Source organism: Ptychodera flava, chromosome 7 (genome assembly GCF_041260155.1).
Source record: "Ptychodera flava strain L36383 chromosome 7, AS_Pfla_20210202, whole genome shotgun sequence".
In the NCBI taxonomy this organism is placed as follows: Eukaryota; Metazoa; Hemichordata; class Enteropneusta; family Ptychoderidae; genus Ptychodera; species Ptychodera flava.
Window position 1 is genome coordinate 8,451,638 of NC_091934.1, and position 266,108 is coordinate 8,717,745.

Here is a 266,108-nt window from a genome sequence, read left to right on the forward strand (position 1 = left end):
CAATTCACGGGTTCGCTTTGAAGCTGACAAAGTGAGGCAATCGATGGACTTGATGAGTTCTACGGCGCATGCGTGATGAATTGTTGCGCGTTTTTACTTTTCTCTCTCGATATATTTCATATATGATAGGATTAGAAAAGCGACATCGACAGCTTTGAAATTCCTAAAATGGAACTTGTGGAAGCAAAATGCTGATTATCATTTGGTGCCTTGTCCAAAATTCATGAAAGTACGGACGTTGGTCATCGGCTATATTAATTTTTCGCTTAATCTCTCTCTGAGTTAGTATGTTTGTCAGTAATTTAAACCAGGAGCATAATTTCGAACTAAGCTTAAGTACACTTACGGTAGCACGCGCTTCGGGGACAGATATTCGGACTCTCAAATTCCTACAATTCTTTTCTGATCTATCACTTGTGGGCCTCATTTTAAAGCTCTTGAAAAGAGAAAAACTTTCACCGTTTTAGTTTTTCGAAAATCCAAATTTAATTTTCCCCATAGAGTCAACACAGAGATGGCAGCGATTTTAAAATACAAATATGGCAAAATGTAGAGTAATTTGTTTCGCTAGTTTCAAACTTTGTATGGTGACCCCCGATTTTTATTGTTGATTTGGTAAGGGAATGGTTGAAAGTTTCATTCAGGAAAGTTTGAGCAAAAGTTTAAGTCTTTCACTTTCGAGGCGCATACTACCTTAAATTCAAACGTTTGTCATTCAGTTATATAACGAAAAACACAAAGCGTGTAAAGTAACGAATCACCTTACTGTATTTCCTGCTAGTACCTATGTGAAATATTTGCAATAGTCCTGAAATATTGGAAGTTCAAATCAGCCCCTAGCCGTCGTATTCACTCTATGAAAACATGATAATTTGTTGATTTATACTTATTTAAAAGGATGCTTTTCACTTAGAATTCTTTTCATTTCTCACCAAAGAAGTTCGTTTAACATTTTAGGGTAATAGCAACAATTACAAAGATAAGTATGCCCTTCCTTTGCTTCAAATTTCGAAACGAAATATTCTTTTATTCATAAATTTGTACCCTAGCTACGTTCATCTATTATTCTTTTCTGATTTTAGAGAAAATGTCTACAAATGTGAGATAATTTACAGATACAAGTAGTTCCAGCGTCTCAAGGGACAGATAAAACTTGAAGGAAGTCATAAATATACATTATCATTAACATTTCATGAAAAAATGGGAACTGGTGATAAAAAGCCTGCAAAGGTCAAGCGATTGATGATAGTATGCTATATCACGTTTGGGTATATTTTCCGCTCAACGAATCCTGGGGCTATTATTTATTGAAAATGTGAAGGGTCATGTACCTCGACTACGCTACGTCGATGTGTCCTCTTCAGTTGGCAATTCAGTCTCTTTCCCTCGAGAGTAAAAATACTAGTTTTTTGGTTAAGATGTAACAGTTCATGAATATCAAAGTTGAAATTTATATATTCCTGTCCCTCGGCGCATGTACACGCGTATCATTTTTGTGCCGACGTTGAAAGTTGGAGTTCTCGCCGTATATTGCGCGTTCAGTCAAAACACAGAAATGTGCAATTTTAAACCACCTGTTTAAAATCTAGCTTAGTCGATAAACAGCCAGGTGTTCAACACTCGAGTGTAAACATTGAAGAAGATTTATCGTCACGACTTACCACGTGTGATCTATCAGTCCGGGACTTGAAGTCATTTTGAGAGCGCAAAATGTACATTTAATGTCGCAGTAGCTATCAGACTCAGAACTGTTCATTTGCATATGAAGTCAGAACATAACATCCGATCGTTATATGCTACAATAATGCATATGCTAAACTGAATACCCAAGAGCAAATGCTGTTGTTTAAAGACTCAACATAATGTTGTAACCACCCGACAGCTGATTATTTAGTGCTATACTTTGCGCAACATTAAAATTACGAATATTTGCTAATGAGAAATATGCCCACTCTTGTTTGAGCCAAGAATGGCAGTCAGCGTTTAGCTAAGCAACAGATTGTATCTCAGTTTCCATGACACAGATCTCATAAACACCTCTTTGTAGCAAAATTGTAAAATTTATTCATTCTTGTTTTCTGAACAAATGAACTACACCTCTTTGTCATCTGATATCTCTCATAATTCATGGAGTATTATACCTACTGATGCTTTGAAAACTTTTTGAATTTCAAACATCGGTAAATATTCAGTAATTTATTGCTCTCGTACCAAAATTTGCTCGATGACCCCCCCATTTTTATTTTTGATTTTGAAAGAGAATAGCTGAAAGATCCCTTGCGGAAAGTTTGAGTAAAAGTTTAAGGTGGTTGGAAAGGCTATTTTGAACCAATTCTTTTCTCAGAGTTAATGTCAAGTTTCAGTGTTAGAATCAAGATATTTAGTTCAAATTTTCAGGATATCTCCCTTAGTTAATATTTTCTCCAAAGAATATAAAATTGTATATTTGAAGCCATGATTTAAAATTTGACACCAGTAAATATTAAAATTTAATTTTTCATATTTTTTTTACATATTTGAATTTAATAATAATTGGATAGTATTAATATTACCAAATTAGTTATAAATATGTTGACACAATTTATTGTAAGATTTTTACGGCAGGATTTGTAAATAAAATTCGTTTTTATGATTTTACATGGGTTTATATATCAAAAAATTATTAAAAATTCTTTCTAATTTCAAAATGTGATTTTCCAAAAGAACTTCAAATACAGGAAAATTATGCCGTACAAATTTTATCTGTAACCTTGTTAATAGGCTGTAAAAATTCTATGTCCATATTTCTTTTCAAATTGGATTAAATTTGTATACAATTATGTAGGAAAACTGTTATTCTGTCAAAAATGTTGAAAACAAGCCATATTTGCACCCCTCTTTTGAAGTCATAGAGCAGTTTTTTTGGTTAATCTCACTTTTGACACCTCTTTCACACTCAAAGAATCTAAAAATGCATTTACAATAGCAGTCACTCACTCTGAATGCCAGCACCGCCTTGTCAAACTTTCCTGAAAAAACAGCAAATAATGACTTTCCCTTTTCAAACATTTTATTAAAAGCTAGGGGACCTCTACCATAGTTAATACACTAAGGACTCCCCAACTTCTTCTTATTTGTCAGTTTTTCAGAAGTTTCAACAGGCTATAACTCTGCAATGCCTTTGTGCCCAAATGTCTAGTTTTTTTTATTCCACAGAGAATGTTGACTACTTTTATATTTTAATAGTTTTGTTGAAATTTATAACTGACGCTCTAGCCTTTCAAACCACTGAAGTCTTTTACTTTCGAGGCGTATACTAACTTAAGGTTGTATGCGCCTCGAATTTGAAAGACAAACTTTTGCTCAAACTTTCCGTAATGAGACTTTAAGCCATTCTCTTTTGAAGTCAAGAAAAAAGTGGGTCACCGCGCAAAATTTGGTACTAATAAACATATTACCTACTAATTTCACGGACACTTGGAATTCAAAATGGCGGCCATCTCTGTGTTAACTCTATGGGGAAAATGAAATTTTCAATTTTTACAAAAATAATTCGGTGAGATCCAGAGTTTGTTTATTCCATGAGCTTCAAACTGAGCTCCAATGAGTGATAGATCGACATCGTGTTGTAAAAATTTGAGTCCAATATCTGTCCCCGAGGTGCATTCTACCTTAAAGTCATCTTCCGAAGTCAACGTTCTCATTTACCTATGGCTTCAGACTCAGAGACTGTAAAGAGCACACATAACGATTACCGGCGACTATTATCTGAAGAAAGGACGTTCCATTTCTCTCCATTCCTAACAATGGCGACGTTCATAAAAAGATACTCGTTCAAAACTCCCTAAGAGTACAATCTCTCATAATTACACATGCTTGTGATGTACACGATTCCACGAAGCGGCTGGCGCGATGTCTTCCAGAAGATTTCAGAGCGGATCAATAACTCCCTATATCCTTATTACCATCTTATGAATATAAAGATTATCACGATTTGCGTACGAGAAACCCCCGTATAATTGTGTGGCTACCGCTAACCTTTGTCAGTTCGTATAACTTCTCAAATATTTTTTCGACTTCTGCATCGTTAAATACTGGCTTATTACAGCAATGAAATATTCGCCACAATAATCTCTTGCTGTGGACACAGTTAAAATCTTCAATCAAGAACAAAACACATTCCCTCTGACATCTTTGAACTTAAAATACCGGAAAAAAGCTGTTTTAGGCCGCCAACTATAACTACGCAACAGAAGCATCTCACCACTGGAAAAATATGCTGTACCTTCGCCCTTTGAGTTGAGCTCGAAATATCACAGCACGGCAAAACAAACAACACATATACGTCGGGCATGAGGTGAAATTGTGTTTATTTAGTTAACAGATCATTTCAGATTCAGCGGCGTATGTTGCAGGGCACGCGAATTCTTCGAGCAGTCCAGAATTCCTCAGAAATTATGGCATTGTCAGAGTGCTGAGGCGAATGAGATGGAATTTGGAAAAAAATCACACCGCGGGCGAGTTTAGTTTTTCACAATCATGTTGCAAATTTGAAAAAAAAATCAGTTAACTAGAAGGAAAGAAGGCTAGATGAGGATGCACGAGAACAATCGGTATCCATGGCACCGAAAATATCTCTTCTTTTGAAGCTCGACAAATTCAAGCAACCGATGCTAATAAGTGAGCTTGGGAGATATCTCCGTGAATATACGTCACAGGCAATGCCAGAGAGGGAACGATGTATTCAAATTAGAATCCCGGCTAAGAAAGATCCATCGTCGCCCGGGGAAACTGCTTCGCCTATGATGAAAAGAGACATTGTCGTAAAAGACGCAAATTGCAAGGTATTTCACCAAAACAGCACCCATTTCGACCGGATATGGATGGCCCGGCGCTCGGCTCATCTCTCTGAACAAGGCTGTTCTGAAGACGCGAACGATTTAGAACATGCTGGGGGCAGCCAAGTGACGGTACCCTGTGACGTTCTTGCCTGATACTCTTTTAATACGTGATCTGCGTGCAGTAACCAGGAACACGCGCATGTATATTAGCGTTGACAGGAAAAACATTTGCAATCCTCCCAGAATATTTTTTGCGTGCGAGGGTAGTTACACTAGGACATGGCCAACGAGGACACACAAAATCTTGTGCTAGGAAGCATACAAGTGAATAGAAACGAAAGAACACGAGAGAAAGTTTATGGATCTGTCGCCAAAGAAGATGAAGAAGAGGAAGGAGGTATGTTACTGAGAGAGAGAGAGAGAGAGAGAGAGAGAGAGAGAGAGAGAGATGTGAACATGTAATGTCAAATGTAAATATCAGTGCTACTTGCTCTGATATGAAACATGTAGGCTATTGTCTCAAATCATTAACGATTGTGACACTGTAATGACAAATGGTCTACATTGCTCTTTCAAATAATATATTTTCGTTTATTTGAAGTTTGTCTGGAAATCAGCTATGAGAGACAATACAAGGTGACCCGATGCTTGATAAATGAATAAACAAACAAATAAACAGACACAGCGTAGTAAGCGTTATCCAAGATTTTTGTCTTTGTCGCAGTGAAATCAAAAACAATTTGTACATGCAGTTTATCAAGATGTATATCGGTATACGGTTACGTGGTTAGGAAGCGATGCCAGTGTGTGTTGGTGGTTTACCTTCTCACACTCCGAGTCTCTGACTCCATATCTCTGACCCGCTCGCTCGCTGACCGTCTGTCTCGCCCGTCCCCAGGGGACCCAACTTTGTATCTCTCTCTCTCTCTCTCTCTCTCTCTCTCTCTCTCTCTCTCTCTCTCTCTCTCTCTGCCTGCCTCACACCGCTTTTCAATTTTCTTTAACCGTCTGTCCGTCTGTCGCTCTGTCAGCGCGTCAGTCTCTGTCTGTCTCTTACCTCTGTCTCTCCAGTGAGTGGAATTTTATTTCAGAAAAAAATGAACAAATATCAAGGCTTTGGTTGGCCTTTCAGACGGAGGATTTTAAAATTCTTTACATGAAATTCGGATTTGCAGGCTGAAGCAAGTGGATGGAGGCATTGCTTTCACAAACAAACAAACACCAATCAACGTCAATCTGATAGCAAAGCCGACAGTTGCCTAATTGACACACTGTACAATATGGTCGTTTGGACTGTCTCATAGCTCTGATTCCCATGGCAACCTATGCAAATTACTGGTCTTTTCCTTGCCAACGATTGGTGTTTAGATAGAGGATTGGATTTAGGACAGATTCACTGACTCGATTTCGTGACGGTAATCAACAGTAACGAAGCCAATCAATATACTGCTAACGACGAGGAATGGGTTTTGGTTCGCGTTCCTGACTGCTTTATCTGTCTATCATCTTCCGTGTTATCAGATAATGAGCAATTTGGGGAATCCGTGCATTACAACTAATACCGTTAATAAAGAAAGGAAGCGCGGAGCTGTAATTTCATTAACTTTATTAACATAGGAAGTTGGTGTGTGAAAAAGGTTCAAGTTTCACTCAACTTGCTCCCGGTCACTAGCCCTTCTGATGTTACATAAAAAGCAACTCGATGAGTCTTTCTTCAAATGGCAGCTTGCCAAGCTAGCTATCAACTCAACAACACCTGTTCCGCGTCAACAGTTACGCCGTGGAGTCTTGTCTCATGATACTCTCACAATCTCATAAAATTGCCATTCTGTTGTTTGTCAGACTGTGTCGGACTAAATGATTCGGAAAAAGGCCGATGTACTTAGTCGGACGGTGTTTCCACACAAAGCGAAATATTTCTGATGCAACATTGTTCCCGTCATAGATCACGAGGTTTGCCTTTTTGAAACGTTCTATATACAGATGTCAGCATTCAGTGCAAGTCTTCGTCTGGTTTGTCGTGGCATTAATCATGAAGCTGGCTCGAATGACGTCAACTGTGTAAATTTTACGTTTTACTAGGAGTTCGGAATAGTTCGTACTTCGTATTGATATAATATTTTAAAAAATCATCATAAAAGAAATCGATGTCGCGTAGTCCATCCTGAAAGTAGCTGTTATACTATCACATGCATTAATGTATAGCTACACCACTTCCCTCTTTTGGCTTTAGCGGGTATTTTCATATTTTTCGGTGGCTGTTTTAAGAAACATTTTGAAGGAAATAGTGGCTCATGTTTCAATACAGCGGTGTTTCTAAAGATAGGCTGGTATCATGTGACCAGGGCAGGCAGTGAAAGCAAGTCCGTGCTCGTTAAAAATAACCCGAGAGGTTTCGGTAAGCCCGTGACATATCAAATCCGGTATCTGCAAAGAGCTACCGGTATATCAAGAACCTCCTCTATTTCCAGGTACATCATTTGACATGTTCGTCACGACCTATTTTCTTTGCTGGCATAAACATGAATGCGGATGGAGGTATTCTCGGCTTTTAGTTGTCTTCAAAAATGACATAGTCAATTCGACATTCCGCTGTAATGAAAAATTCAGAAAGATTAAAATCTTGTCAACTGACACCGACTGTTTGTGTGAAATACAAAACTGTTTGTGTGAAACACACAAATTTTATGCCTTTATGCGTGAAATACACAACTGACATTAACTGTATATGTGAAATATACACTGTTTGTATGAAATACACAACTGATACCAGCTGTATGTGTGAAATATACAGCTATATATGTGAAATATACACTCTATGTGTGAAATACACAACTGATACCAACTGTATATCTGATGTGGGAAATACACTTTAATATTGTATATGTGAAATGCCAACTGTTGTGGGAAATACACAGTAATATTGTATATGTGAAATGCACAACTAACTCCAACTGTTCGAGTGAAATAGACAAATGTGAAATGCACAGCAGTATCTGTAAAATACACGAGGTGACACCAACTGTACGTGTGAAACACACAACCGTTTGTGTGAAATACACTTAGTACTAACACAAACTGTTAGAGTGAAATAGACAACTTCGAGAGTAAAATACACAACAGTTACTGCATGGGTGAAATACACAACTGACACCAACTGTATGTGTGAAATACACAACTGAATTTTTGTCCGGACTAAAATTCATTTGTCAACTATGGTGTATTACACATTGTGTTGACAAGGATAATACCTTGTATTTCAGCGCAATTTAGTTATACAAATGCTGTTTCGTAGACTGAAAATAATGCATTGTATTACAGAAACAGCGGTTGTCTCTTCGACGTGGCGTTATCAAAGGAATATTAAAACAGAAAATTAACTGTAATGTTAGGAATTGGCGGGAAGCATTAGCATGATGTAAACTGCGGGTGAATGGATGATAGCTTTTATGTAACCTGTGATTTCCACCAGCCATTTTGAAGGCCAGTACGTCGTGAATGCTTATTTTTGTTTCGCTTGTTGACTTGAGCTTGTAAAACTATAGCGGGTATTTTTCATATTTTCATATCATGTTGAGGTCCGCATTTTATAAGAACAACCGGCATCTCTTGTGAGAATCCATTTCTATTTTAGGAAAACGTCTTCAATTTCAAAAAGATGGTATTTTTAATATAATGGCAGATAGAATCCGCGCGTGCGTGTTTCTAACCCACGCTCCAGCACCTGTTGATAGATTTCTTGCACAATTTCCATTAACGTCTTTCAAGGAATGAAAAAATCCTGGAATTCATTCATATCATTGGAATTAGTCTTTGAAAGAAAATGGTGGATACGTGTTGACCATCGTGTGGACTGTATAGAACGCACTCGTATTATCTATTGTGGTCTGTAAGTTTGAAATTTATCAGTGACGATTTTCTTTCTAGTTGTTTTAAGTACCTTCTTTTAAAATTGATTTCGACTTCAGCAAGCTTGCAGTGACTATTTTGATATTCATCGAATTTCCACTCGTCATCTCATCTAATGTCACAAGACATTTACGATTTATCAGAAGCACTAAACACCGAAAAATCATTTTTCCCGTTCCGTGTACAATCATTTCAAGACGATTCATCTACTGTCACCTGTGCTCGTTCACTTTCTTATTGGAACCGTCTGAAAGTCATGATACGTATTGTTTGTGACTCGTGTGATATTGACATTACTGAGAAGACAAGAATATTCAACTGTTTGTACTGCGTGGACTTTTATCTGTGTGAAAACTGCTTTTACAAGACCATCGTTTCTTCGAATGACCCGGATTGCGGATATGGCAGTCAACTAGTGACGACCACAAAAGATGGACACTGCGGTCCTGATCATTGTTTCCGCATTATTGAAGTAATCATATTTTGTCCTGTTACGAAGAAACCAATCGAGTACTGAAGATATCTCTTCGAACATTGTACACTTTAGGCTACTGTTTTTGTCTATAATGGCGAAAACAGTTTCTGGACCAATTTTTTGCTTGTTCCTTTCCTTGGTAATTTATTTTAGAATTGTACGTTGCCACTTTTTTAATTTGTCGTCTCAACCTAACATTTACCGAGAGCTACAAAATGACTTCGCTCAGTTTGTGGTGCATTCGCATGATACTTTTCATACGAACTGTCTGGACTTGATAATGTCACCTGCTGTTATCAACAATAGGCAAACTCATCATTACGATGCACAGTGTAAAGTAACAGGTGGTAACACATTTAGAATTCTAATTCACGTACTGCTACTCGCTGGTGATATTGAAATCAACCCAGGTCCTAATCTAAAATATCCATGCGGCACATGTTGCAAATCTGTAAAATCAAATCAGTATGGGCTGCTATGTTCCACTTGCGAAAAATGGTTTCACATCAAATGTCAGAGTATTTCAATTGACGTCTATACCGCTTTATATGATAAACCAAATGAACCATGGTTTTGTTTATCTTGTTCTCTTCCAAATTTCACCGACTCATTTTTTGATGATGGAAATCACGAGGAAGATCAAACTTTATTCACAATACCAGATCTAGCCCAAAGCCCAAATACTAATGATCATCACAAAGACTTAGAAAACGTCAGTTTTGATGATTCCTTTTATGACTGCTTTCATAAGAGAGGTCTTCATATTATTCATCTAAATGCTCGTAGCATCCTACCAAAATTAGATGAAATAAAATTCTGGCGAATAACACCAAGGCGGCTATAATTGGAATTAGCGAAACATGGCTAGATGATTCGATCTCTGACAGTGAAATTAGTATACCTGGTTATGTATTAGAAAGAAATGATCGTAATCGGGAGGGCGGTGGTGTTTGTCTGTACATAAGATCGAATCTCATATTTAAACGAAGAATTGATATGCAAAATGATAATATCGAGGCACTTTGGATTGACCTTATCCTGCCAAAATCAAGACCAATTTTAATTGGTGTGTGTTATAGACCGCCAAGAATCAACAACTTCTTCAACTTACTTGAAGAGCAACTGTATCGAATAGATGGGTATCAGATACAAGAGATGATAATCATTGGCGACTTCAACTGCAATCTTGACAAATCAAATAATAGTGCTCTTTTTAACAGCTTCAAAAACTTTTGTCTTGCTTTCGATTTGGAACAATTAATCACAGAATTCACCAGAGTTACTGCTGAAAGTGCGACAATCATCGATCTTATCCTGACTTCAGACAAGGATAAAATATGTCAATCTGGTGTTTTGCCAGTTGGAATAAGTGATCATTACGTTACGTTTTGTACTAGAAAGGTCTATAAAGACTATATCGGGACTCATAACACTGTCAAGATGAGATCGATGAAGGGATATTCAGATGAGCTATTCAGATCAAAGCTCAAAGAGATAGACTGGTTTCAGGTGATCAACTGTGATCAAGCTAATGATGCCTGGGATAAATTTAAGACCTTGTTTATTGGAGTGTTAGACACAAATAGCACCCATGAAAGAGGTGCGATTAAAACAGAGATCAGAACAATGGATTAATAGCGAAATCTTACAGGGAATTAGAGATAGAGATAACATTCTACGGAAAATGAAATCAACCGGTGATAAATCATTGTTGCGTCGATTTAGAACAGCTAAGAACAGAGTCAGTAGACTCGTTAGGATCGCCAAATCTGAGTTTTTCAAATCAAAACTAAACGAATGTGGGAATAACAGTAAAGTTATTTGGAAAACCTTGAAGAATTTGGGCATGTCTTTGAGAAAATCAAAAGCAACTTTGACTAACATTAGCTTGGTCATAGGTGACAGTCTATGTTTTGATAAGCATAAGGTTGCAAAGAAATTCAATGATTACTTTTGTAATATATCTTCAATACTGGTTGATAAATTACCACAGGCGTCTGGTAAATATGGCCTCGATCATGTTAAACGTTATTACAACAAGAAAGGTGTTGAACAAAATTCTTTTCAGCTGTCCATAGTGGATGAAAACGAGGTTTTGAAACACATTTTAGCTTTAGACGTACATAAGGCAACTGGTTTGGACAACATTTCTGCAAGATTCCTCAGGGACGGTGCGGAAGAGATAGTCACACCATTGACGCATATAATCAATCTTTCTATTCGTCAATGTATTATTCCCGCAGATTTCAAATGTGCAAAAGTGATGCCAATCCACAAGAAAGGTGATAAGACTTTTGAGGGCAACTATAGGCCCGTGTCAGTTCTATCAGTTGTCTCAAAGGTTTTAGAGAGAATTGTATTTGACCAACTGGAAGCATATTTAGCGAAGTATAATTTGTTGTATGAATTCCAATCAGGTTTCAGACCGGGTTATTCCACAGACACCTGTCTTATTCACATCACAGATCATATCAAAGATCAAATTGACCGGGGTAATCTGACGGGAATGGTTCTCATTGACCTTCAAAAAGCATTTGACACTGTTGACCATGTTATTTTGTTGTGTAAACTAAAAGCTATGGGCATGACAGATGAGGCCATTGATTGGTTTAAATCATATTTGACAGATAGACAACAGGTGGTCAGTGTAAATGGGTTTACATCTTCGTTAAATCAGGTCAATTGCGGTGTTCCCCAAGGATCGATATTAGGCCCGCTATTATTTTCGCTATATGTAAATGACATGTGTTCAGCTGTTGATTGTAAACTCTCTCTTTATGCCGACGACTCTGCATTACTTGTATCGGATACCAATGTTTGCGCAATACAAAACAGATTAAATCTGGACTTGAACAATTTAAATGAATGGATGATCGATAACAAGCTATCACTGCATCTTGGTAAGACAGAGTCAATTCTATTTGGGTCTAACCATAAATTACGGAGGTGTTCCGAACTTTTCATAACGTGTAATAACACAAAAATCGTTGCGAGGGATGTCGTCAATTACTTGGGAGCTGATTTAGATCAAACATTATCAGGTGAGAGTATGGCCTGGCAAGTGATTCACACGGCAAATTCCAGATTGAAATTTCTCTACCGTAAACGTCATTTTTGGAAACTAATTTAAGAAAACTCTTGTCAAATGCCTTGATAAATTGTCTGTTTGATTATGCCAGTGCCTATTGGTACCTTGGGCTGAAAACATACACGAAACATCGGTTACAAACAACACAAAATAAAATTATTCGATTTGTCCTGGGGTTGCATCCGCGAAAACATATTGATGCTTCTCACTACAAAAAATTGGGGTGGCTCCCTGTGGACAAAAGAATTGAATATTTAAAGTCAAATCTGATGCATAAAATTATTCATGGGAAAGGCCCTTCTTATCTCTCATCTATTGTGGTGATGAAAAGCAACGTTCACAATTATAACATTCGCCATGGTGACCTCTCTATTTATATTCCATTCGGTGCGAAATTCGCTCAAACTGGTTTTCACTATTCTGCCTCGAATTTATGGAATCAATTACCATGTAATATACGGCTGACTTCATCAAACAATGTTTTTAAACGCTTGTTGAAGAGAAATTTTTATAGTGTACTTGACCTTTAGATTGATTTTGTATATCCTTTTTTACCTTGTATGTTTACAATTGGATGTTTGTTATTTCCGATCTTTTGTCGTTGTTGTTTGTGTGTCTTAAACCGGCAGCAGGATTGTCTTTTTATTCGACCGTTTTCCGCATTTTGTCTTTTCACTTAATTTTGAATTCTTTGTCATCTTTTATATTTATATTTATTGTGTAGTCTTCTTTTCATGGACCACAGTGGAAATAAGTCTTCGGACTTTTCTGTGCTATCCATGCACAAATAACTGCGTTGTCTCCTTTGGTGTTGTAAATTGTTATATTCTGTACTATTTTCTTATTAATTTGGTTATTTGTGCTAAATAAATAAATAAAAAAAATTAAAAAAAAAAAGCTCGTCTGCCCTTCTCACGTTCATTTTGAATCCCGAGATAATCTCATAAAGTAAATGCCATTTAAATGTCACCCTGACTGAGCAATGAAGTATTCATTGATCTTTCACAAATGCAAACATTCTGTGCCTCAATCACCCAACTTTTTGGAAATCAAGCTAACAGCAAGTCAATCGGCAAATTTGTCATTTATCATTTAATCATTCACAGACCAAATGTCATCAGAAAATTCAAGCGTGTCGTTGATAATTTTTAATGTGCTTATGATCGATGGAAACTGCAATGCCGTGGGCACGTACTGAGCAGTATTTAATAGCTTCGGCAGCTCATCAATTGACGGATGTGTGCTTTGTTTGAGCATTATGAAGTATGTGTATAGCGACCGTGGAAGTAAGGATGAATTATGTCTCTTATTTTACTCGATAAAATAGTCATCAACGAGAAATTTTATTTGCTGAATAATACTCATCATTTGTGTTGTTGAGAAAACTTGTCCCGGTCTCGTATCCCGGTGAGGAAGACTCTGCATGTAATGTCAAATTGGCAAGATTGGGAGGAGTGAAAGGTATCAATGGGGTGGAAGTACGGTTGTTTCGAGATATCACGATGAGATTTGAATTCTTTTTGGCAAGTGCAGCTGATAAAATTAGGGTAAGGCGAGGAGACATGCCAAGAGTCGTATGGGTATCTGACACAATAGGTCTGGAGTGAACAATGGAGCACTTTGCCGCCAAAATATGGTGCAGGATGGGCAACCCTGGCGCCACAATATGGTTCGCTTTTGTGTTTAAGATCGATAAATCACCTTTATCCTTAGTTTTATATTTCTCCACCCCGACAAATAACACGCGCCTTTACGTATCGTAGAACCAGACGTACAGTTGTCGGCTAGATGGCTGAAACTTGAGATTTTCTTCATATTCTACACCTCCTGAAGGTTATTTACAGCAAGCGGTGACTCGGTATAACTGTAATTTGCGAAGGCGCAATGGACGGCGCAATCAAAGTCGGAAAAACCACCTGTGAACCGACGAACACATTGTCGTTGTATTTTGAAAATGTTTTCATTCCCGACTGAGCCGATCACCGGTGTTGCCATGGTAACACGCGTCATAGGAAGACGGGATAAAGCCATGCTTCAGGAGCGAATACCGGTTACATTATGTACGGTTTAATCTAATCTTATCCGTCCTCTATTGCTTAGAAACTCTTCGACAATCCAATATGCGCTGGTATTTCTTTTGCTTTGTATGTAGAGAATCACGTCGAAGGTTCGATGAGGCTCCCTCGGGAAATGATACATGAAAACCGAGCAAAGCTAAACCATGTATCCGTTGCTTTCGGGATTTCTTCCCGATTGCGTTTCACCCACGTGTCGGCTCACCTGATCAACGCATTTCCAATTCCAACGCGATAAGCAGTATCATACCTCAAGCAGGTTCACGAAAAACGGCTTTGGTGCCTAGTTTCCATTCTCACAGGGCATGCACAGGCAGGTTTTATATGCAGTTGTCTGACATTTAAAACACACACTTAAACTTTTAAAAATCACACCGCGAAAAATAAATAACTTTGCTGAGGTCATCGACAGTCACGACCGTCGAAGAAACAATCATAAAAATACATAAATAATCTGCACTTGGTTGTAAAGAAGAATGATCCATGAAATGTGCATGAACAGTATTTTCTGAGAAACGTGGCACTATGGCATTTATATTACCGATATCACTGACCTTGTTAGAAATATACTTCTGTGATTTCTGAGAATATGTATATTATATGTGCGTGTCAGTGGAATGGCTTGATGAGCTGAAGTTGCATCGGTTTTGTTTTGGCATATGGTGAGTGGATACGTCTTGACGAGACAGTAAAAGCCCCTCTAAGGATCTCTCCGTCAAAATAACAGGCTTTCGTTGAATTCGACTCATCGACGCTCAAGGCGTGCCGTTTGCGATGGCAAGTCCGACAGATGGGACTGCAAGAGTCAATTGGCCGCCCACTACAACTCGCCATAGATCACGACGGCAGCTTTTATATGGCCCTCATGGTAGCTTCCTTGCGCGTCATCAGTCATAGAACCCTTGGACTTATCGATGTGATTCCAGGTAGAGTTGCCACCTCGTTCTGATAGGCTCAATCAAATCCAACACGACAATTTGAAGAGATCCTATACCAATCCTTCTAACAATTGAAATATGAAATGCTTCAGGGGCTTGTAACTGACCCTTGACCCGTGCACAAGCAATCATTCATTATTTACACTCTCAGCCGTTGCCAGAGCTTTCATACCTCCTTCTAGCGATACGAGATTTTTAATCGCGCAAACATCGTTTTCCCTATTTTCCAAGAAAATTTATGAATTATAAATTGAGATAGCACTTTCTATATCTCGTGTTAAAATTTCTGAATCCCCTAGCGATATCAGTTATTGTTCTCCTAGGAAACAGCGATTAAATGAGAGAATAGCGATCGCCCGTTGAAGGAAAGCTTCAATGTGGTTGGGGAAATACTTTCACCTCGGTTTGCAGACTCGAATACCTTCCTACACGGAGATGGCTTTCATGATTCAGTGGCGTCGTTAACTCTTACAGGCTGATACAAATATCACGCGTCAATGATCACATCTCCCCTGGAGGTCTCTCCTTGAGAAGAGTAAAGATGTACCAATGGTCCAATATATATAAAAGAAATCACAGCTTGGGGTATTGGCAAATGACCCGTCCCAGTTTCGTTAGCCTTGCTCCACAGCTTATCCAACCTTAAACCCGACTTTCGGAGCGTAATTGCTTCGAAATTCAAAGTGATACTTTTCTGAGGTTGTTCTTTAAAACTAAAGATTGAGTAATAAAACAATATTCCGATAATCAACCAATCTGAGAACATATTCAGAAAACGATAAAGAAGGTAAGGCAGTCATTTATTACATTTAAAAGACGTAGATACAGTCTTAACTTTTAAAGTTATCTTAAAAATATCAATGTCACTAGAATAGATCGAGAATATGACAGATCGAACCAGAGCTTTAATCAGGCATATCTGTGTAGCTTCATATTCATCTTTGCGCTAGTACTGCCTTCCATTCTAGCTGTCATCGATTTACTCATTACGTTTGATTGGTAAACTAGCCTTGTAGTGCAAGTCTTCGTTGAAATTAAGTTGGCGGGAATCCCTCTAAGGTTTACATGAAGAAACCGGGACTTTGAGGCTAACAGATTTACTGTGTCGTTCAATGAATGAATGTATCGTAATCAAATATATGTGCATGATTGTACCAAGTCTGGACGAATGTTTGAGTATTCATACAAAATTCAAATTAATTTTCATATCATGTAACTATTCAAAATTACTTAGTATCGAAAATTGCGTTCAAGCAGAAGGACCTAAACTTCACAAATATATAATCGATTGATTTTTGTTGACATTTTTTTAAATTTCTTCTATCGCTGATATTTGCAAATGATGATTGGCGAATAAATCAGTGCTGTTAACAAGACAACACGGTATTGGCATGGGCACACACTCAGTCTGGTAGAAATATTACGTCTCTGTAAATTGATAAACACGAACACTCTCCCCGAATAGCGAGGCAAAGATCCGCTGCGCCACTTAGGATGTATATTCAATAATGTGAACTGAAATCAACTCTACAATTCTGACCTCATCCTTATTTGGAATAATTCTTCGAAATCCTTCCTTTGTGGCGTTATGACGTCAGAACAGGTCTATGTCGACCACGAACGGAACAATTGTACACATTTTAAAATTCAGTTGTGGAGAATTCAGGATTATGTAGTTTTCACGATAGTAGGCACACTCAGCTTGGCCATAAACATTGCTAAAGAAAGATGTTGAAACCCCCTCCCCAATTCTCCCCCCCCCATACATTGTTTGTGCTTAAGTATACCTTTGGGCGCCACACTACCTGCCGAACACATATTCAGTAACTTGAGGATTTTCCTTGCATTTGAAAATGTACTATTAGCCAGTGATGGCAGGGAAATAGTCTTAAAGGTTTCAAGAGAGCGAGAAAATAGCGAACGATCTAATTGAAAGACAGCGTGCACTTTTCAAAGTACCCAGCAATTGATAAACCAGACTTCGCTATCTAGGCCGTCATCTATCTGTCTTCGCTTACAAAGGAGACACTACTCTTAGTATTATCTTAGGTTTTATCTCTGTATCACAAGTTCACTGAAAGCACATGATACACTCTCTGTTATGTGCCGGCCTGTCTGATTCTTGTTCCCGTGTGACCTCGTTATCGACAGTGACGTAGGTAAAAACGAGGTGGTTATCTCCTGTACACCAGCATACCTTGTGGCGGCAGGCGATATGCACTTAGAAAGTTGTATGTTTTCAGATTTTGCGGGCACAAAATTTAATGGCACACAAACAGATCTTTCTTGTTAATTCTCCGAGGCAGCATCGTTAGATTCATTTGAATACGGTATGAGAAGGTTCGTCTGCTCGTGTTGGTTGAAATTGATCGTGACTTCCCCGCTGCTTTAATTAATGATCAAGTACAATTAAATTGCGTTGCTATATACTACATTGTAATTCACCTACTTCTGCAGTGTGGTTCTTTTGATATGAATACAGTTAAAACAACCATTTGGTAACTGATCATTCACAACACTGCATTCAGGGGCTTTATCTTGAGTCATTAGTCACAAAAACAAAGCAAAGGTACTTTAATATGTTGTATCTGCTCCACATCTGCAGGTTTCAATATTCTAATTTTGAGTTCCAGTTATACCTCAACAACATGTAAATAAAAAGCATCGCCTGGTGCTTTCATTCGCCTGGTGACCTTTCATTGGATTGACAGACCAAGGCAATGTGAGAGTTTAAAAAAGACATTGAACATGCTAATTTGACAAACGAGTAGGTTAAGGTGAAAAAATAAAACATACAACATGTAACCTTTGGGTGATAGTTTTCAAGTAGAATAGAACTGCAATACTCCCCTCTCTTGTGTGCAAAGGACGTAGTATATTGTTTGCATGGCAGCACAAGTAAAAACTTCTAGACTTGTAAGGAAAACTTTTATTCGGTCTTATATGCTGTCTGCCCTTTGGATTTGACAGTCATATGTTTGGAATGCGTCGTTGCAATGAACACGTGTTTGTAAGTTTCTGAGATTTTATGTTTCTTTCACAAGAAGGTGTCTGTGTTAACGGCTTTTCAGAATAGTGTATGTCATCATTATGTAGCGACGGGCATTTTGTCATTTCGCGTTTTTTCCATCTTTCATCATATCAAGATTGTAATAGCCATGCCCCAGTGGCAGATACGAAATGAAATTTGGAACATAGTAACTCGTCGATAGGCAAACCCCCTCGGCGTCCTTTTAAAGGCTCAGAAATACAGTTGCTGTCACTGCATGGCTCCATATCTACAGAACAGAGAGTTCATTTCATACGAGGACTTAAGGTGACCTGTTCCAAGAAAGCGTTTTAATAATGACTCGTCTGTCGCCATGGGGAACACAGTCTTTGTCCCTAGACTAACTTTGCCAATTTCATAATTTATTTGACAAGTCATTCAACTCCAACGTACCAAGCCTAAGAGAAAAGAAGACAAAAAATATCTTCGAACACTCTTAGCTAACGTATGAAAGCCGGGTAGATTTCCTGGTTCTGGAAATGTGTGCTGATAAGCAAATGCATGCATGTTAGTTCTAATAAACTATAAACCTTGAAACATGGGTGCATCAGAGTTTACACTCACCATATACAATGCATCGACATTAATTGTCACGATTATTTTTATTGAGTATTTCTAATTTTGTTACATTAATTATGTTGAAAACAGCAGCTCTGCTCAGACAGTAGCCGATAATTAGCGAAAGAATGGTATTTTCTTTGTTACCATGGATGACAATGCAACATGTACAACCAATGAGCGTTGACATACTTGTTTAGTTGAACACCTGACTGAAAGTCTGCCTTGTTCATCGATGCCAAATTTACATAACATTTTACATAACATACTGCTTGATGCAACGATCAATTGAATTACATTACTACTTTCGGCTATGTAGGCCCAACAGTGCCCTGATAATAACTAGGAAGTATTTTATATTTCTATTTTTCCTTTACGTTTATTAATAGGACAGAATACGATCACCAGGGCGGAGAAACGAAAATACTTCCTTTCAAAATGGAATATACACCATGGAAGATATTCGAAAAAGCTGTTGTTTTGGATAACATTCACTCTGTGCGGAGTTCTTGTGGTTGTGTGTCCAAGTAGGTTTTTCATTTATACAATGTTGATCGCCAGTCTTTGATGGGCGTAATGTAATGTAACTTGCGTCATACTAGTTTTATTGTTAGTATCATATCATATCATATCATATCATATCATGTCATTTCATATCATATCATATCATATCATATCATATCATATCATATCATATCATATCATATCATATCATAGCATAGCATAGCATAGCATATCATATCACATCATATCGTATCGTATCGTATCACGTCATGTCACGTCACGTCACATCAGATCAGATCACATCATATCATATCATATTATATCATATCATATCATATCATATCATATCATTGATATTTGATTCTCTGATACAATACACAGCAAAACCAATTAAATGAAAGCCCTACTTTTTTCTAATAATTTGTTCAGAGAAACTTTAATTATTCACTTTCGTAATTAAATACACCAATAAGGTATCACAATGCACATTGCGAAATATAACGAATCTAAAACCAATTTCATCAGATAATGCGATACAGTGCACAAAATTCAAAATGGCCGCCACCCTAGGTTGGAACTAGACGTTGATGTAGACTTTTGGAAACGGATTAGTTTGATTTCAAATGAACAAACAATGCTAAGCACTGTTAAAACGGGTTCAAAATCAATCTAAAATACATAGCACTGGTAAGAATTACAACTTTTTCATGGCCGAGGCTCTGCCCCCGAAATGCCCTGTTAAGTTTGTACCCGTTTTCCCATCTTTAAGCTCTGTTTCGGGGCGACAATGAAAAGTTGATATTATTTTACGTTAACTTACATAACATTACGTTACGCCACATTATACTAAGTTTGTTACGTTACAATACGTTACGTTATAATGCGTTATGTTATGTTATGTTGTTTTGTTATGTTATACTAAGTTACGTTATATCATGTTCAATAACCTTAGGTTATGTTATGTTACATTACATATGTTATGTAATGTAATGTTATGTTATGTTACATAACGTTATGTTAATTTGCATTAACTATGTTAAGTTACCTTACATTACGGTACGTTATGTTATATTACATTGTGTTACGTTACGTTACATTATGTTATGCTATGTTATGTCATGTTATGTTATGTTGTTATGTTATGTTATGTTATGTTGTTATGTTATGTTATGTTATGTTATGTTATGTTACTTAAGTTGCATTACATAACGTTATGTTACGTTTACATTAAGTTACACTATGTTATGTTAAATGTGATGTAATGTAATATTATGTTATGCTACATGTATGTTATGCTACGTAATTTATGTAACACAACATTACATTACATATGTGTGATGGTATGCTATACTATGTTTTGGTATGTTATGCAATGTTATATTATCAAATTTTATGTTAGGTGAAGTGAAGAGATCTGATCATATGCTGTGATGTTATGTGATGTTTTACTTTACTAGGTGATTTAACATTACGCTTTCTGCCATGCTATGCTACGTGATGTGTGATGTGCGATGTCATGTTATTGTGGAATGTCATGTTGCAAATTAATGCAATAAAGAGTATGTTATACCGTATGTCATTGCGACGTCGTGTTACTTCATTGCTATTTTGCATTCTCTAATGTTGATGCTTCGATATTGGTAACATAGCGAAATGGCTGCTGTTATTGCCTTGCGTTGAGAATGCCCCGTTGAGTTTGTAAAACTCCACCAGGGGTTGAAGTCCTTGCCTCCATTGGTAGAAAATACACTAATCTACCTGCTCGCTCGTCTCACCACAAACTCTGATTTCTTTTCAGCGATTTTGATAATCAAGAGGAGAACACATAACGTGGTGGAGACTGCGCATGACCACACAGACACGGCAGTGGAATACTGTGATACACAGCATTGTAAGGAGATAGGTGAGAGCCGCGCACAGACGCAAAAACATCTCACCGCCATAGGGCATGCTCTGCAGAGCAGACGTATAGTGATTTCTCAGCGAAATGGCCCGTATTACACTCAAGTATTTGTCTGTCCAAGACTTAAGTGTAGCTCTGAGCAAGTCACATTACACGTTTTGGCGTGGGTGGGAATCTTTGCCACGGGGAGGGGTGAGAATAGGTTAGACATGTCTTTGGTGGTATGGGAATTAAAAGAATACACGAAGTACTGGTATTCGACTTAAACTTTTCTGATTCGCGTCGATGGAAAGTATATACATTAGGGGCAGCCAATCAATCTCCCTATTTCGAGATATTGTAAGCAGAAGTGTTTTACATGAAAATATACAATTCTCATTTTTCCTGACAAAATGAAATATTAAATATTTGAAGTCAAGTGCAATCTTATTATAATCCTCTTCCGCTATGATCTGAAAACATCCCCTTGTGCCAGATTTCACCATCATGTGAGTAAATCTGAATGAAGTCTTCTGTGGGCACTATTGATCCGGATCTGAAGTGTTTGTGTTTTAACCAGAAACGAAGGTTAAACACCAGAGAACACTGACATGTAAATTTCATGATCAGTTGAACTTAAATGAATGAGGACACCCAATGTAAGCTACAAACTGAATTAATATAGAAGTTATTGGAAAAGTGGGGGAAATGTGGAAAATCTTCTGAAATTTAACTTATGCAAATTTCATACCATGTTTAGTAAATCTTACATAAAGGCATCCGTAGGTATATATTTACCAAACCTTTGATGGATAAAACATTTTTGTACCAATCAAATATTAAACTTTCTAAAGAGCAACAGTAAACTGCCAAATATATCGTAACGATGCTGAGTTTGTGTGGTAACATTTTTTCACAAACTTCGCATCACGAGTTTCCGCCAATTTAAAGCTGCGATTGTAATATTCTTGGGTCCGGTGAATAACTGTATCAGGTCTAGGGTGTACGCGCCAAATGTTTATAATTCACAACTTTTGGAAACTGTTGTACCAACGTCCCATGCCAACTTGTGCAAGCTTTCAGGACTTTCGAGCAAATCCACCAGCAGAAGTATCTATACATTTACGTGCATTTGGGTATGTAGTTTTAACATATATAGTCTTTTAAACTTTCTCATGAGGCTTCTATAAAATGTGAAATGTATCCTTACTTTATTGAAAACTTTTTGAAGTGGCTGGTTAATAATTTCATCAAGTCAAGACCACTTTGTCTTCCTTTAAACATGTCCAGCGACTTCGATGTTCACGAGAATGGACCCGGATGCTGACCCTTGCGACGACTTCTACGAATATTCATGTGGAAGTTGGTTAAGGTCAAGTGAGATACCACCCGGTTTGCCAACAATTGACACATTGTACGAACTACGCGAACAGCTAGCCAATCAAATCAGAGGTAAGTATTTTGGTAAGGTTCATTATGATAATTAGATGATGGAACGCTGTAGTTTTTGGTACACTGAAGGACACCAGGCAACTTCCACTTTAGGTTAGAATCAGCGCTTGTGTTAAAGGCGTCTTTTTGACAATGGATTATGCATAATGCTCAGTTTTAGGCCAATGAAAAGTCTCCATTGACAATGAGTCATTATGAATTAATTTGCATACCCAAGCAATACTAATCAGATGAAAGTGAGCATTGCATTGTGAATGAAGAAAAGCAAACGGCCCGAGATAATGTTGAATTCTCTTACAACTTAGCATTGTGGACGTACTCTTTAGTCTTGTATGCTACACTATCTTAAGTTTTAGGTTTAAAAATTCAGGACTATGTAATGATACATGTATGCATATAACAAAATACAAATTGTTAAAATAAATACAAAGCCTGGGTCGTTGATGTCGTCTGTGTTTACGTCATATGGTGATCATCATCATCATCATCATCATCATCATCATCATCATCATCATCATCATCACCACCATCATCAATACTAATCATTATCATTATCCTCCTTCTTCTCCTGATCATCATCGTCATCATCATCAGCGTCGTCGTGAGCACATTTCCCCCAAACATGTATCCCCTGTGACATACCAATCTGAATCCATACTTGCAAATGGTCACACTTTATGTAGAATCTATTTCATGACATCTGAGATTAAATTGTAAGCTTTCCCGACTGCGATTTCTATTGTAGTTTTAATTGAAGAGCCAATAAAAGACGGTGATAGCCCCGTGGTGATAGAAGCCAAGAAAAATTATCTTGCGTGTACCGACGAAGGTATGGTTGGTTTGTTTGTTTTCAATATAATGTATACGTATTTGCAAGTTATGTCTTGCTGGTGAGAAATTTTGCATAAACCCTCGCAAAATTTATTTCATCTTGATTTTGTTCCATTATTCATAAGGAATCAACTTCTGATAAATCCTGAATTTTATTCGAATTTCTACAGAAATACTTGAAGAGAGGGGCGCTGAGCCACTGACGAACTTTCTAGAAAAGCTTGGTGGCTGGCCTATCTTGGGTTCCCATCCGGGAGGACACTGGGAAGAGTCGACCTTTGATCTGACGAATCTGCTGTCTACGATTAATGGAGCTGTTGATCAAGGATTCATCATCGCCACATTCGTCGGCAGGGATGATAAGAATGCATCGAGATATTCACTGTTGGTATGTTAAACTAAATAAGATTATCATACCATAAAGGCCGTAGCTCATGAGGAGTGCATAAAAAAGGAAACAAAAACAGTTGGATTTTACAGGACACTGGGTGTCGTTTAGGTCAAATAAAAAAAATGTGTGTCTCCCGTAATCCGACCAACCCCTAGGAATGAACCGCCGACCCTACACATTTTTTTCGCATTTTCTAAAAGGTCGAGTATATTCTTTACAGCTAACAAAAATGAAAATAAAAGATCTCTTCTGACTTATCTGTCCTGATTTTCGGAGAGGCATGTTACCCGAAACACACGTTCACGTATTTTTGATGGCCTTTAATAGTGGAACGGTGCAAGTAAATGTTATACCACAGTCCCTCTAGACGCATGGACTGTGTTAAAACATTGCTACTTGAAAATTGCTATCATTGCTATCAAATATAAAGCGCCATACTCATCGAAATATCAATATCCACGATTAAAAATCAGATCACTTCGCAAAAAAGGTTAAATTATATCGTAGAAGAAGCATTCTGAGGTCATGTTCAACGTTGGCCGAATGATATTAAAATTGTCTATTTTAAATAATTACCGCAATTAAATTCGTATAAGAAGATTAGAAAATGTTAATGTTCCTGACGATCAAGTCCTACAGCCTGCAAGCAACGCCGAGTTCAGCATCTATAAAAGAGTTGAACTTGCTCCCTTTCCAGAGGTGTTCTAATTTCAGCTTATCCATATACCTGCATCCACTCGGAACAGTTATTCCGCAAAATTGAAATAAGACAATCCTTCTAATAATACTGCTATTTACCTCAGCTAGGCAGTAGTTTTCGCCATATGAGAAGAATGTTCAGTATATTAAAGGGTATTTTAAATTTTGTTTTCAAACAATGGGAGCTAGTTAACACGACAAGCGTATTTCCCGTTCATAGTTGAACTTATTTGTTGTTACTTTATGATTTAACGAATCTGATTTAATAATTGTTCTTTTAAATTTACAATTTTCTTGTACCCTTGCCACTATTGGTTAATCCACTGATGATGTTGAACACACTCTGGACTTTTTGTTCAAGTTTTTGAAAGTATTACGATGTTATTCATGGCACGGGATAAAGTACCACATTGTGCAAAATCGATCTAAAATACATGACAATGAACGTGGTTGCTTCAATCTACAGGTTGATCAAGGTAAGCTGGGGTTACCAAATATAGACTTCTACTCGGAGAACAATTACGGAAACCAGGTGAGAAATCATAATCCATTCTAAACAAGCTGATCTGCGAGTAAAATTATATTTTTTTGTTATTTTCGTTTACATCTCTCAGGAGACCTTATCATGTACAGGGCATAACGTAGATCGTTAATCACGGTTCGCTAGCGACAAACTGTCAGTGCAGCAATCACATATAACATTTCGAATACAGAGATTTTTGCTTTGTTTGTTTTGTTTTTGTTTTGTTTCGTTTGAGATCGACGCATTTGTCGTGAAAGAAGACAAACCAACATAACCGACTTAACATGACATGGAGACCCTATCCCAACCGCACTCTCGTTACATGTGTATACGTCTCAACGGTAACAACTACCTTTTGGCGGGCAAGACTTAAACACAGGTGGTCAATTTTTAACTCATATCGCTCAGCAGAAGACAGCAATCTTTCAACCAATGATAAGAAATCTTAAACTTATCTCATCTTCATGTTTTACAGTACCTCGCCATTTACTTTCAACATATAAAGAGAATTGTTAGACTGCTGGTTGGTAACGTAGAGGATGTCGATGAACAGATTAGTGACGTCATTGACTTTGAAAGAAGGTTAGCTTCGGTATGTATTAAAATACAGATGGGAAAGTGACAATACCACATCGTTGTCATTGTAACAGTATCATGTCCAACATTGCCAGGTTGTTGTAGTACTAGTTGTTGTCGTTATCATCATCATTATAACCGTCATCATCTTCATCATCATCATCATCATCATCATCATCATCATCATCATCATCATCATCATCATCATCATCATTATAACCGTCATCATCTTCAGTATCATCATCATCATCATCATCATCATCATCATCATCATCATCATCATTATAACCGTCATCATCTTCAGTATCATCATCATCATCATCATCATCATCATCATCATCATTACCATCGTCAACAACCACAAATGGAGATGATATCAACAAAAGCATAAACATTTCACGTCAGAAACAAATATGATTATATGAAAGATATCAAGTTCCCGTATATTTTAGTTTGATTCATCAAAACGCAAAGATCATTAAAAAGACCAACATACTTTTGTCGACGTATTTCACGCAGCACATGAAATCGGAGACACAGAGACGCCACATCAGTGAAATGTACCACAGAACAACGATATCAAGATTGCAAATGACGACCCCACAGGTGAGTGACGGGCGTGTGTTTGAAAGAAATCTCCATGAGAAATATAACATTCGCGGCAGGTGGACTATTCGCCGCCGAAGCTATTAGAGATGATAAGACCATTTTAATGGAAGTATGTTTTTCTCGCGTGCGAACCCCCCGCAGGTATAGCGGAAATCCCTGTTAATGAGCATTTCTCGTGACTCTAAGCGTTTGCTTGCATTGATTATTATAGCGTAATTATTATCGAATCGATGGGGTTTTGTCTCGGCCCAGTTTGATGTCTTGCAGAGGCGTAGAGCTTTCATCCAGCGACCTTTACCAATACGCTGCAGTAGATAACTTGGGTCTCTCTCTCTCTATAGTTTTGGTTGTACACATTGTTTTTCATTTTGCAAGCGCCAGAGATGCGAACAAATCACATATTATCTTCACCCCCATGTAGTAATATGCTGTGTGTATCTATTAATGATTGGTCTAGACTTAAGTGAAAGACCGCCTCGTTTACAGCGTAGGGTACTTTTAATAGCACAGCGAGATTGTATAGAAAAAGTCGTAAATCCTAATTTCAGTAAAATAATCCACAGACCACAAAAACGATAGCATAACATTAAACAAAATGGCCCTTTTCCGTATTGAAAAAATTAAACGTTTCATTATCTGCGGTTCTCAGTGAAACTTGCTACAGTGCATTAATCAAGCCGCGATATTTAACAGAATCTCAGCCCATTGATTAATGACGGGTTCGTACTTTGCTTCACTGCCAGATCGACTGGCTGAGGTACTTCAACAGCCTTGGCGAAAACAAACTGCAGATAGGCCCTTTGGAAGAGATAATTGTGACGTCACCCGATTACGTGAAACGAGCTCTGAGCATAGCCACTGACGAAGTTAGCCCGAGGTAGGTGTCGGGTACTTTCGTAATCATTCCCTAGGTGACAACAAGTGTCTGAGTTCACAAATCGAACTGTGTTTTTAACTAATTCCCAAGCTATTATGTCACTTTTAATCGTTTTGTTTTATACCTATTAGGGGTCTGTGAGGGCTATAACCGATTGAAAGTAGACAGAACTCTCATTTTATTACGTGATGTACCTTGCTAACAATCGTGAGAGAAAGATTCTATAACCTACAACAGAAAGAGAGTATTTGTCTCGATATAACTGCTAGTAAAATGAATCTTTAAGTTGACCACACAGCTTAAAAGTTCACTCAGGAACCACTGCTTAAAGCCTGGGCCACTTCATAGCCAGGGTCACTTCATAGCCTGGGTCACTTCATAGCCTGTGTCACTTCATAGCCTGTGTCACTTCATAGCCTGTGTCACTTCATAGCCTGTGTCACTTCATAGCCTGGGTCACTTCATAGCCTGGGTCACTTCATAGCCTGGGTCACTTCATGCTGAAAGTTAACGTGACACTTCAATTTTCCTGTCGTAAGGTAGTATGCGCCTCGAAAATGATAGATTTAAACGTTTGCTCAAACTTTCCTCAAGTAAACTTTCAACCATTCTCATTCAGAATCAAGAATAAAAAAGAGGAGTCAATGTGCAAATTTGATCCAAGAGAAGCAAATTACCCAAGATTTACCGATATTTGAAATTCAAAATGGCCGCCATCCCTGTGTTGACTCTATGGTGGAAAATAAAATTCCTAATTTCCAAAAAAATAAGACGGTGAAAATTTTTCTTACTCCAAGAGCTTTAAAAATAAGCCCCACAAGTGGTTGGCCAAACGAATATTGTAAAAGTCTAAGAGACAGAAAAACTGTCTCCGAGGCGCATTCTACCCTAAACTCACTAGATGTCATTTTACTTGGACAAATGTTACCAAGAATATGTTCGAATATATTGCCACGCCCCCATCCCAACCCAATAAAATAACACCGTTTCTCTGCGAAGAAATGACGATATGTTTTCATGTCTGAACTGTGATGACCTTAAGCGAAGTCAATATGTTTCCAATATCTGGTTCTTTTAGCGAAAACACAAAGAAACTTTATTTCTCCCCTTTGGGACTAGCTCAATCCCTCAGACAGCGATCGCTGTCTTTAATTGAATTCAAAATCTGAGTTGATTTGATGGCCTATTCACTGGCTCTACCTTAGGCGTAGATGGCTAATTCTTGCTTGCCAGATGGTATAAACTATGCATATCTCCCGGCCAGAATTCCAGAACTCATCAATTTAAGGTTTCCCAGGGAGATTACAGGAAGCGGATATGTCCGGAGTTCGGAGCATTTAATCTTAGTCAACCATTTCTCATCAATTTATCGAACGCTGTTTTCATATATGTCTTCATTTATTAGTAGAGACGTTTTCAATCTTTTCTGAAATAATAAAGACGATACTCTCTGAGAAATTGTCAGCACGTCCGATTTATATTTAAACATAAGCCACCAGGAATCTGTCATATTTCCGTAATTTATGGAACCGACCTTAAAAAGGATGATTAAAATCTTTCGATTTTTCATGATGATGCTAAAATGTTTCTCTAGGACAGTCGTCAACTACCTACTCTGGCGCGTGGTCATGAAGTTTGCGAATAATTTAAGCCGTCGTTTTCGACAAACTTCGGCTGCCTTCGGGCGGATATTCGTTGAACCGGAAGACGACGACTACGACTCGGACGTGGGGTCGGAATTCACCGACAGCTCTGGGGGACTCTGGAAGCGATGTGTCAAGTTGATAAACTCAGAAATGTCGTTTGTAATCGGGAGAATGTACGTGGACGCCTACTACGATGAAGCAAACCAAAAACCGGTGAGTTGTTCCGCTCTTTCTCTGTCTGTCTGTCTGTCTGTCTATCTGTCTGTCTGCAATGTTGAACGCAAATCAGTCTACAAGAAGGCGAAAGACGACGGAAATTTGATGAAGCTATTTTTGTCAGAATGTCTGTGTTTTCACAATATCCCAGATCGAAGGCTTGAAGGCAGTTAGGTCAGTACTATCCCAGTTTTAATGTCAATTTTAATCAGACATGCGAACACTCAAGTTCAAACCTCGCGTGTATGGATATCTAACTTAACAAGATAGTTGTTGTATGTGTCACTTGTTATGCGCGCAGTAAGTGGCCTGTGGATGTAATTTTCATGATTTTTTTTCACTATCATCTAGTTTGTCATTATAATCATCAAACCATGTTGAGATACATAGTATATTTAGCTTGTCAGCTCAGCCTATACACTTGTAATCTGCATTGTTATTGTTGACACGAGAAATCTGGCCCGGACTAGAATTCAAATGTTACAGTAAAACAATACCAGTGCATTCTATTCGTATAAATGCTGCAGGATTTAACAAGCAAAATAGTGGGTGGTTCAACATGCTTTGAGGAGTAGAACAAGAACTTGCAATTGACAAAAAAAACAAACAAAATTAGTAGAAAAAGGCATCAAAAGATACAGCTACTAGCCAATGACTGTCACGCATGGATAGCATTATCGTTGTTTTTGCGAAAATCTTGTACACACGCGTTGTCTTATATTTCCGCCCGACGTACGGCATGTCCAAATACAAAGTGCTGGCCTCGCCAAAATTGAATACAAGGCATCGAGTACGTTACGCAGCGTTGATGTTGAGTGAGTTTTGGTCCGGACTACAATTCAGCTCAAAGTTTCAACAACGACATGTATATACAATCAGGCTATGTTCAATTGACATGTTATTATGAACTATGATATGAGCGTGGGAGAAGAACAAACACTGCGTTTTGCAAACAGAATGCAAAATAATGTCGAAATACATCAACTAACAGTTACAGCTAATCGATCTGTAATACTCTTCCACATAATACTGCACCTCAAGTTATATTTTTATATCAAAATATACCTTCCAACTACATTCAATAACAGTTTGCCCGATATTACAAACAGGTCGATACTATGATGTCCTATATCGAAGAGTCATTCATTGAAATGGTACGGCATTCCACATGGATGGACGACAAAACAAAGAGCGCCGCCATTGACAAGGTAGGGAAATCAATTCTTTGGATTATCGCTCCTGCAACTGGTCTCGTCAAAGCGATACCAAACTTTGCAGTATAGAATAGAATTTTATGCCGAAAGGTAAATGAAGGTTATTCGGGTCTCCTTAGTACGCAGTTCAAAGGGTCAGTTTTGTTTTTAAATCAGCTTTTATCTGTAAGCAAATGGACACAACTTTCAAAGGAGAACAAAGGACAAAATTAACATAAGCAACCAATATTAAAAAACCATCACAGTCCCTCCACGGAGTGACTGTGCAACCCCTTATGCGAGAACTAGGCATCGAGGACTGCCGTGGCGTGTGCAAGTTCATCGGGCATACTTAAGTTCAGATAATGCGCCAAATGTAAAAGTAAAAAATGCGACGAAACTTGCATATGAGGGACCATTTTTGAAACCAAAAATCTCTATTAGAGACATGGATCCATTTCATATGGATGAACTTGCATTTGACTTATAAATTTTGCCTTGAAAGGTACCCTCCCGAATTACATAAAAGGAGAAATACTGATATATATCGATATATATCGATAAATATCGAGAGCTGTCAGTTCTGAGAGGTTCCCCTCCATACATTCATGATCATGATTGAACAGATTGAAGAAACAGACACGTATTCGAAGGCGAATCAGAAAGCATGAGAGATTACTGGGAAATGCTATAGAAATAAGTCAAGCTCTCAATAAGTGTTTCGGTACCATAGCGCAGGCATGATAACATGGTTACTGTAGACTTTTGAGTAGCGATTAATGCGCAAACCTTTCGATCATCTGATTCAATTAGATCTTTAAGACGTTGGCTTATAACCCATGGACGTTCGTAGTGTCTTGTGCATAGTAACCACAGCGACATATCTACACACACTCAGACCGCGAGCGCATGTGGTCTTAACTATAGGACATTTGCAAATATGCACCGCATCTAATAAAGGTTTTGTGTTTCACGAAAGATTATGTTTATTATTCACATCATCTGTTTCTGGCATTGTTCGTCGTCGCCGCGAATTAAAATAAAACAGAAAAGGTCAGAATTTCCCTGTGTTCATGTTCACAGGCAAGGTCCGTAGATCGACAGATAGGCTATCCTGATTGGATAATGGATGATGAAAATCTACAACTTTTTTACAAAGGTGTAAGTATAACAGACTTGAGTATTCTAACGATATATTTCAAATATCCTAATCTAGTGCCTTGCACAATGGCATATCATAAACGTACGTCGGTGTTATATCCTAAGGAAACAGACTTAAAAATGTAAATTAAATTCGATTTTTAAAATTATTATTAATGATTACGTTGCCATAATTAAATTGTCAAATTTTTATTTGGGAGAAATCGATTGTAAGTTTCCGCGAAGAGTGTTTTATGTTGATTGCAAGAAGTGCAGATATGGTATCGAACACTCTTTACATTCCACAGTGCATCAATGAGTCATAAAGTTTTTTTAAGTCGTCTTCAAGACCAAATTGAAGATGCACGATCAAGGATGGCTGTACTTTTCAGTCAGGGAAATACAATCGTCAAATTATCATAGCACCTTCTTTAAAGATCTTCACAAATTGATTAGTAAGGCATAGTGTTCCTTGATATTGCTGTTTCTACTTCGCCGACTTTCATTAATTAAGTACATGCCGGAGATCACCCACAAATACTTTCGCACCGCAATTTGTAAAGTTTAATCAGCGACTGCGTTCTTCATTCATGATAAATGAAAGTTTAAAACGAAATTTAATTTTCTTTTCTTTCACATGATACATACCTGTAGTATCACGGTATGAAAATTATTAATTTGCAAAAGTTACCAATTTGATGAACAAGTATTGAAAAAAATCCTGAGTTATATTGCCACTACATCAATTGAGAAAAACAAGACTATGTTCCAAACATAAAATTTATTTCTAAAACTTTGATAGTTCGATTCCACACAGAATTTGTGGAGGTTACAACGGCTACTATTGGAGTTTTAAATATGTCTTAATAAAAAAAGACCGATGCTGTGTCTTGTGTACTATATTTGCAGCTGACATTTTCAGCCGATGAACATTTCCAAAACTACCTCAACTTTCTTCACTGGAACTTCCAAACCGATTTCAGTAGACTTAGAGATCCGCCTTCCGAAGAGTAAGTATGCTCTCAGTCCCCCTTCACGTACTCCCAGGTATACACGTATGAGCCCCTAGATTAGGTCACTTTTTCACGAAAACATTCCTAAAAATGGATCGACTTTTCATTCAAAAAAAAAAAAAAAATATGTGTTGATAAAATAGGAAATGTACACATGCTCTATCTAGCATGATAGAGCGGTAAATATTCCCCAACTTTGTCAAGAAAATCCCTAACAATGGGTCATTTTTTAAAATATACATTGATATTTTTTCAATTTCGGTGGTACACCCATATAAAAATGTTTTGGGGATTTACCCCACGGGGGCTGACAGAAGAACAGAACAGCGGCTGAAATATTTTTTCTGAAAAGCCAGATGCTCGAGTGTAGCACAGATGCTATATGTAGGCTGCTCAACAAAGCTGTGATTTAATATTTGTCCATTCTTTGCTCTGACTGTTTAGATTGTACTTTGCAGTATGTGTTCAAGAGACTTAGGTGCAAAATGTTATGCTTCGTTTCACCTTCGTATTGTGAGAATAAGAATCTTGCTTGCAGCCATATCGCAGCAAGCAAAACTGCTGATGTTTAATTTTGGATGATTACTTAGAGCTATGTTTGAATAAGTCGATCCATACAAGCAACAGACGCTTAGTTTAATCATTGATAGTATAGTAGAGCGCCATGTTTTCAATGTCGTAAAACTTTTGAATGCCACAAACCGTTGTGCAGACGATACCACATTCTGACGTCATCACATGACGGTAGTATATGACGTAATTGAAATCGATACTCATTCAATGCTGGTTTTATTTTTAACAGATGGGCTCGTGGTCCTGCTTCTGTCAACGCGTTCTACTCTTTTACAAATATTTTAAGTGAGTATTTCATTTTACTGTAGGCCCAAGGCGAGAATGGAAGTGCATGTGTGCGTGATTGTATAATTATGTGTGTTTGTCTGGTTCATACCAAGAGCAGAGATGATTTTACATGTACATATGCTACTTTAACGTAATTTGAATAGAATACAAATTTAGAGAGGAAAGTGAAACCTGTTCAAAACCGCCTCTACAATTTTAAAATTTCCCTTCGCACCCACCAATTTGCCGCTCTAGCAAATCACCGCAAGGAAAACTCCCCCTCCAGACCAAGAAAACTCCCAAGTTATTTTGTCGTATGCTGCTATCCTAATCTGCAAATCCCCGAAAACAACCGAATCATACCTGTCCCTCTTGACCGTCATTTTGTAATTCCCGCTGAGCAAAAATGTGTGAAAATTTCCCGCCAACAACTTGAACAAATCGTATATATCCGAACACTTTTTTCTACGAGAGAGATTAGAGAAATTTTCTCTATCTAGAGCTTTATTGAACCATTTGAAAATCATAAATCATTCATGAATATTTTACCTTTTATTCTGTATTCAGCCGTACCGGCAGGGATCTTACAGCCACCATTTTACGACAGCGAGTCACCAATGTAAGTATAATGACAGCAGTATCGCAGTGTAAAATGATGTGTAACACCTACACTGGGTTTGCCTGTCCGCAGTCTCACTTCAGAAGTGAGGAATTAGCCACGTTTTCAACGATTTCAACCATTTTTTCTGCAGTGTCATATTTTACAGGAACACTGTTGCAGTTCGAAATTTTTGCGGGATTTTGAATTGAATTTCCATTATGTACGAACATGAGTGATATCTAATATATGGACTGTGATGTCTGAATAACGCTCGTGTCGATCGTTGGCTCCGTTATATTTATCTCCTGTCAGAATAATAATGACATTTTGTAAAGACAGGGAATATAGAGTGCAAGCCTACACCTAACTTCGTTAGTTGTTTCAGACTGGCTCCAAGAGTCTTGGCGATTTTTTACCATGATTTACTCTAAATACAAGAAGAATGAGGAAATCTGTCAGATTTTCCTGTTCATCACAGACATTAGGGCATTTATACAGCCTTCTTCGGAAGCCTGGATCGTGATTCATATAGAATTTACGGCATTGTGACAGATTTATAGCGATTGTCATCGCTGCTAGCTTCTCATTTGTGCTGTCGTCCAGCTCTCAATTTTCCCGCCCAAACCATAATCACAAGTCCATGGTAAAATCGACGGTTTTAAAGTACTTTGATTTCGGCAGATCGATGACACTAACGACATTGATTTTAAGTATTTGCTGGAAGTGTCCCTGGGCAAGGCACATTGTTAGTAGACTAATTGGTCTTGCTTCAACAGCAGACTACAACTTTCACAATTCGTGCCTCTCTTTCAGATACCTCAATTTTGGCGGGATTGGCATGGTGATAGGTCATGAACTGACGCATGGCTTTGATGATAAAGGTACGTGTTACTGCGCTGTTCTACATACAGTACTGATAACATTTTGGTATGACGAATATGCCTCACAAGATAAATTAACGCAAATTTAACAACAGAGATTGTTTGTCTTCGCCATACAAGTAAGAGAACTGATAAATTGTCACATATTGAAATCGGATGACGTCACCACTCATAGCCTAACGAAACGGTAGCGAGTCGTACATGGTTTGTGGCCATGATTGACATATTTATATTGAATAATTGATTATGACTGCAAACAGAAAAACTGTTCTCCTTGTTCAGCATATCATCTCCCTCACGGTACCTGATTCAATCAATTATTCAGTCTAGAAGTCATCGTCTCGTTCATTGCTTGTAGCGATACTGACCGTCTCCCACCTACCTGTACCTACCTACCTACCTACGTGTTCCCGTGTAATACACCTTCAAGTAGATTTTGGTAAATCACAAGGCTGTGGTGAAATAGAAACTGGCATCTTTAATGACTGATGTTGTTAAAACAAGGCCTCGGAACATCATGGATTCTCAATCTAATTGGAGTAGTGTAATAAACGAGCACTCGATAAACAAGCAATGTCACGTTTGGTGTTCTACGTTCATCGCTTATATGACTAGAGTAGAGATAGTAGACACAGACTGTGCTTCACATTAATCTCCAGTATCCTCAGGAGTCGTTGGAGTTACCGTTACAGAATCTGACTGAGTACACAGGCAAAATCGTAAGAAATTCTGTCACTATCCAAAGGTTCGTGTCCTACTCATGTCGTTCTTTTAATTGTAAGTGTGACAAAACATACTTGTGAACTTGTAAACTTGCGTTCGGCTAAAACACTTAGAGATGTCATATCACAATGTGCATGAACTTGTGTTCCCTTTGACTCAAAGTCCACTGATCCCAAGAAAAGTGTCTGTAGCTTAAGTCTTATGACTTTTTGTGTTTGAGACAAATTTCTTATATTGGCCAATGACAATAATTACGATGTTCTGTTTTTTTTAATATCGTTTCAGGACGCGTATACGACAAACACGGGCATTTGAGAGAATCATGGTGGAGCAAAGAATCGCAGACCGCGTTCAGCAAACACTCCCAATGCATCATAGAGCAGTATGGACACTACGAGATGAAAGAATGTAATATGTCCGTAAGTATAACTGATGCAGGGCGCCCTCAGATTCAAAGACAAATACTTTGTAATGCATAAACACTTTGATAACTTGATTTCTGTCGTACACACAGAACTGCACGTTGCAAATTATTTATTCTTTACGCATGTGTAAACATTTACTACCGGTTGCAAAAACTTACATAGCTTCCTGTGTATAACACTCATGCAGAACATGATGTCATATGGCGGGTTTGTTCCGTTTCAATATTTCAAGCAATATGTCATTGATTGCAGATAAATGGAAACGTAACCGTTGGAGAAAATATTGCTGATAATGGTGGTATAAAAGAAGCATACAAGGTACAAATTAATACCTATTTTTAAAATTGTATTGATACTACTTTTTATGTTTTAATTCATAAATACGAAAGATCGTTAACGACATCTAAGACGTTTCTTTAACGGGACGGTGGCGTTTGATAGTACAGCGCCCCCTACAATATCAGAACATAGACAGTTGGTTTCTCAACCGTCTATGACCAGACTTATTAGAACTAATTATTAGAGTTACCAGGTCTTGTACTGTAGTGTTTTTATCGTGTCTTCTGCTATTTGTTTAAGGCGTATGAGTCTTGGAGGAGACGAAGTGGCAGAGCGGCGGAACCATTGCTGAGGTTTCCCGGCCTCAGTCTGACTCGGGAACAACTGCTCTTCTTAAACTACGCACAGGTAAGACCAGAGAAATGCTAATAAAACAAACCTATCAAACTTGCCTCTTCTTGCATCTTCGGATAATAAAGGAGGCGATACGCAATCGTTACCGCGGCAAGCGCCTAAACGAGGAATGCAATTCGCAAGGAGCTCATGGGCATTTTATCCCTGTTTTCTTTCGTTTGGCGGGAAATAAAAATACTGTTTCTTTTCAAATTTCTTGAATATGGGTGCATAATTAGTAAGACTTGTAGTGTATTGATACAGCGGACGTGACGATAAAATCAGATTACTCTTCTTGGCCATTTATAGATGCTTGGAGAAGTAGTTACTCAGGTCAATCTGATTAAAAGCAGATGTAGAATACGGCGACGTCTGTACTTACGCGGTTCTTCTCTTGAGAGGCGACAGCAAGAGAATACCGCGTAAGTATAGACGTCACCGTACTCTACATCTGATTTTAATCAGATTGTTAGACGGGTGGAGAATTTTAAGTAAGGCATAAACTTTTGAGACAAATTCAAAGTATTGTATGATACGTTACATTGCAAAAAGTCGCTATTTCCCGGTAAAATCCAATTTCTGCCTTATACAAGTATAAGGATGAAAAAGATTCAATTTGGTTTAAAAAGAAAGGTATTGCACAGTACAACTTATATATGGTTATGGCTCACTTCTTTCAGATATGGTGTAGCAAGTTCACCGTAGATGGCGCTCGTAATAAAATCTTGACAGGGAGGCACAGTCCCGGACGCTACAGGTGAGACCAAGAATATATGGACCGTGGATAATTTAAACACGTGCATAACAAACGAAACTCATCTCATTTGATCTCAAACGCTCCTGATCCTTAACAAAAGTATGAAAGTGCGAAAATCAAGGAGAACAGTGATCAGAATTTCCCGGCCAACACGATATTCTGCGGAAATTGTACAAAGGATGTTTAGAGCACCGACAGCTTTTTGTAAAAAAATTGATGTGAACGATTATTGAAAGTCACATGTACACTGTTTCCAAAGCAACATTGGCGTAGTGAATTTGAACACGATATAACCGTAATAAAACTACCCCTACCGCTACCTCATCGAGTTTCGTTCCTGAGCGCCTGCTAGTTCAATCGTCAATGGTCTGTTACGGGGTCGTTGGGGGAGGTGGGGCGCTGATGGCACGAAGGCACGATTGGTATACGTCACAAAGCGTCCTATCGGTTTCAAATACAATCACAGAACAAAAAGATCATTGTTATGAAAAGATTGTATTGTAATCCACTGCAGGATTGTTTATCCTGTCACATCCCCGTCGTGCGAGTGTACCAGTCCGGCAACACCGCTTAAAGGGACATAAGCTGTAACTTGTGGCAAGTTTTTCAGTATTCTGCTTCTGTATATCAACTACCGTGTCTGACCCTAATCCGTTTGTCATTCTGAAATTTCATGTATTATTATAACCAACATAGCTTGTATGTGTGTAGTGACAATTGTTTATTGTTTACAAATTAATTCTAGTCCGGACTTGAATACAATTTTCAACGATAACAATGGAGATTATACTCATATAGGTTGTGTTGATATCCTAAATACTTGGCATTAAATTACAGTTTAGGGATTCAATGCAGAAAGTGTAGGGAAACCACAAAACAAAAGTTCTGAAAAAATAGACAAAAGATACAGCTTATGGAACTTTAAACAAACAGCTTACGTAAACAAAAATGAAAGTATACACAAATCTGTATCCACATAAACGGATACAGGGTTGCTTTTATACTTGATTGTGAGTAGGACAGCTTTTCTCCCTCCCTGGTATGACCTCAATGAGGGACAAATGAAGAAGAACACTAAATAAGAAATCGTTTCCTTTATTTCCTGCTTTTTCACAGAGTTATTGGAGCTTTATCAAATCTACCTGACTTCTCTCGCGTCTTTGGATGCAAACCAGGGTCAACAATGAACCCGACTGAAAAGTGCGAAGTTTGGTAATGTGTAGTTCGGTAGTGCAGACAAGATTGGAATCTACTGTGCACTGATGTAGCCCCACGGTTGAGATGGTGCCCTCTGCCGGCAGGATATTGTCGACCGTATGTGCAATGCCGGCGAGACCTGCCTACTTCTGTGAAATCTTTGTGATTTTTACATATTTTACGAATGGTGCTACCGTTCTTTACGCAACTTTGAACAGTTTTTGAAATATTGAAATTTCGATTAGCACTCGAAGTTGTCACTCACAAGCTGAGAATATTATGTCAAAGGGTAAAGACAGCCGTAAAGGGCGCTCATTTGTAGAACGTGTTTGCTTCAAACTACATGATTTAAATATTTGAGAATTTAGAAACATATTTTTTCTCAGAGGATAGCCGGGATGTAGTCTCTGTTTGTGTTCTGTAACTAACTATTCTTATTGTGACTTGCTGGACCGCTGATTTGATAACGGGCCGAGGTAATATCGATAAAAATATACTGAACTTTGGAAAGTCGATAGCCGTAATTATACCCGTGAAGCGCGCTGAAATGCTCAATATGAAAGTTCCTATAACACAGCAGTTTTCAATGTTATCGTTGACCAGTAGATTTAAAACCAAGTTTACAGTGTTTTTGAAAACATATCGATACATATCAAACTGTCTAAAATATGTAAAACGCCCTCGAAATTATTCTATGTTGCTGGGCTACTGAGATGTTCATCGGATATTGTTGTCAATGGATTATTTAAAGGAAAAGTATAAATTTTGATATTTGCCTTTCAAAAATTATCTGCTCAGCATCGTCTCGGTGTCGTCAAACTTATTGCAATTAACCAATTAGGGGTGAAAAACCCGATGTTTCCGTTACTATGCCATATATGAGTGTAGTTAGGTCGAGAATTAATCTTTTTATTTCATTTTTATTTTATGTGTGAACAATCAAAACCGGAAAATTTTGCAAAATCTATGTGATTTTTGAAAATGCGAAAACATGGTTAGGTTCCGAGGGTTTTTCATAGAGTGGGTTTGGCTACCAGAAATAAAAATCTGTTTTATTGGCGTTACTTGCCAGCAAAATTGTCCTTTCTTATTGCTATGGATAAGTGGATTTGTGTTCGAATTCAAAAATTAAAGAAAACATGATATATCCTATGGATAGATATTGATCGTACTTCAAATTATACACAATAGTCAAAAAGCGTTTGCTGGAGAAACAAAACTCATGGAATCAACAGTATTAAATGGACATATCTGCTGCCTCTTCGAAGTGACTGTAGATATTTAGTGTTTCATACCATTGACAATTTATTCAGTTTCATTGTTTAGCATGAACACTGCTTATTAACATATCAAAGATCCGACTCTCTTTGATTGATGCAACAGATGAGGAAATTTAAAACTTAATTTGAAGTTAAGATAAACCCAACAAATTATTTATTATTATGTGTTCAGAGTATGTAAATATTTTAAGTAATAAATGCGGATGAACATTTAGTGACGTGTGACGTATGTATATGCATATATATGAAGATACATACTCAGATAGATAGATAAATAGATAGATTGATAGAGATAGACTGCCAGACAGTCTGTCTGTCTGTATCTCTAATTGAAATTGGACGTATAGAAAAGACCGATAGCGACACATGCTTCGACCACAATTAAATAGTTCTTTAGCAAATTAAGACGTGATTTACAGATTTATTAACATATCAAAGATCCGACTCTCTTTGATTGATGCAACAGATGAGGAAATTTAAAACTTAATTTGAAGTTAAGATAAACCCAACAAATTATTTATTATTATGTGTTCAGAGTATGTAAATATTTTAAGTAATAAATGCGGATGAACATTTAGTGACGTGTGACGTATGTATATACGTATATATATGAAGATACGTACTCAGAAAAATAAATAGATAGAGAGATAGATAGAGAGATAGTCAGACAGATAGACAGACAGGAATATATATATAATAAATGGATAGATAGAGAGAGAGATAGTCAGACAGACACACAGACAGACTGACAGGAATATATATATATATATATATATATATATATATATATATATATATATATATATGCTCATATGTGTGTGACGGTGTGTCTGTCTGTGTCTGTGCCTGTATGTGTCTGTGAGTGTGTGTGTATATATGTATACGCATTTATTATAATTTCAACATTCAATTATTCTGATTGAAATTGGACGTATAGAAAAGACCGACAGCGACACATGCTTCGACCACAATTAAACAGTTCTTTAGCAAATGAAGACGTGATTTGCAGAAACACCTGCCATGCCAGGGTTCTCCACAAAGGAATGGACCGTCCTTCTCTTTTGCGAATCTTTTCATGTATTAATAATCATACAAGAAAATACATTTTCACGAATATGCAAAATATGCATTGTTATGTAATTTGCGCCACTCTGTTTATTTCCTCCATGTTGTGGAGAGTACAGATGCACTCATACTTTTGCTGGTAGGCAAGCCGCTAACTTTTCGTATTAGAAGCCCAGTCCACTTTGACTGTGGTGGACCATGTCTTAATAAACAGCCGACTATTTCAAGAAAATGTTTGCACTTAGTACTGTCATCCTGATTAAACCTATGATTTAAGAAAACAAATCTCTCGCCTGAGTTCAATTATCTATCTATCTATCTATCTATCTATCTATCTATCTATCTATCTATCTATCTATCTATCTATCTATCTCTATCTATCTATTTATCTATCTATCTATCTATCTATCTATCTATTATCTATCTATGTATCTATCTATGTATCTATCTATCTATCTATCTATCTATCTATCTATCTATCTATCTATCTATCTATCTATCTATCTATCTATCTATCTATCTATCTATCTATCTATCTATATGTCTGTCTGTCTGTTTGTCTGTCTGTCTGTCTGTCTATCTATCTACCTATATGTGTAGACATGCGATAGCGACGCCTAGAAATGTTACATAGCCTAGCCTCAGCTATACCAATACACCAAGGACAATGTGATCTTTGTAACAATATCTACGCTTTCAATTATTCGGTGAGATAACTTGAATATGGTCATTAGTAAAATTCTCTTTAGGATTCAGATCGGAATTCTCCAGAAAGGTTTACAATTCTGCGTCGCGTCTAATTTAAGGGGACTGACATTCAGCACACGACGTGTTTATTTTGGAAGTTGGCTAAAATGTACCCTAGACTACACAACAATGTCGTAGTGCAGTGCCAATTATGACCTCATCAAGCGGGCCAAGGATAAAGCCATCGGGCTTAATCGATCATGAAGTAAAACTACCGTCGACCGAAGCGACTGAGGGCGCCTCCTAAAGTGATATTGCGAAGAAAAGTACGTTGAGGAAACAGTGATCGTCCAAACAAGAACGTGTTCACTGCTCTGTAATTGTGAAGTTTGGTGCGTACATCTCACCAAAAAGCTACTAAAATGTGTTCTCAAGCTGGGATCCGACGCATAATTATATAACTCAAGGGCATCAACAAAGTTAACGAGCTTATCAAATTGTATGCAGATGTTCCCGGGACTTAAAGTCGAGTTCGGATTTTTAATTCAGTGGTTTGTGAAAATACTGCCGGTGGAACAGCTGACATAAGGGGCACACATTGAATGGTGACCCCAGGGGGAAGTAAATTAAGAGACGCGTAAACTTTCGGGGCAGATATGTATGTTCGGTGGGGAGTTTTGGCAGCGAAACCTTTTCATGTTGAATTATAAATTTACTAAGATCTTTGCGGTCGTTCTGCGAACGTAAATCTGTGCATGCATGGAGGTCTCGCTGTTGCTTCTATGGAACATACATGTTGAATCAAAGTGCTGATGCATTTACACACGGGGGTGCCACTCTCCGGGAACTGGATGCGTCGACTCGTATCTCTCGACAATGGACACACTACATCAGAAAGCACTTCACTTGCCTCGACAGCGCATTCAACAGCTTTTAGTGCATCTACCGCTTGTCAATTGTTTATTGCCACGGTTTTATTGGGCTTTTAACATTTGTTAATGCATTTGATCTAGGGGAGTGACTGTCGACAGATTTGTTATCAGAGAGAATGGAGAATGTAATGTCTCCGACGACGCGATTCCTGCCTAAAATTTAACCCTTCTGTGTCCTCGTAACAGTGAACAGATAACATTGATACAGGGGAGCTTGAAAGGTCGGATCGTCCCTGTTTATCGTCCAAAGAGTGACGAGATTGGGCCGTCAGTAGAAGTGTATCTCGCTCCGGCCGACAGTTTAACGTTCGCGTTGTCGGTTCAAATTTACGATAGGTCTTCTTAAGCTTGTTTCTACTGTGTAAATATGCCTGTTTACCGCCTTGGTAATAAATTACTTTGTGTGCAAACACATACTGGATCTGCCTGTTTAAAGTTCTCTCTTCGGAGTTTCAACCGAGTTTAAAGCAAGTATGTGGTTGAATGTATTCGTTGAGGCGCTTTACACTCAGCTAGACTGAGCATACACGATATATAAAGTGGTTTAAAAAGTGTTCAGGTACATACAGGCCACGTGAAATGCTCCCCTGGCTTGTGCGAAAGGTTTCCATCATCAAACGGGGTGGGAAAGGGGGAGAGGGAGGTTAGAGCACACAAAGAGAGGGGACAGACAGAGGGAGAAATAGACAGACAGACAGAGAGGGGAGGATGGTTAAGAGAGGTGAACGAAAGAAGAAAGAACATCTGTATCATCATATCGAGGGTAGTGAGTAAATGGATATTCGCCAGACGGACAGATAGAGAGCTAGGCATTGTACGTTGCATGGATTTTCTCTCTTCTCTCAGTGTAAGTGGAAACAAGTTTCTATTTGGTGTCTTCTTACTAACTCAGGCCATTTTCGAATCAGCAAATGTCGCTTTCATTCGATTTAAGGCAGGTTTTCTTCGTGTTGCCAGCTCAGTGAAGTGAGAAGCTAAAGACAGCGACCATATTCTTTCAATTGTTGTGTGCATAAAAAAGAAACGGATATCTATGTCTTTGCAAGCTAAGTCTCTAGGATAACCGAAAATGATAATTTGTTCCGAAAAGTGATCTTGGGATGGCTGTCATGTTGCAGGGATGCAGTGGCTGTCGTTATGGTGATGCATGAATTTAGAGGGATGAAATACAAAATCTACAACAGCATTAAGGTAGAACGCGCCTCGGAGACAGATATTCAGACTCTCAAACTTTTACAATTCTTTTCTGATCTACCACTTGTGGGGGCTCATTTTAAAGCTCTTGGAGTAAGAAAACTTTTCACCATCTTAGTTTTCCGAAAGTCGAAAATTTTATTTTTCTTCATAGAGTTAACACAGGGGGTGGCGGCTATTTTGATTTTAAGATATAAGTAAATCTTGGGTAATTTGTACCTCTGGTAAACAAATTTGCGCGGTGACCCCCAATTTTTTATTCGTGATTTTGAAAGAGGATGGTTTAAAGATTCCTTGAAGAGCAAAAGTTTAAGTCTTTCATTTTCGAGGCGCATGCTACCTTAAAATCCAAATTTCACGGTTTAACTTGTAGGAGGTAATTCGTTGCCAACAAAATATAGCCCTCGTTAAAAGTGCGCTAAACTTTGCTCTGCCGAATTCTTTAATCATTGTCCATGTACTTTCGTGTGTTCTTGACCCCTGCCTTTCATGTCAAAAGAGTTGGCCATTGTTTTTCCGTAAGTATGGTGTACACCAATAGTTTTCAATGCGTCTTTCCAATTATTGTATTGGTTGTCAGACAGCCATCCTTGACCGTTGTTCAGGGTCACCGAATACACTCTAAATCAAACGATCAAGCACAGGCACTTGAAACAGCTCGTTCTCTATTGTCCGATACAGAACACAACAAAACAATAACAAAACAAAAAAAAACTTGTGATTCCGTTCATAAAGTTGAATGTTGACAACATCTTGATTTAGCTTAAGTTTTATCACAGGACCATAGAGACTTTCCTGAGTATAATTTTACTATACTGCTATGAAAGCCTTCCAATGTTCATTCTTTTCCATAAAAAATGCCAATATTTCTGAAATCTATTCACAATCACTGTAATTATGGCGAACTGCGCACTCATGTTTATTCCAGCCAAGGAAAATTCAAGTATCACAGATGCTTTTATACCCGAAGTAGGCTATTTTTAAAAGTGACCCGTTTGAGCTCCAGTTCTTGTGTGGATACTCACGCCGTAAGTCCTCCTGTGTTTTTCTCTCGTCGCCTTTAAGCGAAGCGTTTCAATTGGTTTCTACAAACTCACGCTTTTTTCATGCAAAGTCACGTCCGACAAGCGTTGCTAATCGACTTCAAAAAGCAGAAGGTCACGTGTAAAAGCCCCAATAAGATGCATCAATTATCGCAAGTCAGTTCAAGGTCTCCACATTATCGCCTTTCTGAAATTAAAATAATCTACGCCTGCAGATATAGCCGTTTGGTTGCAGGCGTAAGCTACGCATGGTGTAATATTCGAACCCAGATACTTTATTTCAAATACCAAAACATGTGTCCATAAATTTAGCCAAGGTTGGTGGTGGTATGGCATAGCGCGATGGAGGTAGTATGCGTAGCGATGGTCATGTTGTTTGCAAAGCGAGGAAGAAAATATTGATATCATCGGTGACGTAATCTGTCTGATCTTTTTTGAACTGTCTGCGTTCAATGAAATCTAAATCGCAGCTTTTACGTTTATAATCACTTAATCGTAGAAGAGAATATTGTTAAAAGTGTAATTAATTAAACCAGTTGTTGGAAAAGGAGAAACACAGACTAATATCGGTGGATTGATGCGGACGTCTTACAGCGGCAACACATCGTCGTGGTTGACATACTATGATGGATTGCGTAAAGCGATCTCTGCATGAGATGCAGATCTTTCAGCAGCGCATGAATTTGCAGAGCAGTCAACCGTGATACGCGGACGTTGATACAGTAAGGATGTGATTTCAAAAACTTAAAGTGGCATGACTTTTAACGATTGCTATTTCATCCGAAAGCCTTTGTATTTTGCCGCCTTTGACATCATATCAAAGTCTGAAAGATGAGCAGACTCGTGGGGGGAATCATGATGTGTGTTGTATCATGATTAGTACATGAAAGGTCACAGGCCGTGGCTTTTAATTTTGAATTATTTAGTTAAAGTGATATTTTTCGTCACTTCGGTTTAGTCATAAATAAACGAAGATACAATTGCGCGAGCTCTCGTCATGTGCGATGGACCGGGACATTTATTCACAAAGTAATCAACAATGTTCTGAGAGAGAAATTATCATGATCACATTTTATTTCTGTCTGATACCGAGAGAAGAATGTTATCGAAAAGGAGACTCGGCGGTTCAGGGTACGCTAGCTCAGGAACTGGGCTAACATGATTGGTGGTGAGATTTCAAGTTAACCAGCTATATACATCATATGAATGCTTCACAAACTTGCAATTACATGCTTGGTTCTTAAGAGACTGTGCTTGTACAAGTAAATGATTTGGCAGGGAGAGCCCGTGGCAGTTTTGAATTCGTCAAGCTTTCTGAAAAACCAAACCTTCTGAAAACTCCAGCTATGTTCCTGACAGTAACATTTGCACAGTAGCACTTAGCGTTTCCAAGGCTGACCAATCATTCGACTTCTTCAGTGTTGATGGCTTGAAATTGATTTATAAAACGTTGCTTTATAATACACGAGCAAAACATACCGTCATGCGAAAACCAAATAATAAATTTCCAGCGCTAGAAATACCGAGTCCGAGTTAAATTCTATGGATTGAAAGTGTGAACTGCACAGCGCTGAAAGAATTGGGTCCTTCAAGTCGACAGATATATCTTTGAAAAATATTTCGGGTCATGACTGACAGAGATAGCTGGCTCTTTTGCCCACATTGAGATATCGCACAATTCGAGTGGTATAGCTAGAAACTGCAAACCGTAATATCAGCTCTCGTATAGCCCTCTTGTTATTCGGGCATCTGCATCAGTTCTGAACTAAGAGACATAGAACAGACACAGACACATGCATAGGCAACACACACATACACACACACACACGCACACACACATTAAATATACATATATATATATATATATATATATATATATATATATATATGACGCTCTCTCTCCATCTCTGCCTGAAGTGCCTCCTGCTTCTCTCAGGTGTCTCTCTTTCTATCTATCTATCTATCTATCTATCTATCTATCTATCTATCTATCTATCTATCTATCTATCTATCTATCTATCTATCTATCTATCTATCTATCTATCTGTCTGTCTGTCTGTCTGTCTGTCTGTCTGTCTGTCTGTCTATCTATCTATCTGTAAATTTCTGTCTGTCTGTCTGTCTGTCTGTGTGCGTGTCTCCCCTCCCAAGAGAAGAATGTGCACGCTTGCTGATATAAAATCATAAGAAAGTGGTATAGAAGGAGAAGACGTTATTGTTAAATATTAAAGCATACTTTTCATGTACAGAAACGCGATGACAGAGATATTTCATTTGAAGACATCATCAGCCAAACCACACATCACTGCATGGTAATGAGGCTAAGCTATGAAGTACTGTTAAGGGTTCAAGTAAACAGTGATTTCAATCCCTTGATCCGCTGCGTCCTAATGCTCATCACGAGACCATGTCCTCATTTGAAAGCTTTCAACGATGTTTTCCAGTGTGTGTTTGTTCAATGTATCTAGCTACAGTTTCTCCGTCTACTTGCTGCCGCAGTTTGAAATACCCAGTAGTTGGTTCGTCGATGTGCTGTGTCACCGTGTGACGGTACATTTCTATCGTTGACAATTTAATTCAAGTCCGGACCTGAATTCGGTACTCACTAACGATGCAGTGGATATATGCAGTGGATCCATATAAATTCACTGTTGACAAGCTGAATACTGGGTATTTCAACACGCTGAGGAAGTAACTGGCAACTTCAGCTGACAAATGCAACAGATATCTGTCCAAATTGTCAAAAAATACAGTTACTGGGTCTTCAAACCTTGTTAGCAAGATGTCACAAAATGGACAGAATTTAAATATGTGACCATCGATTAACTTACATTAAAACAATTTCATTTCTTTGTCAAATATCTTTAGGTAACTTAAGCCCGTCTGTCAGCGGCTACGTGTTGGCTTTGTTTGCCGACATATTCTTTACCTCGATTTAAATTCATATATTCTCTATCGGCTCGATTCTATTCGTATTCAATTCCGTCCCCTTTGGCACATGTTTATAAAAAGAATTGTGTATATTTAGTAAGGCTTTCACTTTTCCCATGGTTAACTTGGTTGAGGAAGACGCTGGTTCGGCTTGGCCTGGGTCGTTTCTCTGTTGATTCAACTATCAAAGGTAAGGTTGCGCATTGCTTAAAACAGCTGATAACATTTATGTCGGTGTTACAACGACCTATCGTATAGATAGTTGTTGATTCCCATGTGTTGGCGATCGTCGATCTATAGCCAAGCCATACCAAGAAGGTACAGTCCAAACACAGCTTCAAAGTTTTGTACTTCAGATGTCGAAACATTCGGAAATACTGTCGTGTTTAGGGCAACGGGGCAGGAATCCGTGGATGTGTGTGTGTGTGTTTATTGTTTATGCGTTTGTGAGCGTGGTGTTATGTTTATTTGCTTGCCCTGACATCTCGTCACTTTTTTAAAACCCGTCCTACAAAGCAAGAACTATCCATGTCCTGGGTGGGGGGGGTAAATGGAGTTGACGGTTCACGTAAAATACCATACGTTTCAAACACTGAGTGGCCAGCTTAATATCTCTTCGAACATTTTGCCATCAATGCCTGCCACTAGCTTGAGTACAACGATCCCATACACAGGAACTGATCTTTGAGAAGGCTACACTCACAGGTAGGAGACGGTGTTTCGGTGACTTTCTACATCATAGCACATCTCTTCAAAATCTCTCACGGTGTCGATATAACCCTCGCTGTACCACGCCGTACATCGAGTATTTTAGTTTGTAATATTATGCAGCACTAATATCATCCTTAACGGTAATTGTATGATATCGATATTGAACTTGCCGTATATGAGGGACGTTCTGTGCGCATGGTCAGTCAAAATGAATCTTGAAAATTAAGCTGATGATACATGGTGCGATTTAGATATCCCATGGAAAGTGAGAAATATTCATAGTTATACGATATCTCAATAGTTGCATTCAAAGAAAAATAATAAGAAATAAATGATAATGTATATTGCATGTCATGCTGACTTTAAAAATTCTGGTGATTCTATGTAAGCTGAGGTAAGAATAATCCAGGGAACTCGCAAAGTGCCGATTACTTAATGAAGGAAAAGACAGGGGTTCATTGTACCTTTTGAACGGACATCTGGTTTTTCAAGACTATACGAATCGGCATACTTTAGTTATAAACAAGTTATAACCTACGGCGCCTACGCCCTGTGTTCTCACGGCAAGCCGGTGTACAGCACGGCTGCTAAATGCAGAGTGGGTTCGATGTCCTACTCCTGCCCTCATGTCTGTAGGCATTGTGCATGGGCCGCACGTGAGCTCGTGTTGCAAGCAAATAGTAAAAAAAATGCAACCAGCACATTCATCGTTGGCAGACGGCGACCATACGGTAGCAACGAAATGAAAAGAGTTGTGGAATTAGCCTGGTTTTCGTACGCTTGAGAAATGTAGCTTTGCTTAAAATAGCAATTTGACGTCATATTTCTATGTACTTTTATGCAATATCGTAAACACTGTTCTAACTTGGAACAATGACACAGATGTACCTATCACTATAAGGCTTTTAAACATAGTCTCAGATCGACAGAATCATTTCTTCACTAAATATTATTTCTTTCATTTCCACCTCTCATTCTTATATTCGGAGTATTTGACCCATGCAATAATCGGTATCCCATGATTCTCGGCGAGAAAGTACATTAGTTAGGTCGAACTTTACATGGGTGTTGGACGCAGACGACAAGCATACAATTTTTGCAGGTACAAAAGGTATATTTCCCCGCGTCGAATGAGATTTGTTGTGTGAAAGAGTTGGTGGAAAACCTTTCACTGACGCGCCGGATCGAGACGATGTCGTTTCTTGAATGACGCGGTGAAAACATTTCGTCCTATAAGTTAATATATAATGCATGGCATTTTGAATATGTCACACTGGTTTCATAGTTCAAGTCCAAATTTTCGGTGTACTGTGTATAGATCTTCAACTCATACAATATGTAAAAGTGACATATGCACGAACAAGTCACGAATCATTATAATATCACGATTGTTTGTCAAGTGTAGAGTTTCCCATTGAAATTAAAACTTAGAATACCCGTGTTGCCTCTTTGTGGCCATATACAATGCAAGGAATTTTTCTCTGTTTAGAAACAACGCTTTTTCTCTGGAGCTTTACATTTAAATGCTGGCAACATGTACGAAAACTTAAAACGAGCCCAAATAATTTATTGAATAGAAAGGAGTTAGTTGCTGGCGGATCGGCGCCCTCTATGAGTTCTGCACCAAAATACAAACCGTATACACCAACAGTATTGCTCTTGGTGTATTTCAAGTTCAAGGCCTGCAGAGGGCATTTATGAAGGTTAATAGTTGGCATCGATCTTCAAATGTTGTATAAAGTAGTCTTAAAAATTTGTCTGTGCTAATTCTGAATGTGAATTTGATTGAGTGTCCGGTTTGCCTTGCAGAGCTCGACGAGTCTAACTGTTGCTTATCATTAGAAAAGTAAACATTTGCAACAAATTGAGTCTTCGTCTTTGGTTGGTGTTAGATTACAGCGCGCGGCAAACGTTTCCCATACACTGTCTCATCACGATCACTGCAGTCGTTTCAGCATGTCACTGACCGGATGCGCTATTTTGCGGGTTGCGGGCTGCGGGCTGCGGGTTGCGGGCTGCGGCTGCGGGTTGCGGGCATGAAAAAATGTGTGATTTTTGGTATCATTTTCGCTAGTAGATAGAATAAATGCTAAAATAGTATCTAGATGTATTTGTTTATGGAATAAAAGCCGTGAACTTCTTGAATAATGCCGTTATTTTAGCTTACATCTGGTAAAGCACCACCAACGTCAGAATAGTCCATTTCCCATCCAACATTCGCCGTTGCACAGCGCACTGCCGATCGAAGCTTTCGAAATGATATGACTGAACACGGATGAGTAATAATATGAACACAAGACAGATTTCACAACAACTCGCTATATTAACTTTTTATGTAATGATTAGGACGGATAGTTTAAAAGTAAGTTTCGGATCGTTGACAGCACAGATGAACTGGGAGATGAACTTCGGTTCGTTGAAACTCGACACGCCTAATAATTTGTTACTTTTTCATAGAATGCCATGCCCTTCTCACACTTCAGATTAGTTCAACCGCCGATAAAAGCACAATTTTCAGAATCGTTTTCAATGCCGTTTAAAATTATTTTATTGTGGTGAACACGATAATAGTCCTAGGAAACTTTTCATAGTCACGCTGGATCAAATGCATATGGAGCGACTATCATGCTGCAGGTGCAAGTCATAGAATATGTTCATGATATTAGGAGATACACAATTATTGAGAGCTGCAGAACACAAACTCATCCAAAATATTCCTATTAGATCGATTCCTGAAAATAAGTCAACGCACCGACGTGTTTTTCCCGCTGAAATTCTCGCGTAAAATGTTAGCGGAATGTCGTTCTCTGTGGTCGTGACCTCGGTTGAACCGAAACGGCAAAGTAAGCTAAGTCCATTGTCGTACGTCTTTTTCTTTTTAAAGATTTCATGAAAAATACACGGCATTAAATACTCATCACTTCTACGCTTTTTGAAGTCAAATCTTTCCTTACACATTGCATTTAAGTAGGCATTGTTTAATTTTCTGTATGTGTTGCCCTAGAACCGAATTGTGAATAGATGCATTACAAAGAATTTACTTCCTATGGCCTGATACTAGAAATGTAACAATTTTCATTCCGCGATAAGTGGCGACATTTCCGAGGCGCGAATTTTTTTTGTCAGTCTGGTATTATTTCTCACTCACATCCATGGCAAGAAAGAAAAGTGATTTCAGATCCCAAATTATTTGTGATGGCCAGGCAGCTCGGAACAAATAAATTGGTCCTCGGAATCGCCGCTTTTAGTTTAGCAGATTTTGATTTTTTTTCAGAAACATGACGTATTTTCACCCACTTGGTATGGTCTGTTATAGCATCTTTAGTCCAAAAAATCAATTTTACAGCATATATGTTTTCAACAGCCTTCAAATGTACAGTATTATGTTAAAATACACAATATGGAATATGTTGTGTTTCATTAATTTTAACCATCTTGACCTGATGTTGAAAATATGGACTTGGCAGGAAAAGGGATACTGTACGATAGAGCTGATCATGATTATTGATAATAGACACCTTCTAAAGGTTTTATTTCTTATATACTAAATGCCATATTACATATATTAGAAATCTAGCCATAATTCTAAAAACCCGCAGCCCGCAGCCCGCAACCCGCAACCCGCAGCCCGCAACCCGCAGCCCGCACTTTAGCAGATACCGTCACTGACAACAAGCATAACACTGCACTACATGCACACCATCAGTTTTCTTTTAGGTGTTTACTTTAAATTGGGAACTTATGAAGAAACAAGTAAATTCTTTAAAAAAAAACTTTCTTCTCCTCTCGATGTCAGCAATCACGACAACAGTTCCTTCAGCATGCAGTCTGTAGCATTGCGAGTGCAGTCTACTCTATCAACAAGTTTGACACGATACAACACTGAATATTGTCAACCAGAAAATGCTAAACACTCCTAAATGAAACTTTAATCCCGCTTTCTCTTTTGTCTCAGCTAAATGAAACTTTCTCAATTGACACTTCTCTCTGAATTGACACTTCTCTGAGCTACAAAATAGACTTGAAGAAAAGTGTTGATTTTGCACAGGCAAGTGCAATTCAATCAACACGGTACATTTTGTGCCATTGAATAACACACCAAGTGTTTCTGAAATAATTCACCGTATTTTGGCACTTAATTTCCCGGACGGCATCATACACGGCAACGGGTTAGCATGGAGGGGACGATGATATCTCTCTGCCTTCAAAATATTCTTTACCTTGCCGAAAAAAATACAATGTTTCACTGTAATAAAACGCCGAGAGTCAGTCCGGTTGATGTTGAGGACTTTCCTCGAGATATAGATCCGACACTCGAAAAATATGCCAGTGAGTTTTGTCTGAGTTATATTTCCCAAATCAAAGTACACAAAGCTGTAGCTGAAAGAAAACTTTGATGATGTGCTATAGCTATAGTGCGGTGTCAAGCTTGTTGTGCATGAGTGGCATGCTGATCGGAAACGACTGTCATTATTGTTGACGAGACTGTGTCTGGGAAACGTTCGCCGCGTGCGCTGTAATCTAACACCAAATACTCAATTTGTTGCAAATGTTTACTTTTCTAATGATAAGGAACATATAGACTTGTCGAGCTCTGCAAGGCAAAACGGACACTCGATCAAATTCCACTGTACCATCATTTCCTGTTATGTGTTTATCAATGAATGAGCAAGAATATGTGTGAGGATATGTGTGTGTGTGTGAATGAATGTGCCATTTTTTGTACCAGCATCTTGTGCATTATCGGTCAAATGTTTGATGTATCAAAATGTTATATATTAGATTAAGTTTTTATTTGAGCGTTTTGACTACAACAGGAAAAAATTGCGATCATAGTGTGCATACATGCACGTCCACATTCTAACATATATTGTCACCGTAAAGAGACAACCTACCTACCTACCTACCTACCTACCTACCTACCTACCTACCTACCTGCCTACCTACCTACCTACCTATCTACCTACCTGCCTACCTGCCTACATACCTACCTACATACCTACCTTACCTACCTACCTACCCACCTATCTACCTACATACCTACATACATACGTACCTACCTACCTACCAACCTGCCTACCTACCTACCTACCTACCTACCTACCTACCTACCTACCTACCTACCTACCTATTGTACTTATTAACATGTCTATAGCCATAATACAAACCTTAGTTATGGAGGAAACGCTTACAATGTCGCGCACTCCGTAGAGTTTAGTTTTGCATTCGCATGACTGAGCTTCACAAATAAATCTAACAGCGGTATGTGGTTGGTGAGTACTACTATCTGTTCACAAGAGGAACCAAGAGATCAAACTAAGCTCGTACTTGTTACCGAAGGGAACGAACACTATTAAAGGCGGGGGGGGGGGGGCGGAAGAGAACATATTTCGTAATGTTTTCCCGCAGGTCCATCACAGAGTAAATATATAAATATAATGTAAAATAAATAAAATAAAATAAAATAAATAATGTAGATAAAATGTAAAAAAACCCCGCAGAGACGACAGGCGCCAACTTATCCCATAAGCTCCTACTGGCATGAGGTGGGTATATTTATCTATCTATCTATATATGGGGTACATACAAGATGGGTGATTTACAGTACATTAATTTGTGTTCAAGAAATTTAATTTTTGGATTTCACGCAAAGTATCATGTCACTATACAAGGTGATCTATGTGCACGAGCAATTTCTCTTCCATACAAACTAATTATATGTGTGCAATTATATGTTTGACAATTGACGCAAATGTATTTCACTAAAATATGGTGATTGAAAGTGCATGTGTGTGCAAGAAATATAATGTTGGAATTTCACCAAAACCTGTCATTTCACTATGTAAATAGGTCTATGGGATAACGTATGAACTATTTTTCCTATACACAACTAGCTATATCTGTGCATTTACATATGTTTGACAATTGATAAAAATGTAATACACCGGAAAATGGTGATTGGAAAGACACATGCATACAACAAATATGATTTTGGAATTTCACCAATCAATATCAATGTGCTATACATTAGAGTCTACACAAAACAAACCATGAAAAAACAAATTCGATACGAAATAGCTATATCTGTTTGAATTTTGCCCGAACGTCTTCCCTCCCTCAGCTCGTTGTCTACCTTTGGTACCCACGTCATGGTCATATCTGTTGCTGTCGTTTCCTGTGCCCACACTTTGGCAATCAACTTTGGTGCACGCCAGCGCAAACCGTAATCAATTATTATAGCGATCGATGTAGTGATGGAGTGATGCTTCATTATTGCATAATTATGATTGTCAGTCATTAAAACACAGCCTATTCATTGGATAACCTAAAAAACAGGTTTACGAAAGAACCATGTTATGTACTCCCCCTGTCATTAACCGTGATCGGTCCCTTAAAGAGCTGGCCATCGACATGGAGAAAGTTACGTCTCGAATTTGATGTGTGACTTTTCTAATAAGCTTGTTGACATCGTTTAAGAGTGCTAATGTACACTTGTAATTAATGTCAAGGGAGTGAAGCCCCCTGTTGACATGGTTTGCGCCAGAATGCACGCGTGTAATGATGTTAAAGGAGTGAAGCCCCCGGATGTCAGAGTGTTTGCGGCATTGCAAGTCTAAAGGCGGACTATATATAACAAGTTTTGCGGGGTTCTAATAGCGAATCCTAAATCTAATTTTTTTTATTTTCTGAAATACGTTGCCCTAAACTTTCAACGAAATGACGAGTCAAAAATTAAAGAAGCCAGGTTGGTTGAGTTTACCGTACGACTGGGAAAAAACAGGTACTCAGAAAGTTTACGGGAAGAGGGCAAGATGATAACGCCAGTTTCGTCGTCAACTCCGCTTGGCAACGGAGCGCGCTCCGAAAGCAAGAACACAGAGGTTTAAATCTGCCGACAAACTGTTCTCAAGTACAATAAAAACAGACCTTATCGTAACCATATCTTGCTCAAGACATTACCACAGCCCAACGAGCAGTTTAATTGTAAATAACTACCCCCTGTTTCGCAATTAACAACTTGAGCAAAGGTCACCGTCAGGGGTCAGCTGAAAACAGAGGTTCTTGGCGGCTGGCGGTAGGTTGATCTCTCCTGCACAAGTCGGCGGTAAAACCCTGCAAAAAGGTTTGAGAAGCGCAAATTTGGAAGAAATTGTTCAGGTCAGTTCACTCTGTTCTTCTGCAGTCATTGTTTGTCTATTTAAACCAAAGTCAACCCACAATATTCAGAACTGTTTTTATTTGACTTCAAAACCTATTCGCTGTCATATCGCTATGGGATCCCGTCCAACATGTACACCAGGCGTGTCTGAACACATTCGCACTTGTATAGCTCGTTCTATTTGGACAACTTAATATGCAAGAAAAGTTTTACTTTTTGTTTGACAAGATTCGGTCTTTACGCTCAATCATAATAAAACGGTCCGCTTAGGAATGTTGTCCAACTAATAAAAGTTGGGAACTTGATCTATCCATATGCACTGCTTGATAAGTGCGAAGTGCCATACGGCATGAATCACCGAACAGACTAATTTTAGCATTGCTGGTCCGAACTCTCAACAACGCCACGCGTTCTGTTTTTGAAGGCACTGCAGCACAGCGTTCCGGCTAACTGCCTCGCGCCATAACATAATTTGAACGCCAAGCCTCGGGTACCGTGCATACCAGTGCTCGCATCTGGTCCGAATTGTACGCGACAAGGTGGCAATAGCAAAGTTTTACGTCAGCAAGGTTCACGACTTGGAGTGATACGTTCCTGTGTAAATAAGACCAATAGTTGCCAAGAAAAACTAATGTTTTATTGTTAGTTTTGCTGTACCTTAGCTATAGTCACTCCTGGCGTTCTTCACTCCCGATATTCTTTCACTTGAGCATTAGAATCTTCAAGTTAGTCTGGAGCCTCTCCTCGGTCACGCTGTACCCCACACCACCCTCCCCCTCTCGAAACCTACTTTCTTGGGCAGCGCAGCGTACACCAAAGCCGAGGAGAGGTTCCGCACAATAGCGGCATCTTTTGAACTGACGATTAGAATTTCATTGTGCACACAGAACAATAATTGGTGCGCATGCTTCCAAATTATCAAATGATAAGGCAGTGTGGTGTGATTCCGAGAGAGAGAGAGAGAGAGAGAGAGAGAGAGAGAGAGAGAGAGAGAGAGAGAGAGAGAGGTGTTCCAGAGTCAAGGGGAGCAAAGACACGGGAATGGAATAGTTTCATCGAAGCTAAAAATTAAACTGCAATCAACGGACCAGGGCTTGAATTACAGTATTCGATCATCCAATCATCGTCACTTTATGCCTCATTAATTTGTGAAACCTCCCCCGCCATTCCATGGAACATTAGCAATCCCAACAGCTAAATCATGGATAGTTGACCTTATCAAGCCGTCTGGGATCTGCACGAACTGACCATCAGATGATAAGATCTAACGTTACCGTCGTTAGTTATGTACTAGCTTTCTTAGCCACTCACTCGAGTGCAAATAAAGTCGAATTTTTCTCCAATTTCGATAAGTGCATTATTGCCTGCTCCGTAAGGTAACGTGTGCGTTACTAAGGTCACATAAGGTGAACAGCGTTGTACCAATAACGCAGACTCATGGCAGGTAAAGGTAGGAGCTCCCCCTGAGTTGTGGCCTTGTCGTGAAATTCTGTTTGGGATCCCACAGTTATGTCTTTTCTTCTTGTTACTTATGACTTTTCTTTAAGTAAGCACATTAAATGTGACAACAAGAAGAACAGTTATAACTGTTTTGCTTCGTTTTGTAAATCTTGGAAAACAAGCGCCTTTTTGTCATCAAGGGAAAAAATGGATGTACCTTAATCTACCACCCTCTGAGATGAGAGCAAACTTCCGAATATATAATAGTTCCTACCTAAACAAACTCAGGGTGCTTATATTTATAACGATGGAAGTGTTCAAGGGTCAATCGATATTGTGGGTACAATATGTTGATTTATCGGGCATTGTGTAAACGATTCCAAGTCACGGGAGATAACGCGAGATGACGGAAACATATCATGAATCGCGACATTAGAGTGTTCTCGGTTCAATTTAGATATCCGTGAACATGGTGAACTGAAGATACACATGTACACAAGATTAAACAAGATAACAAAACTCATTCACGTGACTAGCCGAATTGTTTAAGACAGATCTTGAGTGTCATGAACTGTGTACATGGATACTCACTGAGTTTCCTAAGATCAAACGATAGGACCGAAGTCGAAATAATTTCCCCTGCCCATTTTACCTTTCATAGCGAGGGCAGGATCACTGTTTCTTGACCACCAAAATGCCCGAGAAATTCTTGGCCACAAGTTATGTAGGCCAGGTAGAGGCGCAGCGCAATCATTTGCGTGGTAGGTAGGTAGGTAGTTAGGCCTGTCGGTATCTACCTGCAAGCTGCATTGAAAAGACGTTCGTGAACCATCAAATGAAAAAAAAAATTCGGAAATTCATTACATAAAAGCCATACTTGATATGGTATTTGTCTGGGTAGAATCGTTCTAGTCCGTGCGAGTTCATCTAATCACACCAAAACGCCGGTGTCGACATTGAAATGTAACATACACGCTACATTTGGCACTCGAGCTAGCAAACTTTGAAATAAACTTAGGCAACGTGCCGACAAGCGGTGTGCGAACCTCGTCACATCGATGTTACATCGCTTCGACCACGCATGTCGACCTTCCTGACTAAATTGTTCCGTTCTATATATAATACATCACAGTATAGGCTATTCATCTCACGATCAGTACACGTGTGTCCAGATTTAGCTTTGCTCGCCACGTTCTCTATCACAGGTTATAGTTTAAATTCCATCGTCGACAAAACCACAAACAAGCCTCCTCTGTCTGCTTGTTTGTGTGTCTGTTTGTCTGTCTGTCTGTCTGTGTGTCTATATGTCTCTGTGTCTGTTTCTCCGTCTGTCTGTCTCTCCCTGTCTCCGTCTGTCTGTCTCTTCTGTCTGTCTGTCTGTCTGTCTGTCTGTCTGTCTGTCTGTCTGTCTCCTTCCCTCCCTTCCCCACTCTCTCCCTCATCTCTCTCTCTCTCTCTCTCTCTCTCTCTCTCTCTCTCTCTCTCTCTCTCTCTCTTCTCTCCTCTCTCCTCTCTCTCTCTCTCTCTCTCTCTCTCTCTCTCTCCTCTCTCTCTCTCTCTCTCTCTCTCTCTCTCCTCTCTCTCTCTCTCTCTCTCTCTCTCTCCTCTCTCCCCGTCCTGATATAACCCACTCACTGAGGGAGCGTTCAGTTATTATGGCCGGGGGTGGGCCGGCAAAATCCAGGGGGGGGGTCACCTTAAATTTGAAAACTGCAAAGGGGGGGGGGGGTCATGTATTTTTCAAACAGCTCAGGGGGGGGGGGTCACTTAATTTTCATAAGTATCCGTCCCGTCAAAAAGCAGTTTCACTGTTCAGAAATATTCTGGGAGATAAAAATGATTCGTTGCATGATTTCATTCTCTGAAGTTATTCACCTGTAAATCTGAACAAAAGTATAATTATCTGTCACATGAATATCTTGACTTGACAACTCTGAGGCTTTTCTTATTGTAAATCAAGCTCACTGAACTGAGGGCAATGAACAATTCCTATAACTTACATATTAGAGATATAGCAAGTTTTGTCAGGGAAATTATTTTACAGTTACCTGTACTGAGACTACTAGTACCATGAAAAGTTAAATAATACTTTTAGGTGAAATTCCAATATCATAATTGTGTCCACATCTGAACTTTTAAATACCCTATTTGAATCAAGTTCATTTGTATCAATTATCAAACACCTATAAAAGCACAAATTAATTTAGTTTAGCATTGTAAAAAAATTATTCTTAGTTTTCTCATAGACTCCAATGTAAAGTGAATCAGCATTTCGGTGAAATTCCAAAATCTAATTTCTTGCACACATATCAACCTTTAACCATCTTAGGCTAACTAAGTACTTTAAAATGAATTATCAAATGTCTATAAATACACAGATTTTGATAGTTTTGTATTGGAAAAAAATTATTCATATTTTCCTCATAGACTCCCATATACAGTGAATCTACATTTTGGTATAATTCCAAAATCCAATTTCTGGCGAACACATCCTTTTGTTACCACCCTAATCTAATCAAGTACATTGATATCAATAATCGAGAGTACATAAATACATGGGTTTACCTATTTTTGTATTGGAAAAAAATTATTCATACTTTCCTCATAGACTCCCATGTACGGTGGATGAACATTTTCAGTGAAATTCCATGATCAGATTTCTTGTACACATAATATGCACCTTTAACCACCATATTCTAATCAAGTACAATTATGTTAATTATTGAACGTCTGTATATGCACAAGTATACCAAGTTTTTCATTGGAAAAAAAAATTATTCACAATTTTATCATTGACTCCCATGTATAGTGGATGAACATTTTAGGTGAAATTCTAAGGTCAAACTTTTTGTTCACATGCCAGTTGTAACAACCCTATTTCATTTAAGTACATTTATGTAAATTATCAAATATCTATAAATGCATAGATATAGTTTTGCATTGAGAAAGTATTACATAGATTCCTCATACATGTATGAGAAAATATATGTATACCATGTATAGTGAATCAACATTATCAACAGCTGAGTTTTAATTAAATCCAAATATCAAAATATGTACACACATGCTTGCGCAAAAATATTGCGATCCACCAGTAATTTCTGTCCAACCCCTTTGAGGGGTAATTTCAAAATTTAACAAGTCAGAATGGGAAATCTGAGCATTAACACCTTTTGAGTTTGTAAGGAAGGTCATTTGAAAAAATATAAGCTCTTTTTTGGGGATTCTATCGCTCCATACCCCTGAGGTGTTTGCGTGTGCAGCTAATTTACTCAAGCAATGGGGGGGGGGGGGGGTCATGAAATTTTGTCATCTTGAAAGGGGGGGTCATAAATTTTTTGGTACAATGGGTAGGGGGGGGGAGTTCACTTATTTTGACTGATGCGCAGGAAGAATTTGCCGGCCCAACCCCGGCAATAATAACTGAACGCTCCCTAACTCCTTGAATAATTCATCATCATAACATCAGCTCAGCTTATTTGAAGGCTAATGGGGTAATCACCATGGTATCAATTTTATTTTAAAACTTCCCCTTCAGAAGTTACGTTTCTATTGTTCGAAACAATAACGTCATCGTCTCGAGAGGACAAAAAGCCACAAGATTGATGGAATCACGTCGGAAATTTATCAACATCAACAAATCGACCACAGTGATGTGCGCTCTTGAACAACACAGTTTTAACTGGGTTGAAAAGTACGAATAATTTATTCCGACATCGCGTGCATGAGGCTGTTCGAAATCCATGATATTCGCGGTGTATCCCGTTGGAAATGCCATGTAAACTCTGCCATGCGGAGTTGTTATGGTTTCACTGCGTAAATAGATGTGTAATTTACATGGTTGCTTACAACTTAGGAGTCACTTAAGATGGTGGTGATTAACGTGCGGTCGAACGCTGTTTGGATTGTTCGCGCCGGCTGACTGACGTGTTCGGGCCAGCTGACTGATGGGTGCAGAAGACAAGTACATACACTGTACCCGTATGTAGAAAATCCTGGGTGTTTGTGACCGCCCTCATTTTGCTAATTCTGGATTATCATTCTTTTGTCAACGAGTATATTGTATTTAGTGCACAGTTCGTTGTGTTTGCTGAGCAAGCACGTCGTATTTTAAGGCCCCATCTTTTTGGACTAAGATGATTTTAAATTGCATTCAATTCATGTAAAAATGGTAACCGATGTGTGACCACAGAACGTTCTATAAACATTGACAACGAACACTAACTGAGATTTTAACAGCTAAATAATTTTTCAGTTGCAGCTCAAATATAGTCGCTGCAGATATATGGTATAAAGCCGGGCACCTGAATTGAATTGCCGAATCCATCGCAAAATGTGACATTTCCACAGACCGTGAATATTAATCCAAAACATCTACCTAAAAACAAGATAGTATTTTGGTAAATAAAATGCAAGAAAATACAGTTAGCTGTAACAAAAATCACGAAAATATTCTCGAAAATTAGAGTGTTTCCCTTTAGTAGCGTCATATAACCTATGAATGCACTTATGCGAATCTTGTGACTTTGGGAAGTTCTGTTCATGATTTGAGTTTTTGGCTATTTCAGAACACCGCTATGTGCACTTCGAGAATTCCGCACCGCCAGGGGTAGCCGTATTCACGTTGGTGGTCATTACTTAGCACGGGATATTGTTAGCAGAATATTTATTTCAAGTCAGACCGGATATTGCGCATAACTCGATGATATTGGTGACAGTAGTGACCCAGATCTCTGGTCCAAGATATCGTCTGTCCCGTTGCCAATGAAATTTGTGATGGTTGTGTTTCCTCAATCACATGTAGGAACAGCATGCGTGTATTGGACACCGTGATTTCGGTTGCTGGTTGTCTGTAACCATTACGTCAGTGCGTGTGGACGATTGCTTGATGAACAGTAAGGGCATCGCCATAATTCCACTGCTACAAATTACGGTAAAATGCACCTCGAGACAGTATATACGCGGACTCTCAAACTTTTTCAATCTTCTTTTGGCTTACCACTTTTTCTGGCTTATTTAGAAGTTCATGGAGTAAATCAAGTTTTCACAGGCTTAGTTTTGTGAAAAAAAGATGATTTTATTTCCCCCAAAAAGATATAACTCTGGGATGGCAGCCATTTTGAATGTCAAATATTGGTGTATATTTGCTAATTTAATCCTACAGTACCAAAATTTGGGCGGTGACCCCACATTTTTATTCTTGATTTTGAAAGAGAATGGTTGAAAGATTGCTTGAGGTAAGTTTGTGCGAATCAGTCATTTTCGAGGCTCGAACAATCTTAACAGGAGTTCAAATTTCAACGCTTTCCCGGGAAAGGGGTAAACTAGTGTGTCGGGTCAAACTTTAACGCCGGGCATGCACTTGTCGTGCCACATTGAGGCAATTTTTAGGTCGATTTCATATTTATAGCGCAAATGTATATTTATATCATAAATATGTCAGAATGGTGTCGCGAAGTAGTCGGTCAGATGATCACGAGAGTGTGCCGGTGGCCTTAAAAGCTTGTAGGGAAAAGTGGTGCAATTTCCAAAGTCCTATTTTTAATAATGCCCCGAGTCGAAATTTGATGATGGGAGAATTCGTTACTCCAATCGAAGTAGGGGGCACAATATCGAGTCACTGTACACCATATGTAAAAATCTGATACCCGACACGTACATTGACAGATAAGTCGTAGAGTTTGAACAGTCATATTATTAACAAAATCTCTCTTCTGATTTCTCCGCATACACAAAAGTCCCACCTTACGCCGATACCAAAAGATTCACCCTGTGCATCGTTGCTTGCGCTGGCAACGTGCCAAACTGACACACTCTTATAAATGATAATTTGAAAGCTTGACGCAGCTTTTTCACTTCAGTTACATTCGTGTGCTTTAAAATCCATAAAATACAAAAGTTTGTTTAAGTGATTGGCAGAGATTTTTTATAATTTTAGACACAACCATTATATACGGTTTTATTCGGGATTTTGAAAGTTCTATTGGATTTCAAAGTCTGTCCGACTTTGAACAAAACGGCAGAAGTGGATTGTTTCAAATATGAGGTTTAGCTAACACGACAGTCCAAATAAATGCACAGGAGGAAAGAACCTTATGATTTATTTTAAACCATGCTAAAGTCGTCACTCGTCTACAGCTATAGCACCCCAGCCACTTGCGACTTAAATAAAAAAAGTAAATTTTTCCCTCGGACTTAAATATAACACAGTCCCCATAGTAACTGTAGCCTAGCAATTTAAATCCTTGGGTATCGTATTCAGTTTGTGTTTGATTGACATCCACTTGATTTGTATTTCAGGCAAATATATTAGTGGTCGACCTTCTTGTACAGTTTATTTAGGGAGTGGAAAACAAAATGTTCACATCTGCCTACTCTAAGAGAAAAAAGAAATAGAAAAATAAACTACAAAGTACAACAAGGGAATAGTGATGTGGGATATATCGAATTGCAAGCGTGTTTGTCTGTTCTTGTGTTCGTAAGTAAAGACTGAAACATGGTATCGTGAACGGCAAACGGAATAAGTATATCGACGGATATGGGGCAAATGAACAGACTTTGTTCGTTGATTATCTGAAGTGTGTTTGCACATTGTAATATTTCCCTCCACTAAAGAGTCAATTAGAGAGAGAGAGAGAGAGAGAGAGAGAGAGAGAGAGAGAGAGAGAGAGAGAGAGAGAGAGAGAGAGAGAGAGAGAGAGAGAGATGGTCTTCATCCTTTTACTCGATAAAGATCAAATCACTTTTAAATGCACACTCATCCATAATTAGATGAAAGCTAATCACAATGTCATTGCTGAAATATTATTTGTGTAAGTTCATACATGAAAAGTCACATCTTTAAAATTGCAGTCGAACCGAAATTGGTCCCTGCATGCTTTACCTTGGAATTGGTTGTAAAATTCGTTCCATTTCACAATTTTATTATGTACAAATCCGAAGTATAAATGTTCAGATCTGGTGACTCTGAGCAGTATGTTTTGTTATTCTATGTGCGTAACGGATATGGCTAGATTCCAAGTTTGCCATTGTCTATTTTGTTTTTGTTTCTCAGCCCGTCTCCCCTAGATCACGAGATCTTGATATCTGTCAGAAGTATGTTGATAAGAAAGGACGTTTTCGTTGACTATTAATTTTTCCTATACAGTCCATTGCTAGGCAACCTGCTTCTACTTTAAGAACGCGAAGCTGTCTCTTGTCTAAGAGCCTTAACCCTTTGAGCGCCAAAGTCAATTGTGTTGCCTTTATAAAATGTACCCCAGTCATTTTTTTTCAGATTTTTGCCAAAATTTTGATGAAAAACTGTAACAAATGAAATGTGATGTCTGCTTGGTCAAAAATTATCAAAAAATTTACAGAAAAATTAATACAAATTTGTAAAATGTTGCACTAAAATTTTGGTGGGAAAAATTACAGCACTCAAAGGGTTAAGCATGCGACAAGTTTGAAATACCGATAAGATCTTGGAGAACAGCAAGGACTTATAATTTACTCGCGGCAAGGAAAGAAAAAAAATATCACAATCAATCAACAAACAAGCTGATAGTACGTACATTTGCAGATGGCAATGCAAAAATGTGCCTGTGGTATACTTCTGAATCTGCTTACGTCATATGCTTGTAAAAGAAGTTTTTGCCGGAAAAGATGACAAGGAGGAAATCATTGACGTTTGTGGTCAACCGAGCGGTAAGATTATGACCAGAGGAAAAAGGAACTCTTGCTGATAACATTTTATCGTTTGAAGTCTAAGTTACTGTCCAGCTTTGCGAACTCTGAAGTTGTACAGAACGCTGTAAGTTGATCAAAGAGTCTCGTTGCTCTTGTTTCTAAGTTAATGTTGCAATGCAAAGGTAATAGAGCCATCGTCCTTCTATTCTGCTTCGTCTTCGTATGAGGAGAGACACTTTCTCGAGTTTGTATTTTGCAGGGCATTCGGTTTCAATATTTTTTGTTGGAACAAAAGTTTAACTTCAGTTCTGGAATAAGATTGCCGCCAGATTTAAGATATTCGGGTCGTTGTCGTGCAAGGCTTCTCAAAAGGATAATATCATGACGTCAGCATTTCTTTTGAATCAAAAAGGGAAGAAGCCATATCTCGTCGACACAACATCGATATTTGTCATATTGAAGCGACCCTAGATAACGTAAAGTAAAAATGTCTTCTTTAAATATTGTGGAAAGGTTTTCATCGAACCCGCAAAACACACAACGATTCTTCAAATCTTCAAAATTTAGCAGCATGGAGGAGGGGAAACAAAAATATGTAAAGTGATGCACGAGAAAAAATTTTGCATTTCAAGAGTAGCGTTAACAGGTGTTGTTGTTTCCTGTTGAGAGCACAGTTATCGAAACACTCGTAACTGTGGTTGAGAGAACATGGCGCGATGTTACGGAAAAATAGTATTAAGAAAACTAAAGGAATATCGTATCATGGTATTTCTACACGCATCGAACGGCGAAAGCCATTCGTGAGACTGGGAAAAAACTCCATAAGTTGCCAGCTTGTGTGCTTTACAGCTACAATAGATTTCGTGGAATTACACTAACTTTTAGACTTTGGAGCAATCTTGACGTTTGTAGCGTGTTAGTAGGATACTCTTACCCATTCAGGACACCAGGTACAGCCATTAAGTGGTTTGAGATGGACATGTCGAAACTGTCATATTTCTGTTTGTTTCTCTGACCTGGGAATGTGTTGACCTTGAAAGATAATGAGTACCGGACATGTTTTGATGTAGCATACATCACAGTCCCTCTTTCCACCGTGGATAGAGGGACTGTACATACATGTACACTTTCACGTTCTACTCCCTAAATAATTCGAAATTGCTGTCCAGTGTTCAACTTGTGCAAACATCCTGCATCCATATAATGTACATTACGATATATTGACAACTGAATTTTAGTCAGGGCCACCGGTAACTTGTCGACAATCTCACTGGATAATTGTACACAACGCTTTGCAAGAAGGCAGTGCATTGTGTACTCTACGGCCATCTTTTTCAAGAACTGTGAAACTGTCATTTCAAAATTCTTCCGACCCGGATGAACGGCAAGAAAACGCACGACTTTGTTAATACAGAAATATCGGAAATATTTTCAAGAATTACGATACAGCCATTTCCCTCTTGCAATAGGACTTAGAGAGTTTCCACTTGGTAATCACAAACTTTCAAGTGTTGTATGGTATAGATTACAGAGTTGCCAAATGTAAGGAAAAGGGAAACGTGGAACTGGCATTGAGGTGAAACGCCGAACGACTTTTCCATTCTTTGTACAAGATACGACTTCGTCGGGAGGACAACACTATGAACATTGATTAACAAACAAGTTGGCACAAACGAAAGGTACCTTTAACCATTCGACAAAGTCCACAATTAAGAAATGTGAATTCTACAATTATATCATATTATTGGCGTTTCTTCATATCAATCAAGTAATCTCGCTGAGTCCGCGCTTGCAGGGGTATTTTAGCGATAGACGAACAGAGAAACAGGAAACAAGAAAACTTGTAGACGAAGGACAGGGATAACTGCAGAATAAAACACAGTACACGAGAGAGAGAGAGAGAGAGAGAGAGAGAGAGAGAGAGAGAGAGAGAGAGAGAGAGAGAGAGAGAGAGAGAGAGAGAGAGAGGATGGGGACTATCTGTCAGTTTAAGAAATATCTTCATTTAAGAAACAAATTTTGACATGTGCTGGTTCTATTTCACCTGTACTTGCCACAAAAGTGTCGCCTGCAAAAAGGGTTTTAGTAACTTTCATGACCTTTTAAGCTCTAAATAGAGCAATATATTAATGACGGAGCAACCAAGTTTTTGATCACGTCACATTTCATCTGAGACGACTCGACTGGCTCGGGACACTTGACTGGGAAGGGTGTAATAACGCGGGACCTCAGTCTAATAATGGTTGGCGTCACTGGTACACGTGTCGGGGCATCGTAAATATCAACTGCAAATGACAAAACAGTTATTAAAACTCTCAATTTGTATATCACTCGTGATGATTTTGAAGGGCTATCCATTAAGCTTTCGACTATATTTACCCTCTCTTAGACACAAAATGATCACCTTACAAAAACTGGACATGCGTAATGGTGATCTTTTGTTTCTTTTTAATTTAAATGCAACCGACAGAACTCTCACTTATTACTTTTCCGACGCAAAGCAATGTGTGCTGTCACGTGTCTCCTTACGTCACCCTGTATGTCCAGAAAACCAATAAGCGCGATGAAGAAAATGTTTGTCCTTCACAACGCCTTTTAGCTCCGGTGCCAGTTTTTAAACTTCATATTGGAAGCAGGCCTCGAGAAGCACGGACGTATACCGACACTTATGTTTGTCAATGTGTTTAGAATATTTGCATGTGCATTTTTATGAGAGATAATCATCTTGTTTTTCGTCATACATCAATTCGGATACCTCTGGTCAAATAGCTTTCAAATTTGCTATGTAGCTTTCAAAAGATGCTCTTATTAAGGGCTATGGAAATTAAAGAACAGTTTGTATATTCACATCTTTGAGATTATTTTTGTGTCGAATGTTTCATGTAGCTATGGATGCCCTCATCAAGTTATATGAAAGATAGCATAAAATTTGCATGCTTCAATTTTTGACATTTTTTTAAATATTGGGTAATTTTTTCTTATGTTTTTGAAAGTGTTCTTTGAAACGGTGCTTTGAAACTTGCTTTACATATTCCTATGGGCGACCTTAGATAAGAGTCTTCAAATTGTGGTGGAATTTTCATATTTGTATTTTTGGGGCAATTTTCCCCATTTTTGGTCAAAAAATGATTTTCTCTGAAACCCTGTGTCTAATTGCTTATTTACATACGTCTAGGGGTAACTTTAGTCGACTTTCTTCAAATTGTAGTGAAATCTTCTTATTTGTACTTTTGGGCAATTTTTCTCAGTTTAGGTCAAACAATCATATTCTCTGAAACTGCTTGTCGGATTGCTTCGAAACTTTGTATACACATAATAATCTAACGTGTGACGTCAGTCAGGTGTTTGTGGTGAAAATTTTTATATTTGTATATTTTTGGCAATTTTTTCGATTTTCGGTCAGAAAAAAAACACTTCTCTGAAATCGCTTGTCTAATTGCTATGAAACTGGGTATGCATGTTCCTATGGTAACTTTGTTGAGTATGTTCGAATTGTGGTGAACTTTGCTTGTTTGTATTTTCGGAAATTGCTCCTTCGACTGTTTTAAAATTTGATATGAAGGACATTAGGGATGATTGATATGATTTTTTTCAAATTATGACGAAAGTTTTTGAAAGTTTTACTATCATTCTTGAATTCTCTGGTCCCATTGCAAGACCGCTGTACATTTCAACTTTGCATTTGGTGTGTAGATGCATGCTCAACTTTAAATTGTAATTTGTTCATATGAAGTTATCACTTACCAAAATTATGCTCATGAGCAGCAAAAAGTGTAAACTTTGGGAAATCTCAGTAACTGTAAGTCAGAATTTTACATGTTGGGTTTGATTTGTACAGAAACAAAAGCAAAATCATCCAAGCCAATAATGTTATTTTCTCAATATTACTGCTTGATGAATTACCAAATATTGTTTACATAAATTCAATGTAATACAATATCACAAGAGGTCATCTTTAGTTTTGTATAAAACTTGTCAAGGATACCCTCATTAATATTCATAATTACTACCTTAGTATTTGACACTAAAAATGAGAAATTTGTGCATTTTCTTGGTACGAAATTCATTACCTTGATAGACAGTCAGAATCTACAGTCATCATGTTAAGTAACTGAAAGCATATCTGTAGATTATGGATTCATAATACTAGGAGATCAGTGATTCTAATATTTTAAGTTGTGTACAGAAACAACTCAAGGCCGCTGGGTCGCTTATCTTTGCAGAACGACCGTTGTTATTGACGAATACTAAAGTATCACTTATCCGTCATGGTGCTTTTCGCAAACCACATAAAAGTTACAGACGTTTTTAGAGAACAGTGCATTTCCACTACCATTGACATTGTTGAGCCTCTGTCTCTGTCTTTCTGTCTCTCTCTATCTCTCTGTCTCTGTATCTCGCTCTGTCTGTCTGTCTGTCTGTCTGTCTGTCTGTCTGTCTGTCTTTCTATCTGTCCTTTTGAAATTTGCAGTCGTCTCCCGCTTTGCATGACAGTGTCCTAACGGACTCAAGTCTGGCGTTCTCGTCTGATATTCTCCTCAACACAAGGTTTAGATAGTGGTCGAGTTTCATGGCCTATCGACAGACATCATGATGCCTTAAGCAAATATAGCAGACTCTACTTGACGCGTTTTGCCGCATCGAGCTCAAGAGGTCGATCTTCCTTGAAGCATCTGTCTACCATATTGCCATTGTTGACGCAACCGGTGACCGCTCCAATCGAAGGAAAAAATAAGATTAAGAAAACGGTCACCGCTCACGCTAACAGCTTCGAGGCAGCAACTCGCACTGGGATGGTTGCTTAATGAACGCGAGTTGGACGATATTCATTTCGCCAGATATGCTTTTATTGCTAGGAGCACGTGAAGGGGTGACATTCGACGCTTTTGAAATGCCACGAAGGAGAAGTTCGACGATTAACGCATGCTTTCCCGACCCAAGGGCCTCTTAATTGATCTTTACTTCTGCACCCGCCGGCAAAGTATCATAAAGATATCGCCAGGAAGGGCACCTTTGTGTACAGATTTTAAAATGGAAAATGTACCCCACATAGGTGATGGAATGCTGGAAAATTCGACACTGCCCCCTGGGTGGGCATGTAATTTTCGATAATAAGTTAGCGTTGTATAATACACGATCTCGATGGAACACACTGGCAATATTTACATTATATAACACTTTAACAGTAAAATATATTACATATTTAGAGGAAAAGAAATAAACTTGACCTATCAGAGCTCGAGTAGCTGATGAAATGATGTCATTCTCGATGAGTCACTGAAAGTGGTACATCTCAGTGTCTATAGTCCGGGTTACCCAGACTGCTCTGCGGGGTTCGCCGCAGAGCAGTCTGGGTAACCAAGACTACAGTATCCACGGTCGTAGGAAGTCAAGTGGTTGAAACTTTGCCAAATTGATCGAGGCGTATTACCATGATAATCGTTTTCTATTCCCCGACTATCTGAGGCAACAATTTCAAAAAAGGCGAATATATTTCGTGTAGATTTGTACAGAGTCTGGCAAGGAATTGCTGTTGTTTTTTTAAGAACAGTGATAAGTAGTGGAAGTGTTTTAGAAAGCTTGGTACATCAAACGGGCCAGAGGTCAGAGTTCAAGTTCATGCTTCGACGACTTTTTAAGATAATACACGCCTCGAAATACGAAAAATCAGACTTTTCCAAGGGGAACTTGTAACCCTTCTCTTTCATCATAGAGAAATATAATGAGGGTTACCGTAAAGGGGTTTGGACTAGCAAAACAAATTACCTAAAACTATAAACCGATATTTTAATTTTAAAGTAACCGCTATGATATGTCTTAACTCTAAAAGTTCATAATTTTCCGTTTTCACAAAGCTAGACTATGAAAGCCCCGTTTACTTGGTTGAAACACGTTTGTGGAGGGAAAGTGGTTCAATTAAAGTCCATCAATTGACGTAAAACTCCTTCCTTGTATGCTGTTTGGATGGACCGCCATGGTTCAAACAACAGAGACGGCAAGAATTGCGAAAATATGAGAGTCCTAAAAATGTCCACGAGTGTTAGTTACTAAGGCAAATATGATATGAGTGACAAAATTCCGAATACATTGTGCAAGTTACCATTTTTTTCACCATGCGATGCTCTTTAGAGTCAAATTTATACGAGCTATCGACATGTTGCCATGTTACAACAAAATTGAAAAAAATTAAAGCTGAGAGAGAGAGAGAGAGAGAGAGAGAGAGAGAGAGCTATTGTTACGTGCAGAGAAAACGAACAAAAGGGTGAACTCAGCAGTTTCCGTTTAAACAAAATTTATTCCGAAAACAAAACTAATTGCTAAGTTAGGGACAGAGTACAAGCTTTAAAAGTGTACAGACTACTTATCTCAGCTGGGACGGCAAAGCTCCAGTCTCAGAGTTGTAACAGTCAGTCGGATGAATGAACAGTCCTTTGGCTTGCAGGCTTGAAGCTGCACAAAGTCCACAGTATAAATCCAGCGTTGACAGTGAAGGTCTTGAAAAGTCTTGAGAATGACTACTGCTGGAGTTTAGTAACACACAAGAGACACGATCCCAAAAGTCTGACTGGAAGCTGTGCACGTCCCTTTTATAAAGGCATATAAGAACAATCTAGAACTTTTATTGACATGCTAATTACTGTTCTAAAATTATCTCCCTTACACAACTAATCAACTTTCCAGAACATTCCAAACATGACTAATTGAATTCAAGGTTGTGAGGTCATCAAGGGCAGTGACCTTGAGAATGTTCTAGACTAATTGAACTCAGGTCATGATGAGTGTGGGGGGAATGACCTACATAACACACCCCCTCTTCAAAAAAAGAAATTTTTCAAAGAAAAATCTTTCTTTTACAAATGTAATCTTGAAAAGGATTTAAGTACTCAAATTTTGTTTTACTCTAAGTAAAATTTCTTGAAAGTGAACAACAATAAACTCTAAATACGAGAGAGACAGTCTGCAATTAAATTGTCTCTGCCTTTGATATGTCTAATGTCAAGATTAAACTCCTGTAACATTAAACTCCATCTTAGCAATCTCTGATTTTTGCCTTTAATTTCTGCAGAAAAACAAGAGGGTTGTGATCAATATAAACCACTATTGGCTGATTTGAAGAAGTAACATAAACTTCAAAATGCTGTAAAGCTAATATCAAAGATAAACACTCTTTTTCAATTGTAGAGTAGTTTCTCTGGGATTTGTTAAATTTGCGTGAAAAATAGCAAACAGGATGATCTATACCATGACTATCCTCTTGCAATAAAACAGCACCAGCAGCCGTATCACTAGCATCTACAGCTAATTTGAATGGCAAAGTGAAATCTGGTGCAGACAACACTGGGGCACTTTGCAGTATGGCTTTAAGTGTATCAAATGCCTGTTGGCATTGCTCTGACCAAACAAACTTTACTTTCTTTTTAAGTAAGTTAGTCAAAGGCTCAGTAATTGTGGAGAAATTTGGACAGAATTTTCTGTAGTAACCAGCCATACCGAGAAAGCGCATCAGTTGTCGTTTGCAGTTTGGTATGGGAAAACTTGAAATGGCACTGATTTTGGCATCAACAGGTTTTACCTCACCCTGTCCTACAGTATGTCCGAGGTAAGTTACCCTAGCCCAACCAAACTCAGATTTGGCAAGGTTGACAGTCAACATTGCTTTGCTCAGTCTCTCAAAGAACTTCCGCATGAGCTTGATGTGTTCCTCCCAGGTGTCACTATACAGGACTACGTCGTCAACGTAAGCTGCACACCCGTCTAGCCCGGATATGACGTCGTTGATCATCCGTTGGAACGTTGCCGGAGAGTTCTTCATTCCGAATGGCATCACCTTGTACTGGAACAATCCGTCTGGTGTAACAAAGGCGGATATTTCACGAGCACGATCCGTCAGAGGGACTTGCCAAAATCCCTTCAGTAGGTCAAATTTCGTCACATACTTGGCTTTTCCCACTCGGTCGATGCAGTCATCAATCCTCGGATGGGAAAGTGTCTGTCTTTGTTAAAGTGTTGACCTTCCTAAAGTCCGTGCACATACGATAACTGTGATCTGATTTGGGAACAAGTATGCACGGCGAACTCCAGTTACTTTTACTGGGTTCAATAAAGTCATTGTCCAGCAGGTATTTGACTTCTTCCTGGAGATATTTCGCTTTTGTTGGATTCAGTCTGTATGGATGCTGTTTTACAGGCTTACTGTCCCCAACATCAACGTCGTGATAGATGACGTTTGTCCTCGTTGGAACATCTTGAAACAGGTGTTTATATTCATGGAGCAGTTCTTTCACCTGTTGTTGTTGTTCTGGCTGGAGGTGTGCCAACTTTGTAGACTCCAGCTTCTCCAGGATTTCTGAGTTCTGAAGCTTGACCGAGCCCAGCTTTGAGTTTAGAGTATTTTCACTCAAGTCAGTTTCAGTATCACTATCTTCATAATGGTTTGAACTGACTGCACTGACAGGCTGAGTTATAGTAGGATTATCCCTATTAAAATATGGCTTAAGCATATTTATGTGACATAGCTGTTTTTGTTTTCGCCTGTCAGGTGTTATTATGATGTAATTTAAATCACTCAATTTCTTATCAATTAGATATGGCCCAAAGTAACGAGCATGGAGTGGTTTGCCAGGAATTGGAAGTAGAACAAGAACTTTTTGACCTGGTTCAAACTTCCGTTTTGAGGTGCTTTTATCATATTTTATTTGGTTTTCGTTGACTGCTGAGATGACTCAAGATTTTCTCTGGCTAATTCACATGCTTTAGAGAGTTTCGTACGAAAATCTGACACATATTGCAAAATATTCAGACAATCATCATCGTCTGATAGGAATTTCTCTTTAACGAGCTTAAGTGGGCCACGGACTGTATGTCCAAATACAAGCTCAAATGGGCTAAAACCAAGAGACTCCTGAATTGACTCTCTAACAGCAAAGAGCAAAAAATGAATTCCTTCATCCCACTGCTTCTCTGTGTCAAAACAGTAGGTCCTAATCATGTTTTTCAAAGTTTGATGAATCTCTCAAGAGCACCCTGACTTTCTGGATGATAGGCGGATGACCTATACTGTTTAATGCCTAGCTGATCCATTACTTGTTGAAAAATACCAGACATAAAGTTGGAGCCTTGATCGGACTGGACACATTTAGGGAGGCCAAATAAAGTGAAAAATTTGACTAAAGCTCTCACTATAGTCTTTGTCTTTATGTTTCTCAGTGGTATGGCTTCTGGGAACCGAGTTGATGTACACATAATTGTCAACATGTACTCATTTCTCCTGATCTTGTTTTTGGTAGGGCCCAACACAGTCTATTAGAATCCTACTAAATGGTTCTTGAAATGCAGGAATTGGCTGTAAAGGGGCCTTTGGAATGGTCTGATTCGGCTTTCCTACCATTTGACATGTGTGACAAGTTTTACAGAAATGTGCTACGTCCTGCCTGAGATTAGGCCAATAAAAGTGACTGAGAATTTTGTGATAAGTTTTCCTGACCCTAAGTGACCAGCCCAGGGGGTTTCATGGGCCAGGCGCAATATTTCAGCACGATAGGGCTTTGGAATCACAATTTGATGTTTTATAGCCCAATCGTCATCAACCAAAACATCTGGAGGTCTCCATTTACGCATGAGAATACCAGATTTTGTATAATAGGAAACAGAGCTATCTGAAGTTTTACCTTCATCATCTACCCTGTCAAACAAAGACAAAATATCTGAGTCTTTGTGTTGTTCTGCAATGAGATTTGATCTAGAAAATGTCTGACTTTGGTCAGCAGAAGTTTTACTGGAAGTTTCAAATCCACGAGGGATAACGGAATGATCCGTGTCAAACACCTGACTGAGAAAGGTGTCATTTAAGTCAACATCTGTGACATTATTTTGAGAGTATTTGATTCTCGGAAGTTTTCTTTGACATGGCTCGAGTAATGCACACGAAGGAAATAAATCGGGTATCTCTTGTTCAATTGGCTCTGGATCCTGATCTAAACTAGGATTATCAGTCACAAGTGGATTAGTAATGACCTTGTCCCCAGCAAGGTCGTTTCCAAGAAGAAGGTGAATCCCTTCAAAAGGCAAAAAAGGCCTAATACCTAAAGCCACAGGTCCAGAAACAAAGTCCGAAGACAAATAGACATTATGGAGAGGAACAGGAATAAGTCATTGCAATCTACCCCCTTAATAAGAACTTTAGAACCTGAAAATGACTTTTCAGAAAACGGCAGGGTATCTGCCAACAAAAGAGACTGGGAAGCCCCGGTATCTCTTAAAATTTTGACAGGGGTAGCGGAAGAAAAATCACTAGAAAGTGATATAAAACCATCATGAATAAATGGTTCGAAAATACCCATAATGCTATCTTGAGAAGAATTGACCTTGACCTCATTAATTGGGGATAAGAGGGGTTTAACCTCAGACAATGTGTTACACACATTATTAGACTCTAATTGAGTTGATGAAGAAATAAAGCCGGTTGGCTTAGATCCACTTTGACCACTTTGACCTTCACGTTTTCTTTTCAATTTGAAACACTCTGACATTAAATGGCCGTCTTTCTTACAATAATTACAAGAAAGTGTACCAAACTGTTTGTCAGAAGGAGATTGAGACTTGGGATCTGATGATGTGGGAGTGTTACTTGAACTCTGTGAACTGTTGTCATTTGATTTCCTACTGTCCTTTGAGAAAATTCTTGGATGAAAAGAGGAGTTAAATTTACCTGCATTGTTTCTGTATGAAAAGGACTGGGATGGTTTGCTGAGAAATGAAGATTTGTGGGTCAATGAATAATCATCGGCCAAACGTGCAGCAACCTCTAATGTATCTGCCTTTTGTTCATTGATAAATGTCTTGATGTCACTCCGAATGCACCTTTTAAATTCCTCAATCAAAACAAGTTGTCGTAATTTGTCATAATTCTGACTGACCTTTCCGAAGAACACCAACGATCAAACAGTTGTTCTTTTGTTCGAGCAAATTCAACATAAGTTTGATCCTTCACCTTCTCACAATCCCTAAATTTCTGACGATAAGCTTCAGGCACCAACTCATAGCCCTTGAGAATTAATTCCTTCACAGAATCATAATTTGAAGCCTGCTCTACTGACAACTGAATGTAAATTTCTCTGGCTTTACCCACCAAAGCACTCTGCAAAAGCATAGACCAGGACTCCTTAGGCCAATTCAGACTCTGAGCAATTTTCTCAAAATGAAGGAAATATTTATCAACATCCTTTTCTTGGAAAGGGGGAACTAACCTGAAATGCTTAGTGATGTCAAACTTGTCTGAAGGGAAGAATTTTCCTGACTGTCCAAGCTCTAAACGTTTTATTTCTAACTGCAGTCGGTGTTCTGCTAATTCTCTTTCCTTTTCTTTTTCCTCTCTTTCTTTCTCCCTTTGTCTTTCTTCCATTTGCAATTCTTTTTCTTTCATTTCCAATTCCCTCTCTTTCTGTCTTTCTTCCATTTCTAACTGCATTTGTATTTTTTCTTTTTCTAATGCCTGTCTCTCCTTTTCCATTTGTAATTCTTTTTCTTTCATTTGTAATTCTTTTTCTTTTTCTAATGCCAATTTTTTTAGCTCGAAATCTGCCTGTATTTCTAATTCCAATTTTTTGAGTTCGAAGGAAGACTCAGGCTCATAATCTTTTAAGGCAGACTCCTCAAAATGGCCAGAATTAACTAAATGTTTTGCAATCTTGAACTGTATTTCTCGCTTGCGCATAGATCTTTTGACATCTACTTTAAGGAAATTGGCCAGTGCTATGAGGTTGTCTTTTCTGAGGGAATTAAATGTGTCCTGATCAAGGTCATCCATAAATTCGTCTGGCTTGAATTCCGCCATGATTGAATTTTGCTGAGTTCACAGTATACAGTAGTTTTGAAAAGGTAGGCAAAATGTTGTCAAACGGCTCAAAATATTCGTATCCCGGACAAGCCCCCAATTTGTTACGTGCAGAGAAAACGAACAAAAGGGTGAACTCAGCAGTTCGTTTAAACAAAATTTATTACGAAAACAAAACTAATTGCTAAGTAGGGACAGAGTACAAGCTTTAAAAGTGTACAGACTACTTATCTCAGCTGGGACGGCAAAGCTCCAGTCTCAGAGTTGTAACAGTCAGTCGGATGAATGAACAGTCCTTTGGCTTGCAGGCTTGAAGCTGCACAAAGTCCACAGTATAATCCAGCGTTGACAGTGAAGGTCTTGAAAAGTCTTGAGAATGACTACTGCTGGAGTTTAGTAACACACAAGAGACACGATCCCAAAAGTCTGACTGGAAGCTGTGCACGTCCCTTTTATAAAGGCATATAAGAACAATCTAGAACTTTTATTGACATGCTAATTACTGTTCTAAAATTATCTCCCTTACACACTAATCAACTTTCCAGAACATTCCAAACATGACTAATTGAATTCAAGGTTGTGAGGTCATCAAGGGCAGTGACCTTGAGAATGTTCTAGACTAATTGAACTCAGGTCATGATGAGTGTGGGGGGAATGACCTACATAACACTATCTCTAGTGAAACCTCAGACGGCAGTCGCCGTCGGCCTCTTATGCCAGTATCATGAAGCATGGCTTCTTTCCTCTCAGGCTCTGGTCGGCCACATTGCTTGAAGACTCGCAGGGAGCGTGCGTATGATAACATTCCATCGAGTCAGATCATTATATATTTGCCAGTCTTCTGATTATCACCACAAGTTTCAAGGCAAACACTCGGATGAAAACGATCAAGGCAGTCATGGTGTATTAATTCACAGTTCGAAACTGACACGTTCATTGCGCCCTGATCGAAACTTTAAACGCCGAACTTGGCACTGTTGCTCTCGTGACGTCACGTTCGGTCACGTGATACAAATAAGCCTCTGAAAGCAGTAGAGACGGGAGGCAGCACGGTAAGTATCGAATCTGTTTAATATGTACTAGTTTTGTTTGACCCGGCATTGTCAGTCATGGTTCTGGGGATAAAACTGCGAAGTGATATGGTAAAATTATTGTTGGTCGCACCATCAGATTCGATAGGAAGAGACGAAAGCGGCGCCCTTCTCTTAAACGAGAGACCTAGGAGGTTGTTTCGAAGCCTTAAGGAACCAAATTTTAAAAATAACATACAAATATTTTCGCAACGAAAATGTACGCTAATAGTTGTACTTTTGAATTTTGTACCATCAAAATAACTTTCAAACAATTCAAGCCGTCACGACTTCAGATACAACACCTAAACTTTGAATCCAGATGTGTGATTTAGTTTATTTGACAACCCAGTTATGGTGCGATTCTAATAATTACTGACTCGCTGTCACAAGGGCCGACCCTCGGCGATCCATAAAATACAAATCATATTTCAGCGGTGACCCCTGACATTCAATGATATCGCATTATCTCCTCATATCATGATGTAGGTCATATGAATTTTGGCACAGTGGATGTGCGCGACTGGGTGCTCTCTTCAGAAAGCAAATGTTTACAGTTCAAACAATGCCGTCGTGTTAGGATTTTTCCTACCACTTCTCCCGTTTTCTTACCAATCCATCGTGTTTCAGTTTGTTAACAGTATCCCATAGATCATGGCAGGGCATTCTGTACTGTAACGATGGGACATTAGACTAACAAAAGGACAAATGTTCATATTATTTGATATTCCAGATATTTAGAAATGTTTTGGCCATTTCCTTTTACTGTAGAAATGTTGCAACACTGAGTATTTGGCCTCCATTTTCTACAACAATCGAACATCTCTATGTGTGTTGATGCACATTTTATCGTCGATTGTTCACTGCAATGTCCCATGATGAAAATGGACCAGATGTGTAAAGTCGTACCGTGGTCTATATCAAAGTTACAACTGAATGGTATTGATGATTGCACCTTTAAGTTCGATCAGCCCAAACTTTTTATGTATATTCCGTTATAAAGTGCTCACTTCGTATTATTTGATAATTTTTTGTTCAAGTCACCTGTTGAAAATCAAGTCGCAACGCACAGTTTTCAACTTATCTACACAGCCTGTATGTACGTCATTTCAAATGTTATGTATGATAACTGAATTGTAGCCCGTATTAGGAGTCATATATCAACGGTAACGTTGATATGGTACAGGATGAGATATGTTTGAAATATTACATCAGCAAAAGTTACTTTTCTCTCGAACGAAAAATTCTGGATATAATAAAAAGACTGTAGAGTTTTGTCCCTTCAACATACTTTAGCCACAGTTTGCATGCAGTCTGTGCAATTTTCAAGTTGACGACTCTGCGTTGTAGCTGCCAGGTCGTCGAGTGACCAGACAATATATACAAGTTTGATTCTCAAAATTTACGTCATCTGAACATGTTTTAAAGTCAAGGTTCTCAAGCCAAGTCAGAACTAAGCTTCGATGACGTCATGCGACGCTTTCGTAAACAACGCAGAAAGGGCATAAGTTTTGCGAGTGTCAACTTTGTTTCTCCGCTAGTGCATGTATGCCGTGGTTCGTCGCAATTTTTTTATCGTAACAGAAGGGGAATTTTGAAGGAACTTCTTGACGTACAAATGATAGCGAGAAAAAACTTTACATCAAATTCGCCATGACGACCTTGTAAGTACGCTCAAGTGGCTGTAAAAGAATAAGAGAATAATAAATATGTTGGAGTAATGTCCTGAAATCCCATAAACTGAGGCGAGAACTGATAAGTGGAACCATATATAACGTAATGTTATCGTCAAAACTGTCGTGCATTATACGGAATTGACAGTTTTAACCACTGCACTGAGTTTTTTGTGAAAGGAAAAACTTCTAATCCCTGGGAAGAAAAATGCCATATTTGCATACCTTTGTTCTCATCATTCAAATTACACCGTAGCTGTTACCGTCTCTTGATGTAAAGGACAGAATGCGTTCAAGTTGATCTGATAAAGAAGTATCTATTTCAAAGTTTCAAAGTTATAATTCTGTTTCACTGTTTTGTTAGAAGCAAAACACAATTTCTACTCTTGGTCTCCTTATCAAAGCTTATCGTACGCCCATCATAAAAGTTATCAATGCAGGGTGCGCATGCGCACAGCAAATGCATTTAAATGGCATGTTCAACAGCCTTATCTCTGAACAAATTGACTGACTGTACTTTACATTAAAAAAGGAAAAAAAAGGACTAAAAATCGCATAAACAGTCAATGTCAACAAACACTAAAGCGAGAAAAAAAGATAGAGGACTGCCGTTGACAGTACATCGTTAGTGCGCGTCTCAGCGAATGATCATGAACTTTCAGGCAGCTGCGAACATACTATCTTTGCTTTAATGTCTAGAAAATGACAAGAATCGCACACGCACTGTATCACTGCAAGTGAAGTATGGCAGAAGTCGGCACTTGTGTATCGATTCAAGGATTCCTCTGTCTGTCAGACGTTGGGAAGGTGCAGCTTTCATCGTATTGGTTTCATACCAAGTTCAATGCCGAGTACGCACTAGTTAAATTCACCAAGGTGTCTGACTTCCATCTACTCTGTGCGCATTTTATTTTACCACGAGGCGAAAGGACGATTCATTTCCCTAAACTATAGCTATTTTGTGCGCTTGTGCGACATCATCGTCCAAAAAATCCGCTGTAAACGTCAAATTAATTGCAGAATTTATATCAGTTAATGATCGCGGTTGGACCCTTGCACAAAATTTTCACGATTTTGTATTCACAATGGATGTCATTTGATGACCTTACGTGACAGTATGTGCACCTCTGCGTAACTTCGACTCTCTCTGAGAACACAGTCCCACACTGAGTGTGTAGAGGGACTTTAAGAAATACTCTGTCCTATAACGTTCGCCGCGGACACCTGTTGAGGAGATAAGAGTAGACCCTATCTCTGACAACATCAATTGTGTCGAGGTAGACTTCTGATTAATCGCTTTATTGTCATCAAAAACAAACACTAACTGGGTGTGAGTTGTGACACTGTTTACGGTTTATTTGATATGTGTTGTTATCTTGTACGAAGGCTATTGTTTCCCGTATAATGCAAACACCATTTTCCATCGTCCTGGAGTTAAGCTGTCAGCAGGTTGTCATATTTATCAGTATGTTTTTACAGAAACACCGGGCTGCGTCTGACATATCTGCCCTGGTTATGTTTGAGAAAATATTGACTTTGATATGCGATTGAATAGCGCTTGATGATTTCTTGCGCACCTGTGTAGCAGGGGAGCTAAATTTGTGAATTCCCACTGGGATGCTCGCTCGGACGTTTTTTTTTTTATTTTGCAGCAGTTTCGCGGTTTATTTTAGAGAATTTTACTTCAGTCAATGAACGCGCGAAATTCATATCTATAATCTTTGTGCCGCCTACTTGAGTAACAGTTTCAATATTCTTGTATGACGCAAACTACTGTCAATCTGGCGGGAATGCGAGTAAAAGAAATCCCGCTATCGAAGATATCAAACACGACGTCACCAAGGAAAGATACAAAAGGAAGCTCGTCGCCTCGCACCGTCCGCTGGCAGGGGTCCGTTACTTCCCACGGGGAGCATCCAGCTACCCGAACAGGAGACCTTGACAAGTGAAGATGGTCGTCTCGTTGTACAGATTGCTTGTTTTCCTAGAACAAATAATATCTTGCGGTGTAATTATCACTTGTTGTTGCCGGAAATCAGAGAAAAGTCTGTCAAGCAATATATGGAGGTGGAAAACTGCTATTCAAACTTTAGTGGTGCAATGAAGCAACTAATTAGTTCAATTATTTTATGCGTTGTCAGTAAATACGAAAATAATACATCTTATTTGCTGTGTACTTTTTGTGTTTTAGTAGCTCAGTATGTTAATCAATTCTATAACAATATGGCAGGGATTCTACAGCTTTTCATATTCATATTTTGAATATCATCTATTGCAATCTGTATACGTACACTAATTATTAACCGGTTGTAAGAGACTGTTTCCTGAACTAGAGAATACAGACTGACAAGTCCTAGGGTTTTGAGCGCGAAAAGTTTTTCGTTTGGTGCGTATAGAGGGCGCACTTACAATAACCTCAGACCTGTGCATCCCATCTTCTCTCAAAACCCCAGTTAATTAGGGAAACAGCACCGTCGATCTAGCCAATTGTACGCTGTGTAGAATGTTTTATTCAACTGACTTGAGCAAACTCCAGCTCTGACGTAGAGGCATTCTGTTTTCATTTTAAATTCACCTGGAATCGCACAATTCAGTGACAAACTCATCACATTGGAGTATTAAGTTTTACTTTGAGTGTGCAAAACGAATCCAAAACTCATGCGGTCGCACAAGGGTTATAAAAGTTGTTTAATTTAAATGGTAATTGTGTGAGTGTAAGGTTCGAAGTATGTTTTGAATCGAAGTGTTTGTAGCATCAGAAGTGACGGATACCGTGACCTTATTAGCGGAGAGACGGCAACTTTCTTTTTCGAGAAACTCTATCGTTATCGTTGATACAACAACTAACCTTACAATTTTTTATCAACTCCGCCGTCAGTAACGCTGTGCTATTTAGATAGGTTGATTATCTGTAGTCGTCCGTCAAATTTGCACTTTGTCTTTGAAACCGCTGCTAAGAAATCTTTTAGTTAACAAATCACTCAGTATGACTAAACGTCGATTTGACTTGATAAAATAATGAGGAAATTTCCACATACACACATTGTTGGATAATTTACCCATGTTTGGTCAAACAGATTCTTCTCTGAAAACGATGGTCTGACAGCTTTTGGTTTCAATGTGTAGCTTTCTCAGAGATGCCCTTGTTAAGCTTTATGAAAATTGCCCTAAAAATTTCTCGTGAAAATGTAAACTTTTGAATTGTTTGTCTATATTGCTTCAAACATCTCTCTCTCCCTGCCCTCTCTCTCTCTCTCTCTCTCTCTCTCTCTCTTCCTCTCTCTCTCTCTCTCTCTCTCTCTCTCTCTCTCTCTCTCTCTCTCTCTGTTTGTCCAATCGCAAGCATCTTTGGTTTGTTAGTTCCAATGGGAGGGATGGCTCATTCTGTTTTGTACAAATGGTATTGAAATTTGCATGTTCAAATTTTTGGGGCTAGGTTTTTTTCATTTTTGATTAAAACTTCCGGTTTTATCCATTTTGGTTAAAAACATGGTTTTCTTTGTTCAACCGTTCTTGCAGCCTTGTAATCCAAATAGCTTCTTAGAGTTTCCTAATTAAGTTGTATCAAAATAAGCTTAGGCATTGCATTTTTAAAATATTCGAGAATCTTTTTCTTCACATTTCTTGGCTCAATTTTCTTCAAATTTCTCTCTCTGAAACTGTCCTGTTAAACAGTAATCAAATTTGGTTCGTAAGTTTTAAGGGAGAAGTTTTTGTGTAAAGGAATATACAGTTTTTATATGCACATTTTTTGGGCCATTTTTTCTCAATTTTGGTCAAAACATTGTTTCCTCTTATACTATTATTGTCTAACGCCTTTGAAATTCAATGTGTAGCTTTTTAATTGATTTTATTGCTATAATCACAACCTTATTATCTGGCATTCGCCATTTAAATCATAAAGTTCGATTCTGCATTTTCCCAGTGAAAAGCCCGTTATTCTAAAGGAGAATAATTAAAGACTAAAGCAAAATTTATCTGCTTGGCTACATCTGCCGCTGAGCTGATTGCATAATGCATATTGTGAATTAGATAGTATTGATGGAATGAATACTGCCGTGTGTTTGAATAGTTTTGAATTAAATCACAATGAATACCAGGTAGACAGGCAAAGATGATCCCATGAACAATCATGTGGTGACTTTCGACTCTGAGATCAAGAAAGGATTTAGTAACTACGCGTCTTGACTGGTTATTTTGATTTTTTCTGTTACAGCTCTAGCGACATTCAACGATGTCTACGAGTTTCAACAGCAAATCCGAACTCTACAGTTTGGACGACTCAAGCTCAAGTGGCAAAAGTTCGAGTAAAGTGAGAGTGTTAACAATTCTCTCTGTCGTGCTCTTCTTCGCATGCGTTGGATTAGCGGCAGCTCTCAGTAAGTGTCAATTTTCCTTTTCTTTGCTTGCCTTACACTGGTGATTGAGGGCTCGAAGGTGCGTTGCTCGCCCGAAGAGGGCGCACTACCCAACTGGAAGAAGGAATGGTTTTCTATTTGTCGAACGGTAACACCAACAGAGACTTGGAGAAGGATAGTTTTGATTCTTTCTTGCGCCGATTCTGTACCACCAAACTTTACAAAAATAAACAATTATTTACACATTGTACCTCAAAGAAATTTCAGGATATTATCAAGTTATTAAAAGGAGGATAAATGTTTGTATGGCTGCACGAGAAACTCAGCTATAGTATGACTTTATTGATTTATTTCGCCGTCTTTGTTTTCGTCTCACTTATAGTTGTCATCATTTTGGAAAATGACCAGGACTCAGAACCCGTGAATGGTGGCGACAACGAGTATTGTTTGACTGCTCACTGCGCCATGATGGGTAAGGTCATTGACCGCATGCGATGCAAGCTCACACGCTCGCCTCTTCATTGTCTGAGATTCTTTATAGGCTTATTAGAGCGCCAATAATCGACCAATATTTTTGAACTATACTTGCACCTGGAAATCTAACGGTCCATCTACAATCGAGCACAGCAAAATGAAATAATTCGCGCATACAGTTTACCCGCTCAGAATGCCATTGATGAAGACAGCGACTTCACTCCGAATATATTTCACCATGTTTTCGTTCCTTGTATCAACACGCAGTATCCTTATCTACTCCCCACCAGAACATGCTCAATAGTTTGGCATTTGGTTGCCCACAAAGCCTGTACATGCGTACTAACTATGATTTTTAAGACTAACTGACAAATGAATTCAGACCTAAATCCACTTGCCAGTAATAACACGCCCACCATACACAGGCGGCCACTGGGTATATTTTCATATGTTGATTGCCGAAATACTGGGTATACTATAATGCTTTTGCAAGTAACACAGGAAACTACATTTTGTACAAGGAACAAATGTACTGAAGAAATAAGTTACAGCTAATTGTGTACAGTACCAGTAAGGCCGAAGTAGTTATGTTTTTGTGCGTCCGCACACATGTGGTTTTTGGAGTGAAGTTTTTTTCAGAAAAAAACACAGTGTATGGCTTACCTTTCAAAACTTTGGGTGGCAAAAATCGGACGCGCAAACGAATAATTTAATTACTTTGGCCAAACGGTCTTTGCATATAAACTAGAATAAAGCTTGTAATTTCGATGGTGGTGTATTTATCAAACCTGCAATCTTTCAAGGTAAACTCCAAAACTGAAAAATCTGAACTTTGAGATTTTTCAGGAACAGTGAGGGGGCAGGTCTGGTAAACACGACCATACCTTCAAATGCCTGCTTCAAGTATGAGTCGCCTCTCTGCTTCTTCCGCTTGCTTCATTGAAATTAACACAAGGTCATTACTAACGTGTCAATTCACCAAACTTACATTCATGATGTAGTGATATTCCTCAAAGTCAATGTCTTGCTAAAGGTAAAAAATTTAAGGCATTTTTTCAGATTTCCCACCAGCAATATCTGCAAAATTTAATTTTGGAAACTTGCGGTTTAGATTGAAAATAAAAACACTAGAACATTTTAAAAAATAACACTTACAAACTAACAACATTCAGTAACCGGTAAAAGCTTCGCTAAAGGTAAAACTTTATACAATGTTTTTATAAATATCTCACTAACCATATAACAACGTGTGGTTTTGAGTTTGAAATAAATATTCTAACATGATATGTTTTCCGGAAATGAACACTTACAAAACTAACAACGTTCGGTTAACGACTAACCGTATTTTGAAATGAACGTTCCGGTACAAAACTGTTCAATATCCCCATGATGCATATAGCTGGTGCAATGGCTGGACGAATGAACATGGAAGCTGACCCGTGCGATGACTTCGTGGAATTTTCGTGCGGAAGATGGGAGAAAAGGACTGTCATACCTGAAGACAGGTCCTCGTTCACGACATTTAGCGATTTGAGGAATGATCTAGATGCTATGCTGAAAGGTAGGAATATCCTCGTTCGCGAGTTGATTTTCTTTTAAATTTACACAAACGTATAGCTGGCGACATGGCGGGGCGGATGAATGTCGAAGCTGACCCGTGCGATGACTTCTATGAATTTTCCTGTGGTTCTTGGCTCAGAAAAACCGTCATTCCTGAAGATCGCTCAAGCTATGACACGTTTTCAACACTTCGTGATGACGTCGACATAAAGCTGAAAGGTATTTACGCAGGGTGCCATGGGATCATTAAGGGTATAAGAAGAATTGGTTCATGTGCCATTTCAATCCTCCACGTTATAACTTAGATCTGTGTTTAATAACTATCTGTTGTTTTCAATGGCAGCAGTGAGAGTTTTGATTGCTTCGATCGATGTAAACTACAACCCATTCTGCTGAAAGCTGTAACTTCATTCTCCCATTATTTCCTTATCCGTAAGATGGCTGACCACTAAAAAGTACAAATATCAAAGTTGTCATTTTCCTTATAATTCTTATTGCTGTAGGTAACAGTGATAAGATATGAAATGTTACGAGTAAAATGGGCTATCCAATTTTACAATTAGAGCAATAGCTTGACGATATACATCATACTCTTGGATTTTGTCAAGCTCACATCGCTTTTTGATAAAATTCATCCACCACAAAATACATAGCTGATTAGCAGTGAAGCATAGTCATTTTTTCTCAGCGTATATAGACAGCCTACCTAAAAATATTCCTTTACAAATGACTTTCACATCTAGGAAGAGCCACGTAGGTAGGCCACAAAGCGATGATAATGCATTTGTAGATAGACTCTTTTCATAAGTCTAGCGCCCTCCTGTGGCCACTGTGAATTTGAAGTCAAAGCGAGGCCACTGGGGAAAACACTCCAGCCGCTGCCCAGGTTTCACAGTGGCCACAGGAGGGCGCTAGACTTATGAAAAGGGTCTATTATTATGTAAAGAAGATAACAACTTTGCAGATTTATCTTGGAATCTTAAAACGGTAGCAAACCTTTTTTTCGAAATGGCCTTTTTGTGAAAGTTTCGAGAAAATGACAAAAACAAAGTTACCTTCCTAGCAATTTGTGGAATTAGCTGGGTGGTCACTTACCTAAAGAGTACAACAACAAATATAATTTTCTCTTGGCTTGCCAAGAGGTCATCAGTTTTCGCCACATGAAACACATACAACAGTTGAGACTGGATACGGTTTACTAACCGTTATTTACATAATTATCGAAAAATCTCTAGTGTTGTCCTGTATATTAATTTGACTCAAGTAAACGGCTGCTTTTGTGTGGATAGCTACTAAAATACCAATTAAATAAAACAAATGAATGACCGGTGTGGCAGAAGAGATTTCAAGTATTTTATTTACTAGGATCATTAAGGCTGACACTGAAAGGATTCAATGTTTTATGTACTTTGGATGATTTTCCAACTCCCCTTTTGAGCCAAGGTCAAGAAATGTAATATTTTGTCAAGTTTCGACAATCATATGTCTTCACCAAGCTTTCGATATATTTTCAATAATGTTCTACATTATTTATCTTCTATGCCAACATCATATGGTACGTTCCTAAAGGTATCATAATGTTATCATCTGGCTCATTCAAAATACAGACATTCATTTCCCTTGGTTATGTCGTAGAACTCATACTTTTGTTTGAAAAGAGATCAGACGAGGGATGACGAAAACTACGCCGTCACTCATTTGTCGCTTTCATCGTGTTACGAAACATCCATACATAACTGCTACATCGTCGATTCTCATAAATTCCCTCTCCATTATGATTTCAGATCTGATTGAACAACAGATCAACGATGATGATCTCGATCCTGTGAAGAACGTAAAGAAAAATTACCAAGCATGTACAGACCTTGGTAAGTGTTCTTGTTTTACGCCCTCAACGGCAGATGACCCCTGTCATATTCCCGTGAATGAAGTTATTCAATTTTAGCTCCTATTTTGCAAATGTATAAATACCAAAAAGAGCTTATATGGTGAATCGATGGCGTCTGTCTGTCTGTCTGTCTGTCTGTGTATGTATGTATGTATGTATGTATGTATGTATGTATGTATGTATGTATGTATGTATGTATGTATGTATGTATGTATGTATGTATGTATGTATGTATATGCGGATGTATGTCCGTCCAACTCAAAAACTCCCAAACCGCCTCACCTACCATCTTAGTATTTGGTGTACAGATGGGCCCAGGGGTCGAGATGTGAATTTATTTAAATGAACATGTCAATGTCAAAAATATGCAAATGAGGTAAGAAAAAGGGAAAATTTTGCAAATGTGTGGGAGTGGTGGTATTGACTGGAACAGCCTACACATCTAAGTGAAAGGTTCTATGAGGCATGACCTCATTTGTATGCAGTGTACATTCTATGTGTTGGAGTGGTAGCAGTAACTGAAACAGCCTACACAATGAGTTATTTCCTGTCATATTGTTCATGAACTGTTACATATTGGCAGACCTGCTCAAACTAAGAGGGACTGTGTTGAAACATTCCTCTGCTATGCGTGTTCCTAAAGTTGACCTCCAGTACCTAAAGTTTCAGACCTTATTTACTTTTGTCATTCTTGTTTTTCTGGTTTAAATATTTCTTGAATGGACAATTCAAATCAAATGTGAGCACACTGTCCTTGACGGTATTTTGATTACTATAGTATATGGCCCACCTTAAAAAAGCTTGATTTTTTATGCAACCCAATCAAGTTGAAAGTCCTGGCATGGACTTCATCATCTTCAACTTATCTCCAGCTTCCATTGATGTAAATCTTTGTGCAACATGAACACTGCACAATTTGTTAACTCAATCAGTGTTGATGACATGTTGACAATATTTGTATTGTTCACAAGTTTCGCCATACTTGTGTATTTTTTTTATCTCTTCGATTACGTGGCTTTCGCTGATTCAAGTGAACATTTTCATCTCAGGCTGCCCTGTCGCCCTCTTGACAAGTAATCAAGTGATTACAAGCAAAATTACTCTTATTCTGTAGAACATAGAACATTTGGTATATTTTGTCTGATATATTTGGAGTGCCTGATTGTACGCATAATTTCAAAATCCATACACATGTATTTTCTCATGCGTCTATATCAGACACCATAGAGGAACGGGGCTCTCAACCGTTGGTAGATCTGATGGTGAACCTGGGTGGCTGGCCCGTGCTCGGCAATAACTCTGGTGGCAATTGGGATGAGAGTACCTTTGATCTGGAAGACCAATTAGCATTGTTGCGTGGGGAATACGGAAATAGCATGATATACTACGCATACGTTGGCACCGACAATAAAGACTCCACAAGGTACATACTTAAGGTAAGATGTCACTTCCCTACGTGTGTTTCATTTGGCATGGACTCCTCGTTTTATCACTTTACATTAAATTTTGACGACGGTCACAAAGTTTGCTTCAAGCACAGAGGACAGTGGTCAGTCCCCTGGGGTGAGGGAGGCCAGGGGTGTGGTTCTTTGTGCAACGGTTTAAAAGTCCCCACGGACACCGTGCGCGGGATTTATAGGTTTGGTCATGTCTGTGCGTGCGTTCGTGCATGCGTGCGTGCGTGCATCTGTCCGTCCGTTCACGCAGATATCTCAAAGATGCCTGGAGCAATATTTCATTCAAACTTGGTACAATGATTACTCCATATGTCATACATATGCAAGTCAATTTGTTCTGTTATCCGATTTAATATGGCTGTGTGACGGCAATTTTATTAATAAAGCGGGGATTATGTCATGGCGATGACTTTTTGAAAAACTGCTCTGCTTCTAGAGCGACTGCACTAATTTTAATGAAACTTTGTCAAGATGTTCGTCACACAGAGCTCTGATAGAACTGATCTCTGCCAACGTAGCTTATTTCTTCGTACCGTGGTGTTGGTAGAGGATATTTTAAATAAATATATAAAACCAGATATGAACTGAATATGCTCACGTGTTTTACAAAAGGTTCATTAATAGTAGTACCCTTCACAGAACAATAAGATATATGTTATCACTATATGTAGCAGGTTTTTTCAACTTCGCACAGTACTCTCGGAGTTTAATCATTAATTACAAAACTTTATTTAATATGCAAATGAGCTGTTAATTAACTTGACACTGCTCAATGCTTCATGGGACAACTAGATATCCATCAGATCAACATTTGTAGCACGTTTTATTTAATTTAGTGCTGTAATTTTAGAGTATTGTCACTAATTACAAAGTTCATTAAATATGCAAATAAACCCTAAATTAACTTGACACTGTTCAATGATTCATAGCACAATTAAATATTTATCAAATCAATTTCTGTAGCACGTTTCACAAAATTTGGTGCCGTAATTTCAGAGTTATATACCTAATTACAAAGTTTATTAAATATGCAAATGAACCCTTAATTAACTTTACACTACTAAATGCTTTACAACACAGTTAGATATCTGTCTGATCAGTATATGCAGCAGTTTTCATGACGTTTGATGCAGTTATTTCGGAGTTATATGACTAATTATAAAACTTCATGAAATATGCAAATGAGCTAATTATTAACTTGAAACTGTTAAAAAAATGACCTATTTGTTAACTTGACACTGCCAAATGCTTCTCAGTACAATTAGATATTTATCAAAACAATATCTGTACCCAATTTCAAAGACTTTGGTGCCGTAATTTCAGAGTTATATACCTAATTACAAAGTTCATTAAATATGCAAATGAACCCTTAATTAAGTTCACACTAATGAATGCTTTACACAAAAGTTAGATATCAGTTGGATCAGTATCTGCAGCAGATTTCATCTTATTTGGTGAAGTTATATCGGAGTTATATGACTAATTACAAAACTTCATAAAATATGCAAATGAGCTATTTATTAACTTGACACTGCCAAATGCTTCTAAGTATAATTAGATATATATCAGATCAATATTTGTTGCAAGTATCATCAAGTTTGGTGCAGGAATTTCAGAGTTATCTCACTAATAACAAAAGTTCATTAATATGCAAATGAGAAGGTAATTGACATGACACTCACAGTATCATCATAATGTTCTGAGATTGTCATCTGTGAAAAGTTTCATGAAATTTTGTGCAGTATTTCTTGATATATGTCTACACTGTCATTACCGTCCCAATAGGAAACCATTGTACGGAAAAAAACGATATTGCATAACTTCATTAATATGCAAGCCACACTAACCAAAATCTAATCAGTTCTCACAAGTAGCATATATATAGTACCTGTGTACCGAATCTGACTTAAATCCGTTCGGGCGTTTTTGAGTTATCGTGTAAACAGACAGACAGACAGACACACACACACACACACACTAACACACACACACACACACACACACGGACAGACAGACAGACATCGCTATGACAATAGCCCACGTGTTTACACACGTGAGCTAATAATACCAGTTTCTTGACCAAAACTATGAATGGACTCCATCTAAATCTAAAATGCGTCAAATATTTCAACCTACAGCGTTTGTGCCGGGGAATCTTGACATGATCATGTCAATTTACTGCTAATTTGCATATTTCATGAATTTTCGTAATTAGGCTGATATGTCAAGAAATGGTCGATCGAATTTCATGAAACTTAGTACAGATGTTGAGCTCACATTGCTTTAACATTGAATATAGACACTTAGTAGTGTCATGTTAATTGATTTTTAATTTACATATTTAATGAACTTTCCTAATTAGAGTGATATATTCAGAAATACTATATTAAATTTGATGAAACTTGGTACATATTTTGATCTCACAGTGCTGTAATACAACATTAGCGGTATTGTTTATGAAATGTGCTACAAGTGACAATCTGCAAGTGTTATAATAGAATGCAAAAATGTTTGGCAACATCTTGTCGATTAATTACTTATTGACTTATCTAATGACCTTTTGTAATTAGGTTGGCAGCCCACATTGGTTGTACGTTTTCACCACCATGGAACTCATTCTTAATCACAGACCCAACTAATGAACAGCACTCTATCCTCTCCAAGGACTTCTAATCAAAGTACCCATTAACAAGTGGGGACTGTGTCATCAACGATGACTTGTTTTATTTTATTTTATTAATTTTGACTGAAATATTTCAAATAAAGATTTCGACTCCAGGTGATTGCTCGTGGAATAGCTGTGGTGTTGACTTATAATCCGCCGACACGTACAGCTGATTAGCCAGTTGGCAATGTTTCGGAGCAATGAAAGTGATGTGTACACAGGTTGGAGAGGAGATAAAAGACTTGCAGGTGATAAAGAAAGCAGTCAGATGGAGTCGAAATCTTTATTTGAAATATCACAGTCAAAATTAATAAAATAAAATAAACCGTTACACAAACAACACCACCCCCACCCCAATCCCAGGGAATGACCCCGTCCCCTGTGCTTCAAGCAACATTTGAGGGATCCTTTCCCGCGTGTTTTGCCTATCATCGTCCGTGCATATTTAAAGTGTCCGGTCAAAACCCGGCTGATGTACCAGTTGCTCAGGTGGTTTATTACGATTACATATTATCAAGATATTGAATTTCTGGCGTGAAATGCTAAAAGGAGAATTTTTCTATAACTGAGAGCTCGTACGAGTTACAACCTAGCTGTATCTCGAATTTAGCACTGTTTTTTCCGCGTCTAAAGGGATGATCTCATTCAAAGATTTTAAAATGCTGATAAATTTGCATTCCTATTTTTGGTCAGTTTTTTACATTTTTGGACATATTATTCCTCTGGGATCAATCGTCATACAAACTGGAGCACTTCAATCAGTAAATGGTTGTTTGTGTAATGTAAATGTCAGTAAATGAATGCAATACAATTCCTTATTAATAAGTGATGCCGAATCAACTAAAACGAGCGTGTGGGCTCACAGCCTGTCCAACATTTATTGACCTTTCGAGCTGTGACATATTGAGTCATGATTTCGTGTTTTCCGATTTTTCACTTTCAGCTCGATCAGCCAGGCCTTGGACTTCCTAGTAGGAACTATTATTTGGAAGACGGTCGCGACAACAAGGTGAGATCCTTATGATTTATCGTAGTTTGTCTGCTGCAAGTTTGAAAAGGGAAATCCTCTTTTGGATTTACTTACAGTTGGTTCCCTACAGTCAAGTATTACGTTCAAATCCAGCGCATGGCATATCTCTGTCTTTTCAACTTCAAGTCAGGTTACTGTCCTCCTCAAAGACGTCGATAGTGTTTGGATTTTACAATTTCAGGTTTCAATATATGTTCGTAAAAGTTATCAGGACCAGAAAAAATTAATTTCAAATTGTTGAACGAATGAGTAATGTCTTCCTAAAAATGTATTCGTTTAATTCTCCTGCAGTATCTGCAAGCGTACCAGGAGTACATGACGACCATAGCAACCATGTTGGGTGCAGACGCTGATGTTGCAGCTGAAGACTTCAATGATCTGATTGAGTTTGAGATCAAACTTGCTAATGTGAGTTAATGGTCCATAGGATTTGCCACTCTACACCACTCTCTGCTGAGACATTTTCTTCTTGGCTTTTATCGTTTTTCTTCTTGTCTGTGTATCTGTATTTCTGTTTTCTCAGTTTTGTCCCTACCTTAATCCTTTACAAATAACCGTGTTTGTCCATTTACTTCTTTCTACCTTGCATTTTACTTCAATCGGCCTGTGAGCCACTTCGTATGTATGTATGTATGTATGTATGTATGTATGTATGTATGTATGTATGTATGTATGTATGTATGTATGTATGTATGTATGTATGTATGTATGTATGTATGTATGTATGTCTGTCTGTATGTCTGTCTGTCTGTCTGTCTGTACGTACGTATGTGTGTATGCATGTATGTATGTACGCACGCACGCGCATGGATGGATGGATAGATGGATTGATGGAGTGATATTGATTGGTTGTTAGTCTTCTTTACCAACTAAAACTCACTACTCCTTCATTTTGTTGCCAGTTGACAACGCCAGCAGATCAACGTCGTGACAACAATGCATTGTACAACAAGATGACAATCGCTCAACTCCAGTACAATGTGACAGGGGTAATGTATCCAGCAGTAGTGTTTAGGGAAAGTCCTCTCAAAGGAAATATATGTACCTTAACTTTTATATGTTATTTCATTTACCAAAATCAGAAAGTGCTTTCTTCCTGTAAACATGTCCACGGCATTTTTAAAGGCCTGCCATGCAAATGGCCAACGTTGAACAGTACTTTGCTTGATTTCTGAAGGAAAGTTTCTTTGCATTCAATATCTTGTTTAAACTGAAATAAAAATCAAGAACGAGTCACCTGTTGAAACTTGGATTGGCAATTCAGCTTGGGAGTAGTATTTTAGTAGTATGGTATTAGAATGCACTGATGGCAGAAACTCTTAAAGGCGCGCAAACATGCAACGACGTCCAACGACGTCCAAAGTGACGACTCGTCCGTAGAAAGGAAAATATGTGTAATGTGGATAATGACAAATCTCACATTTTCTTTTTTTCAGTTTGATTGGCTCGAGTTCTTCAGTCAGTTCGGAGCAAGCTGGTCCGAAACTCTCCAGGACAGTGAAGAGATAGTTGTCTATGAACCACGATACGTCAGAGAAATTACCGAAGTTGTTCAAAACACTCCAGACAGGTATTGTTTACCGGCAATAAATTTATTCATTATATGGTCGAGATGACTACGGGTGTAGACTTAGAAACGCTATCGTAGGGGAAGGTTCGCATGACTTGAATATAAGCTTATGCGTACTACTGCGTATATGTGTGTGTTAAGGTAGTATGCACCTCGAAAGTGAAAGACTTAAACTTTTGCTCTAACTTTCCTCTAGGAATCTTTCTATCATTCTCTTTCAAAATCAAGAATAAAAACAGGGGGTCACCATGCAAATTTTGGTACTAGAGAAACAAATTACCCAAGATGTACCCTTATTAGAAATTAAAAATGGCCGCTATCCCTGTGTTAACTCTATAGAGAAAAATAAAAATTTCGAATTTCGAAAAACTAAGCCGGTGAAAAGTTTTCTTTCACCAAGAGCTTTAAAGAGGCACTCCCACTTGGCAATCTGATTAAAATCAGATGTAGAGTAAGGTCTCTGTACTTGTGCGGTTTTCTCTTGCTGTCGCCTCTGTGGCGACAGCGAGAGAAAACCGCACAAGTACAGAGACGTCGCCGACTCTACATCTGATTTTAATCAGATTGTCCCATTTGGTAACATTTTTAAAACACATTTTTTTAATGCCAACGGTCGATATTTGACGTGGCGACTCCGCGCGGATCGCGAGATATCGATAAAAACATGTCATTTCCCGAGCGTATTTTTCACATCCCGAAGTTTTACGATCGTTTCTGGTTATGACCCGAAATCCCCCGAAAGTGTGTTGTTGTGCTGATTGACGATATTCTAAGGAGTCCAAAAACGTTCGAATGACGCAATTAATTTACCTCCTACTGCGATGACTTTATATACATCATTATCAATGCCTTTACCTCTGGTAATTCTTTTTTGAAAACTTCTCCTTAGTTTTTGTCGTTTTCATTATTCTCAATCAGTTGTATTAAATTTTTAAACAATACCACATAGATATCAGTTTTTACGTGTAAAATATTAGTTGCCTCTGATGACTACATTTTGTCGTCTACCACACAGTTACGCGTGGTTCGATACATAGCGGCCGCCGCGTGTGGTATGCGCGCATACCACGCGGCGGCCACTATGCATACTATGTATCAACCGCACCTATCTGTGCTAGTCACCTATGCGAATTCTGGTGGAATCAGCAAACTTTGCTTTTTGTTTTTTTACCGAGTCAGTAGGACTCGGCTTTCTCCCATGGGACATGACCGCTCACCGACGCGAGTGGTACTGCTGTGGCGTACAGCAGCGTCAGCGTAGACTCGTACTCTATAGCTTAGTTGACAATGGCCCCAGTGCCGAACGTTCCATGTTCGGAAGCTGAATTCAGGTGGGCCACCGGAATTCAAACTTTAACTTTTTTGAGGACATGTTTTTATCGATATCTCGCGATCCGCTCGCAGTCGCCATGTTAAATATCGACCGTTGGCATTAAAAAAATGTGTTTTAAAAATGTTACCAAGTGGGAGTGCCTCTTTAAAATGAACCCCCACATGTGGTATATCAGAAGAGAATTGTAAAAGTTTGAGAGTCCGAAAATCTATCCCCGAGGTGCGTTCTTCCTTAATAGCAAGAATTGTTACAATGACTTATTCATTTTCCATGCAGCTGTATATGCCTAACAACTACTTGATGTAATTACACTAATTACGATTTTACTTCGTATTGAAACTTTTATGAGTTAAACAACAATGTTATACAACCGATAACGTCAGAAGGAAGAAAGTTGTTGACTGTTTGACGTCATTTCCGTTTACAGGACGATAGCCAATTACATCGTTTGGATCATCACCATGAACAGGATTAGTCAGCTGAGTTCTAACTTCAGAGACGTTGAACAGAAGTACGACGAAGTTGTGTACGGCACGGCTTCGGAGAGTGCCAGATGGCAGACATGTGTCGGTCACGTGAACAACGTCCTGGACTTCGCCGTTGGACGCATCTTTGTCGACGTACATTATGATGAAGAGAGCAAAATACGTGTAAGTGGGCTCGTAGTCATGACAACACCATTGGTTCCGCACAAACAAAGTTGCAAATGAAGCGTTCTGCATGGACAGTTAGCGTGATGTATGTGGATGTGTGCATTGTTTTGCAGAGTATATTTCTTTGTTACTGGCTTATATTGCCGTCAAGACGATAATTACTCCTGACAGTGTTTGCAACTCCTCAAGTTAGACAGTATGTCTAGTTCCCTTATTGCCAATGGTTCAAACCACTGTAAAAAAAAACCGTCCCTGATCTACAGATTTGTGGATCATTCAACCCAGACATTCTAACGTCACATTGCTTTTGGTAGATAAGTCTACTGAACATTCACAACTTTCGATTTTTTCGATATATTCACTGATTCAACATCAATCAAGTAAATAAGTATATTTGGGGAAGACAGAAAGAAAAAAAGATAAGGTCGTAGAAATTGAATTTTTACTGCGAAAATAGTTTATGTTTAAGAACATCAATGTCAGCAACAATCATTTTAGCAGCTATAAAATATATTTTTATTTCCTTATTACAGACGAATAAGATGATCGACTTCATCCAAGAAGCGTTTCTTGAACTTGTCGACGAATCAGAATGGATGGACGCACCAACCCAAGTAGTCGCCAAGGAGAAGGTAAGGGTTGACTGACAAATACCGTGATAAAAAAGCAGAAGTATGAAAACAGTGAGATGGTTAAATTGACTGTGGATTGACATTGTAGAAGATGATGACTGTAACTCAACTGATCATTTCTGGTCATAAGTCTACAAAACGAGCGCTATTTTAAAATGAGAAAGTTATTTGAGTAATGATACGACGAGTTGTGTTTGCGGCCATGATTGAAAGTGAAACTTCCGATAGAAATTGCATTGATGTGTATGTATCCAATCTTTGTTTGACCTCCAGGCCGAAGTTATGAACCGTAAAATCGGTTATCCAGACTGGATTAAGGACGATGATGTACTGACGGATTACTATAAGAATGTGAGTTCACAGATTTACTCGGCAGTGTCTGGGTTGCTCAGCAAAATGCATTTTCATTTCGACAATTCAAGGGTTTTGAAAATGTTATTTTTCGGTCATACCTTCCAATGATGCCTTCATCCAAGCTCAGAATCAAAATGTGTCAGCCATGGTTTAATTTAAAGGTTTTGCTTGAAAAATACCCACCACTCCCATCAAACGAAATTGATCCTATAGACTTTTCCCTATGTTATATTATCGAAGGTTTATTGCAGTCTGACCAGGTACGGATAACATTGTTTAAGTTGTTCCCCAGCAGTTCACCTGATCGCAGAGTCACTTTTGAGCAAATGTTATGTAAATATTTGTCATTTTATACAGTACGACTTCGATTCTGGAAAGTATTTTGAAAATTATCTGCAGTATCTAAAAGAGAACACTCAAAGAGGGTTTGAATATCTCAGGAAACCGGTGGACAAGCTCGAGTAAGTATAAATTTTCGCTCCCACCTGGCTATATCTTTACAGCAAAGGGAGTTAATGGGCACAACATTTGGTCTGCCTGTCTATCCCTCCAGCCGTCCGTCCATCTGTCTGTCTGTTTTTGTATGTATGTATGTATGTATGTATGTATGTATGTATGTATGTATGTATGTATGTATGTATGTATGTATGTATGTATGTATGTATGTGCTAAAGATGTGCACGTGTTCTTACATATGCAGAAACTGTGAAAAATCGTCATCTCCAAAATCGCACAATCAGACATAATAAGTATTTGATATATAAGCTGGTCCTCAGTTTCGGATGGCCATACTCTATTTTTTCCAAATTTGATCAGGTTGTTTGTCTCATCTTTTCCAGGAATAATTTGATAAACCCTTTCCTTTGAAGCCACGCGTTATAAAACAGTGATATTTATTTTTAGATCTGTAGGGATGAACTTAATTAATGTTTGCGAAATTTAGGCAAATTTCTCATTTAACCAAAATTATCTGAAAGTTTTCGTCCGATAGCTTTCAGGTTTCCTCTATCAAATTTATGACAGTGCTTATCGGTTGGACCACACTGTCGTTGCTGCTATTTTTAAGAGAACATACAGGCCAAAAAGACTCATTGGTCTGCCGTACAGTACGGATAAAGCACCTATCCGTTAAGCCGGCAGGGATGTGTGATAGTTTGTTTTTAATTGCCACAATTATCTGTGGTTTCTGGCATGACTGAAACTCGTTGCCGCGATGAAAAATTCCTACACGATAGGGTTCGATTTTGTGTGCGTGCAAGCACCAAGGTACATGTATAGAGCATACGACTACGTTTCCCGTTACAGGTGCTCTCACATACGTACCATTCGGTCGATGCTGTTCAGTTCCAAAGATTTAATAGCAAATAATGGTACAACAAAGTGGCAAAAGAAAAGACAAAAGCAATACCGCATACTGTTTTGTTGTGTTATGGCCTTATTTTTCATCACAATCATTCGAAGAGATCTTATTTTTCATTTTAGGCCAGGAAGAATAATGACGTTGCTCCTGGGAATCGCAATTTGGAATTAAAATTGCGGCAAATATATACTTCCACATGATAGCAATTGGTTTAGTGTTATTAGGACATTTTTGTGCATATTACTGTTACGTTTGTTTTCTTCTGGGAGCATGTGGACATGCTCAGAATTTGTTCTGTCAACACTGCCTGTATATGTGTTGCCTCTATTATTGTGGACAGTTTGTAAAATGTAGACTCCAACCCATCACTAACTATATGTAACTAGTGGGAGATTTTTCTGGTTCGCAAAAAATCGATCGCCGCCTCAGTAGCTTCCTCCCCAAAAATCAGAGGAACTATTATCTATTTCTTCCGGCCCAAGCTTTCTATGTGCTCTTATTCAGTGAATGCCAAACGCAATGGTATATTCGAATATCGGTGGTATATTGTCTGCACTGCTTCAAACAGTGTGAAGGAGAAATTTTCTGTTTCGTCATAAAATTTTGTCATTATAAAACTCCGTTCACTGTGGCTTGATTATTACACTGATAACTAACCAGTTATTTGGTGATGATCAATTTCGGAAAATTGCAATGTACAAAACAACAACAACAACAACAACAACAACAACAACAACAACAACAACAACAACAACAACACACCACCACCACCACAACAACAACAATATCATACAATTATCACAGTGTGATCTTTCGATTCGATCCCTGTTTTACAAATTCGTTTCGGTTTGATTTTTTTTTCAAAGGTGGTCGACCGGCCCTGCCATTGTCAACGCTTTTTACAGTTCTAGCAGCAACAGTATCAGTAAGTTCATGTTCTTATTTAAGTTCAAAAAGTATTGGAAATTGATGAGTCTGAATAGCCTTATTCTCTACAGTCGGTTTTAACGCCCACCACGTTTGGACGCGAGATTAAACCTTACCCTTTCAGAAAAGCAACTGTAGACATTTTCCTGTTAAACGTTTTGTCCACCATTTATATTGCAGCTTTTCCTGCCGGCATTCTTCAACCACTATTTTATCACAAAGATTCGCCAGAGTAAGTATTACTCGTTTTACAATAATGATCGATGTCGACCAAAGTCGGACTAATTACGTTCTCATACCAGGGCTTTTAGACCCAAACATATGTCATTTCGTCTATGATCAGGATCGTGTATCATATCCATATCATTGTGAGGGCCATAGACACTGTTGTCATGGTAATTTTCGACCCTATACGAGGACGTTATAGTTTCAAATGATGAACTGTGATGGTCCAAATATCACCGGTATGCGACTCCCTTTCTCACACAAATATTTAAAAAAATGTAATGTTAAACTTTGAAGAGTTTGGTTTACGAATGTCTCAGTGGCTACAGGTTTGTTTAATGTAGTATATTGTCTGAACACTGCTTTTGATTGCTTCGAACGTCACGGTGCTGAAAATTCAAACCTGATCCACTGAAGAGAAAATTTATTCTTTCGCATGAAACAGATCATTACACGCTTTATAAACGGTACATTGTCTTTTACTAACACCCATTCAAATTTTTGTAGGTATTTGAATTTCGGCGGCATCGGCATGGTGATCGGTCACGAGATCACTCACGGTTTCGACGACAGAGGGCGACAGTACGATAAGGATGGTAACCTGGAACAGTGGTGGACTGACGAATCTATTGACGCGTACAAAGACAGAGCGCAGTGCATTGTGGACCAATATGATAAGTTCTACATGGAGGAATGTAACATGACGGTAGGTTTGACTCATCGTCAATGCCATGCCTTTAGATTATGACGTAATGAAAATCTGAAATAAGTGTCCAATCGAGAGCGAGCGCTCTTAATACTTAAATTATTTCCCGTCTTCGTAGTTGTCGATTTCAATCTACTGGTACATCGCACAATACTAGGGTTGAGTTCACAAACGCTCTTGAGGGGTGCTTCTAAAAATTTTCTATGCTTTTTACAATACCTGATCCAAACACCTCAAAACATTTAACTACCCTTCCACGTCAAAAGAAGTTTGAAGATCCCCCTCCATGAATAAAAATTACATCTTTTGTCTGAGAGCTTCCAAATTTGACATGTAGCTTCTCAATGAATGGGGCATTATTTCAAAAGTTTGTTCATTACTTCAAAAGTTTGTCCTACCATTAAAAATATGGCCATATGCAATTCTGCCGTCGGGTCACTGTATTCTCCAGACACTCATGTGTCTCTAATATGTCTATCTCACAAATTCTCCACAAAAAGTGCCAAACTTAATGCCCCTGTGGCTGTAACTCTTGAAACTTGTCGACCTGAAAAAGTCTTTCTTTTTTCTCTAATTTTCTTTAAATTCTGCAGATTTAAAGGATATAGTCTTTTACCACTGAAAAATTGGACAAGTAGATTTGAATTTTAACCGTTATTTTGATTTCCCGCCATATTTAAAAATTGGTAATATTACAAAGAAAACATTGCACATGGTGTCCCAGTGGAAAACATTCAGCACTATGTATTATATTGGACTACTCTATTGTTTCTGTGAAGATTCCAATCCATATATGCACTGCTTACTGTATTTTTGCTTTGTTTGCATGAGGGCGCCATTTTATGTTTGGGCAAACGTTTATTATTTATCTTGCTCAAAATTGCACATGTAGTCCCAGTTGACAGTTTATTCAACCTGTATAAACACCCCTCAATGAGTACATTCCCATGACCTTGTTTTAGTTTGGAAGTAAACTCACAAAAATAATGCGAAAAAAGATACAGCTATCGGGCCTTTAAGTTGATTTTTGCGATTCAATCGATCGTATTAGAACTACGACCGGGCAATTCGTTCTCCGCGACAGGGAATCCTAAATTTGTGGTGGTGGTAAGTATTTATTCATGAGTCTCCGTAGATTTAAAATTTTCATGTTATTGCCAATGACACACCCAGTGCAAAACCCAAAACAGCCACAGAAACTATTTCATTGCAGTCACATATATGTATTCCTTCTCTTCGCAGTTGAACGGAGTCCAGACTCAGGGAGAAAATATTGCCGACAATGGCGGTTTGAAAGAGACATACAGGGTAGGTCACATGATCGGCAAATCGTGTTAATTCAGTAGCAAAATGCAGTAGTTGTCATGACAGTTTTCGATTAATCGACAGATACCGTCATACTGAGAAACGTGTCAACCAGTCGTTCTCTCTGAGAAAATCTGGAGTTAATTCACACACATCACAATTACTAGAATCCTGGTGTTTAAACTGTCAAAGGCGTCCATTAACTCCTTCGGTAACCTTTAAATTAATTATGTTTCCTATCGGGAGTAATTGAATATTATGAGAGGTTACGGTCTATGATTGTCCATGCATACATGTAGTTATAGTGATCTTGTTACAAAAAATGAGCATGCAGAAATTCTTATCCTTATTCAAATTTCCAGGGTTACCGTAAGATGGTGGAAGAGACAATGGACGGCGAAGAATTAAGATTACCTGGAATTGGTTTGACTCAAGACCAAATGTTGTTCGTCAACTTTGCCCAGGTGCGTTTTTATTTTCTCGATTAACGTTATCTTTCCGTAACATTTGTCACGCACTCTTTATCGTTACTAGTGTATAACTGTAGCCGTAATTCAGTCATTCACTCTGAGCTCTATACGTCTGTCGTTCTTTTATCATTCATTTTTAACTGGGCAGTACCACTTGTCAGTTATAGTCTAAGAGATCAAATTAATTGTTATACATCCTGAGAGACGGTGGCAGAGAGGTCGACAAAATTCCACAGCCATTCATAATAAATACGACAATGATGAGCCATAATTTGTGATATCCACGAGATATATGATGCTAGCACATAATAAGCCATTGGTTGTTTTCGCTCGCATTGTGCGACCTGATTGTATTTCAACGCGGTTGTACTTAAGGTAGGTCGTGCCTCGGGGACAGATATTCGGACTCTCAAACTTTCACAATTATTTTCTGACCTACTATACGATGTTGGGGGGGGGGGGTATTCATTTTAAGCTCCTGGTGGCCATTTTGAAGTACAAATATCAGTAATCTTGGCCAATTTATTTCTCTAGTTCCGAAATTTACACGATGACCCCCGATGTTTATCCTTGATTTTGAAAGAGAATGGTTGAAAGATTCCTTGAGGAAAATTTGAGCAAAAGATTAAGTCCTTCACTTTTGAGGCGCATACTACCTTAATGCTCAGTCTATGGTTCATTTTAGTACCGAACTTTTGCGAGCTCACAAACACACACAAACACTTACACATAAATTATATTCCCACCATAACCTGAGACGCATCTTCATAACTATGAATGATTTTCTATTCCATGAACGTTCAACCATAGATCTGGTGCAGCAAATACACCGAGCAGGGAGCAAGGAATAGAATATTGACTGGTGTCCACAGCCCTGGACCTTACAGGTCAGTTTTTAGCGACGAAGTTACGTAACTGAGGAAGCTTATAGAGTTGGGAGAAGCAAAGTTGACGTCACTTCCATCAACAACTTCCGTAAAACTATTTTGTCACACCACATGATCAGTGTTATCTATCGACTGTACAGCATACCATTCACGCTGCACACTCACTATCAGCGAAAAATAGTATCGTGTTGGATTAACATTATAATTGAACTTAGAGCGTACGTGTGAGTGTATTGGCTTACATGAAAATGCGATAGACAATGATGCATTTACGTTAGAACGTCCATGCTCGATCAAATTGTTTTTGTTCTGTTAGTGCAAATTACGAGATTGGTGGATGTGGATGGACATCTTGCGTGCGTTTGGTCTTTGTCTGACATGCATGTCGTTTCGATCTCCTTTTTACTGTGCAGGGGAGAATGAATTACGTTCCTCATGGGTTTCAAATATGTAAAAAAAATACGAAGTTTTGACTGGATTTACGATTTCGTTTGCAAATTACGAGCGAAAATTTCAGCTTCCCACTACAACGGCGCGACCGTGCAAGAAACCTCAGTCTCCTACTACCTCCATGATCACATGTTGTACTAGCCCTGCGTACGATGCTGTGTGTTCCGCTACAGCTAATCGCCCCGCTCACCACAGCCCTGCAAAGACCCGTACGTAGGGTCGGTGACTTCAAATCCATTTTGGGACTTGACGTAAAAAGCCAAATTACTGCCGAAATTCAGCATTCTTGGGCCCAAGTCGTATCCCAGCCTACCTCAGCTACTCGATCGCTTCCAAAACTGCCAGTCTTTTATTCACTTCTCGTAAATAACCGTCGATGTCGGCAACTCTCTCGCTAGCCCTGCGTACGATGCTGTGTGCTAGACTGGCATTTACAAATGAAACAAATATAAATGAACATGAAAGGCCCTGAAACACTCAGTGTGTAAGCGTGTGGAAATTTTCGTAGTGTTTTTTCTCATTTAATTTGGCAAATTATCAGCAAAAAACTCAATAATTCAAGGTAACCCTTTCTTCTCAATCGCTTCCTGGAGTTTCAAAGTCATACCAACGAAAATTAGTGAAAAATTTCGGTGCAAAAATCGTGCATCGGCAAGAGTAGAGACTGAGAGTATTCATACAGAAATAGCCCATGATTCGAGCTTGGTTTTCGTGTTTTTCGTTTGAATTTTGGCCAAATAGTCGCTTTTTAGCGGGTTTTGAAATTTTTAAAGCATATAAAAACATTAAAATGACTTTTCATTAACAAACGAAATAAAAAAATTAGAAATTCAATTATTTATCTACAAAATAAAAATATTTTTGGCAAGTGAATCATGCAGCTAAAAAGTGATCAATCAATGTTTTGGACGAGTACGTAGTGTGAGCGATTTTCGTGGGGATTCCCCGACCGTTGGTTCATTGCTGTGGCGCTCGAATACGCACTACGCAGTCAGTTTCTGTGAAACGGGATGAAATTTTCTTTCAGGCGAGGCGTTTCAAGTTACTCTTGAGAAGATTTACTCATTTATCAGTTGTTGTTTTACTGTTTCATGACACATGTTTTTGATTCAATCACTTGTTGACCTGAAAAACAACGATATTTAGTACTCTTTTTCAACAGACTTTTTATCATAGTATAGCCGCGGTAACAGCTGTCAAAATACTATCGTTTTCAAAGTACATTTTGAGTGAACTTTGTCGATGAACATTCTGAACCATCGTCTAATGTTACGCTTGTCATAGTATCTGCAATTGGAGAATTACTTCACATAGAATAATTTGTAAATGTAAATCAGTGCTGTTGAAGATTATTTAATTGTCAGGGTGTTGCCAAATCTTGTGTGTATATAAGTATGTCCGGTTCTGAGATGAGCTGTATTGGCATGATAGGGCTCCCGCTACCTATTCGCCAATTCGCCAAATGCGAAAGAAAGTTAAAAATGGCTACAAAAATTCCGTTTGGCTAATGTAGTGGCTATTGAATTCTTGCACCTCCTCAACAGAAAACTACACCTAACAATAAAATGTTGTGAGATGTTGAAACAGTTTATCCTCCTTCCTACAAAGTTGCAATGTATTGAAACACTTTACTCTCCTTTCTACAAAGTTACAAATTCCCTGGTACGTAAAACAAACACTGTTGCTGTTCGATACTACAATACATCATGGACGTAACGTCCATGACTGAGGCCTGCTTTGCCTCTGTGAGTCCTGGGTCGTCCTTGAGTCTATCAAAAGTTTTACCTACTTTGCTGTATCATAATTTGGCCTGCAACTACTCAGTTTGATAGTAAAAACCATTATTTCAAAGGAAACTTTCACAAATGGAGTCATAATACAAAGGAAAAGGAGAAAAACTGAGGTTATCTGAAAGGTCAAGTCTAGGTCATCTCATCATGTGATGTCATGCATGAAGACCCCCTAATTACGCAATTATGGTTCACAAGAAACTACCTAGGGTGGTCCAATAGGTGAAAGGTAATTTTGCTGCCTTCCAATTTAAATGGCATTTTGCTGCCTTCCCATTTAAATGGCATTCAGCTTGATTGACTCCCATTCGGCCTACTTTCAAACTGCTATAACTTATACAAGAAATTATGTGATTCTGAATGATTTTAATATTTTTGTAGATTCCACCAGTTTAATGATCTAGAAGTGAACATCACCAGACATTTCTTGATGATATCAAAATATCAAATGAAAATATATCTGGGCTAAAACTTTGAGACTGAATTTGTAAATTTACCAAGAATTTTCGGAAGCTAGAGGGGAAACAGACATAACAGTGTGATGGGCGGACCAGAAAGTCCATGGAAATCAAGCAGGTTGCTCTTACATGAACATTGCTGTTTGGTGTGTTGATTTGTAACACGTACACTATGCTAACATGTTTCAACACCCAAGGAAACATTTGCAACTTTATAGTTAATGCGACATATTAATAAATTATTTTAATTTTGTATCGGAATATCACAAAACAATGTTGTGATCATCGCAGTCCAGCTGTTGTGAGTAAGCATGTGTACTTGGCTGGACCGATCAAGTTTCTGCAAAAAATCATTTCACTGTCATTGACAAGCTAAAGTGACGTCTTTAATAAATGTGTCCAGTCAATATCCAAAGAAATCAAGGCCATCAATGACACGAAGAAAGTTTGTCAGTCCCCACGGACGAAGTCGGGGAAGACTTATAGATTTAATTGGGTCATGTCCGTCTGTCCGTGCGTGCGTGCGTACGTCCGTCCGTCCGTTCACGCAGACATCAGACTGAGACGTGCCCTGGTCAGTTTCTTTCAAACTTTGCACAAGGATAGTACCCTACCCCATACAGATGCACGTCGATTTGTTTCACAATGCGATCAAATTTGGCCGTGTTAGACTTGGAGGACTTTTTAGTTTACACCTCCATAGACTCCCATGTATAAGGCAGTTCTCCATAGACTCCCAGGTATAAGGCAGTCCTCCATAGACTCCCATGTAAAGGCAGTTCTCCATAGACTCCCATGTATAAGTCAGTTCTCCGTAGACGCCCATGTATAAGGCCAAGAAAATAAAAATTTAGTTTCTCATCGTATTCTAGGGCAAAAAGGATGCAGTGACACAGTTTTTAGTCCCCACGGATGAAGTCCAGGGGGCTTATAGATTGGGTCATGGTGTCCGGGTCATTGTGTCCGTTTGTCCATCCGTTCGTCCATCCTTTCACACAGATATCTCAGACATTTTGACAAAATGTCACGTGACAGTGGTGACCTTTGACCTCAAATATACGTATTCAGGGCCTGAAAATTTAATTTCATCCACTTGTCCCCGGACAAGTAGCCTCTATTTTTCTACTTGTCGTAGCAGAAACTCACTTGCCCTGAAAATTTTCAAAAAAAAAGATTTCTGCTCTTACCAAGATTGTGGGACCTCGAATGGTTTGTGACAAATTGGTGGTATCTACAGTTTATAATTGTAAAAAAGTACATTACTGTAATGAAAATTATTTAATATGCTTTCGTCGTTTATGGGAATTCTTTCCATTTACCGCATTAAGATGTGTTTAACAGAAATAAATAAGGCTTACTAGTAAGATGTTTCATCACACTTATGACTACAAAAGTAGAAGTGATTGAAGACAATAGTCTAATAATGCAGACATTTAACATGGTTTTTTCACTAGTGCTGTAAAGTTCACTTCTTTTTATAATTGCCAATTGATTGATACTTTTTCATTGAAATTGCAAAAAGAAAATAGGTTGAAAACGCTAAATATCTGAGAGGAACTCCTTTCTCTTCATAATAGCAATAGCAACTTGCCATACCACGGCTTTGACAAGCTAGGTGGCTTTTGTTAAGGTCCGCTACAATGAAGATAGGGGGTCTTGACCATATAAGGAATTCAGCATGGTGACCTACACAAGCTTGCTGCGAACGATCGAAGAGTGGCATGAGACTCCTTCTACTACTTTGAAAGACAGGGATATAGTGCTTCATCAAAATTTTGGAGTTACTGATATTTTTAGGTAAAGTTGTGAGCTTCCATCACACCACATAGTGCCGTTTGATGTTCCGTGCAGTGTGGCTAGAAATTTCATTCTCCGTACACACTGTCTGTGTACTATAATATAGCTAGCAGGTTAGTTGGGTAGAGTAACCGTGGTTGTCAATAAAGTTTGCTTCACTGTTTCACTGTCCAAATTGTTTGGTGAAAAGTTAGTTGTTCTATTTAAAATGATCTAGGCTTCCGCTTCAAACATCATTGTCTGGTTATTATCTCGTTACATTTTACATGTAAAATGAGTGGAGAAGTACGTGGCCCTGCATTTGCCAAGGGTCCAGTGACTAGTGGACGCACATCGACTTGCTTACCATAAATCGCAAACTGTAACAGAGTAACTGATTTTTCTTTAGTTTTTCGGTTGAGACGAAAAAAATAAGCCCCGATTTGAGTGCGTCCGAGTGACCCATGTCTGGTACTTTTGGGGGACATTGTTTCTAATTTGCGTCAAAAGACGAAAGAACGCACTCTTGGCAAAACACTGAGTTGACTCTGAACTTTCTGCCCGCGGGCAAGTGAGGGCTAGTTTTGCGCTAGTCCGTATAAGAAATCAGTCTGTCCCGGGCATCGGGCAAGCGTAATTTTCAGGCCCTGTTATTTGTCCATAACTCAGTAACCACAAGTGCTACACCTTCATATATGGTATGATGGGATGACGCCACATATTATACTTCATTAATTATGCACATATCTAATTTTGAGCGAGCCAATAGAGCTAGAGGTCTGATTTTTGGTATATAGGGATAACTTAGCAATACAGTTTCTTTTGACAACATGTCACGTGACCTCAATGACCTTTGACCCCAAATATCATATTTGTCCATAACTCAGTAAGCACAAGTGCCACAACCTTCATATCTGGTATAATGGGAGACCTTACGACGCCACATACTGTACCTCATTAATTATGTGCATATCTAATTCTGAGCAAGCCAATAGAGCTGGATGTCTGATTTTTCATATATATAGGGATAACTATAGGATAGAAATTTTTTGACAAAATGTCATGTGAACTTGATTTTTTACCTAAAATATACGTTTATGTCAATAAATAAGTCCCACAAGTGCTATGTCCTTATATTTAGTAGGATGGAAGACCTTATGACAACACATGCTTTACCTCATTTATTATGCACATATCTAATTCTGGGCAAGCGAATAGAGGTAGAGGTCTGATTTTTGGCATATAGGGATTTATTAGCAATACATTTCTTTTTCAAAATGTCACGTTACCTCAATGACCCTTGACCTTGATTATACATATATATATGCATATCTCAGTAACCACAACTTCTATACCCTTCAATTTTGATAGGATATTAGACCTTAAGATGTCACATCTTGTACCTCATTTATTATGCGCATATGTATTTCTTGGCTGGCCAATACAGCTACAGGTCTGATCTTTTTTCCCAATTTAGAACAATAACTTAGACATGCCTCATGTGTTTCAAATTGGGAACAACGACATAGACCTATGTGCCCATAGATCTCAACATATCAATCCAGTGATACTTCTTAATGACCACATTTCCCTGCCCCATCAAGACTAATACTCCTATTACTATGTCATTGTCAATGACTTGTTTAGAATTATATTTTCGTTCTAAACTGCAGTTCTTTGATGCAGTGTGGTCGTCTGGCAATCCATCATCACGGCAGATGTAGTGCATCCAATACACCGTCCACACTGTCCAATCATGCGTGCATGTTTTCCTGTTATAATTCAATGGGTCAGAATTTTGTAGCAAGGAACATACAAAATCTTGCAGATAAATCAATTTGGATGATCTATGTACATCTATGCAAATTCCAAGTTTGTGGACATGTGAAAATTATGTTTTTTGCCTTCATGTACAAGGTTGCATGTTTACCAAGCTGGACGCTCACTGCTAAAAAAACAATAGGTTTTATACAGTTTCACATTTCAACCCTTTCTTTGCATCTTTCTCAGCAACATTCCCCAAACCTCTCTCCTTGCATCCTACCGCTAAATCCTACCGCTAAATGCACTGAGGAGCACAGTGTCATCATTGACGCTATTTTTTACAATACAATACGGTAATCTTCAGTACATCTTAACACAGTAAATTATGGTGCATTGAGAATATTATATAACGTAATGCTCCTTCAACGTTGCTATGAACAGATCATATCATTTGGAACAAAACGCTCCCTTTCCAAAGGAGTTTTGGCAATGAAGTTTCAAAATTGTTGCAAAGAAATGCCCAATTGTTATGGTGGCCGTAAAGTTGCCAAGGTGACGTGAAGAACCGTACGTACGGCCACGTGGTCGATGAACGGTTGGTTGAGGTCAGGGATTGCTATTTGGGAAATATTCTCACGGACTGTGTATTTCATCAAATGCTTATTAAGTTTGCATATGCACTCTCAAACAAGAGCCTGATAAAATGACACTCGTTTTTTTCAATATCATCATTTATTTTATATCAAAATTTCTTCACTTTACCTAAAACTCATCTATAATGTTTTATCTATAGGGTCGAGGGACCAATCTCTAACCTACCTGAGTTTGCTCAAGTCTTCAAGTGCCCGGCTTCCAGTCCTATGAACCCCGACAAGAAGTGTACAGTGTGGTAGTAAGGCCGAATGGTGGCGCTGTCAATGATCTGTGACCCGGTATGCCGGGACCAATGGAAACTATTCTTTATTCATCAAATGTATGATCTACGTAATGAATTTATTTTCCCCAACTTACGTCGAAATGTAAAGTACAAAGTTCATTTATACCTCAGTTCTGTAAATGTACTCTCCGCTTGAACTTTACAGATAATTAAACAGCGTTTCTGTCTCTTCCATGATTTTAACGAACATTTGTTTTGCATTTCATGCGTATTTGTTCAAAATTTTGAGTGATTTATTTTACCACTATCGTCTTAAACACCACCGTATCTGACAGCTGTCCTTCTCGGCCGTTGTAATATTTCCATGTTGTATAACGTCGAAAATATTTACGAGATATAAATCACACGACACGTTTCAGGGGAAATTTGTGATCATGGTAGCAAAGAAGACGAAATGCAGTTGTTTGATAGAGCAATGGCGATTTCTTTATTGATTTGGTGTTCCTGGTCATTGCTTCTGAAAACTAAATTTGTTGAAAAAAATCTGTCATAACACCAGTAGAAATATTGCTGTTATTGATCATATGAATATGTTGATCTTATATTTAAAATGCTACTATGTCTTCTAATATCTTACACAGTTTTATTTGGCTGTATAAATTTAAATGACTTCAACATTTTCAAGGTCCTATTTAATTGTAGAGTTCAATAGTTAATGTGTGTTGTTATTTGGAATTTTGTGTAGCCTTGACCGAAACCTTTATGTAGGCGTTTAAAAACCATGTCATTTTAAAAATTTACGATTGGTGTTACGCAGCTAGTATTTCATTTATCTGAAACAGAATATCCCAAACCATATAACTGTGTGCAGGCTTCCAGTGTATCAGAGCGCTATGACAGCCTTTATATACCGGCCTATATTGTCTTTATTAACTGTCCCGTATGGGCTATATAGTAACTGAAGTTAATATACTTATAAAACTGAAGCAAAAACACATATGACTACTGTAAAAATGTTGTAAGCGTAAAAACGTAAGTCAAGCTCTATGTGGTAAACCATTCGGGGACCATGATAACTGATACCAGAGCCCTGGTCAATCTGTGACATCGAATTGTGATACGTATTCTGTAAAACATAGAATGTAGATAACTTTGCTAATATAATTATCATCCTCCAGTGAAAAGAACCTCATGTATCATCGTGCGAACCTACCACGGAGATGCATCTGTTTGCTTTATATGTTAAATCATAGGCATTCACATTGATGTCGGCTTTGTATTTTTAGAATCACCATAATTCTCACATTGCGTACACCATCTTTCAATCCTTCTCGCTTTTTCAAATCCTTCAATATATATTCAGGTATATTATTCGATTTAATTGCCGTTGGAAGGCATACGGATTTGGCATTTCAAAAATATTTATCCAACCGGGGAAAGGGATTTTAATTCTAATTTCTTTTGGCGTACTTTAAAGAGACTGTGCCTGTAACTTCTGTATAGTCAGTATTTTTGTTCTATACCACAAATACAATTTCTTGTTCTCTTCCCTGAAGATTGTTGTAATGCGAGATGTCAGCCTTGCCCAAATATTTGACAATAGTGTTGGCAAGTAAATGATGTCCTTACAGACTGGAATTAAGTTGTTAACGAGGCCATTTGGCATTACATACATAAAGACTGCGTTCGTAAGTTAAACACCAGTCAGTTTGACGTGATTTTGAGAGTAGACAAACAGACGCATTTTCCAGACAAAGCAAAAATACTGCAAAATTTATCAACAGTTCAGAAGAAGAAGCTCAACGCAGAGACAGACTGTGCTAACGTGTGTGAAGAACTTTCTTCCGTTAAATGTTCTTTTTTTCTCATCGCTACACTCTTTTGTCAAATCAGGGATATCAATTCAGAGAAAGTTTTCAAACATACCCGAGGAAGGGATGGTCAAAGTAAATTGTTTGTCAATCATTAACCCCAAACAAAAGCTTGTAATATTTCTTTATTCTAAATCTTGACTGTGTAATTTCTCCACATGAAACCTACAGGTCTATTTAATCATTTTACGACAAATGTCAGTTTGATGACGTCACGGTTATATATTATCATGATTTGCCTGATGTTTATTTAACTCGTTTAATTGTAAATACATTTCCTACAATAGCAATAAATATAATACGATGAATTGTGCCTGTGAATTTGAATAGCTCTCTGCTTTTTAGTGGGATTGATGTTTGTTCGGGCTGTGTTGTGAAGGAGCAGCAAACTATAGCCGAGTTTATCATCAAAGTCGGTGGAAATGCACTGTTCAACGGTATACTGTATGAAAGATATTTGAAAGGCAACATGAAAGGTGTTCGCTCTTGCTATAACGATTTATTTTGTATCCCCTTATGAACAGGTGATGGTGTATATATTTCACCTGATCAATATTTTGACATTCATGAGCCTCGCTAAAAGTCAAGTTCAGTGCGTTTTGAATAGACATTGCAAGATTACTTGATAACAGAAATCAAGCGACATCTTTAGTCGCAGACGAGTGTCCAGGGGTCCAGCCCCTAGGGGCCCGTGCTAAGTAAGAGTTTGATCCTACACTAACCATAATGAAATCCAGTGATCTGACAATGAATGCTATGATTTGTCCGTGAATGGGAGTGATGATGATAAGCTGACCATGAAATACATTGATCTGGTAATGACTACGATTTGCCCATAATGATGAGTGGATGATAAACTGACCCTGAAATATAATTGTCGTTACACATAATTTGTTTGAACGATGTCAGTGTTACCTTAAGCTGTGAAGATTTTACCGTTGACATTTTATTTGATGTTTCATCTGTCTTACAAAAATTCTTCACTGAGTCAAAAAATCAGGCAAGGTCAATGTTTGCGGCACCCAGTATCTCATTTTCATGTGTACACCATAGAAAGTCAACTTTCCTTTCACAGCTTATAAAAACAAGAGCAAGCCTTCACTTGACTCTCAGAGCTAAGGTAAGTTTGCCTGTTTCTCCTGGCAAAAATAGAAATGCGAACAATTGTTGTGGTCTGTCACCCTGTGTGGCATCTGTCAACAGGCACTTTCAAGTGTACAGAACAATGACCATAAAAGGTCTCAGTCTTACGGGACAGCACTTCAGTCAATGCATTGGTAGATTTCAGAGTTGTGTTCTGGAAATTTAAGAATTCTTGACTACTAGTTTAACCCTTCGAGCGCTGTGATTTTTCCTATCAAAATTTCAGTGTTACATTTTACCGATTTTTATGATTTTTTCTGTAATTTTTCTGATAATTTTGGACTAAATGGACGTAACTTTTCATTGGAAACAATTTTTGACTAAAATTTTGGGGAAATGTGAAAAAATTGTCTAGATCTTAAAATAAGTTGTTAGCTATATGATATTCTATAAAGGCAACAAAACTTGACACTGATATCTGTTCTCAACATTTTTATCACTAGTCGTCTAATGAGCGTGAGAAACAGAAAGAAGTGCAGTACCGAAAATAAGTACCATACTTAGTAGAAAAATTTACAATTAGGGTAAACGTAACTTGTTTCTATTCAAAAAGTCAGTTCCATTGACTCTTTCACATAAATCACTCATTTGATTTAGGCTGTGGCCAAGATCAAATGTGTTAGCAACAACTGAGGTAACCTAGAGGGATTACAGTGTCAAAGGTTTTGCCACAGGTTCTGTCGACTAATCTACCTATACCATGTATTGTCAGATAATGTCACTTTTCTCAGCACTGCGTAGTGTTGATGCTATTATGCCAAACAAAAATATTATTTACCGACAGTCATAAGTCAGGTTTGCTGCGTACACTTCAATTAGACAGGTGTTCCCATCATACAATATGCTGATATTTTCACTAGCAGTCTGCTTTCCTGAGTTATAAGGTATTATATCATACCAGTATATTGATGGCGCAAATACAGTGATCTGATTGGTCGAGGCGTGAAAAGAACCGTGGTATATTGGCGATACACCACGGCTGTCCATATTTGACATTCCATGCCATAATTTCAATATACTGTTATGATATAATAGCAATAAATCACACCCAGCGACGGTATACCACTCGGTTATGACCAGTTCACTTCATATATGCACGAGCGATAGCTCGTGCATGTATGTCGTGAACTGGTCAAAATCTCGTGGTATACCATCGCAGGGTGTGCTTTATTGCTTAAATATTACATAAGATACTTTTTAAGGCAAGAACACAGCGGAAGAAAAATGATGTGCTTTCCTTTGATCTGATATTCCAATAGTGTGTGCGGTTGAACTAATTTTAGTTCGGTTTGTTCGTTTTGTGGCAATATGTGGAAGAATGACCGTGTTAAAGACGTATGAAAGCAAGATCGCATAGTCAGTTTTTGCTATTTGGATTTTCAAACCATAAATATTAGGCTCAAATGTCATTTTTCCGTGTACTTGGGTTCAAATTCATACGTACAATGTTCAGTACTGTATGACAGCCACGGTATTTACAATATTCGGAAGCTAAGAATGAAAATATTGTCCGCGATGATTAGTCTTCTCGGACGAATTCTAGGGGGATTGGCTCTTTTCGTCCGTGTGTCTGTTTCTTAGAAATGCCTGGATCAATTTTTACCAAACTAGGTGAAAGAAAAACATACTATGATGCACGTTACATTCATTGCGTGATATAATCTAATGCGGTCGCCATGGAGGCATATAATGCATATTGACAGGCGAAGTACTCCGAATAATATTCCAAATGTGCGTCGACTGTTCACGCTGAGTCCTGTAGGTTGTTGTGTCTTTTTGTTGTTTGACAGGAAAATGATTATATTCAATGATTAGGTCATAGTTACACTAAGCAGATCAGTCTGTGTTGTGCAGTATGATTGAATAGGTAAACTTTCTGAGTGCGAAATCTCCGTGAAATCTGGAGTGTGTCTAAATCTGAATCAGAGCGAAAAGTGATGTATGACGTCATGATTTGCTGACCGTGACAACGTTATACATTAGACATTACGCACTGAGTACATCTACATGTATAATTTAATATCTAAGACGGCCTTGTTTGTCATCCTTGTTCCTTTATTGCTGTAAAAACATTCACGTACCACTCTTTTAGAAAGTTGCGTTAAATAAGAAATAAACGTACCTTTTATCAAAAGATAATTTTGACGAGACAGTCAGTAACTCCCGTTGCAGCTGACAGAGAGGCACCGCCTCTCCTGCGGCTATGAAAGGAACAATCCTGGGGGAAGCCAACTGCACAAATCAGAGCATGAAATTTCCGAGACATGGCATTAGCAGAGGGAGGGATTAGGCATCCTCTACAATCATGGTACACAAAAGCAGGGCTGGCAGCAGAAGAATGGATGATGTTGACCACCTGGGTGTACGCGTTCACTGGAGAAAGAACAGAATTAGAAATGCGAAGAATTGGAATTGCATTCACCAACTCATGACCTCTGCACTTGAATTATCAATTCCCTTTATTTTTGAGCAAATGTTCAGGGAGGCTGGTGCAGCATAATACCAAGTGTGATACATGACCAAAGTGCTTGATCAAACTATTAAAACTCTCCAATACTAAGAAAAAAGTACAATTAATTTGCCTCTATTGCTATTATTCTGTGTAAATGCAATAAACAGTTACGGACATTGCAAATAATGAACTGTTGAAACCATTCATCCTCAGAGCATAATATAACAGAACTCAATGACCTCAGTGAATGATCTGTGGATTACAGAAGTTATTTTCATGAGTGATGTGGTGACAAGTAGCACGTCATGACCATTCTATGCCTCAGGATGTCTTGACCAATGTCACTGTCATGTCAAATGGGAAATCAAGCCTAACTGAGCAGGGCAGGTAGCCATACATATCTTATAACAGTCACATAGATGGCAGCCTTGCAGAGTTATCATTAATCTCATCTCACAACTCTAAAAAAGTAAACACAGTTTGGCTTGGGAAGTTACTTTTGCATGTTGCTATATCACTAGCCAAATTGGTAGGTAATTGCCTATTTTGGTGTTCCAAAAACACATGCAGCAACTGTAGCAGGCAGACAGTCTAAAGGTTGGATGCAAATTGAAGGTAAATAATTAACTCTACATGGTTTCCAAATGAATGTTTTTTTTTTTTTTGCGTCAAATACGCAAATACGCAAAAACTGATATATTAAACTCCAAAATTGTTGCCATGGAAACACGTCTAACCGAAAATGCTAGCCGAAAATAATTCTATGATAAATATTTCATAGCAGTCAAGGCTATTTTCATTTTACAGCTGTAGCGTATTATGACAGAACCCCATGGCCTGTGAGTGCAAGCGGTATGGAACGCCGTACTAGCGGTATTTGCACGAGTGCTGCGGTGTATTCGGCGGCAGTCCTTTCACGAGCGAAGCGAGTGAAAGGACAGCCGAATACACCGCAGCACGAGTGCAAATACCGCTAGTACGGCGCGCTTGCACTCACAGGCCATGGGGTTCTGTTATTATTACATATGTTCTGTCTGTTATTCACATCATTTATCGAGAGAATCGACGATTAGTCGTGCGTACTACTTATCTGTCAAAGCTTCGGGCGACCCTGCGGAGTTATATAACATTGACATCACTGTAATGAGGCATCGAATCAGATTTCACTTTTCATTGGTCAACGTCGCCACACCCTCTATTTTGATTGGCTAAACTATTGTTTGCTTGTTTATCAAGGATGACGCAAGAGGAACGTCGAGGGCTTGAACTCTGCTTGCGATCGCTCACACATACGTAGCCATAGATAACCAAACGAAGAGAACTTTGAACATTGAACGCTTTTGAGTTTTTCACATTTTTAGCTTGAAATTCTTCTAAATGATCGATACAAATAACAGTTCGAAGATTTTTACGGGAAATTTAAGAGTAAGATACAGCAAACGTAACTTGTCGAACCATCAAATTTCAGTGTTCACCGTGGCACACAAGCACTCACTCAGTCTCTGTTATCAATAGCGTGTAGGACACACAAGCACAGAATAAACTGCATGTAAAAGTGACTTTTTATTGTAAACAGGGAATGTCCGGTGAGAAAACTACTGGCAAAAACGTCTCTGAAAATGTTAACTGTTTAATTGGCTCAGCTGCGCCCGCAGTTACGTGTGTTTCGATGTATGATGGCCGCCGTGGTACGGCGGCCACCGTGTATCCACCATTCAACCATTGAGCTATAAACGGACGTCGCCCGTTGTCAATGTTTTGGCTTCGCTGACAAACAAACTGCTCTTCCGGGTAATAAAAAATCATCCTCACACTATAATAAGTACATGCAATTTTCTTTGTCGTAGTTTTTAATCGGTAATGACGTGCATTTTACTATAACGAGCATCTAACCAGAGTGAAACGAAATCTTGTAGACGACATTTTTTGTGTTTACAAACATAAATAGTTCCGGGTCAAAAATTGGTAAATACTCATTAACATAAAGGAATGGCATCATGTTTTTGGTATTGCACTGCGGTGCAAATACCGGTAGTACGCGCGCGTCGATGCAAGTAAACTGTAGTACATATGTTATAATTAAAGGAATCTCTTGATGGTTACCAAAATGGTTACCATGGCAACACAAACAAAAAGGAACATGGAGTTCATGCTGTGATAAATACACTTATGAGAGCATTTGCATAGTAACTGGGATTACTTTTAATGGAATTTGGAAAAAAATTGAAATTTTAAAACGCAAATAGGTTACTATGGAAACACAGGGCAGTAAAAATGGATATCATATTTTGTCTTTCTAACCCAAAATATGCCTGTGATATAATATTTCTGTTGATTACCGGATTTTTACACTGGACGTTTGGTCTTTCTAACTCAAAATATCCCTTTGATATGACAAATTCTGTTGATTGCTGGATTTTGGGTAGAATCTTTGAAAAACTGGTAATATTTACTCCTGAATGGTTGCCATGGAAACATCTCATATTCAAATGAGCGTGATTTTTTTGTGTGCTAACCACAAAAACCCTTATGATCAATTTTTACATCAATCAATAGTTCTTTAATAGGAATTAGGGAAAAAGTAACATTTTCAATCCCGAAATAGTTACCATAGCAACTTGAAAAATTGAAATAAGTCTGATTTTTGTGTTCTGTGACCAAAACTCCCCCACTAGATAATTTTCATATCAATCAAAGTAATTTTTCATGGGATATTAGAAAAACTGAAATTTTCAACCCCTAAAATGGTTACTATGGAAACATGGGGCAGTCAAATCAATATCGTATTTGGTCTTTTCTACCCAAAATACCCTTACACTGAAATTTTCAGGGAAATTTAACCTATTATAATTCGCGTTATCATTTCTATATGATACTTATATAAATTATTAACATTTTCCCAAAGAAAAACAAGTCATATCTATACATTTATATATGTTTGATGATTCATATAAATTCACTTTGCTGTAAGTGGTACATAAAATGCGTATTCATGTATAGGAATTTGATTTTTGGATTTCATCGATAATGTTAATCTACCATACATGGTGGTCGTACTTGATTATTATACAAGTGCACATGTGTACAAGAAACTTAATTTTGGAATGTCACCGAAATTATTGACTCATTGTAAATCGGAGTCTGTAACAAAACTGTGAATAATCTTTTCCCTACATAAAACTTGCAGTATTTGTGCATATATAGAACCTGTATAATTGACTTGATTATACACCTGCATCTGTAACCTATGGAGCTTCGTGGTACAGTAAGTTTCCTTATCATATACCTACATTCACGTGCCTGTGTAAAGCTATGGGAGAAAGCGCCCTTAGATCCGTGCAATTTTTTTACGTATCACACCCCGGCCCGGTGCCCAAATATGGGCAATCGCGTGCATTTCAGAACTATCTCGATTCTGGTTACTACCCGCGTTGCTATCCACATACGTTCGATTCGTACACAAAGCCAGCGCGAGATTTGGAAAACGTCTGCTCGCTCAGATTGTAGTTGCGCGTGGCGACAGTGGAGCCGCGCCGGTAAAATCGGCTTTTATTTCTAAATTCTTGTGAAATCCTGTGTATACTAAGTGCGTGTCTCTTCATTATAAATTACAAGAAACTGACTTCACGCTTTTGTCCTTCTTACACCTCCATTTCAGCCTTGATCGCTGTTGGTTTCGTAATATAATACGCATATTGCTTTTTGCGCGTTCTAGAATTCTGCATGTAAACAAATGACGTCATTATGTATGTCAATCCGCGACGGGAAGCGGCCATCGCATTAATGAAAAACTGACACAAATGGCGATGAATTTTTGATATCGCACGCATTTTTATCTCCAAAACAATGTTGAATATTATGTAAACTACACATTTATCATTCCATAAGGTATATGATAAAACCTTTACGGCCCTGATACGATTTTTGCGGCCCTTGGTCGTACGGCGTACGGGCCCTTGCACGCTCGGGCCCTTCCGCCGTACGACCTCGGGCCGCAAAAGCCGTATCAGGGCCGTAAAGATTATTATTAGAAGACACGGAGTCCAATAACTTTATGTGTTATTGGACGCTATTTGACCTTTGACCTCAAAACACCTTTACGTCAACACGGGCCAAAAGAAGAGAAAATTCTACATTTTTTACAAAAATATATACTTCTTTATATAGCATTCAGTACTTCACAAATTCAATCATGGTCAGTCAAAAACCTGTGGATTAGAGTCAAATTATGCTGCTGATGTACAATTTCTACCATGTTCTCTACGCAGCGCGGGTTGAAATTTCGTTATGTGCGCTCAGCGGACGCGATCAACGCGTTCCCAGTCTGCTCGCGATCACTCGGTACAGTGCACGACGGGCATCCAAAAGCCCTTCCAAAAGACGCTTAATTTCCACGTTTTTCTTGTATAGTTGGACTAAAAAGGTGTATAAGGTTATTCCCAAAATATCGGCATTTATGTCCTCATACATCGTACGCTTCGGTATTGTCGGAGACGCGTAGCGTCGAGGACAATACCTCCGCTGCACGATGTACTCAGACATAAATCCCGGTATTTTGTAAACACCTTATTATTGTATTTTGAATAGGGTGGTTCAAGTACACATGTGTACAAGAAATTTTCGCTAAAATGTTGATCTATTATACATTGGAATCTATGAAAAAATTGTGAATAATTTTTCCCAATATAAAACTTGAATATCTTTGCATATAATTTACTTGATTAGAATAGTGTGGTTTCAAGTGCATATGTGTACCAGGAATTTGATTTTAGAATTTCACCGAAAATGTTGATGTACTATTCATTGGAGTCCATGAGGAAACTATGAATAATTATTTCCAATACTGAATTACCTAAATATGTGCTTTTACAAGTGTTGAGAAATGATACAAATATACTTGATTCAAATAGGGCGTTTGAAAGTTATTTCACTTCTCATGGTAGTCTAAATGTAAACTATCAAACATTATCCCTGACAAAACGTGCAATACCTGTAATATGTGGCCGTAATCATTGTTATTGATGACAAATGAATTCTACTGCAGACTTGAATTTAAGTTTAAACAACAATAATAATACTGACTGTACACATATGGCTGTGCAGGACTTTCATCACTCTTCAGGGAGTAGAACACGAAACTACTGTGGATACACAAAACAAACCACCCGAAAATTAACCAAACGTTAAAGCACATCAATGAACAACCCTACACATATTTCTTGTCAATCAGAGGTACTTTAGTTTCTAGTCCTTTAAGTCCCCGAACCCTTACAAGTGCCCCAACATACCCTTGACATTTTGAATCGCCATCGTCAATCCTCCCGCCCTCCCCTCCAGAGGTGTTTGTGAAGGAGGCACCGTGGCCCAGTGGTTAGGGTAACGGACTCACTATTGGAGGATGGTGTGTTCGAGACCCGGTTCAAGTCCCGGTAGATCCAGAGTATCGGATTCACTGTTGGAGGACGGTGAGTTCGAGACTCCAGCACGGTGTTGTGCCCTTGAGCAAGGCACTTTACTCCTCAGTGCTTCATTGGGGGTTAGTGGGTTATGCATACCTCATCCTGTAATCGGGCTAACGCATGTTGGATGATTTTTAAAAATAAAAAAAATAAAAAAAAATATAAGAATGCAGCCTTAGTTAGAAGTTATGCGTGAAATCAGCCAGTTGCCATTTTTAAAAGTAACGAAATACGAGAGAGAGAGAGAGAGAGAGAGAGAGAGAGAGAGAGAGAGAGAGAGAGAGAGAGAGAGAGAGAGAGAGAGAGAGCTATTTTAGTGAAACTTCAGAGGGCAGTCATTGTCGACCTCTTGTATCAATATTATTTAGTATAGCTGTCGTATCAGGCCCTCGTCGGCCACACGCGGCTCGAGATCTCGCAACAGCGTGTCAGAACACTTCATCGTATCTGATACAGTTTATATTTAGTCTTCCAATTATCCTCTCAAGTTTCAAAGCAGATATTCGGATGGAAAAACGATCAAGGCAATCGCTTTTTATAATGGTTTCAAATCACAGTTAGTTCGAAACAATAGGTTCATTGAGCCCCTTGTGGGAATGTAAATGCCGTACAAGGATATTTTACTTTTCATGCCTCGACGTCACGTTCGGTCATGTGATAAAAATTGGCTTTAGAAAGTAGCAGAGACGGTAGGCAGCGTGGTGAGTACCAAATATTCCATGTGCTAGTATCGTTCGAAACGGAATTATCATTCAGTGTTTTTTCGATATAACTGCGAAGTGATATGGTTACATTACTGTTGGGCACATCCTCTGATTCGATAGGAAGCGACAAACTGCGCCCCCGCCTTTAAGCAGTTTAAGCAGGGACCTTGGAATTAGTTCCGGAAGATTGAGCAACGAAACCATAAAAATGAAGAATACCAGAATTTTCAGTCGAGCGCGATGTACTATAACTATTGTATTATTGAATTTTGTACCTTTACAAAACTCTCCAGCAAGCCATAATGACTTCAGCAGCAACACTTTAACCTTTTAATCTACATGGGTGATATAGTTTATTTGACAGCCCAGTTATGGTGCGATTCTAATAATTACTGACACGCTATCACAAAGGTCGACCCTTGGCGATCCATGAAATACAAATCGTATTTCAGCGCTGACCCTTGACATTCGATGATATCGCGTTCTCTCCTCATATCAAGATGTAGGTCAGACGAATAAGACTAAGACGGTTGTGGGCGACTGGATGTTCTCTTGAGAAAGCAAATGTTTACGATGCAAACTATGCCGTCCATTTTCTTTTTTCACTTCTCCCATTTTTGACCAATCCCTAATATTTTAGTTTGTTCAGACTATCGTTCAGAGATCATTACAGTGTATTCTGTCCTCTAACGATGGGACATTAGACAAGTATAAGGACAGAATATTAGTCTTATTTGAAGAAGACTTGTTGCAACACTGAGTATTTGGCCTGCTACAACAACCTCCACGCGTGTTGATGGGAAATTGTTGTCGATTATTCATTGCAATGTATTGCATTTTCAAATTTTAGGAGCTATTTTTTCAATTTAAGTTTAAACATTCATGTTTTTTAGTGTATCTACAGTCTCGTAGCTTTGAAATTTATTACGAACACGATTTGAACTAAATTAGGAAATTTGGATGAGAGTAATTATAACGAAATTTTAATGAAATCGGAATATTTACAGCGTAAATTTTGCAAAATGATAGAATTCTGTAAAAAATTAAGATATGTTTTCATCGAACAAACCAACAAAAATACATCGATAATTGTATATCCTTTAAATCGTATTCATTTGTATAAAAATGTTTTATTTTGGTGTAAATGTCATAGAGAAATGAGACAAAATACATAAAATATCTCTAATTGATGACTTTTGAGTCAGGGCACTTTTGAAACGTCCTTTACTTTTTTCATCAATTAGGTCTTAATAAAAACTAAATGTAGTCAGGGCACTTTGGAAGTGACCCTGACTGACTTCACTTTAAATAGATCGAAAAACGTCATTTTGGTTAGGGCAAAACAACAAAACGAGATTAGAACTAGAATTTCAGTAACAAAAAAATAAAGAAAAGTTCACACATTTTCAGTCAAATATAAATATTTTTCATATGTTTTGAACAATATTGCATTAGATACAGTCATGCAATGATTCTTATTCATATCATCAACACAGTGTCGCAAATTTTGGGATACAATTTTAAAAATGGTTACCAAATATGGTACTATATTTTACAAATTTCTTAAATTCTTGAGAAATAGTGCCAATCTAATTATCCCAATTTAGTTCCAATCGTGTTCATGTTACTTCTTAGAATTACATTTCTTGGCGCAATTTTCCTTAAATTAATTTCTATGAAACTGTTTTTGCAATTAAATAGTAGAAATCAAATTTGCTTATTAAGTTGTAAGGAATGACATCATTTATTTATGTGCAAAGGATGATAACGTTTCCATATGCAAAGTTTAGAAATCGTTTCGTGATAACATTGTTTCCTGTCATACAATTATTGTCCAACGCTTTTGAAATGTAGTAACTACACGTCTTGACCGGTTATTTTTACTTTCTGGTTTTCAGTTATCAGTAATAGGGAAACTCAACGATGTCCGCGAGTTTCAGAAACAAAACCGAACGCTGCAGTTTGGAGGAGTCAAACTCGGGTGGAAATAGCTCGAGTAAAGTGAGAGCGTCAACCATTATCTCTGTGGTGCTCTTCTTCGTCTGCGTTGGATTAGCAGCAGCTCTCAGTGAGTGTCATCTTTCCTTTTCTTTGCGATGTTTGCCTTACGCTGTTCATTGAGGACGCAGACTCGTTTTCCTTGCCCGAAGAGGGCGCAATACCAAATTGAGGACGGGATGATGATGATATGTCGAACATCAACAGAGACTTGGAGAAAGACGTTTTTGATTCTATCGTGCGCCGATTCTCTATCACTGAATTTACAAAAATGAGAATTATGTAAACATAATTCCTAGAGGCAATTTCTGGATATTATAGGGTTATTAAAAGGACGGTAAGGTATTGCAGAAACTCAGCTATGACGACATTGATGTTTAGAGTAAGAGTGATAATTCATACTTATTTAGTCTTAATTTTTTTCTTTTTGTATCATTTATAGTTGTCGTCATTTTGAAAAACGACAAGGACTCAGAACCAGTGAGTGGTGGCGACAACGAGTATTGTTTAACTGCTCACTGCGCCATGATGGGTAAGGTCATTGACCGCATGCGATAAAGCTCACGTGCTCGCCTCTTCATTGTTTGAAGCTCGTTAGGGACTGGTTAGTTTGTTCGGCCTGGGGAGGGGCAGGGTGGTGGATTATTCTTTTCCGACTTCAAAAAGTGGCTGATCCCCCTATTCCAACTTTCGAAAACAGGGTGACCTCCCTCATGCTACAAAAATAAAACAAAAGATTAAAATGAAATCATTCAGTATATCTATCTATATATCTATATCTATCTATCTATCTATCTATCTATCTATCTATCTATCTATCTATCTATCTATCTATCTATCTATATATATATATATATATATATATATATATATATATGTTGCCATAAAGCCATTATGGTGATAACCGGGAGGCACATTGTATACATTTTGTATATATATATATATATATATATATATATTATATATATATATATATATATATATATATATATATATATATATATATATATATATATATTTATATACGTCTACTGATCTGGTTGTATACTTTCTGTTTATTGTGTTTGTAATTTTGACACAACGTTTCGTCCTAAAAAAGGACTTCATCAGGTTGATCCTCTACAAAAGGAAAATACAGACAAAAACAGAACAATGTAAGGCTAGTGTCAACACATTACTATGATCATGGCTAACAACGTTTATACTAGCATCCTCCAATGGCTTAAAATTTCACTGGAAAATAATTGGCTGATGATCTTATTCAGATCTAGTGTCAATATATATGTGTGTGATAAATGTAAATATTTGCTTGGTAAAAATGGTAATCTACGACACTGCCTCCATTTTGTGTAATAAATGTATATTCGCCACTAACAGGGTCGTAAAATATTTGCCGTTTACAATTCTAAGATCAGTGCTTTTGCAAATATCCAACAAATGTCTCCCATAATCATTTACTACAGTGTCACATGAAGCACGATCGGGTAGGTGTAAATCAACTGAACTATCATAAGGGGAATTTTTTCAAGTTATTTTTTTACCTGTTCAAAATGTTCAATATCCCCATGATGCATATAGCTGGTGCAATGGCTGGACGAATGAACATTGAGGTTGACCCCTGCGATGACTTCTTTGAATTTTCTTGCGGACGATTTAAGAGAAGGACTGTCATACCTGGGGATAGGTCCGCGATCATGACATTAAGCGAGTTGATGGATGATCTAGGTGCTATGCTGAAAGGTAGGAATATCCTTGTTAGCGAGCCATATTATCTCCTTTGATTTTTTTCTGTAAATTTTACACAAACTTACAGCTTGCGATATGGCGGATGAATGTTGAAGTTTACCTGTGGTATGACTTCTGTTGATTTTCCTGTGGTTCTTGGCTCACACAAACTGTTATTCCTGAAATTTACTAACACAGATTGCTATCTGAACAATTGGGGTACACTAAGATTTGGTTTATGTACCATTTCGATCCTCCATGTAATGTCTTAGATCTGTGTTTAACTGTTGTTTTTAATGGCACCTGAAGTTTGATTGGGTAGATGTAAATTACAGCTTATTCGCGCGACTGAAAGCTGTAACCTCATTGCCATAGTATTTTGTTATCTTTAAGATGGATGACTACTTATTGTGAGGAACGGCAAAAAATATTGTAAATTTCTTTATACTTATGTATGCATTATTACTGTATGTAAGAGTACGTAGACATGACATGGTAGTTAAATGGGTTGCCCCTTTTTTACTTTTTCGCTATAACTTGTTAAACTTCATCATACCCTGGTTTTTCTTCAGCTGACAGCCCTTTATCATAACATTCATTGTCATTGGTTTCAGGCACAGGTTTCATCGAGAAGAGATCAGACTAAAGATAACAAAAACGTTTGTGTGTCGCTTTCATCGTCTTACAAAATATCCGTACATAACTGCTACCTCGACGATTCTCATAAATTCCCTCCCCAATATGATTTCAGATTTGATTGAACAACAGATCAGCGATGATGATCTCGATTCTGTGAAGAATGTAAAGAAAAATTACCAAGCATGTACAGACCTTGGTAAGTCTGTTTGTCTTAGGCCCTCAACGGCAAGTGACCCCTGTAATGTTCCCGTCTATGTTGAAGTTATTCGGTTTTGATTATATGGCCGATCTTGAACTCATTCAAGTTGAAGTCCTGGCAGCGTCTTCATCATCTTCAACTGATCTCTAGTATCCACCGATGTAAATTTTTAACAAAAGGAACACTGCACAGTTTAATAAACGTAACCAGTGTTAATGACAGGTTGACAATATTTGTGCTTCGCAACAAGTTTCGCCAAATTTGTGTATCTTTTTTATCTCTTAGATTACGTTGCTTTCGCTGTTTCAAGTCAACGTTTTCATCTCAGGCTGCCCCGACGCCCTCTTGACAAGTAATCAAGTGATAACAATGAAAATTCCTCTTCTACACTCGAACTTTCAACATTATGTATTGTTTGTCTGATATATTTGGAGGGCATGATTGTATGTATAATATCCAAACACCTGTTTATCTTGTTCGTCTATAAAGACACCATAGAGGAACGGGGCTCTCAACCATTGGTAGACCTGATGGAGAACCTCGGTGGCTGGCCCGCGCTTGGCAATAACTCTGGTGGAAATTGGGATGAGAGTGCCTTTGATCTGGAAGACCAATTAGCATTGGTACGTGGGGAATACGGAAAGAGCGTGATATACCACGCGGATATTGATATCGACAAGAAAGACTCAACAAGGCACATACTGAAGGTAAGATGTCATTTCCCTACGTGTTTCGTCAAGCATCGACTTCTCTTTTTTATCACCTTAACTTTGACGATGGTAAACAATTTTGCTTGAAGAAACATTTGAGGGATCCTTTGGCGCGTGTTTAACGTTTCATGCATTTAAGAACGGGTGTAAACTAAAATGAAAATTAGATGTAATTGCAGTTTAAGGATGCATTCACAAACACCTCGACCCTGGGGGGGGGGGGGGGGGGAGAGATTCCAAAAATGTACTCAGATTTTTTCGAATGCCTCCCTTTACATACTCACAATGCGTTCAAATCCTCTCTGACTTGCAAGAAATGTTAAGGCCCCTCCTCCGCAAAGGAAGGCAAAATTTGGCCGGTATAGTGCGTCGTCAAAAATAACAAATCATAAGACATGGGAGTTTATTGAGAAAACTATTATCATTTCCCAATTAAAAACAAGCTATATCTGTACATTTATATATGTTTGGTAGTTCATGTAAATAGAGTGGCAGGTAAAAAGGCAGGTAAAAGTTCTATGTGTACAAAAAATTTGAATTTTTGATTCCATCGATAATGTTGATTTACTCTACTCGGTACTCGATGAGAAAACTAATAGAAGAACTTTTTTCATATATAAAACTAGCAATATATGTGTATTTATAGACGTTGGATAACTGAAATGAATGTCTTTGATTAGAGTAGCGTGGTTTCAAGTGCACGTGTCTACAAGAAATTTTGGAATTTTAACTGAAATTTTTTATTCACTATACACGTTAGTCTACGACACAACTGTGCATAATATTTCCAATGCAAGATAAAACTAGTAATATCTGTGCATTTATAGACGTTGGATAATATTAGTGTACGTGATCAGAATAGCATGGTTTTAAGTGCATATGTTCACACGCAATTAAATTTCACCAAAAAGTGTTGATTCACTATACATGGGAGTCTATGAGAAGATTGTTAATATTTTTTTTATAATACTAAATTAACTTAATCTGTGATTTTATAAGTGTTTGGCAATTTGACTCAAATAGGATTTTGAAGGTTCAGATGCGGACAACAAATATGATGTAATAATTTCACCAAAATCATATCACTTCTTATGGTTATTAAATAACTTCCCTGATAAAAACTTGCTATATGTGTAAAGACCGTAAGCATTCTTATTGGTTATAAATTAAATCTAGTCCGGACTTGAAGTCGATGCTGACTGTACAGATATGGCTGTGCTGGACGGTCATCAAGTTTCAGGGAGCAGAACAAGAAAGTGCAATTGATTCACAAAACACAACCAGCCAAAGTTAGCCAATCGTTACAGCTTAAACTGACAAGCCAACACATATTTCACATGAATCATAGATAGATTTGTTTCAAGCCCCCCTTTGAGTCCAAAATTCCTTTCAAGTGCCCCCAACACACCCTTGATATTTTCAATTCCTTCCGTCCATACTCCTAACCCGTCCAGAGGTGTTCGTGTATGAAGCTCAAGGATTAAACAACACAACGAGAGATTTCTACTGGTCAAAACCGACTGATATACCAAATGCTCTTGCGGCTAAAGGGAAAACTGAGATCTCCTACCATTCCTCACTGAGCTGCATCGCGAATATAGCAGTGGTTTTTTCATGTCTAAATATATAATCTTATTCAAAGATTATAAAACGCTAACACATTTGAATGCTTACTTTTTTGGGTCAGTTTCCACTTTTTTGGCATGTCCTACACACTGGAGCACTTTAATTCGTAAACGGTCGTTTGAATAATGTAATTGTAAGTAAATAAGAATAAACTGTTATGCATAACATAAACGATAAAATGCCAAGCGCCATCTCTTCAACGGAGTAAATTAATCAATTGCATATTCTTATAACTACGTGATGCTGAATAAACTAAAATGACCGTGTACACTCATAGCCTATACAACATTTAATAATTGACCTTTCAAGCTATTACTTATTTCATACATTTCGATTTTTATGGCTTTCAGCTCGATCAGCCAAGCCTTGGACTTCCTAGTAGGAACTATTATTTGCAAGACCGTCGCGACAACAAGGTTTGATTCTATACAGGCTGTTTGTGATTTATTGTAGTATATCGTACGTGCAAATTTAGCGCATGGCATCTCTCTATCGTTTCAACTTCAAGTCTATGGGTTACTATCTTCCTCGAAAACGTCGATAGTGTTCGGATGTTGCGATTTCAGGTTTCAGTCTATGTTTGTAACAGTTTTTCAGAGCCAGAGAAATATAATTTGTACATTTAATGAGTAATGTCTGCTCAAGATCTAGAGTAGATTCGTTTATTTCTTATTCAGTATTTGCAAGCGTATCTGGAGTACATGACGACTATAGCAACCATGTTGGGTGCAGACGCAGATGTTGCAGCTGAAGACTTCAATGATCTGATTGAGTTTGAGATTAAACTTGCTAATGTGAGTTAATGGTCTATATAAGTTGCCATTCTACATCAACCTTCCTCCCGTTCCTTGTTTCTTCTCCTTTTATCTCTGTCTGTTCGTCCGTAAGTCCGCCTGTTTGTTTGTCTGTCTGTTTTTCTGTCTGTCTGTCTGTCCTTCTGTCAGTCAATCTGTCTGTCTGCATGTCTCCCATGTGCCTACTGTAATATATGTATTTCTGTTTTATCAGTTTTGTCCCTTCCCTACTCTTTTTCAAGTTAGCGAGGGTGTTCATTTGCTTTTGCTTTATAGTTTGCTTCAATCGGCCTGTGAACTACTTCCTATGTTGATACTGTCGATGAGGCATTTATGTCTGTCTGTCTGTGTGTTGGTTGTTGGGTGGATGGGTGACTGGGTGGATGGACGGATGGATGGATGGATAGATGGATGGATTGATTTTGATTGGGCACTATTCTTCTTTACTTATTAAAACACATAAATCTTCATTTTTTTGCTAGTTGACAACACCAAAAGATCAACGTCGTGACGGCAATGCATTGTACAACAAGATGGCAATCGCTCAACTCCAGTACAATGTGACAGGGGTAATGTATCTAGCAGTGCTCAGGGAAGTTCTTTGAAAGGAAACACAAGCAACCTTTATATGTTTCCAAAGGCAGAAAGTGAATTCACTCTTCAAAGAAATAAGATAAGTCCACGGAATTTTTGATGGATTCCTTGCAAATTGCCAACATTGAACTTGGCTTGATTTCTGAAATAAAGTTCGTACAGTTTCTTTGGCATTGTCTGGTTTAAATTGAGTTTATTATATATAATTTTCTTCAACAAATCACATATTGAAACTTGGCTTCGCAATTTGGTGTGAGAGTAACATAGAAATGACATGTTGGTAGAATTCGCTAAAGTCAGAAACACATAAAGGCGCACAAACAAGCAACGACATCCGAAGTGACCACTCCTCGGTAGAATGGCAAATGATTGCGTGTAATACAAACTATACGAAATATGGCTTTTTCTTTTTTCAGTTTGATTGGCTCGATTTCTTCCGTCAGTTAGGAGCAAGCTGGTCCGATGATCTCCAGGACAGTGAAGAGATAGTTGTTTATGAACCACGATACGTCAGAGAAATTACTGAGGTTGTTCAGAACACTCCAGACAGGTATCGTTTATAATTCATAAAATTCAACGCTTTCGATATTTACACTTTAAACTATTTATTCAGCAATGAGCGAAATGACTTTGTATAGTTTAAGAGACTCTGTCATATGTGAAGAGTTCAAGTCAATCAGTAGACAGTTTAGGATACATTCTCAAAACGAAACACAAACGAGATGTGCGCTATATACGTACGCTAATTCTAGCCACCATTTGATAGCGAGCAAACACTAGCTCGTATACGAACCAAGCGACCTAGCAGCCGATACAGCCCGCTGTGTTACGTAGAGGATAACTATTTGTGACACAAGCGTTGATGAAGAAGGTGGAAATCTTTGATAGCTCATTTAAGTGGCCTTACAAAAATGGCAAAACTAGCTGCAAAAATGCACAACTCAATGCAAATTTCATCAGAATGTATACATATCACATTAAGATGATCGCTAAGAACATGTCAACAAAAGCAATTAGACGGGCAGTTTTTTGAAAATCAAATTTTTGGACTAAAATGGCATAAATTATTCCAAAACAAAATTGCAGATTTCATCGTAATTTTTAATGTATCATATTTAAATAACTCCTTGAAACCTGCATACCGAATACCAAAGCTATAGACAAGCATTTTTGGAGAAACACGTTTTTGACCCAAAAGTGGCAAACACAGCCCTAAAACTACAAAATTGCAGATTTCATAATTATTTCAATACATCACAAATAAGATAACCCTTAGGACCCTGTATACCAAGTATCACAGCTATCAGATAAGCAGTATTTGAAAAACAAATTTTTTGACCACAAATTGCAAAAATTGCCCAAAAATACAAAATTGTAGATTTCATCATAATTTGCATACCACTTTTGAGCATCCTTATGAACCCGTATACCAAATATCAAAGCGATCAAACAAGTGGTTTTGGTGAAATAAATTTTTAACCAAAAATGACACAAAATGCCTAAATATAAATTTGCATATTTGGGCGTAATTTGAACAAATCTCTGTGAAATCGGTCATCCCTAGGGACCTATAAAAGCTATCTGATCTTTAGTTTTGAAGATTTTAAAAATTTTTAGTCCCTTACACCCTGTTGGGTGTGGCAGAAATACGTCATTGAGATTTCATCATAATTTGAACATCCCTGAGATAATGTCAACCAAAGCTATCTGATGAATATTTAAAGAATCAAATTTTTGGCCCAAAATGGCAAACTTTGCCCCAAAATAACCAAAATTTCGGATTTCAGATAGCATATTAAAAATAACTCTTGAAATCTGTATACCAAATATCAAAGCTGTCAGACATGCACTTTTTGAGATTCAATTTTTTGACCAAAATTGGGAAAACTTGCCCCAAAATACAAAACAACAGATTTCATGACAATTTCAGTATATCACATTAGGCTCATCTGTAGGACCCTGTGTATCAAATTATCGGTCTAAGCTATCAGAAAAGTAGTTTTAGAGAAACACATTTTTTTGGCCAAATTGGCCAAATTGCCGCAAAAATACAAAACTGCAGATTGCATCCTAATTTTAATATATCACTTTCAGTTCATCTGTGGGAACCTGTATGCATAATTCCAAAGCTATCAGACGAGTAGTTTTCGAAAAAAACACTTTTTTGACCAAAAATGGCAAAAATTGTCCCAAAAAATACAAAATTGTAGATTTCATCATAATTTGAATATATCACATTTCGCTCATACCTATTAACCTGTATATCAACCTAAAAAAACTATAAAACTATAAACCTAATATCAAAGCTGCCACAAAAATACAAAACTGCAGATTGCATCCTAATTTTAATATATCACTTTCAGTTCATCTGTGGGAACCTGTATACATAATTTCAAAGCTATCAGACGAGTAGTTTTGGAAAACACATTTTTTGACCAAAAATGGCAAAAATTGTCCCAAAAAATACAAAATTGTAGATTTCATCATAATTTGAATATATCACATTTCGCTCATACCTATTAACCTGTATATCAACCTAAAAAAACTATAAAACTATAAACCTAATATCAAAGCTGTCAGACAAGCGGTTTTGATGAAAGAAATTTTTCGACCAAAAATGGCAAAAAATGCCTTAAAATACAAATTTGCATATTTCTGCACAATTTGAACAAATATGAAAGGGATCATCCAAGGGACCAAGGTACAAAATATCAAAGGTATCTGACCTGTAGTTTTGAAGAAGAAGATTTTTTAACGATTTTTTGACCAAAAATGACAAAAATCGCATGAAAATGCAAATATGCAAACTTCACCACGATTTGAACAAATCCAAGTGAAATCACCCTAAGTAAACTGTATAATAAATTTCAAAGCAATCGGACATTCGGTTTCAGAGAAGAAGATTGTTTTACCAAAACCAGCAAAACATGCCCCAAGAATACAAATATGCAATTTTCACCACGATTTGAAGAAACTTAACCGAGAGGTCACCCCAGGTGAACTGCATATGGAATTTCCAAAAGCAATCGGATTTGCGCTTTCAGAGAAGAAGGCAATTGTTGACGGACGACGACGGATAATCAGCCTATTTGATAAGCTCCGCGAGGCTGACAGCGGAATTAAAAATGATAAATCTCAGCCAAAATTGACCCTAGTTTGTGTCGTGATTTGCAAAATTCAGCCGTCGCAACAACGTAAGGACAGAGCTCAGTGCAGACACATCGGAAGTCTCTTTCAGAATCCCACATGCCCGCGATAACTAGACGAAGTGTAGGGTCCCGCCAGCGGCGGTAATAAAGTGTTTGCAAGGCAGAAGTATGAATTTGCCGAAATCAAAAAATTGTCCCAATCGGGCAAGTAGAAGCGGCGATTCCGATGAACAATTTATTTTTTTTCTTTCTGTTCTCATAGATTAAGGTGTGCTTTTGACTTACAGTCTCTCCACACAAGTTAATAAACTTTATTTATTGAACATGTATTGTACATTAAGTGTATGCTCCATATATACATATGGCAAAGTACATGTAAACTGTGTAGTTACCAAACAAATGTTTTTAATCATTTTAATTGCATGGCGTCGTTTCCTCTGACAGGACGATAGCCAATTACATCGTTTGGAGCATCACCAAAAACGGGATTAGTCAGTTGAGTTCTAAGTTTAGAGACGTTGAACAGAGATATAACGAAGTTTTGTACGGCGCTGCTTCTGAGAGCGCCAGATGGCAGACATGTGTAAGTCACGTGAACAGCGTCATGGGTTTCGCCGTTGGACGCATGTTTGTCGACGTTCACTATGACGAGGAGAGCAAAGTACGAGTAAGTTAGCAACTTTGCTTAATGAGGGCGCTATTTTGTTTCATAGACCAGTTTTTGGCGGTTGCAAAGTGTGAGGATATTATGAACGACTTGAAAGTACACTCCAATGCAGAGCGTTCACATTGTCATCGGAGTCTGCACGTCCATTTGTATTGGAGGTGTTGCTTTTGTATATGACAGTTCGGTTTGATGATTTTGATTTCGAAATTCCATGTACCTAAGGAACGATGTATCTGAGGAAACTTACGAATATTGGGGCTTTAATGATGTATATCCTGCAGATACACATCTCGATAACGATGTCGCCTCTCTGCCTCGCAAGGGCGCTTTACAATGGCAGTTTGTGATATGCATTGCAAACATGATGCAAGTTGCAAAGCAAAACAGACAACACATTATGTTTTATCAAAAATCTTGTTCACATAATTATATCAGAAACTATGACAGATATTTTATTTTATATTCGAAGACGAATAAAATGATAGACTTTGTCCAAGAAGCGTTTCTTGAACTTGTCGATGAATCAGAATGGATGGACGCACCAACAAAAGTAGTCGCCAAGGAGAAGGTATGGGTAGACACACAGATACCATGATAGAAAAGCCGAAAGAATGAAACAGAGACATGGTAATATTGACTGTGGATTGATATGTGTGGAAGCTAATATTATAACTTAAATGACATTTCTGGTCATATTTATACAAAATTTAAATGAGAAACTTTAATGTCGCGTATAATAATAATGATACTATGAGTGATGTTTGTGACAATGGTTATATTTAAGTGAAATAGAAATTGTATTGATTTGTATGTACCCAATCTTCGTTTGACCTTCAGGCCGAAGTTATGAATCGTCAAATTGGTTATCCAGACTGGATTAAGGACGATGAGAAATTGAATGATTACTATATAAATGTGAGTCAAATTTACAATGCAATGTCTTGGTAGCTAGCAAAATGCACTCTCATATTGACAATTCAAGGTTTTTAAAAAAAATGAACTTGAATTTTCTATCACTCCTCCCATGAATGACAGCATCGAAACTCAGAATCAAAATGAATATATATATCTATCTATATATATATCTATCTATCTATCTATCTATCTATCTATCTATCTATCTATCTATCTATCTATCTATCTATCTATCTATCTATCTATCTATATATATATATATATATATATATATATATATATATATATATATATATATATATATATATATATATATATATATATATATATATATATATATATACTTGTTTAGTTCAAGATCAGCTGGAGTAGAGTGCTCAATACTATACGAAACAAATTTGTAGTGGAAATGTAATATTTTAGATTATCCTGATCAACTCAGTTGTGTTATAATACTATATATATATATATTATATGATATATAGGCTTACATCAAGCTTTGTTAAAGTTGTTAGCTTGAAGTTTACCTGTTCGTTGCATCAATTTTTGAACCACTGTTATGCCAGTATTTGTTGTTTGATACAGTATAACTTCGATGCTGGAAAGTATTTTGAAAATTATCTGAAGTATCTGAAAGAGAAAACTCAAAGAAAGTTTGAATATCTCAGGAAACCGGTGGACAAGCTCCAGTAAGTAGAAATTTTCCCTCCCACCTGCATACATGTTTACAGCAAAGGGAGGTAATCGGCTAAACATTTCCATCGTCTGCTTGTCTGTCTGTCTGTCTGTCTGTCTGTCTGTCTGTCTTTCTGTCTGTTGGTCCACCTGTCCAGCGGCTCGTCTGTCTGTGTATGTATGTATGTATGTATGTATGTATGTATGTATGTATGTATGTATGTATGTATGTATGTATGTATGTATGTATGTACACATCGGTCTGTCACACAGCAGAATGTGAAACAACTATCCGTTCAGCAGGATACATGTTAGTTTGCTTTACATCGCCACAAATATCAGTGGCTCCCGGCTTGACAGAGACTTGTTGCCTGAAAAGAAGATTTTCCAACACAATAGGGCTCCGTTTTCAGTATAAACATAAAGGTATAAAGCATACGACCATGCGTCAACATAACCGCTGTGTAGTTCAAAGGATTTAATAAGAAAAATTATGGTAAAACTAGAGATAAAAAGAAAAGGCAAAAAGATAACACTGATCGGATTTCTGTTGCGTTGTGGCCTTTAGTTTTGATCACAATCGTTTGTCGAGCTTTTATATCTTTATTTATGGCTAAGAAGGATATTAAAATTGTTCCTTGGAATTTTGTTTTTATCTGGAAGCATGTGGAAGTGCTCAGATTTTGTTCTGTCAACACTGCCTGTGTATGTAAATGGCTCTTTTATCGGGGACGGTTTGTGAAATGTAGACCTTAAGTCAAAGTCATCAAAACAATGTAACCAGTAGGAGATTTCGCTAGTGCGTTAAATAGAAATCGCTCATCGCCATTGAAGCTTTGCCAAAACATCAGAGGAACAATATCCAACAAGCGTTCTGCGTGCTATCAGCCAGTTAATACCTAACACAAACATTCAAATTGCACAGTGCTCTTGAAAGATATACGAATGGTAAACTGTATTTAGATTTTTTTAATAACTTGTATATGACTTTTCCTGTTTAGTCATAAAATGTTGTCTTTAGTGTCTAAAGCTTGGATTATTACGTTTATAACTATACAGTTAATTGGTTATGATCAGTTATAGGATATTTCAAATGCACAAGACAACAGCTTCAATGGATACCCATCTCAGTGTGATTGTACTATTCAATCCTTGTTTCACAAATTCTTCCTGCTTTTATTTCAAAAGGTGGTTGGCCGGCCCTGCTATTTTCAACGCTTACTACAATCTTAGGACGAACAGTGTCAGTAAGTTCATGTACTTATTTGAGTTCAAAAATATCGGAAAGGAATACATCTGATTGGCCTCATGTTCTGTATACCTTCGATTGTATCGCCAACTACGTTTGCATACAAGATTAAACCTTTGCCTTTTTATATAAACAACTGCAAGACATATTTCTGTCATTTATAAACGGTTTGTCCGCCATTTATGTTACAGCTTTTCCTGCCGGCATTCTTCAACCACCATTGTATCACAAAGACTCGCCAGAGTAAGTATTGCTCTTCTTATAATTTGGATACTAGAACCTTAAGATCTAACATGTTATTTGATCAGCTTATGATAAGGATCGTTTATTTATGCATCACGTCCTGCTCCCATTTTGCGCAAGACCTCGCTCTTATCAGATGCATATCATGGTGGTCAGAGGTCACAGACACTGTTGTAATGGTAATTTTCGGCCATGAATGAGGACGTTGTAACATCAGGTGAGCAACCGTGATGTTCCAAATATCACTGGTATGTGACTCCCTTTCTCTGGTTCAAGAGTATCAGACTTGTTTAATGTGTGATAGTATATTATTCCAATCACTGATTTTGATTGCTTCGAAGCCGCCGAAAATTCAAACCCGGATCCTTGAGAAAATTTCAAATTATTCTTTTGCATGTAAAAGATCATTACACAGTTTTTAAAAGGCACACTATCTTTTACTAACACCAGTTTCAATTTTTGTAGGTACTTGAATTTCGGTGGCATCGGCAAGATGATTGGTCACGAGATCACTCACGGTTTCGACGACATGGGGCGACAGTTTGATAAGGACGGTAACCTTGAACAGTGGTGGACTGAGGAGTCTATTGAAACGTACGTAGGCAGAGCGCAGTGCATTGTGGACCAATATGATAACTACTACATGGAGGAATGTAACATGACGGTAGGTTTGACTCATCGTCAGTACCATACCTTTAAAAATTGAAGTAAACTTTCAATAGAGGGCGAGAGCTCTTTACACTTGAATTATTTTCCACCTTCCAAATTGTCGATTTCAGGCTATGGGCATATCGTACAATACTAAAGCTGCCTTTTTTCGGGGGGGGGGGGGGTTGGGGGGGTTGGTGGGCTTCTACAAAATTTTCTCTGAATTTTTCCAATACCAGATCTCAACATCTCTAAAAATTGAAGTACCCCTTCCAAGTCAATATAAATTTAAAGACCCCTATCTCAATAGAATTTATGTCTTCGGTCTAATAGCTTCCAAATTTGACACGTAGCTTCTTAGTCAATTTGAAATTTCATGAAACTGTTACCGATCTTTAAAAAGTTTATCCTGTTAATCAAAACAAGGGTTTATACAATTTTACTGTCGGGGTATCATATGTGCCCGACACTGATGTGTCACTGGTTTGTCTATCGCACAAATTATCGTGGCAAAAAAGTGCCAAACACAAGGAGATTATTGTAATTCAATCACACAAGTGTTAGACCTTTGACTGTTCTCCTCAACAGAGAATCCTCAATTTGAAGAAAGTAAGTAGTTTCTCGTTCCTTTGGCTCCATAGGTTTACACGTTTGATATTATTTCAATAAGTCACCCGAGACAAAACCAGGACCGCTATGCAAACTGCTTATCGCGATCACATATACGTTACCTTTCTCTTCGTAGTTGAACGGAGTCCAGACTCTGGGAGAAAATATTGCCGACAATGGCGGTTTGAAAGAGACCTACAGGGTAGGTAATAACGTTGTCGGCAAATCTCTGAATGTTTTCATATGATAAACAAAAAATCTGACAGTGTTAATTCAGTATCAATGTGCGGCCATTACCATGGCAGTGTACGATCAAACGACAGATATTTGCATAATAAAAAACGTTTCAACCAATTGTTTTCTCTGAGAAAATCTGGAGTATTAATTAACACACATCACTATCGTTTAGAATCCTGGTCATGATGTTTTCTTTGAAATCGTAACGTTGTCTGTAAACTCATTCAATTGATTTTGTTTCCTATTGAGAGAAATTGAATATTGAGAGAGGTAACGGTCTATTATTGTCCATGCATTGTTATAAATATCTTGTTAAAAATGAGCATGTAGAAATTATTTTCCTCATTCATAAATCCAGGGTTACCGTAAGATGGTGGAAGAGACAATGGACGGCGAAGAATTGCGATTACCTGGCATTGGTTTGACCCAAGACCAAATGTTGTTCGTCAACTTTGCCCAGGTGCTTTTCTATTAACATTCCCTTTTTTACCGCCTCTAACGCACTTTCTATACGTCTGTCGTTGTTTTATCATTCATTTTTAGCTGGGCACTATCACTTGTCAGATACAGAGAGAAAATTAATTGTTATACATTCTGAAACATAATGACAGAGTTGTCCGGCGACAAAATATTTCAACAGCCGTTTATGAAAAATAAAACAATGACATAATTTGTGATATCCACAAGATACCTGATACCATTACTATAAGATAGTCTAGTATTCATAACGGCGGCTTTACCAAGATCAAAAACGTCGCTCAGAGTGCTAAAGGCAATGTTGTTTTTGCACGCATTGGCGACCTTGTCGTATTTCAGCGCGGTTGTACTTGATACTCATTCTATGGTTGATTTTTAAGTACATTACTTTTGGAGGCACAAAGACACAAGCACATACACATAACATAAAGACACATAAATGACTTTTCCATCATAACCAGTGTCGCATATTCATAATTATGAATGGTTTACTATTGGACAAACGTTCAATCATAGATGTGGTGCAGCAAGTACACCGAGCAGGGAGCAAGGAATGCAATAATAACTGGTGTTCACAGCCCTGGACCTTACAGGTCAGTTTTTTACAATACAATACAGTACTCTTCTGTTCAACTTAACAAAGAAAATTATGGTGCATTGAGAATATTTTATAACGTAATGTTTTTTTTCAACATTGCAAGATCAGATTATATCAGTTGGAATAAAACGCTCCCTTTTCAAAGGCATTTTGGCAATAATGTTTCAAAATTGCTTCAAGTAATGCGGTTTTTAATTGGTACATGTAAGTTGGCCGTAAAGTTGCCTAGGTAAAGTGAATTAGAGATTGCTAAATGGGATATATTCTCACGGACTATTTCGGTAGAATTCATCAATGCTCATTCAAACAAACCGTTCGAAGTTGATTAATAAAAGTGAAATACGCGCTTTAAGACAAAAGGCTGATAATGAGATGTGTTTTTTTAATATTGCATTTTTTATATATAAATTTTCTGCACGCTACCTAAAACCAATTTATAATGTTTTATCTTTAGGGTCGAGGGATCAATCTCTAACCTACCCGAGTTTGCTAAAGTCTTCAATTGCCCGGCGTCCAGTCCTATGAACCCCGACAAGAAGTGTACTGTGTGGTAGTCAAGTTAAATGGTGGCGCTGTCAGTGATCTTTGACCTGGCATGCCGGGACTACTGGAAACTATTCTTTGTTCATCAAATGTTTGATCAACGTCATAGTGAATTTAATTTTATATCCCAAATTTACCTCGAAATGTAAAATACATAGTTAATTTTTACCTCAGATTTATACAATCTGCTTCCCGCTTGAACTTAACAGATAGTTGAACGACATTTCTGTCGCTTCCATGAAGTAAGTCAACACTTTATTTTGCATTTCTTGCGGATTTTGGTCAAAATTTTAAGTGATCTATTTTAACATTATTGTCTAAAATATCAACCTGTCTGACAGCTGTCCTGCTTGGCCGTTTTAATCTTTCTCTGTTTCCAACGTCGAAAGAATTAACGAGGTATAAAGAACATGAAACATTTCAGGGGAATTTGCAATCATGATTAAAGGACGCATGCAGAAGACGAAACACATTTCTTTGATAGCACAATGATGATTTTGTAAGTTTTCTGGACGTTCCTGGTCATTGATTATGGAAACTTAATTTGTTGAGAAAAACTGTTATAACACCAGTAGAAATATTGCTATTATTTATGATATGAATATGTTTAGATTATATTTAAAATGCTATAATTATATCTACTAATATCATACACAGTTTTATTTTGCTGCTTTATAAATTTAAATGATTTCAACATTTTCAAAGTCCCATTTAATTGTAGAGCACGATACTTAATGTGTGTTGGTATTTTGAATTTGTGTAGCCTTGACTGAAACCTTCGTGCAGGCGTTTAAAAACGACGTCATTTTAAATTTTTGCGATTGTTGTTTCGCAGCTAGTATTTCATTATCTTAAACAGAATATCCAATTAAACTGCGTGCAGGCTTCCAGTGTATCAGAGCGCTATTAAAGCCTTTATGTACGGTCTATAGTATCTTTATTTTAATGTTCCCTTGTGGCCTATTTAGTAACTGAAGTAAATATACTTATAGAGCTGAAGCAGAAACACAGATAACTACAGTAAACATGTTGCAAGGGTAAAGAATATGTCAATCCATATGTGGTAAACCATTTTAGGAACATGACAACTGATGCCAGAGCAGATTGTCGGTCGCGTAATTTCCTGAATATGAGTGCACATCCTTATACTTTGCTATGGGCCCTGGTCAATCTCTGACATCGGATGGCATATGATGTACAAATTGCGATACACATTCTTTCAAACCCTGAAGATTGTTGTAATGTGAAATATCAGCCTTGCTTTTTATTCAATCCATCATCAAACATGCATTGCCCGATTACAGGATGAGGTACCCAGTACCCACTGCTAAGTGGAGTAATGAGGAGAAAGTGCCTTAGGGAACAACACCATGTTGGAGTCTCAAACTCGTCATCCCCGTCCAGACAGTGAATCTGTTTGTCCATGCTTACCGGGTCTCGAAATCACCATCCTCTGATAGTGAGAATGATGCCTTAACCTTGTCCCACGGTGTCTTGTGTCAAAGAAAATGCAGCCACTCGACTGCAATTCGTGCAAGTGATATGCAAGTTCCTATTCTTTCCCCCCAAAATTACCAAAGGACTTTCAATAATGTGATATAAAGTATCTTCGATGTACATAAAAAGGTTTGTCAACTTTGATTATGTCAATCAAGTTACATGTATATCTAAATGAGAAAACATCATTCTATATGACGTTCAATGTTATATCACAGTGTATTTAATGTACACAGGAAGCGTCGTCAACTATGATCAAGTCAATTCAGACATAGTGTTAATAATGAAAGTTTGTTAAATATGCAACTTAGTATTAGGATGAAGTAAAACTGCTAAATGACTTCCAATAATGATAGAGCTTAGTATCGTCAATGTACATAGCAAGTTTCGTCAACTTTAAACAAGTCAATTCACAGAAATATTAACCCTCATTAGAAAACTTCGTAAAATATGCAAATTTGTAAAAGATGGACTAAAATTACATAATGACTTTCATATAAACTGTATTCCCAAAATATACTTAAACATCTACTATTTATCTTGTCAACGAAGCGTATATATTTGTAAAATGTTGTTGATGTTTGAATTGTAGTCCGGACAAGAATTTACTTGTCACCAATAACAATGCCGTTAACACATGTGTTCAAACCTACCTTCTGACTTGCTATAATTGCGAAGTCCTACTCAAAGGAAGGCAAAATTTGGCCGATATAGTGCTTTGTCCAAAAATATCAAATCATAGTACAAGGGAGTCTATTTGGCATTTTATTATTATCCTTATTATTAACATTTTCCCAACAAGAACAAGTTATATCTATACATGTATATATATGTTTGATGATACATGTAAACTTACTTTGCTTGAAGTGGTAGATAAAGTGATCTACTATACATGGTGGTCGTACTTGATTAGAATAGGGTGGTTACAAGTGCACATGTATAAATAAGGTTAATTTTGGCATTTCACCGAAAAGTTGACTCACTATACATTGGAGTTTGTGACGAAACTGTGAATAAGTTTTTCCCAACATAAAACTTGCAATATTTGTGCAAATATAGACCCTGTATAATTGACAAACTTGTACTTTAAAAATTATTATTTCACTCCTCATGATAGTCTACATGTAAACTATCAAACATTATCCCTTACAAAATGTGCAATATCTGTTATATGTGTAAAGGCCGTAATCATTGTTATTGATGACAAATGAATTATAATGCAGACTTGAACTCAATTTTAAACAATAATAATAATGCTGACTGTACACATATGGCTGTGCAAGACATTTCATCACGTTTCAGGGAGTACAACAAGAAACGTTAACTACGTACTTTAACTTCTCGAATCCTTTCAAATGCCCCTCCCCTACCATACCCTTTCAATATTCAAGCGCCATCGTGCTAATAGTTCTTCAGGCCCTCCCCTCCAAAGGTGTTTGTGAATGTAGCTTTAGTTGAAAGTTATGCGTGCCATCGGCAAGTTGCCATGTTTAAAGTTAACGAAACGTGAGAGAGAGAGAGAGAGAGAGAGAGAGAGAGAGAGAGAGAGAGAGAGAGGAGAGGAGAAGAGAGAGAGAGAGAGAGAGAGAGAGAGAGAGAGAGAGAGAGAGAGAGAGAGAGAGAGAGAGCTATCTTTAGTGAAACCTCAGACGGCAGTCGTCGGCCTTTTATATCAATATTATTGAGTATGGCTTTCCTCTCAGGCTTTGGTCAGCCACATTGTTCGAGAACTCGCAGGGAGCGTGCCAGAATGTGCCATCGCGTCAGAAAGAGTATATATTTGCCAGTCTTCCAACAGTCTTCTCAAGTTTCAAAGCAAATACTCGGATGAAAAATGATCAAGGCAAACAGTTTTCATAATGGTGTTAACTCACAGATACTGCAGATAGTTCGAAACTTAGCTGAATTGGGCCCCTGGCCGGAACTTTAAACGCCGAACATGGATCTATTACTTTCATGACGTCACGTCCGGCCATTTGATAAAAGTTGGCTTCAGAGAGTAGTAGAGACGGGAGGCAGCGTGGTAAGTACCGAACATCTTATGTAATAGTCTCGTTCGAGCTGGAATCGTCATTGAGTGTTCTTTAGATTTAACTGCGAAGTGATGTGGTTAAATTACTGTTGGACGCATTGGGGGGATTCGATAGGAAGCGACAAAGGCAGCGCCTCGCCTTTCGAGGGACTATTGTTTCGTTTCGAAAGGATGAGTAAGCAATCAATGAAAATGAAGAATACAATAATTTTCAGTCGAACGCGATATAATATAACAATTGTATTATTGAATTTTGTACATTTACAAAACTCCAACAAGCTGGCAGGACTCCAGATGCAACACTTAAACTTTTTAATCTACATGGGTGATGTAGTTTATTTGACAACCCAGTTATGGTGCGATTCTAATAATTACTGACTCGCTGTCACAAGGGTTGACCCTTTGCGATCCAAAAAAATACAAATCATATTTCAGCGCTGACCCTTGACATTTAACGATATCGCGTTATCTTCTCATATTATGATGTAAGTCAGACGAATTTAGCCTAGGTGGATGTGCGTGACTTGATGTTCTCTTGAGAAAGTCATTGTTTACAATGCATACAATTCCGTCCATTAGCTTTTTTCAACCACTTCTCCCACTTTTTACCAATCCCTAATGTTTCAGTTTATTCACAATATCGTTTAGATCATTGCAGATGGGACTTTAAACAAGTACAAGGGCGGTATATTCGTCTTATTTTATATTCAGATATTCAAAAATGTTTCGGCCATTATTTTTTTACCACAGGAACTTGTCCTTAGATAGGAAATTTTTTGCAACACTGAGGATTTGGCTTGCTATAACAATCTTCACGTGTGTCGACGGGACTTTGAGGTCGATTATTCAATGCAATGTACCCAGAAGAGTTTTATGAACATGGGCCAGATGTTTAAGTTGTTTGAGGTAACAAGCTATCGGCTTGTTTGCCTCGAGCTAGAGCTTCCTTTTATGCTTTTTTAGTTTATGACGTCGTGTTTGACATATATATTGTGCTAAATCATTTCTCCAAACATCTTCTTCTCTTTCCGATTACAATCATCTTTGGTTCCTGTGTTCCCATGGGAGGGATGACCTCACATTTTTATGCAGTAGTGGTATTGAAATTTACATTTTCATATTTTAGGAGCTAGTTGTTTTATCGATTTAGGTTAAAACATGTTGTTTTGTGTCAGCGGTCTCGCAGCTTTTGGAACTCAATGTGCAGCTTCTAAGATTTATTTGTAAAGTTATACTAAAATAAGCAAAAAAGCCCAGCACATTTTAAATATCTCAGAATCTTTTATTCACATTTCTTGGCGCAATTTTCTTGTAATACATTTCGATGAAATTGTTTGTCCTATTAAATAGTAGAAATCAAATGTGGTTCGTTGTAAGGAATGTCATTTATTTATGTGCAAGGGATGATAGCATTTTCATATGCAAATTATAGCACTATTTTTTTCATTTTGGGTCGAAACACTGTTTTCTCATACACTATTATTGTCTAACGCCTTTGAACTTCAAATTGTAGCTTCTTACGGATAGTCTCATTAATCCAATGAGCAGTCACGTGATGATTTTCGACTCTGAAATCTGAAATGATTTTAGTAACTACACGTCTCGAGCGGTTATTTTTATTTTCTCGTTTTCAGTAATCAGCAAAAGGTAAATTCAGCGATGTCTGCGAGTTTAAACAAATCCGAACTCCACAGTTCGGAGGAGTCAAACTCGGGTGGTAATTGCTCGAGTAAAGGGAGGGCGTCAACCATTATCTCTGTCGTGCTCTTCTTCGTCTGCGTTGGATTATCGGCAGCTCTCAGTGAGTGTCATCTTTCCTTTTCTTTGTGATGTTTGCCTTACGCTGGTCATTGAGGACGCAAACGTACGTTCCTGGCCCGAAGAGGGCGCAATACAAATTTGAAGAAAGAATGGTGTTATTCTATATGTCGGACGACAACAGAGACTTGCAGAAGCATGTGTTTTCCTTTTGCGCCGATTCTTTATCACTGAAAATTACAAAAAAAATGAGAATTAATTACACAGAGGGAATTTCAGGATATTCGTCTTATTAAAAAGAGGGTGAATGTTTATAAGGCTCTAAGAGAAAGTCAGCTCTGGCGACACCGGTATTTTGAGCAAGATTGATGATATATATTTATTTATCCGTCTTGTTCGAATCCCTTTTCATCTCATTTATAGTTGTTATCATTTTGGAAAATGACCAGGACTCAGAGCCCATGAATGGTGGCGACAACAAGTTTTGTTTGACTGCTCACTGCGCCATGATGGGTAAGGTCCGTGTCTATGATCGCATGCGATTGAGCACATGCTCTCGCCTCTTCATTGATTGAGGCTCGTCATTGGCTTATTGAAGCGCCAAAATTCGAAAATTCTAGTGAATGTTATCTGCTCATGGAGATTATACCTTAATTTTACCTAGATTTGTTCAGGAAAGGCCGGGGTTAGGTTATGAAAAGCCAACACCTTGTAATGCCTGGCTCGGGAGTATCAGTTGCCTCTCTGCTACTTCTGAGTGCTTCACTGAAACTAACGCCAAGACATTACTAGCACAAGCCAAGCCACGAAACTTTTATATTCATGATGTGGTGATATTCTGCATAATTCCATGTCTTGCTGAAGGCAAAAATTATGTGTAATTTTTCAAATGTAACATGTAGACGTTTTTTGTTATGTAATATTACATACGAAAATTGGTGACAAGCGGTTTTGATAAGAAATAAAAACGGTTTTCAAAAATGGAAACTTACAAACTAACAATGTGAGAAAAGTACAAGTCTCGCTAGAGGTAAAATCTTATACGATATATTTTTGTTTTCAAATTTTTCACTAACAGTTTAAACAACGTGTGGATTTATTTTAAAATAAATTCTCTAACATGGTATAAGTTTTTCCTGAAATGGATACTAACAGAACTAGTAATGGTTGGTTACAACTAGTCGCCTAATAAAATGAACCGTTCCGGTTCAAAAACTGTTCAATATCCCCATGATGCATATAGCTGGTGCAATGGCTGGACGAATGAACATGGAGGTTGACCCCTGCGATGACTTCTTCGAATTTTCTTGCGGAAGATGGAAGAAAAGGACTGTCGTGCCTGAAGACAGGTCCTTCCTCGCGACATTTAGCGAGTTGAGAAATGATCTTGATGCTATGCTGAAAGGTAGGCATATCCTCGTTCGCGAGTTGACTTTCTTTTCAATTTACACTTCAAATGTACAGCTGGCGACACGGCGGGGCGGATGAATGTCGAAGCTGACCCGTGCGATGACTTCTGTGACTTTCACTATGTTCTTTGGTCAGGAAATTGTAATTCCTGAAGATCGCTCTTGGAAAACACGTATTCAACACTTCTTGATGACGTTTTCAACACTTCGTGATGACGTAAACCCAAGACTAAAAAGTATTTACGCAGGATGCTATGGGAACATTAGGAGTACAATAAGAGTCAAGTTGGTTAACCATCTCGATCTTCCACCTAATTTCTTGGATCTGTTTTATTATCTGTTATTTTAATGGCATCAAAATTTTGATTGCTTCGATGTAAACTACAACCTTTTCTGCCAAAACTATAGCCCCATGATCCTATATTATGTTCGTGTCCTGAAGATGGCTGACAACTAGAAAATATATACAAATATCCTAGATGTTATTTACCTTATTACTATATCATATTATATTCCAACATGCACACATAGAACGTTTGATGCAGGACACAATCACCATCCGTTTTGGTTGCCATCGGTCAACTAATATTAGGTCGATTATTTTACATAATTATCACAATTTGTATCAAGTTTCACTCAAGTAAATGGCTTCTTTTGTTTGTATAGATACTAAATTATCAGCTTAACAAAACAAATGAATGACTATGGCAGAAGTATTTATTTACCAGGATCAAAGAAGGCTGACACTGAAAGAAGTTAGAATTTGATGTTCTTTGCATGATTTTCAAACATCATGTTGTAGAACTCACACGTTTATTTGATAAGAGATCAGACAAAGAATGACAAAAAGTACGGCGTCGTTCATTTGTTGCTTTCATATTCTACGAAACATCCGTACATAACTGTTACCCCGTCGATTCTCTCATATTCACTTCCAATTATAATTTTAGATCTGATTGAACAACAGATCAACGATGATGATCTCGATCCTGTAAAAAACGTAAAGAAAAATTACCAAGCATGTACGGACCTTAGTAAGTCTGTTTGACTAATTACGTCCTCAACGGCAAATGATCCCTGTCATGTTCCCGTCTAAGTAGAAGTTATTCAATTTTGAATGTACGGCCGACCTTGGATTTTTTATGCAACGCATTCAAGTTGAAAGTCCTGATAGTGTCTTCATCATCTTCAACTGATCTTAGTTTCTATCGATGCAATTTTTTTTAGCATCAGAAACACTGCACAGTTTGTTAACTCGACCAGTGTTGATGACAGGTTGACAATATTTGTATTTCGTCACAAGTGCATAATCGTACGTGTAATTTCCATATTCAATTCTATATCAGACATCATAGAGGAACGGGGCTCTAAACCGTTGATAGACCTGATGGTTAACCTGGGAGGCTGGCCCGTGCTCGGCAATAACTCTGGTGGAAATTGGAATGAGAGTGCCTTTGATCTGGAAGACCAATTAGCATTGGTGCGTGGTGAATATGGAAATAGCTTGATATACCACGCGTACGTTGGCACCGACGATAAAGAATCCACAGGGTACATACTGAAGGTAAGATGACATTTCCCAACGTGTGTTTCGTAAAGCATCGACTTCTCTCTTTAATCACTTTGCATTTGACGATGGTACACATTGTTACTTCGAGAAACATCTGGGGGATCCTTTGCCGCCAGTTTTACGCTTCATGCAATTTTAAAATAACGTCATCGAAGAACGGATGAAACCTTACATGAAATCATATGTAATTACAATCGAAGGCTGCATTCACAAACACCTCTGGACTGGGGGGCGATTCCAAAAAGTACTCAGATATTTTCGAATGACTCACAATACCTTCAAATCCCCCTTCTGACTTGCTATAAATTTTAAATTCCCACCCCTGCAAAGGAAGGCAAAATGTGGCCGATAAAGTGGTTAGTCAAAAAATATCAAATCATTAGACATGGGGGTTATAGTGGCAGGTAAAAAGTGCAAGTGTGTGCAACAAATTTGAATTTTGGTTCCATCGACAATGTTGATTCACTCTACATGATACTGAATGAGAAAACTAACAGATGAACATTTGGTGCATTTGGCGCATTTATAGACGTTCGATAATTCATATAAATGTACTTGATTGGCATAGGGTGGTTACAAGTGCATATGTGTACAAGAAATTTAATTTTGGAATGTTACAGAAAATTTTGTTTTACTATACACCTTTGTCTATGACAAAACTGTAAATAATTTTTCTAAGATAAAACAAGCAATATCTGTGTATTTGTAGGCGTTGGATAATTGATATAAATTAACTTGGTGAGAATAGCGTGGTTTCAGGTGCATAGTCAAGAAATTAGATTTCGGAATTTCACCAAAAGTGTTGTTTCACTATACGTGGGAGTCGATGAGAAGACTATGAATGATAATCTTTTTTTGTAACACTAAACTAAAATCGGTGCTTTTTTTATATGTTTGACAATTGATACAAATGTAATTATTTCAAGTAGGGTTTTGAAAGTTCAGATGCGGACAACAAATATGATATTCGAATTTCACTCAAAATTATGCTCACTTCTCATGGTTGTCTACATGTAAACTATTAAACAATTTCCTTGACAAAAGGTTTCGGTGTCTGTTCATGTGTAAAGACCGTAATCATTATTATTGATGATAAATGAATTCTAGTACGGACTATAATTCAATGCTGACTGTACACACATAGCTGTGCTGGACTTTTCATCACACTTCAGAGGGTAGAACAAGAAACTGCAGTGCATACACAAAACAAAACCACCCAAAAATTAGCGAAAAGTTATATCTTAAATGGACAATCCAACACATATTTCATATCAATCAGAGACAATTTTGTTTCAAGTCCACCTTTAAGATCCAAAATCAGTTCAAGTGTCACCAACATGCCCTTGACATTTTCAATTCCTTCCGTCAATACTTAACCCTCCCGAGGTGTTTGTGAATGCAGCCTAAGGAGTGAACAACGCGACGAGATATTTCAACCAGTTCACGATATAACATGCACTTGCGAAAGCGAATGCATATTTGGAGTTAATTGGTCAAAACTGACTGATATACCGGTTGCTCCGGAGGCCAAAAAGGAGAACTGGGAGCTACTTCGCGAATATAGCATTGTTTTTTATGCCTTAAAGGATAATCTCATTGAATTCGTAAACCGTCGTTTGAATAATGTAATCGTTACTAAATTTTGCATAACGTAAAAGATAGGAGTAAATTAATCAATTGCATATTCTTATTACTACGTGATGCTGAATAAAGTAAAATGAGCGTGTACACGCACAGCCTATACATCATTTAATTATTGACCTTTTGAGCTATGACATATTTCATGCATTCGGTTTTTTCGCTTTCAGCTCGATCAGCCAAGACTTGGACTTCCTAGTAGGAACTATTATTTGAAAGACGGTCGCGACAACAAGGTTAGATACAGGCTGCGTGTGATTTATCGTAGTGTATGTGCAAGTTTGAAAAAGGGAATCCTCTGTCGGATTGTACATAACGTTGGTTCCCTACATGTATGATCAAGTGTTTCGTTCAAATCCAGCGCATGTCATATCTCTATCTTTTCAACTTCAAGTCAGGTGCTGTCCTCATCGAAGACGTCGATAGTTTTAGGATGTTACGATTTCAGATTCAAGTATATGTTTGTAACAGTTTTCAGAAAAGTGTTATTTGTAGAAATAATGAGTAATATCTGATAAAGAATAGATTTGTTTAATACTCCTGTAGTATTTGCAAGCATATCTGGAGTACATGACGACTATAGCAACCATGTTGGGTGCAGACGCTAAAGTTGCAGCTGAAGACTTCAATGATCTGATTGAGTTTGAGATCAAACTTGCTAATGTGAGTTAATGGTTAATATAAGTTGTCATTCTTTATCACTCTCTACTCAGCGTTTTTCATTTCCTTCCGTTCCTTGATTCTTCTCGTCTGTCTCTGTCTGTCTGTCTCTCCGTGCGTGAGTTCGTCCGTCTGTCCGTTTGTCTGTATGTCTGTCCCTCTGTGTATTAATCTCTCTGTCTGTCTGCGTGACTCCCAGGTGCCCACTATAATATCTGTATTTCTGTTTTATCAGTTGTGTCCCTTCCTTACTCTGTTACAAATGAGCGAGGTAATTCATTTACTTCTGCTTTGCATTTTGCTTCATTCGGCCTGTGAACCACTTCCTATATGTTGTAACTGCCGTATAAGGTATATATGTCTGTCTGTCTGTCTGTCTGTTTGTCTGTCTGTCTGTTGGTGATTGGATGGGTGACTGGGTGGATGGACGGACGGATGGATGCGTGTTAGATAGCTAATTGGATGGATGAATAGATATATATTTGATGGCTAGATGGATTCATGGATGGATAGATGATTTTGATTGGGCACTAGTCTTTTTTACTTATCAAAATACATTACCCTGCTTTTTTGCCAGTTGACAACACCAGCAGATCAACGTCGTGACAACAATGCATTGTACAACAAGATGACAATCGCTCAACTCCAGTACAATGTAACAGGGGTAATGTATTAAGCAATGCTCAGGGAAAGTTCTCTCAAAGGAAACATAAATTATGTACCCTTGATATGTAACCACTCTCTAAGGAAATAAGATAAGTCCACGGAATTTTTGATGGAATTTGTGATGAATTGAACTTTGCTTGATTTTTGAAATTAAGTTCAAACAGTTTAAATGGAGCTTAATTCTCTCGTGTAAATCACATATTGAAAATTCGATTCGCAATTTGGCTTGAGAGTGGCATAGAAGTGGCCTATTAGTGGAAGTTATTTATTTAGTTTTATTTCTTTATTTATTTTGAATAAAATAGTAATCAAACAGTATAAAATACTACTAACACAGTTAACAATAGCAAATTATACAAAACTCACGATCAATAGCTATTTGTGCATAGATAACACAGAAAAGCCCTAACACGTACTACGGTTCAAAATAATACACGACTTCAAATGACAGTGAACAAAACACATGCATAATTAACATTACCATTCGCTAATGGCAGAAATACATGAAGTCGCAGAAACATGCAACGACATCAAAAGTGACGACTCCTCTGTAGAATGGCAAATGAGTGTAATGTAGATAATAATTTTCTGGCATTTTTCAGTTTGATTGGCTCGATTTCTTCAGTAAGTTAGGAGCAAGCTGGTCTGAAGATCTCCAGGAAAGTGAAGAGATAGTCGTTAACGAACCACGATACATCAGAGAAATTACCGAGGTTGTTCAGAACACTCCACACAGGTATCGTTTGCAATTCATAAAATTCAATGCTTTCGATATTCACACTTCGAACTATTTATTTAGTAATGATCGAAATAACTTGGTGTTGTTTAAGAGAAGCCATCAAATGGGAAGTGTTCGAGTGAATCAATAAACGGTATTCATAACACTGAAAACGAAACTTAAACGAGACTGTCATTATTCTAACCACCATTTTATAGCGAGCAAACACTAGCTCGTATACGAACGAAGCGACCTAGCAGCCGATACAGCCCGCTGTGTTATGTACAGAATAACGATTTGTGACAGAAGTGTCGATGAAGAAGGTGGAAATCTTTGATAGCTAATTTAAGAGGCCTGACCAGAAATGGCAAAAATAGCTGCAAAAATATCACATTAAGATAATCCCAAAGAACATGTCAACCAAAGCTATTAGACGAGCAGTTTTTTGAGAATTAAAAAATGGCCAAAAGTGGCACAAATTGCCCCAAAAGACAAAATTACAGATGTCGTCATCATTTCAATAATCGTATTTAAAATAACAATTGTTGACAGACGAAGGACGGACGGACGACGACGGATAATATCAGGCTATATGATAAGCTCTGTGTCGCTGACAACGGAGCTTATAAAAACGTCGAGGAAATCCAATTAATTTACGACTGACTTGGAAGTAAAGATTGACAGACAGGCAGGGGATCCCTAATGTTGAGGTGATACCATATCATGCCGCGTTTGAACGATGCTGATCAGTCTGGTGTCATGAAAATAAAAGGAAGACAATAGCTTGAAATAACGATAGGTTGGATGTCAGTTGATTGCGTATATGTGCTAGCTTGTTCGACAACTAACGACCAATAGCAAGAATCGTACTTCATATTAAAACTTTTGAGAGAAAAAAGTTATGCCGTATAACCTATAACGTCAGAAGGAAGTAAGTTGTTGATTGCATGGCGTCATTTCCGTTCACAGGACGATAGCCAATTACATCGTTTGGATCATCACCATGAAAAGGATTAGTCAGTTGGGTTCTAACTTCAGAGACGTTGAACAGAAATACGACGAAGTTGTGTACGGTACGGCTTCGGAGAGCGCCAGATGGCAGACATGTGTCGGTCACGTGAACAACGTCATGGATTTCGCCGTTGGACGCATGTTTGTCGACGTTCACTATGATGAGAAGAGCAAAATACGTGTAAGTTTGCCAGTTTGCTCAAATACGGTTATATTTAGTTTCATAGACAAGTTTGGGGCGGTCGCAATGTGTGAGGATATTAAAGAGGCACTCCCACTTGGTAACATTTTTAAAACACATTTTTTTAATGCCAACGGTCGATATTTGACGTGGCGACTCCGCGCGGATCGCGAGATATCGATAAAAACATGTCATTTCCCGAGCGTAATTTTCACATCCCGAAGTTTTACGATCGTTTCTGGTTATGACCCGAAATCCCCCGAAAGTGTGTTGTTGTGCTGATTGACGATATGCTAAGGAGTCCAAAAACGTTCGAATGACGCAATTAATTTACCTCCTACTGCGATGACTTTATATACATCATTATCAATGCCTTTACCTCTGGTAATTCTTTTTTAAAACTTCTCCTTAGTTTTTGTCGTTTTCATTATTCTCAATCAGTTGTATTAAATTTTTAAACGATACCACATAGATATCAGTTTTTACGTGTAGAATATTAGTTGCCTCTGATGACTACATTTTGTCGTCTGCCACACAGTTACGCGTGGTTCGAATCAAAGCGGCCGCCGCGTGTGGTATGCGCGCATACCACGCGGCGGCCACTATGCATACTATGTATCAACCGCACCTATCTGTGCTAGTCACCTATGCGAATTCTGGTGGAATCAGCAAACTTTGTTTTTCGTTTTTTTGCCGAGTCAGTAGGACTCGGCTCTCTCCCATGGGACATGACCGCTCACCGACGCAAGTGGTACTGCTGTACTGCGTACAGCAGCGTCAGCGTAGACTCGTACTCCATAGCTTAGTTGACAATGGCCCCAGTGCCGAACGTTCTATGTTCGGAAGCTGAATTCAGGTGGGCCACCGGAATTCAAACTTTAACTTTTTTGAGGACATGTTTTTATCGATATCTCGCGATCCGCACGCAGTCGCCATGTCAAATATCGACCGTTGGCATTAAAAAAATGTGTTTTAAAAATGTTACCAAGTGGGAGTGCCTCTTTAATGAACGACTTGAAAGTACACTCCAACGCAGAGCGTTCACATTGTCATCAGAGTCTGCATGTGCATTTATATTGGAGGTGTTGCTATGTATATAACAATTTGGTATGATGGTTTGGTTCCATGTACTTAGGAACCGATGAATCTCAGGAAACTTATGAATATTGCAAAAGCTTTACGATTACTATAAGCAGCAAGGATGCTATAAAAGCTTATTTTTGTAATTTGATAGTATTGTATTAATTTACGTCATGTTGTATGTGTCCTGTGTAAATCGTGTAACTTTCTTCATTTTAAATTGCCTGTCGGAAGACCAAAGTTTTAATACCGTCTTTGTTATCACAGAACAACTGTTGTTGTCGGCTTTCTGTGATATCTGCCTTGAAATTCAAGACATTTTTGTCTATTGTGTTTAATAAATCAAATAATAAAGTATACCTAACTTTAATGAAAGGCCGTGTCGGATCTTCAAAATGGTGAATCATTTACCCAGGCATATATTTTCACATTTGGTTCAGGTAGAATGCGCCTCGAGGGACCGATATCGGACTCTAAAACATTTACAATATCATTTTTACTTACCAATTGTGGGAGGATGATTTTAAGCTTATCGAGTAAATAAAGTTTTCACTGGCTGAGTTTGTGAAAATGGGGAATAAAGTTTTCCCCATAAAGAATACAGAGGAACGGCAGCCATTTTAAATTTCAATTATCGATACATGTTTGTTAATGTTTCTCTTGTACAAAACTTTTGCACATTTACCCCGATTTTATTCTGGATAGTGAAAGAGAAATGCTTGGCAAAAGAGTAAGTTTTTCACTTTCGAGGAGCTAATAAATAAGTCTATTCAAGCTTTAACTCTTTATGTTTTACATTGCTTTTTGATTAAGAAAAAAGCTGGGGTCTTCCAATTTTTACCCCAAAGTGGTTTATATTTGAGAACAGAGGTTACCAATGTGAACCATGTCATCGATTCTGTTATGTTCGTTGATGTTATCTGGCGTGTATTATTTAGTATAAACCCTCTATGATGTCACGATTATCCACCGATTGACTCTCAGACCTGGTTTAACACTGTTACTTGGCACATTGTAGAAAGTGGTATAGCCACAACTGATGATGTAGGAGCTGTGTGTACTTATGGTAATGAAGTCAAAGATTACGTTATAAAAGGGGCAATTTGAGTAAGGAATGGGGCTGGGAAACTTAGGGGGAAATGATTGAAAAGAAGGGTTTACAGTTCGATAGACATTAAATATCCATTCTATACCAGTAATAGACGTGAATGTCAAAGATAATACACTTTGTTGTGAGCGATTGAAGAGAGTGAAAAAAGTGAAAAAAGTTACAAACCTACTCATGCCGTGGCAGCCATGTTAGCAAAGAAAACGATGTCACTTCTCTGCCTTGCAAGTACACTTTAAAATGACATAACAGTTTATGCATTACAAACAGGATGCAAGTTGCTGGTAATTACAATGCAAAACAGACAACACATTGTGTTTATCAAAAATCTTGTTTACACAGTTATATCAGAAACTATTACAGATATTCTTATTTATATTTGAAGACAAATAAGATGATCGACTTCATCCTAGAAGCGTTTCTTGAACTTGTCGACGAATCAGAATGGATGGACGCACCTACAAAAGTAGTCGCCAAGGAGAAGGTAAGGGTAGACTGACAGATACCGTGATAGAAAAGCAGAAACTATGAAATCAGCGAAAGGCCTAGAGTTATGTTGACCTGGATTGAAATTGTTGAAGCTGATAGCTATATCTCAACTGGCATTCCTGGTCATGCGTATACAAAAACATGTGCTAAATGAGAAAATTTCTTCATAATTATGATATGACGAGAGGTGTTTTGCGACCATGTTATAGGTGCGCAATACACATTTAAGTGAAAGAGATTTTGTTGTGATTTATATGTATCCAATCTCTCTTTGACCTTCAGGCCGAAATTATGAATCGTCAAATTGGTTATCCAGACTGGATAAAGGAAAATGAGGAATTGACGGACTATTTTAAAAATGTGAGTCAAAAATTTACAAAGCAATGTCTTGGTAGCTTGCAAAATGCGCTGTCATATTGACAATTCACGATTTTAAAAATGAATTTTGATTATCGGTCACTTCCTCTAAATATGGAAAGACTACAGGACATTGTTAATGTTGTTACCTTGCAGTTTACCTATCGTAGCGTTACTTTGTGAGCCAATGTTATGCTAATTTTATCATTTTGTACAGTACGACTTCGATTCTGGAAAGTATTTTGAAAATTATCTTCAGTATGTAAAAGAGAACACTCAAAGAGGGTTTGAATATCTCAGGAAACCGGTGGACAAGTTCAAGTAAGTGCTAATTTTCGCTCCTGCCTGGCCATATGTTTACAGCAAACGGAGGTAATCGGCACAGCATTTCCATCGGCTGCTTGTCTGTCTGTCTGTCCATCGGCCCGACTGTCTGTGTGTCTATCTGTGCCTGTTTGTCTTTGTGTCTATCTGTGCCTCTATGTATGTATGTATGTATGTATGTATGTATGTATGTATGTATGTATGTATGTATGTATGTATGTACACATCGGTCTGTCATACAGCAGAGTTTTGAAGCAGCTGTCCGTTCAGTCGATAGGGATAGTTTGTTTAACTCGCCACAATCAGTGGCTCCCGGCTTGACCGAGACTTGTTGCCGCAAAAAGATATTCAAACACAATAGGGCTCCGTTTTCTGTATAAGTATAAAGTATAGAGCATAGGACCATGCGTCAACATAGCCGTCACAGGTAGATGCATATGGGACAAGACCACTAATTAATTCCTATAGGCCACCGCAGTAGCGTTGAGCTCGATTTTCCTATATTAAAACATTCAGCGGTACGAATCCTCTTAACAGGTGTTAGGTCAATGTCAGCTTGACTACTGATTAATTTTTCGTGTGGGCAAGTCCACGGAAATTTTGAGATAGCGATGAAAATAGCGCCCTCAGTGGTGTTTTTGACAAAATTCAGGCTTATTGTTATGATTTCTATCAGCCCTACAACTCCTCATATTACCACCAAATGCTTCAGCCATTATTCACAACAGTCTGCATTTTGATTCAGCCAGAAAAATATCTGTACAAAAATTCTTGACGTTAAAGTTCAAACTAAACCAGCATCCATGCAGATATCAAAACGTCAAGGGCTGCACTATTTTTCTTCCGAACTATCTTCGAAGTTAATTAGTGGGCTTGTGCCATATACCTACCATTCGGTCAATGCTGTGTGTGTGGACAGAGTAGTTCCAAGGATTTAATAGGATTTTCGTTGTGTTATGGCCTTTAGTTTTCATCACAATCGCTCGTCGAGGTTTTGTATTTCTTTATTTATGGCAAGGAGAATAATGAAATTGTTCCTCAGGATTTTGCTTTTTATCTGGGAGCATGTGGAAGTGCTCAGAATGTTTTCTATCTACACTGCCTGTATATGTAATGACTTACTTTTATCGGGGCGGTTAGTGAAATCTAGTCTTCAACTCACCAGTAACAATGTTACTAGTGGTAGATTTTGCTAGTGCGTTAAATAGAAATCGCTCATCGCCTCTGAAGCTTTGCCAAAAAATCAGAGAATCAATATCCCCAGGCCTAAGCGTTCCATGTACTCTTAGTCAGTAAATACCTAACACAAACATTTAAACTGCACAGTGCTAGTGCTCTTGAAAGATATGCGAATCGTAAAGTCTATTCTATTTTTTTAAATTATTGCTTGTATGACTTTTCCTATATTTTGTCATAGGTGTATAAACCTTGGATTATTACGTTTATAACAATACAGTTAATATTTAATTTGGTGATGATCAGTTATTGGATATTTCAAATGCACAAGACAACAACCGCTATGGATACCCATTCCAGTGTGATTGTTCGATTCGATCCTTTTTTCACAAATTCTTCCTGCTTTTATTTCAAAAGGTGGTTGACCGGCCCTGCTATTGTCAACGCTTACTACGATCCCACCAAAAACAGTATCAGTAAGTTCATGTACTTACTTGAGTTTACAAATAATTGAAACTGATAAGTATGTAGCCTAATGTTCTGCGTACCTTTGGTTGTAGCGCCTCACATACGTTTGCACACGAGATTAAACCTTTGCCTTTCAAATAAACAATTGCAAAACATTTTCCTGTCACTTGTGAACGGTTCTGTCCGCCTTTTCTGTTACAGCTCTTCCTGCCGGCATTCTTCAACCACCATATTATCACAAAGATTCGCCACAGTAAGTATTACTCTTCTTATAATATTGATCAATGTCGACCATAGTCGAACTAATTTCGTTTGGATACCAGGACCTTTAGATCAAAAAGTATTATTTGATTCAGCATGTAATTAGGAGCGTGTATGTACGCATTACGTCCTGCTCCCTTTTGGGGCAAGACCTCGCTATTATCTATTCATATCATGGTGGTCAGAGGTCAAGACCCTGTTGTTATGGTAATTTTCGACCCTGAACGAGGACGTTGTAACTTCAGGTGAGCAACTTTGATGTTCCAAATGTCTCTGATATGTTACTTCCTTTCTCTGGTTAACGGGTATCTGGCTACAGATTGGTTTAATTTGTGGTAGTGTATTTTTCCTATCACTGCTTTTGATCGCTTCGAACCTGCAGAAAATTCAAACCCGGATCCAGGAAATAATTTACAAATTATTCTTTGTTATGTAAAATATCATTATACAATTCATAAACGGCATACTATCTTTTACTACCACCCGTTTAAAATTTCTGTAGGTACCTAAATTTTGGTGGCATCGGTATGATGATCGGTCACGAGATTACGCACGGTTTCGACGACAGAGGGCGACAGTACGATAAGGACGGTAATCTGGAACAGTGGTGGACTGACGAATCTATTGACGCGTACGTCGGTAGAACGCTGTGCATTGTGGACCAATACGATAAGTACTACATGGAGGAGTGTAACATGACAGTAAGTTTAACTTATCGTCAGTGTCATGCCTTTAGATTGTGACCTACTGAAAAAATTGAAATAAACGTTCAATAGAGGGCGACGGGTCTTAATACTTGGATTGTTTCCGATCTTCCTTGTTGTCGATTTCCGGCTATTAGCATATCACAAAATACAAAGCTGCCTTAGGTGGGGCTTTCTACAAAATTTTCTCTGATTTTTTCTAATACCAGAATTCAACATCTCTAAAAAGTAAAGTACCCCTTTCAAATCATTATAAATTTAAAGACCCCTATCTCAATAGAAATTATATCTTAGGTCCGATAGCTTCCAAATTTGACACGTGAAACTGTTACAGATCCTTAAAATGTTATCCTGTTATTCAAAACAAGGGTTTATGCAATTTTTCTGTCGGGGTATCGTTTTTGCCCGACTCTGATGTGTCACTGATATGTCTATCGCACAAATCATCGTGGCAAAAAAGTGACAAACTCAACGAAAGTATTGCAATTCGAGTGTTAGACCTATGACCGGGCAATTCGTTCTCCGCAACAGGGAATCCTTTATTTGAAGATAATATGTATCTCGTTCATTTGGCTCCATAGATTTACTTTTGATATTATTTTCAATAAGTCACCCGCCCTATACAAAACCCAGGACCGCTATTCAGACTACTTATCGCGATCACATATACATTACCTTTCTCTTCGCAGTTGAATGGAGTCCAGACTCAGGGAGAAAATATTGCCGACAATGGCGGTTTGAAAGAGGCATACAGGGTAGGTAATTACATTGTCGGCAATTCTCTGAATGTTTTCATATAGTAAACCAAAAATCTGAAGGTGTTAATTCAGTATCAATGTGCGGTGATTGCCATGACAGTGTTCGATCAAACGACAGATATTGTCATACTAAGAAAACGTTTTACCCAATTGTTTTCTCTGAGAAAATCTGGAGTATTAACAAACATCACAATCCTTTAGAATCCTGGTCATAATGTTTTCTTTGAATCTTAATGTTGTCTGTAAAATCATTCAATTGATTTTGTTTCCTATTGAGAGAAATTGAATATTGAGAGAGGTCATAGTCTATGATTGTCCATGCACAGTTATAAATATCTTGTTAAAAATGAGCATGTAGAAATTATTTTCCTTATTCATAAATCAAGGGTTACCGTAAAATGGTGGAAGAGACAATGGACGACGAAGAATTGCGACTACCTGGAATTGGTTTGACCCAAGACCAAATGTTGTTCGTCAACTTTGCCCAGGTGCTTTTCTATCAACTTTCCTTTTTTTACCGCCTCTAACGCACTTTCTATACGTCTGTCGTTGTTTTATCATTCATTTTTAACTTGGCACTATCACTTGTCAGTTATAGAGAGCAAATTAAACGTTATACACTCTGAAACATAATGACAGAGTTGTCCGGCGACAAAATATTTCAACAGCCGTTTATGATAAATGAAACAATGACATGATTTGTGATATCCACTAGATACCTGATACCATCACTATAAGCTAGTCTAGTATTCATAACGGCGGCTTTACCAAGGTCTAAAACATCGTTCAGAGTATTAAATGGCAAATGTTGTTTTCGCACGCATTGGCGACCTTGTCGTATTTCGGCGCGGTTGTACTTGATAATCAGTCTATGGTTGATTTTAGTACATTACTTTTGGAAGCACAAAAACGCAAGCACATACACATAACATAAGGACACATACATGACTTTTCCATCATAACCTGTGTCGCATGAATGGTTTACTATTGGACAAACGTTAAATCATAGATCTGGTGCAGCAAGTACACCGAGCAGGGAGCAAGGAATAGAATATTGACTGGTGTACACAGCCCTGGACCTTACAGGTCAGTTTTTTACAATACAATACAGTACACTTCTGTTCAACTTAACACAGAAAATTATGGTGCATTGAGAACATTTTAGAACGTAATGTTTCTTCAACGTTGCAATGAACATATAATATCAGTTGGAATAAACTGCTCCCTTTTCAAAGGCGTTTTTGCAATAATGTTTCAAAATTAATTCAAGTAATGCGGTTTACATGTAAGTTGGCCGTAAAGTTGCCTGGGTAACGTGAATCAGAGATTGCTAAATGGGATGTATTCTCACGGACTATTTCGGTAGAATTCATCAATGCTCATTCAAACAAACCGTTCGAAGTTGATTAATTAAAGTGAAATACGCACTTTAAGACAAGAGGCTGATAATGAGACACGTGTTTTTTTTAATATCGCATTATTTAGATATAAAATTTCTGCACCCTACCTAAAACCTATCTATAATGTTTTATCTTTAGGGTCGAGGGCTCAATCTCTAACCTACCCGAGTTTGCTAAAGTCTTCAATTGCCCGGCGTCCCGTCCTATGAACCCCGACAAGAAGTGTACAGTGTGGTAGTCAAGTTAAATGGTGGCGCTGTCAGTGATCTTTGACCTGGCATGCCGGGACTACTGGAAACTATTCTTTGTTCATCAAATGTTTGATCAACGTAATTTTATATCCCAAATTTACCTCGAAATGTAAAATACATAGTTAATTTTTACCTCAGATTTATACAATCTGCTTCCCGCTTGAACTTAACAGATAGTTGAACGACATTTCTGTCGCTTCCATGAAGTAAGCCAACACTTTATTTTGCATTTCATGCGGATTTCGGTCAAAATTTTAAGTGATCTATTTTGACATTATTGTCTAAAACATCAACATGTCTGACAGCTGTCCTGCTTTGCCGCTTTAATCTTTCTCTGTTTCCAACGTCGAAAGAATTAACGAGATATAAAGAACATGAAACATTTCAGGGGGAATTTGCAATTACGATAAGGCAGCATGCAGAAGACGAAACAGATTTGTTTAATAGCGCAATGATGATTTTGTAATTGCTGTGGACGTTCCTGGTCATTGATTATGGAAACTCAATTTGTTGAGAAAAAGTGTTATAACACCAGTAGAAATATTGCTTTTATTTATGATATGAATATGTTGAGATAATATTCAAAATGCTATTATATCTACTAATATCATACACAGTTTTATTTTGCTGCTTTATAAATTTAAATGATTTCAACATTTTCAAAGTCCCATTTAATTTTAGAGCTCGATACTTAATGTTTGTTGTTATTTGGAATTTGTGTAGCCTTGACCGAAATCTTCGTGTAGGCGTTTAGAAACGACGTCATTTTAAATTTTTGCTATTGTTGTTGCGCAGCTTGTATTTCATTATCTGAGACAGAATATCCGATTGAACTGCGTGCAGGCTTCCAGTGTAACAGACCGCTTTTACAGCCTTTATATAGGGCCTATAATATCTTTATTTTTTATGTTCCCTTGTGGCCTATTTAGTAACTGAAGTAAATATACTTACAAAGATGAAGCAGAAACACAGATGACTACAGTAAAAATGTTGTAATGGTAAAAAATATGTCAATCCATATGTGGTAAACCATTTGAGGAACATGACAACTGATGCCAGAGCGGATTGTCGGTCGCGTAATTTCCTGAATACGAGATCACATCCTTATACTTTGCTGTGGCCCCTGGTCAATCTGTGACATCGGATGGCATATGATGTACAAATTGTGATACACATTCTTTAAAACATAGGATGTAGGTAACTTTGCAAATATAATTTTCATCCTCCAGCTGATAGAACCTCATGTATCATCGTGTGAACCCATGGAGATGCATCTGTTTGCTTTCTATGTTGAATCATAGGCATTCACATTGGTGTCTGATTTGTATTTTCCGAATGAGGATAATTATCACATTGTGTACACCATGTTTCAATCTTTCCCGCTTTTGTCACATCCTTCCATATATTTAGGTATATTATTCCATTTAATTGCAGTTGGAAGGCATACAGATTTTGCATTTCAAAAATAGTTACCCAACCGGGGAAAGGGATTATAGTAATTCCTTTGGCGTACTTTAAAGGGACTGTACCTGTAATTTCTGTATAGTTAGTGCTTTAGTTCTATACCACAAATAGAATGTCTTGTTCTCTTCCCTGAAGATTGTTGTAATGTGAAATATCAGCCTTGTTTTTAGCTCCCATATATATGCATATGTATATATGCAAATGGAAGGTATTCGTATATGGTGGAAAAATGTCGTCTGTATGTATGTATGTATGTACGTATGTATGTATGTATGTCCGTCCACATCGAAAACTCCTAAACCGTAGCACCTACTGTCTTAGCATTTGGTGTACAGGTGCACCTAGGGGTGGAAATGTGAATTTGTTCAAATGAACATGTCAGTTCATTACCTAATACATTACCTAAACAAATTAAAACAAAAACCACTACAAGTTCGTTCAGACACTCCCTTTCAAGTCTCCTCATACACGGTTAGTGTTTTATATGACGAAGAGTTATATTCAACTTTACAAATATGTATATCATAGATATATAAATATATATATTTCACTATACATTTTTTTTGGTTTTTTGTTTTTTTTTGTTTTACATACATATTTTCTACCTACTCGTAATGTATTTATTTAGTTATATATTTATTTATTTATGTAGTTGTTCTTATTCACTTAGTTAGTTACTTAGCATTTTCAAATCTACTTTTACACAATTGGTTTTTTTTTTTAAGTGATGAAGAGTTTTATTCAACTTTACATATATGTCTATCATATTTAAATATATATATATTTTATATACGTTTTTTTTTTCTCTTATCGTTTTCTTTTTTACGCATTTCTACTTACTCGTAATGTATCTATTTAGTTATATATTTATTTATGTAGTTGTTCTTTTATTCACTTAGTTACTTTGTTACAATTAGGTTACTTTGCAATCCCATACACTTTCATGTACACTACCCTCGATATACTTCAGTTTTCTTTTTCCTTCTTCGTTTTCTTGCTTTAACATCAAATGGCTTTGGGAACGGACTAGACTTGCATTTGCTATTTTCCGTTTCCATTTACCCTTTATCACAGCACAACTCAGATAGAGTAATGTACATTCATTATTGAATTGTAATATTATTATGATAAAGGGTAATAAAGATTATTATTATTATTATTATTATTAGTTCCAAAAATATGCAAATGAGGGGGAAAAAGGAAAAATCCTGCAAATGGCTAAAACTTAGTAAGCATTGGTCAGATTTGGTTGAAACTTGGTATGCAGATTTCTTTAGGTATTCTAAATTATGTGTGCAAAAATTGGGTTGAAATTTGCATGTTTGTATTTTTAGGGCATTTTTTCCGTTTTTTAGTCAAAAAATCTTGTTCTCTGAAATCACTTGTGTGATTGCTATGAAACTTAATATTCATGTTCCTCAGGATGACCTCAGTCTTGCTTGTACAAATTGTATTGATATTGTCATATTTGTAATTTTGGGGGATTTTCCCAATTTTTGATAAAAAATATTTTTATCCAAAAACTACTGATTTGATAGCTTTGATATTTGGTATACAGGTACCTAAGATTAATCTCAATATAATGTATTGAAGGTATGTTGAAACTAGCATTTTTTTTATTTTGGGGGCAATTTTTGCCTTTTTGGTCAAAAAATTTTTCTCCTAAAACTTCTGATCTGGTAGCTTTGATATCTAGTGTACAGGTTCCTACGGTTTATGTTAAAATTAGATATATTCAAGATTAGGATGAAATCTGCAATTTTGTATTTTGGGGGGCAATTTTTCTCATTTTAGGTCAAAAAATTTGTTTCTCAAAATTTACCAGTCTGATTGCTTTGATATTTAGTAAACCGGTTCTTAGGGTTTTTGTTAATAAGATATGTTGAAATTAAGTTGAAATCCGGAATTTTGAATTTTTGGGGCAACTTTGAGAAACTGTCAGTTTTACTGGGATATCTTTCATTTTGTATTTTTAAGATTTTTTTTGGTAATTTTATACCTACTGGAACTAAGAGTATATAATGTGGTGATTTAGTAAGCATTTGATATGGTAAACTGTATTTGGTGTTGAAATGCGGTGAAAAAATCCTGGCAGATTTTGAAAAAATTCCAAACAAATGCCAATAAAAAGTTCAGCCAGAGAAGGTTTGACAAAAAGAAAAGGTGGGAGAGTGGGGAAAAAAGAATGTACAATGGATCGGATAAAAAAGATAATGTACCTCATCGATCTTCCAGACACCATCCCTTATCAAATGGTCCACCCCGATGTATTTTTGTGCGCAATTAACCATGCAGTGTAGTGCAGTGCAGTCAAGTTAGGTATTAAAGGATTTGAAAGGAATAGTCAAGTTCACCACAGTTTAACTTTATCTCTTGTGTCATCATCCTTGTGTAATTGGTTAAGTTTGTAAGTTGTTCCAGATGTGGATGCACCACCTGTTCTGGAAGAAAACAATGTTAACTTTTTTCTGTAGAGTTTCTGAGTTGATGACTGTATGTTGAAATTTCTCCATGTATCTGGTGTATGGGCAAAGTGTAAACATTGGTTGCATGTTATGTATTTCAGTCTATGTCAAATATTGTAAATGAAAAATCAAGAACAGTTTACTGTGTGCTTGTAATATTTGTCAATACTTATACTGCCTTGCAGATTGATTGTCTTAAAGATTATCACAGAAGTACAAAAGGAAAAGAAACTAATCAAATTGCTGTAACATATTCACTCTCAGTGCCTGTATAGGCCTATACTTAACTATTTTATCATTACATTCAGCTATTTGTTATATCTTTATCACTCTCCATGGGCCAAGGCACACTTGGGGTCAATGTCATCACTCTGTGCCAGTCTGTGTATATCAGTCTGTCTGTATATGTATGTCCATGTTTCATACAATTGTTGACTTGTTTTGATAACTATATGGGAGCGAACAGTGATGTTGTCACTATTTTTTATTCAATCAGTCATCAAACATGCATTGCCCGATTACAGGATGAGGTACCCCGTACCCAGTACCCAATGCTAACTTGAGTAATGAGGAGAAAGTGCCTTAGGGCACAACACCATGTTGGAGTCTCAAACTCGTCATCCCAAGAAAGTGAGTCCGTTTGTCCATGCTTACCGGGTCTCGAAATCACCATCCTCTGATAGTGAGAATGATGCCCTAACCTTGTCCCACGGTGCCTTGTGTCAAAGAACATGCAGCCACCCGACTGCAATTCGTGCAAGTGATATGCAAGTTCCTACTCTTTCCCCCAAAATTACCAAAGGACTTTCAATAATGTGATATAAAGTATCTTCGATGTACATAAAAAGGTTTGTCAACTTTGATTATGTCAATCAAGTTACATGTATATCTAAATGAGAAAATATCATTCTACATGACGTTCAATGTTATATCACAGTGTATTTAATGTACACAGGAAGCGTCGTCAACTATGATCAAGTCAATTCAGATATAGAGTGTTAACAATGAAAGTTTGTTAAATATGCAACTTAGTATTAGGATGAAGTAAAACTGCTAAATGACTTTCAATAATGTTAGAGCTTAGTATCATCAATGTCCATAGCAAGTTTCGTCAACTTTAAACAAGTCAATCCAGAGATATATTAACCCTTATTAGGAAACTTCGTTAAAAATGCAAATTTGTAAAAGATGGACTAAAATTACCTAATGACTTTCATATAAACCGTTTTCCAAAAATGTAGTGAAACATCTATTATTTATCTTGTCAATGAGAAGCATCTATATCTGTAAAATGGACAATTATTGTTCACATTTGATTTCTAGTCCGGACTAGAATTTACTTGTCACAAATAACAATGCCGTTAACACATGTATTCAAATCTACCTTCTGACTAGCTATAATTGTGAAGCCCCCTCAAAGAATGGCAAAATGTGGCAGATATATGCTTCGTCCAAAAATATCAACGCATAATACATAGGAGCCTATTGGGCATTTTATTATTAAATTATATAGTATCTTAAATATATGTAGCAAGATTCATCAACTAATTGGAAATGTTCATTACATATGCAAATAAGGAATTGGCGGAAATAAATCTAGTAAATGACTTAGTATCTTCAATGTACATTATGCCATCGTTTGGGCCAATCAGGTGGCAGCTTTTAGGTGAGGCGATAAATTTCATTGGTGGCCAAATTTTCCCGCACGCGGAAATGATCTTTGAACCCTTGGCTTGCAAATGGACCGCATGGTTTTGATTTCTGCCGTTGTTTTCAGGGGTAGAGGCGATCTAAAAGGGCGCAGTACAGAGAAAGCAGGGCTCGAAATGAAACTTTTCCCTTGGTAATCTACTTGGACTACCATTTTCTGAAGCTGGAAGCCCATTGCCAATGGCTGGTAGCCCATGCACATTTTAGTTCAGAGATATCTTTTCGCTAACCAGACAAGAAAAGGCGATTTTTCAAGATTCTGCACACGAAGTGAATTTTCTAGTCATTTGATGTGAATATTGCACACCTTTAATACCCTAGGAAACAGGTATGGACGACAGTGATACTCAAAAGTTTGGTGACCTATCGACAACCCGTTTAACTTTCAGAGTTGTATGCAAATGTTGACAGTCGCCATGACAATGATAGGACCTTCTCATCCTGACACTGAGACATACGGTAGCAGGGCTAAAAATAGACCATGGGGTTTCTGTAGGAAGGAGGCATAATGTCTGTGTAATTGTGATTGATGATCAAAATGCAAGTTGAACGCAAAATGCATTTTCATTAGCCATCATATCCTGTGCCTGTCATTCAAGTACGTCAGTTCAGATATTGAAATTTTGTTGCAATGTTCCACCGTAAAGTGTCTTCGTAGTTTGCATAACAAAGTCATACTCCTGCCTTTCCGGATGCTTTCCGTCTCCATTTGGGTTGGACTGCGTTTATCTTATCCCAAAGTAACGGACCGGACATGGCCAAGACTGACTGACTTTCAGGTCCCAGACTTTGGTAGTCCATGTGGGCTACCATTTTATGGATTTTGGTAGCCCCAGAGAAAAGTTGGTAGTCTGCGGACGCGGGAATACCGCTAATTTCGAGCCCTGGAAATATATACATTTGCATTGCCATGGGTCCCAATCCTAGAAAAACCTCTCCGATAAGCAATGAAGTCAACTGAAAAACGACAACAGGGCTAGAGTTGAAATACGGGTTTCTAGCAATCTTTCTAGTGGTCTTATGCCGTATGCGGGATATCAGACCGCAGGCGAGCGTTGATTGCATTATAAGCGCGCCAACCCCAACCACAGTCACTTGTGATCGGTCTATTCCACTCGGAGTCTATGCCCCCATAGACATGTGTACATATGCCTGAGAAAAAGATGTACACACGTCTATGGGGGTATAGACGCCGAGTGAATAGACCGATCACAAGTGACTGTGCCCCAACTCACTGCATGGACATCACATTTACGAAATCGAAGTCAAAAGTCAACCATGCCCATGTTAGAATAATAGAGGTTTTCGGTCACACGGGAGAATATCGCCACAAATTTTGCACAGATAGCGTTGCACTGGCATTGAAAAAAGGTGCATGGAATGCGAGCAGTTTCCCTCGCTATCGATAGGAAATGCATTGAGCGAGACACACTTCCGGGTTCGCAAAAAACGAGGATCCCAATTACGGGGCGCTCAAATATAACTTTTTGCTCTGATACATAGCAGAGGAGTGTATGTTTCAGCTAATTGCGACAAAATTAAATTCTCGCTAAGTTATTGCGAGAAAGTATGTCTTCTCACTTACTTAAATGACGGGTTTTAAAAGTTGACATTTTTTGCGACGAAACAGACTTCTGAAGGTAGCTCGCTTGGGGAACAGGTCATCCCGACACCTGTCCGCTTCGACCACAGTAATTCACACTGCTTTTGGTTACCTCGACCCTGGTACCCAAGTCACTTCGACCCCGTCACACTTTTCACGTTATGTAACATTTTACTGAATATTGAACGCAACTTTGCTAGAGAGAATTGATGGTGTTTCTGTGATAGAACTGTTTGCTTTGAATCGATAATTTGGCTGAATATGTTTGCACCACGGCCTAGTGCCTTCATGTCCACGTAGACGATTCAACATGTTTTTAACAACAAAGCCAAGACAAAAATTGGAAATATCAATAAAATGGCTTCACAAAGGCTGAAATACGCGATACTCGATGAAGTATGAAGTTTGTGAAATGAAATCAAAATTGACAACAGAAGTGTTTGTCTCGGGCATTACTACTTGAACTATTCTACAGACTGTTTTTTTCGCATAATAAGTTGTGTTGACTAATTAATTACAAGATGTGTGTATATAAGAGATAAACGTCCTTGTAATGGGGTGTAAAATAAATTAAGAGTCAAGAGGCTAGGTGAGGCTATATAGTCATTTATTTTATTTACTACGATCAGCCAGAGCATGAAGAAAAGGAGAGGAACTGATAGAGAAAACTGAGAAAAACTCAATAATAAGCTTATTAATAGTGTGTGGACCGCCTGTGACGATATAATTGGGAATAGCACAAACTCATAATTTCGACAAATAACGATGTTTGTGTAGGATTGGGCTACAGGGGATTAGGGTTAGGGAGCCGTCATTATTTACGGCCGGGGTGTCGGAGGAATTTCATCGGAAACTCAGAAATTTCGAGTAACCCCTGCCAACCATGATGAATTTGAGTAACACCCTCTCTAACTTAGAAATTTTGACTGAACCCCCCTCCCCTCAGGAAAGTTAATACCAATACATGTATTTGTAAAATGTCAGGGTACAAAATACAGCAATAGTAAAGATTTTTCAAATCCTGATGTACCCCGCTATATACAAAAGCTCATGCTACAATCAGTTTCCAACCATATAGTATTGTTTAACTTGGATGTATTTAAAGTCTTTGCAGTGGGAGGTAAATTAATAGCGTCGTTCGAACTTATTATGGACTCCCTAGAATATCGTCAATCAGCACAACAACAAACCTTCGGGGCATTTCGGGTCAAAATCAGAAACAATCGTAAAACTTCGGGATGTGAAAAATATGCTCGGGAAATGACATGTTTTTATCGATATCGCGCGATCCGCGCGCTGTCGCCACGTCAAATATCGACCGTTGGCATTAAAAAATGTGCTTTAAAAATGTTATCAAGTGGGAGTGCCTCTTTAAGCAGTACTCAACCTTCAGTAACGTAGTGGTGATTAAACCTTGATCTGTTCCGTTGAAAATATAATTTCAAATCGGTATAAATATGATACTTGTTGGCTGTCAGTGTATGCATCTCAGATTTGATAATTAACAAAATGTTACATTTCGAAACTTAGGAGTTTTAAATCATAGGCACTGCAATGCTTTACATGTAAAACAGTTCTGACGGTGAAGAAATCTTCAATTTGTTCAAAATTTCTAAATTGTCCAAATCTCTGGCTACAAGTAAATGGCTATGAAAATACTAGTAAATAAAACTTATTCTCTAAATATAGAATTTCAAACAAAGACAGCGTATTGCCGTGGCAAATGATTACTGAGAGAGTAATGAGATATGTGCTACCAGGCTTTTCTGTCAAATGTGACAGAATCTAAAAATAATTGGTACGTTAATATGAGCTGATGCAATTTTTTTGTCTTACTATCATTTGTCACATATGTACTAAATGTGATCAAAAAGGTGATCAAAAAGGTGAACTCAAACAAAAACCTATAGCTGTAGCCTGAACATATGCTTCTAACTTCGGAACGCATTAGGTGCACACCCCCTGTTAAGTACTGCAAGAAGTCAGGTATTTTGATGAGTTTTGCATTAAAAAGTCAGATAAGAGGTAAACATTGATGAGGACAATCGTGAATCCAACTTCCCAATACGAATACGCTGCCATAGCGAAGCTTGTGGTGCGGACAAGTGAAAGTTAACCGATATCATGAATTTTCGTTCTTAGAGCCATCGTCCAATCACAGGCTTCCATTTGTGGGTCATGACCATTTACCCCAGTCCCTATGGGTCACGCATAGGGACAACGCTTTCTAGCTGACACTGCTCCGAAAACAAAGCCTTTTCACGGACTTAACAGAGAGATTTTGGATATTGGTGTGAGTATTCACGAAGTTTATGACATTGAAGCATCGATCGACCCCACTAAGCAAGTTGTGTTTGAGATAAAAGAGCGCAAAACCGCCAGTTGAAGTTTACTCTGGCCCCGTGCTTGGCTTGGCGGTTACACATCTCATTCTATTGCATCAATGACGGTTTGACGGTTCGCCTGCATTGAGTCAAAAGGCTGTGCCTTTTATATTGGTCAATGACGGTTTGCTTGCATTGAGTCGAATGCCTATGCACCGTTCAGTTATGCAGCATATAGTGACCCGCCACAAAAATACGGGAAAGGGTTATGAGCTTCATAACCGCCGCACAGTGTCTTCTAGGAATACATAACAAAGCAGTGGGCATTTACCACTCTCCTTCAACTTGGACGAAAATCACGAAGGCAGATAGTGTTCGGTAGATGTGCTGTATAATAGATCCGACCGGCTGAAGTTGTTCGCACTAGTTACACACACGGCACACATTACCACTTGAGTTCAGAATATAGTGCGTGCCGTGTTGCGTTTAAGGTTCCTAGTTTGGTGTAATTGTTTGGCATTTAGCAAGTCATATAATTTATACAATTGATGAATAGATAATAGATGAAACTTTGAAATCATGGCCCGCTACCTCCGCGACCCCTCCCTAACCCAAATCTCATTTGCATAAATGAATCGTGCCCCGAATCCTGAATTAATTGTATGTCGTAGACAAAACACCCTACCGTGCGTTATTTTTATCAGCTCCGGTGTCAGCGACGCTGAACGTTTCAGATATGATATTCATCAATTGTCGTCCATCAAATTTGCACTCTTGTTTTAAACCGCTTCTCAGAAATCTTTCATAAACGGTCAACGAACCACTCGGGGTGACTTGAACGTCGATTTGATAAAATGATGAGGAGATTGGCATGTACGCATTTTTTGCTGATTTTCTCACATTTGGCCAACTAGCTGATCTGACAGCTTTCAAATTCGATGTTCATCTTCTAAGGGATGCCTTTGTTAAATTTTTAAGAAAATTTCCGTAAAATATCCAGTATTTTATGGCAATTTTCAGTGAAAGTGCACATTTTTAAAAGTTTTTTCTTTATTGTGTTTAATCTTCTCCAAACATCATAATCTTCTCTGTTTCTCCGATAACGAACATCTTTGGTTTATTTGTTCCCATGGGAAGGCTGACCTCACATGCTTATGCAGAATGGTATTGAAAGTCACATTTTCAAATTTTAGGAATTTTGAAATTTAATATGTAACTTTTTAGAGTTATTTGTTAAGTTATAATAAAGCAACATAAAAACTTCACATTTCAAATATTTTTGGATCCAACACGACTTGAACTAATTCGATATAATTGGATTTTCATATTTTTACAATTTCTCGAAAGCCTTAGGTGTCATATGGCTGAATGTTGCAATATTGCAAATTACTCATTATAAAAACAAGTGTGTATTTCAAAAAGAAAAACTGATGAGATTACTCTTGTAGATTTAATCGGCATTACTTCACCATCCAATTATCCCAAATTAGTTCCAATCGTGTTATCTTTCATTCACATTTATTGACGTAATTTTTTAAAATTATTTCTCTGAAGCTTTTTATCCGACTACGTAGTACAAATCAAATTTGGTTCGGTGAGTTGTAAGGAATGACGTCTTTTATATATTTGCAAAGGATGAAAATATTTTCGTATGCAAATTTTGGCACTTTTTTCATTTTTTGTCAAAACGTAGTTTCTTCTTATACCATTATTGTCCAACGCTTTTGCGATTCAATTTGTAACTTTGTGCGAATAGCCTCAGTAATGTTATCGTTATCATAACAACCTCATTGTTTTGCATTTTGAATTAGAAATGAGAAACTTCTGCATTTTATTAATTTCTCATTCCAAGGTTATCACTCTTTAGGATACTAACTACAAATTAAAGCAAAAACTATCCGCGTGTCGACCGCCGAGTCGCTTGGCAGTGTGCCTATTTTGACTGAAATAGTATTGACGGAATGTATGAATGGGTTTGAATTAAAACATACTGAATACAAGGTAGGCTGGAAAAGATGATCCAATGAGCAGTCACGTGATGATTTTCGACTCTGAAATCAGAAAAGAATTTAGTAACGACACGTCTCGACCGGTCATTTTTTATTTCCTCGTTTTCAGTAATCAGTAATTACAGCGAAATTCAACGATGTCTGCGAGTTCCAACAACAAACCAGAACTCTCCAGTTTGGAGGACTCAAGTTCGAGTGGTAATTGTTCGAGTAAAGTAAGAGTGTTAACTACTATCTCTGTCTGTCTCTTCTTCGTCTGCGTTGGATTAGCGGCAGCTCTCAGTAAGTGTCATCTTTACTTTTTTGCGATATTTTCCTTACGCTGGTGATTGAGGACGTGGACGTGTGTTCCTGGCCCGATGAGGGCGCAGTACCAACTTGAAGACAAGAACGACAACAGAGACTTGGAGAAGGATGTTGTTGATTCCTTCATGCGCCGATTCTTTATCACTGAAATTTACAAATATTAGAATTATTTACATATTTTACCTAGAGGGAATTTCTGGATATTATCTTGTTATTAAAAGGAGGGTAAGGTTGTACGAGAATCTCAGCCATGACGACATTGATTGTTTGAGTAAGAGTGATATAGTCCATATTACTTATTTAGCCATACCGTTTTTCTTTTCGTCTCACTAATAGTTGTCATCATTTTGGAAAATTATCAAGACTCAGAGCCGGTGAACGGTGGCGACGACGAGTATTGTATGACTGCTCACTGCGCCATGATGGGTAAGGTCATTGACCGCATGCGATGCAAGCTAACGCGCTCGTTTGGAAAGCCCTTGCAGCCTTAAGTGAAATAAAATGATTATTTAATGTGCATTTGTTATATAGTGATGCACATTTGTTATATGGTGATGGGCATTTGTTATATGGTAATGCGCATTTTTTATGCGGTGATGCGGGTTTGTTACATAGTGATGCACATTTGTTGTATGATATGCACATTTGTTGTATGATGATGCACATTTGTAATATAGTGATGGGCATTTGTTATATCGTGATGGGTACTTGCAATATTACAATGAGCATTTGTTATGTTTTGATGGGCATTCTTTAAAAATTGTAATGGACATTTTTTTATTTTGCGACCTGCATTTGTTATATTGTAATGTGTATTCCTCATATTGTGATGGTCATTCCTTATGTTGTGACGTGCATTCTTTATATTGTGATGCGCGTTCGTTATATTATGATTAGCATTCTTTATATGGTGACGGGCATTCTTTATATTGTGATGTGAATTCATCATGCCTATTTTGAGATGCAAATAAATATTTGTGTATTCAAGAAACGTTTAGAATAATGATACTAAATTTCTAAACCGTAGCTAGACATGTGATACAATATCATATAAGTAAGAATTAGGTATATCACCACCTGGAACATTTAAATAACTGAAATTATAACCACTCGTAATATAGCATCTTTGACCTAATATAATTTTTATGGTACGACCGCGACCGGGGCTGAGAAAGTGTAGTATGGGAAACGGAAGCCCGGCGCAATCCCAAGGGAGGACTGTCTGGCGAAGTTGTGTGTTTGGATTTCGCGGTCGGATTGGTGAAAGTTACATGAAGCTGCAATAGTTGTAACCGATGTGCTGTGCGCCGGATGTTTTCTGACTTGTTGGCTGTGTAGCAGCGAGCCGGCGATACACAGCGAACACGGCAGAAAAAGCCGGGGCACGGCCAACAGGTGACATTGTAACACACCTCATCCGCAGTCTGTGTTCTAATTCGCCAATTGACAGTCACGTGGGATGCGTTCTTTTTGTGCTGATCCACGTAAACGACGTCATCAGGCATCATTTGTCGGAACTGTTGCCTGCCAGGCATCAGTTCCAAAAAATGATGCCCGCTGATGTCAAAAAAACATTGGCGCATGCGCGAACTGGAATGTAAACAAAGATGCCGTCTGCGGACGAGCGAAACGATAGTCGAGAAATTTCTCGGTTTATCCTACTTTCTGAAGAAGAACTGAATGCTCTGGTTTCAAACAAGGACTCGAAACGAACGAAGACGATAATCAAAGGTGCATTGAACGTTTTGCAGAAGTATTGCGACCCTGTCGGCAAAAACTTTTTCTTGCTGAACCACTCCAACATATTACATCATATAGCTTACATGCGACAACTTTTGTGTATGGTACGTTCTTATGTATGACTACGGATGAGGTGTGTTACAAAACACATATTGACTGGCCATTAGGGCAACAGCATACGTCTTTAACCCCTCGGGCCTGTGAGTCACCCCCAAAAACAGACTGTTTCCCTCGGCCTACGGCCTCGGGAAACAGTCTGTTTTTGGGGGTGACTCACAGTCCCTCGGGGTACAGACGTATGCTGTTGCCCTCATGGCCAGTCAATATGTGTATACTGACTGCAGCTAAGTTACAGTTACTCAAGGAATTTGCAACGATAGCAACAGGACCGTCGCGGATTCTGAACTCTGAACTGGACATTGCACGGCTATCTAGTGAGTGAACACGAAATGTATGACATGAACTTCGATTACCGTACATGTAAGACCGGGGCTAAAGACATGACTAGAGTCTTTTTTCATTTACAGACTTGCTGCTAACCATCGTGAACCCTTTTATTATTTAATCGTTATCATCATTTGTAGTTAGCATTCGTTTTATTGCGGAATGTTTTTATATCAATATTTTGTGTATCACAATATGCGACAAATCTCTCAAATTTTTATCACACGGACGGAAATATTGTAGTTTACAGACGTGTACCAGCTTGACCGGAAGAGAACCGGAAGTACACGTATACTGAACCGCCAGGTTATTTCTCTTCATAGGCCGACGTGTTCGTTGCAGAATAAACGGCTTGGAGCGTAACGTGTGCACCGGCCTATTTGACATCGGTATATTTTGGCCACAATGGTTTTGCCGTAAAAAAACACATGCAGTTTTTGCGGCATAAGGTTTAGGCGACTCATGGGTTGACGAACTCCACACAAATTCGTCAATGTTCCTGAACAAATTTTCTAAGATCTTAATATCGACAGATATGCTGCAGCGTGTACTTTTGTGGTTTATTGCTGAAGGTATAGAGTTTTGTCCCGATCTAGACTGCAGATAAAAAAACAAATATCACTGTGCAGTGTCAGTCTTTGTCTGTACGGATTTTCTGAATCAAAAGACAATAGTCACTATGGCAACAGGGCGGGCGTAAACTGCTCGACTCTGGTTGAGAGGGGAGACAAAGACATTCAGTCATGCTGCGAGCTTTTCTATAACTTGTTGATGTTCTTGGAATGGTATGACTTGTTTTAAATTGTGTGAGAGGGGAGGTGACTAATTAAGTAAAATGGGGTAACGATGACCACCCGGCAATTCTAATGATAGAAAAAGAAAACTCCAAACAGGTCTCTGACTCTCTGTCCAAGTTTATATCATTGAACTGGTGTCCGCTTGATACGACAGCAATCGTCCAATGTCGTTCAAAATTCAAAGTCTGCCCAGTTACCATGGTTCCAATTCTTGGGTAATTGTCGCTTATCAGGCGGCAAATCCGACACACAACTTCCCTAGACAGTCAGTCCTCCATGGCCTCACAGAGGGTACCGCAAAATATATATAATAGGCATACAGTACAATAGAATGCTGGTATTTTTCAACTAATAAATGTACTATATGCTGAAAAACAAAATTCTTAGTTTGACATTTGAAAATTAAGTGTCATGATTAAAAACTTACCTATGCAACTAAATATTTTGAAAGTCACGAATCGAAAGTTTACAGTCACCGTTATCATGAAGATTCCAAATCACAATATAAAGAACCAAAATTGCAAAAAAAACAGTCACACATCAGAACATAACATAACATATCCACATTTCAATATAAAGATGGCAAATCACCATATAAAAATCTACATCATAAGTGATGAATGGACATCACAATAAAACAAATGCACATTACCAATCACAGTATGTCCATCACTATATTATAAATGCCCATCACAACATAATAAATGGCCAACACAATATGACAAATGTCCATCATCACCCAAAAACGCTTATCACTAAAAAACAAATTCCCATCACCATATAATAAATGCACATCACCATATACAAAATGCACATCACGATATAACAAATACCCATCACTATATAAGAAATACCCATCACCATATAACATACCCATCACCATATAACAAATGAACATCACTATATAACAAATGGCCATTACCATATAAAATATACCCATCACCATATAACATATGCCCATCACTATATAATAAATATGCATCAGCATATAACAAATGCCCATCACTATAAATGCCCATCGCCATATAACAAATACCCATCACTACACTACAAATACCCATCACTATACAACAAATGCCCATCACTACACTACAAATGCCCATCACTATATAACAAATGCCCATCACCAACAAATATGCATCACCACTTAGCAAATGACCATCGCCATATAACAAATGTGCATCACATTAAAAGAAATGCTCATCACCATACAACAAATGCCAATCACTATATAACGAATGCACATCACCAAATAACAAATGCACATCACCATGTAACGAATGCTCAACACCATGTAACAAATACGCATCACCATATAACAAATGCCCATCACCATATAACAAATGCCCATCACCATATAACGAATGTGCATCACCATATAACAAATGCGCATCACCATATTACAAATGTTCATCAAATCATCATTTTGCGTCACTTAAGACAGCTACGGCTTTCCATAGTATGGCCTCTTCATTGTCTGAGGTTTGTTATAGGCTTAATGGAGCGCAAATAATAGATCAATGTTTTGGACAGTATTTGCACTTTGAGATTTTCCCTCAACTTTACAGACCACAACTGTATATCGAATTGTCGATTAATTCGCGCCACGTCCCACAGTTACGGTTTTTACAATGCTTTAAGAGGCAGCAATTTCACCCTGGAAGTTTTGATTATTGTTTCACCATTTTTCGTTCCTTGTATCAACATGCAATATCCTTGTCTACTTCCGGCAGAGTATGGTAAATAGTTTGGCAATTGATTGCCACCATAGCACTGTATATGCGTAATTACCATGATAAGCATGCTTAATAACCACTATGGCTGATAAAATCAATCTAGACCTACGTTCAATTGACAGCAATAACAAGCCACTATAGATAGAGATACTTGATATATTGCCATGTGGTGAAAGCCTAAATACTTCGTACATCATCATGTGTTGATAGCCTAAATATTTGGTATATCATCATGCTTTGGGGAGTCACATAGGAAACTGCACTGTGTACCTAGAACAAATGTACCGAAGAAATAAGTTACAGGTAATGGAATACAGTAGCTGTTAGGCCGAAGTAATTATGTTTCTTTTAGAGTAGTTTTTTTCAGGAAAAAAACAAACAAAAACCCCCAAAAAACACACACACTGTATTTGACTAAATTAGACTTTACCACGTAGCTTTTCTTTCTACAGATCTTGGTTTAAAAATTTGTAAAATGATAAACGCTTGCTCGATGTACACATTGTTCCAGTTGTGTAAATCACGGAGGTGAAAAAGACGTTTCTGATTTTATTCTCGAATCTATTATGGACACTCATAAGTATATCTGACACTTGCACGTGTAAAATCTTCTGTGTTTTTAATCACTTACATAATTGGTGGACGCAAACAAAGAATGCAATAACTTTGGCAACGGAGGTACGAACCTCCATGCTGTGACGTAACGGTCTTTGAATGAAAACTAGAAGTAATCTTGTAAGTTAGATGGTAGTGTTTTTATCAAAGCTGCAATCATTCACGGTACTCTAATACTGAAAAGTCTTAGCTCAGGGTTTTATGGAAAAGGGGCTGGCTTAATAAAGCAAACACCTTGCAATGTCTGCTTCGAGTATCAGTCGTCTCTCCGAGTGCCATAAAAATTATGAATACAGAGACATTACTAACATGTGCAAATCCACCAAACCTGTGTACATTTATGATGTAGTGTTATTCCTTAATGTCAATGTCTTGCTAAAGGGAATTTTTTCCCGGTTCAAAAACTGTTCAATATCCCCATGATGTACACACTGTATATAGCTGGTGCAATGGCTGGACGAATGAACATGGAAGTTGACCCCTGCGATGACTTCTTTGAATTTTCTTGCGGAAGATGGAAGAAAAGAACTGTCATACCTGAAGGCAGGTCAGCGGTCACAACAATTTACGAGTTGGGGAATGAACTAAGTGCTATGCTGAAAGGTAGGAATATCCTCGTTCACGAGCTATATTATCTCTTTTGATTTTTTTCTGTAAATTTTACACAAACATACAGCTTGCGGGGCAGATGAATGTTGAAGTTGACCCGTGGCATGACTTCTATGAATTTTCCTGTGGTTCTTGGCTCAGAAATACCGTCATTCCTGAAGATCGCTCAAGATATTAGACGTTTTTAACACTTCGTGGTGACGTCGACATAAAGCTGAAGTACACACTGCCAGGTTGCTATGGGAACAGTTCGGGTATAATAAGATTTGGTTTATGTACCATTTCGATACTCCATGTAATGTCTTAGATCTCTGTTTAACTACCTGTCGTTTTTAATGGCACCACAATTTTGATTGCTTAGATGTAAACTACAACTTATTCACCTGAAAGCTGTAACCCAATTGCCATAGTATTTTGTGATCTTTAAGATGGCTGACTACTTACTGTGAGGGACGGGAAAAATATTGTCATTTTCTGTATGCATTATTGCTGTCTCTAACAGTGAGTAGACATGACACATTATTTATATAAGTTGTCCCATTTTACCTTTTGAGCTATTACTTGTTAAAATTCATCCTACCCCTGGTTTTTGTTCAGCTCACATCGCTTTATGATGAAATTCATTTGCGTTGTTTCTGTCGTACAACTTACACACTTCTTTGAGAAGAGATCAGACTACGGATAACTGAAACGTTTGTGTGTCGCTTTCATCGTCTTACGAAACATCCGTACATAACTGCTACCTCGTCGATTGTCATAAATTCCCTCCCCATTATGATTTCAGATCTGATTGAACAACAGATCAACGATGATGATCTCGATCCGGTGAATAATGTAAAGAAAAATTACCGAGCATGCACAGACCTTGGTAAGTGTGCTTGTCATACGCCCTCAACGCCAGGCGACCCCTGTCGTCTTCCCGTGTATGAAGACGTCATCTGATTGCGATTATATGGCCGAGCTCGTTTTTTTTTACGCAACATATACAAGCAGTAAGTCCAGACAGTGTCTGCATCGTCTTCAACCTATCTCCAGTTTCCCTCGATGTAAATTTGTATGCACAAAGAACACTGCAAAATTTGTTATCCAACGGATGATGCTGACAGGTCAACAATATTTGTATATCGTCACAAGTTGCGCAATACATGTATCTCTTATTTTATATATTCCATTACGTAGCTGTCGGTGTTTTCAAGTCAATATTTTTCAATCCAAGGCTGTCCTGTCATCCTCATGACAAGTCACCTAGTGATTACAAGCAAAGTCCTTTTCTTCTCTCGAACATAGAGCAGTGGATGTATTTATATGATGTAATTGAGTAGCACATGTGAGCACAATTTCAAAATCCATATATACATTTGTATTTTCTCGTGCGTCTATATCAGACACCATAGAGGAACGGGGATCTCAACCGTTGGTAGATCTGATGGTGAATCTGGGTGGCTGGCCCGTGCTCGGCAATAACTCTGGTGGAAATTGGGATGAGAGAGCCTTTGATTTGGAAGACCAATTAGCATTAGTGTGTGGTGAATATGGACAGAGCGTGATATACAATACCCTTATCGACATCGACAATAAGGACTCCACAAAGTACATACTGAGCGTAAGATGACATTTCCCGGCGCATTTTTCATCAAGCATCGACTCCTTTTTTCAGTCACTTTACATTTGACGACGCTAATAATTTTTGCCTCATGCAATGTTTGAGGTACATTTTTTGCTGCGTGTTTTGAGGTTTCAGCAAGTGCATAGTATATATACACAAGCAATATCGATAGCGAGTGCATTATTAGGAGTGGACGGGTTAAAACTGACACACACATCTACATACAGACACAGACACAGACACAGACACATATATCACATATATCACATATATCACACACACATATATATATATTCATATATATATATATATATATATATATATATATATATATATATATATATATATATATATATATATATATATATATATATATCACATGAACTGGCCCGTATCTCCACCTGTGTGACGTACACCAGCACAGATAAGAAATCCATATTACCCCTGTTGTACGTCATCAACCGGAACTTTTTTCCTGATCGGTGCCGTGCTCTCGTGGCATTTTTACAAAAAGGTGACCCGATAAATCTAGATATGGAAACAAAGAAGGCATGTCCAACGAAATTTCGAGTCGCTTACGGGCAGTCGATAATAAAAACTGACGCACGACAAACGTTATTCTTTCGTTTAGGGGGAAGGAGGGGTAAAATCTCATTTCGTTTTGTGTGCGTCAAAATCGCATAAGGATTTTATATTGTTTTCGAAGTGCGACTTTGCAGCGAGAACGCAATACTACCTTCGCGTTCAACGAGAACAGAATGACCACAAAATACGGAGACAGAAAAGACAACGACACGACATGAATGTGAAATAAAAACTTGCATGCTTTTTCAATGTGAAACATGTATGTGAAACATTTTCCTACGTGCGAAATACATTAAAATGTTCTGTCTTAAAAAGTGAAACGCGTAAAGTGGAGGTTTATTTATTAATGTGCCTTCCGGTATTTTTTCATGAGCTTGCGGATCGGAGTGGTGCGTGTGGGTTTGTCAGAAACGGCATCATACATACGAAATTGATTTCGCATAACAACTTTCGTTTTGAGGGGGGAGGGAGGGGGTTTCAAGTAAAACGAAGGAATTACGTTTCTTGTGCGTCAGCTTTTATTATCGACGGCCCCTAAAAGCTTTAGCTATTCCCAAGAATGGAATGAGGATACCGTCGATCGTTTTAATGCCTCAGTAACGTCACGGCTCCAGTAGTAAGGCTCAATGTGGACGTCGTCGTACCTGGCGATCACCAAGCGGCGTCGTGCCTGGCGATCCCGGTTGGCGATAAACCCAAAAGATAGACCTCAAATAAAGTTCAACTTAGAAAAAGAGTACCGTATAATCTTTGAGAAAGCAACATAGAAAGCACAAGCATAAAGTCATTCGACGAACAACGATAAATTTCCTTCATCACACAAATTATTCCGTTGTTTATCGGTCGGAATCAAGCCTGCAACGTAAGGCTGTAGTAAAGACATACGCTGTCGAGCTGTAGCCTTAACTCTGCAGTGCAGCGCTGTAGAATCCGATGTATTTCGAAAGTTGACTCGGACAACACTTACAACAGAACAGAGTTCCCGTCAAGTAACAAAATTAGGATGTACCTACGCGCGATATATGTTTCACAGCAAACATCAAAGTCCGTAAGACGAAAACAATGACGACCGAGATGGCCACTGGGGGAGAAATATTATTTTTGTCTGGATGGATGCAGTCGGCGTTATGTTCTATCGCCTGAAACGTTTTTCAAATCACCCAAGCACGCTGTAATTCCAAGCTATTTTAAAATTCACTACAAAATGTAAAGCTACAGGGATGCCTTTTTATGACGTATCTTGGAACGATAGTTATTTAAGCGAAGCCTTTACAGTGTGGCCTTGGTTTCATCGATATACTGTTTTTACAGGGTCTGCCAGTTATTAGATAAAGTATGTTATCGCTTGTACATGTAATCCTATTTCTGACAAAATAAATTGCCTTGTTACTTGTACTGTGAAAGTTTGGCGTGTTGTCGCTATATTTACAGACGTTACCATCCTTTAGCAAGCTACACTTTATAAACCAAACTTCTTCGTTGAACTCTTCAAGTAGGACAAGTTTACTCATGTTTGGGTAAATATTTCCCTGGAACAGATTTTCCTACACAAGGGAGCATATGTAATTCATAAATGGTCGTTTGAATAATGTAATGATATATGAATAGACACCAAAGCATTACGCATAAGATAAAGATAAAGCGTACGTGAATGCAATACATTATTCCTATGTGATGAATGAACTCAACGTGTATCCACTATTTTTGGACCTTCAACGTAATGATATATCGCGTTATAAATGCATTTCAATTTTTCGGTTTCAGCTCGATCAGCCAGGCCTTTCTCTTCCTAGTAGGAACTACTATTTAGAAGACCGTCGCGACAACACGGTGAGATCCAACATGTACCATTCAGTTCTTTCTCATCTATATCGTTGTTTTATCTGCAAGTATAACAAGAGCTAGAAGTCCTCACATGGATTGTACTCACAGTTGGTTCCCTACAGTCTAATATGCCATGCAAATCCAGCGAAATGCATATCTCTATCTTTTCAAATTCAAGTCCGTCTATTGGTTACTGTCTTCCTCGGAGATGTCGACAATGTTAAGATGCTACGATTTCAGGTTTCAGCGTTTGTTTGCAACAGTTTTCAGTGCCAGAAATTTTATAATTTGTAGAATTAATGACTAATGACCGTCTCAAGAATAGATTCATTTAAATCCCTTGCAGTATCTACAAGCCTATCTTGAGTACATGACGACTGTAGCAACCATGTTGGGTGCAGACGCAGATGTTGCAGCTGAAGACTTCAATGATCTGATTGAGTTTGAGATCAAACTTGCAAATGTGAGTCAATAGAATTTGCCAAACTACCTCACTCCCTGCTCAGACTTTTTCTTCTCTGCCTTTCCTTATGCTTCTTCTTTTATGTCTGTCTGTCTGTCTGTCTGTCTGTCTGTCTGTCTGTCTGTCTGTCTGTTTGTCAGTCTAGCTGTGTAAGTGTTTGGTTTGGGCCCACTGTCACATTTCTTCTTCTGTTTTATCTGTTAGCCACAAACCTACTCTTTTATGAAAAAGCGTGTTTGTTCTTCAACTTCTTTTTATATGTTGCAGTTTACTTTAGTCGGCCTGTGTTATGTATGTATGTATGTATGTATGTATGTATGTATGTATGTATGTATGTATGTATGTATGTATGTATGTATGTATGTATGTATGTATGTATGTATGTATATGTGTGCGTATATGTGTGTGTATGTATGTATGTATGTATGTATGTATGTATGTATGTATGTATGTATGTATGTATGTATGTATGTGTGTGTGTGTGTGTGTGTGTGTGTGTGTGTATGTATGTATGTATGTATGTATGTATGTATGTATGTATATGTGTGTATGTTTGTATGTGTGTGGGTGGATGGCTGGGTGTTGTAGGTAGGTAGATAGGTAGGTGGGCATATATGCATGCATGCATGCATGCATGCAAGGGGGAAGGATGGAGGGATGGATGGATGGAAGGATGGATGGATTTGAGGATGAATGTATCGATGGATGGATTAATGTTGATTGGTTTGTAGTATTCCACACCTTACTAAAACACAGCCTGACTTCATTTTGTTGCCAGTTGACGAAACCAGCAGATCAACGTCGTGATGACAGTGCATTGAGGGTGACTATCGCTGAACTCCAGGACAATGTGACAGGGGTAATGTATCGAACACTGATAAGGGAAAGTCCAATCAAAGAAAATATATGTAGCCTTTATATGTTACCAAAATAAGAAAGCGAATTCACTTTTCAAGGAAATAAGTCCCGGGCATTTTACAGTGGTTTACGTTGTCCTGTTGGCATAAGACGAACTAGACATATTGTCTAGTTAATCAAGGTATGGCCAACACTGTTGGGTGCAATTGTCTGCTAGGCGGTCATATGAGCCGACCATGAAGGAATCAAGTCTACAAAAGTTGAAACATTGTCTAGCAGGAGGTAAGATAGTCAAAACAACACCACCCGATCTACACACACTACGTTTGCTATCCTAGGCAATCCGAGTAATAATTTTTTAATCCCCGCGGAAGAAGTCAGGCGGGGACTTATAGATTGGGTCCCGTCCATCCGTCCGTCCGTCCGTCAGCAGCTGTTTCTCTGTCATCCCTGAGCCGATTTTTTTTCAAACTGTGTGCAAGGAGGAAGTACTGTGGCATTCATATGCACATCAATTTATTTTGCTATGCGATCCAATATGGCCGCCGGGCGGCCATTTAGTTGCGAATTTTTCAAGTTTTTGAACCATAACTCAACTATCCCTGACCCAATTTCGTTCATTGTTGGTACAGAGATAAAGTACGATGTCATATATATGCACGTCAATTTATTACGCGATACAATCCAATATGGCCGCCGGGCGGCCATTTTGTTGCGAGTTTTTCATGTTTTTGAACCATGACTCAACTATCACTGAACCGATTTCGTTCAATGTTGGTACACAGATAAATTACTCTGGCATACATGTCCAAGTCAATTTATTACGCGATACGATCCAATATGGCCGCCGGGTGGCCATTGTGTTGTGATTTTTTTTCAAGTTTTTGAACAACAACTCAACTTCCTGAACAGATTTCGTTTAGAATTTGCACACAGACATTGTATTGTAGTGTGCATTTGATCATTAATTAGATAAATGTAACTATTGATCTTGCCATGGAAAACACCTCAGCCATAACTTTACTGTCCCAAGTACATGACCCACCCACAGACCATGTGATTTCCCATCATTTAACAAATTCACCCCTCTCCCCTTTAAAGGAGGCACTGTGGACCAGTAACGGACCAGTAACGGGTAACGGACTCACTATCGGAGGATGGTGAGTTCGAGACCCGGTTCAAGTCCCGGTAGATTCAGAGTAGCTGATTCACTGTCGGAAGACTGTGAATTCGAGACTCTCGCTCGGTGTTATGCCCTTGAGCAAGGCACTTTACTCCTCAGTGCTCCATTGGGGTAGTGGTTATGGGTAGCTCATCCTGTAATTGGGCTAGCGCTCGTTGGATGATGGACTAAATTAAATATTAAATTAAATCAAATTAAATTAATGAAGCTACCAAGCATGTAATCCAATCACCGTAATTCAAACACCATAACCCAGCGGGGACTGTGTCATCAGCGATGACTTGTTTTACATAGTTCCGCCGCAATAAAGTTTGGTGTGTTGAGAAAATACTTGCTTATTTATTAACGATGCGTGTATATTTGTAAATGCGAAAAACCTCATATTTGACAACAAGTGATACGTCCTATACAGTTAGCCGGCTGGATATGTGTGTTGATGTGGTGTTGACTATGTCTGACCAACGTTTGCTGAATTGATTTCTTTGTAATTTACTGATAATACCGCCTAGTTGATAGTTACGCCTGACAGTGTTGACAACCTCTCGATTTAGACAATATGTCTATTTCATCTAATGCCAATTGGTGTACGCAAACCACTGTAAAGGCTTCCCTTTAAGTTGTAAATGACCAACAGTCAGATTCAAATTGAATTTAATTCTCCTGAAAGTATCAAATGCTGTTGTCTGTTGCTGGAAGTCGCAAATGGCAGAAACATTATATAGGTGCACAAGTATGCAGCGACATCAAAAGGTTTAGACTCCTCTTTAGAAAGAAAAATGTCTCATATTGTCTTTTTCAGTTTAATTGGCTCGATTTCTTCAGTCAGTTAGGAGCCAGCTGGTCCAAAGATCTCCAGGACAGTGAAGAGATACTTGTCTTGGAACCGCGATATGTCACAGAAATTACTGAAGTTGTTGAGGACACAACACAGAGGTATTATTACCAGTCATAAAAGTCAACGCTATCGATATTTACACTCGAACTGTTCATTCAGTAATGCTTAAGACGACTTGGAGTAGTTTAAGAGACGCCATCATATGGGGAGTGTTCGGGTCAATGAATAGACAGTATTTATTATAACACATTCTGAAAACGAAATGCAAAGGGCACTGTTCTCTACGTCATGATTCTTCCCACCATTTTTATAACGGTCTGTAAATGAAATAAAAAGTCGGAAAAATTCTAAGAATTTACGACTGACTTGGACGTTGAGATTGACGGGCAGGGGATCCCCCTACAGTAAAATAACGGACGCAAGACGCGTAATTAGGCGATCAAAATGCCTATGTCAGTGTTCAGCTTGTGTTCATATTGTTGACGCCATGTTAAATATTATGCACACTGATGTTCTAAACGTGAACACGGTGTGTTGACAGCCATCTCCTTCAAGTGCTCAAAAACTCAGCTATATAGAAATTTTCAATTTTAATTTTAACATCGGCATGCAAGAGGCGTTCTACTCCTAAACACTTGGTGTACAGGTTTTGGTGCCTTTTCTTATCCCATCATGGATAAAACAACGGAAGTTGCGACATATTTCTTTTAAACATACGCTGCAGTGCAGCGCGGTAAATCTTCAACTGGACGAAGTACCTGGCCTTCTCTTCCTGCAACTGTTATGACCTATGCGAAACAGATGACCCAGGCCTATCCACAATTGACAATAATTACACAGTACATGTACATATCATGGCAGAAGGTGACCCCGGCATGGAAGATGACCCAGGCCTACCCTCTTTACAAATACATGTACCAACTATGGAAGATGACCCTGGCCTGTCTAGAATACAAATACAGGTACACGGTATGGAAGATTACCCAGCCCTATCATCGATATAAATAGTGTGTACATGTATTAATTTGTATTCATGATAGGCCTTAGTCATCTTCCATAGTGTATACATGTATGTGTATTGTGGATTGGCCTGGGCTATCTTCGTTTGCATGTCCATACGATGGAGATGACATTGGCCTATCCAAAATACAAATACAGGTACCCACTATGGAAGATGACCCAGGTCTACCTACAATACAAATAGATGTACACGGTATGGAACCCAGGCCTATCCTCAATACAAATAGTGTGTATGATGCATTTGTATTCATGATAGGCCTGGGTTATCTTCCATATTGTATACATGTATGTGTATTGTGGATAGGTATGGATAGGCCTGGGTCATCTTCCATACCGTGTACATGCATTTTATTGTGGATAGGCCTTGGTCATTTTCAATACCGTGTAGATGTATAGGTGGATAGGTAAGGGCCATCTCTATAACGTGTATGAGTTTTTTGGATAGGCCGGGGTAAACTTCTGCAATGATGTGAACATGTGCTGAGTAATTGTATGATAGGCCTGGGTCATCTCCATAGCCTGTACATGTATTTGTGGATAGGCCGGGATCAACTTCCGCCATAATGTGTACATATACTGAGTAGTTGTATTGTGGACAGGCCTGTGTCATCTTAGGCTGCGTTCACACAAACACACAAAAACACACAGTTAGGGGAACAGGAGAAACTCAGGGGGATTCGAAAACTTTTGGGGAAGTTGAGTGGGGACTTGAAAGTTTTGCACTGCATACAGGGGGGACCTGAAAATTTAAAGGTTTGTCATGTACTTCAATGAAAAATGAATAACATTTTAACGCCCTCTAATTGTCCTAATGTTAGTAATAATTAAACAAAAAATAGAGCCATTTTGCCCCATTTCGTTACTTTTATCTCGAAAAATCTAAACATGTATGACTTTTCGTAAAAAATCCAAAGAGTTTGGCCCAGTAGTAAAGGGGCAGAAGCAGCAACTGTTGATATTGTTTTCAATATTATTATGCAGTATATCAAATAGAGTTTCATGCTGTCTTCCAACAGTATGCTGAAACACACAATAGTCCATTTTTTGACAAAGCCTGTATATATAAATATGTATCGGATGATAATTAAATTTAAGTCCAGACTGAAAGTCATTTGTCAAGGATACAAATGCACAGTACACATCCACAAGCTGTGTTGGCAAGCTGAATACTGGACAGTTCAACATGCTGAATGGAGTGAAAAAAGAACACGGTTGTATAAACTGAACAAAACAAAATTGTCAAAATAATCAAAGTCAATATAGCTTCTGCCTTACTACTGCAGTGTCATTGCTACTGCATATAGGCAGTGACAGAAATCGCTCTGACCCTGATGCAGTTTTGGTGAAATGACGATCATGACAGTGAAATATACTTGTAGATAAGATCAGAGCAGAGAGCAACAAATGATATGGAAGACTTGGAAACTTGAACGTTATCAGGGATTTTGATTTCTTGCATGTGAGAATAATCAAATGTTAAAGTAAAAAGAACCACCATTATCGCTTTTCTAAATTTTCACATTCTCATCGTAAAATAACACAAAACTAAAACGTTGCACAGTAAAGATTTTAATTAAAACGAAAAAATGTGTGCCTGAATGGAAGAATTTATTATCTACTTAATTTGCCATTATAACACCCAAGATTTTAGAGATCACAAAGTTTATTTTATGGAATATTTTAACCTCCGGTATTGTCAATTTTGAGCAGCATCTATAAGTCATAAATGTCTCGTACTTTTGAAAAATATTTTTTTTGTAGGTAACTTTGCTCAGTTTTTCACAATTTGACAAAATGAAGCCAGGAATTCACAACTTACATGCTCTCTAATGATCGTCATTTTGTGGCTCTTCAGCAGGTGCCATTGACCAGGCAAGAGTTGGATTAACTCAAGTCAGGTTAGACTGATAAATCCCAAAAATCAACTGATGCGTTTAAAAATCAACCAATTTAAGAACCTGCCTTATAGAAATACGGCTCTATAAACTGCTAATAACAAGTAGTGTTGAACATCTGCGAGTAGAACTTCCCAATACATGTTTATTTTTTCTTTGCGTGCATCCCTAATAAGTATGTGGCTATATTATAATTTGGGGGATTTGAAAAATTTTGATAATATAGACGGTAGGACTTGAAAATGTTTTAGGGCATCCGAAAAATATAACATTTCAATCGCAATTCCTCCACGTAGTGTTCAACATCTGCACACGTGATCAAAAATTGAACATTGGTGTAAAATAATTAAACAAGTAGTGTTAAATTTCTGAACGTCCAGATGCGTTAAAAAGTGTTACAAAAGGCGTTTAATTGGTGTTCTATCTTTAACATTTAACTTTACAGTGTAGATTATGGCGACGTATAGCCCGTGTTTAGCCGGGCTCATGAATTCCTACAAATCACTGGAAAATAAAAAACCGCTCAAGATGTAATCATGAAATGTAGGAACGATGTCATTTGACTTAGTGACAAAACTCTTTTGTTGAGGAAGGTTCGAATACTTAAATATATTTATAGTACTGTCTGTGTTTGTTCGACAACCCACGACGAGGGGATCGTAACACAATAACACAATGACTAAACAACTCTTTTTTATGCAGCCGTATACGTCTGAGACAATCATTTGATGAGATGCAGAGAGCGGTATACAAATTTCAAGTTTTCTCAACATTAAACCTGTGATAAAAAAAAACACCAAGAAAACACGATGGTGTACTTTGCCGTTCACAGGACGATAGCCAATTACATCGTTTGGGTCATCACAATGAACAAGATTAGTCAGTTGAGTTCTAACTTCAGAGACATTAAACAGAAATACGACGAAGTTGTGTACGGCACGGCTTCTGAGAGCGCCAGATGGAAGAAATGTGTCGGTCACGTGAACAACGTCATGGATTTCGCCGTTGGACGCATGTTTGTCGACGTTCACTATGACGAGGAAAGCAAAATACGTGTAAGTTGGTTGGTCACAATGTGTGAGTATTTTATAAACGACCTGAAAAAGTACGTTCGTTCATACGCAGAGAGTTCACCTCATGATCAGAATCTTTACATTCATGAATATTGGAGATGTTGGTTTGTGAATGACAATTCGGTTTGAAGCGGTTTGATTTTACAGTTTATGTACCTAGCACCGATGAACTCATGAACTGGTGAAAGTTGCGAAATCTGTTTAGTTGATCTTAGCAATATTGCGGTGTATGAAATAACAATATTACTACTAGTGTTGATTGTATATTAAAAACAGAGTAAGATTCTCTGTGGTATTGTACTGCTATTATTCAACATTACAAGATACTCACCCAATTCCAGAAATATCATTCCACCACCCAACAATGGTTCAAGACGATACATTGTATAATTGTCATTTTACTTTTCGTTTTTTAACCTGATACTTTACCCATCTTTGATGATAATGGTTATTTGACCTGTTCTGATGACATATACTTAACAAGGGTTAAGGATAAATTGCGTGACGTCATGCAAAGGAATCATGGTATTTAGACATGGATGTTAGTTTGAACTCTTCAAAAGGCACAATGTATCAATTTACCTCATGTTGTATGTGTCTTGTGTGCATCGTGTAACTTTTCGATATTTAATAGCATGTCTAAAGAGCACAGTTGCAATTAGTTTTTTAACTCGTCTTTGTTATCATAGCACGACGGCTTTTTGTCTGCTTCCTCAGTGTGATACCTACCTTTCCACCTTTTCAAAATACAAAGTTTTGATAATTTTAAAAACAAATTAGTGCCGGATCTACAGAATTGTGGATAATTTCATTCTTAACATTCTAACTTCTCTTTCCTTTTAGTAAATAATTCTATTGAACATCCGCAACTTTTAATTTTTACACAAAGCTCTCTGATCAACACTAATCAATTAAATGCTATTAGCGTAAATAAATTTTCGAAAGAGAGAAAAAAATTGAGAATTTTAAATTTTTTTCTTGGCAAAATGGTTAATGTTCAGGAACCGATGTTACAATTATGTCAGCAACTAATGACAGATATTTTAATTTTATATTTGAAGACGAACAAAATGATCGACTTCATCCAAGAAGCGTTTCTTGAACTTGTCGACGAATCAGAATGGATGGACGCACCAACCAAAGTAGTCACCAAGGAGAAGGTAAGGTGATAGAAAAGCAGAAAGTATGAAGCAGGACTGGGTGATATCGACTGTTGATTGTAATGTGTGGAATCTGATGACTAAATGAGAAGTTTTATTGTTGAGCGTTATATTATGACACAATGAGTCATGTTTGCGACAATGGTTAAAAGTGCGCGATACACATTTAAGGGACGAAGATATTGTCGTGATTCGTAATATATCCAATCTCTATTCGACTTCCAGGTCGAAGTTATGGATCGTAGAATTGGTTATCCAGACTGGATTAAGGACGATGATGAACTGACGGATTACTATAAAAATGTGAGTCAAAATTTACTAGGCAATGTCTTGGTTGCTTTGCAAAATGGACGATCATAGTAATATTGCAAGGATTTTGAAAATCCATTTGATTTTGTACCATACCTTCCCATGATAGCCACATCCACTCTCAGAATCTAAAATATGTATACACACACATACATACATACATAAATATACCTACCTACCTACTATCTATCTATCTATCTATCTATCTATCTATCTATCTATCTATCTATCTATCTATCTATCTATATATATATATATATATATATATATATATATATATATATATATATATATATATATATATATATATATATATATATATATATATATATATATAGAAAGGTAGGGTAGGTTAGGTTGTACTCGATGGTTGAGAAAGTGCTCGATGCGATCAGTCCGCAGAGTTGACTGGAGTGACAAAGTAACTGAGTTGTGACTCTGAGTTTCGCGCTCTGTGCGGTCATCAGACCTTCATGTATGTATGTATGTATGTGTGTATGTATTGTTATGTAGGTCATTCCCCCCACACTCATCATGACCTGAGTTCAATTAGTCTAGAACATTCTCAAGGTCACTGCCCTTGATGACCTCACAACCTTGAATTCAATTAGTCATGTTTGGAATGTTCTGGAAAGTTGATTAGTTGTGTAAGGGAGATAATTTTAGAACAGTAATTAGCATGTCAATAAAAGTTCTAGATTGTTCTTATATGCCTTTATAAAAGGGACGTGCTCAGCTTCCAGTCAGACTTTTGGGATCGTGTCTCTTGTGTGTTACTAAACTCCAGCAGTAGTCATTCTCAAGACTTTTCAAGACCTTCACTGCCAACGCTGGATTTATACTGTGGACTTTGTGCAGTTTCAAGCCTGCAAGCCAAAGGACTGTTCATTCATCCGACTGACTGTTACAACTCTGAGACTGGAGCTTTGCCGTCCCAGCTGAGATAAGTAATCTGTACACTTTTAAAGCTTGTACTCTATCCCTGACTTAGCAATTAGTTTTATTTTTGTAATAAATTTTGTTTAAACGTTAACTGCTGAGTTCACCCTTTTGTTCGTTTTCTCTAGCACGTAACAAATTGGGGGCTCGTCCGGGATACGAATATTTTGAGCCGTTTGACAACATTTTGACAGCCTTTTCAAAACTACTGTATACTGTGAACTCAGCAAAATTCAATCATGGCGGAATTCAAGCCAGACGAATTTATGGATGACCTTGATCAGGACACATTTAATTCCCTCAGAAAAGACAACCTCATAGCACTGGCAAATTTCCTTAAAGTAGATGTCAAAAGATCTATGCGCAAGCGAGAATTCAGTTCAAGATTGCAAAACATTTAGTTAATTCTGGCCATTTTGAAGAGTCTGCCTTAAAAGATTATGAGCCTGAGTCTTCTTTCGAACTCAAAAAATTAGAATTAGAAATACAGGCAGATTTGGAGCTTAAGAAATTGGAATTAGAAAAGAAAAATTGCAAATGGAAGAAAGGGAAAGGCAGGAAAAATTACAAATGAAAGACAAAGAATTACAAATGGAAGAAAGACACAGAGAAAAGGAGAGAGAATTGGAAGAACATCGACTACAGTTAGAAATGAAACGTTTAGAGCTTGGACAGTCAGGAAAATTCTTCCCTTCAGACAAGTTTGACATCACTAAGCATTTCAGGTTAGTTCCCCCTTTCCAAGAAAAGGATGTTGATAAATATTTCCTCCATTTTGAGAAAATTGCTCAGAGTCTGAATTGGCCTAAGGAGTCCTGGTCTATGCTTTTGCAGAGTGCTTTGGTGGGTAAAGCCAGAGAAATTTACATTCAGTTGTCAGTAGAGCAGGCTTCAGATTATGATTCTGTGAAGGAATTAATTCTCAAGGGCTATGAGTTGGTGCCTGAAGCTTACCGTCAGAAATTTAGGGATTGTGAGAAGGTGAAGGATCAAACTTATGTTGAATTTGCTCGAACAAAAGAACAACTGTTTGATCGTTGGTGTTCTTCGAAAAGGTCAGTCAGAATTATGACAAATTACGACAGCTTGTTTTGATTGAGGAATTTAAAAGGTGCATCCGGAGTGACATCAAGACATTTATCAATGAACAAAAGGCAGATACATTGGAGGTTGCTGCACGTTTGGCCGATGATTATTCATTGACCCACAAATCTTCCTTTCTCAGCAAACCATCCCAGTCCTTTTCATACAGAAACAATGCAGGTAAATTTAACTCCTCCTTTTCATCCAAGAATTTCTCAAAGGACAGTAGAAAATCAAATGACAACAGTTCACAAAATTCAAGTAACACTCCACATCATCAGATCCCAAGTCTCAATCTCCTTCTGACAAAAAGTTCGGTACACTTTCTTGTAATTATTGTAAGAAAGACGGCCATTTAATGTCAGATTGTTTCAAATTGAAAAGAAAACGTGAAGGTCAAAGTAGTCAAAGTGGATCTAAGCCCACCGGCTTTATTTCTTCATCAACTCGATTAGAGTCTAATAATGTGTGCAACACATTTTCTGAGGTTAAACCCCTCTCATCCCCAATTAATGAGGTCAAGGTCAATTCTTCTCAAGATAGCATTATGGGTATTTTCGAACCATTTATTCATGATGGTTTTATATCACTTTCTAGTGATTTCTCTTCTGCTACCCCTGTCAAAATTTTAAGAGATACCGGGGCTTCCCAGTCTCTTTTGTTGGCAGATACCCTGCCGTTTTCTGAAAAGTCATTTTCAGGTTCTAAAGTTCTTATTAAGGGGGTAGATTGCAATGACTTTATTCATGTTCCTCTCCATAATGTCTATTTGTCTTCGGACTTTGTTTCTGGACCTGTGGCTTTAGGTAATAGGCCTTTTTTGCCTTTCGAAGGGATTCACTTTCTTCTCGGAAACGACCTTGCTGGGGACAAGGTCATTACTAATCCACTTGTGACTGATAATCCTAGTTTAGATCAGGATCCAGAGCCAATTGAACAAGAGATACCCGATTTATTTCCTTCGTGTGCAATTACTCGAGCCATGTCAAAGAAAACTTCCGAGAATCAAAATACTCTCAAGAATAATGTCACAGATGTTGACTTAAATGACACCTTTCTCAGTCAGGTGTTTGACACGGATCATTCCGTTATCCCTCGTGGATTTGAAACTTCCAGTAAAACTTCTGCTGACCGAAGTCAGACATTTTCTAGATCAAATCTCATTGCAGAACAACACAAAGACCCAGATATTTTGTCTTTGTTTGACAGGGTAGATGATGAAGGTAAAACTTCAGATAGCTCTGTTTCCTATTATACAAAATCTGGTATTCTCATGCGTAAATGGAGACCTCCAGATGTTTTGGTTGATGACGATTGGGCTATAAAACATCAAATTGTGGTTCCAAAGCCCTATCGTGCTGAAATATTGCGCCTGGCCCATGAACCCCCTGGGCTGGTCACTTAGGAGTCAGGAAAACTTATCATAAAATTCTCAGTCACTTTTATTGGCCTAATCTCAGGCAGGATGTAGCACATTTCTGTAAAACTTGTCACACATGTCAAATGGTAGGAAAGCCAAATCAGACTATTCCAAAGGCCCCTTTACAGCCAATTCCTGCATTTCAAGAACCATTTAGTAGGATACTAATAGACTGTGTTGGGCCCCTACCAAAAACAAGATCAGGAAATGAGTACATGTTGACAATTATGTGTACATCAACTCGGTTCCCCGAAGCCATACCACTGAGAAATATAAAGACAAAGACTATAGTGAGAGCTTTAGTCAAATTTTCACTTTATTCGGCCTCCCTAAATGTGTCCAGTCCGATCAAGGCTCCAACTTTATGTCTGGAATTTTTCAACAAGTAATGGATCAGCTAGGCATTAAACAGTATAGGTCATCCGCCTATCATCCAGAAAGTCAGGGTGCTCTTGAGCGATTTCATCAAACTTTGAAAAACATGATTAGGACCTACTGTTTTGACACAGAGAAGCAGTGGGATGAAGGAATTCATTTTTTGCTCTTTGCTGTTAGAGAGTCAATTCAAGAGTCTCTTGGTTTTAGCCCATTTGAGCTTGTATTTGGACATACAGTCCGTGGCCCACTTAAGCTCGTTAAAGAGAAATTCCTATCAGACGATGATGATTGTCTGAATATTTTGCAATATGTCTCAGATTTTCGTACAAAGCTCTCTAAAGCATGTGAATTAGCCAGAGAAAATCTTGAGTCATCTCAGCAGTCAATGAAAACCAAATATGATAAAAACACCTCAAAACGGAAGTTTGAACCAGGTCAAAAAGTTCTTGTTCTACTTCCAATTCCTGGCAAACCACTCCATGCTCGTTACTTTGGGCCATACCTAATTGATAAGAAATTGAGTGATTTAAATTACATCATAATAACACCTGACAGGCGAAAACAAAAACAGCTATGTCACATAAATATGCTTAAGCCATATTTGGATAGGGATAATCCTACTATAACTCAGCCTGTCAGTGCAGTCAGTTCAAGCCATTATGAAGATAGTGATACTGAAACTGACTTGAGAGAAAATACTCTAAACTCAAAGCTGGGCTCGGTCAAGCTTCAGAACTCAGAAATCCTGGAGAAGCTGGAGTCTACAAAGTTGGCACACCTCCAGCCAGAACATCAACAACAGGTGAAAGAACTGCTCCACGAATATAAACACCTGTTTCAAGATGTTCCAACGAGGACGAACGTCATCTATCACGACGTTGATGTTGGGGACAGTAAGCCTGTAAAACAACATCCATACAGACTGAATCCAACAAAAGCGAAATATCTCCAGGAAGAAGTCAAATACCTGCTGGACAATGACTTTATTGAACCCAGTAAAAGTAACTGGAGTTCGCCGTGCATACTTGTTCCCAAATCAGATCACAGTTATCGTATGTGCACGGACTTTAGGAAGGTCAACACTTTAACAAAGACAGACACTTTCCCAATCCCGAGGATTGATGACTGCATCGACCGAGTGGGAAAAGCCAAGTATGTGACAAAATTTGACCTACTGAAGGGATTTTGGCAAGTCCCTCTGACGGATCGTGCTCGTGAAATATCCGCCTTTGTTACACCAGACGGATTGTTTCAGTACAAGGTGATGCCATTCGGAATGAAGAACTCTCCGGCAACGTTCCAACGGATGATCAACGACGTCATATCCGGGCTAGACGGGTGTGCAGCTTACGTTGACGACGTCGTCCTGTATAGTGACACCTGGGAGGAACACATCAAGCTCATGCGGAAGTTCTTTGAGAGACTGAGTAAAGCAATGTTGACTGTCAACCTTGCCAAATCTGAGTTTGGTTGGGCGAGGGTAACTTACCTCGGACATACTGTGGGACAGGGTGAGGTAAAACCTGTTGATGCCAAATCAGTGCCATTTCAAGTTTCCCATACCAAACTGCAAACGACAACTGATGCGCTTTCTCGGTATGGCTGGTTACTACAGAAAATTCTGTCCAAATTTCTCCACAATTACTGAGCCTTTGACTAACTTACTTAAAAAGAAAGTAAAGTTTGTTTGGTCAGAGCAATGCCAACAGGCATTTGATACACTTAAAGCCATACTGCAAAGTGCTCCAGTGTTGTCTGCACCAGATTTCACTTTGCCATTCAATTAGCTGTGGATGCTAGTGATACGGCTGCTGGTGCTGTTTTATTGCAAGAGGATAGTCATGGTGTAGATCATCCTGTTTGCTATTTTTCACGCAAATTTAACAAATCCCAGAGAAACTACTCTACAATTGAAAAAGAGTGTTTATCTTTGATATTAGCTTTACAGCATTTTGAAGTTTATGTTACTTCTTCAAATCAGCCAATAGTGGTTTATATGATCACAACCCTCTGTTTTTCTGCAGAAATTTAAAGGCAAAAATCAGAGATTGCTAAGATGGAGTTTAATGTTACAGGAGTTTAATCTTGATATTAGACATATCAAAGGCAGAGACAATTTAATTGCAGACTGTCTCTCTCGTATTTAGAGTTTATTGTTGTTCACTTTCAAGAAATTTTACTTTAGAGTAAAACAAAATTTGAGTACTTAAATCCTTTTCAAGATTACATTTGTAAAAGAAAGATTTTTCTTTGAAAAATTTCTTTTTTTTGAAGAGGGGGTGTGTTATGTAGGTCATTCCCCCCACACTCATCATGACCTGAGTTCAATTAGTCTAGAACATTCTCAAGGTCACTGCCCTTGATGACCTCACAACCTTGAATTCAATTAGTCATGTTTGGAATGTTCTGGAAAGTTGATTAGTTGTGTAAGGGAGATAATTTTAGAACAGTAATTAGCATGTCAATAAAAGTTCTAGATTGTTCTTATATGCCTTTATAAAAGGGACGTGCTCAGCTTCCAGTCAGACTTTTGGGGATCGTGTCTCTTGTGTGTTACTAAACTCCAGCAGTAGTCATTCTCAAGACTTTTCAAGACCTTCACTGCCAACGCTGGATTTATACTGTGGACTTTGTGCAGTTTCAAGCCTGCAAGCCAAAGGACTGTTCATTCATCCGACTGACTGTTACAACTCTGAGACTGGAGCTTTGCCGTCCCAGCTGAGATAAGTAATCTGTACACTTTTAAAGCTTGTACTCTATCCCTGACTTAGCAATTAGTTTTATTTTTGTAATAAATTTTGTTTAAACGTTAACTGCTGAGTTCACCCTTTTGTTTGTTTTCTCTAGCACGTAACAGTATGTATATATATATATATATATATATATATATATATATATATATATATATATATATATATATAAGCCTATATACATATATAAAACGATTTGAACTAATTTGGGATCGTTGGATGCTGAAGTAAGGTCATTTTAACCTGCAAATGTAAGCTCATTAGCTCACATGTGTAAATACGTGTGCTATTGTCATAGTGATGTCTGTCTGTCTGTCCGTGTGTGTGTGTGTGTGTGTGTGTGTGTTTGTGTGTGTGTGTCTGTCTGTCTGTCTGTCTGTTTACACGATAACTCAAAAATGCCTGAACGGATTTATATCAGATTTGGTAGACAGGTACCATATGCTACTTGCAAGAACTGATTAGATTTTGGTTAGTGTGGCTTGCATATTAATGAAGTTATGCAATATCTTTTTTTTCCCATACAATGGTTTCCCTATGGAGACGGTAATGACAGTGTAGACATATATCAAGAAATACTGCACAAAATTTCATGAAACTTTTCACAGATGACAATCTCAGAACATTATAATGATGCTATGAGTGTCATGTCAATTACCTTCTCATTTGCATATTTAATGAACTTTTGTTATTAGTGAGATAACTCTGAAATTACTGCACTAAACTTGATGATACTTGCAACAAATATTGATCTGATATATATCTAATTATACTTAGAAGCATTGGGCAGTATCAAGTTAATAAATAGGTCATTTGCATATTTTATGAAGTTTTGTAATTAGTCATATAACTCCGATATAACTTCACCAAATGTGATGAAATCTGCTGAAGATACTGATGCGACTGATATCTAACTGTAGTGCAAAGCATTCAGTAGTGTAAAATTAATTAAGGGTTCATTTGCATATTTAATGAACTTTGTAATTAGGTATATAACTCTGAAATTATGGCACCCAAGTCTTTGAAAGTGGGTACAGATATTGTTTTGATAAATATCTAATTGTACTGAGAAGCATTTGGCAGTGTCAAGTTAACAAATAGGTCATTTGCGTATTTCATGAAGTTTTATAATTAGTCATATAACTCTGAAATAACTGCATCAAATGTGATGAAAACTGCTGCATATACTGATCTGACAGATATCTGAATGTGTTGTAAAGCATTTAGTTGTGTAAAGTTAATTAAGGGTTCATTGTGAAACGTGCTACAGATATTGATTTGATAAATATTTAATTATGCTATAAATTATTTAATAGTGTCAAGTTAATATAGGGATTATTTGCATATTTAATGAACTTTGCAATTAGTGACATTACTCTAAAATTACAGCATTAAATTAAATAAAACGGCTACAACTGTTTATCTGATGGATAGCTAATTGTCCCATGAAGCATTGAGCAGTGTCAAGTTCATTAACAGCTCATTTGCATATTAAATAAAGTTTTGTAATTAGTGATTAAAATCTGAGAGTACTGTGCGATGTTGAAAAAAACCTGCTTCATTTAGTGATAACATATATCTTATTGTTCTGTGAAGCGTACTACTATTAATGAACCTATTGTAAAACACGTGAGCATATTCAGTTCATATCTAGTTTTGCTATTCTTTTTTAAGTTACACACTTTTTATGAGTAATTTGTTACATTGCACATTCAGCTATACGGCAACTAAAAAGTTTGAGAAATTTGAAAAATATAACGATGCAATTATCTGGAATTAGCTCCTATCGTGTTTTATATATATATATATATATATATATATATATATATATTCACAAAATGTATACAATGTGCCCTCATGGTTATCACCATAATGGCTTTATGACAACCTCTGAACTTGGGCACAGAGAGTACGTATATATATATATATATATATATATATATATATATATATATATATATATATATATATATATATATATATATATATATATATATATATATATATATATATATATATATATATATATATATATATATATATACACAAATTACACAAACTTGTAAATAAAATCGCGTGCAGTCACGTGACCTTGACCGCCATATTGGATTTTCGAAAAGTACCATTTTAATTTTTAAAAATCTGCTCCTAAAACACCGATTGAACTGAAACTTTACATGTAATATCTTTAGTGTATGGTCTTTCGAGTTTGCGAAAGGCATTTGGATCCGTCACGTGGTTTGGCCGCAATCTTTAATTTTGCGAAAATCAGGATTTTATATTTAAAGTTCTTCTTCTCCAGCTAGAACCAACCCACCGATTAAGCTGAAATTTTACTTGTATTATCCCGTAATGTGAGCACTTTTAAGTTTGCGAGAGGCATTTTTTGCTCACGTGTTCACACACGTGGGCATATGTCGCAGCGATGTCTGTCTGTCTGTGTGTCTGTGTGTCTGTGTGGCATTCTGTCTGTGTACTCAATATCTCAAAAATGGCTCATCCGATCAGAATCAAATCTTGTACATAGATTTGGTTTGCAAATGGCAAGAACTGATTAGTTTTTGGTGGGTGTGGCTTGCTTACTTTTTGCTCATTTGCATAATTAATTATTTTAGAAAAAACTGATATATATTGACAACAACCGCACACAATTTGATGAGATTCGCTACAAATGTTGATCACACCAAGATATATAAGCTTTGAAAGATATTAAGGGGTGACGTGAAAGATAATTACTAATTTGCATGTTTAATGAAATTTCCTAATTAGGAGTATATATCTGAATTTACTCGATCAAAATTGACGAAACTTGGTATGCATATTGAAGATACTATGATTTCACCTTGTTGAAAGTCATTAAGCATTTTTACTACATCCAAATCCCAATTTGCATATTTAATGAATTTTTGAAATTAAGGATATATATTTGAAGTTACATGACCAAATTGATGAAACTTGCTATGTGCATTGAAGATACTATGATAGAACATTATTAAATATAATTCAGCATTTTTACATCAGCCAATTCCTAATTTACATATTTTATGAACTTTCCTAATTAGGGGAATTTATCTGATTTGACGAGACCAAAGTTGATGAAACTGGCTATGCACATTAAAGATACTATGATAGAACATTATTGAAAATCACTAAGCATTTAAACTTTAGCCAATTCCTTATTTGCACATTAATGAACTTTCATAATCATGGATATTTATCTGTATTGACTAAACCAAAGTTGACAAAACTTGCTATGTACATTAAAGATGTTACGATACGACATTATTGAAAGTCATTAAGCATTTTTACTTCATCCGGCTCCTAATTTGCATATTTAATGAATTTTTGAAATTAGGGATATATATTTGAATTTACATGACCAAAATTGATGAAACTTGCTACGTACATTAAAGATACCATTATGTAGGCTAACATTATTGAAAGGCATTAAGCATTTTTGCTTCAGCCAATTCCTAATTTGTGTATTTAATTAACTTTCCTAACTAGGGATATATACTTGGCTTTATTTGATCAAAGTTGGCATAACATGCTATGTACATTGATGATTATACCTGGTTATACCAATATCTGAATCATTTCGGCGCACTTAAGTTTTCATGTCAGCTAAGTTATAGTTTGCATATTTAATGAGCTTTCAAAGTTTGGAATATATAGTTTGAACGACTTGACCAAAGGCAACTAATTACACTTGCCATATAAAGTGGTGATACAATGATAGCAGTCAAAGAAATCAATTATTTTTATTTCAGCTCATTACATATTTGAATACTTAATGACCAATAGAGTTAATCTGTGGTGAATATTGTTTATTATGTTGATCATAATTATTTCAATGAAGTTGCAAACATGTGGCAAAGGTTCAAATTTACACATAACTGCAATATATAATGAAACACGTGAGCATTTACAGTTCATATCTGGTGTTGGTCACATGGTTTGGCCGCAATATTGGATTTTGCGAAAATCGCAATTTAATCTTTAAAAATCTTCTTCTCCAGAACCAACACACCGATTCAACTGAAATTTTACTCATATCATTCTTAGTGTGAGTACTTAAAAGTTTGTGAGAGGCACTTTGATAGGTCATCTGGTTTGGCTGCCATATGTATTTTGCGTAAAACATACGATCAACGGAGTTAGCCATGAGATGATATTCAAATCCTTCTTGAAAGTAACCAAAGGATTTTCTCAAGCTCAGATTTTGCACATAATTTCTTCAGCACAAGAACTTGAAACCATGGCAACCGCTAGGGCATCGCCAACGCTGCTTGTATCTTTAATTAAAGTTGTTCTCTTGCAGTTTACCTGATCGTAGCGTCACTTTTGGAACTCAATGTTTTGCAAATATTTGTCGTTTGATACAGTATGACTTCGATTCTGGAAAGTATTTTGAAAATTATCTGCAGTATCTAAAAGAGAACAAGCAAAGAATATTTGAATATCTCCAAAAACCTGTTCACCATCTCGAGTAAGTACTAATTTTCGCTGCCATCCTAGTATGTGTTTATAGATAAGGGCGCTAATTGGCAATGCATTTACATCGTTTGCCTATCCGTCCGTCTGCCTGCTAGCCTGCCTGTCTGTCCGTCAGTCAATCTGTATGCATGTTATGTATGTATGCATGTTATGTATGTACGTACGTACGCACGCACGTACGTACGCACGCACGTACGCACTCACGCACGCACGCACGTACGTACGTACGTATGTATGTATGTATGTATGTATGTATGTATGTATGTATGTATGTATGTATGTATGTATGTATGTATGTATGTATGTATGTATGTATGTATGTATGTATGTATGTATGTATGTATGTATGTATGTATGTATGTATGTATGTATGTATGTATGTATGTACACTGTAAAAAAAGCGGACGCTAGACGCGTCTTTACGCGTTCAAAATGTACATGTCGGTGTTCAAATTTGAACGGCTAGTGTTCATATTGTTAACACTAGTGTTCATATTATTAACAATGATGTTCTAAACCTGAACACGTAGTGTTAACAGCCATCTCCTTATAGTGTTCAAAAACTCAGCATGACAGAAATTTTACAATACAGTGAAACTATTGACAATCTTTAGTGTTTTTCACTTTACTGTGGCTATATTAAATTTACTACTGCCTCGCTGTCCGGCAAACGCACACGGATTTTGATGTAACGAATTCCCACTAAGTGAAAAATATCTCCGGTCTAAAATTGCTGAAAGCATGCTTTTTCTAAAAAGGAAGTATACAAAATAATTTTACACGTTTATTACGGGTTGAAATTTTGAAATTTTGAAAAGAAAATCAGATAAGCACCATGAACGTTGTTATTTTAACATCGGCGTGCAATAGGCGTTCTACTCCTTAACACTTTGTGTTCAAGTTTGGTGCCTTTTCTTATCCCATCATGCATCAAAACGGAAGTTGCGACATTTTTCTTGTAAACGCACGCTGAAGTCATGATCGTGTGGAAGCAAGACCAGAACGGGTAAGTTTTCTCTCCAAAATTTTAAAATGTGTTACATTTTGAAGCATCTGTATTTTTATCCTTTGAAATTAATTGCATTGTACCTTGGAATAGCTAAAATACGCGAAGAAACCTGTTTTCTTTCAGTGGCTGGTATACCATACAGTAGTTGTGAATAGGCAACGGTACTTTGGGCCATCATCGCCTATCGATCGCACTCGGGTCAAGGGTCATCGCAATAGAACTGTGAGGATAACCCTTGACCCGAGTGCAATCGATACGCCATGCAAAGTAACACTACGTAATCACGGCTAACACATACATGTCTTTCAGTAGGCACAATTGCATGTAAACATCAGTTAAACTTCGCAGAGTATACACTATATTGTTTCAGGATATGAGAGTGGGGCCTTTTTTACCTTTCACCAGTTGATGACAAGAAGAAGCCAATATTTTGTAACAGTTTTGAAAAGAGGCACTGTATATGGAATTCTCCCCTTTTCTTAACCTAATCAGCCCCTTGTCATTCATTTAAAGTCTCATCTCGCTATATCACCTATTGTTGCATCATTTTCAGATATGAAAAGTTGGATTTAACTGGAAATCGAAGAGTTGATACAGAAGCTGGTGGTACAGAAATTGAAGAAGATGAGTGTATAGGTAGCTATCTGGAAACAAGCTTGAGAACCTCAGTTCATCCCTATAGACTCAAACTTTCAAGGGTCAGTAACTGAATTTTGATAAGTTTTTGTATTTTTGTTCTTAATTAATCTAAGCTTTGGTAGCACGCTATGATCAACTAAATGTTGCTAGAGAATAAGCTTTCACAGACATGTAGTCTCACTTATCAGATGCAAGGTTGGAATGAACAATTAAAGCTGAAAGTGACAGAAAATTTGTATCTCAAAACTTACCGGCCTGTTTATAGCTTTGATATTTGCTACACACGTTCTTAGAGATGATCTTAATTTGATAAGTTCAAATTATATGAAACCTTCAATTGTATATTTTTGCAGCTTTTTACCATTTTTGGTCAGATAATTTTTAAGTGAGCTGTCGCAGATTCTCTACATAACACAACGAGCACTTTCGACCGCTAGGTCGCTTGTTGTATTCCTATATTGGTGAGAAAATGGCTAGTATTTTGTTTGTTGCCATCGGTTTCAGGCGGCACTTTCCTTTCACAAGCCAATTTCAGTAAGGACTGAGATTCCAAGGTTCAACATCAAATGCTTGTTGATACACAGAACAAAACTAATGAAACAAAGTCAAAATTAGGTAATATATTTTTAATTTCTGAGAAGTAGATTTTTTGAAATGTCACTGATTTATTGCAGGGTTTTTTTAAAGATATTACAAACAAACAAACTTTTGTTTATGAAGGACATTTTTGGACAAGGAAATAGGTTTTACACTGCCAAGGACGCACTCTCCCCACTTTGTTCATGTTGTGCCTTACTGTGACATTTCGACAACTTGACATGTTGTGTTTACTTTAGTGTCGACAACTATGTATCATGTGCATTAGAGAAGCCTTGACTATACTTTTCAAAAATTTACAATTGTTTATACAAGAGGCAATGTCTTTAAGAAACCATCTTACATCAGTGGAGTATTCATTTCATATATACGTGTTTCAACACAATAAGTAAGCCAAATTTTGAGCTTTTTCAAAAGATTTTTGGTGCGTTTTTAACAAGTGTGAACATAAAACGTAATTTAAGTAAAACCTGCTTTGTCATTACTTTGTTCGTATTATTTAAAACAATCTACAGGTTTATGGAATTTTCTTCTGTTTATGTTTTCGCTAGGAAGGTGTTAACATCGTTGGCGTTTGCCTCTGACAAACTTTACAACGTGGCTATATTTATTATCCCATTTTACACTAAATTATTGTATTTTACTCAAGGAATTTATGTGTAATTTTAGAATAAAAATAATTTTACTGCATATCAGTGGTCTGTTTTGTTATTTCAAGGCTTTAACACCCCCTGAACGCCCAAAATTAAAGCTGTTCAACGAGTGCATATCATGTGTTCTATCCTTTAACACATTTATCGTTGAACGGCGTCCATGCGTTCAAAAAGTGTTACATCCCTTTGAACGCGTAAATGCGTTCAATTTTTTGAACACATTTCATGTGCAACGTGTGTTCAGATATGGAACACATGGTGTTCAATATAATGTCTGATGAACACACAGTGTTCAAATTCTGCACACGTGTGTTCAAAAATTGAACGTTGATTGAACACGTAAGTGTTAAATTTCTGAACGTCTAGACGCGTTCAAAAAGTGTTACAAAAAGGCGTTTAATTGGTGTTCTATCCTTGAACACTTCACTTTACAGTGTTATGTATGTATGTATGTATGTATGTATGTATGTATGTGTGTGTATGTATGTATGTATGTATGTATGTATGTATGTATGTATGTATGTATGTATGTATGTATGTATGTATGTATGTGTGTACGTACGTACGTAAGTCAAATACAAATTACCCAAGATTTACCAATATTTGAAATTCAAATGGCGGTCATTCCTGCGTTAACTTCATGAAGAAACATACATTATTCGCTTTTCATAACAGAAAGACGGTAAAAGAAATCTTACGCCAAGATGTTTAAAAATGAGCCCCCAGAAGTGGTAGATCAGTGAAGGAATTGTGAAAGTCTTTAGAGTCCGACTATCTGTCCCCTAGGCGCATTCTACCTCAAGGCCAGAAAGAATAATTAAGTTGTGCCTCTGAATCGCTGCTTCCACTTCAGGCAATTTTGTAATGTCTTTTAAAAACTGTGCGATATATATACTTCCAGATTAAAATTTTTTTAGTGGTTTTAGGTCAATTTTGTTTAGCATGTTGAAATGCTCAGAGCTGCCAGTATTTTTAACGCCGCTACTGTTACGGACTGTTTATGAAATCTTGCCTTCAAATCATCAGTAACAATACAACAAGTGACAGAGGGACATTGTGCGTAAATAAATATCGCTCACCACCTATACGCAGCTTTGCTTCAACAAGTCCGCCGAAATATTTCGGCCTATTTGTTCTACATGCTCTCAATCGGTAAATGCCTAACACAAAGGTACATTCGAATTTCAGCGATCATGTATCGTCTGCACTGCGCTCTTGTAAGATATACGAATTGTAAAGTGTATTATCTGGTTTGAAATAGCGTGTAGACGACCTTTCTTATAATTCGCCATTAAATTTAGTCATTTGTGTTTAAAGCTTCCTTTAGTGGTTGGATTATTACATAAATTTGATTACTGACCAGTTATTTGGTGGTGATCAGTGTCGTATATGTCAAATGTACAAGGCAACAGCAGTAATGGAATACGGTTGTTCGATTAGATCATTGTTTCACAAATTCGCTTGGTTTTGTTTAGTTTGTTGATTTGTTTCTTTCAAAAGGTGGTGGTTCGGCCCTGTCATGGTCAATGCTTACTACACGCCCGGCAGCAACAGTATCAGTAAGTTCATGTCCTCATTTGAGTTCAAAAGTATTGAAAACTGATAAGTTTTAATATCATCATGCTCTATATAACTTCGATTTTCGTGCCTGCAACGTTTGCAAGCGAGATTAAACGTTTGCCTTTCAGATAAGCAACTGTTAGACATTTTCCTGTCATTTGTGAACGGTTCTTTCCGCCATTCATGTTACAGCTTTTCCTGCCGGCATTCTTCAACCACCATTTTATCACAAAGAATCGCCAAAGTAAGTATTACTCTTCTTATGATAATGATTGATGTCGACTAGAGTCAGACTAATCGGATACCTTCGATCCAACGTATTATTTGATCCGGCTTATGATCAGGATTGTTGATGTACGCATTATGCCCTGGCTCCATTTGTTGTAGACTTAGTTCAAGTCGGTGAATTTGAAAAAATGAAATCATTTGCAACAGTTTGTCTTATGTCTCTTATATTTCATACAAACCTACACTATTTGAAATTTGGCAGCCAAGGTGAGCTTTTTCTTGCGATCGAACGGGTTACCTTTAAGTCTGCGCAATTGTTAGTCTACTTCCTGCCGGTTTCATGTGATTTCGAGTGAAACTCCCCATTCATCGCGTTAACCCCTCACACGTCCACAAATCACAGACTTGGACCAAGTCGACATCTGGGGCAAGACCGCACTATCATCATATTCATGTCGTTGTGGTCAGAGGTCACAAACACTGTTGTCATGGTAATTTTCGACCCTGAACGAGGAGGCTAGAACTTTAAATGATCAATACTGTGATGCTCCAAATTACATTGGTATGTGACTCCCTTTCTCTCACAAATATTCTTTTAAAAAAGTAATTAACTTAGAAGAATTTGGTTTACGAGTGTGTCAGTGGCTACAGATTTGTTTAATGCAAGCATGGTAGTATATTATTCCAAAAACTGCCTTAGATGGCTTCGAACTTATCGAATATTCAAACCTGATCTAGGAGAAACGTTATGCTTTCGCACGTCACAGATCATTAACAGTTTATAAAAGGTATTTTGTCCATTACTTATTCCAATATTTGTAGTTACTTGAATTTCGGCGGCATCGGCATGATGATCGGTCACGAGATCACTCACGGTTTCGACGAAAGAGGGCGACAGTACGATAAGGATGGTGACCTGGAACAGTGGTGGACTGACGAATCTATTGAAGGGTACGCCGGCAGAGCGCAGTGCATTGTGGACCAATACGATAAGTACTATATGGAGGAGTGTAACATGACGGTAGGTGACCTAATGAAATTAGTGCAATAAGTGAAATAATCTGAAATAAGTGTGCAATAGAGAGCGAGAGCTCTTATTATTTGGATGATATCTCATCTCCCTAGTTGTCGATATCAGTCTATTGGTACATCGCACAGTACAAGAGCTGTGTTCACAAACGCTCTCGAGGGGGTGCTTCTAAGAAATGTTGTCTGATTTTTCACAATACCAAGCCTCAACACCTCTAAATTCTCCTTCCAAGTCACAATAATCTAGAAGATCTCCCTCCATGAAGAAATATTATATCTTCGGTCTGATAGCTTCCAAAGTTGACATTTTGCTTCTCAGTGAATGGGGCATCTTATGAAACTGTAAACGATCCTTAAAACGTTTGTCCTTTTATTCAAAAGATTGCTTTATGCAATTCTGCTGTCGAGTTACTGTATTTTCCTGACACACGGGTGTCACTGATATGTCTTTCGCACAAATGTCTATCGCACAAATCATCGTGGCCAAAAAGGACAAAACTCAAGGAGATTGTTGTAATTGAACCACTCAAGTGTTTGACATACTATGATGACAGGGCAATTTGTTCTTCCCTACAGGGACTCCTAAATTTGAAGAGTCTCTCGTTCATTTAGCTCCATAGATATACATTTTTATGTCATTACAAATGAGAGGGACATCCCAACAAATCCCAGGACAGCTACAGAAAGTACTTTCTAGCGATCACATATACGTCACCTTTCTCTTCGCAGTTGAACGGAGTTCAGACTAGGAGAGAAAATATTGCCGATAATGGCGGTTTAAAAGGGGCATACAGGGTAGGTATTTACATGGTCGGCAAATCTCTGAATGTTTTCATATGGTAAACCAAAATCCGATGGTGTTAATTCATTAGCAAAAATGTCATGACAGTTTTGGATTAATCGACAGATGTTGTCATACTAAGAAACGTTTCACCCAATCGACGTTCTCTCTGAGAAAATCTGGAGTATACACATCGCAATCCTGTAGAATCCTAGTGTTTAAACTCTCAACGGTGTCCGTAATCTCCTTCGGCACCCTTTAAAATTAATTTTATTTCCGATCGCCAAAAATTGAACATTGTGAGAGGTTACCGTCTATAATTGCATAGTTATAGTTATCTTGTCATCAAAAATGAGCATGTGGAAATGTTTTTCCTTCTTCAAATTTCCAGGGTTACCGTAAGATGGTGGAAGAGACAATGGACGGCGAAGAATTAAGAATGCCTGGAATTGGTTTGACTCAAGACCAAATGTTGTTCGTCAATTTTGCCCAGGTGCGCTGATTTTCGATGAACATGACATTTCCGTACCGCCTCTCATGCACTATATATAGCTATTAGTATATGGCTGTAGTCGTACTTTGGTCATTCACTCTATACGTCTGTCGGTTTTTTCATCATTATACATTTTAAATGGGTAGTATCACTTATCGGTTATAGTCTGAGTGACCAAATTGATTGCAATACATCCTGAAAGACGATGACAAAGTAGTCGACAAAATGTCTCCACAGCCATTCATGCTAAATACGACAATAGCATAATTTGTGACGTCCACCATAATTGTGCGGTCCTCCCCTCACTACATCTGAACCTGCGCAATAGGAAATCACGTTTAAATGTCGCACTTTCTGAAGTCAATCAGAATGTATTACTAGTATATGTTGCACACGAACCAGCCAAAGGTTAACAACATAGAAATATATAGAATATTTCTTGAAACAGCCTTTCACAACAATCTTTTCTTACTTTGAGAAAACGAGCACTATTTAAGCTTGAAATATGACCCAATACGATAACACAAAGCGTCCAGAACTCCGGTCGATGATCAGATGATGGATGATGGGTCAGTTATGATACCACTCACCAAATCGCACAGTCAACAGTGCTTGACTCTGTCAATAACGAACCTTGCTTCTCCTCTTAGAGGGAAGATGATTATCATCAAACCAAACGGACGGGATACATAACAGCCGGGCGAGTGATGACAGGACCCTACTTTGGTCTCGAAACACCATGTGTCTCTCCATGTATTCCATAGACCTGTACATTATATCGTAGCACTAACAATGGTAGATCCGATGTGTGACGTAGCCTTCATTTCCTTTATAAACCTTCAATTTGATGATTTGTTAACGAGTATAACGTTAAAATATCTGCGTTTCCAATAAAATTCATTACTAAATATGGTTTGTTTGAAACATGTGTAGTTGAGAGTTTACTGCGCTACAGCTGTAACTCGGACGGCACTTTATTTACTATGTGAGTGTTAGTCTGCAGCCAAATGCGCTAAATAAAAAGCCGCTCTCTGATTGGTTGAGTACTTTGCTTTGAAAAAACGAGATTTTAATGGCGCAGGCTCAGATGTAGTGAGGGGAGGACCGCACAGAACGTAAAAGACCGACCTCTCTACATCGGATTTTATTGATGATGCTCGCATATAATAAGCTAGACTGAAAGATGAGAGTGCCCTCGAGCGACGGATCTGTCAGTATCTTAATGGGTGAATTGTTGTTTTCGCACACATTGGCGACCTTATTGTATTTCTACGCGGTTTTACTTAATGCTCGATCTATGGTTGATGATAGTACTGCACTTTTGGAGTGCACGCACGCACGCACGCGCGCGCGCGCGCGCACACACACACACACACACACACAACACATGAACATAATTGACATTTCCACCATAAGCTGTGACGCATCTTTATTAACCATTAATGATTTTCTATTCCACAAACGTTCAATCACAGCTCTGGTGCAGCAAGTACACCGAGCAGGGAGCAAGGAATGCAATAATAACTGGTGTTCACAGCCCTGGACCTTACAGGTCAGTTTTTTTTACAATACAATACAGTACTCTTCTGTTCAACTTAACACAGATAATTATGGTGCATTGAGAATATTTTATAACGTAATGTTTTTTTCAACGTTGCAAGATCAGATCATATCAGTTGGAATAAAACGCTCCCTTTTCAAAGACGTTTTGGCAATAATGTTTCAAAATTGCTTCAAGTAATGCGGTTTAATTGATACATGTAAGTTGGCCGTAAAGTTGCCTGGGTAACGTGAATCAGAGATTACTAAATGGGATATATTCTCACGGACTATTTCGGTAGAATTCATCAATGCCCATTCAAAGAAACCGTTCGAAGTTGATTAATTGAAGTAAAATACGCACTTTAAGACAAGAGGCTGATAATGAGACATGTTTTTTTTAATATCGCATTTTTTAGATATAAATTTTCTGCACGCTACCTAAAACCAATTTATAATGTTTTATCTTTAGGGTCGAGGGATCAATCTCTAACCTACCCGAGTTTGCTAAAGTCTTCAATTGTCCGGCGTCCAGTCCTATGAACCCCGACAAGAAGTGTACAGTGTGGTAGTCAAGTTAAATGGTGGCGCTGTCAGTGATCTTTGACCTGGCATGCCAGGACTAATGGAAACTATTCTTTGTTCATCAAATGTTTTATCAACGCCATAGTGCATTTAATTTTGGATCCCTAATTTACCTCGAAATGTAAAGTACATAGTTAATTTTTACTTCAGATTTGTGCAATCTGCTTACAGCTTAAACTGTACAGATAGTTGAACGACATTTCTGTCGCTTCCATGAAGTAAGCTAACACTTTATTTTGCATTTCATGCGGATTTTGGTCAAAATTTAAAGTTATCTATTTTAACATTATTGTGTAAAACATCAACCTGTCTGACAGCTGTCCTGCTTGGCCGTTTTAATCTTTCTCTGTTTCCAACGTCGAAATATATAAAGAACATGAAACATTTCAGGGGGAAATTTGCAATTACGATAAAAGGACGCATGCAGAAGACGAAACACATTTGTTTGATAGCGCAATGATGATTGTGTTATTGCTCTGGACGTTCCTGGTAATTTATTATGGAAACTAAATTTGTTGAGAAAATGTGTTACAACACCAGTAGAAATATTGCTTTTATTTATAATATGAATATGTTTAGATTACATTTAAAATCTATTATATCTACTAACATCATACACAGTTTTATTTTGCTGCTTTATAAATTTAAATGATTTCAAAAGTCCCATTTAATTGTAGAGCACGATACTTAATGTGTGTTATTATTTGAAATTTGTGTAGCCGTGACCGAAATCTTCGTGTAGGCGTTTAGAAACAACGTCATTTTAAATTTTTGCGATTGTTGTTGCGCATCTAGTATTTCATTATCTGAAACAGAATATTCGATTAAACTGCATGCAGGCTTCCAGTGTATCAGATCGCTATTACAGCCTTTATATATGGCCTATAATATCTTTATTTTTTATGTTACCTTGTAGCCTATTTAGTAACTGAAGTAAATATACTTACAGAGCTGAAGCAGAAACACAGATAACTACAGTAAAAATGTTGTAAGGGTAAAGAATATGTTAATCCATATTAGGTAAACCATTTGACGAACATGACAACTGATAAAAGAGTGGATTGTCGGTCGCGTAATATCCTGAATATATGTTCACATCCTTATAGTTTGCTATGGGTCCTGGAAAATCTCTGACATCGGATGGCATATGATGTACAAATTGAGATACACATTCTGTAAAACATAGAATGTAGGTAACTTTGTAAATGTAAGTTTCATCAGGAGGCTGATAGAACCTCATGTATCATCGTGTGAACCCATGGAAATTCATCTGTTTGCTGTCTATGTTGAATCATTGGCATTCACATTGATGTCGGATTTGTATTTTCCGAATCAGGATAATTCTCACATTGTGTACACTGTGTTTCAATCTTTCCCGCTTTTGTCACATCCTCCAATATATATTCAGATATATTATTCGATTTAATTACCGTTAGAAGGCATACTGATTTGGCATTTCAAAAATAGTTACCCAACCGGGGAAAGGGATAGTAATTCTAATTTCTTTTGGCGTACTATAAAGGGACATCTATACATTTATATATGTTTGATGGTTCATATAAATTTACTTTGCTCTAAGTGGTACGTAAAATGTGTATGCAAGTGTAAAAAAAATTGATTTTAGCATTTCATCGATAATGTTGATCAACTATACATGGTGGTCGTACTTGATTAGTATAGGGTGGTTACAAGTGCACATGTGTAGAAGAAAATTAATTTTGAAATGTCATCGAAAGTGTTGACTCACTTTACATAGGAGTCTGTGACAAAACTGTGAATAAGTTTTCCCAACATAAAACTTTCTATATTTGTGCATATATAGACCCTGTATAATTGATATTACTGTACTATGAATTGGGTGGTTTCAAGTGCACATGTGTACAGGAAATTTAATTTTGGAATTTCGTTGAAAATGTTGATCCACTATACATTGAAGTCCATGAGAAAGTTGTGAATAACTTTTTCCAATATAAAATTTGCAATATCTTTGCATATATAGACTCTAGATAATTGACCTAATTGTACCTATTGTACATGATAAGAATAGTGTGGTTTCAAGTGCATATGTATATCAGGAATTTGATTTTGGAATTTCACCGAAAATGTTAATGTAATACTCCACGAGAAAACTATGAATAATGATTTTACAATACTAAGGGACTGGTCAGTTTCTTCAGCCTGGGGGGGCGGTGGATTCATGGGGGGGGGGGGGGGGTCACCCTGTTTTTGACTTTGGTGATAGGGGGGGTCACCATGTTTTTGAAATACCCAATAGGGGGGTCAGTGTGTTTTTTGAATTTTGACACATGCTCATCATTGCCTAAAATGCTAGTGTCAGCCACAAATTTTCATCATTCAGTTGTATTTTTCGGCGCGCCCTTCGGGCGCGTAACTTTAATAATCAGTCATATTTTTCAGCACGCCCAACTTTAACATATCAAGCATACATACATCAGAGATATCTGTATGTTCAATATTTTTCAGCGTGCTCTTCAAGCTCATTACTTTAATATCAGACATTTTTCAGCATGCCCTGGTGCATGACTTTAATATACGAGGCATATATATCAGAGATATCAGGATGTTTCATATTTTTCGGCGCGCCCTTCGGGCGCCATACTTTAATAAATCAGAGATATCTTGATGTTTGCAAAGTGAAAGTGTATATTATGAAATCTGCATTTCATATGAAAAGGATGACAAATTCCTGATACTTTTCTGTTCTCTCTATGAGAATTCAGTATGAGAAAGCAACATGCACAAATATTTCACTATATATATTTGATACAGTGACTTATTTTAGAGATAGAAAAATGACAAGATATCTTTCCTTCTCATTGATGCAATTATTTTCCTTTGTGTCACAGGTTTTCTGTAGGAAAAAGCTTTTTTATGAACAAAATAACAGTTAAAGAAGGCAGTTTTTGTCATTATTAGCTGTGCTTTTATGGTTTCAATGTTACACAAGAAAAGGTCCTCTCAGACACTGTACACATCAGATTTGGCTAAAAAAGCTCTCTATGGCTCCTCAGGAGATTTAATTGGATGGTTGCCAAGTCTTAACACCCATCAAAGTTTTTGATTCACTGCTTTTTCCTCTTTGATATTAATGATTGACATCCATTTCTGTACAACAGTTCAGGACATCTGGTTAAGCATAGAAAGTGTGAAATACATTCACAGCTCATTCAAAATGTACTGTATTCAAACTTTAAGATTGACACTTTGAAATTCCTATCTTACAACTGACATGTTAACAATTTCATTAAAACATAGAATGACTATTTAAAATATAAATATATATGTAAAATGTAAAATGATATATACGTATATATATATAAGACATATATATATATATATATATATATATATCAATATATATATATATATATATATATATATATATATAAAATTTATGTCCACCTTTTCTTTTACCTATATCGCGCCGGGGGGGGGGGGGGTCACCCTGTTTTCGAAATTTGGGATAGGGGGTCATCCTGTTTTCAAAATTTGGAATGGGGGGGGGTCAGCCACTTTTTGACGTCGGCAAAAAATAATCCACCGCCCCCTCCCCCAGGCCCACAAACTGACCAGTCCCTAAGTAACTAAATCTGTGCTTTTATGTGTGTTTGACAAATAATACAGATATACTTTATTCAAATGGGGCGTTTGAAAGTTCATGATCAGATTCTGACAACAAGTATGATATTGGAATTTCACCCGAAGTTATTATTTCAATTCTCATGGTAGTTTATATGTAAACTATCAAACATTATCCCCGACAAAACGTGCAATATCTGTGTAAAGGCGTAATCATTGTTATTGGTGACAAATGAGTTCCAGTGCAGACTTGCATTCAATTTTAAAAAAACAATAATAATACTTACTGTACACATATGGTTGTGCAGGACTTTCATCACTCTTCAGGGAGTGGAACATGTACACGAAACTTCAGTGGATACACAAAACAAACAACCCAAAATTAGCCAAACTTTAAAGTATATTTATTAAATTTACAGCACTACACATAATCTCCCGCCCCTCATCTCCGCAGGTGTTTGTCTGTGCAGCCTTAGTTAGAAGTTATGCGAGCCATCAGCAAGTTGCCATGTTTAGAAGTAACGACATACGAGAGAGAGAGAGAGAGAGAGAGAGAGAGAGAGAGAGAGAGAGAGAGAGAGAGAGAGAGAGCTATCTTTTGTAAAACCTCAGACGGCAGTCTTTGTCGGCTTCTTGTATGAATATTATCGAGTATAGCTTTCCTCTCAGGCTCCCGTCGGCCACATTGCTCGAGATCTCACAATGAGCGTGTCAGAACACTTCATTCTATCTGATACAGTATATCTTTGCCATTCTTCAAATTACCTGCTAAAGTTTCAAAGCAAATATTCGGATGAAAAACGATCAAGGCAATCACTTTTTGTAATGGTGTTAACTCGCAGTTAGTTCGAAACAAATAGGTTCATTGAGCCCCTGGTCGGAACTTTAAACGACGAACATAGATCTGTTACTTTCATGACGTCACGTTCGGTCATGTGATAAAAATTAGCTTTAGAGAGTAGCAGAGACGGGAGGCAGCTTGGTAAGTACCTAACATCTCATGAGATAGTATCGTTCGAACAGGAATTATCATTCAATGCTCTTTAGATTTAACTGCGAAATGCTGTCGATACATTACCTAGTGTTTTGCACATCCTCAGATTCGATATGAAGCAACAAACAGCGCCCCCGCCTTAAAACAGGAACCATGGAATTTGTTTCGGAAGGTTGAGCAACCAAACCATGAAAATGACGAATACCAGAATTTTCAGTCGAACTCGATGTACAATAACAATAATTTGTATTATTGAATTTTGTACCTTTACAAAACTCTCCAGCAAGCCATAATGACTTCAGCCTCAACATTTTAACTTTTTAATCTACAAGGCTGTTATGGTTTATTTGACAGCTCAGTTATGGTGCGATTCTAATAATTACTGACACGCTATCACAAGGGTCGACCCTTGGTGATCCATGACCCTTGACATTCGATGATATCGCGTTCTCTCCTCATATCAAGATGTAGGTCAGACGAATAAGACTAAGACGGTTGTGGGCGACTGGATGTTCTCTTGAGAAAGCAAATGTTTACGATGCAAACAATGCCGTCCATTTACTTTTTTCACGTCTTCCATTTTTGACCAATCCCTAATATTTTAGTTTGTTCAGACTGCTATAACAATCTCCACGCGTGTTGATGGGAGATTATTGTCGATAATTCATTGCAATGTATTGCCTTTTCAAATTTTAGGAGCAACTTGTTAAATTTAAATTTAAGTTTAAACATGTATGTTTTTAGTGTACCTACGGTCTCAGAGCTTTAAAATTTAATATGTTACATTTTCTTGGTAGGAGACGAATTACAGAGTAAAGCAAAAACTATCAGCGTATCGACCGTCGAGTCGCTTGTGCTTATTTTGACTGAACTGGTATTGACGTAATGTATACTGCCCTGTGTTTGAATAGTTTTGAATTAAAGACGATCCAATGAGCAGTCACGTGATGGTTTCGACTTTGAAATCAGAAATGAATTTAGTAACTACACGTCTTGACCGATATTTTTATTTTCTCGTTTTCAGTAATTAGGAATAGGGAGACTCAACGATGTCTTCGAGTTTCATCAACAAATCCGAACGCTGCAGTTTGGAGGAGTCAAACTCGGGTGACAATTGCTCGAGTAAAGTGAGAGCGTCAACCATTATCTCTGTTGTGCTCTTCTTCGTCTGCGTTGGATTAGCGGCAGCTCTCAGTGAGTGTCATCTTTCCTTTTCTTTGCGATGTTTGCCTTACGCTGCTCATTGAGGACGCGGACGCGTGTTCCTTGCCCGACTAGGGCGCAGTACCAACTTGAAGACGGATGGATGATATTCCATATGTCGAACAACAACATTGATGTTTTGAGCAAGAGTGATAATTCATACTTATTTAGCCATACTGTTTTTCTTTTTGTATCATTTATAGTTGTCGTCATTTTGAAAAACGACAAGGACTCAGAACCCGTGAGTGGTGGCGACAACGAGTATTGTTTGACTGCTCACTGCGCTATGATGGGTAAGGTCATTGACCGCATGCTCGCTTCTTCATTGTTTGAAGTTCGTTATAGGCGTATTGGAGCGCAAATAATCGATCAATATTTTTGAACAATATTTGCACCTTGAGATTTTCCCTCAATTTCACCGACCACAACCACAACATATATCTAATAGTCGAACCCCATTCAAAATGAAATAATTCCCGCCACATGCCACAGTTATGGTTTTTGGCTCTCATTGGGTATATCAAAGATAGCTTATCGTAAAAGGTGAATCATTTAATTTGCATCTCATTTACAAGTATGTATATATGAATGGATATATATCTGTCTGTCTGTCTGTCTGTCTGTCTGTCTGTCTGTCTGTATGTATGTATGTATGTATGTATGTATGTATGTATGTATGTATGTATGTATGTATGTATGTATGTATGTATGTATGTATTGCTAAAACTCAGTAACTGTTAGTCAGATTTGATTAAAACTTAGTATGAAGCTTCCTTTAGATATTCTTAATTAGGTGTGTACAATTTTGGATGATATTTGCATGCTTTGTATTTTTGGGGTAATTTTTTATGTTTTTAGTAAAAAAATGTTCTTCTCCGAAACGGCTTGTCAAATATGATATTCTTGCAGTCCCTGGTCCAATCGCAAAAGATTGAGAATCGCTGCACCTTCTACCTGTGTATTTGTGGTAGATACATATACATGATCGACAGTAAATTAGTATTTATTCATGTCAACATTACTAAAATGCTAATGATCAACATAAGTGAAAACTTGGTGAAAATCTTAATAAACATTGGTCAGATTGTCTTGGCAAGGTAGCTAACATGCCATAATTACAAAAAGTGTTGCATGGAAGTCGCTATGAGTGAATCTAATATATACAGATCTTGTAAACAACCAGTCTTTCATTTTCAAGATGAATGATAACATAAGTATATTATATTCATAAAACGTGTCGTCTGTATAGTCGATAAACTTTGCTGCTCAATTCAACAAGATCAGGTTATTAATCACCAAATCTTACAACTGTTGGATGTAAATATGGCAATTTTGTATGAAAGAATGCTTCGAAATTTGGTTTGGAATGATTTTGTTTTGTTTTTCCATTGTCAAATTGTATATCTTTGGAGTTGTTTTTCTGTGTAAGTCAGGTAATGGCTTCTAAACAAATCCCTGGTTTGATGCTTTTAAATTTGGTTAGAATGGCTTTAAAACAGATGTATGTATCTAATGCTTGAGGATTATCGGTATAAATCTGTTTGTGTTTGGAAATTTCCCCTTTTGTCTATGACACTGCAATGCTAGTTTAACTTGGTGGCAGTTTGGTACATACCATTATCATGTAGGTGTGGCAGCATCATTAACAGTGGGAGCTCTTAATACTGCCCATTATTACTTCTTACGTACTTGAGTCTTCGATTGTGCAATCATAGACCGTAGAGAGACTAAATATTGTTTACATTAATTTTATGCATCGCAATATTATAAGGGACATCTTTACTTTGGTATGGCTGATTTTATCACTAGTTATGATGTACTAGGTTGCATGGTATTGTGAAAGTGTGTGTGATCAACAGTTCCAAGTTACCAACCATTTCATAATTCATTGGACGATGCATCAAAATTTGTTCAAATACACTTGGCTATAAATATTACAAGCTAAGTCCATAGTTATTAAATATCGGGCAGGTTTAATAAAGCCAACATCCTGCAAGGCCTGCTTCCGGTATGAGTCGTCTGTCTGCCGCTTATGAGTGCCTCAAAATGATGAAACTAACACAAAATCATTACTAACATCTGCAACTCCACCAAACCTGTCTATTTATGATGTGATGTTATTCCTTAAAGTCCGTGTCTTGTTAAATGGAAAGTTTTTCAAGATGTTTTTCCGGTTCAAAAACTGTTCAATATCCCCATGATGTACACACTTATATAGCTGGTGCAATGGCTGGACGAATGAACATGGAAGTTGACCCCTGCGATGACTTCTTTGAATTTTCTTGCGGAAGATGGAAGAAAAGGACGGTCATACCTGAGGATAGGTCCGTGGTCATGACATTTAGCGAGTTGGAGCATGAACTAGGTGCAATGCTGAAAGGTAGGAATATCCTTGTTCGCGAGCCATATTATCTCCTTTGATTTTTTCTGTAAATTTTACACAAACTTACATCTTGCGAGGCGGATGTATGTTGAAGTTGACTCGTGGTATGACTTCTGTGAATTTTCCTGTGGTTCTTGGCTCAGAAAAACCGTCATTCCTGAAGATCGCTAAAGATATGACACGTTTTTAGCACTTTGCGATGACGTCGACATAAAGCTGAAATGTACCGACGCAGGTTGCTATGGGAACAACTTGGGTATACTAGATTTGGTTTATGTGCCATTTCGATCCTCTATGTAATGTCTTAGATCTGTCTTTAACTGCTATTTTTAATGGCACCTAAATTTTTATTGCGTAAATGTAAATCACAGCTTATTCGCGCGCCTGAAAGCTGTAACCCCATTGCCTTTAAGATGGATGACTACTAATTGTGAGGACGGCAATATTGACATTTTCTTTATACTGTATGTATGCATTATTACTATATGTAACAGTGAGTAGACATGACATGGTAGTTAAATGGGTTGTCCCATTTTTTAATTTTTTCGCTATAAATTGTTAAAAATTCATCATACCCCTGGTTTTTGTTCAGCTCACATCGCTTTATGCTAAAATTCATTTGCGTTGGTTCTGTCGTACAACGTACAGGTTTCATTGAGAAGAAATCAGACTAAGGATAACAAAAACGTTTGTGTGTCGCTTTCATCGTCTTATGAAATATCCGTACATAACTGCTACCTTGTCGATTCTCATAAATTCCCTCCCCATTATGATTTAAGATCTGATTGAACAACAGATCAACGATGATGATGTCGATCCTGTGAAGAATGTAAAGAAAAATTACCTAGCATGTACAGACCTTGGTAAGTGTGCTTGTCTTATGCCCTCAACGGCAAGAGATCCCTGTAATGTTCCCGTCTATGTTGAAGTTATTCGATTTTGATTAAATGCACGACTTTGACATTTTTTACGCAACTCATTCAAGTTGGAAGTCCTGGCAGCGTCTTCATCATCTTCACCTGATCTCTAGTTTCCATCGACGTAATTTTTTTAGCACAAGGAGCACTGCACAGTTTGTTAACTCAACCAGTGTTGATGACAGGTTGACAATATTTGTACTTTGTTAAAAGTTTCGCCAAATTTGTGTATCTTTTTTATCTCTTTGATTACGTGGCTTTCGCTGTTTCAAGTCAACATTTTCATCTCAGGCTGCCCCGTAGCTGTGGGTCCATAGCTGTGGTGTTTCGGAAGGGATTTCTGCCTTTTACGGGCTGATTTTGACTAATACGTTATTAACCCCGCCACCACAGCTATGGGATATTCCATAGACTAACGTCCAAATCCACTGCAAGCACCCTTTGCGCAAGTTTGTTCGACTGATGGTCTAAATACAAACTGAGTAATTCATCGTGTGACACAGATGACCATCGTTCGACTTCTGCACATTGCAAGTCTCACATAACTGAAATCAAACTTTTACTTGGGAAAAAATATCAGTCCTAGGACCTGTGGTTGTTCATTGGGCGCGGATACCAACCATAATCTCTCTGTTTGTGTTTAGAAGTTGAGAGGTCACCGCCTATGTCACTGTAGTGACGCGCTGCAGTGAGCCTCGACCAACAGTTTTACGCTAGCAAATGGCGGTCTCCGGGTAGTCATGTCGGGTAAATCTACAAAAAAGTGATATTTGAGTGAATTTTGAGCGGATTTCTGGTTGTGGTGAGTCCCTAATAATCAAGCTGTCGATGTGTGTTGGCAATTTGTAATTTAGATGGAAACATTTTCGAAATATCATCGAACAAACTTGCACAAAGGGTGCTTGCGGCGGATTTGGACGCTAGTCTAATAGCTGCGGTGGCGGGGTTAATAACGTAAAAGTCAAAACCAGCAGAAATCCCGTCCGAAAACACGACAGCTATGGACCCACAGCTAGCTGCCCCGACGCCCTCTTGACAAGTAATCAAGTGATTACAAGGAAAATTCCTATTCAACATTGAACATTATGTATTGTTTTTCTGATTTTTTTGGAGTGCATGATTGTACGTAAATATCCAAACAACTGTTTATTCTTGTTCGTCTATATCAGACACCATAGAGGAACGGGGCTCTCAACCATTGGTAGACCTGATGGAGAACCTTGGTGGCTGGCCCGTGCTCGGCAATAACTCTGGTGGAAATTGGGATGAGAGTGTCTTTGATCTGGAAGACCAATTAGCATTGGTGCGTGGGGAATACGGAAAGAGCGTGATATACCACGCGGATGTTGATATCGACAATAAAGACTCAACAAGGTACATACTGAAGGTAAGATGTCATTTTCCTACGTGTATTTCGTTCAGCATTGACTTCTCTTTTTATCACTTTACATTTGACGATGGTAAACAATTTTGCTCAAAGAATCATTTGAGGGATCCTTTGGTGCGTGTTTTCATACTATTTTAAAAATAACTTCATTGAAGAACGGGTGTAAACTTGCCTGAAATCAGATGTAATTTCAATGTAAGGCTGCATTCAGAAACACCTTGATGGAGGAGGGGGACGGGAGATTCCAAATATGTACTCAGATTATTTCGAATGTCTCCCTTTACATACTCTGGCTTGCTATAAATTCTAAGCCCCCTCCACCGCAAAGGAAGACAAAACTTGGCCGATATAGTGCTTCGTCAAAAAATATCAAATCACAACACATGGGAGTCTATTGGACAAACTATCATCATTTCCCCGTAAAAACAAGCTATATCTGTACATTTCTATGTGTTTGGTAATTCTTGTTAATGTACTTTACTTGAAGTGGCAGGTAAAAAGTGCATGCGTGTACGAAAACACTTGAATTTTTGATTCCATCGACAATGTTGATTTACCCTACACGGTATTCTATGTGAAAACTAATAGATGAAATTTTTTCAAACATAAAACTAGCAATATATTTGCATTTATAAACGTTGGTTTCAAGTGCATATGTGTACAAGAAATTTTGAAATTTCAGCGAGACTTTTGATTCACTATACACGTTAGTCTATGACAAAACTACTACATGATTTTACAACATAAAGTTAGCAATATTTGTGCATAGACGTTGGATAATATAAGTGTACTTGATTAGAATAGCGTGGTTTTAAGTACATATGTCTACAAGAAATTAGATATTGGGATTTCATCAAAAGTGTTGATTCACTATGCAAGGGAGTCTATGAGAAGACTCTGAATAATTTTTTATAATACTAAATCAACTGAATCTGTGCTTTTATAAGTTTTTGATAATTAATACAAATGTACTTGATTCAAATAGGGTTTTGAAGTTTCAGATGCGGACAACAAATATGATATTGGAATTTCACCAGAAAGTATATCACTTTTGATAGTTATTGAATAATTTCCCTGAAAAAACCTTGCTGTATCTGTGTAAAGACAGTAATAATTGTTATTGATGATAAGTGAATTCTGGTCCGGACTTGAATTCAATGCTGACTGTACAGATATGGCTGTGCTGGACTTTTCATCACGCTTCAGGAAGTAGAACAAGAAACTGCGATGGATTCACAAAACAAAACCACCCAAAATTAGCCAAACGTTACAGCTTAAACTGACAAGCCTACACATATTTCATATCAATCAGAGACAATTTTGTTTCAATTCCCCCTTTACGTTCCAAAATCCTTTCAAGTGCCCCCAACAATATCCTTTATATTTTCAATTCCCCCCGTCAATATTCCCAACCCCTCCAGAGGTGTTTTGAATGCAGCCCAAGGAGTAAACAACACGACTAGATATTTCAACCAGTTCACGAAATAATATGCGCGAGAGAAAGCAAATCCATATTTGGAGTTGACTGGTCAAAACCGACTGATATACCGGTTGCTCTGGTGGCTAATGGGAGAACTGAGACCTCATACAAGTCCTTACTGAGCTACATCGCGAATATGGCTTTGTTTTTATGTCTAAATAGATAATCTCATTCAAAGGTTTTAAAATGCTGACAAATTTCCATTCTTACTTTTTTTCGGTCATTTTCCACTTTTTTCGGCATCGTCCTACACAATGGAGCACTTTAATTCGTAAACGGTCGTTTGAATGATGTAATTACAAGTAAATGAGAATAAACTTTTAAGCATAACGTAAAAGATAAAATGCCAAGCTCAATCTCTCCAATGGAGTAAATTAATCAATTGCATTATTCTTATAACTACGTGATGCCGAATAAACTAAAAATTATTGACCTTTCGAACTATTACATATTTTATACATTTCGATTTTTCGCTTTCAGCTCGATCAGCCAAGCCTTGGACTTCCTAGTAGGAACTATTATTTGCAAGACCGTCGCGACAACAAGGTTAGATCCTATACAGGCTGTTTGTGATTTATTGTAGTGTATCGTACGTGCAAATTAAGCGCATGGCATCTCTATCTTTCCAACTTAAAGTCTATGGGTTACTGTCTTCCTCGAAGACGTCGATAGCTGTTCGGATGTTACGATTTCAGGTTTACAAACAGTTTTTTAGAGCCGGAGAAATGTAATTTTTAGAAATAATGAGTAATGTCTGCTCAAGAATAGATTTGTTTATTTCACCTTTAGTATCTGCAAGCGTATCTGGAGTACATGACGACTATAGCAACCATGTTGGGTGCAGACGCAGATGTTGCAGCTGAAGACTTCAATGATCTGATTGAGTTTGAGATCAAACTTGCTAATGTGAGTTAATTGTCAATATAAGTTACCATTCTACATCAATCACTACTCTTTCCCCTCCTTCCGTACCTTGCTTCTTCTCTGTCTGTCCGTCCGCGAGTCAGTATTTTTGTTTGTCTGTCTGTCTATCCGTCTGTCTGTCAATCTGTCTGTCTGAATGTTTGCCAGGTGCCCTCTGTAATATCTGTATGTCTGTTTTATCAGTTTTGTCCCTTCCCTACTCTTTTTCAAATTAGCGAGGTTGTTCATTTACTTCTGCTTTACATTTTGAATCAATCGGCCTTTGAACCACTTCCTATGTTATTACTGTCGATTAGGTATTTATGTCTGTCCGTCGGTTTATCTGTCTCTCTGTCTGTACGTACATATGTGTATGAGGCTGTTTGTCTGTGGGTTGTTCGGTGGGCGGGTGACTGGGTTGCAATTGATGGAGGGATGGATGGATGGATGGATGTTTGATGGCTAGATGGATGTATGGATTGATAGATCGATAGATTGATTTTGATTGGGCATTAGCCTTCTTTACCTATTGAAACACATTGTCTTTCATATTTTGGTAGTTGACAACACCGAAAGATCAACGTCGTGACGGCAATGCATTGTACAACAAGATGGTAATCGCTCAACTCCAGTACAATGTGACAGGGGTAATGTATCCAGTAGTGCTCAGAGAGAGTTCTTTCAAAGGAAATATATGTACCTTTTATATGTTTCCAATGTCAGAAAGTGAATTCAGTCTTCAAGCAAATAAGATAAGTCCATGGAATTTTTGATGGATTTCCTTGCAAACGGCCAATATTGAACTTGGCTTTGTTTCTGAAATACAGTTCAAACAGTTTCTTTGGCATTATCTGGTTTAAATTGAGCTTAATTCTCTTGAGCAAATCACATATTGAAAATTGGCTTAAAATATGGCTCTAGGAGTAGCATATGGGTGACATGTTACTAGTAGAAGTCCCTTATGGAAGAAACACATAAAGGCACATAAATGCAACGACGTCAGACGTGACGACTCCTCTGTAGAGTGGCAAATGATTGTGTGTATTGTAAATTATACGAAATCTGGCTTTTTATTTTTTTCAGTTTGATTGGCTCGATTTCTTCCGTCAGTTAGGAGCAAGTTGGTCCGAAGATCTCCAGGACAGTGAAGAGATAGTTGTTTGTGAACCGCGATACGTCCGAGAAATTACGGAGGTTGTTCAGAACACTCCACACAGGTATCGTTTACAAGTTATAAAATTCAACGCTTTCGATTTTAACATCTCAAACTATTTATTCAGTAATGACCAAAATGACTTGTTGAAGTCTAAGAGACGCTATCATATGTGAAGTGTTCGAGTCAATCAGTAGACAGTGTTTATAACACATTCTGAAAGAGAAACGCAAACGTGACTGTACGCTACGTCATAATGCTAGTCATCAAAAGTGGCAACCATTACCATAGAACTACAAAATTGCAGATTTCATAATTATTTCAATACGACACAAATAAGACAATCCCTAGTACCCTGTGGACTAAGTACAAAAGCTGTCAGACAAGCAGTGTTTGAGAGACACTTTTTTGACTATAAATTGCAAAAATTGTCCCAAAATACAAAATTGTAGATTTTCATTATAATTTGAATATACCATTTTTGATCATTCCTATGAACCTAAAAACCAAATATCAAAAGCTATCAAGCAAGTGGTTTTGGTGAAATAAATTTGTGACCACAAATGACAAAAATTCCCTTAAGATTCGATTCGCTTTAGAAATACAGATTTGCGTATTTGTGCACAATTTGAACAAATCTGAAATAGGTCATTCCTAGGGACCTATCGAAGCTATCTGATCTGTATTTTTGAAGATTTTTAAAGATATTTTCATCAAAAATAACAAAAATTGCCTTAAAATACAAATATGCAAATTTTTCATCACGATTTGAACAAACCTTACTGAGGTCGCTTCGAGTGAACTTCACATTAAACTTCAAAACAATCAGACATGCGATTTAGAGAAGATCCTATGACCAAAAAGAGCAACAAATACCCAAAGATAAAAATATGCAAAATTCATCCGAACAAACTTAAGTGAGGTCACCCATAGTGAACTTCATATCAAATTTCAAAGCAATCGGACATGCGGTTTCAGAGGAGAAGGCAATTGTTGACAGACGACGACGGAAAATCAGCCTATATGATATTATTAGCTCTGCGTCGCTTACAGCGGAGCTTATAAAAAGTTGTGAAAATCCTATGAATTTACCACTGACTTGGACGTGACGTGAAGACTGACAAACAGGCAGGGGATCCCCGCTATGGAGGTGATACTATATCATGCTGCGTTTGAACAATGCTGATCAAGCTGGTGTCATGACATGACCAGACATTCCTGAAAGTAAAAGGAAAACCAATAGCTTGAAAAAATGAAATGTTGGATGTCAGATGACATTGCAGTAAAAGTGTTTGGTTAAGGAAGATTCCCATGCTTGAATTTATTCATACTACTGCGTATATTTGTTTGTTTGACAACTCACGACCAATATAACAAGACTTTTAAAATGACATTCATTTTTCATGCAACTGTATATGTCTACCACAACTAATTGATGTGATCACTCCAATAACGATTTTACTTCATATTAAAACTTGAGAGAAAAAAATTAAAGGAATACGACCTATAACATCAGAAGGAAGTAAATTATTGATTGCATGACGTCATTTTCTCTGACAGGACGATAGCCAATTACATCGTTTGGCTCATCACCAAAAACAGGATTAGTCAGCTGAGTTCTAATTTTAGAGACGTTAAACAGAGATACAACGAAGTTTTGTACGGCGCAGCTTCTGAGAGCGCCCGATGGCAGACATGCGTAAATCACGTGAACAGCGCCATGGGTTTTGCCGTTGGACGCATGTTTGTCGATGTTCACTATGACGAGGAGAGCAAAGTACGAGTAAGTTTGCCACTTTGCTCCAAGAGGGCGCTATTTTGTTTCATATACCAGTTTTTGACGGTCGCTATGTGGGAAGATATTATGAACCACTCGAAAGTACACTCCAACGCACAGCGTTCACATTGTCATCAGAGTCTGCACTTCCATTTACATTGTAGGTGTTGCTTTATATACGACATTTTGGATTGATGATTTTGATTTCAAAATATCACGTACCTAAGGACCGATGTAGCTGAGGAAACTTACAAATATTGGTGCTTAAATGATGAAAATTTTTTAGATACACATGATGACAATGTCACTTCTCCGCCTCTCTAGGGCGCTTTACAATGACGTAACCGTTTTTGATACGCATAACAAACAGGATGCAAGTTGCTGGTAATTACAGAGTAAAACACACAACACATTGTGTTATATCAAAAATCTTGTTCACATAATTATATATTTTTATTTTATATTTGAAGACGAATAAAATGATCGACTTCGTCCAAGAAGCGTTTCTTGAACTTGTCGATGAATCAGAATGGATGGACGCGCCAACAAAAGTAGTCGCCAAGGAGAAGGTAAGGGCAGACACACAGATACAGTGATAGAAAAGCATAAAGTATGAAGCAGAGAAACGGTGATATTGACTGTGGATTGACATGTGTGGAAGCTGATACTATAACTTCAATTGCATTTCTGGTCATATGTTTTCAAAACTTGCACTAAATGAGAAACTTCAATGTCGCTTACTATATTAAAGACACTATGAATGTTTGTGAAAATGGTTATAAGTGGGCAATACATATTTAAAGAAATAGAAATTGTCGTGATTTGTATGTATCCAATCTTCGTTTGACCTACAGGCCGAAGTTATGAATCGTCAAATTGGTTATCCAGACTGGATTAAGGACGATGATGAACTGACGGATTACTATAAAAATGTGAGTCAACATTTACAAGGCAATGTCTTGAATTTTCTATCATTTTTTCCATGAATTACAACATCAGCATATATATATATATATATATATATATATATATATATATATATATATATATATATATATATATATATATATATATATATATATATATATATATATATATATATTACAAATAATCCGGGACTTAAGTTTCGCATATCCTGGAAACATCAGACAAATGAAGTAAATGGTTTCATAGCCCTACATCCTCTTTTACATCTTCGGTAATGTCGCCACCAAAATAAATATTATTCATCGAATATTAACACCACCTAATAATAGAATGGTACATCCCAAAGATGTATAAGAGGGTGTGTGGCAAAGAACCCTTTCACTTAATATGTCTGATGATTGCAGGATGCATGAAACTTAAGTCTTTAAATTATACCGAGGTTGATGTTTCCGTTTTAAAGGGAAATTTTCATTTTCATAGATAACTGATGAACACTTATGGAGCTTTTGATGATATGTTCATTCTTTGCTACATGATAGTTGTTATAAACTAATCCTGCTGATGTTATATCTCCATCATTCATCTCACACGTGTGTGTGTGAAAATTTCCCTTTAAAACGGAAATATCAGCCTCGGTTTGATTTATAGGTTTTGTTTAAAATATACCCGACTGTACTAACGTTAATTACCCCTTTGCTGTCTTTGTGAATTTTTTTGCATTCTGGACAGGTATACATAACTTTGTTAAAGTTGTTACCTTGCAGTTTAACAGATCGTAGCGTCACTTTATGAGCCAATGTTATGCCAATATTTGTCGTTTTATACAGTACGAGTTCGATTCTGGAAAGTATTTTGAAAATAATCTGCAGTATCTTAAAGAGGCCATTCAAAGAAAGTTTGAATATCTCAGGAAAACGGTGGACAAGCACGAGTGAGTACACATTTCGCTCCCTCCTGACTTTATGTTTACAATAATCGGTACAACATTTCCCATCACCTGCTTGTCTATCTGTCCGTCCGTCTGTCTGTCCATCGGCCCGTCCGTCTGCCTGTTTTGTATGTATGTATGTATGTATGTATGTATGTATGTATGTATGTATGTATGTATGTATGTATGTATGTATGTATGTATGTATGTATGTATGTATGTATGTATGTATGTATGTAGGTATGCATGCATGCATGCATGCATGCATGTATGTATGTATGTATGTATTGTTATGTAGGTCATTCCCCCACACTCATCATGACCTGAGTTCAATTAGTCTAGAACATTCTCGAGGTCACTGCCCTTAATGACCTCACAACCTTGAATTCAATTAGTCATGTTCAGAATGTTCTGGAAATTTAGTTAGCTGTGTAAGAGAGATAATTTTAGAACAGTAATTAGCATGTCAATAAAAGTTCTAGATTGTTCTTATATACTTATGTAAGCACACAAGTATAAATACTGGGACAGCAGGCTCGCAGTCAGACTTTTGGGATCGTGTCTCTTGTGTGTTACTAACTCCAGCAGAAGTCATTCTCAAGACTTTCCAAGACCTTCACTGCCAACGCTGGATTTATACTGTGGACTTTGTGCAACTACAAGCCTGCAAGCCGAAGGACTGTTCATTCATCCGACTGACTGTTACAACTCTGAGACTGGAGCTTTGCCGTCCCAGCTGAGATAAGTAGTCTGTACACTTTAAAGCTTGTATTTTATCCCTAACTTAGCAATTAGTTTTATTTTCGTAATAAATTTTGTTTAAACGGAAACTGCTGAGTTCACCCTTTTGTTCGTTTTCTCTGCACGTAACAGTATGTATGTATGTATGTATGTATGTATGTATGTATGTATGTATGTATGTATGTATGTATGTATGTATGTATGTATGTATGTATGTATGTACGTACGTATGTATGTATGTATGTATGTATGTATGTATGTATGTATGTATGTATGTATGTATGTATGTATGTATGTATGTACTCGTTGGTCAGCAGAATGTGCAGCAGCTATCTATTCAGCCGAAGAGATATTTGATAGTTTGTTTTACGACGCCACAATTATCAGTGTCTCCCGACTTGAGCAAGACTTGTTGCCCCAAAAGAAGATATTCCAACACGATGGGGCTCCATTTTCTGTATAAGCATAAAGGTATAGAGCATACGACAATGCCTCAACAAACCCGTCACAGGTAGATGCATATACCTACCATTCGGTCAATGTTGTGTAGTTCCAAGGATTTAATAGGAAAAATTATGGTAAAACAAAAGATAAAAAGAAAAGGCAAAAGCATACCACTGATCGGATTTGCTCTGTGTTATGGCCTTTGGTTTTCATCACAATTATTTGTAGAAGCTTCTATGGCTTAGAAGAAGAATAAAATTGTTCCTCGGAATTTTGTTTTTGTCTTGGAGCGTGTGGAAGTGCTCATAATTTGTCCTGTCAACAGCGCCTGTGTATGTAATGGCTCTTTTATCGGCGACAGTTTGTGAAATGCAGACTTCAAGTCAAAGTCATCAATACAATGTAACTTGTGGGAGATTTCGCTAGTGCGTTAAATAGAAATCGCTCATCGCCATTGAAGCTTTGCCATTACATCAGAGGAACAATATTCCCCGGCCTGAGCATTCTGTGTGCTATCAGTCAGTTAATACCTTACACAAACATTCAAATTGCACACTGCTCTTGAAAGATAAACGAATTTTTAAGTGTACATGTACTTTTTTAATAGCTAGTATGTAACTTTTCCTGTTTTGTCAAAAATTTTATAACTATACAGTTGATTGGTGATGATCAGTCATAGGATATTTCAAATGCATAAGACAACAGTTGCAATGGATATCCATCTCAGTGTGATTGTTCGATTCGATCCTTGTTTCACAAATTCTTTCTACTTTTATTTCAAAAGATGGTTGATCGGCCCTGCTATTTTGAACGCTTTCTACAATCCAAGGACCAACAGTGTCAGTAAGTCAATGCACTTATTTGAGTTCAAAAATATATGAAACTTATAAGTCTGACTGGCCTCATGTTCTGTATACCTTCGATTGTAGCGTCAACTACGTTTGCATACGAGGTTAAACCTTTGCTTTTCATATGAACAACTGCAAGACATTTTCCTGTCATGAACGTTTCGTCCGCCATTTATGTTACAGTTTTCCCTGCCAGCATTCTTCAACCACCATTTTATCACAAAGATTCGCCAGAGTAAGTATTACTCTTCTTATAATATTGATCAATGTCGACCAGAGTCGGACTAATTTCGTTTTGATATTAGGACCTTTAGATCCAACATATTATTTGATTCAGCTTATGATTAAAGGATCGTTTACGTACGCATTACGTCCTGGTCCCATTTGGGGTGATACCTCGCTATTATCATATTCATATCATGGTGGTCAAAGGTCAGAGACCCTGTTGGAATGGTATTTTTCGACCCTCTACGAGGATGTTGTAACTTCGGGTGAGCAACTGTGATGTTCCAAATGTCACGGGTATGTCACTCCCTTTCTCTGCTTCACGCATATCTGGCTACAGATTTATTTAATGTGCGGAAGTATATCATTCTAATCACTAATTTTGATTGCTTCGAATCTGCTGAATATTCAAACATAGATCCAGGAGAAAAATTATTCTTTGGTATGTAAAAGATCATTACATAGTTTATAAACGTCACACTATCTTTTACTAACGTCTGTTTCAATTTGTGTAGGTACTTGAATTTCGGCGGCATCGGCACGATGATCGGTCACGAGATCACTCACGGTTTCGACGATATGGGGCGACAGTTTGATAAGGACGGTAACCTGGAACAGTGGTGGACTGACGAATCTATTGAAGCGTTTGTCGATAGAGCGCAGTGCATTGTGGACCAATACGATAAGTACTACATGGAGGAATGTAACATGACGGTAGGTTTGACTCATTGTCAGTGCCGTGTTTTTAGATTTTGACTTAATGAAAAATTGAAATAAATGTTCAATAGAGGGCCGCGAGAGCTGTTAATACTGAAATTATTTCCCACTTTCCTAGTCGTGATTTCAGTCTATTTACATATCGCATAGTACTGGGGCTGCCTTTGGGGGCTGCTTCTACAAGGTTTGCTCTGAATTTTTACAATAGCAGATCTCAAATACCTCTAAAACTTGAAGTACCCCTTGAAAGTGAAATACATTTAAAGACCCCTATCTCAATACATTCTTCGTTCTCCTCTCAGAAATTATATCTTCGTTCCGATAGCTCCCGAATTCGATAGTAGCTTATCAGTGAATTGGACATCTTATGAAACCGTAAACAATCCTTCAAAAGTTTATCTCGATATTCAAAGCACAATATGTAATTTTTTTGTCGCGTTACCGTATTTGTCCGACTCTGATGTGTCAATGATATGTCTATCGCACAAATCATTGCGGCAAAACAGTACCAAACTCAAGGAGATTATTGCGATCAAATCCCACAAGGGTTAGAACCAGGACTGGGCAATTTGTTCCTCGCAACGGAGAATCCTAAATTCGAAGATATCGTTTCTCGTTCATTTGGCTCCACAGATTTACACTTTTAATCTTATTTCCGATGAGACACTCGAGACGAAACGCAGGACCGCTATGCAAACTAGGTATCGCGATCACATATACGTTACCATTCTCTTCGCAGTTGAACGGAGTCCAGACTCAGGGAGAAAATATTGCCGACAATGGTGGTTTGAAAGAGACATACAGGGTAAGCAATTACATGGTCGGCAAATCTCTTCAATGTTTTCATGTAGTAAACCCAAAATCTGATCGTGTTAATTCAGTATCAATGTGAGGCAATTGTCGTGACAAACGAACATATATTGTCACACTAAGAAACGTTTCACAAAATAGTTTTCTCTGAGTAAATCAGAAGTATTAATTAACACACATCGCAATCCTTTAGAATCCTGGTCATGGTATATTATTTGGACTCTCAAAGGTGTCTGTAAACTAGTGTAATTGATTCATTTTGCTATCGAGAGAAATTGTATATTGTTAAAGGTTACGGTTTATGATTGTCCATGGATAGTTATGGATACAGATATCTTGTTGCAAAACATGAGCACGTGGAAATTCTTTTCCTTTTTCAAATTGCCAGGGCTACCGTAAGATGGTGGAAGAGACAATGGACGGCGAAGAATTAAGATTACCTGGCATTGGTTTGACTCAAGACCAAATGTTGTTCGTCAACTTTGCCCAGGTACTTTTCTATTAACCTCCCTTTCCTTTTTATTACCGCCTCTCACACACTTTCTATTGTTATGAGTACGCGGCTGTAGCCAAAATTTGGCCAATCACTAAATACATCTGTCGTTTTTTATCATTCATTTTTAACTGAGCAGTATCACTTGTCAGTTATAGGGAGAAAATTAATTGTTATACATTCTGGAACATGATGACAGAGTGCTCGACAAAATGTTTCCACATCTATTTATGATAACAAAAACAATGACATAATTTGTTATATCCACAAGATACATGATACCATGACTATAAGCTAGTCTAGTACTCATAACGGCGGTTTTACGAAGGTCAATAAACGTCGTTCAGAGTACAGGACTACTAAAAGGCAAATGGTATGTTTTCGCATGCATTTGTCGACCTTGTCGTATTTCAGGGCGGTTGTACTTGATACTTAGTCTATGGTTGATTTTAATTGATTACTTTTGGAAGCACAAACACACTAACACATACACATAAATGACACGTGAATGACTTTTCCACAATAACCTGTGATGCATCTTCATATGAATGGGTTTCTATTCGACAAACCTTCAATCACAGATCTGGTGCAGCAAGTACACCGAGCAGGGAGCAAGGAATAGAATATTGACCAGTTTCCACACCCCTGGACCTTACAGGTCAGTTATACAGTACAACTACGATACTCTTCTGTAGAACAGTGCAGAGAAAATTATGGTGCATCGAGATTATTTGTAACGCAATGTTTCTTCAACGTTGCAATGCACAGATCATATAAGCTGGAACAAAACTCCTATTCAAAGGAGTTGTAGCCATAAAATTTCAAAATTGCTTCACATAAATGCTCACTTGGTATGGTGCCAAGGTGACTTGAAGAACCGTAAGTATGGCCCCTTGCTCGATGAACGGTTGATTGATGTCAGGGATTGCTGGGGTACATTCGCACGGACTATTTCGTTAGAATTCATCAACGCTTATTTAAACATAGCCTTTGAAGTTGATTAATTGAGAAGTGAAATACTTATTAAGTAAGCGTACGCACGTTCAGACACGAGGGTGATATGAAGTTGAAGTTTAAAATTTCTGCACCTTACCCGAAGCCAATTTATAATGTTATATCTTTAGGGTCGAGGGATCAATCTCTAACCTACCCGAGTTTGCTAAAGTCTTCAAGTGCCCGGCGTCCCGTCCTATGAACCCCGACAAGAAGTGTGCAGTGTGGTAGTGAAGCCGAATGGTGGCGCTGTCTATGATCTGTGACCCGGTATGCCGGTCCCAATTGAAACTATTCCTTGTTCACAGATGTTTGATCTACGTCATACTGAATTTAATTTCCCCAATTTACCTTGAAATGAACAGTACGGAGTTTATTTGTCACCGCAGATCTGTGTAATCTGTTCTCTGCTTGAACTGTACAGATACTTGAACGACATTTCTGTCTATGCCATGAAGACATTTTGGGATAATTGGATGTTAGGTGCCCTATAACTGAATATATCAATATTACAAATTACTCATAAAAAGTGTGTAAAGTAAAAAGAAAAGCAGATGAGTTTACATTTGCAGATTTGAAAGTCATTATTTCAACATCCAATTATCCCAAATTTGTTCGAATCCTGTTTTTTGCATTTCATGCGTTTTTGTTTAAATTTTAAAGCGATCTATTTTACCATTATTGTCTAAAACACCAACGTATTTGACAACTGTACTATTGTACTGATGTGATACTTCTCTGTTGTGCAACGTCAAAAACATTAACGAGAAATCACATGACACGTTTCAGGATGAAATCAGTGACCGGATACGGAACGTTTGTTGTTATTTTGAATTTTTGTAGCCTTGACCGAAACCACCTTGTGTGGGCGTCGTCAAGAAACAACGTATATTTAAATATTTCCGACTGGTGTTTAGTAGATAGTATTTCATATATCTAAGATTGTATATGTACTTGAGAGCAGTCTTCTATACTATAAGACAGCTATTACAGCCTCTATATAGGCTTTCAATGTCTTCCTTAACTTTTCCCTTGTGGCCTATTATGTAACTTGCGTAAATATACTTACAATGCTGAGAAAGAAATATGGACAATTATGGTAAAAGTGTTGTAAGAGTATAAATATGTCGAGCTATACATGGTGAACCACGTTTATCACCTCCATCAAAATTCAGTTATACTATTCACTTAAATGCCGTTAGAAGGCCTCAGAAGTTTGCCTTATAAAAACATGTCTAATCATTCAGGGAAGGAGATTGTAAGACTAAATGATTTTGGCATACTTCAAAGGGACTTTGGCTTTAGTTTCTATATCTTCAGAAATTTGGTTATGCAATGCAATTTCTGAATTTTGTTGTAATGCGAAATGTCAGCGTTGACCTGACAATTCCATCGACTCACCTGTAATATAATGCTTGCAAGTGAATCAAGTCCGGACTTGAATTATGTTGTCATCAAGGTCATTAGGCATTAGAGTCGTCAAGTTAACGCCAGGCACTTCGACGTGATTTTGAGAGTAAACAAATAAACTCATATTACAGACAGAGCAAAAATTCTGCAAAATTTATCAACTGTTCAGAAAATCAAGCTCAACGCAGAGGCGATAAGACAAATGTACTCATGTCTGTGAAGAAATTTCTTCCATTAATCTTTTCTTTTGATTTTTTCTCATTGCCACATTCTTTTGTCAATGCAGATAATATCGATTCAGAAAGCCTTTGCCAAAATACCTGAGGAAGAGTTTGTCTAAACAAATTGTTTTAATACAATAACTCTGACAATTCCATGCGATGATACAATACCCAAACAAAAGCTTGCAAAATTTCTTTATTCTAAATCTTGACTGTGTAATTTCTCGACATGAACCTACATTTCTGTTTAATCACTTTACGGCAAATGTCGCTTTGATGACATCACGGCTAAATATCATCATTATTCGCCTGATGTTGATTTAACTCATTTATTAATTGTAAATATATTTCTTACAATAGCAATAAATATAATTCGATGAATAGTGATTCTGACTTTTTGAATTACCCTCTGCTTTTCGTGAATTATTTTTTTTCTTGGGCTGCGTTGTGAAGGGGCAGAAAACAACAGCCGAGTTCATATCATCAAAGTCGGTGGAAATGAATTTGTAAACTATTCTGTACGAAACACAACTTTCAATGGTAAGATGAAAGCTGTAGGCTCTTTTCATCACATAAATATGTAGAGCTAGTATTCAGTGTTTGGTGCATAGGAAGAGAGGGTACGAATCCTGCTTTACAGTTACCCGACTTGTGCCTGTTTGTAAGTCAATTGAAGTTAGTTTTAAATCATTACCTATAAGTTTTAAAAGTCACGATGGAGGAAGAAATACAAAAAGCAGCGAGTGAATTGAGAGAGAGAGAGAGAGAGAGAGAGAGAGAGAGAGAGAGAGAGAGAGAGAGAGACCTTTATATTGTATTAAGAGCAGTTGTATTCAGATTGATTCTAAAGTTGCCTTTCCATAAATATATGATGACCTCTACAATTTGCTGGCTAAAGATGTAATCTGCCGAGGTGATCGTGATTATGACATTGCATCGGCATCTCATCATAACTTACTGTTGGACTGTAGGGGAATATCTATGTCACTGCGCACAATCTAGTAACTCAAATCAGTATCGATATATAGGGTGACGAGTGCCAAATATTATGTGTGATTATACTGTATGCAGAGGTTTGCAAGGTTTGTAGCCATCAATCGTTTCTTTAAGACATAGTGGACATATTTTAGAGGTCAGCAGAAATTGAGTCAACGGCGCACTCTGTACTGTAGTTTGTATACAATGCTATATATAGCTTGTCTGTTTTTTTCAGCATATTTCAAAGTACCATACAATGTCATTTTCAGTATCCTTTTTACAGAATAGTGCGTTTATTCAAAATTGGAGGAAGAAGACTACAAATTTCAAAATAAGAGGTAATATGTGTAATCTGATTAAATATTCTGAAATAAAAAGATCTCAGGCTCTATAGGCGACATCATAGAAGTTGTTGAGAAAAGCTAGTCATTACAAAATAATACATACATCGTGGCTGTCATTACGGGAAGCAAGTGTTCCTTGAGATTTCGCCTTGGTGTGATAGCTATTCTTGTCCTCTTTTTACCTCATATACCAGAGCTCAAAAAAGATTTTTTCGCGATTTTAAGAATTTAAGAAAACAGAAGTAGCCAAAGTCTAGAAGTACGCGGCAATCCAGGACCATAAACATACGTTCTTCCCTGTCTATCCCTGATACGAAAACCTGTGTTTACATTTTTTGAAGAAGAAAATAAATGTTATCACGTGCGCACGAATTACTATCTCGTGCATACAAGCTAGTATCTGGTGAGCACGATTTATTATTTACTTTTCTCGTCCAACCATTATTCGTATTTAGAACAATTTCAAAATCAGTGGGGGTGAACGAATTTGGGAGAATTGGATCTCCATATTGTTAAAAATTGTCTTAAGTGTTTTAGGTACACTGTAGCTCAATGTTGCACTATCACAAATTACTCATAAAAACAAGTTTGTAACTGAAAAAGAACAGTAGTGAGCTTACATTTGTAGATCCAACTGAAATTACTTCACTGTCCATCTATCACAAATTAGTTCCAATCGTGTTAAGTGTTTTCCAAAAACATCAATATTCCCGAAAAATTAATACGGTTGTGGTTGCACAAATTTGAAATCCAACCGTGGCCTTGTAGTTAACTTATGGCACAGGGGCACTTAATTTGTTCTGCATCAAAGGCAGTGCAAAACATAACCCTGACTTTGTTATATATATATATATATATATATATATATATATATATATATATATATATATATATATATATATATATATATATAATATAATAATATATATATATATATATATATATATATATATATATATATATATATATAATTATGGCACAGGGGCACTTAATTTGTTCTGCATCAAAGGCAGTGCAAAACATAACCCTGACTTTGTTATTATATATATATATATATATATATATATATATATATATATATATATATAACATAATATCAGCATTACATTATAAATTACTTGGGTTTGCAGGAGAAGCAAGGATAACCAAAACTACAGCAATAGATCGTATCCCCTGAAGACTGAAAGAGATGACGTCAAACAATACATGTCATGAATATGATATCACATATACAGAGATTCTCAGAGAAATCTCATCATCTACAATCAGTGTCAGCGTTATTCAAAAGAAATTGTGTTATTGTGAAATTGGAATTATTACATTCACAATTTAGAAAAGTGTAAAAGTCTCGAAGAAAATATGTTTGAAATTTCTGACGATTTGACCATTTCGATGGACAATCTTTGAATCAGTCACGGTAGTTACTTGTGCATTTTGTGTTTCCATCAGCGTCACTGCCACTGTCACCGTAACCATCACTGTCATCGTCACGGTCATCGTCACCTTGACAGTCACCGTCAGTGACCACTCGGTTTGCAAAGCGTCCAAAAGGGTGCGTAGCAATTATGACGTATGACTGTTGAAGTGAGTATTGGAAAAGTAAACAGCGTGACATCTCTAGGGTAAAGTGTTATTGAATAAATATTAATAAAAAATACGTACACTTAGAATTTCTCTTTGCATACAAGAAGAATTTGAGTGACTGATCAGTGATCTGACTTATAGCTCTTCTGTTTTCCCCTCTGTCCCTTGGTATAAACACCGAAACGGTTAAAAAAACTAGTAACGATCATCCACAGTACATGATACATTAGGAACTGTAAAGCATACATTCAAACTGACTTAAAAGTGGTGTCTTTTGCATCCTATGACTGCAAATCAAGAAGCTTCAGGAACTCAACTCGAATCTCAAGCAGCATAGAAAGTAGACAATGAATGACACACTTTTATGAAATATATATACCTAAAATAAAGTGAGCTTCAGGAACTCAACTCGGATCTCAAGCAGCATAGAAAGTAGACAATGAATGACACACTTTTATGAAATTTATATACCTAAAATAAAGTGAAACATTTTTTTTACTGGTGGACATTCGCCTATATGAATCACAAAGAATTCAGCTGGACAATGCAGCTCATAGCCATATAATATACATGATTACTATTGATGATTAAAAGTCCACACCTAGGGACACCTATTAATCATACTGTTTCTACAACAGGCTACGTCAATAAGCTGAAAATTTGGCATATCTCTAAACATACTTTAATGGCATTGAACAAACAATAGTTGCAGCTACTGTTACTTAACAGATCAAAATTACTTTCTCATGTGACATCTCCATTTTCAAAACATAAAGGTAAGACCTTGATCAAAGCTCTGAACTGGATTTGACCGAATCTTTCAGATTTTGGTGCAAACCTGTTTGAAATGTTTTTGAGCGTGTGTTTCAAAGACAAAATTATATCTTGTAGGAGGGCATCAAGCAGAATTTTAGTAACTTTAACATTGTGATTCAAGTCTCTACTTACACCTTCTCTGTGCTCAATGTGCTCTGCCAAGTTTTTCAACACACTAACATCTGTAGATTCATCAGCAATCAGACAGTAGAGTGGAGAGTCTTTGATTCTGCTATCCTGTTGTTTTGCTATAACATCATTTATAGCCTCTAAAAATTCCCATCCGTAGTTTTTCGATCGATGGCTTTTCCAAATATTACAGCTTTCAAGCTCAACTTATCTAGGGTTATAGATATCAAAAGTATTGTCAATATGACTGACTGTCATTGGCAAAACTGTACAATATTAAATAAATAGATTAGCAACATTATTATAATCATGCAGCGCTACAAATTTTAAACAAACCTGTATAGGGTGATTGCTTTTCGGGTGATAGGCACACCCTCTTTCACCATTCACAGTACATTCCGTATCAGCTTTATAATTTGCTCCTTAGAACTTCTCAGCTGTGACTTTTCAAACATACTCATGTCTGCAAATTGACCAACTGTAGATTTCAACTTGAGCAGAGCCCTTGCATGGTCACTTGAAGGATTATTCTGGTCAACGTGTCTTTCAAGATATTCTTTGCGCAAACCAGTGAGTGGTCTTCTTTTGCCTGTTGCATATTTATTTGGCATTCCTGCTTCCTTACAAACCCTAGAGTAAAAGCAAGTTGAATTTGAATGAACATTTATAAAAAAAAAACAATTAGTGTCATGCTTTTTTCTCTTCCTTTCATTTTTCTTTCACGTAGAATGGACCAAAATGGCCCACTGCGCTGTAGGTGAAAGGCGGGGCTTGTTCTAGCCTGTCTGTTGGTGGGTCTGACATTCACTGTAATTGGGTAGGTCTCTGCAGCCTTCTGCATGTAACACATTTCCGTATATGGGAGCTTACGGCGGCCGTGGATGCAATTATCAAATACCCGGACGAACATATCTCATTCATTGTCATACCACATCCTGGATGGCCTATCTTCTCATGGTAATGAGCAATCACTAACTTTGTGATGTGTTCTTGTTACAGCAGCAATACAGGGTGGGTTTTTTCTAATGGAAGATCTGCTCGTCGAATTCTACCACCAACTCAAACAATACCATCTTTGTCAATATATGGATCAAGGCGGTCTCGGCCTCGTCTTCTTCGTGGGAGATCGAAGATTCTCTGCTTTGACCTCTTCCTTTCTCTTCAACAGGAGAGTTGGGATCTCTTGGGCGAAAGCTTTCTCTTGCACCAATTTTATGCGCATTGCTTCAACGTCGACTGGTGTCAACTATTTTCTTTAGAGTCTCCTTATCTTCATGTTTCTTTGATTTCTTTACGAAACGCTTCTGTAGTTTCTCTCTGAACTGCATACACAATGCTGTAGCTCTCTTGGCTCTATGCCAACTGGAAAAGTACTCTAATCTTGTCAGTACGTCGGCATAGTCTTTGTTTGTTTGAGAAGCGAGGACTGTTGCTTCTTTCTTCACTTCAGGATCATTAGTATCGAGTTCAGGTATTTCTTGGGTTGTCTGCTGCAGATCGAAATCGGTCAGGAAAGCCGATCCTTTCCACCATAGAGTCCTTGTAAGTAGCTCGTCTGCAGTTATGCCTCTTGAAGCCAAATCTGCTGGATTTGTCTTGGTATCAACATGTCTCCACTTGTTTTGGGACGAATGTTTTCGAATCAGTTGAACGCTATTTGCTACAAAGACGTGGAAACGCTTTCCTTCATTGTTGATGTTACCCAATACCGCATTACTATTGGTGTAATACGTGTGGCTGACATCTTCATACTGAAGGTTGTCTCTCAGAAATGCCCCAACTCTGGCTGAAATTACAGCTGCTGTAAGCTCAAATCGTGGAACTGTCATTGAACTTGAAACTCTGTCTTCATTATCGATGAAACGCAGATAACTACATTGGCCATACCCATAATGGCTGGCATCGGTGAAATGGTGTAGTTCTGCTTTCTTCAATTTACCGAAGTTGTTAGGCTTGTTACATCTTCGTATCTTCAAATTTGCTAGAAGAAGTATGTCTCTTCCCCATCTTTCCCATTTAATCATGGTATTTTCTGGTATCAGATCATCCCAGTCGGCACCGTCCTTGCATTCTTGCAGTGCCGGACTCGACACACCATTGAAAACCTGATGTGCGCTCGATCGGTAAATTCTGGCAACAAAGGTCAATGGTTTGTTTAGCTCGTTCTGCTGGAGGAATACTATCGATGACTTCCTTGCTGTTCGATATGTACTTGTGCAATTTGAAGCTACCTCTCTCACACAGTTGTCAGCTGCTGTCTATCAGGTTAATGGCCTCTGCTGGCTCTCGGACTGACTTCAATCCATCGTCGACGTAGAAGTCTCTTCTAACAAAGTCGGCAGCATCTTTACCATAGTCCTTTTTATAAATGTCAGCTGTCGTATTGAGGGAGAACTTTACACAGCCTGGTGAGGATATTGCTAAAAACAGGTGCCCTGTCATTCTGTAATTTGATGAGCTCGTTATCGAGGTTGCCATACTTCGTACCAGAGAAATCTCAGGTAATTACGGTGTTTAACGTTAAATCCAACTTGGTGGAACATTGCTTCAATGTCGCAAGTGAATGCTATTGGTTCTTGTTTGAAGCGACACAAAACTCAGATCAGCTCGTTTGTCAGATCTGGTCCTTGAAGCAGGTGGTTGTTCAGTGTTTTTCTGTGATATTCGGCGCTCTATACTGCTCTTGTTTTACCTGGTTTCTTCGGGTGATACACGCCATGATGTGGGATGTACCATCATCGACCGTCTGTCTGTGGCTTGTCATCGGAGGGTACCTTTTCTGCATACCCTCTGTCTATGATGTCATTCATGAAGGTTCCGTAATCGGATTCGTACTGCTTACCCTCCAGCTGTCTGTCCTTCAATCTAGCCAAGCGTGTAACAGCTAAAGGTCTGTTATCCGGTAAGTTAACTTCATCTTGTTTGAATGGAAGGGGAATTTCAAAGTGTCCGTCATCTCTTTGGCGGATTCCTTCACGTACCCTTGTCAGCAATCGTCTGTCTTGAGCCAATACCTTTTCATCTACCTTCCCTTTGCTGAAGTCTAGTAGATCAAACATCTGCTTCACCTGGGCCGGACTGAGTTCCTTCCTTTGTGTTCTGAAGGCAAAGTGACACCTTCTTTCTTCTGTATTTACAAGTCTGCATGCACGTACATCATTGTAGTTCATTGACTTATTCACGATGCCGATAACACCCCATCCAAGAATAGTCTTGACTGCATATGGAGCATCGTCTTCGCCAAGTATAACATTTCTCAGCTTTATGGCACGGACACAATTGTACCCGATCAAAAGGCAAATCTCAACATTATCTCCAAATGGATGCAACTTCTCTGCAACCCATGTAGGTGTGGCCATTGTGTTACTGTCTCTTGCTTTGGAATCTGGTTGTGGCTGGCTGGAATGACAGTCCTTGTGTAAACACTGGGCAGGTATACTTTGGTTGTGGCGTCCAGATCCTCTTGACTTAATCAATTTTGTTGCATGAGACCACTAAGTTATCATCTGACACGGTGTATAGTTTCAGTTGTACTTCATGACCTTTTGTCTTCCTGTTGCTCAGGGCATCTTTTGTTATGAAAAAGGAGCTGATTGTGGATCGAGCAGAGCATACACAAGTGTTTGTGTAGCTGGTGTCTTCTTGTGATGTAGGTATACAGGCACAATGAGTGAATAGGAGCATGTACCAGTATAATCTTTGTTGACCTCTACTCGGTGAGAAGCAGCGGTTTCTTGTTTCGCCTCCATTTTCTTGGGAGCTTGGATTCCGTCTGGAATCTTCTCACTTGGGTTGGCAGAATCATATCATCACTAAATCAATTTTGTTGCATGAGACCACTAAGTTATCATCCGATATGGTGAATAGTTTCAGTTGTACTTCATGACCTTTCGAATTCGTCTTCATGTTGCTCAGGGCATCTTTTGTTATGAAACAGGAGTCTGATTGTGGATCGAGCAGGGCATACACAAGTGTTTGTGTAGCTGGTGTCTTCTTGTGATGTAGGTATACAGGCACAATGAGTGATTAGGAGCATGTACCAGTATAATCTTTGTTGACCTCTACTCGGTGAGAAGCAGCGGTTTCTTGTTTTGCCTTCATTTTCTTGGGAGCTTGGATTCCGTCTGGAATCTTCTCACTTGGGTTGGCAGAATCATATCATGTAGTGTGGTATGGTGGTCTTGTCCACAAGTACTGCATACCATCTTACTTCGACAGTCGTGTTGTCTGTGTCCCAGTCTGAGGCACGTAATGCACATGCCTTTTGACATCACTAAAGCATGTCGGTAATCTAAGGTCATCTTCAGGTAATCATCACAAGACCCGATGTTGTATTGTGCTTTTCAAACAACATAAGGTTTGTTACTAGTGTTAGCGTTCTTGGAAGAAGTTGAACTCTGCTTTGGTTGAGGGCGCTATTTGCTCTCTTCTGTGCCAGTTTTAAAGCTTCTGGCAGCATTTTGCTTACTCTTGGTTGGCTATTCTTCTGTCTTCTTGGCACTGTTCTCTGTCTTGAGGTGCGCTGGACCGCAAACAATTTCAGCCTCCTCTGTCAAGAAGTCACAAAGCTTGGAGAATGATGGGTAACTTTCGTATGGGTTGTCCCAATCATCATGCACATCAACATTGGAACTCTTCATCTGTTTGTAAACATAGCTGTGTTGGATTAACCCTTCAAGACCCTAACTAGATTTGCAGAGGATCGCCCTCTATCTTTCTTAAGGCCCTCAGACACAAAGGTCAACAAACTTCTTTGTAAAACAATTAAGACACATTTTCTTCAACAGTCTAAAAAGCAAGTAGACATGCCACATGGACCTGACAAATACTCCAGCCAAAAGTAGGACTCTAGGCACAATGATGTCAGTTGATTTTCTTTTATGACTTTCCAATTATTCAGAGGGCCATTTTGAATGCAGTGCTTAAATAATTTTAGTAGAATTTAGTTATTTTCTTCTGTTTACTTTGAATTTAATTTACTGCGACCCTCTGGCATAGACAATGAATGACCTTGTATTTTAATCTATTTGTTTACCCAGTTTTCGATGCTTCTTGAATAAACCTTTCCTAAACTAAAGCAACTGAGTATGGCTATTTCTTAGAGTGGTTGGCACTTAGCGGATAGAAAAATAACTGGACTCCGCCACAGTGAAAAATCGTTGCATGTTATAAATCGTTAGAAGTATAAACCAGTGAACCATCGGACAAGATACTGACTGGAGTGCACAGCTGACACTGGCATAGGCTATTCAAGGTAGGCACCTGTGTACATATACCGTACAGCAAACTACAACTGACTCAAAGAAACCATAATGACTGAAAATGAAGTCGAAGGCGCTGAACGACTAGCTCAAGCAAAATCTCAAAATGATAATCAAGAGGATATTACCTCAGAACAGAAGAACAAGCAAAAGAAAGGGAGGTTCCAAGAGGGACAGCTACTGCCAAAACTGAAGGGCACCCTCTTCAGGACAATAGAAAAATAGAAAGCAGACTGCCTTATGCTATCTTGGACACTGTAAAGGCCCATGCCAGGCATCTGGAACAAAACAAGGGGAGTTCTCATCGACCTAAGGGGAATGCAGGACCCAACAGAAAGCAAAATTGATACATCATAGGCGCTTTCCAAGGAATATGAACAAACTTTGAACGAACTTCAGAGATTTTATCAACAAGACAAGACACCAGAAGGTAAGAAGCAAGCAGAATTAACGGGAATAAGCTTTAGCAGGAACATTGAACAAGCGAATGAATACATTAACGATGCAAAGACAAGGGAAGCTGAAAATAGCACCCTCAACTTCAAATCACCATCCGAACGTGGATCATCTTTAGGCAGCTTGCGTAGTTCAAACAGAACTAGATCATCAACGTCATCCAGGGCAAACGCATTAAAGACACAAGGCACGCTCTGCAGCAAAAGAGGCAGAGTATATGAAGATAAGAGTTCACCATCAAGCAAAAATCAAGGAAATGAAAGCAGAAAAGGCAAGCATAGATGTAAAAACCCTCCAGAAAGTAGCCAGGGAAAGTTCCACACCTGTACAGACACTTCACCAGACCAGTCATCAAACGACCATGTATCACATTACATGGCAATGAAAGAAGAAATGGAGCGACATCAATTACCAGCACTTTACTTTAGAGAGTTAATGTCCACAGAACAAAACAAAGGCTAAGAATTATCCCCTCTGCTGATACAACCAGAACAGGAAACACCAACAAAATCAGGTAGGACAGTCTCACCTACTGCAAATCAACAGAAACCCACAAAAAGCAATAATAACAACAACAACATACAACCTCTGATGGAGATAGCCCAAATGATAGCCCGTCGACATTTACCACTACAACAACCAATAACACTTGGATGCGACCAAACCATGTACATGTCATCATTTGAAGCCACTGTGACAACGGCCTGCATACAGACATCTGAGAAACTGGACTTCCTGCATAAATACACGCAGGGAGATCCGCAGAAATCGTCAAAGACCATCTACAATGATATGTAGACGACCCAGACAAGTCATATAGAGAGGCTTGGATACAACAAGAAGATAGATTCGGCAACCCTGCAGCACTCACCTCAGTAATGCTGGAAAGACTGAAGTCCTTCCCGAAAGTTAAACCAGACCAATGTAAAAAGCTACTCGAACTATCAGACAAGCTCTAACACAGAGGCACGCATGAGAAAACTTCCGGACCTTTCATCCCTCAATACACCACAAGGACTCAAGCCCATCATGGAGAAGTTACCAAGATTCGTCCTCAACAAGTGGAGAGATAACATGGCATCATACAAACGACGCTACGAAACCTTTGCCCATTCAAGTTCTTCACAGACTTCTTGAAAAACACAGCGAAAGCAGCATGCGATCCATATTCCAAGATCAGACGACACTCCCCCTGGACCTAGTAAGTCAAAATCTAGTCAACAAACAAAGACTGGAGCACGTGTACACGCAACGACATCATCAAACGATGAAAAACAATGTCTTTTTCATGATGCTACTGGACATGACCTGAAAGATTGCATGGCATATGCAAAGCAACCAGTTGCTGAGAGAATTGAACTGTGTACGAAGAAAGGCTTATGCTTTAAATGCACTGAGAAACATCTCGCTAAGGACTGCATATCGACCATCGAATGTGCTATATGCAAGAGTAAGAAACACATCACCTGTCTCTATGCTACACCCAGCGACAGATCTAAGCAGAAAACTACCGAAACAAAACAAGAGGATAAAAAAAGGAAATCCAAGGAGCTACAACAAAATGCACCTGATGCAAGAAATGCCAAGCAGGATGTTCATATAAGAAGATAGTCCTCGCAAAGGTATACTCACAAGACCGACCAGCAAACTACATAGAAACTTAGTCCTAGACGACTAGTCCAATGCCTCTATGGGCGACAGCCACCTCTTCGACGCACTGACAATACATGGCCCAGACCGGGAACATGAACTGTCAACATACAGCAGCAAAGGAGAACTCAGAAAGGGATGACGTAGCAATCACTTCATCATAGAATCAATTGATAGAAAGAAGAAATAACATACCGAGCGAAAAAACGAAATACCCACACCAGACATTTGCAAGGCCTTCAAGCACCTAAAGTCTATCACTGGTTACATTCCAGAACCAAAAAAGAACGTTGGAATTCACCTCCTCATAGACAGAAAGTCAGAGAAGCAAGTAATGGGCTAGTAAACTCGCCTTGGGCTCAAAAAGAACGTTGGAATTCACCTCCTCATCGACAGAAAGTCAGAGAAGCAAGTAATGGGCTTGTAAACTCGCCTTGGGCTCAACGTACCGACCTAGGGTGGACAATTTCAGGTGAACTGTGCCTAGAGACAGCAAGAGGTGTAATCTGCACTTCAATACACAGTACGACTGCAAACCTCAACAGATACTACAAACCAACACTCGAATGTAATCATCACATCCACATCAAAGACATAATAGGCCCAAAACCCGTCAACTTTGGCACCACCATCTTCAAACGGACACCTTATGACAAACAAAAGGCATCCTCTGTTGAAGACATGCAACGAGAAGTTCATGTTAATGAGGAAGACATTCTAGAACTTCCTTTCCCCTCAGGCACGACTGAAAGAAATTACTGAACGATCTATAATCAGCTCTGAACCGATTCTTCAGTCTACAGAATCAGATCCAGCGTAAACCAAAATTGATGGAAGAATACTATCAGTTTATGCAGAAAATTATGGAACGCAACCACGCAAGTCCCGTTCCAGAACACGAAATAGATGCAAACAACGCATGGTACCTGCCAAACGTCGGTGTCTAATATCCCAAGAAATTGCAGATCAGAGTAGTATTCGAATCCAGTGAAAAGTACAACGGGGTCCCTGAACGACGCATTGCTACAGGGACTGGAACAAATGAACAGCCTTCTCGGTATCCTGCTACGATTACGACGCAAGCAGACAGCAGTGATTGGTGATGTAGAACAAATGTTTCACAGCTTCCACATCAACAAAGAACATAGAGACTATTTGCGCTTCCTTTGGTTCAAAGACAACGACCCCACAAAGCCAGTGATTCAGTACAAAATGACCATACACCTGTTTGGCAATGTCTCCTTACCAGCCTTTGCTACCTTTGGACTGAGAAAGATCACTGAAGACGGCATATCTACATATGGAGTAGACGTAAAAGAGTTCATAGACAAGAACTTTTCAAGTTGACGCCGGACTAACCTCGGCACCAGATACAAAGAGAACTATTAGTCTCATCAACAGAACAAGAGACTTACTGGCGACCAGAAACGTGAACTTTCACAAGATCATTTCTAATGACAACGAAGTCATTACCGCACTCCAAAACGCAGTACAAGCCAAAGATCTACAGAATTCGGATATCAACCAAGACACCTTACCAACACAGAGATCATTAGGGGTCAAGTGGTCTCTAGAGGTAGAAGAAGCCATTCTCACGGCGGGGAGTACTGGCGATCATCAACTCAATATACTATCCACTTGGTATACTCATGCCAGTTGTCATAGAAGGAAAACCAATACTACAAGGCCTCATAACAGAAACTAAAGGACGCAACTCATCAAACCTTGGATTTAACGAACCATTACCAGAGAAATACTTGCCCAGATGGACACGCTGGTGCAATGACGTCGACTACATCATAAAGGTACAGCTATGGCGATGCTATGCCCAACCCGCCTTCAGACCCATCAAGAGAACTGAGTGTCACATTTTCTCTGATGCCAGCGATGAAGCCATAGGTGCTGTAGTGTACTTGCAGATGATCAACCATGCAGACAACGTTAACATATCATTCATACTTGGCAAAGCAAAGGTAAACCTACTCATGCAGTCTCCATACCTCGCTTAGAACTGTGTGCAGCCGTCCTAGCGAGAGAACTCACAAAGAAATTCACATCAGAAATCAGCCTGAACAAAATCAGGCACAGAAAATCATCAGAAAAAAAACAAAGAGGAAAAAGAAAAGTCTCCAGAACAAGTGAAAATTGAAATGATGGCACAAGCAGAAACCATCATCCTACGCTCAGTACAGAAAAATGGTGTTTCAAAAAAGAATATGGGATACTATCTGCAGCATAGTCAGCAGGCACTGACAACTACAAACTACAGAAACAGAACCCCATCAGCCGGATGAACCCATTCACCGATGAAAAAGGACTCATCTGCGTTTGAGGAAAACCTCGCCAATCGGACCTCGACCTCTGTGGCCGATTAATCATAGATCGTGAACATCGACAAGTACAACATCAAGGCAGACAACTTACCCTGTCGAATGTCAGAGCTAATGGCTATTGGATCATGGATGTACATGGCATGGTAAGAAGTATATTACACAAATGTGTGACATGTAGAAGACAGAGCAAAACCACTCACTCAACTGGTGGTCGACCTACCCTTGGACAGAACAGATAAAACCCCACCATTTACCAATGTCGGCATGGACGTAATTGGCCCCTGAGCTATAGCTTCCCACAAAACCAGAGCCAGCACATCTGGAGCGAAGAGATGGGCAGTGATCTTTGTCAGTCTCTGCAATACAGCAGTACCCGTGAAGTAATATACTCGATGGACACTTCGGCCTTCATCAGAGCCCTACGCCGCTTCATAGCTATATGTGGCAACATCAAGAAACTCAGATGTGACCAGGGCATCAACTTCATTGGCGCAAAGAGCAAACTTCAGGCAGCCGCCAAAGAACTGGATCAAGACCACATCAAGAAATACCTCACGACAAGAGACTGTGAGTGGATTTTCAACCCACGTCATTAATCCTACTTTGGCGGTATATGGGAATGACAAATTGATACGATCAGACTCCATGCACTATAAACTTGGGAAGTAACGATACACACATGACTTACTGACAACTCTCATGACAGAAGCCAGCGCCATCTTCAACTCTAGACCTATAACAACGGTATCATCAGAATTTGATGGAAACGATCCCCAGGCTCTCACACCAAGCATGCTACTCCCCATGAAGACTCAATCACCCACCCCAACACCAGGCTTACTTGTCCAACAAGACCTCTATAGTAGAAAATGTTGGCGACGCGTACAGTATCTAGCTGATCAATTCTGGATACGATGGAGAAAAGAATATCTGCAAAGCTGTCAGCCACGACCAAAATGGAATAAATCTACAATCAACGTCAAAAAAGAAGATGTGGTTCTTTTGAGACAGAAAGAATTGTCAAGAAACAGCTGGCCCCTTGCTCGCATAGTGAAGGTGTACTCCAGCAATGACAACAATGTACGAAAAGTAGACGTCATAATCTGTAAAGAAGGCAAACATCGAACATATCTCAGACCTATTAGTGAATCGGTTTTGATTGAAAGTACAAATTGAACTCTGTGATTGAATTCAATGAACACTATATACGGACTATTAGCATGAACCCTTACGTCTGAACTCTTGGGTTTTAGAATTTATCTAGACAAAATATTAGTAGGCATTTATTCTATTTGAAATTTATGATTAGTAAAAATTCAGCTTACCGCGCACTTTTAGACAGGGAGTGTGTTGGATTGATCCTTCATGACCCTAACCAGATTTTCAGAAGATCGCCCTCTATCTTTCTTAAGACCCTTTGACATAAAGGTCAAGAAAATTATTGGTAAAACAATTAAAATGTTACAGATTAAATTACACCTACGCAGACACATTTTTTCCACTGTCTTAAAAGCAAGTACATATGCCATGTAATTTGACAAACACTCCAGCAAAAAGTAGGACTGTAGATGCAATGATGTAAGTTGATTTCCTTTTATGACTTTCCAATTGTTTAGAGGACCATTTTGAATGCAGTGCTTAGATTTTTTAGTAGAATTTAGTTCTTTTTCTTCCGTTTATTTACAATTTTGATTTACCTCGACTCTCCCGCATGGACAATGAATTACCTTGTATTTTAATCTCTTTGTTTACCCAGTTTTAAATTAACCTTACCTAAATCAAAGCAACTGAGGGTGGTTATTTTTTGGAGTGGTTTGCACTTAGCAGATACAAAAGTAACTGGACTCCGCCACAGTAGCGGGCCCATCTATTGGCTATATGTCTGGGGAGTTTTCGTAGTATTTTCTTATGCTCCCCAGGATCATGCAGAACTCTCAGGTATCGCATCGTTGACATTGCTTAGGGCGCGTTCAGTTATTATGGCCCGGGGTGGGCCGGCAAATTCTTCCTGCGCATCAGTCAAAATAAGTGAACCCCCTACCCATTGTACCAAAAAATTGATGACCCCCCTTTTAAGATGACAAAAATTTCATGACCCCCACCCCACATTCCTTGAGTAAAGTTGCATACACATACACCTCTAGAGGGGTGCGTATATTCTCAAAAACAAGATTCTCAGATTTGTTCAAATGACCCTCCTTACAAACTAACAAGGTGTTAATGTTCAAATTTCCCCATTTGACTTGCTATAATTTTGACATTACCCCACAAAGGGATTGGACAGAAATAACAGGTGGATTGCAATATTTTTGCACAAGCGTGTGTGTACAAAATTGTGATATTTAGATTTGATTGATAATCAGCTGTTGATAATGTTGATTCACTATAAATGGTAGTCTATGAGGAAACTGTGTAATACTTTATCAATACAAAACTATATCTATGCATTTATAGATATTTGATAATTGACATAAAAGTACTTGATTGGAATAGCGTTGGTACAACTGGTATGTGGACAAACAATTTGACTTTAGAATTTCACCAAAAATGTTCATCAACTACACATGGGAGTCTATGATAAAATTGTAAATATTTTTTTTTCCATGAAAAATTTGCTATACTTGTGCATATACAGACGTTGAATAATTAACATAATAGTACTTGATTAGAATATGATGGTTAAAGGTGCATATTATGTGTACAAGAAATCTGATTTTGGAATTTCACTGAAAATGTCCATCCACTATACATGGGAGTCTATTAAGAAACTATGAATATTTTTTTCAAATACAAAAATAGGTAAATCTGTCTGTTTATGTACTCTTGATTATTGATATTAATGTACTTGATTAGACTGGGATGGTTACAAATGGATATGTGTGCAAGGAGTTGGATTTTGGAATTTAACCAAAATGTTAATTCACAATACATTGGAGTCTATGAGAAAACTATGAATAAGTTTTTTACAATGCTAGACTAAATTAATTTGTTCTTTAATATGTGTTTGATAATTGATACAAATAGGGTATTTGAAAGTTCAGATGTTGACGACAATTATGATATTGGAATTTTACCTAAAAGTATCACTTTTCATGTTACTTGTAGTCTACAGGTAACTGTTAAATAATTTCCCTGACAAAACTTGCTCTATCTCTAATATGTAAGTAATAGGAATTTTTCATTGCCCTCAGTGAGCTCGATTTACAATAAGACAAGCCTCAGAGTTGCCTAGTCAAGATGTTCATGTGACAGATAATTATGCTTTTGTTCAGATTTATAGTTAAATGACTTCAGAGAATGAAATCATGCAGCGAATAATCTCCCAGAATATTACTGAACACTGAAACTGCTTTTTGACGGGATGGATACTTATGAAAATTAAGTTAACCCCCCTCACAGCTGTTTGAAAAATACATGACCCCCCCTTAGCAGTTTTCAAATGAAAGGTGGCTTCCCTGGATTTTGCCGGCCCACCCCCGGCCGTAATAACTGAACGCTCCCTTATTGGCATTGTTGCAGGTAGTAAGCAAATTTTCGTAGCCATTGACCATCTTCGTTTAAAGAGGCCAGTCATGGATCCTCTTTCTATATGTCTCTGCTACAGCCATTTTGTTGCCATAGCGATCAGCTAGCAGCTTCTTAGCCTTGGTGTATGCTTCATCTGTGTGTTGTGAAAGCAAACACTTGATAGCTTACTTTGCTTCACCGGAAGTGTAATTGCCTAGATAATACAGTCTATCGGCAACTACAGATATTTTCCTCTTGATCAGTGCGTCAAATGAATTTATCCACATTAGATAATCATGTACCACTGAAGACATCTGACTCCTTTCTTGGAAGTTCATCACTTCGATTGTTCAAGAGCTTATTTAATTCCTTTGCAGTAGAGGAAACTCCTCTCCGTCTCCATGGCGACTTGGTGACGTCATGCGTTTACCTCTGTGTAGTATCTGGCTCAGAGTGTATTGACTTTACAAAGTCTCGGCTAGAGTGTAGGAAAGTCCCACGGAAGGAAATAGAATCAGAGTACTTTGAGCAGCACTTACTTTGACGGTCTGTTTCATCATCACTGTATACTGGAAGTCCAGTATTTTTTCTTCTAGCCATATTGATTTCCTTTTTCAACTCCGCCTTTATTTCTTTAAACTCTAAGATCGCCATCTTCATTGAAGATCAAGTTCTTTCATCTGTATGCCCAGCTGTTCTTTGTCTATGGATAATGCAACACTATCTGCTAAGTTTGACTTCCTTATGTCAACACCTGGCAATCTCTCGACACTGTTGCGGGAAAGCGTGGAATGCGCATTCGTCTATGTCACTGGCGTAACGTGTTCAGTACCATCAGCATTAGTTGTCTCTGGTTTGACTTGTGCAGTCTATAATATGTCAGTGACAAATGACTTGAAGGTTTCAATGTCTTTCTGTCTCAACCGCAATGATGTCTCAAGGTCTTTCAGTTCTTGTTCATTCAGCATTGCACAGAATTCAAATTCAGACTGGTAGTATCCGTCAATCAGTGATAGCCACTTATCACAGTATTCTTTAACACGCAAAGTGTTCTCACCTGTCTTTATCTGGCAATACATGTTTTGCATTACATCATAAAGGCGTTTGTATGAGCGGTCAGATTCCTTGAAAATCTTCTACCTGGCATTTGCCAAGGTCCTTTGAGTCAGCTTAATGTGACGTCCATATCTACTATACAGGGGTGGATATCTTCTTTCTGATGCCATCATTCGTTGAATGTCGATAAATCCACAGGGTAGAGTTTTTACAGTAACGGGAATATATTGGCTCAGTCGACATTCTTCAGATTACCAATATTCAGTTTTATTCATTGACGTGGTTAACGTAAAAACTGTAGGACAAAATTAACATGAACTGTGTACGAAACTGCCTACAAGTTTTAAAGTAAAAAAAACTCAGAAAGTTCTACAACTACAAACTCAATTATAAATCAATCAAAACTGTAATCAACTATTGCTTCAATACGCACCTCTTTCCTGTCTCGGGGATGAATCAATGGGTTATTTTGGCATTAAAGTACCATCGATGATAAGGCCGGTCTTCTTGTTCAGGCGGGTACTCATTCTTTTGTCTCAAGAGAACATGATAATGATCTTGTGATTCAAGGTTAACGTAGAGCAGTCTCTAATGCAAACCATTTCTGTTCAGTTCATGTCAACGCAGTGTCCATTGTCGTACGTATATATATATATATATATATATATATATATATATATATATATATATATATATATATATATATATATATATATATATATATATAGATATATATATACGAAAATGGTTTGCTTGTCAATACAGGCAAAGTATAGTGCTCAATGCATTTCTGCAGGGCGGTAATACTGAGAATCTAGGAACTTGTAGTTGTCACTCTACAGGCTGTTTAATGCGGTAAGCAATCATCAGGAGTGAGTATTTGGCGGGAATGGGACTGTTTATATTGTGTTGCAGGTGAGTATGCATATTCAAATAAGCGGTTGCGGCCAATGGCAAGTCAGTTATTAATGAGGAGGAATTTGCTGCGGTGTCTGCATTTTGAGAGGAATTCTGTTCGTTTGTTAAGGGTTGATTTGCTGTCTGAATAAATTATATGGAGCTTTTCTGTTATGCAAAGGTGCAGCGTTTGGTTTTATTTGAATAGGGGGGAGCTCTGTCGATGATTGACCATTTGATATCGTAGTTTCTGTTGTTGTCTTTGAGTTTCCATATGAATTTTGATAGTTCTGTGCTATTTCTGTGCTTGGGTGTTTTGAATGTGTACTTGTGATACGTGTATCTTTGTTTGAAGGTTGAGTCCGTGAGTCCAATGTAGTATTTCTGATCGTTGTTTGTGGTTACAGTGGCTTTGTATATTACTGAAGAGGTGAGGCAGTTTCCTGAAAGTGGACAATCGTCTTTTTTTTTTTTTCGGCAGTTGCACAACTTCTCTTGTTCCCTGTCTTTATGCAGTATTTGGTTGTTGTGGGCTTTGATTATACTTCCCATGTTTCTGGAGCAACTGTAGCCTACTTTCACGTTGTTTTTGTTGAAGAGCTTGTGTAGACGGTGGCCTTCTGGAAAGTGGGTCTTAATCAAGTTCAAGAATGTTCTGCCGATGTTAGTTTTCACTGCCTTGTTGAACGGGGGGTTGTACCAAATGATTTGTCTGCTTCGTTTTCTTTTGTTTTCGTTGCTTGGTGACGGGGGCTCGAACTTCATTTTGTATGTGTGTCCATTTTGTTTCAGCGCCTTTTCGAAGTCGGGGGCTGCTTTCTTGAATGTTGCTTCACAATCTGAGATGTTTAGTATTCTGCTGTTGACTGAAAACAGGGAACAAGAAAAGTTGTGCAACTGCCGAAAAAAAGACGATTGTCCACTTTCAGGAACATTGCTAGAAGTCTTCGCAGTAATGTTCGATAGCATGGCTTACTTCTGAGTGACGTCAGGAGCGGAAGAGATATTGCGAATTTTACTAGTGCACGTTTTTATCATCCACCGACTACAGTGTAATACTTATTCAGCAACAATATTCACATCGGTATAACTCATCGGATTTTACTTAACGTTATGGTGTGTCTGCGCGCATCATCTCAACAAGCCATTTGATTCTGTTTCACTGTCCTCGTATCGCAGATCCGAGAAGATATACGCAACGTGGCAATTATGACTTGTGTAATGTATATGCAAAAAGTGTAATAATACCCGCTATAGCTGGAATACAGCGAGTGGACATTTAAGGGTAGAATGTGCTGTGGGGCACTTGAATTCTGACTCAATTTTTGACAATATATTTCTGATCTCTATCACTTGTGAGGGATCACTGTGAAGTACATATTGATCAGACGTTAATGCAATTTTCACCATGTACAATTTTAGTGTTGTGCAGGAGCAGCAAACTATAGTCGAGTTTATCATCAAAGTCGGTGGAAATGCAGTGTTCAACGGTATACTGTACGAAAGATATTTGAAAGGCGACATGAAATGTGTTCGCTCTTGCCCTGCCACAACGATTTTATTTTGTTTACTTTCCTCCTCATGAACAGGTGACGGTGTGCTATATTTTACCCAATCAATATTTTGACATTCATGACCCTCGATAAACGTCAAGTTTAGTGCGTTTTGAATAGACATTGCAAGATTCCTTGACAACAGAAATCAAGCGACATCTTTAGGCACACACACGACTGTCCAGGGGTCCAACCCCTGTATCAGGCTAGGTGGCGGGCAACATAGGGGTTGGATTTTACCCTGACCATCATGAAATCTAGTGATCTGACAATGAATGACCATGATTTGTCCGTGAATGGGAGTGATGATAATAAGCTGACCACAAAATACATTGATCTAGTAATGAATGGCTACGATTTGACCACGATTGCCCATAATAATGAGTGGATGATCAGCTGACCGTGAAATATGATTGTCATTACACATAATTTGTTTGAACGGTGTTCGTGTGACTTTAAGTTGTGTACATTTAGCCCTTGACATTTTCTTTGATGTTTCATACAGCAATTCTTTACAACCAAATATACATTCTAGTAAGCGGTAGCAAACCTAGAGAATCAGGTCAGGTCAATATGTTTGCCGAACCCAGTATCTCATTTTTCATGGATACACCATTTCAACTTTCCTTTCAAAGCAGTGCTGTTATGAGAACAAATGTTTACCCTTACTTGACTCTCAGAGGTAAAGTAGGTTCAGCTGTTTCGTCTAGCAAAATTAGAAATGCCAAAAATTCTCTTGGTCGGTCACGCTGTGTGGCATCTGTCAACAGACACTTCCAAGAGTTCATAACAATGCATATGGCGATAGGAGGTCTCAGTCTAACAGTAAAGCACTTCAGTCAATGTATTACATTTCAGAGTTGTGTTCTGAAAATTTTAGAATTGTTGAATTTTAGTTTAACTGGATATATGTTTTCAACATTCTTATCACCCGTCGTTCAATGAGCGTGAGAAACAGAATCAAAGAAGTGTAGTACCGAAGAAAGTTACCATACTTGGCAGGAAAACTTACAAGGGTAAATTTACTCGTTTTTATTCAGAAAGTCAGTCCCATTGACTCTTTCACATAAGTCACTTATTGACAATTAGGCTGTGGTCAAGATCAGATGTGTGAGAAACAACTGAGGTAACCCAGCGGGATAACAGTGTCAAAGGTTTTGCCACAGGTTCTGTCGACTAATTTACTGTTTCAAACCACGGTCTGTCAAATTGTATGTAATGTCACTTTTGTCAGCGATCCGTAGTGTTGATTCGGTGATGTCAGACATAAATATTGGCAGTCACAAGTCAGGATTGATACATGCACTTCCATCAGACAGGTGGTCACATGATACAATATGCTGATATTTTCCCTAGGAGTCTGCTTCCTGAGTTACAAGCTAATATTGCAAGAGTGTATAAAATACTTTTAGGGAAAGTAGACAGCGGAAGAGAAATTTGTGCTTCCCCTTGGTCTGACATCCTTAGGTAGAACGCGCCTCGGGGACAGATATTGGACATTCAAATTTCTACAATTCCTCCTTGATCGGCCACATACGGGGGCTCATTTTAAGCTCTTGGAAAAAATGTGAACTTTCACCAGCTCAGTTTTTATAAGATCCAAACTTAAATTTTTCCGATAGAATTAACACCGGAAGGCGGCCATTTTGAATTAAAATATCGCAAAATGGTAGATAATTTGTTTCGCTAGTTCCAAACTTTGCACAGTGACTCCCGAGTTTTATTGTTGATTTGGAAAGAGAATGGTTGAAAGTTTCATTTAGTAGAGTTTTAGCAAAAGTTTAAGTCTTTCTTTTTCGAGGGGCATACTACCTTAATACCGTGTGCGATTGAACTACTTTTAAGTTTGGTTTGTTCGTATTTTGTGGCAACGTGGGGAAGAATGACCGTGTTAAAGACGCATGCAAGCAAGATCTCACAGTCACTTCTACAAGTACTTGGGTTCTAATTCATATGTACAATGTTCAGTACTGTATGACAGCCATGGTGTTTCCAATATTGGGAAGGTAAAAATGAAAATATTGTCCGTGATCATTAGTCTTCGTGGACGAAGTCTGGGGGATGGGCTCTTTCCTTCTGTGACTCCGTTTCTTAAAGATGCCTTGATCAATTTTTATCAAAGTAGGTGAAAGGAAAACACACTATGGGGAGCAGATGCACGTCACTTGTTTTGCATACTACGTTCTAATACGGTCGTCGCATCACGAAGGCATGTAATGTATGTTGACAGGCGAAGTACTTCAAATGTGTGTCGATTGCTGACTGTGAATCTAGTATGCTGTTGTTTTATTTTGTTGTTAGACAGGACATTGATTATTTTCGATTATAAGGTTATAGTTACAGTGAGTAGATCATTCTGTGTTATGTAGTATGATTGAATAGGTAAAACGTCTGAGTGCGAAATCTTAGGTATATCTGGAGTGTGTCCACATCTGAATCAGAGCCAAATGTGATGTGTTACGTCATGTGTTGCTGACCGTGACAACGTAATACATTAGATATTAAGCAATGAGTACAACTTGATGGTTTTATTGAAAGTCGAAGACGACCTTGTTTTTCATCGTTGTTCAATTGTTACAGTAACAACGTTCACGTACCAATCTTTTTGAAAATTGTAGAAATGTGCGTACTTTAAATTAAAATTATTCTGATGAGACAGTAACGAACTCCTGCTGCAGTTGTAAGAGAAGCACAACTTGTCGCGAGGCTGTGAAAGGAATAATCCTAGACCCAATGCAAAAATCAGTGCTTTGAATTTACAAGCCAAGGCATAGGCAAAGAGAAAATATTGTGATACAACGGTACATAAATGCTGGGTGGGCAGCAGAAGCAGGGATGCTATTGACCATCTAAGAGTAAGCTTTCACATGACTAAGAACAGAATCAGAAATGCTAATAATTCAAATTGCACACAGCAAATGATTATTTGATTAGTTGAAAACCACTGGACTTGAATTGTCAAACCCTGTCTTGTGAATAAAAGTTCCATGAGACACAAATGCTCAGTAGGTTTAAATTTGTAGTCTCATGAATGGCATGTGCATTGTCTCACGAATGTCCTCAACCAGGCTATATCCTGACGAAACGCTCTGTTAAAGGTAACCCTTTAGTGTTTCTGCCTGACTGTGTGGAGGAGGGCTAAAGTGTGAGAAAATAGCAGGCGTGCTGGGGCAACACACTCTGCTATAAATGAAAGAGTACAAATAAACGACTGTAAATTGCAATGTGTACATTACATTTTGTTTGCAATTTTTTCAAGTATAGATTGAGCTGCACTGAGTTTCCTATAAGATATGTTAGGTGTGCATATGGTAAGATAGCGTCCAACTGCTCCCCTAGGAAGGTGAGCTTTGTTGTCCGAGGAACGCATTTATCCTCTAGCTGGAAACAATTGAATTTAATGACTGAACGGAGAATATCATAGGTCTGCTGAGCTTCAAAATGTGTGCCCCGCCAGCAAAATCATCAATACAGTGTGTGGTTCTGTAGCCGTGTCTTTCATAGATATAGCGAATAGCATTTGTGCAACGTTGACATACCATGGCTGAAGACCTGAGATTGAATGGCAGTTTTGTTTATTTTGTTTTGTTTTGCATTCGATCAATCATCCACACATGCATTGCCAGATTACAGGTTAGGAAAATTGATTTTTGGACTTCATCGATAATGCTGATCTACCCTACATGGCGATTAAACTTGATTAGTATTGGGTGGTTACAAGTGCACTTGTGTAAAGGAAACTTAATTTTGGAATTTCACGGAAAATATTGACTCACTATGCGTTGGAGTTTGTAAGAAAACTGTGAATAAGTTTTTCCCAACATAAAACTTGCAATATTTGTACATATATAGACCCTGTATAATTGATATAATGAAACTATGAATATAGTGGTTCCAAGTGCCCATATGCACAGAGAATTTGATTTTTTCGAATTTCGATGAAAATGTTGACCCACTATACATATCAATTATATTTAATAAGGAAAGATATACTTGATTTAAATAGGTTGTTTGAAAGTTGGGATGCTGACAAAGAGTAGGATTGGAATTTCATCCAAAATAATTATTTCATTTGTCATGCACTCGGTCGACCACACTTTATTAATTCATAAACTTCAGTCATATGGTATAGGTGGTAATCTGTTAACCTGGCTTTCCACATATCTTCAATGTCGTTTACAAAGGGTAGCTTTTGACGGGGAACTGTCATCATGGGGACATGTCACATCAGGTGTACCCTAAGGGTCTATTTTGGGTCCGCTCCTCTTTGTACTTTATATCAATGACATATCTGAATGCATGAACCATGCAAATTTATCTTTGTATGCTGACGATTCCAAGTAATTTATGGCCATGACTGATATGTCCGATTGCATCAAACTACAACAAGATATCAACCAGGTTGTGAAGTGGACGAGCAAATGGAAGTTGTCATTAAATGTTAAAAAATGTTCATGTATTTCATTCACTTTGAAAAAAACGTCAAAATATTTCCTTACAGATGTGCTAAGCAAACTATCTTTACTCGCACCAACTTTGTAAAAGACCTTGGTGTATTTTTAACAAGTAAACTTAACTGGAGTATGCACATTAACCATGTTGTTTCAAAGGCTTTTAAAATGCTTGGATTTATCAAGCGTTCTTGTAAATATTTTAATAGCATCAAAGTTTTAAAAACATTGTATGTCTCCTACGTCAGAAGCCACGTTGAATACTGCTCACCCATCTGGTCCCCTCATCAATTATATTTAATAAGGAAAGTAGAAAGAGTCCAAATAAAATATTCATAGATGGCTTACTCAAGGGCTCTGTATAGTAACCTATGTTATGAATTTCGCCTTCCCACATTGGAGAACAGGCGAAAATTTTTAGACACTCTTTTTCTTTATAAAATCCTTCACTCAGTTTATAGTGTACCAGATGTCCTTGCACAGATTCATTTTAACGTTCCTGCTTTTACATTGCGTCGTGCTGTTCTATTTAGACCAGTGTCGGCACGTACGAATATCTTGAAACACTCATTTTTATCACGATCTCAGACATATTTTAATTCTATCTGTAACAAGCAAAATTTAGATATTTTTAATAACTTCAGTAATTTTCGTCATGGATTATGTAAGATCCTTTTTTCTGAATGTTACTTTTATTTGGATGTTTTTCTGTGTGTCTTTCGCTGTGTTGCTGTTTTTTGGTTATTTCTTATGTGAATTCTCCTGTCTGTTTGTTTACGTTGTAACTTTTATATATTTTTCGTTATTGTATTATATTTTTATTTTCAAAAGAACCTGTTATTGGGGCAACCTGTTGGTTCGAGATTAATAAAATAAAAATAAAAAAAAACACTGTAAAAATAGTGGACGCTAGATGCGTCCTTACGCGTTCAAAATGTACATGTCGGTGTTCAAATTTGAACGGCTAGTGTTCACATTGTTAACACTAGTGTTCATATTATTAACAATGATGTTCTAAACCTGAACACGATGTGTTAAAGGCGGAGCCTCCCTTTAAAAGGGCGCCAACCTATGGTGACGTTCATTGTGTTAGTGGACACCAAACAGGCAACATGAGGGCACACGCTCCAGAAAATGCAACTTTTTAGTTTTTTCGGACCGCAAAAACGCTGACAGACTGCCAAGCGGTCAGCACGAAGCTGCTGCCGATCGAACCCTGTGGTTACATTCAAATTCTAACGTGACGGAAAGACTTTTTAAGGAAAGTCGAGTGTGGTGCTGGGGAATAAATGACCGTTGGCAGTTTGAACCGACCGTCAATCAAACGGTTATATAAGCTCTATTTGCAGGATTAGCAAAAGCTGACCAAAGATTGAAATCAGTTTGTGTAATTAATGTAATAGAAATCAAACATCGTACTGGCCATGTGTTTGACTGGGAGGAGAAATCCACTAATGCGAGAACCTGGGATTCAAAAGTGCGGCTTTAACAACCATCTCCTTCAAGTGTTCAAAAACTCAGCATCACTAAAATTTTACAATACTGTGGAACAATTAACAATCTTTTGTGTTTTTTACTTTACAATGGCTAAATTAAATTTACTTCTGCCTCGCTGTCCGGCAAACGTACAAGGATTTTGGTGTAACGAATTTCACACTAAGTGAAAAATATTTCTGGTCGACAATTGCAGAAAGCATGTTTTTTCTAAAAAAGGAAGTATACAAAATAATTTTACACGTTTATTACGGGTTGAAATTTTCAAAATTTGAAAAGAAAATCAGAAAACCATCATGAACGTTTTGATTTTAAAATCAGCGTTCAAGAGGCGTTCTACTTCTAAACACTTGGTGTTCAAGTTTGGTGCCTTTTCCTATCCCATGATGCATCAAAACGGAAGCTGCGACATTTTTCTTGTAAGCGCACCCTGAAGTCGTGATCGTGCGGAAGCAAGACCAGAAAGGGTAAGTTTCCTCTCCAAAATAGTGAAAGGTAGATTTTGAAGCATCTGTATTATTATCCTTCGAAATTAAGTGTATTGTACCTTGAAATAGCTCAACTACGTGAAGAGACCTGTTTTCTTTCGGTGGCTCGTATACCAACAACTAGCTATAGCTGTGAATACGCAGTGGTGCTTTTGGCCATAGTCTATCGATCGATCTCACTCGGTTCAAGGGTCAACTCAACACTATTGTAGCGATAACCCTTGACCTGAGAGCGATCGATACGCCTTGCATAGTACCGCTGCGTAATCACAGCCAACACATGTCTTTTAGTAGAAACAATCGCATGTAAAACATCAGCTAAAAATCGCAGAGTATACAATGTATTGTTTCAGCATATGAGAGTTTGGCTTTTTTATTTTAATTAGTTGATGACAAGAAGCAGCAAATATTTTGTAACAGTGTTGAAGAGAGGCACTGTATATGAAAGTCGCACCCTTTTCCTTAACCTAATCAGCCCTTTGTCTTTCATTTAAAGTCTCATCTCGCCATTACCTATTGTTGCATTATTTTCAGGATGTAAACAATTTAACTGAAAATCGAAGAGTTGTTGCAGACGCTGGTGGTACAGATAATGAAGAAGATGAGTGTACAGGTAGCTGTCTGGAAACAAGCTTGAGAACCTCGGTTCATCTATAATGTAGATTTAAACTTCCAAGGGTCAGTAACTGAATTTTGATAAGTTTCTGTACTTTTGTTCTGAATTAATCTAAGCTTTGGTAGTATTCTATGATCAACTAAATGTTGCTGGAGAATAAGCTTTCATAGATGTGTAGTCTCCCTTATCAGATGCAAGGGTGGAATAAAAAATTGAAGCTGAAAGCGACAGAACATTCAGAGTAAAAATGTAAACTCTGAATTATTGAATTTTTTGAAATTTTCACTCTGATTTCCTGTCACTTTCTGCTTCAATTTTTCATTCCCCCTTTCATCTGATAAAGGAGACTTCACGTCTTCGAAAGCTTATGCCCCTGTAACATTTAGTTGATCATAGCCTGCTACCAAACCTGAGATTATTTTGTATTGTAGCTAAACACGTCTCTTGTACTTAGCAACTGGTTTTTAGCTTTGCTGTCAGCTAAGTAGGCGGATGTGTAGCATTGTCCTTAAATTTGTACATCCAAAGGTTTTTCTTCAAAACAGCCTGTACGAATCCTTTTATATTCGGATTACAAGTCCCCAGGGATTACCCTAATCAGATATGTTCAAATTATGATGAAATATGCAAATTTATATTTTTGAGGCTAATTTTGCGATTTTTTGGGGCAAAAAACTTCTTCTATTTTACTGATGTCTTCAATATTTGGTAAACATGTCCCTAAGAATGACCTTAGTCAAATTTGTGCTAGTTGTGATGAAATATTCAAATTTATATATTTCATGGCTTTTTTTCCACTTTTGGTCAAAAAATCTTTAAACAATCTTCTTCAAAACTGCTAATTGAAAAGCTTTGATATTTGGGACATAAACCTCTACTGATAGCCTTTTTCAGACTGTTCAAATTATGCAAAAATCTGCAACTTTGTATTTTTAAGACATTAAAGACATTTCAGATATCTTAAAGACATTAGGGATTACCATAACATTCAAGTTATGATGAAATTTACATTTTTTTTATTTTAAGGGTGATTTTTACCATTTTTGGTAAAAAAATTTGTATAAAAATTAATAGCAGGGTACAACAGAATTTGAAAGGTCTTTACGAATATGTTTTTAATTTCTGAGAAGTAGATTTTGAAATGTCACAGATTTATTTCAGGACTTATTTAAAGATATTACAAACAAACCAACCTTTTTGTTTATGAAGGACTTTGTTGAACAAGGAAATAGGTTTTACCCTGCCAAGGACCCAATTTCCCCACTTTCTGCATGTTGTGCCTTACTGTGACACTTTGACAACTTGACATCTTGTGTTTACTTTAGTGTGGACAACTATATACCATGTGCACTAGAATAGCTTTGACTAACTTTTTTCTTTCAAAATTTACAATTGTCTATACAAGAATAAATGTCTTAAGAAACCATCTTACAAAAATGGAGTATGCCTATCATACAAATACGTGTTTTCAAC

The 266,108-nt window shown here is 37.9% G+C and overlaps 9 protein-coding genes across 14 annotated transcripts; 8 read left to right on the forward strand and 1 right to left on the reverse strand.

The window, feature by feature from the left end:
• Positions 1 to 4,825: 4,825 nt before the first annotated feature.
• Positions 4,826 to 40,053, forward strand: LOC139136702 (endothelin-converting enzyme homolog). Its single transcript, XM_070704508.1, has 22 exons — positions 4,826 to 5,217; positions 19,302 to 19,439; positions 21,215 to 21,319; positions 22,589 to 22,750; positions 23,496 to 23,579; positions 23,752 to 23,969; positions 25,138 to 25,203; positions 25,670 to 25,786; positions 26,290 to 26,376; positions 27,123 to 27,256; positions 28,851 to 29,115; positions 30,228 to 30,326; positions 31,395 to 31,472; positions 32,361 to 32,461; positions 33,267 to 33,322; positions 33,872 to 33,923; positions 34,719 to 34,786; positions 35,795 to 35,928; positions 36,187 to 36,252; positions 36,514 to 36,621; positions 37,287 to 37,363; positions 38,480 to 40,053. Exons 1-22 carry the CDS (start codon positions 5,100 to 5,102, stop codon positions 38,577 to 38,579), a joined length of 2,433 nt encoding a protein of 810 aa, XP_070560609.1. The 5' UTR covers positions 4,826 to 5,099; the 3' UTR covers positions 38,580 to 40,053.
• A 7,747-nt stretch (positions 40,054 to 47,800) lies between these two features.
• Positions 47,801 to 112,407, forward strand: LOC139136703 (neprilysin-1-like). Of its 5 annotated transcripts, none has more exons than XM_070704511.1 (21): positions 47,801 to 47,882; positions 83,463 to 83,625; positions 83,987 to 84,076; positions 85,478 to 85,639; positions 87,423 to 87,506; positions 88,745 to 88,962; positions 92,592 to 92,657; positions 92,970 to 93,086; positions 93,581 to 93,667; positions 94,115 to 94,248; positions 96,009 to 96,231; positions 96,768 to 96,866; positions 97,140 to 97,217; positions 97,578 to 97,681; positions 99,447 to 99,505; positions 99,688 to 99,739; positions 100,240 to 100,438; positions 101,681 to 101,746; positions 102,106 to 102,207; positions 103,024 to 103,100; positions 110,132 to 112,407. In XM_070704511.1, exons 2-21 carry the CDS (start codon positions 83,481 to 83,483, stop codon positions 110,229 to 110,231), a joined length of 2,262 nt encoding a protein of 753 aa, XP_070560612.1. In that variant the 5' UTR covers positions 47,801 to 47,882; positions 83,463 to 83,480; the 3' UTR covers positions 110,232 to 112,407. The 5 variants fall into 5 exon arrangements, with proteins under 5 accessions (XP_070560612.1, XP_070560614.1, XP_070560610.1 ...); XM_070704513.1 differs by lacking the exon at positions 85,478 to 85,639 and adding an exon at positions 85,696 to 85,857 and having other exon boundaries at positions 47,805 to 47,882; XM_070704509.1 differs by lacking the exon at positions 47,801 to 47,882 and adding an exon at positions 55,437 to 55,561.
• A 9,234-nt stretch (positions 112,408 to 121,641) lies between these two features.
• Positions 121,642 to 141,056, forward strand: LOC139136704 (membrane metallo-endopeptidase-like 1). The gene is made up of 21 exons (XM_070704514.1): positions 121,642 to 121,841; positions 123,743 to 123,912; positions 124,285 to 124,374; positions 125,421 to 125,582; positions 126,319 to 126,402; positions 126,895 to 127,112; positions 129,092 to 129,157; positions 129,419 to 129,535; positions 130,018 to 130,104; positions 130,546 to 130,679; positions 133,723 to 133,945; positions 134,415 to 134,513; positions 134,783 to 134,860; positions 135,446 to 135,549; positions 136,724 to 136,782; positions 136,976 to 137,027; positions 137,493 to 137,691; positions 138,421 to 138,486; positions 138,880 to 138,981; positions 139,515 to 139,591; positions 140,051 to 141,056. The coding sequence occupies exons 2-21, from the start codon at positions 123,768 to 123,770 to the stop codon at positions 140,148 to 140,150; spliced, it is 2,262 nt and encodes a 753-aa protein (XP_070560615.1). The 5' UTR covers positions 121,642 to 121,841; positions 123,743 to 123,767; the 3' UTR covers positions 140,151 to 141,056.
• Positions 141,057 to 145,855: 4,799 nt separating this feature from the next.
• LOC139137792 (neprilysin-like) lies at positions 145,856 to 150,381 on the forward strand. The gene is made up of 5 exons (XM_070706063.1): positions 145,856 to 145,939; positions 146,670 to 146,831; positions 147,786 to 147,869; positions 148,182 to 148,399; positions 150,214 to 150,381. The coding sequence occupies exons 1-5, from the start codon at positions 145,888 to 145,890 to the stop codon at positions 150,379 to 150,381; spliced, it is 684 nt and encodes a 227-aa protein (XP_070562164.1). The 5' UTR covers positions 145,856 to 145,887.
• A 228-nt stretch (positions 150,382 to 150,609) lies between these two features.
• LOC139136708 (membrane metallo-endopeptidase-like 1) lies at positions 150,610 to 214,493 on the forward strand. 2 transcript variants are annotated; one of them, XM_070704518.1, is made up of 14 exons: positions 150,610 to 150,706; positions 151,281 to 151,367; positions 151,972 to 152,105; positions 153,057 to 153,279; positions 155,853 to 155,951; positions 156,239 to 156,316; positions 156,531 to 156,634; positions 158,231 to 158,289; positions 158,483 to 158,534; positions 159,045 to 159,243; positions 159,936 to 160,001; positions 210,243 to 210,344; positions 211,820 to 211,896; positions 212,356 to 214,493. In XM_070704518.1, exons 1-14 carry the CDS (start codon positions 150,614 to 150,616, stop codon positions 212,453 to 212,455), a joined length of 1,473 nt encoding a protein of 490 aa, XP_070560619.1. In that variant the 5' UTR covers positions 150,610 to 150,613; the 3' UTR covers positions 212,456 to 214,493. The 2 variants fall into 2 exon arrangements, with proteins under 2 accessions (XP_070560619.1, XP_070560618.1); XM_070704517.1 differs by lacking the exons at positions 210,243 to 210,344; positions 211,820 to 211,896; positions 212,356 to 214,493 and adding exons at positions 160,391 to 160,492; positions 161,014 to 161,090; positions 161,543 to 161,719.
• Positions 171,091 to 209,913, forward strand: LOC139137743 (membrane metallo-endopeptidase-like 1). Its single transcript, XM_070706008.1, has 18 exons — positions 171,091 to 171,190; positions 173,340 to 173,512; positions 173,873 to 173,962; positions 179,310 to 179,471; positions 180,262 to 180,345; positions 180,863 to 181,080; positions 183,433 to 183,498; positions 183,839 to 183,955; positions 184,734 to 184,814; positions 186,796 to 186,929; positions 190,579 to 190,801; positions 191,881 to 191,979; positions 192,205 to 192,282; positions 203,244 to 203,347; positions 207,754 to 207,812; positions 208,006 to 208,057; positions 208,864 to 209,062; positions 209,800 to 209,913. Exons 2-18 carry the CDS (start codon positions 173,368 to 173,370, stop codon positions 209,911 to 209,913), a joined length of 2,025 nt encoding a protein of 674 aa, XP_070562109.1. The 5' UTR covers positions 171,091 to 171,190; positions 173,340 to 173,367.
• Positions 214,494 to 217,006: 2,513 nt separating the features above from the next.
• Positions 217,007 to 237,428, forward strand: LOC139136705 (membrane metallo-endopeptidase-like 1). The gene is made up of 21 exons (XM_070704515.1): positions 217,007 to 217,050; positions 218,087 to 218,256; positions 218,469 to 218,558; positions 220,484 to 220,645; positions 221,428 to 221,511; positions 222,735 to 222,952; positions 224,913 to 224,978; positions 225,222 to 225,338; positions 225,896 to 225,982; positions 226,419 to 226,552; positions 228,049 to 228,271; positions 228,736 to 228,834; positions 229,120 to 229,197; positions 230,020 to 230,123; positions 232,090 to 232,148; positions 232,337 to 232,388; positions 232,894 to 233,092; positions 233,835 to 233,900; positions 234,294 to 234,395; positions 234,980 to 235,056; positions 235,523 to 237,428. The coding sequence occupies exons 2-21, from the start codon at positions 218,112 to 218,114 to the stop codon at positions 235,620 to 235,622; spliced, it is 2,262 nt and encodes a 753-aa protein (XP_070560616.1). The 5' UTR covers positions 217,007 to 217,050; positions 218,087 to 218,111; the 3' UTR covers positions 235,623 to 237,428.
• A 4,671-nt stretch (positions 237,429 to 242,099) lies between these two features.
• Positions 242,100 to 242,897, reverse strand: LOC139137793 (uncharacterized). The gene has a single exon (XM_070706064.1). It carries the CDS (start codon positions 242,895 to 242,897, stop codon positions 242,100 to 242,102), a length of 798 nt encoding a protein of 265 aa, XP_070562165.1.
• Positions 242,898 to 251,272: 8,375 nt separating this feature from the next.
• LOC139137794 (uncharacterized) lies at positions 251,273 to 251,749 on the forward strand. Its single transcript, XM_070706065.1, has one exon. The coding sequence runs from the start codon at positions 251,273 to 251,275 to the stop codon at positions 251,747 to 251,749; it is 477 nt and encodes a 158-aa protein (XP_070562166.1).
• Positions 251,750 to 266,108: the final 14,359 nt, after the last annotated feature.

What these genes read in the sequence shown, in the direction of transcription:
- LOC139136702 (XM_070704508.1), top strand. Translation starts at nt 5,100, where the DNA reads ATGGCCAACGAGGACACACAAAATCTTGTGCTAGGAAGCATACAAGTG. An exon ending in GCTAGCCAATCAAATCAGAG is followed by an intron (nt 22,751 to 23,495) that starts GTAAGTATTTTG and finishes TTTCTATTGTAG; the next exon opens with TTTTAATTGAAGAGCCAATA. An exon ending in TTGAAAGAAGGTTAGCTTCG is followed by an intron (nt 25,787 to 26,289) that starts GTATGTATTAAA and finishes TATTTCACGCAG; the next exon opens with CACATGAAATCGGAGACACA.
- LOC139136703 (XM_070704511.1), top strand. Translation starts at nt 83,481, where the DNA reads ATGTCTACGAGTTTCAACAGCAAATCCGAACTCTACAGTTTGGACGAC. An exon ending in TTGAGATCAAACTTGCTAAT is followed by an intron (nt 93,087 to 93,580) that starts GTGAGTTAATGG and finishes TTTTGTTGCCAG; the next exon opens with TTGACAACGCCAGCAGATCA. An exon ending in TCCAGTACAATGTGACAGGG is followed by an intron (nt 93,668 to 94,114) that starts GTAATGTATCCA and finishes TCTTTTTTTCAG; the next exon opens with TTTGATTGGCTCGAGTTCTT.
- LOC139136704 (XM_070704514.1), top strand. Translation starts at nt 123,768, where the DNA reads ATGTCCGCGAGTTTCAGAAACAAAACCGAACGCTGCAGTTTGGAGGAG. An exon ending in GTTCAGAACACTCCAGACAG is followed by an intron (nt 130,680 to 133,722) that starts GTATCGTTTATA and finishes TTCCTCTGACAG; the next exon opens with GACGATAGCCAATTACATCG. An exon ending in TCTTAGGACGAACAGTGTCA is followed by an intron (nt 136,783 to 136,975) that starts GTAAGTTCATGT and finishes TTTATGTTACAG; the next exon opens with CTTTTCCTGCCGGCATTCTT.
- LOC139137792 (XM_070706063.1), top strand. Translation starts at nt 145,888, where the DNA reads ATGAATGGTGGCGACAACAAGTTTTGTTTGACTGCTCACTGCGCCATG. An exon ending in TGCTCACTGCGCCATGATGG is followed by an intron (nt 145,940 to 146,669) that starts GTAAGGTCCGTG and finishes TGATGCATATAG; the next exon opens with CTGGTGCAATGGCTGGACGA. An exon ending in CCAAGCATGTACGGACCTTA is followed by an intron (nt 147,870 to 148,181) that starts GTAAGTCTGTTT and finishes ATTCTATATCAG; the next exon opens with ACATCATAGAGGAACGGGGC.
- LOC139136708 (XM_070704518.1), top strand. Translation starts at nt 150,614, where the DNA reads ATGACGACTATAGCAACCATGTTGGGTGCAGACGCTAAAGTTGCAGCT. An exon ending in TTGAGATCAAACTTGCTAAT is followed by an intron (nt 150,707 to 151,280) that starts GTGAGTTAATGG and finishes CTTTTTTGCCAG; the next exon opens with TTGACAACACCAGCAGATCA. An exon ending in TGTTCGTCAATTTTGCCCAG is followed by an intron (nt 210,345 to 211,819) that starts GTGCGCTGATTT and finishes GTTCAATCACAG; the next exon opens with CTCTGGTGCAGCAAGTACAC.
- LOC139137743 (XM_070706008.1), top strand. Translation starts at nt 173,368, where the DNA reads ATGTCTGCGAGTTCCAACAACAAACCAGAACTCTCCAGTTTGGAGGAC. An exon ending in GTTGAGGACACAACACAGAG is followed by an intron (nt 186,930 to 190,578) that starts GTATTATTACCA and finishes TGCCGTTCACAG; the next exon opens with GACGATAGCCAATTACATCG. An exon ending in AAACCTGTTCACCATCTCGA is followed by an intron (nt 203,348 to 207,753) that starts GTAAGTACTAAT and finishes TTCTTTCAAAAG; the next exon opens with GTGGTGGTTCGGCCCTGTCA.
- LOC139136705 (XM_070704515.1), top strand. Translation starts at nt 218,112, where the DNA reads ATGTCTTCGAGTTTCATCAACAAATCCGAACGCTGCAGTTTGGAGGAG. An exon ending in AAGTAGTCGCCAAGGAGAAG is followed by an intron (nt 228,835 to 229,119) that starts GTAAGGGCAGAC and finishes TTTGACCTACAG; the next exon opens with GCCGAAGTTATGAATCGTCA. An exon ending in CACACCCCTGGACCTTACAG is followed by an intron (nt 235,057 to 235,522) that starts GTCAGTTATACA and finishes TTATATCTTTAG; the next exon opens with GGTCGAGGGATCAATCTCTA.
- LOC139137793 (XM_070706064.1), bottom strand. Translation starts at nt 242,897, where the DNA reads ATGATTAAATGGGAAAGATGGGGAAGAGACATACTTCTTCTAGCAAAT.
- LOC139137794 (XM_070706065.1), top strand. Translation starts at nt 251,273, where the DNA reads ATGACAGAAGCCAGCGCCATCTTCAACTCTAGACCTATAACAACGGTA.